Source organism: Tamandua tetradactyla, chromosome 3, assembly GCF_023851605.1.
Source record: "Tamandua tetradactyla isolate mTamTet1 chromosome 3, mTamTet1.pri, whole genome shotgun sequence".
In the NCBI taxonomy this organism is placed as follows: domain Eukaryota; kingdom Metazoa; phylum Chordata; class Mammalia; order Pilosa; family Myrmecophagidae; genus Tamandua; species Tamandua tetradactyla.
Window position 1 is genome coordinate 27398829 of NC_135329.1, and position 225990 is coordinate 27624818.

The following is a 225990-nucleotide window of genomic DNA, read 5'->3' on the forward strand; positions in this document are numbered from 1 at the left end:
GCCCAAGGACAAAAACAGGTTGAAAGTGAAAGGTTGGAAAACAATATTTCATGCAAACAACCAGAAAAGAGTGGGAGTAGCTATATTAATATCAGACATATCAGACTTCAAATGTAAAACAATTAAGAGACAAAGAAAGATGTTTTGTATTAATAAAAGGGACAGTCCATTAAGAAGACATAACAATCATAAATATCTATGCATGGAGCCAGAGTGCCCCCAAATACATGAGGCAAACACCAACAACATTGAAGGAAAAAGTAGACACCTCTACAATAATAGTTGGAGACATCAATACACCACTCTCATCAATGGATAGAACATCTAAACGGATGATCAATAAGGAAACAGAGATTTTGACTTAACAGACATTTTCAGAACTCTGCACCCAACAAGAGCAGGATATACATTTTTCTCAAGTGCTCATGGATCATTCTCAACGACAGACCACATATTAGGTCACAAAGCAGGTCTCAATAAATTTTAAAAGATCAAAATTAAACAAAACACTTTCTTGGATCATAGTGGAATGAAGTTGGAAATCAATAACAGGCAGAAGGCTGAAGAATTCACAAATATATGGAGGCTAAACAACACACTCTTACAAAACCAGCAGATCAAGGAAGACATTACAAGAGAAATTAGTAAATATTTTGAGGCAAACAAAAATGAGAACACAATTGTTTTAGTTTGTTAAGCTTCCAGGATGCAATATACCAGAAATGGAATGGCTTTTAAAAGAGGAATTTATTAAGTTGCAAGTTTACAGTTCAAAGTCTGTGAAAATGTCCAAATTAAGGCACCAACAAGAGGTTACCTTCATTCAAGAAAGGCTGAAGCCATCTGGAACCTCTCTTCTAGCTGGAAAGGCATGTGGCTGGAATCTGTTGGGGTCTTTGGCTTCTGGACACCTCTCTCAGCTGGTAAGGTACATGGCAACATGTGCTGGCTTTCTCTACTGGCTTCTCATTTCATAAGGATTCCCCAGGGATGTTTTCCTTCTGCACCTCCAGAGGTCTCTGCCTATGTGGGCTCTCAGGATTTCTCCAAAATGGTTCCCTCTTAGAGGGCTCTAGTAAGAAACCCCACCTTGAATGGATGGAGAGACATCTCCATAATCAAAAGGTACCACCCACAATTGGGTGGGTCACATCTCCATTGAAACAAACAAAAAGATCTTACCCAAAAATAATGAACGAGGATTAAAGAACATGGCTTTTCTGGGGTGCACAACAGTTTTAACTAGCACAACAACATGTCAAAACTTACAGCATGCAGCAAAGGCAGTGCTGAGAGGTAGATTTATTGCCCTAAACAGCTATATTAAAGAAGAAAGAGCAAAGATCAAGGATTTAACTGCCAACCTGGAGGAACTAGATAAAAAAGTAACCCCAAAGCAAACAGAAGAAAATAAATAACAAAGATTAGAGCAGAAAAAAATGAAATCAAGAACACGAAAACAAAAGAAAACCAGAAGTTGGTTCTTTGAGAAAATCAATAAAATTGATGGACCCTGAGCTAGGCTAAAAAAGGAAAAAAGAGAGGATGCAAATAAATAAATTAGAAAAAGAGAGGATGCAAATAAATAAAATTAGAAATTTCTACTGATCCTATAGAAATAAAGGAGAAAATGAGAGAGTATTATGAACAACTATGGTTAACAAACTAGACAACACAGATGAAATGGACAACTTTCTAGAAATGCATGAACAATGAACACTGACTTGAGAAGAAACAGATGACCTGAAAAAACCAATCACAAGTAAAGAGATTGAATCAGCCTTCAAACACCTCCCCAAAATGAAAAGTTCAAGACCAGATGGTTTCATATGCTGAATTCTACCGAGCATTCAAGAAAGAATTAGTACCAATCCTGCTCAAACTCTTCAAAAAAATTGAAAAGGAGCTAATTCATTCTATGAAGCCAACATCACCCCAATACTAAAGCCAGACAAAGATATTACAACAAAACAAAATTACAAACCAATCTCTTTAATGAATATGGATGCAAAAATCCTCAACAAAAAACTTGCAAATCAAATTGAGCTGCACATGAAAAGAATTACAACCCATGACCAAGTGGATTTTATTCCAGGCATGCAAGGGTGGTTCAATACAAGAAAATCAATGAATGTAATATACCTGTTTTAGTTTGCTAGCTGTTGGAATGCCATATACCAGAATGGAATTAGTTTATTAAGTTGCAAGTTTACAGTTCTAAGCCAGTGAACTTGTCCAAATTAAAGCAAGACTATAGAAATGTACAAATTAAGGCACCAAGAAAAGGTTACCTTCACTTAAGAAAAGTCAATGAAGTTCAGGTTTCTCTCTCAACTGGAAAGGCACATGGCGAACATGGCAACATCTGCTAGCTGTCTCTCCAGGCTTCTTGTTTCATGAAACGCTCCCGGGGGCGTTTTCCTTCTTCATCTGCAAAGGTGTCTGGCTGTGCCAGCTCTGTTGTGACTCTAAAAAGGGACTGTCTCCAAAATTCTGCCTTTTTAAAAAGATTTCAGTAAACTAATCAAGACCCACGTGGAATGGGTGGAGTCACATCTCCCTCTATTCAAAAGTTAATACCCACAATTGGACAAGTCACATCTCTGTGGGGATAATCTAATTAAGTTTCCAACATACGGTACTGAATAGGATTTAAAAGAAATGGTTGTGCCCACAAGATTGGATTAGGATTAAGATGCAGCTTTTCTAGGGTACATAAATCCTTTCAAACCAGCAGAATACCACATCAATAAAATAAAGAGGAAAAAAAACACATGATCATCTCAATTGATGCCGAAAAGACACTGGAAAAATTCAGCATCCTTTCTTGATGAAAATACTTCAAAGAATAGGAATAAAAGGAAACTTCTTTAACGTGATGAAGGCAATATATGAAAAACTCACAGCTAACATCATGCCCAACAGGGAAAGAATGGAAGTTTTCTCTTTAAGATCAGGAACAAGACAAGGATGCCCACTGTCATCGTTGTTATTTAATAGTGTGCTGGAAGTTCTAGTTAGAGCAATTAGGCAGGAAAAAGAAATAAAAGGCACCCAAAGGAAGGAGTAAAAGTTTCACTGTTTGCAGATGACATGATCCCAAAAGTAGGAAATGCCAAAAAATCTACAGCAAAGCTACTACAACCAATAAATGAGTATACCAAAGTGGCAGGATACAAGACCAACATACAAAAAATCAGTAGTGTTTCTATACACTAGCAATGAGCAATCTGAGGAGGAAATCAAGAAAAAAATTCCATTTACAATGGCAACCAAAAGAATCAAATGTTTAAGAATGAATTTAACCAGGGACATAAAAAATACCTATACACAGCCAACTATGAAACATTGGTAAAAGAAATCAAGGAAGACAAAAATAAATGGAAGGACATATCATGTTCATGGATTGGAAGAATAAATATACTTAAGATATAAATTCTACCCATATTGATTTATAGATTCAATGCAATACCAATTAAAATCCCAACAATGTACTTTGCAGAAATAGAAAAACACATACAAATGAAAAAATTCACTATTCTTCCAGATAATAGCTTATTGGTTGACTTAAGAGCAATTACCAACTGCTCTGCTTGTGCCTTCCCCTACAGTGGTTGAAAGGATTCAGTACCTGCTTTTCTAGTTTCTGTGGCATCTAGAGGTGGCCATGTAACTAACTTGGCTAGTGAAACATACACAGAAGCCTGGTGGAAATTTTGGTGCATTGAATGATGTACCCTACTGCCACAACCAAAAGATATGTCCTCTGAACAAATAAGATATCAGTAGCTGAGAGAGTTCAAATAGAGTCGAGAGGCTACTCAGGAGGTCACTTTTACACATGCTTCAGTTAGACATTGCTACCTATCATAACTTGCCAACCCCAACCAAAACCATTCCTGGCAATGCTAAAGAATACTTAGGGCATTATAGAAGATTCTACAAAGGTCCCATGAACTAGGGTAACTTTTCAAAACCTATAACCTCCAGATGTGTCCCTGGACCAGATAAGTCCTGAAATGCAGAGTGACCAGCCTTTCCAGAACATCAACTAGTTTCATCCCCTTATCCCGTATTATTGACAGCCCTTCCAACATGAAAAAGTTAGAATGCAAATAGCTCAAATACCCCTAAAGAGTGGGAGAAAGACCAAAGGTGATGGTGGAGTTATACAGAGAAGCTTGGGTTTAACAAATGAGAATGAATGCTGAATCATTATACTAATATTTCTCTTAGCCTCCAGTACCTTAGAGCAGATAGAACTAAAAACATAAAATTGTTGAAGTGTAACCCATACCAAACTCTGAAATCTGTTCTACAACTGATTGTTACAATGTACTTTGAAATTTATTGCTTTTATGTATATATGTTATTTGAAGAGAAGGAGGAGTATAACAGAGAAGACAGGATTTAACAAATGAGCACTACTGTTGAATCATTAATTTCTGTTGGTCTCCAGAGTCTTGGAGTAGCTAGAAGAAAAAACAAAAAATTGTGGAACTGTAACTTATACCAAACATTAAAATTTGTTGTATAACTACTTGTTAAAATGTACTTGGAAATTTATTGCTTTTCTGTATATATGTTATATTTCACAATTTAAAAAATGAAAAGATAAGTCCTCTGGAATCTGTGAATGTGATATTATTTGGGAAAAGGGTGTTTACAATAGATGGAATTAAATTAAAGATCTCAAGATGAGATAATTCTGGATTAAGGTGGGCCCTAAATCCAATGACTAGTGTCCTTACAAGAAAAGGAGAGAAAGCATAGGGGGGGCCGGTGAAGTGGAGATAGGTAGAAGTTGGAGAGATGTTATCTGGAAGCCAAGGAATACCAAGGATTGCCAGCAGCCACGAAACTAGGAGAGAGGCAAGGATTCTCCCTCAGAGCCTGAAAACGAACCAAAGTATAGACACCTTGATTTCAAGTCTCTGGTCTCCATAGCTGTGACACAACCCCATATTGGTACATGCACAGTCACATAAACGCATAAAGGAGGTCCAGAAGGATTCAAAGCAATTTTATATATGGCCAATCATTTGGGAATGGAATGGGATTAAATTTTTACTCTCAACATTTTTGTACTGTTTCAAATCCTTTTCATAAGAATGTATCTATGAATCACTCATGCAATTAAAAAACGGGAAATTTTAAGGTACATAAAAATAAAAGCGTCTCATTGTTGAAATATTGAGACTACAGCCAAATAAGAACAAGAAAACAAGTAACCTATAGTCTACCACACAGATAATCACTGCAAATTCATTTTCTATTTTTGAAATGAATAGTTTTTATTTTTTGAACAGATTTAGAATTACAGAAAAATTGAGTAGATAGCGCAGAGGGTTCTGATATACTCCTCTTGCCCAGTTTCTCTTATTATTAATGTCTTGCATTAATGGGGTATATTTGTTACCATTAATGAACCAATACTGATATGTTATCATTAACTAAGGTCCATTGTATACATCAAGTTTCAATCTTTGTTTTGTACAGTTCTATGGTTTTTGTTTTGCATGGGCAGGCACCGGGAATCGAACCTGGGTCTCTGGCAGGCAAGAACACTGCCTGCTGAGCCACCATGGCCCTGTTCTATGGTTTTTGACAAATGTATAATGTCATGTATTCACCATTATAGTATCATGCAATATAATTTCACTATTCATTAACAGTACCCCCTAAACTGGCAACCACTGACTTTTTTTTTTTTTTTACTGTTTGTTTAGTTTTGCCTTTTCCAAAATGTCATATAACTGGAATCATACAGTATATAGCCTTTTCAGACTGACTTCTTTCACTTAGGTTAAGGTTCTTCCATATATTTTTGTGGGGTGATAGCTCATTTCATTTTATCACTGACTAATATTCCATTGTAAGGATATGTCATAGTTTGTTTATTCATTCACCTATTGAAAGGCATCTTGTTTATCTCCAGCTTTTGACAGTTATAAATAAAGCTGCTATAACCATTTGCGAGCAGGTTTTTATGTGGAATTAAGTTTTCCATCTGATGGGATAAATACCTAGATGTTACTGTTGGAGAATAACCTAAGACTATAGTTAGCTTTGTAAAAAACTGTCAGACTGCCTCCAAAGCAGCTGTGCTATTTTGCATCCCCACCATCAATAAATGAGCGTTCCTGTTACTCTACATCCTCATCAATGTTTGGTGTAGTTTTAAGTTTGTAATTCCCTCATGACATTTTATGTAAAGCATCTTTTCACATGCCTGCTGGTCCTCTGTGGAAGTTTGGAAATTGTTATGTATCCCAGAAGAGGTCACATTCTTTTTGTGTGTGTGATATATATATATTAAACAAAATTTTAAAGTACATTTTAGCAAGTAGTTATAGAACAGATTTCAAAGTTGGCATGGGTTACAATTCCACAGTTTTAGGTTTTTCCTTCTAGTTGTTCCAAGACACTGGGGACTAAAACCAAAATATCAATACTCAGTAGTCATACTCATTTGTTAAATCCTAACTTCTGTATAACTTCTCCTTCTCCTCTGAACCTTCTCCCAGTCTTTGGGGATATTTGGGCTATGTCCATTCTAACTTTTTCATGTTGAAAAGGGGTGTCAACAATATGGGGTAGGGGGATGGAACTGGTTGATGTTTTTGGAGAGACTGGCACCTTTGGGTTTCAGGACTTTTCTGGCCTAGGAACCATCTGAGGGTTTCATTTTCTGAGAAGTAAACTTAGTGTGTGAAACTTTTGTAGGTTGTCAAGAAGATCCCTGGGTGTTCTTTAGGGGTAACAGGAATGATGTTGGTTGGGATTTGGCAAACCGTGGCAAATAGCAATATCTAGCTGAAGCTTGCATAAGAATAGCCTCCAGAATAGCGTCTAGACTCCATTTAAACTCTCTTAGCCACTGATACCCTATTTTGTTATATTTCTTTTCCCCCTTTTGGTCCAGAAGATATAGTTGATCCCACAGTGCTAGGGCTAGGCTCACCCCTGGGGGTCATATCCCATGTTGTCAGGGAGATTTTCATCTCTGAGTGTCATGTCCCATGTAGTGGGAAAGATAATGATTTTCTTGGCAGTGCTGGAGAGAGAGAGAGAGAGAGAGAGAGAGAGAGGGAGAGAGAGAGAGAGAGAGAGAGAGAGAGAGAGAAAGAGAAAGCTATGTTCTTTTTTTTTCTTTTAACTTTTTAAATTGCATATATAACATATATACAAAACGAAGAAATAAAAAAGTAATAGGTTTCAAAGCACTCTTCAACAAGTGGTTACAGGACAGATCCCAGAGTTTGTCATGGGCTACCATATGATCCTCTCATATTTTTCCTTCTAGCTGCTCCAGAATATAAAAGGTGGGAGGGCTTAAATATTTTTTTATCCTCACAATCAACTTTTTGTCCTTTTTTTTGTGAAAAATAACATAGATACAAAAAGGCTATAAATTTCAAAGTATAGCACCACAACTAGTTGTAGAACATATTTCAGAGTTTGACGTGGGTTACAGTTTCACAATTTTAGGTTTTTACTTCTAGCTGCTCTAAGTAACTGGAGACTAAAAGAGGCATCGGTTTAATGATTCAGCATTCATGTTCATTTGTTAAATCTATCTTTTCTGTATAACTCCACCATCAACTTTGATCTTTCCATCCTTCTCTTTAGGGGTGTTTGGGCTGTGGCAACCCTAAATTTTTCATATTGGAAGGGTCTGTCACTAATATGGGGTAGGGAGACGGAACTATCTGATGTTCTGGAGATGCTGAGCTAGGTTTCTGGACTTATCTGGACCAGGGACCCATCTGGAGGTTGTAGGTTTCTGGAAAGTTACTCTAGTGGATGGAACCCTTGTGGAATCTTATATATTGCCCTAGGTATTCTTTAGGATTGGCTGGAATGGTCCTGGTTGGGGGTTGTCAGGTTATGATAGGTAGCAAGTCTACCTGAAACTTGTGTAAGAGCAACCTCCAGAGTAGCCTCTTGACTCTATTTGAACTTTCTCTGCTGATGATACTTTATTAATTACACTTCTTTTCCCCCTTTTGGTCAGGATGTAATTGTTGATCCCATGGTGCCAGGTTAGGACTCATCCTTGGGAGTCATCTCCCACGTCTCCAGGGAGACTTTCACCCTTGGATGTCATGTCCCATGTAGGGGGAAGGGCAATGATTTTCCTTGTAGTGTTGGGCTTAGAGAGAGAGAGAGAGAGAGAGAAGGCTATGTTCTTTTAATTCATTCCTGTGGGTACTGACCTTTTATAGGTGGGACCTTTCGATTAGATTATTTCAGCTGAGATGTGACCTACTTCATTCAGGATTGGTTTTAATCCATTTACTGGAGTTCTTTATAAGAAGATAAAACACATACAAAAGCTAAGAGATGAAATTAAAAGTTCACCGAGAAGCACCCAGAGAAGTCAAAGTAAGGCCCCTGGAGAAGCTACGAGAGGACTCACAGAAAACAGAGAGGAATCCAAAAGCTGAAAGCAATGAAACCCTGGAACAAAGGACCAGCAGACACTGGCCATGTGGACTTAAGTTTTCAACCTGATTGGGTAAAATCCAACCCGACTGTGTGTTTGGGATGTTAGCAACCTGTCTTCAGAGTCCAGGTATGGTCCTACCTCTAGTTAGACATTTTCATGGCCTAAGAATGGTGAATTGTAAGTTAATAAATCCCCATTGTAAAAGCCATCCCATTTCTGGTATTTGACATTCCAGCCACTTTAGCAAACCTAAGCATCATCCATCCTTTTCTCATGAAGGATGTAATCCGGGTAACATCTGGAGTCTTCTGGTCTCTAGAGAGTCTAGTAAGATTTATTAACCTCCTTACTACAAGCTCTGTGAAAGGGCCAATCTGTCTTCAAGAGCAATATAAAATAGATTCCTGGGAAGGACTCATGGAAATGAAGGAATTTATAAAGTACCCTTCCATCCACCACCTCATCTGAACTTGACAACCCTGACTCAGGTAGGTAGGGCAAGTGAGGAGGGTGGGCTGATGAATTGTTCCAGCTCAGAAAACTCTGAAGTGCCCGAGATGGGAGATGAACGCAGTGTTTCATAGTGTGGGGCTAGAGCTCTTTCCAGTAGGCCCCTAAGGTGACTTAAGAGGAGGAAATCACCTACTCTCCCACCAACCCTGTGAGGGCCGAGTTTCATCACCTCCTGCTTAGAATGGAGGTCTCAGTACCCTTCATTAACATGCCCAAGTCTACACAGCCTGGAAGGAAGTGATGGAAGTCCCAATTCCAGACAATTGCACCCAGAAGCTTGAGTTGGGGGTGAAGGGTGGTACGGGGGATGTGGGGTCTTCCTGAGCCCTCCCCTCAGGGCTCAGATCACACCCTACTTTGCATGTGTTCAGGAAGGTGGGGCATCCAGAACCTGGTTTGGGCGGGGGGCGTTAGTCAGGTAGACCCGTGACCCTGGGCAGTGTCGGAAGGAGGGGAGGTAGATTAGTGGAAACTAGTACTTCTCCAAGGTAGTTCCTATTTTTAATAAACATTCCCCTTTTTCTCATTTCTAAAATTTCACAAATTAGCGCTGTGCCTGGAGGAAGTGAAAACATCCCAGAAGCCGACTTACAAGCGAGCACAGAGTGAGAGCAGAGATTCTGAACCAGAGCTGCCCGACTGGGACCCCGGGCTGGGACCACGAGTTTCCCTCCCACGGGTCCTCTCCAGCCTGGAAGGACGGTTCCCTGAACTGTGCCCACAGGGAGGCGGCTCCCACGACGGGCAGGGCCGGAGGTCGGGGCGCCGTCGCCCCAAGATAGGGCGGCTCTGCGGGTCAGAAGAGTGGGCGCGATTCCCACGGGTCTGCGGTGAGCGAGACAGAAGTTACCGCGCGCTGGGTGGGAGTGAGCAGGGGCGTGCAGACCCCCGAGCCCACCATCTGGTTCTGTGCTACCGCGGCCTCGCTCCAGGCCTTCTCTTAGCCTCCCTATTTAGATTCTCCACGTTTGCAGACCTTTTTCAAGGCCCCAATAAGTCTATATAGCTATATTTTTGTAAATCTGCAACACCTCTACCTCCTCATTCATGAATTCACACCTCCCACTGCCCTCTCCAGGCCTGCTTTTCACCCAGCTGCAGCCTGTAACACTCCGGATATAACTGTGCTGTGCCTTCCCGGGACCCTCTAGTCCCGGAGTTGGCAAACTTTTTTTCTAAGGCGCCAGGTAGTGAATATTTTAGGTTTTGCAGGCACGCAGCTTCCCACTGTAGCGAGGAAATTAGTCACAGACAATGAGAGGGGCCAGGTTCCAATCAGACTTTTTAAATGGAAACTGAAATATAAGTTTATGTACTTTTACATATCACAAAATATTCTTCTCTTGATTTTTTTTCCCCCAACCACTTAAAAAAATGTAGAAATCATTCTTAGCTTGTGGGCAGTTCAAATTAGGCAGTGGTTTGCTCACTAGACCGCAGATCTGTCCACTTTCTCCCATCCCCTTGGCCTCGCTTTATTCACTTCTTTTCTATACATCATTTAAACGTCATCTTGTCCATACTTGCTATTCCTCTGTCTTGTTGACACAACTATCTGGAAATAACCAACCCTGGGGAATCCAACTGCTTTCTTTCTCCAATCTACATTGAGCAGTGGAGCACAATGAGATAAAGCCAAATAACAGGGCGTATTGGTTCCACCATGAGATTCCTCATCAATAAGCTCAATGGGGCCACGTCTTGCTGCTCACCCTGCTGTGTTCCTTGGTCAGCTTGTTCCTTCCTCTCCACAGTGACCATTTCATTCGGTTCTGGACTTCCTTAGGGCCTCATCTCCTCACTCCTGCAATGGTGTCTCCTCCACCACTCGGAAATTCCCTTATCCCCTCAATTCTACAAATATAAACCTACCTTGATTTGTACTACTCTATCCTACTTCCCTTGGTGGCCTCCTCTCACCTAAAGCCATCTCACCTGTGCTTTGACTTCTGTCCCTCTAACTCCCTCAGTTGGAGGCTGCAAACCTGGGAGTAGCAGGAGGGGAGGTAGAATGGAGGGATCTTCCTCTAGACCTTTAAACACACTGAAAAATAGTAATTTATTCAAGGACTATTTACTGAGCACCTACTGTGTCAGAACCTTTTCTAGATGCTGGGGATAATACATCAGACTAAATGGGCAAAATTCCTTCCCTCGTACAGCTTATATTCTAACTGGGAGAGAGAGAGAGAGAGGATAAGCAAAATAAATGCATAAATGATATAGTATGTCAGAAGATGGTAACTGCAATGGAGAACACAAACCTGGGACTGGGAAGTGAAAGGAAGGTAGGGAGGTTGCAGCTCTGGAAGGCTTCAATGAGAAGGTGACATTTGATGTCACTCATCTCCCTTCAGAGTCCCTTTTGGTTTTCAGGTACATTTGACCACCTTATGTGCTGGAAGTGCTTGGGAATTTATATCTCCTTGGAGATGGGGGAGGAGAAGGCACATACACTGACCAAAGGCACCAGCTCCTCTGCCCTCGCTTAGGACAACTCTGAGTGTTACACTGCTTCCAGAGCTCCTCTGCATGGGTAAGTCCAAGTTACCTTCCGTGGGACTTTGCTTATATTGCACTTTCTTGGTCTCTTTCCCCTCCCAATCCCAGCTCTTTACTTCCCTACTATTTTCCTTCATTAGGAATCACATCCACACAAATCTTTGCCTTAGGTTTTTCTTCTAACAAATTCAACCTAAGACAAAGACATAAGGGAGTTGAGAGAGCAAGTCATAGGACCTCTGGGGACTGTATTCTAGGCAGAGGGAATAGCCAGTGCAGATGCCCTGAGAAAAGTCAAAGAGGGCAGCTGAAGGGGGTGAGGAGAGCAGATCCCACAGTCCGGGTCAGGCTTTCTGAAGACCAGGCTCTCTGAGTGAAATGGTAGCCCCTGAACAGAGAAGTGTCATGAAGTTGATTTATGAGTTAAAGTATCATTCAAATGCTCTGTTGATAAGAAAATGTAGGTGGCGGTGGGGAAGATATTTAGAGGGCTATTGAAATATAGGTGAGAGGTAACATGGCTTGGACTGTATGACTGTATGGAGGTGGCAAGAAATGGTCAGATTCTGGACACCTTTTGAAGGTAGAAGCAACAGGATTTTCTGATAGGCTGAGTGTGGGGCATGAGAGAAAGACAGGAGTCAAGGGTAACAACCAAGTAGAAAATATAATAGAAAAGGATCTGTGGTTCACAATAGCAACAAGGCCATAAAGTTTATAGAAATTAATTTAACAAAGAATACGTAAGCCTCCTATGGAGAAAAATGTAAAACTCTATGAAGGAAGACACAAGTATATGGAGAAGTAATTCCTGCTCAAAGATGGAACAATTTAACATGATAAAGATAACATTCCCTTTGGATGGATGTATAAATTCAATGTAATCCCAATAGAAATTCCAGACAGATATTTTGAGGAATTCCACAAAATTATTCTAAAATTTCCATGGAAGAATGAAGGTCTATGAACAGATACATACTACTTGGAAAGAGAGGAGCAAAGATAAGGACTTTCCCAACTAGATGTTAAAACATACTACACAGTGAGAACAGACCAGTCTGTCAGAACAGAGAGCTCAAAAGCAGGCCCAGATATATAAGGGACTACATATATTTGATAGACAATATCAGATAAAGATGGCACCACCAATCGATAAGGCAAGGAAAGATGGTATAAGGAATACTGGCATAGCATTTGGTGAAAAATCTGGATCTCTCTATTATACCATATTTAATTAGATTACAGTTCTAAATATGAAAGGTATAACTATAAATCTAATAGAAGAAAATATAGGAGAATATCTTTGCTGCCCAAGGGGAGAGAAATAATGTCTTAAAAGAACTCCAAAAGCACAAGCAATAAGAGAAAATTGATTTAAGCACATCAAAAATACGGATTAAAATTTTTTTTAAACAAAGGATCTCATTGACAGGTATTAATAGATAAGAGTCTGGGAAAGCTATCTCTAACATTTAAAACACGTAAGGGGCTAATATACAGAATATATGAGAAAATCTGCAAATCAACAACAACAAAATGACAAGAGATCAAATAGAAAAATGTGCAAAAGTTATGAAGAGGAGAATCACAGAAAGAAAATGGAATAGTTAACAAGGTTTGAAGAGGAGTATGATCTCATGAGTAATCAGAAATACAGATCAAAGCAATTAAATTCCTGTTTACATCCGTCAGACTGAGAACAAGAGTAAATGGATGATGACAAGTGTAGGAGGGAATGTGGAGAAATGGGGTCTTAGGAGTACCACTGGTGGGAGTGTAGCTGGGCAGACATTTCAGAGAGATATCCAGCAGTAGTGGGAGAAATGAAACCTGGGTACACCCTTTTTGGTAGAAATCTCCTTGTCTTGGTTTGCCATACTGCTATGGCAAATGCCATATAAGGGGTTAGCTTAACAACGGGAGTTTATTGACTCCTGATTTCAGAAGTTAGATGTCCACAGATGAAGGCATCAGCGAGGCCATGCTTTCTTCCCCAAGTCTGCAGCATTCTGGGGGTTTGCTGCAATTCTTGGGGTTCCTTGGCTCGTGTCTCTCTCTGCCTTCCGTCACTCGGCAACCTTGTGTCTGTTCTTCTGTTTTCCAACGACTTCTGACTTCTTCCTGTAGGCTTCTCTGCCTTCTCTTCATAGGGCTGGCGGTAACAGAGATCAAGGCCCACCCTGACACAGTTGGGCCACACCTTAACTAAAAATAATGCCTTCCAAAGGCCCCATTCACTGTGGATTCACACTCACAGTGTCATGGACCAAGACCAAGAACATATCTTTTGCTGGGGTACCTAACCCAACCCACCTTGCTCCTTACCTGACCTGGCTCCACCCCGAGGTAGGAGAGTAAAGGTTTCTGCTCTGGAGGAAAAGGACCTCAAAACACTGACATTTGGTTGGATGCCCCGTCTGTCCCACATGCCAAAGGCCATCTCTCAATAAGCCCTGCCCATGCACCCAGAACACTCAGTTGGGATTTTAGTGCCTCGTTCTTAAACGGCACAGACAGCCAAGGGTTCTAGATATTTGAGGGCTGCCTCTAGAGACCAAAAACAAACAGGGAAGAGTAATTCACAAGGAAAAGAAAGAATATTGGAAGAAAAGCACAATTAAAAAATAACCAATCTCCTTAGATGGACAAAAGAAATTATTGCAATCATAGAACAAATCCAAGAGGGCTTAGAAGGAGCATTTGTAGAAGGAGACACCGCTTTTAAAAAGTAAAAATTTGACTAAAGGAATAGAACCTTAAAAGTTAGAAAAGGAAGTTAAGGAAGTTTCTAAAAAGCCAAACAGAAGAGATAGAAATGGGAGAAGAACGTTTAAAAAAATGAGAGGATCAGTCTTGGAGAAAAATTTTTGTCTAACAGAAGTTCCAGAGAGAACAAGACATGGGTAAATGATAAAAGTGGTTTTGGGGAAAAAGAAAATGAAGGGACTAGAGCTAATAAATGAGTACAGCAAAGTAGCAGGTTACAAGATCAACATTAAAAAATCTGTAGCATTTCTATACACTAGTAATGAACAAGCTGAGGGGGCAATCAAGGAACGAATCCCATTTACAATTGCAACTAAAAGAATAAAATACCTAGGAATAAATTTAACTAAAGAGACAAAAAACCTATATAAAGAAAACTACAAAAAACTGTTAAAAGAAATCACAGAAGACCTAAATAGATGGAAGGGCATACCGTGTTCATGGATTGGAAGACTAAATATAGTTAAGATGTCAATCCTACCTAAATTGATTTACAGATTCAATGCAATACCAATCAAAATCCCAACAACTTATTTTTCAGAAATAGAAAAACCAATAAGCAAATTTATCTGGAAGGGCAGGGTGCCCCGAATTGCTAAAAACATCTTGAGGAAAAAAAACGAAGCTGGAGGTCTCGTGCTGCCTGACTTTAACGCATATTATGAAGCCACAGTGGTCAAAACAGCATGGTATTGGCATAAAGATAGATATATCGACCAATGGAATCGAATGGAGTGCTCAGATATAGAACCTCTCATCTATGGACATTTGATCTTTGATAAGGCAGTCAAGCCAACTCACCTGGGACAGAACAGTCTCTTCAATAAATGGTGCCTAGAGAACTGGATATCCATATGCAAAAGAATGAAAGAAGACCCATGTCTCACACCCTATACAAAAGTTAACTCAAAATGGATCAAAGATCTAAACATTAGGTCTAAGACCATAAAACAGTTGGAGGAAAATGTAGGGAAATATCTTATAAATCTTATACTTGGAAGCAGTTTTATAGACCTTACATCCAAAGCAAGAGCACTGAAGAAAGAAAGAAATGGGAGCTCCTCAAAATTAAACACTCTTGTGCATCAAAGAATTTCATCAAGAAAGTAAAAAGACAGCCTACACAATGGGAGACAATATTTGGAAATGACATATCAGATAAAGGTCTAGTATCCAGAATTTATAAAGAGATTGTTCAACTCAACAACAAAAAGACAGCCAACCCAATTACAAAATGGGAAAAAGACTTGAACAGACACCTCTCAGAAGAGGAAATACGGATGGCCAAAAGGCACATGAAGAGATGCTCAATGTCCCTGGCCATTAGAGAAATGCAAATCAAAACCACAATGAGATATCATCTCACACCCACCAGAATGGCCATTATCAACAAAACAGAAAATGACAAGTGCTGGAGAGGATGCGGAGAAAGAGGCACACTTATCCACTGTTGGTGGGAATGTCAAATGGTGCAACCACTGTGGAAGGCAGTTTGGCGGTTCCTCAAAAAGCTGAATATAGAATTGCCATACGACCCAGCAATACCACTGCTGGGAATCTACTCAAAGGACTTAAGGGCAAAGACACAAATGGACATTTGCACACCAATGTTTATAGCAGCGCTATTTACAATTGCAAAGAGATGGAAACAGCCAAAATGTCCATCAACAGACGAGTGGCTAAACAAACTGTGGTATATACATACGATGGAATATTATGCAGCTTTAAGACAGGATAAACTTATGAAGCATGTAATAACATGGATGGACCTAGAGAACATTATGCTGAGTGAGTCCAGCCAAAAACTAAAGGACAAATACTGTATGGTCCCACTGATGTGAACCGACATTCGAGAATAAACTTGGAATATGTCATTGGTAACAGAGTCCAGCAGGAGTTAGAAACAAGGTAAGATAATGGGTAATAGGAGCTGAAGGGATACAGACTGTGCAACAGGACTAGATACAAAAACTCAAAAATGGACAGCACAATAATACCTAATTGTAAAGTAATCATGTTAAAACACTGAATGAAGCTGCATCTGAGCTATAGGTTTTTTGTTTGTTTGTTTGTTTGTTTTGTTTTTTTGTTTTTTTTGTTTTTGTCTGTCTGGTTATTTGTTTGTCTTTTTTTTTTTACTATTGTTATTACTTTTTTTTTCTTTATATTAACATTCTATATCTTTTTCTGTTGTGTTGCTAGTTCTTCTAAACCGATGCAAATGTACTAAGAAACGATGATCATGCATCTATGTGATGATGTTAAGAATTACTGATTGCATATGTAGAATGGTATGATTTCTAAATGTTGGGTTAATTTCTTTTTTTTCTTTTTTTTCTGTTAATTAATAAAAAAAAAGAAAATGAAGGGAATAAATGTGCTGGGCTCTTTAAATAAGAATTCTGGAATGATTTAGCACTTTAAATTATGCAATGTATCATTTAATTGAAAAGTAAATAATAAACAACTAAAAATAAAGCCATTAGGACCCTTTCTCCCTCCCTGATACTTGTTGAAGGTGACAATGGGGCTTTGGGGTGGAATGAGGGGGTGGCCAAGTAATCGGCAGCCTGTGGGGTCAATAGATTAGTACACATAGGGGGTTGAACAATAAATAAATGTATTGAGGATAATGGGAACCAGGTTTCTTTAAAAAAAGAAATGAAAGAAAAATAATGGGGAAATTTATCAAAGAAATAGCACAAAACCCAACAAATCCAGAACTACAGGTCATGTTTCCAGCAAAAAAGGATCCTCCTTTGGTCTCGCATAATGAATGAAGAGACACACACCAATGCACATTCTCATGAAATTCCATAACATTAGAATAAAGAAAATATCCCAGACTTTTCCTGGAAAAAAAAGAAAAAAACCCAGCTCATATAGCAAAAGTTTGAGAAGCAGAAATGCAAAAGACTTCTCAATAGCAACCTGGCAAGTATCTGAAGGAAAATGATTTCCAACCCAGAATTCTAACTCAGGCAAACTATCAATCACATATGAAGGGAAAATTAAAAATTTCTCACGCATGCAATGTCTCAAGTAACTGATTTGTCATGACCTTTCCCCAGGAAGCTAATGTTCAGCCAAAATGAGAGAAAGATAAAGGATCAAGGAGAGGGAATGTGACACGTGAAAGAGGCAAAGGGAATTCCTCGGAACAACCAGATAGGAGTAAGAGATTGAAGGGATACAGAGGTATATCTCTAAGGGAAAAAAAAGGGGTGGGGGGATTTGAAAGAGTTCTAGATACATATGACCTAATGAGAGGAGTTTTAGTTTTATTGTCAAGAGTAAGGTCAAAAAAGAGTAAGAGGTACATAGAAAACTAAGCAAAAGATTAAAAAAACAAACAAAAAAAGGCACTTATTAACTCCAGAAAAAAAAGTTTTGTAAAAGAAAGGAAATATAAATACATTTTTTTTTTTTTTTTTTTTAAAGAGAGAGGGAGGAAAGGAAGGAAAGACAGAGAAGGAAGGAAGGATGGAAGGAAGGAAGGGAGGAAGAAAGGGAAACATTTTTAAACATTTTCTTGTTTTATTATATTTTGTTTGTTTGTTTGTTTTTTACATGGGCTGGGGCCGGGAATCGAACCGGGGTCCTCCGGCACGGCAGGCAAGCACTCTTGCCCGCTGAGCCACCGCGGCCCCCCCTATAAATACATTTTTAATTCAGATATGAGCAATATTTACAAAGTACTGAATATTTAATTAAAATTTAATTACACTTTATTTAATTATAATTACAATTAATTAAAATTGTGATATAACTAATTGGGAAGATGGGAGGGGGTTGTAGTGGGTTGACTTGTGTACCCCCAAAAGAGATATTCAAGTCCTAAATGACAGACCCTGTAAATGTGAACTTACTTGGAGATAGAGTCTTTACAGCTGTAGACAAGTTAAGATCAGATCATACTGGATTACGGTGGGCCCTGAATCCAATTACTGGTATCCTTATAAGGAGAAAGACACAGAGACAGACGGACAGGCAGGGAAGAGGGTGGAGCTGGGAGTGCTGCGCTATAAGCCAGGGAACGCCAAGGAGTGCCAGCAACTGCCAGAAGTCAGGAGAGAAGCACAGAACGCATTCTTCCTCGGAGCCCCTGGAAGGAAAGCCCTGCCACACCTGGATATCAGACCTGTAGCCTCCTGGATGGTGAGAGAATACATTTCTTTGATTTAAAGCTACCACGTTTGGTAACCCCGGGAAACTAATACAGAAGGTGAGTGGGATGCTATTCTAAGGAGCTAAACCTTCCAAGTATGAAGTAAGTCCATAGATAATGCCTCCAATTTTAAAGACCAAGAAATATCAGTATGAGCACTTTATGTAAATATAAAGGGAGTATACAACAGGAAAAAAAGCTAAGATTTGAAAGATTTTGAATGTGAGAATGTTAATGGTTAGGATTTGCTTTGGAAGGGGGTGGGCTAATTGTAGTACTGATTGACGTTTTAGAATTTGTGTGTGTATTACTTTGACAAAATTAACATTTAACAGAACCTCCGCCCCCCACCATAACGGTCCACATCCCTTCTCTTTTTGCTCTTTTGCAGAGCTGAATTTCTTCTGAGCATCATTTACACTTTTTGTCTCATTTTCCTCATATTCCACATATTTCTCAATCAACTTCAATTTGTTTTTTTTTAATTTTAAATGATATTTTATTGATATAGATTATATATTCACATCCCATGTGTGCCAGTTTAAATCTGTGGTGTACCCCAGAAAAGCCATGTCCTTTAATCCTTATTCAATATTGCTGGGTGGGAATTTGATTGGATTATCTCTACAGAGATGTGGCTCACCCAATTGTGGTATTAACGTTTGATTAGAAGGAGATGTGACTCTACCCATTCCAGGTGGGTCTTGATTAGTTTACTGGAATCCTTTAAAAGAGGAAGCATTTTTTTTAAACTTAAAAAAAAAATTGTATGATATAACATATATACAAAGCAAAGAAAGAAAAAAGGACAGTTTTCAAAGTACACCTCGAAAAGTAGTTACAGGGCAGATCCCAGAGTGTGTCATCGACTACCATAACATCATCTCAGATTTTTCCTTCTAGCTGCCCCAGAACATTGGAGGCTAGAAGGGATAATTTTTTTTATCATCAAATTGACTTTTTTTTCTTTTTTGTGAAATGTATTTACAAAAAAGCAGTAAATTTCAAAGCACGGTGCAATAATTAGTTGTAGAACAGATTACAGTGTTTGGTATGGGTTAGAATTCTCCAATTTTAAGTTTTTCCTTCTAGCTGCTCTAAGATACTGGAGACTAAAAGAAATATCAATATAATGATTCAGCAATCATGCTCGATGTTAAATCCTACCTTCTCTGTATAACCCCAGCATCAACTTTGATCTTTCTCCCACCCTTTAGGGGTATTTGGGCTAAGCCCACTCAAACTTTTTCATGTTGGAAGGGGCTGTCGATAATATGGGGTAAGAGGGTGGAACTAGTTGATATTTTGGAGAGACTGGCCCCTCTGTGTTTCAGGACTTATTCAGTCTAGGGACCCATCTGGAGGTTGTAGGTTTCTGGAAAGTAATCCTAGTGTATGGAACCTTTGTAGAATCTCATATTATGCCCTAGGTGCTCTTTAGAATTGGCAAGAATGGCTTTGGTTGGGGTTTGGCAAACTATGATAGGTAGCAATATCTAACTGAAGCTTGTGTAAGAGTAACCTTCAGAGTAGCCTCTTGACTATATTTGAACTCTCTCAGCCACTGTTACCTTTTCAACTTAGTTTTTTGCTCATCAGTTTTTTGCTGAAATAGCTCCTGGTAAATCCATCACTGAGATCCATATTGTTAAATGCAATGGATACTTTAGCCCTCATCTAACTTGACTTCTTTGCACTACTTAACACTATTGGCCAAACTCCCCCTTACTTCTTTTTTTTTTTTTTTTTTTTAGTATTTTTATTGACAACTCTTCATACACGCATACAGTCCATACATAGTATGCAGTCAATGGCTCACAATATCATTACATAATTGTGTATTCATTACCATGATTATTTTTAGAACATTGATTAACTCTGGAAAAATAAATAAAAAGAAAAACTCATACATCCCATACCCTTTATCCTTACCTCTCATTGACCACTAGTATTTCCATCTACCCAATTTATTTTATTCCTTATCCCCCCTATCATTTGTTTATTTTTTTTTATCTATTACTCATCTGTCTATATCCTGGATAAAAGGAGCATAAGACACAAGGTTTTCACAATGACACAGTTACTTGCAAAATCTATTGTTATACAATCATCTTCAAGAATCAAGGCTACTGGAACACAGCTTAGCAGCTTCAGGTACTTCCTTCCAGCCACTCCAATACACCATAAACTAAAAAGGGATATCTATATAATGCATGAGAATAACCTCCAGGATAACCTCTTGACTCTGTTTGAAATCTTATTTTAAGCTGCTTTTTGTTTTGTTTTGATTTTGTATGCTGTATGGCAGGGGTCACATTTCATTCTTTTTTCCATGTGAGTATCCCGTTACTGCAGCACCATTTGTTGAATTTTTGTTGTTTGTTTGTTTTTTCCTTTGTTTGTTTTTTTCTGGGAAGTGCATGGGCCGAGAATTGAACTCAGCTCTCCCGCAAGGCAGGTGAGAATTCTACCACTGAACTACTCTTGCACCCCCTTGAAATTTTATTTTGTTTCACTTCTCTTTTCCCCCTTGTGGTCAAGAAGGTTTTCTCAATCCCATGATGCTGGGTCCCGGCTCATCCTGGGAGTTCTGGCCCATGTTGCTAGGGAGAGTTACACCCCTGGGAGTCATCCCCACATAGGAGGGAGGGCAGTGAGTTCATCTGCTGAGTTGGTTTAGAGAGACAGGCCACATTTAAGCAACAAAACATCTGGGGCATAATTGTAAGTAGGCATAATTATAAGTAGGCTTACCCTATCCTTTGCAGGAATAAGTTTCATAGGGGCGAACCCCAAGATCAAAGTCCCAGCCTGTTGATTTGGTTGTCTCCTCTGCTTGCAAGTGATATCAGAAATTTTCTAAATGGGGAAGTTGAATACTTCCTCCTTTCTCCCCAGTCCCCCAAGGGGACTTTCAAATACTTCTTTATTCACTGCCCAGATTACTCTGGGATATATTGGGGCATCACACTAACTTGGACAAACCAGCAAGATCTCATGCCCTATTCAAGATTCCATGTACTTAACGGTTTTCAACTAAACTGACCATACAAGTTAAATTAGGTAATGCGCTACCCAAAATATAAATTTTCATCAAGTTAAATTAGGTAATGCACTACCCAAAATATAAATTTTGCATCAAGTTAAATTAGGTAATGCACTACCCAAAATATAAATTTTGCATCAAATAAACAGCTCTCCCTTTAGTCTTACACAGAAGTTGAAGTTTTAATATATGGGCGATCATCCTTTTCCTTGTATTCTGATCTGCCTTAGTCCTATCCAGATCAGCTTCATTCATTTCTCTAGTCAAAGTCTGATCAGTTTTTCAACTTTTTAAGCAGTTCTTATATGAGGTAATGCTGATTTTCATAGCTTCAGAGCTCTAAGTCTGTGTCTCATGTGTCACATAAATACCTGAAGTTTGGGGGGAATGACCAGATTAGATAAAAATATCTTAGTATCTTAGCATTTAAAAATAACAGTTACAACTCCTGAATATATGTGACTGCTATTAGAACTTACAATCTAGGAACCTTTGTAATAGGCTTCCCCCCTTACTTCTTGATATTTTCTTTCCCTTGGCTTCGGTGATCTAGGATTCCTGGATTTTTGCCATCCTTAGAGAAGTTTCTTTTTGACTCCCTTGAAGGCTCTATTTCCTCTACTTGGACATCTCATGCTGCTTTCTTCTCAAGGTGGGCTCCTAAGCTCTCCTCTAACTCCCTACTCTCTCTTATGCCATCTCATCCAGCCACGTCTACCATTAGCATTAGCACAGAACTACAGATGACTCTGAATTGTCTCCAGCCCAACCATGTCCTCTGAGCTCCAGACCGGTATCATCTGATGGACACCTCAGGGTTTTCTCAAGGTTAACATGCCCTAAACCCAACTACTGGTCTTGGCCTCAAGACCAATAGAGGACCAATCCTGGTCCTCTTACAGCATTCTCTGACTTTGTGAAGGTCACCACCTAGTTGGGCAAACCAGAAATGTGGGTGTCATCTTTCATGATTCCTCTCCTTCATCCCCTTACCCAAGTACTGTCAATAGTAGCTCCAAAATATTTCTCAAGTCCGTTCACTTCTCTCCATCACCATCACCACCACCAAGAAAAACAAAACAAAACAGGAACCTACTTCAGATGACCATCTTTTCTCACCTGAACTACTACACATGGGACCACAGTTAGAAGGACTCCTTTAGGATACAAATTTCTTCCTATCAGCCGCCTGCTTCCAAAACAGGCAAAATTTCTAACATGGTCGCAGTACCACATTCCCCTCACTCTCTGCCCCACTCACATTGGCCTTATTTTGTCCCTCCTATTCTCCATGTCCCCTCCCACCACTGGGACTCCTGAACATGCAACTTCCTCCAGTTGGAATCCTTTTTCTGTGCTCCAATTCCTAGGAAACTCCTATTCAGTTATTTATCTCAGCTCAAGCATCACTCTGTAAGTCTCCCCATTAGAGCCCAAGCTATTTCTTCTGTGAAACGTCTGTCATAGTTGCAATTTTGTACAGCTTGTGCAATCTGTTTAGTGGCTGTTTCACTACTAGACTATAAGCTCCACGAGGTTGGGAATTTTGTCTGATTTTGTTCACCATTTTATCCATGGTGTTTCCTACAATGTCAGATTCAAAATAGGCACTCAATAGATATTGCTGAATGAATGAGGAAATGAATCACATCCTTCTGCCTTCTTGAAAGGATAACTAGGATTCTCAATACAGGACTAGATCCCACTGGCTGCCTTCTCCTAAGGCTGGCAAATAATGCAGATTTTTAAAAATCTCCTGAAAATGCCAGTGACTTAAAACAGAAGAATCATATTAAACTCAGCCAAGAAGACTGGCTTTTAACTTTCTGGGAAAGGATCCAGTACAGTGAAATAATACCTTTCTCTTATGACACAGCTATGTCTGAAACCCAGCTTTTACTTTACCTTATCACCGTTTTTTTTGGAGATTGAGGGGGAACTTGGGGACTCACATGCCAAACTCTGGGCATATTTTAGAAAATTTGAATTTGCTCACATCACCACGTGACTAGCAGTAAAGAAGTTCCTGAAATGGGCTCTGTCTGCGTCTTTTTACATATAGATAATGTGGCCATGTAATGGGTGCAGCTGGAGGCCCATATTATTCCCAGGAACTCACAACTTGTCTTATCCAGGACAGGGCATGGTTAGGAGAATGCCTGGTCTAGAGAACTTCCTGCTGAGTCATCTGCCTAAAGATTTTGGAATAAGTCCACCCAGAATACTTTTGGTTGCTGATTCATTCCAGGTCCCTTCTCTGAGATCCCTCCAGCCCTGTGTCCCTGCAGAAGGGAAGAGTGTAACTCTATCCACTATTTGAGTCTTTTCTCTGGTCACAGTTGAATGGGCCATGGTTGGGGAGAACACCTGGCATGATCGTTTCTTCCATGAGCACAAAGAAGCAAGGGTGGCTGCCATGCAGAGAGAGGCAGAGCGGCTAAAGTTCAAGAAGAGCAGAGAGAAGGGTCCATTTGGTCCCAGCATAGTGAAAACTGTGTCCTTTTCCCTGACCTCCCAACTCCTGGGTCCAGTCCCTAATGAGGCCTGGCTGTATTTACCATCCCAACATTCATGATGAGGTCTACTCATCCTTCCAATGGACGCTCATTTTCATTTGAGCATATCCCATGTAAACATAAGATCCTCCACCAGAACAGAGGTGGAGCGGGGAGGAGAAGTTCTTTTAGAGACATTGTGAAGGAAGGAATAAATGCTTATTCTCTTGACAGATTGGAAATACGTGTGTAGATGAAAAGAGCAGAGGGCACGAACATTTTCTGAAAGCTTATTAATGCCTGACTATGCTAGGAACCTCCTAGGTATCATTTCTTTTATGACTTGCAAAACCTAATTAAGCAGATTTTATTTTTCCTTATTTGATAAAGAAACACAGGCTCAGAGAGGTTAAGTAAGGTCCTCAAGTCACACAGTTAGGAAGTGGCATGGAACCTGATAAGGGGCTGGCATAAAAGCAAAAATGACAACCCCATTGGCTCCTGCCCAAAAGGCTGACCAGCCGACCAGAATTGGGGTGCATGGATTGGGTGAGGGTGGGGAGGGACATTGTTTCCCTGTTCAGCAAAGCAGCAGCATTTGTCTTTCTTTTTCTGGTTAAGCCTGATCATTTGTCCATGCTACAGAATGCACACAGATAACAGGTAGTACCCCTGTGGAAAATGTCTTTTCTGCACCTCGGCCCTGTCTCATTTCCTCCTCTGACATGACAGGGTGCAATTAACACTTTAACCTTCTTAGGAAGATCCCTGGTCGACCCATCACTCAGGCCAGGGGAGGTCTGTGCACCCTGCAATTGAAGGGCAGAGAAGTCCCTTTCAGGGAGGCTGGGAGAACAGGGGCCAGAGGAGGGAGGAGCAAAGTCTATTTTCTGGTTGCAGAGATTCAGTGTTTGCTTTTTCCTTTTAATGCTTTGTCTCCAGGAACCTACCTCAGGCAACACATTCTCCCAGGAGCCAGGGCCGAAAGAGCTAAGAGTTGCCCTTCTGTATGCACCGTACAAGCGTGGTTTCCATGGGAACATCTCAGAAGCAGGATGCTAGGATTGGCCTTGGATAACAATGTATTGGATGTTTCTGAGGAGCCCAGACCCTTCCCTCTTCCTTCTCTAACACTGTTTACAAGGCCTTCTTCCTACCCACCCACATGGAAAGAAATCACCCAAAATAAAAAATTAATTCAGCTTTTAATATGTAGGGGAAAAAACTCTTGTGTTTATCGAATAAACTAAATATGTGTGGGTTTTTAAATCTCCTATCAGTCAACCCTGCTTAGAAGTACAGAGAATCCTAGGAGAGAATTCTAACAGGACACTGCAGAGGATCAGCAGTGGCCAAACAAACAAAGTGCCACAGATGGAGCAACTTGCTCAGCAGCTAAGGACTCGTTCATTCATGTGTTCATTCATTCATGTGTTCATTCATTCACACATATATTACACAGCCATTTATGGAGGACCTACCTCGTGCTAGGCACTGCACCATGAGCTGGGGGCACAAAGAATAGTTAGGGAATTTACAGCCTAGAAAGGGAGACAAATAATGGAAAAATTATAAATAAATTATAGACGAATCCGGACCTGAGGCGGAAGGAGTCTAAGCAGCCCCTGCTCCACGTGTTCTAACTCAACCTCAAGAACTTTTTGTTAACAGTCAGCCTTTTACTTCCTGCACTGGAGACTCCCAAGTACTTTTTGTACTATATTTTAGAAAAGAGTAGCTTTTCTCTTTCTAGATCCTCTTCTAAGGATTGGAACCCTGCCACTGAACCCCTGGGATCACGGGGTCATGCTTTTAGTGGATACATTTCTCAGATGTCCTAGTAATGCAGGGGAAGACTGTGAGCTTTGAGTCAAAAATCTGTAGTCAATTTCTAACCTTGTCATTTACCACTTGGGTGACCTCTGAATCTTAGTTTCCTCATCTGTAGAATGGAAATATCCCATAGGGCTGCTGAGAGGGTTATATAAAATGATTTCTTTGAAGATCCTAGCACAGTGTTTTGACATATGGAAGGGACTAAATAAGTATTAACTTGCTTCCTTTATACCTCTTCCTGGATTCCTCCCCGCACCTCCCACCCCCACACATAATTACTGCTGACTGTTTGACTTGAGACCTGTAATGGCTGTTATTTGGGACCCAGCATTACTTGCCAAACTGTGCCTTCTTTTTACTTCTTTTAACTCCCAAAGCACTTACTGGATTAGGGTGGACCCTAAATCCAATAACAGGGTTGGATGCCCCAGCCCCAGGCCCATCCCATAGGCAGATTGCATTTTCCTTAGCCTCCCTCTGCTCCATTCTGTTGCAGAAAGATCGGTGTGCGTAGTTTCCGCGAGACAACTTATAGAAAAAGTGTCCCTAGGAAACATCATGTTGAGAAGACAGGTCCACCTAGCAAAAGTAAATCAAATTTCACCTCCCTAGGGCTTGGACTGAATTGATAATTTGTGTTCCTCCAATTCTCTGAGAAATCTCATTGCTCCATGTCCTTCATCTTAAGTTTCACTCTATTACAAGACCTTGAGCTTAACATTTACAGATTCATTATTTTTAAGAGAAAGCAAAAGTTGCTTTGACAAGTACTTCTAGCTTCTGAAAGACTATTATTGGTTGGAACGGTCTGGTTGCACGATTAGGCAGCACAGGCAGCCTCCTATGAGGTATGATCTGAGCCACATCTTCTGCCCCCAAATATCTCCCATTCACCAGCTGTCATAGCGCCTGAAATGCCAAAATTAGAATACTGTGCTTTTGCTCCCTTATTAAAATATCTAGGTTCCTGGCAAATGCAATAAGATTAAGCTGTGATGAGAAGGGCAGTAGGGCCACTGGGGATCCCTGGGATCAGGTGGGAGCCAGGACAATTATTACTGACTTTACCCCTTTCTTGGTAGCATTCTAGCCTGTTGGCTTGAGACAGTCAGCTGAGAGCATGGTCACAAAAAGAGGAGGGCAGAGCAGGGGAAGGAGATTGTGCTGGTTTAAAAGGATGTATGCCTCCTAGAAAAGCCATGTTTTAATCAAAATCCCATTTCATAAAGATAGAATAATCCCTCTTCAATACTGTATGTTTGAAATTGTACTCACATCATCTCCCTGGATGATGTGATTTAGTTGAGAGTGGTTGTTAAGCTGGATTAGGTGACAACATGTCTCCACCCATTTGGGTGGGTCTTGATTGGTTTATTGGCATCCCATTTATTGAAGTCCTATAAAAGAGGAAACATTTTGGAGAATGGGAGATTCAGAAAGAGCAGCACCACAAAGCAGCCAGCAACCTTTGGAGATGAAGAAGGAAAACACCTCCCGGGGAACTTCATGAAACCAGAAGCCAGGAGAGAAAGCTAGCAGATGATGCCATTTTTGCCAAGTGCCCTTCCAGCTGAGAGAGAAGCCCTGACTGTGTTTGCTTTGTGCCTTCTCACTTGAGAAAGAAACCATGAACTTCACTGGTCTTTTTGAATAAAGGTATCTTTCCCTGGATACCTTTGATTGGACATTTCTATAGACTTGTTTTCATTGGGATATTCTCTTGGCCTTAGAACGGTAAACTAGCAACTTATTAAATTCCCCTTTTTAAAAGCCATTCTGATTCTGGTATATTGCATTCTGGCAGCTAGCAAACTAGAACAGGGATGATGCTGACACTGGAATAGTTTCAGAGGTAGGGAAACTGTCAAAGAGATCTATGCTCATGTTTGTGCATTAAGGGATGGAACCCAGTGGAGCTGACTGAATTCCATGGAGGTACTTTATGGGGGTCTTGTGGTCAGAAGGTCAAGATACTGAGAAGATACTGAGAACATTGGGCCATATCTTTGTCAACAGACTTTAAACCAGGGGCATCACTGGAGGTGGGAAGGCTGAATGAACAGGAGATTGAATATGGAGCAGACGGAGACAGAAATAGGTGCTGGGAGCCTGGCAGCAAAGCTTTAACATGGGATTTGGGAGTTGTGACCACTTGGAGGACTGGTGTGGAACTTTAAAGTGGCAGCACCATCAGGCACTGGGAACACAGCTTTATGACTTTGTGGGTTCTGGGTGTGTATGTTGGCTTGAAAGAATTATGTTCTCTAGAAAAGTCATGTTTTAATTCTGATCCAATCTTGTGGGAGCAACCAATTATTTTAATCCCTGTTCAACAATGTAGGTTGGAATCTTTTGATTGGATTATCTCCACAGAGATGTGGCACATCTGATTGTGAGTATTAACCTTTGATTAGAGGGAGATTTGACTCCACCCATTCCAGGTGGGTCTTGATTAGTTTCCTGGAATTCTTTAAAAGAGGAAGCATTTTGGAGAAAGTGTCAGAACAAGGAGAGAGCCATGAGAACCACGAGAACCTATGCAGCCAAAGACCTTTGGAGATGAAGAAGGAAAATACCTCCAGAGGAGCTTCAAAAAGCAAGAAACCTGAAAGAAAGCTGGCAGATGGTGCCATGTTCACCATGTGTCCTTTCAGTTGAGAGAAAAAACTTGATCTTCATTGATCTTTCTTGAGTGAAGGTAACCTCTTGTTGGTGCCTTAATTTGGACATTTTTATAGACTTGCTTTAACTTGCACAATTTCACAGCCTTAGAACTGTAAACTTGCAACTTAATAAATCCCCCCCCTTTTAAAAACTGTTCTGTTTCTGGTATATCACATTCTGGCAGCAAGGAAATTAAAACAGTGCATTTGTCATTTTGGGTCCCTTCCTTCATAAAAAAATTAAATATTACATTTTATAACTGTTGGTATAAATACAAATATAATCCAGTCTGGATTCATTATCGTACACTCATTTTTCCTATATATATTTGCGTCTTCTGATTTTAAAATAGATTAAAATTAAATCACTTTCATGGACCCAAGGCACTGTGCCTAATGAATAAATGGTCCCTGCACTGCAGAGTCCTTCACAGGACAAAGCTGGCTTCCTAGAGCAGCCTTAGGACAGAGCATGGGCCAGGTGCCCAGAGGAGCACACACAAGGAGCTAGAACAAATGACAAACTTTGGTGATGTCTTCATTTTGTATGGGTGTTCTCTGTTGCCTTCGTGTTGCCCACATTCTTATTACGATAAAGAGGCCTATGCCCCTGATAGTGTCAGTTTTAGTATTTGGGGGGGTAGCTTTAAAAAACTCTTTGGAACAGCATTTATCAGCAGGTGGGCAAATGTCTACTCTACTAATGGCAGGTGGGCAAATGTCTACTCTACTAATGGGAGTGATACATTATCCTGGTTCAAGATTAAGAGAGAGATTTTCATGAAGATATAATAAACTGGGTTTCCCCATTTCTCCCTTAAAATTCAACTCTCTTCCAAATACAGCAGTGTACTATGCACTAATTGTGGGAGGGGGTTAGAGGCAATGTCATCAAGGTATGGAGTATCTTACAACTTGGAGTTTCTGATCTCATCTTGTCAAGTGGTGCAAATAGGCCATGACCAAACTCTGGGCCATCCTACCCCATACCAAAAATCTTAAATTACCTAGGTGGGCACATGTATTATTTTCCTCTTATTCTCTGGATGCTCTAAATGTAGCAAGCATGTGCCCAACAAACTGTCAATAGGGTGGTTGGGGATTCTAGTTCAGTGAGCTGAGGATGACAGGAAAAAGGAGAGCCTCACTGATTCATATGCACCTGCTCTCAAAGAATCTGGGCAGGGACTGGCTTTGAAAGTGTTCACTTGAACTATCACACCTCCTTAGAAGCTCATGGAAAAGCCCCAGAGAAGTTTAGAAAGGAAGCCACAGAATCCAGAAGCTGACGCAATAAAACCTGGGAGAGAAGAGCAGACATTGCCACGTGCCTTGCTATCTGACATTGGAGCCCAAGCTCGCTGGTAACTGGTCTTCAGAGAAGGTATCATCCCGTTGATGCCTTAACTGGGACATTTTCAAAGCCTTAGAACTGTAAATGCGTAAACTAATTGTTCTAGTTTGCTAGCTGCCAGAATGCAATATACCAGAAATGGAATGGCTTTTAAAAAGGGGAATTTAATAAGCTGCTAGTTTACAGTTCTAAGGCTGAGAAAATGTCCCAATTGCAAGTCTATAGAAATGTCCAATCAAAGGCATCCAGGGAAAGATACCTTGGTTCAAGAAAGCCAATGAAGTTCAGGGTGTCTCTCTCAAGTAAGAAGGCACATGGCAAAAACTATCAAGAGTTTCTCTCTCATCTGGAAAAGCACATGGCAAACACAGTCAGGGTTCCTCTCTCATCTGGAAGGGCACATGGCAAACATGGCATCATCTGCTAGCTTCTTCTCCTAGCTTCCTGTTTGATGAAGCTCCCTGGGAGGTGTTTACCTTCTACATCTCCTAAGGTTTCTGGCTGGTGGACTCTGCTTCTGGTGGCTATGTTGTTCTGCTCTGCTGTCTCTGAATCTCCTAGTTCTCCAAAATGTTTCCTCTATTATAGGACTCCAGAAAGTTCTCAAGACCCACCCAAATGGGTGGAGACATGTCATCATCTAATCCAGTTTAACAACCACTCTTGATTAGATCACATCTCCAGGGATCTGATTATAGTTTCAAACATACAGTATTGAATAGGGATTATTCTACCTTTATGAAATGGGATTTTGATTAAAACATGGCTTTGCTAGGGTCCATACATCCTTTCAAACCAGCACACTAATAAATCCCTATTATGAAAAGTCAGTCCATTTCTGGTATGTTGCATTTTGTCTGCTTTAGCAAATCACAACACCTCCTTATAATTAATGCCAGTAATTAAGTGATTACTGATGTTGCATCTTAACAGTTGTCTTTAGGATTTGCCTCATCTCCAAAGGCTTTTTAGATTCAAAATTTCCTACTGCCGCATGAGTGAAAAAGCACTTCTGATATTTCCCAAATTATAACAAGTTCTTAGTTATAGGTAACAGAAACTGTTGTCTATAGGAAATTTAAGAAGAAAGAAAATTGATTAAGGGACTGACACTCTAGAAAAGCTGGAGCACGGAGCTCAGAGGCTGCATGGCTAAAAACACAAATCATCAGATCTGCCCTTGAGGCTGATGCTGGGCACCTCAGATGGGTCCCCATACCAGACCATGCTTCCTGGAAAGTGCATTTAGATGTTAGTGTTTTCTACCCCCATAGCCAGGGTGGAAACACAGCTTTCATTCCGCAGTCTCAGGAATCCTAAGCCCAAAAGGTTAAGCACATCTGCATCAAAGTCTCCCAAGGCCGCCTTTATTGCTGATATTCTATTAGCTGCAGATTCCAAGGGTCACCTTGTGGCCAGTGAAAATTCAGTTTTGCCACTTGGGTCCTCTGGGAAGCAGAAACTGAGATGAGTTAAGAGAGCAAAGGGCTTCCGAGCCTTTTCCGTGAAAGGAAGAGACAAGAAGCAGAATGGGGCAGGGGGAGTAGTCGGAATGCAAAGCAGATCTGACAAAGACTCACCAGCCCAGTGGGGAGCTCGTTTAACAGGGGGTGTTACAGGAAATGGTTGGGATGCCGCCATCTTGCTTAGTCATTGCCTGGGGCCACTCCAGGAAGAGTGTGATTTTGGCTCCAAAGCTGATGGGAACAGCACAGCTCTATGCCTGCTACGCTAGTCTTGATTCAAAGGAAAGGGAAACAGCCTTTGAGGGATGTGGCCCTTGGGCAACCAAGAGATGCTCCGAGTCTGTGTTCACTGCAGACAGAGCTGCAGTCACGGATGCGGCGTCTTTTCAGCAGCAGCTCATGTCGGCGTCACATTGGCCTGTATCATTTCTCTCATTCTGGGCGTACTGCTTCCACTTCCCAATGGCACTGTGAGATCTTCAAAGCCACAGAGGGCGCCCGACTTCTCTGACATCCTGAAAGGGCGTAGCCCAGGGCTGTACACAGGGCAAGAGCTGGGGAATACTTTCTGATCCCCCTACAGTGGTTTCTCGCTGCCTCCTTATCCTGTCCCGGGGGCTCCCCCTCCCCATTTCTAAGCATTGCCATTTACACAAGTCATGTCTGAAGTCATGTCACTCAGAGTGAATTTCTGCCAGACAAGCACTTTCCTCCCCACTCCCATGTCCAATCATTTATTGTTCTGTTACAAATTGAAGAAGAGAGCAAGCAGTACTTAGGAAAAACTGCGGCCCCATTTTTGACACCTCCCGCGCAGAAAAGCATTTGACAACTGGTTCCCATGGTAACAGGCTTTCTTTGAAATAATTTCTTGCTCAGTGCACCAGACCCCCGCCTTCTTGGGAGTAATGGTTAGCATTGAAAATGAGCCGGGACAAGACAAGGAGAGAGCATTGACACATGTGAAGGCTGTAGGAAGGCAAGAGGGGCAGAACTCCAGGTCTCTCACCTCAGTGCCACACTAGTGCTTGCCAGGAGCTTAAGAAGATGTTACTAAAGATGAGGCCTGAAAAAAGCTGATGGCATCAACAGGAGTTATTTAGAGCAACGCAAATGCGCAGTGCTAATTTTGGAAAAGGGCCATGTTCACACATTCTAAGCAACAGTGTCTGCCCCGGAAGCTGCTGCCTCCCTGGTTTTGTTCACTGTCAGCCTTAGAACAAGGGGCAGTTCTTTCCCTTCAGAGCTGCCCCTGCCCCTGCCCCTCACTCTCGCCCTCACTTCACTAAGCAGTGGGAGACCCAGGCTTGACTTTCTGCCAGGCTGCAGAGACACTGGTTGTCAGATTGCAAGTCAGGAAAACCAGCCTAAAATCTTTCTGCTTTGTAGTTCTGTTCAGAGTGGGATGGGACCCAGTGAGTGCGCCAGGCCAATTCACTGCCAGCACTTTGGAACTGTGATGCTGTTATACTTCAACATACCTTCAGGGCTGTTCTCTCACAGCACTCTGTGAAATAATTGAGGGGATCCGAATCATTTATATATATATATTTTTTTTACATGGGTAGGCACCGGGAATCGAACCCGGGTCCTCTGGCATGGCAGGTGAGCATTCTTGCCTGCTGAGCCACCGTGGCCCGCCCCGTGTCTTTTTTTTTTTTCTTCCTGAGTCATTTATATTTAATAGCAGGCAAAACAGAGACAAAGATAGGTCTACACAATTAACCTTAATGAGACTTGGAAGACGTAAGCGGAAGTGTCCTTGCTTCTTCCATCCACCTACCTTTGCCATATTTTCAATGTATGTGTCGTTCCATAATGGGATTCTTTGAGGTTGGAATGTTATCTGATTCATCTTTGAATCCCAGCCACTGGGGCAGTGCTTAGTATGAAGGCACTTAATAAATACTTTTGAATAAATGAATGAACTTGTTCCCTCCAAGAGAGGGAAGCTTCAGGATTTAAAACTAAAAGAGAAAATGCTGATCTTTTGTTCTTAAAGGCCCTTTTGCAGATGAGGAGACAAAAGCTCCGAGAAGTGAAGTGACTAGCCCAAGGTCACAAAGAGGCGAATCAGGGCTAAAATCAGTCTCCTGAACCCCAGTTCAGAGCTTTTTCCACTGCCATTCGGTAAACTTAATACACAGTCAACTGTGTATAAACCTGTGTCAGTTAAGCATATTCTCTTAGGGGCAGCAACCAAGTATGAATTTATTTATTATGCTTCATAGGACATAATATTACTCTGCCTACTTACTGGTATTTACTGCTTTCATCTTTTTACTTCCTTGATTAAAAATCTCAGTGACTTCCAGTGTTCACAGTTCCAAGCAAAGAACCTGCATATAATAAGCACTCAATAAATTATGGATAAATAAAAGCAGAAATAATTCTTCATTCCTCTGCCTGACACTCAAAACCTTCCATATGCTGGTCCCACCTACCTCAATTTCCAGCACTCTCAGACAGAGCTTTTTTTTTTTATATTGACAAAACAACATACAAACCCAAACACTCTTAACATGAACATTACATACATGGTGTACAATCAATGGCTCACAGTATCATCACATAGTTGTATATTCATCACCATGATCATTTCTTAGAACATTTGCATCACTCCAGAAAAAGAAATAAAAAGAAAAAACTCATGCATACCATATCCTTACCCCGCCCTCTCATTGACCACTAGTATTTCCATCTACCCAATATATTTTAACTTTTGTTCCTCCTATTTTTTGTTTATTTTTTATCCATATTTTTTACTCGTCTGTCCTCCCTGAAGATAAAAGGAACATCAGACACAAGGTTTTCACAATCACACAGTCAGACAGATCTTTTACTCCAGCTTCCTTTCTGCAACCAGAAAAAACTATACTTTAAAACTGTTTGTGCTGTGCCTTGACCGTCTCTCTTCTGTTTGTACACCCCAAAAGGGTTCATATATTTAAGCTTAACTGAAGACCTCCCTCTCCCAGCCTCATGCACAAAATAGAGCATTGAATATCAAGTCTACAGAGCATCCTGAAATAGGGCTGCAAATTAAGAAGAAAATGGGAAGCAGCATTAGAGATGATGTCTTTGCTTCTGCCACTCAGGGAAATGATGACCTTGGGCAAGTCGCAAACTCTGTAGCTAAAATTTCTTCTTTTAAACAATGGGGCTTTAGATGAGACACTCTCTAAGGCACTTCAAGCCTTACCACTCCATGGCTGCATGCCAATCTAGAGAGCTGCTGTCTATTTTTACAGAGCTCCCAACTCTCCTTCTTTCCTTCAAACTCAGGGAAGAGGCAACTCCCTGCCCAGCCCCCCATCCAAGGCCATCTGTGCTCAGAAAGCTGCCCTCCAGAGACCTTGACCAGCAGTCTATTCTTTTGTATCTTCAGCTTCCTCTCTCAGATTGTTTCCTACCGGTATTTGATGTGCTGAATGTCTTTTATATCTCTAAGACTAAGAAAATGAACTTCCAGTTCGTCCTTGGTGGAAGAACTAGTACCAGCTTTAACACCTTCCTACATGAAACAACACATACATTGGGCAAAATATATGAGAAAAGTATTTTCAGACATTAGACAATAGCCAGTGCAGGAGTGTGATTCCTGCTAGAGAGGAAAAAAAGCAGATGAGCCCAGTTGTTGCCTGGTTTTCCGCCTGGAAACACTTTTCTGACTACAGCATAGAGATGAGGATTCCAAGCAGAGACACTGGTCTTACCGAGTTCAGGGGCGACCAGGGTGGCTGGAATTTGCCAGGCAGAAGGACAGAGTGGAGGGAGCGATATAAAAATATAAATGACCCTAGGATTTTTGCCAGAAATAAGGCAAGTTGGAAGATAATGGAATGGCATCTTTAATGTGCTGAAGTTAAAAAGAAATTGCCACCCTAGAATTCTATACCCAATGAAAATATTCTTAAAAGTAAATATAAAATACTGTTTTTTTCTCCATACAAACAAGCTGGGATAATTCATTGCCAACAGACCAGCACTAAAGAATCAAAGTTCCTCAGGCTGAAGGAAAATGATACCAGATAGAAACCCACATGTACACAAAGAATTAAGAGCACTAGAAGCATTAGATATGTGGGGAAATATAAAAGACATTTGTCCTCATTTTTAAATCTCTTTAAAAGAAAATTGAACATACAGAACTTCTGATTTCAGCCAAGATGGAATGACAGGGATTAGATATACACTTTTTTTTTTGTCTGAAACAACTAAACAACTGGAAAAATATATGAAGCAATAGTTAAAAAGATATTGAATATCAAGCATCAGAAGCCATTATTTCCAAAAGGAAATAATTGAAGTAGCTCCCATGATTCCTCCGGCTAACTGAGTGGAGAAAATTTCCAGACTGCAGGAGCGGGAAAGGGGGAGCCCGCGTCCAGACTGGTGGTCTCCCTGGGTTCGAGAGCTGGTAGGAGGATGAGGACAAGGCAGACACAGTCCACAGGGCAAGGCCCTGGAGACGAGAGAGCTTTCACATCCAGAGAACTTGGAGTGCAGCACACAGCCTCCCTCAAGTATTCAGCTAGCTGCAGATCAGCTCATGCATGAGAAGAAACAACCCGAGGCTGGGGAAAGAAACACAAGAATTAGAGGAGTTTAACGTAGTTATATAATTGAATATACTTGTTCTTAGGAAACGTACATGTAAGTAGTAAGGTTAACGAGCAGGGCATATGCCAGCTAAGCTCCAGTGTTTGGAAAATAGATAGCTAGAGATGATAGATGATGACAGATGGAATGAAAGAAAGGGAGGGAGGAAGGAAGGAAGGAAGGAAATAACAAATGTGGCAAAATGTTAAAATAAATCTGGGTGTCTAGGTAGGGGCCATATTGGAATTCTCTGAATTGTCGCTGTATTATTTTTGCAACTTTCCCATAAGTTTGAAATTATTTCAAGATAAAAAGCTAAAAAAAACAAAACAAAAAAGATTAGAGGAAACATTCCTTGGTGCTCATTCAGGTCCAGCAATAATGCCTGCTCCCACAGCCAGCTGGAAAACCTCATAAATCACAGGAACATTGGATAGAGAACGCATAAGGATTTTGTCTCAGGGTTAGGGCAAAATTAGGTCTAGATTACATGTGTTTTTATTTTTTACTTTTTAAAATTGATATATATGATATATCCACATACCATGTAATCACCCAAAGTGTACAATCAGTGGTTCACAATATCATAATTGTGCATCTACCATCACAATCAACTTTTTATTTGTTTATTTTTTATTGAGAAATCTTCAGACACATACATTCTATACATGGTGTATAATCAGTGGCTCACAATATCATCACATAGTTGTGTACTCATCACCATGATCATTTTTTAGAACAATTGCATCACTCCAGAAGAAGAAATAAAAAGAAAAAAGAAAAACTCATACATATTATACACCTTACCCCTCCCTTTCATTGATCATTAGTGTTGCCATCTATCCAATTCATTTTACCCTTTGCCTCCCCCCACTATTTATTTACTTTTTATCCATATTTTTTACTCATCTGTCCAAACCCTGGATATAAGAAAACCAAACACAAGATTCTCACAATCACACAGTCACATTGTAAATGTTATATCTTCATACATTAAGAATCATCTTCAAGAATCTAAGTTACTGGAACACAGCTCAGCTGTTTCAGGTGCTTCCCTCCAGCTACTCCAGTACACCCTAAACTAAAAAAGGATATCTGTGTAATACATAAGAATAACCTCCAGGATAACCTCTTGACTCTGTCTGAAGTCTCTCAACCACTGAAATTTTATTTCTCTCTTCCCCCTTTTGGTCAAGAAGCCTTTCTCAACCTCTAGATGCCAGGTCTTGGCTTACCTAGGATTTCTGTCCCATGTTGCCAGGGAAACAATCGACTTTTTTCTTTTTTGATTACATGTTATTTTGGTACAGCCTGGCAATGCATAAAAGTAAAAAACAGAAAATCAAACTTTCCAAGTGACTTAGCCACATCTCAGAAAAAAGCTCAAAATATTTATAAGATTTAAAGACCTTCCAGCATTGTGAATGCACTTATTGCTACTAAACTGTATACTTGAAAGTGGTTTACAATGGTAAATTTTATACTATGTATATTTTACCACAGTAAATTTTTTTTTAAAATCAGCAGGTAAAATGAACAATATCTGACAAAAGTTACCAGGCATGCAAAGAAGCAGAAAAATATGACTCACAATGAGAAAAATAAATTAATTGAAACTGACTCAGAAATGACACAGAAGAAAGAACAATAGAAAAATGTCATTAAAATAATTATTGACTGTGTTTCAAATTGTGGTGGTTTGAAGTTGTTTGTCTCCCAGAAAAACATTCTTAAAGTTAATCAGCTCCTGTGGATGTGAACCTATTTTAGGTAGGACTTTATGATGATGTTACTTCAGTAAAGGTATGTCACACCTCAATCAGGATGGGTCTTAATCCTATTACTGGAGTCCTTTATAAAAGAATGAAATTAAGACACACAGAGAGAAAGGTACAGGAAGCAAGAAGCTGAAACAGAACACAGAAGAGAAGGAAGAGACAAGGAGATAACACCACTTGTCTTGCTGCATGATTGTGGAATCTAGGACCACCAGAATACCTGTCTTTGGTAAAAAAGTATTGCTTTGCTAATGTCTTGATTTGGACATTTTCTTGGTCTCAAGACCATGAACAAATAAATTCCCATTGTTTAACGTCACCCATTTCACGGTATTTGCTTAAGCAGCTTAGGAAACTAAAATTTATGTTTAAGGAGATAGAGGAAATATTAATGATGATAAGTAGAGACATGGAAGAGATCCAAATTGAATTTCTAGAGATAAAAACTATAATGTTTGAAATAAAGAATACATTAACAATAGATTAGATATTGCAGAAAAAAAGATTAATGAACCAGAAATGTAGCAATAAAAACAAATGAAAAGGGCAGTGCGACAGTGGCTCAGCAGGCAGAATTCTTGCCTGCCACGCCAGTGACCCAGGTTCGATTCTCTGTGCCTGCACATACAAAAAAAAAAAGAATGAAAAAGAAAGCAAAGATAAAGACTGAACAAAGACAGAGAGCAACTGTCAGTTTTGGGACAACTTACATGCCCCAAACTATTATTAGACACGTAATTTGATGTAATTACAAATTATGCATGTAATTACATGTAATTACACATGTAATTAGTCACCAAAGGTGGGAAAAAGAAACAAAAAATATTTGAAGAAGTAATGGCCAAAAATGTGCCAAATCTGATGGAAACAAAACACCTAAACGCTCAATGAAATAAGCACAAGAAATAAGAAATACACACCCAGATACCTAATAAAATTGGTTAAAATCAGTTATTAAAAGAAACTCTTAAAAGCAGCCAGAGATAAAGATACATTATATATGAAAGAATAAAGACTAAGATGCCAGCAGATTTCTAATTGGAAACAATGCAACCTAGAAAACAAGGGTATAACATAAAGTATTGAAAGAAACAAAATTGTCACCCTAACAGTTTTACCCAGCACAAATATCTTTCAGAAAATAACATGCACTAAAAACACTTCAGACATACAAAAGTGAAAGATTCTTTCAGCAGACCTGCACTATTAGGTCTTCTGAGTAGAAGAAAAATGACAAAAGGTGGAAATGTGGAGCTACACAAAGGAATGAAGGGAACTGGAAATAGTAATTACACAGTAAATATATAAGATTTAAAAATTATTTAAGATGCTTTAACAATAAGTGACTGCTTAAATCAAAATAATACAAACATATTTGGGGTTTTATAATATACATAGAAGTAAAATTTATGACAATTATAGCACAAAGGCTGGGAGGAGAGAAATGGAAACACACAATTACTATAAGGTACTTATACTATATGTGAAATGACATAATATTACTTAAAGGTAGACGGTGATAAATTAAAGATGTGTACTATAGATCTAAGGCAACCACTAAAATAGTATAATAATTATATTTAACAAGCCCACAAAGGAGATTAAATGGATTCATAAAAATGTACTTAATCCAAAATAAAGCAGAAAAAATGGAAAAAGGGGGACAGAAAACAAATGGGACAGTAAAAACCAATTAGCAAGATGACAGATTTGCTCCCAATCACATCAATAATCATACTAAATATAACTGGTCAAACACCCTAATTAAAAGGCAGAGGTGGTTAGATTGGGTAAAACCCAGTTATGTGCTGCCTGCAAGTAACATGCATTAAATTAAAAGATGTAAATAGGTTAAAAGTTAAAGGATGGAAAAGGATATACTATATTAAAACTAATAGAAAGCTGGAGACAAAGTAGATTTCACAGGAAAGAATACTACAAGAAATAAAGAGGATAATTTCATAATGACAAAAGCTGATTAGCCAAGAAGTCATAACAATCCTATAGATTTATGAATCTAATAAAAGAGTTTAAAATATACAGAGCATAAATAGACAAATTCTATTTGTCAATTAATGCATATATAAATGTGTACCTACAGCATATAGTTTAATGGCTTTCTTCTTTCTGGGCATTTTCTGGTACAAGCCCTTGATATTGGAATTCCTGGAGCAACTGCAGCAAGGTCAATCCAGAGAAAAACTCTATGTAATAGCTTTTACAAGTGAGATGACTTCTTTTTTTGAAGATGTTATCTACAAAGGAGAGAAAGTAGGTGTGCTGGATGTATGTCCTCTAGAAAAGCCATGTTTTAATCAAAATCCCATTTCATAAAGGTAGAATAATCCATATTCAATACTGTATGTTTGAAACTGTAATCAGATCATCTCCCTGGATGATGTGATTTAGTCGAGAGTGGTTGTTAAGATCAATTAGGTGACGACATATCTCCACCCATTTGGGTGGATCTTGATTGGTTTATTGGAGTCCTATAAAAGAGGAAACATTTTGGAGAATGAGAGATTCGAACAGAGCAGAGAATGCTGCAGTAGCATGAAGCAGAGGGTCCACGAGCCAGAGACCTTTGGAGATGAAGAAGGAAAATGCCTCCCAGGGAGCTTCATGAAACCAGAAGCCAGGAGAGAAGAAGCTAGCAGATGATGCTGTGATTGCCATGTGTCCTTCCAGATGAGAAAGGAACCCTGACTGTGTTCACCATGTGCCTTTCCAGATGAGAGAGAAACTCTGACTGTGCTTGCCATGTGCCCTTCCACTTAAGAGAGAAACCCTGAACTTCATCGAACCAAGGTATCTTTCCTTGGATGCCTTAGACTGGACATTTCTATAGACTTGTTTTAGTTGGGACATTTTCTCAGCCTTAGAACTATAAACTAGCATCTGATTAAATTCCCATTTTTAAAAGCCATTCTATTTCAAGTATGTTGCATTCTGGCAGCTAGCAAACTAGAACAGTAGATGTGCTGGTTTGAATCTGTTATGTACCTCAGAAAAGCCATGTTCTTTAATCCTCATTCAATATTGCTGGATGGGATCTTTTTTGTTGTTTCCATGGAGATATGATCTACCCAATTGTGGGTGGTAACTTTTGATTGGATGGTTTCCATGAAGATGTGTCTCCACCCATTCAAGGTGGGGTTCCTTACTGGAGCCCTTTAAATGGAAATCATTTTGTAAAAGGTTTAGAGCCACCAGACCTGAGAGCCACTAGAACCAACAGAGCCCATGAAGCCAGAGACCCCCCCCAGGGGAGCTTCATGAAACAAGAAGCCATGAGAGAAAGCTAGCAGACTTCACCATGTGCCCTCCCAGAGAGAGAGAAACCCTGAACTTCATCAGCCTTTCTTGAATGAAAATACAACTTTGTTGGTGCCTGAATTTGGACATTTTTACAGCCTTGTACTGTAAACTTTCAACATAATAAATTTCTCTTTTAAAAAGCTGTTCTGTTTCTGGTATATTGCATTCTAGCAGCTTGCAAACTAGAACAATGCAGTAGGGAAGCAGAGGAAGAAGAGAGGATATATGATTTCTGGAAGAAGGATAAAAGATTGAAATTGAATAATACCAGATTCATTAAAAATTTACAACTGTATATTTTTATAAAAAATGGGCAACCATTAAAAACTAGAATTGCCATCTATAGCTTCAAAACAAACAGAAGGAGAAAAGAAAGAGTAAAAAGAAAATAAAAAATTATCAGTTGAGGAGAAGAGGAAGGAAAGCATGTGTGAGGAATGAATAAGGTAAAGAATACTGGTAAACAGAAAACACAAACACCATCAAAGATGGTACAATTAACTTAAAATATATTAGTAATAAATCAAATATTAATGGATTAAATTTACCAATTAAATTACAGAGACTCTCAGATTTTTAAATCACTGTTATTTTGGGTTCTTTGTCATATGCATTTGAACCTGAAAATAATAAGCATACTTTGAAATAGAAAATGCAAACATCAAGATTTATAAGGATAGATGAACGCTTGTAAAATCATAGTGGGAAATTTTAACATAGCTCAATTAGAAAGTGGTAGGTGAAGTAATTTTAAAAATTACATACAGATTCTAGTTCCAGTATATAAAGAGCTTGGAAGTCATATCTCCCTCTTTCACAACAAGAAAAACTGAACAAACTGAAAATTAATGAGAAAAATGTTAATTGATATATTGCTGGAGGCTGAGTGTAGACTAAATTGTAATTTAAAACTCCTTGGGGAATCAGTTTAAGAAGGGAAGGGATCCCACATTTTTCGTGGGTTTTTCATTTAGCAGCCCCCCTTCCAGGTTCTCATACTAAAGATCGGAGAAAACCCACTAGTGTTTCTGGTAGAGGAAGAAGGAAACTACTGATTTTGAAATATGCACAGAGCATCTCCATGACAAAGGTCTGACCTTTAAAGGAAACTGCTTCACCAGAACTTTATCTGACCAGGGCAAAGATCAGTTCTCCAACTCCAGTCCCATTTAGTCTTCTTGTCTAACACAAGGGGAAGAAGAAAAGGCTAAGAAAGGTAACAGACTAGAGTCTCAGGGTTTCTAAAAATCTAGGATTTAACTGTAAGATTAGAGAAAACTTCTCCTCCTCCACACCTTACCACCACATCAGCAGGGCTTTGGTATAAGAACAGTGGGTTATAACTGAGAGAGCTGCAAGACATAGACTGTACTTATGAAAGAGTTCATGGAGAAATCTAAAGATAGCAGAGGAGAAAAATTCCCCAGGGAACTAGAGACAGTTGAGGCCCCTGGTACCTACAGATACAGCGAACATTAAACACAGCCCATCCCTAGTTATAATAATACGAAACCTCAGACTGTAAGTTTAATTACCGCTGTTCCCATTCTGATACCTCATGACTGGCTTGCAACAAAACATTACAAGGCATGCTAAAAGACAAAAAAAAGATGTTAAGAGATAACATCAGATGTGACAGTTATTTTGTAATTATCAGACGGAAATTTAAAGTAACCATGATTAATATGGTAAGATTTGCGATGGATAAAGAGGATAACATGCAAAAAGAGATGGGTCATGTAAACAGAGTTTCTTGGAAACTCCAAGGAAGAATCAAAATATAATGCCAGAAATAAAAGCACTGTAACAAAAATACAGAATGCCTTTGAAGGACTTGTTAGTAGACACAGCGGAGGAAAAAAGAATCAGTGAGCTTGAAGATATGTCAATAGAAACTTCCCCAACTTGAAATGCAAAGAGAGAAAATAATGAAAACAAAAAAGTAGACCAGACGGTCCAAGAGCTGTGGGACAATTACAAAAGGTGTGACATATACATGAAGAAAAAGAAAAAGAAAAGGAACAAGAGAAATAATTGAAATGCTAAGGTCTGGGAATTTTCCAAAGTTCATGTAAGAAACCAAACTACACATCCAGAAAGCTCAGAGAACACCAAGCAAGATGACGCCAAAAAATCTACACCAAGCATACCATATTCAAACTGCAGGAAACCAAAGACAATGCAAAAATCTTGAAGGATATAAGAGAAAAAAAAATAACTTAGCTATGGTTGAACAACAAGGGACATTAGAATTGTTATAAGAAATCACGCAAGCAAGAAGAGAGCAGAGTAGATATTTAAAGCATTGAAAAAAAAAGGCCACCAAACTAGAATTCTGCATTCAGCAAAATTATCCTTCAGAAATAAAAGGGAAGAGTGATGTCATTAACATGGTGACATAAGACATCCCCTGAAAAAGCCTCCCCAGAGATTTAGTGAATAAAAGGACAAATGCCATTTGCTTAGAATTCTGGAGGATAGTAGAGACTGGAGAAGAACTCTATAAATGACTGAATCCAAGAAACAGAAAAATCTCAGTAGGAAAATTCCATCTTGGATGCTGGTCAGCTCCTGTTCTTTCTCTCGCTCATTTCCACCCAGCTTGGGAGGCGCACAGAGGCAGCATAGCCTGGGACCTTCCCACCGTGGACAGAGACTGTACAGCAACTCACAGCAGCAAGTTAGAATCCCACACACATCCAGGCACAGGGACCTAAAGATGCAGAGATCTAGGGCAGAACACAAGCTATTGGGAATGCTGCATACAAAAGGGACCATGGGGGGTGAAAAAAAAAAAAAAAAGAGAGAGACCACAATAGAAATACTGGAAAGAACTGCTGTGCCCTCAATCAATCCAATTTCAGTCACCTGGACCACCTAAGGGCAAATGGGCTTTCCTGAAGTGACCCACTTTTCTAGATTGACTCCATCTGGCTGCCTCGGGGAGGGATATGCTGATGGGGAAGAAACTGGAGGCAGAAAAGACCCCCAAAAAAGAAAAAAAAAGGGTGTGTGTGTGTGTGATGTAAATTGAACTGACATAAGACAGGAGGGTCCCAGAACTGAAAATTGTAAGGAAAACAAAGCACTGAATGAGGAAGAGAATTTAAACAAATCACAGGAGCTGGGGAGAAAAGTCTGCACAAAACAAGCAGAAGAGTTTGAGATTCCCAGAGAAGGAACAGAGGAAAGGAAGCTTTCTTCTGGAGGTGAAACAATTGAACAAAAGGTGCCATCTTAAAAACTGCACCACTTATCCAAGGTAAGAATCAGATGAAGAAGACCTAAGGACATCTGAACAGTTAAACATGGCCTATTCTAAAGGACTTGAATAAATTAGACTAAGCAACAAAGAGCCTTAACACAAAGCCAATGAACAACAAAATCCTAAACAAGAGGAAGAAATGGAACTTCAGAGTTAACTCATGAAGATAATCAGATGCCTTTGCATCACCAAAAAATGACAAGTCATACTAAGAAACAGGAAGATATGGGTCAGCAAGGGAATAAATTAAAACTTCAGGGGAGGAACAGAATTTGGAACAACCAATCAAAGAATATACATAAATGGTTAGAAAGCACATGAAAAAGATGCTCAAGATCACTAGCTGTAGGGAAATGAAAATCAAAAACATAATGGCTTTTTGTTTGATGAAAATGAAAATCAAAAACTGTAGAATGGCTACTATTAAAAAAAAGAAAATTACTACTGTTGGAGAGGATGTGGAGAGATAGGAACACTCATTCATTGCTGGTGGGAATGTAAAATTGTGCAGCAGCTGTGGAAGACAGTTTGACAGATCCTCAGAAAGCTAAATATAGAATTACCATATGAACCGGCAATCCCACTACTAGGTATATACCCAAAGGAATTGAAAGCAGGGGCTCGAACAGATATTTGCACACTGATGTTCATAGTGGCATTATTCACAATTGCCAAAAGATGGAAGCAACCCAAGTGTCCATCAGCTGATGAAAGGATTAACAAAATGTGGTACATACATACAATGGGAGATTATTCAGCTGTGAGGAATGGAGGCCTGATTAAGTTGATTGTGAAGGCTTGGGAATGGATGGTGGTTATGGCAGCACATTATGGTGAGTGTAATTAACAACGCAGAATTGTGTATGCGAATGTGGTTGAAAGGGGTAGTTTTGTATTGTGCATGTTACTAGAATGAAAGTTGGAGATAAAACATGGGACAGTCTAACAGTGAACTCTGTTGTGGACGATGGACTGGGGTTAATAGTACAAGAATGTTCTTTCATGAATTATAACAAATGTATGAGATTAATACAAGATGTTAATGATAGGGTGGTATATGGGAAAATACATCTAATGCAAACTATGGACTGTAGTTAACAGTATTAATTATTTTGATAACTAAATATTTAATTTGACATCCAGATTTCAATTCACATGTGTTTGCACAAAATAGTTTTTTTTCCTGAGTAATTATTTAGAATTGTATGCTAGTTCAAATGATCTCCTTTTCATTTTCTATTTACAATGTAAGTCTCACATTGTCCTTTCACAATCAAAGTTATGTTAGCACCAAGGAGAACACAGATACGCGTCTCTTTCTTACAGCAACATAGGAATTGTGTGTAGAGAAAACATGCTAAGCAGGTTCATGTTTAAGTCAGCATATTACCTCCAAACTGAACTTCTGAAGTAAATGCACTAAGCTCTAGTGGTAAACTTCAGTGGACTGACAAATTAAACTTGTTTCCATTACAATTAGAACCTGAAAAAGTTATGCAGAAGAAAGTCAAACATAAAAATTCATTTTTCTGTTACACCTCAGACTGAAAAACATTTTGGTTCAAAGAGCACAATTTTATTCAAATACCAGAAAATAGTTTGAAGGTTTATTCAGATAAATGAACACAATACATACAGAGGCTAGTGATGTGAGCCTGCCTTCCTGTCCCATCCTGCCATTCACGTAAGTTCCCTCAACCCCTTTCCTCATCCGTAAACTGGAAAGGGTTGAACTGGTTGCATCCGAGGTTCATTCCCACACTTAAGTTGTAAATATTGGACTTTGCAGTTGTTAGGTGGATAATGCACAGGGTTACTTACATAGCCAGGTTAAACAACCTAGTCCATTGAATATATTCAAGTTTCTTTTATAATGGGACTCTTCATTTTACTTAACCCTTTACTAAATATTTACTATACCAAATGACAACATTTGGTATAGTAGGATGGGCTTCAAGAATTATCACTTATATTCCATGCCATTTCTTTACCTATAAATGACATAATTACCTGTTCTCCAATTTAATACTTAGGTCATTGACTTGATTTATTTTTAAAAAGATAACACCAGATACAGTAATAGGCCAGAGTGAAATATTGTCGTTTTTTTTCTGGTGGGCGGGAGGGTGCATGGTCCGGGAATCGAACCCAGGTCTCCCACATGAAAGGAAGGCATTCTAACTGCTGAACTACCCATGCACCCGAAATAATGTAGTTTTAACATCCCGATCTGGAAGGAATTTTTTTTCAGTAAAAAGTGATATAAATTATATAGAGAAATAAAGTATTAAAAGCATTTAGGGCCATGGTGGCTCAGCAGGCAGAGTTCTCACCTGCTATGCCAGAGACCTGGGTTTGATTGCCAGGGCCTGCCTGTGCGGGAAAAAAAAAAAAAGAGGAAAAGCATTCAGAAATAGTCCTTGTTGTCAACAGCATCTAAGGATGGGCAGTAGAGACATGCTAGATTCCAAGGAGTTTTATCAGTTTCAAAATTAAAAGCAGTTTTCTAGGATAAAAGGAATGATTAGTAAGACAATAAAGAATAATCAGCACTGAATTTTATAATGGAATGATCCACATCAGTTTCCAACTGAAAGCAATAGAGCTTATTTACTTTTCTTAACAAATAATGAATTTGCCTCTCACTGTAAAATTCAAGTCCGTCATTGTTTCAGTTTGCTAAAACTGCTGGAATGCAATATACCAGAGATGGATTGGCTTTTACAAAGGAGATTTATTAGGTTACAAATGTACAGTTGTAAGGCCATGAAAATGTCTGAATTAAGGCATCAACAAGATGATACCTGGACTCTGAAGAAAGGCCACCAGCATCTGTCAGCTGGGAAGGCATGCGGCTGGCATCTGCTGGTCCTTGCTCCCAATTCACTGCTTTCGGCTTCTGATTCCCGTGGCTTTGTCTTTGTGTGCTGTGGATCTTCTCTAGCATTTCTGGGACATTTCTCTTTCTAGGCATCTGTGGCTTCTCTCTTAGCTTCTTCAAGGCCAACTCTGGATTTCATCCCTTAGCTTCGCATGTCCCAGGGGGTTTTGTTTCCAAGCATCTGTCCTTTCTCCAAAACGTCTCTCTTTACAAGGACTCCAGTAAGCAGATTAAGACCCACCTCGAATGGGTGGGGCCACATCTCCATGGAACAACCTAATCAGAAGGTCCCACCCAACAACAAGTCTGCCCCTACAAGAACGGATTAGAAGAACATGGCTTTTCTGGGGTACATAACAGTTTCAAACCAACACGGTCATTTACACTGTTACCTGGATTATCCAAACATTAACATCTTTCTTTCTCTTAGTAGTGACCTATCTTCTAGATTTAAACTCTTTGATTTTGCTTATTATAATTAGATCATATTAGTGAGGCCATACAATATTTGCTCCTTTGTATTTGGCTTATTTCTCAATATGATGCACTCAAGTTTCATCCATATTGTTGCATCCATCAGGACTTCATTCCTTCTTACAGCTGAATAATATTCCATCATATGTTTATACCACATTTTGTTTGTTCATTTATTGGTTGATGGACACTGCGTTGTTTCCATCTTCTGACAATCGTGAATAATAGCGCAATGAACATCAGGGTGAACATATCTTTTCAAGTCCCTGCTTTCAGTTCTTTTGGGCATATACCTAGTAGCAGGGTTGCTGGGTCATATGGTAATTCTATGTTTAGCTTACTGAGGAACTGCCAAAATGTCTTCCACAGTGGCTGCATAATTTTATATTCTCACTAGCAATGAATAAGTTTTCCTATTTCTCCACATTCTCTCCAACACTTGAAATTTTCTATTTTTTTTAAATAGCTGTCATTGTAATGAATATGAAATGATATCTCATTGTGTTTTGATTTGCATTTCCCTAACAGCTAGGTATGTTGAGTACCTTTCTTTCCTTCTCCTTGCTTTGGGGTTAGTTGGCTGTTCTTTTTTTAGTTCCTCCAAATAAGCAGTTAGGTTTCCAACTTTAGCGCTTTATTTTTTTAATGTAAAATTTACGGCTATATATTTCCCACTCAGCACGGCCTTCACTGCATTCCATAAGCTTTGATGTGCTGCATTCTCACTTTCCTTCATTCTTATTTGATCCATTGATTAAGAGTGTGTTGTTTAACTTCCATATATTTGTGAATTTTCCAGTACTTTGCCTGTTATTGATTTCTAGCTTTATTCATTATGGTCAGAGAGAGCTCTTTGTATAATTTGAATTTTTAAAAATTCATTGAGACTTGTTTTGTGATACAACATGTGGTCTATCCTGGAGAACGATACATGTACACTTAAGAGGACTGTATATCCTGCTGTTTTGTGGGTGCAGTGTTCTATATATGCTTGTTAGGTATAGTTAATTTATCATATTATTCAATCTCTCAGTTTCCTTATTGATGCTCTGTCTAGATGTTCTATCTATTGATGAGACTGGTGTATTGAAGTCTCTAACTACTATTGTAGAGACATCTGTTTCTCCCTTCAGTATTGACAGTTTTTGCCTCATGTATTTTGGAGTACCCTGGTTAGGTACATAAATATTTATGATTGTTATTTCTTCTTGGTAGATTGTCCTTTTATTAATATACAGTGCTCTTTTTTGTCTCTTAGACAGTTTTACATTTAAAGTCTATTTGTCTGATATTACTATAACAACACTAGCTCTTTTTTTGTTACTATTTGCGTAGAATATCTTTTTCCAACTTTTCACTTTCAACCTATTTGTGCTTATTTTGTTTTGCTAATACTGACTAAATGCAATATACCAGAAATGGGCTGTCCTTTGACAATGGGGATTTATCAGCTTACAAGTTACAATGCTAAGAGCACGAAAATGTCCAAATTAAGTCATCGACAGAAAGATACCTTCTTCCTGAAGAAAAGCTGCTAGCAACTTGAACACCTCTGTCACGTGGCCAGGCACATGGCACGTTGGCTGGTCCTTCTCTCCCAGGTTTCATTGCTTTTAGCTTCTGGCTTCAGAGGCGTCCTCTATTTTCTGTGCATTCTCTCTTAGCTTCTCAGGGGCTTTTCTCTTCTAACTTCTGTCTTTGTTTTATCCTCTTATAAAGGATTCCAATATCAGGACTAAGAAACACCTTAAATGAGCTGGGCCACATTTCAATTGAAATAACCTAATCAGAAGGTCCCACCTATAATAGGTCTATACCCACAGGAATGGATTAATAGAACATGGCCTTTTCTGGGGTACATAACAGCTTGAAATGATTACAGTGTTCTTGGGTTTAAGGTGAGTCTCCTGTAGACAGCATACACCTGGATCATACTTTTTGTTAAAAATCTTTTCTACCAAACTATGTCTTTTGCTTGGGTAGTTTAATATGTTATGATTCAGTGATATTACTTTAAAGGCAGTACTTACTTCACTCATTTTATCCTTTGGTTTTTATAAATCATATCTTATTTTTGTCTCTTTTTACCCTTTTAGTTACCTTACTGATAATCGTCATTTCTATACTCTCCTCCAAGCCTCTGTCTTCTGTTTTTTTTTCCTTTCAGCATGCATATTTTTTCTGATTAAAAAATAGTAAAAAAATTATGTGAATGTGAAATAAAAACTTTTTTGGACAAAAAAAAAAAAAAAACTGAGGGAATTTGTTTCCAGAAGACCTGCCTTGCAAGAAAAGTTAAAAGAAATTCTTTATAGATGAGTATAAAATAAAGACAAAAATAAATAAATAATAGGGTGTATGGGGATATGGATGTTTTGGTTGTTATTTTTTGCTTTTATTTTTGGGAGTAATGCAAATATCCAAAAATTTATTGTGCTGATGAATGCACAGCTATATGATGATGCCATGAACCATGGATTGTACACTTTGGACGATGACGATTATATGGTATATGCATTAAAAAAGAACTTCTTCAGAGAGAAGGAAATTGATATATTTCAGAAAGTCAAATCAACATAAAGAACGGAATAGCATCCTGAGGGATGGGTGGGAGGAGTTGGGAACACGTGCATTAACTCTGAAGTGTACAGAGTTATTTGAAAGTGAACTTAGGTTAGTTGTAAATAAATATGGCAAACTCTAGGGCAATCACTAAAAAAATCCAGAGAAAAGGTATAATTGATATCGTAAGAGAGGAGAGAAATTGGAATCAACAAAATGTTCAATTGAAATCAGAGAAAGTGGAAAGAGGGGAAGATAGAAAACAAAGAACAAATGCAATGAATGGAAAACAGCTACAAACATGGTAGATATTAATCCAACCATATCAATAGTCACTTTATATGGAAATGGTTTAAATATGCCAATTAAAAGACAGAATCTTTGGGAGTGGATAATAAAATAAGATCCAACTTCATATTGCTTACAAGAAACCCACTTTAAATATAAAGTCACAGATAGATTAAAAGTAAAGAAATAGAGAAAGATATACCATGCTAACACAAATCAAAAGAAAGGTGGAGTAGCTACAAAGCAGACTTTAGAACAAGAAAAATTATCAGAAAAAGGGTGGCATTGCACAATGATAAAGAAGTTCATATTCTAAGAAAACGTAACAGTCCTAATGTGTATGCTTCTGAAAACAGAGCATCCGAATAGTGAGGCAAAAACTGAAAGAACTACAAGGAGAAAGGGAATCTACTATTATAGTTAGAAACTTCAACACCCCTCTATCAGCAATTGACAGGTCTAGCAGACAGAAAATCAGCAAGGATATAGATGAACTGAATGGTATTATCAATCAGTTGGATCTAATTGATGTTTTTAGAATCCTTTATCCCACAACAGCAGAATACACGTTCTTCTCAAGCTCATATGGAACATTAACTAAGATAACTCACATTCCAGCCATAAAATACACCCTAACAAATGTAAAAGAATCAGAATCATACACCAGAATTGCTACAAACTGGTTGCAACCAAAACGTACTTCAGTGGGTGAAACGACGAACTGTGGTGCAACCACAAATGAGATATGAAGTCCCAGAAAGACTCGGAGGAATATTAAATGCATGCTGCCAAGTGAAAGAAACCATTCTGAAGAGGCTACATACTGTATGTGTATGGAAAGGGAAATCTATAGAGACAGAAAACCATCAGTGGTTGCCAGAGTGGAGGTGGGGGTGGTGGCAGACATGCGAAGCACAGGAGATTTTCAGGGCAGTGAAACATTCTGTGTGATACCCTCGTGGTGGATACAAGCCATTTTGTATCTATTGGAACACAGAGAAGTGTACGACACAAAAACTGAACGTTAACATAACTATGGATTTTAGTTTTTAGTAACGTGTCAACACTGGTAAATTAATTGTAAAAAATATATAACACTAATTCAATATGTTAATAATTGGAGAAACTGTGCATGGGTGAAGGGGATTGGTGTGGGGTATGTGGAACTCTCTGTACTATCTACTTAAGTTTTTTGGTAAATCTAAAACTGTATTAAATAAATTAAATTATAAAAAATTAGTATTTATAATTAAATGTAGAGGATTTCAACAATAAATTAACAATATAGAACCCTGTAGCAATGAATAGAGGATATGCATTCTTTTCAAATACAAATGGGACATTTACAAATATTTGCCACTTCTGTTATATGTAACTCATTATATAATAACATAAATAGCATATATAATAATATATATATAATGTGAAGGTTTTGTTATATCAGAAATAAAGTACCAACACATTTTAAGTAATTAACATCATGCAGGTCATATTCTTTAACCACAACATGATTACCTAGAAATCTATTAAAATAAAAAGATATATTTAACAACCTCTTTCCCCACTGAAAAATTAAATTCATAGTTTAATTAAAATTATAATGAAAATATTTAGAATATTCTATATCAAAATTATGAGATGCAATTAAAGTAAAATGGACAAAAATTTGCACCTAAATACATCTATTGAAAAATCATGAAAGAAAACAATGAGCAATCCATAAAAGCTGGTAGTTAAATGGTCTAATGATTCTAAACATGGTGAAAGGAAAGAAATAACAGATAAGAACTGAAATTAATGGAGTAAAGAACAAATGATGGGGAGAATCAACAAAACAAAAAAGCACATTCACTGAAAAATATCAATGAAATAGCTAAACTTCTGGGAAAATTAACCCAGAAAGGGGAAAAAACACAAATAATATTAGGAATAAGAAAGGAGCCATATCTACAGAAACCAAAATTTAAGACACCTGAAGAGAACACTGACCAATTTATACATTTGAAAACAGATAAATTGAAAAAAAAATTAAAAACCTGAGTCACTAAAACTAACTCTAGAAGAAAATAGAAAACTCAAAGAGTCCAATAACCATTAAAGAAATCGAATCAGTAGCTACAAGTTTTGCCCCAATTTGTCCTAGTCTCCTTCACTGCCACTTCCTCTAAATATATTCTAGCTCCAAATGACTTTTTAAAGTGCAATTTTATTGAGATATATCCACAAATCATATAATCATCCAAAGTGTACAATCAATGGATCATAGTACCATCATATAGTTGTGCATCCATCACCACAATAAATTTTTGAACATTTCATTACTCCAAAAAAGTACATATAAGAATAAAAATAAAAATAGAAATGAAAAAGAACACCCAAAACATCCTATGCCCTTTATCCCCCCATTATTTATTTATTTTTAAAAAACATTTTTATTGATAAATCTTCACATACATACAGTCCATCCAGAGAACACAGTCAGTGGCTCACAATATCATCACATAGTTGTATTTCTCATCATGATCATTTTTAGAACATTTGCATCACTCAAGAAAAAGAAAAAAGAAAAACCTGATATATCCCATACTCCTTACCCCTTCCATTGACCACTAATATTTCAATCTACCCATATTTTACCCTTTATCCCTCCCTTTTATTTATTTATTTATTTTTGTCCTTATTCTTTTACTCATTTGTTCATACACTTGATAAAGGATGTGTGAGCCACAAGGTTTTCACAATCACATGGTCATACTGTAAAAGTTATATAGTTATATACTCATCTTCGAGAATCAGGCAACTAGAATACAGTTAAACAGTTTCAGGTATTTCTATCTAGCTATTTGAGTCTAGTAAAAACTAAAAAGGGATATCTATATAATACATAAAAATAATCTCCAGAATTATCTCTCAACACTATTTGAAATCTCTCAGCAACTGAAACTTTGTTTCATTTCTCTTCCCCTTTTGGTCCAGAAGTCTTTCTAAATCCCCCAATACCAGGGAGATTTACACCCCTGGGAGTCATGTCCCACATTGTGTGGGAGGGCAGTGAGTTTACCTGTTGAATTGGCTTAGAGAGAAAAGCCATATTTGAGCCACAAAAGAGGTTCTGTAGGAGTGATTCTTAGACATAATCATAAATAGGCTTAACTTCTTCTTTGTAGGAGTAAGTTTCATAAAGGAAACTTACTTGGGGCATAAAGGCAAGCCAAGTTCTAGGGCCCAGCCCATCAGATTGGGAGTCCCTATTACTTGTGAGCATATCAGGAATTCCCCAGATGGGATGTTTAATATTTCCACCTTTTTCCCCATGCCCTCAAGGGGGCTTTGCAAATACTTTTTATCTTCTGCTCGGATTACTCTGGGATGCATCAGGGTATCACACTAACCTGTACATACCAACAAGATCTCACTCCCTATTCAAGGTTCCAATGGATTATGGTGTTCAAATAACCTGTAGGTCCAGACATTTTTTATGATAAATTTTACTAAAACCTCACTGAACAAATAATCTCTATTTATCTGAAAGTTTAAAGAATACAAAAGTAGAGAAAAGTACCCAATTTATTTTATGGAGCTAATGCAATCAAGATGACTACAAGTGGAGAGACAGGATAAAAAGCTTGCAGACTTATCTCCCTTATAAATATAGGTGCAGACAGCCCAGATGAAACCCTAGCCAATCAACTTCAGCAGTGGTTAAAAAAATAAATCATGACCAACTTCGACTTATCGCAGGAATAAAATGATGCTTCAACATTTAAAAAATCTAATAATGTAAAAAAATAACCATTTAAAATATAAAAACTTTGTGATCATTTCAATAGATGTAGAAAAAGCAAAACACAAAAAGTCTTTTCCCAGATTCCCACTTGCCTAATCCCCCAGCTGGGGAAAGTGAGATATTTTAACTTTAAAGTTGTTCAAATTTTGTTTATTCCATTACACAAAACATTTTAAATTTGAATTTGACATATTTGGTGACATACAAGTAAACAGAAAAGTCATGGGACTGCCTGGTTTTACTCCAGAGACAAAGAGACAGATGACAGAGTGAGAAAAGACATTTGCAATGTCTAAAACCAATAAGCAATTTATGTGTAGGATATATAGAGAAACTCAGGGAATCAGCAACACGGAGGCAGTAACCCTAGTAGGAAATAAACAAAGGCTATAACAGGCATTTTACAGAAGAGGAAACACAAAAACAATGCTGTATTTCTTGACACTATTCTCTTCCACTTACCTGTCAATCCTTATGCCAATACCACTGTCTTAACTACTGTAACTTTACAATAACTCTTGAAGAACTCTTGCTCTTCATTTAAAGATTTCTTTGGCTATTCCAGGTCCTTTGCATTTCCATATAAATATTAGACTCAGGCTCTCAATTTCTACTCGAAACCTGCTGGGATTTTTATTTGGATTGGGCTGATTCTATAGATCAACTTGGGGAGAACTGGCAATCCATGACCACTATTTATCTCTCTGTTCATTTAAGTCTTTAAAAATTTCTCTCAGTGATTAGTGTGTAGGTCTTGGAAATCTTTTGTTAAATTTATTCTTAAGTATTTTATTTTCTATGCTATTGTAAATGAAATTTTGATTTCATTTTACAATTGCTTATTGATAACATTTAAAAGTATAATTGAATCTTGAAAATTAACCTTGTACCCTACATTTTTGATTCTTTGACTCAGTTCTAGTAGTTACTTTGTAGATTCCTTGGGATTTTTTTTTTAATGAAAACAATATTTGAATATGAAAATAGAGGCAGTGCTATTTATTTTTTTCATCATATGTCTTTTTTTCTTGCCTTATTGAGAAGGCCAGAGCCCAAATAGTTTTCAGAATAATGTTGAATAGAAGTGGTAAGAGGGGGTATTATTGTCTTGTTCCTGATCTTCAAGGGAAAGCATTCAACATGTCACCAGTTAGTACAATGTTAGCTGGAAATTTTTCATAGTTGCCCTTTTTCAGTTTGAGAAAGTTCTCTTGGATTCCTTCTTTACTGAGTATTTTTAAGATGAACAGGTGTTTAGTTCTGTTAAAATAATTTTTGCATCTGTTGAGATGATTATATGATTTTTCTTTTTAGTCTCTTAAATGGTGAATTACATTTATTTATTTTTAAAAGTTGCCAGCCTTGAACATCTGGGACAAACCCTTCTTAGTCATGATGCATTACCCTTTTCATATATTAATGAGTATTTTTTTCCACCTTTTTTCATGAGGGATGTTAATAGGAAATTTTCTTGACTTTTTTTTCCCCACAATATCTTTGTCAAGTTTTGTCATTAGGATTATATTAGTTTCATAAAACAAGCCAGAAAGTGTTCCTTCCCCTCCATTTTCTCAGAGTTTTTTTAAAGATTGATATTATTATTATCATTTTTAAAAGTTTGATAGAATACACCAGTGAAACAATCTGGGTCTAGAGTTTTCTTTGTAAGAATTATTATTATTATTATTATTATTATTATTATTGCATTGGCAGGCTCCAGGAATTGAACCCGGGTCTCCAGCATGGCAGGTGAGAATTCTGCCACCGAGTCACCATTGCACTGCCCTGTAAGAATGATTTTTTTTTTAACTTTCTTTATTGTATAGCATAACATATATACAAAGCATAGAAATAAAAAAGCAATAGGTTTCAAAGCACTATTCAAAAAGTGGTTTCAGGACAGATCTCAGAGTTCGTCATGGATACCATATGATCCTCTCATATTTTTCCTTCTAGTTACTCCAGAATATCGGAGGTTAGAGGGCTTAAACTTTTTTATCATCACAATCGACTTTTTTTCCTTCTTTTTTTTGTGAACAATAACATATACACAAAAAAGCTATAAATTTCCAAGCACAGCACCACAATTAGCTATAGAACATATTTCAGACTTTGACATGGGTTACAATTTCACAATTTTAGGTTTTTACTTCTAGTTGCTCTAAAATACCAGAGACTAAATGAGATATGAATTCAATGATTCAGTATTCATAGTCATTTGTTAAGTCCTATTTTCTATGCATAATTCCATCACGACATTTGATCTTTCTATACTTCTCATTGGGGTTGTTTGGACTATGGCAATTCTAAATTTTTCATATTGGCAGGGTCTGTCAGTAATATGGGGTAGGGAAATGAATCTATCTGATGTTCTGGAGAGGCTGGGCTAGGTGTCAGGACTTATCTGGACCAGGGGCCCATCTGGAGGTTGTAGGTTTCTGGCAAGTTACTCTAGTGCCTGGAACTCTTGTGGAATCTTATATATTGCCCTAGGTGTTCCTTAGGATTGGCTGGAATGGTCCTGGTTGGGGGTTGGCAGGTTATGATAGGTAGCAAGGTCTACCTGAAGCTTGTGTAAGAGCAACATCCAGAGTAGCCTCTCGACTATATTTGAACTTTTCTGCCACTGATACTTTATTAATTTTGCTTATTTCCCCCTTTGGTCAGGATGTAATTGTTGATCCCACGGTGCCAGGTCTGGATTTATCCCTGGAGTCTTCTCCCACGTCACAAGGGAGAGTTTCACCCCAGGATGTCATGTCCCATGTAGGGGGGAGGGCAATGATTTCACTTGCAGAGTTGGACTAAGAGAGACTGAGGCCACATCTGAGCAACAACAGAGGCCCTCCAGAAGTGACTCTTAGGCTTGCCTATAGGTAGTCTAAGTTTCTATGCTACCTACATAAGCTTCACAAGAGTAAACTTCATGATCGAGGGCATGGCCTATTGATTTGGGTGTCCCTAAAGTTTGACACAGTATTAGGGGATTCCTGATGGTAAGGCTTGATAGTTCCATAGTCTTTCTTCCCTCCCTCAGGGGACTTTGCCAATACTTTTTGATTATCTGGTGCAAGAATGATTTTGATAGTGAATTTGAGCTGTTTAGATTTTTTATTTCACCTTGTGTCCATTTAGGTAATTTGTATTTTCAAGCAATTTATAAATTTGATCTAAGTTGTATAATTTATGGGCATAAGTTGTTCAAAATAGTTCCTTATTATCCTATGAATATTTGTAGGCTATTTAGCGATAACTACTTTCATTCCTGATATTAGTGATTTGGATTTTTTTTTAATCTCTTGATTTATATAGCTAAGGGTTTGTTCTTCCATATAATTTAATTTTGAGTTTCTTAATTTTTCTTTTTATAGGATGTTTTCTATACCATTGATTTCTTCTCTTTTATTATTTCATTCTCCTACTTATATTGAGTTTACTTTCCTTTTCTTTTTCTATTTGTTAGGATGGAATCCTAAGTCAATGATATTAGACATTTCTAATATAGATAGTTAAAGCTACATATTTCCCTCAAAGCACTGCTTTAACTTTATTCCACAGTGCGATATGTTTTACTTTATTATAATCACTTAGACTGAAATATTTCATGATTTTCCTTGACATTTTTCTTTCATCCACAGTCTATTTAGATATGTATTGTTTTAATTCCCAACTATTTTGTTTTTTAAAGAAAAGATATCTTATGGTTATTGATTTTTCATTTAACTGCACTATAGTTAGAAAACATGTCCTGTATGATTTCAATATTTTCAGCTTATTGTGACTTGTTTTATGGCCCAGTATATGGGTGATCTTGTTGACTGTACCATTGCCCTTAAAAGAATGTGTATGCTGCAATTATTAGTGTCTTCTTCTCAAATCTCAATTAAGCCAATGTGGAAGATACTGTCAGAACACCTATGTATTTACTTGAATTATGACTGTGGAGTTGTCCATTTCTCCTTTCAATTCAATTTTCACTTCATATATACTGAAATTCTGTTACTAGGCACATACACGTTTATGATTATTATGTCTTCCTAACAAATTATCACTTCTGTCATGTCCTTTTTATCTGGTATTCTTTCCCCACATCCAGGTCTTCTTTTCTGATATTAATGTAACCACTCCAGCTTTCTTGTGCTTATTGTTTGCATGATGTATTTTTTCCTATGTATTTACTTTCAACATACCAGTGTCTTTATATTTCAAGTATGTCTCTTTAGACAGTATATAGTTAGGGCTTGCTTTGTTTTTATCTATTATGACAACCTCTATCTTTTAATAGAAATGTTTAGTCCATGGACGTTTAATGCAATTATTGGATTGCATTGGTTTAATGCCTACCATTTACTATTTGTTTTTCTATTGGAACCTTCTGTTTCTTATCCTTCCTCTGCTTCCCTTGTTGAACTTTTGATTATTTGAATGTGTTTTTAATTTATCTATTGGATCTTTAGCTGTATCTCTTTGCAATTTTCTTTTAGTGGTTGGTCTGGGGAGTTAAACATACATACTTAGTTTTCACTCATTGAATTTACTTGATTTCAATATTTTATCACTTCATGTAAAATGTAAAAGCTTTGCATTCATTTAATATAAATTTCCACATGCCCATCCTTTATGTTATGACTGTCATATGTATTATTTTTAAACATATTATAAATCCTGGAAGACATAATATTTTTCTTTAAATAATCATATATAAAGAAATAAAGAGTAAAATAGTCTTTTATATTTACCATTTTTCTTACTCTCCATTCCCTTCTGCAGATCCAAGTTTGCAACTTGCATCATTTCTGTTTACCCTGAAGTTTCCTATAGCATGTCTTGTGTGTAGGTCTGTTGGCAACAAATTCTTTCAGGTCTATTATGCTCATTTTTTGAGGTTTTAAATTTTTTTTTTAATTTTTTAACATTGTTTTTAACTGTGAAATGTAACATTTATGCAAAAAAGCAATAAATTTCCAAGTACATTTTAACAAGTAGTTATAGAACAGATTTTAAAGTTTGGTATGGGTTATAGCTCTATGATTTTTCTTTTTTTCTCCTAGCTGCTCCAAGACGCTAAAGACCAAAAGAAATATCAATATAATGATTCAGCAGTCATGGTCATTTGTTAAATCCTATCTTCTCTGTTATACTCCTACTTCTTTTTTTCTTCTTTTTGTGAAAAATAACATATACACAAAAAAGCAATACATGTCAAAGCACATCACAACAATTAGTTGTAGAGCAGATTTCAGCATTTGGTATGGGTTACAGTTGCACAATTTTAGGTTTTTACTTCTAGCTACTGTAAGGCAGTGGAGACAAAAAGAAATATCAATATAATGATTCAGCATGCATATTCATTTTTTTTATACCACCAATAATGTTTATTGCTTATATATAAATTGCACAGAGGATTTTTACATTTCAATAAAACTCACTTCATTACATATATCATCAAGAATAAGACAAATTGGTTTCATTTTCAGATGAGAAGAGAAGAAATATTTTGGGGATGGGGAAGTTAACTGCTGGTAAAATGTTTTTCTATTCTAAAAGAAAACGAATTCCAACGATTAAGGGAATAATTATGTATATCTATGTGTACTCAGATAAACTCCAATGAAAATCAAATGCTATATGAGCAGTCACAGACAACACAAATATCGGAGGAAAATTTAAATGTTAACTGTTCAAATGTTGAGAAAAAAACGAATGATATATAAAACTGTATACAGCAAGAAGAGAGTGACTAACAGTTTATTAAGGGTTTTAAATATCTACAAAAATAAAGCAATACAGTGAACTTCAATAAATCCTAATCTTCCAATATCCAAACTGGTTACAATACAGTATGCCTATCTATTACTTGCAGAATTCCCTGCACCATGTAAGGAACAAATCAAAGAAAAGGTCCATTTCTCAAGAATCATTGCTAACAATATCAGTTCAATAATCCAGGATACATAGAAATCTGCTGTAATTTAAAAGAAAAAAAAAACAACATCAATAAACCCACAAAACCTAAATCAACAGTCTGTAAAGAGATCAACAGAAAGGGGTGATAAACATTAGTTGCAATGATTTTTCTTTACATACAATACATGCATTTTTAAATCTCAGAGAAACAAGAAATTCTGTAGAGCTACGTTTGTGTTTTGCATGAATGCAAATGAATATATATCTTCTCTTATACCATTAAATTATATATATATATTTTCATACAAAAGCACACAGTGTTAATCTATAAAATGACATCCAAGTGGATGATGATTGTTTTTGCATGTTCCCCTGCTTAGCTTTTTAAAATACACAGTCAAAAATTAATATCCTGCTCTAAACATATAGAAGAAAAAAGGGGAATAAAATAAAAACCATAAAACTTGGCCTATTAAACGATAAGAACATTTTCCCTGATCAGAAGGTAAAGTTTTAGTGTCAGCTGCAATACAGCTAGTAAATTTACTCCTCCACTGGTGACTGAACTATCCCTCTGAAAACTTGGTCTTGCTCATCTACATTAATGAGATGAGCAAACCAAGGTGGTTTGCTGTTCTTGTACAAGTTTAAGTGACTAGAATCTTTTTTAATGTGTTTCAAGGGATGAGGGCACTTTGATTTAAACATTCATAAATGCTTTTTCTGTTTCCTTACTATATTTTGTTTCTACTAAAGGTGCCCAGTAATCATAAACACGAAGTTATAATATCCCATTCTTCACTGCAATTTTTCGAAAAACAACTGCCAAAAAATGGACTGCTGAAATCAATAATTTGTGATATGTATATTGTTTTATGTAAAAAGAAAACTGATCTGAAAAGACAGAAGAATTATAAAAAGATGATTTTATAAAAGTGTCCTAAGAGAGTTTTATTATTTGCAAAAAAAGGTAATTCTTATCATGTCATGAATTCACTAAAACCACTAGGGTCTGGCAATGCAAATGTAAAATGTACATGAAATCTACATAGCTTAAATCAATAGAAGCTTAAATTGCTCTCCTTAGCATACTTGATTGCTAAACTATAGGCACTCTTTCCAAATGTAATGTAACTAGTCCAAAACACAGCTGCATATAAGTTACAGTTCAAATCTTAAAAATTAAGAGTCTATTTGGAGAATTTTTGACTACAAGGTTTTAAGACAATGCCCAATGCAAAAACGCGTATTAATGTGCTCTTAATAGAAATGTAGACTTCTCACAGGTGAACCAATACCTGTTTTAAATGTTTTTCTTTTTCCTATACTAAATATATATCTCATTTAATTAATGGAGCCACAGCAAAATACTACTATAAATTCAAAGCATAGCCTGTAAACTAATACATTTTAGATGTAAAAAATATTGCACAGTTTGGTACTCCAACAGTAAGCTCTAAGCATCTCAAGTAGAATGGTGAAACTCTTGGCAGGAGACAGTATTACAACTAGATGCACTAAGCATGGTGATTTTCAGGGTCCTATAGTAGGAATACTATTCAATAGATATCTTACTACTGTAAACAAGTTGAGGAATGCCTGTCATGTTATTACAGTAAACAAAGAGAAGGATGCCTGTCACAATTTAACTAAAGCATGGGGATAAAAGCCAAAAATAGTTCTGTAGCCCCAGGATTAGGAATATAACTGTATGTATCTGCTTTTGCAGATGACCAAAAACAAAAGCAATTCTATTTCCAAGCAGCTGTGTAGACGTTGAAGATATACAGTGGTCACGTCATACATTTTAATCCTTGGAAGGCTTGATTTAAAAAAAAAATTACATGTTTTTGGAAAGTTTAAAATATACTGTTTAACAGTGGACCAATACACATGTTCAACTTTAAAAACCAACAGGAATCCCCAAAGAAATTAACATGGTAGAAATCTATCTTTGAAAGTACTCTAACTAATGTACAGTTCCAAAATTCCTAAAATGGTACGCCAAGCATTTGGTTAAAGATAAGTTCCGTCACTATTTCCAATATGTACGTTAATATGCATTAAGTAAACCCTGAAAACTCAGCTTGGCCTTAGTTTTAAGTTTTAAAATACTATGCGGAGGTCTTCATGAGCCATTCAGTACACACACAGATCGGGGAATTTCATCTCATAAACTGGAACAGACTGATATTGGGCATGCCCCGAAGTAATGGCCAGTGTTCCTGACGGACTTGGAGGAGGGCGTATAGTGAGTTCCAATATCTGAGCAAGTCTATCATGAAGCAAAGTTGCTTTGGATTCGCACTGTGCTGCTATTTCTTCGAAAGGTGCTTTCTGGAATTTCTCTATCACAAGACGCCTCTTTTCTTTTTCCTGTTCTTCCATTCCACTAGTGTCAATCGCTTTCTTCAATGCTTCAAAGGTGATTTCTTCAGTGTTACTAACCACATCATCAGAAGGAACATTGCTGGGTAAAATATCCACCTGAGTGGATACAGTGTCCACAACACTCTTTCTTCTAGAAAGTCGGTCTTCATCTGTTACTTGTGGTACGTATGGCACTGACAATCTCTCCACACTGTATCCGCTTCCACCTAATGACTGCAATCTTGTTGGTCAGAAAGTATAAACTTTTGTCATGCTTCTCTAAAGACTTTGGAAGCATGCACTTAACTCTGAAAACATGCTCTGGTAGAAAATAAGGGGCTTCCATAGTTCGAATTTCAATAACCTTGCTAACATGCTGGCAAAATGCAGGGACAGCTATCATCTGACTTACAAAGTTGAGGTATGCTGCAACCAGTGCCATGATTCCACAGCGATGGAACATCGGCAAATTATCCTCATTGATAATTGCACTGTCCTGTAGGGCAATGCCTAATCGAATGAGATCAATAACCACTTCTTCATTGGCCAGTTCAATAGTTATAAGAGCAAGAGAAGTATAAAGTGGCTCATAGTTTTTCTGAACATTGTCTTCTTCTTTACAGCCTAAATATATGTGCCTGTATAGTTGTTGTCCATTTGGTTTCTGAGACCGGACTGTAACTCCCAGGTAGCCGGCCAACGGCGGGCTCGGGGTGGGGCGCCTTTGCGTTCTGCATATTCATTTTTAAAATCCTACCTTCTCTGTATAACTCAACCATCATCTTTGATCTTTCTCCCACTCTTGAGGGGTATTGGCAGTATTACTTATAGACCCACTAGTGAACCACATTACTTCCATCTATTCCCATACAATTAAGTTCAACCTCATCAGCTGTTTACCCATCTCAAGCTTCTGTGTTTCTCTAGGCCCCCATATTCTCTATTATAAGCCTCTGATTTTACCTTTTCCATGGTCATAAAAGTGCAATCATACAGTATCTATCCTTTTGTGTCTGCCTTATTCCACTCAACATTATGTCCTCAAGGCTCAACCATCTTGACATATACTTCAGAACCTCATTTCATCTTACTGCTGCAGAATATTCCATCATATGTATATACCACATTTTGTTAATCCACTCATTGGTTGATGGGCACTTGGGTTGTTTCCATCTTTGGGAGATTATGAATAATCTGCAATGAACATCTGTCTGCAAATGTCTGTTTGGTTCACTGCTTTCAGCTCTTTTGGGTATATCCCGAGTAGTGGTATTGCTGGGTCATAGGGCAACTTGATATTTAGTTTTCTGAGGACTCGCTAGACTGTCTTCCACAATGGCTGCGCCATTATACATTACCACCAGCAGTGCATAAGTGTCCCAATTTCTCCACATCCTCTCCAACATTTGCATCCTGTTTGCTTAATAGCAGCCATTCTTATAGGTATGAGTTTGTATCTCATTGTAGTCTTGATCTGCATTCCTTTATAGCCAATGAAAATGAATATCTCTTCATGTGTTTTTTAGCCATCAATATTTGCTCTTCAGAAAATGCCTCTTCATATGTTTTGCACATTCTATAATTGGGTTGTTCTTTTGTTGTTGAGTTTTATGATTTCTTTATGTATACAGGATATCAAACTTTTGTCAAATGTGTGATTTCCAAATATTTTCTCCCACTGAGTTGGTTGCCTCTTCACCTTTTTGACAAAGTCTTTACATGTGCAAAAACATTTGATTTTAAGGAGTTCCCATTTATCTGTTTTTTCTTTTGTTGTTTGTGCTTTGGGTATAAAGTTTAGGAAGCTAACTTCTATTACTAGATCTTGAAGATGTCTCCCTACATTTTCTTCTAGGGGCTTTATGGTACTGGATCTATATTTAGGTGTTTGAACCACTTTGAGTTAATTTTTGTGCAGGGTGTAAGGTAATGATCCTCTTTCATTCTTCTGGCTGTTGATATCCAGTTCTCCCATGCACATTTATTGAAAAGTCTATTTTGTCCCGGTTCAGTGGATTTGGGGGACTTGCCAAAGATCATCTGACCATAGATATGGTGGTGTATTTCTGTGCTCTCAATTCGATTCCATTGGTTATATTGCTGTGTTTGTGCCAGTACCATGCTGTTTTGACCACTGTGGCTTTATAATATGTTTTAGAATCAGGGAGTGTTAATCCTCCCATTTCATTCTTCTTTTTTTTTAAGGATGTTTTTAGCTATTGCTCTCTTTCCCTTCCAGATGAATTTGGTAACTAGCTTTTCCAAGTCTTCAGAGTAGCTTGTTGGAATTTTGATTGGTATTGTGTTGAATCTATAGATCAATTTGGGTAGACTTGACAAGTTAACTACATTTACCTTCTTATCGATGAGCATGGGATATCTTTCCACCTACTTAGATCTTCTTTGATTTCTTTAAGCAGTGTTATGTAGTTCTCTGTGTACAAGTCCTTTACACCCATAGTTTAGTTCATTCCTAGATACTTGATCCTTTTAGTTGCTATTTTGAATGGAATTTTCTTCCTTAATTGACTCCTTGGTTAGGCCATTGCTTGTGTATAGAAACAGTACTGATTTTTGGTACTGTTAATACCTGCCATCTTGCTGAATTTGTTTATTAGATCAAGTAACACTGTTGCAGATTTCTCAGGATTTTACAAGTATAGTATCATGTCATCTGTAAATAATGAAAGCTTTATTTCTTCCTTTCCAATCTGGATGCCTTTTATTTCTTTTTCCTGCCTGATTGCTCTAGCTGGAACATGTAGTGTAATGTTATATAATAGTGATGACAGAGGGCATCCTTTTCTTGCTCCTGATCTTAGAGGGAAAGCTTTCATTCTCTCACCATTGAGTATGATGCTGGCTATGGGTTTTTTGTATATACCCTTTATCATATTGAGGAAGTTATCCTTGGTTTTTACCTTTTGAAGTGTTTTTATCAGAAAAGGATATTGAATTTTGTTGAATGCTTTTTCAGCATCAATCCAGATGATCATGTGATTTTTCTCTTTTGATTTGTTAGTGTGCTGTATTGCATTAACTTAGCTTTTCTTGTGTTGAACCATCCTTGAAACCCCACTTGGTCGTGGTGTATAATTCTTTTAATGTGCTTTTGGATTCAATTTGCTAAAATTTTGTTGAGAATTTTTGCACCTATGTTCATTAGGAAGATTGGTCTGTGGTTTTCTTTTCTTATGGCATCTTCACCTGGCTGGCATATTAAAGTGATGTTAGCTTCAAAATGAGTTAGGGGCTGTTCCTTTTTCCTCAAGTTTTTGGAAATGTTTGAGCAGGGTTGGTGTTAGTTCTTTTTCAAATGTTTGGTAAAATTCCCCTGTGAAGTCATCTGGCTCTGGGATTTTCTTTGTAGGAAGATTTTTGATGACACACTGAATCTCTTTACTTGGTGATTTGTTTGTTGAGATCTTTTATTTCTTCTTGAGTTAGTGTTGCTTCTTTGTGTGCTTCCAGGAATTTGTCCATTTCATCTAAGTTGCCTAGTTTGTTGGTGTATAGTTTTTCAGTAAAGACCCTCTTTTCATTTCTGACTTTGTTTATTTGCATCCTCTTTTTTTTTTTTCTGTCAGCCTTAATAGTGGCCCATCAAATTTATTGATTTTCTTGAAGAACTAACTTTTGGTTTTACTGATTTTTTCTATTGTTCTTGTGTTCTCCCATTCATTTAACTCTGCTTTAATCATTGTTATTTTTCTTCTTCTACTTGCTTTGGGGTTAGTTTGCTGTTCTTTTTCAAGTTCCTCCAGGTGAGCAGTTAAGTACTCAATTTTTGCTCTTCTTTTTTAATATAGGCATTTAGGGCAATAAATTTTCTTCTCAGCACAGCCTTTGCGGTATCCCATAAATTATCATATGTTGTATTCTTGTTTTCTGTAATAATCGCCAGATAGCTACAGATTTCTGTAATAATTTCTTCTTTGACCCACTCATTGTTTAAGAGTGTGTTATTTAATCTCCACAAAGTTTTGAAAGTTCTGTTCTTTGGTAGTTACTGATTTCCAGCTTCATTCCACTGTGATCAGAGAAAATGTGTTAAATAATTCAATGTTTTTAAATTTATAAAGACCTGTTTTTTGCCCCAACATATGGTCTATCCTGGAGAATGTTTCATAAACACCAGAGAAGTATGTATATCCTGATATTTTGGAGTGTAACAACCTATATATATCTGTTAGGTTTAATTAGTTCATTTATCAAATAGTTTAAGTTCTCTATTTCCTTGTTGAACCTCTGTCTGTTTGTTCTACCTATAAAAGATAGTGGTGTATTAAGGTCTGCCAGCATTATTGTCAAAACATCTATTGCTCCCTTCAGTTTTGCCAGTATCTATTTCATGTACTTTGGAGCTTTTTTTTTTACATGGGCAGGCACCAGGAATCGAACCCAGGTCCTCTGGCATGGTAGGCGAGAACTCTGCCTGCTGAGCCACCGTGGCCCACTCTGGAACTTCTTGACTGGGAGTATAGCCAGTTATGATTGTTATTTCTTCTTGCTTAATTGTCCCTTTTATTAACATATAGTGTCCTTTGTCTCTTACGATGTCTTTACATTTGAAGTCTATTTTCTGATATTAGTATAGCTACTCCTGCTTTCTTTTTTAAAAATATTTTTATTGAGAAATCTTCACATACAGACATTACATATATTATATACAAGCAATGGCTCACAATATCATCACATAGTTGTATGTTCATCATCATGATCATTTTTTTGAATCTTTGCATCATTCCAGGAAAAAAAAGAAATAAAAAGAAAAAAGAAAAGACTCATACATACCATACCCCTTACCTCTCCTTCTCATTGACCACTAGTATTTCCATCTACCCAATTTATTTTACCCTTTGCCCCCCATTATTTATTTACTTATTATCCATAATTTTTACACGTCTGTCCATACCCTAGATAAAAGGACCATGAGACATAAGGTTTTCACAATCACACAGCTCCATTGTAAAAGTTATGTCTTTGTACAATTGTCTTCAAGAATCAAAGCTATGGAACACAGCTCAACAGTTTCAGGTACTTCCCTCCAGCCACTCCAATACACCATAAACTAAAAAGGGATATCTATATAATGCATAAGAATAACCTCCAGGATAAATTCTTGACTCTGTTTGAAATCTCTTAGCCACTGAAACTTTATTTTGTCTCATTTCTTTCTTCCCCTTTTTGGTCAAGAAGGCTTTCTCAACCACATGATGTGGGTCCTGGCTCATCCTGGGATTTCTGTTCCATGTTGCCAGGGAGATTTACATCCCTGGGAGTCAGGTCCCCTACTCCTGCTTTTTTTTTGTTACTGCTTGTGCAGAACATCATTTTCCATGCTTTTACTGTCAATCTATTTGTATCCTTGTGTCTAAGATAAGTATCTTGTAGGCAGCATATAGCTGGATTATATTTCTTAATCCATTCTGCCAGTCTGTATCTTTTAAGTGGTAAGTTTAGTCTGTTAACATTAAAAGTTATTATTGTAAAGGCATTTCTTGAATCCACCATTTTATCCTTTGGATTTTATTTGTCAGATATATACATTCTTTTCCCTCTTTCTCTTTATATCCTTTAAGTTACCCTTTCTGGCACTCTTCAGTTCTGTGCAATTCTCCAAACCTGCCTCTCCTGTCTTTTTTTTTCAGATGGCAGAATTTCCTTTACTATTTCTTATAGGGCTGGCATCTTGTTGACATATTCTCTCAGCCTCTGTTTGTCTATGAAAATTTTAATCTCTCTTGCAGTTCTGAATTTAGCTGGGTACAGAATTCTTGGCTGGAAACCTTTCTCTTTCAGGACCTTAAATATATGTCTTCTCACCTCCATTGTGCCAGTTGAGTAGTCCGAACTCAGTCTTATGTGGTTTCCCTTGTATGTAGTAGATTGTTTTTCTCTTACCACTTTCAGGATTTTCTGTTTTTCTTCAACATTTGACAAACTGATTAGTATGTGTCATGGGGTAGGCCTATTTGGATTTATTCTATTTGGAGTTTGTTGGGATTCTTTGATTTGCATACTTTCGTCTTTTGTAGAGGTTGGGAAGTTTCCCCGCATTATATCCTCCAATCTTCATAGCGTTTTACTTTTCTCTTTCCCCCTGGGACACTGATGATTCCTATATTTGTGCTCTTTGTTCTGGCCATCATTTTTCTGACATCCAATTCACATTTTCCCATCGTTTTTGCCATTTCCTGTTTTGTGTATTAGAAATCAGTTGTCCTGTCCTCTAGTTCACTTATTATTTCTTCTGCCTCTTCAAATCTGCTGTTGTGTGTCTAGAATATTCTTGATTCAGTCAACAGCATATTAAATCTGTGATTTCTGCTATTCCAAAGTCTGTGTCTCCTCCGGTGTGTTAATTTGGACATTAGACTGAACTATATCTGTTTGCATCTTCATATGGTTAGTGATCTTCTGTTGTCATTGTGGCATGTAAATACTTTGGAAGTTGGCTTCCTTCAGTAGTCTAAAGCTCTGTATTTGTGGGACGGGTGTGGATTAAGATGCAGGGTGTGGGTGGGGCACAACAGTGCAGTGATGGGTTGCAGCGGAGGTAAAGGCATGGGTTGGGGACTCTTCACTAATGCATATGAGTGTGGGGTGTGGGGTGTGGGGTTGTGGAAGTGCAAGGTGGGGGCTGTGGATTGAGATGCAGCTCAAGCGGGCCTTGGAGTGCAGGAGCAGGGTGCAGTGTGGTGGACACAGAGGTAGAGTACAGCAGGAGGCAGATGGGTGGGGGGGTTGAGCGGATGTGCTGGGGCTGGTACATGGGCAGGATGCATGCAGACGGGTGTGTGCAGGGGCTGGTACATGGGCAGGATGCATGCAGACGGGTGTGTGCAGTGTGGGTGTCGGGGTGTGGGGTACAGGGCACAGAAGTCAGGGCCCAGGGAAGGCAGCGCATGGGTGTGTCCTTGTGCAGGGGGGAGGCATCTAGGAATGAGGGTACACAAGTGTGTAGGGGCAGGGCACAGGTTGTGGAGGTTGCAGGACATTTGTCAGGGGTGGGTGATGTTGAGTGGGTGGGGCCCTGGCCCGGGTACACAGGGGTGGAGTTGGGGGCTAGAGGTGCATGCATATGCAAGGTGGGGGCTATGTAGCACAGATGCACACAAGAGCCCCTGCCAGGGTGGGAGTGGGACACTTGTGCTATGGGGTGGGACAAGGGTGTGCATATGTGCCTGGTGGAGAGGATGTGGCTATGCCCATGTGTAGGCCTGGTGGGTAGGGCCCTGGTGTGCATGGTGCACAGAGTTCAGGTGCAGCGGGGCGGGATTGTGCCTGTGTGCTCTGGGGGCCGGTGTGGCCCGGATGCACAGGTCATTTCTTGCCTAGCGCTGAAAGAACATGGTGTGTGTGGGCACACGTGGGTTCACAGGTCTTGGGGGCCAGATACTTATGTGTGCATGTGCAGAGCTCAGGGAGGGCCAGGGGGCATTGAGCAACTATATGGACTGGCTGTGTGTGTGGCCTGGGTATGAAGGTGAGCTCCTGCAGCCCTGATGCACAGGTGACTGCCTGCAGGGCGCAGGGAGTGAGAGTTGGCGGTAGAGGGGCTGGATGTGGGTGCGCGGGTCTTGGGAGGGGTGGAGTGAGATTGAGCACTTGCATGGGAGAGGTGGGTCGGGTTGGGACGGGCTTGTAAGCATGTGTGGGGCAGGAGTTTGGGATGGAGATGCGCAGGGAGGGAGGTTGGGGCGGGAGTGCCTGGGGTGCAGTGGAGTGGGGGGGCGGGTGAAAGGGTTCAGGTACATGGAGTGGGGGGGAGAGTCTTGGATTGCTGGGTGGGGGCAGCGTGTGTGAAGGTAGTGCTTTTAAGCAGTGCGGCTTGACTTACTTCCTAGTCCCCATCTCCCCATCTGTGCGCTCCTGAGGACTCTGGGCCTCCATCTGGGAAAGGGGCCAGGTAGGCTGCTTGTACCAGCTGAGCTGCCTCTGGTTCCCTGCACTTCAATTCTTCTAGTTTTGCAACCAGGGCCTCCCTATGTGGCGTAGAAGACCCTCCCAGGTCACTTACACCCTGGAATTACTCTCTTGGTAGTTTTTCTGTCACTTTTCTAGCTGTTCCTTGGAGCAGGGGTGAACTTGACCTATTTTATTCTGCCATCTTCCCAGAACTCCTATTTCACTCTTTTTTTTTTTTTTTGCATGGGCAGGCACCAGGAATCGAACCCAGGTCTCCAGCATGGCAGGTGAGAATTCTGCCTGCTGAGCCACCATGGCCCACCCTATTTCACTCATTTTTGAAGGATATTTTCACTGGTTATAAAATTCTGGGTTGACAGTTTTTTTTTCCTCTTAGTATTAAAAAAACGCTACTCTTTGTCTTTTGGGCTCCTTTTTTTTTTTTTATGAGAAGTCATCAGTAATTCCTGTCATTATTCCTCTGTATGTAATTTGTCATTTTCTCTAGCTGCTTTCAAGATTCACTGTCTTTAGTTTACAGCAGGTTTTCTTCATATTTTTGCTGCTTGGAGTTATTAACTCCCTAAAACTTTCCTAGTCTGCTCAAGCACATATCCTGCAAAGGGATGGCTTAAACCATGGGAATTTAATGGCTCATGGTTTTGATGCCAGGAAAAAGCCCACATCAAGACAATATTTTTTCTCCAAAGACTGTGACATTCTGGGGCTGGCTACCGATGACCCTTGGTCCTGGGCTCCTCTGTCATATGGCAATACATGTCCTGGCCTCTCCCTTCTCTTGCAGGTCCTGTTGACTGTCAAGTTCTTGCTTCCATAGCTTTCCTCTGTCTGTGTGCATTTCATTCCATTTATAAAGGACCCCCAAGATAAGGATTAAGATTCACTCTGGCTGAGGTGGGATACACCTTAACTGAAGTAACTTCATCAAAAGTCCTACTTACCACAGTTTCATACCTACAGGAAGGGATTAAGTTTAAGAGCATGTTTTTTGGGGGGATACATCCAGCTCCAGACCTTCACGCTCTCATCCTTATGTTTTGTTCCACTCCACCTCTATTATTAGGCCCTAATTTCCATTGCTTTATCTTTGGTTAGAGAAGGCAGGAGTGGGGAAGTGGGTGATGGGCATGACCTCCTCAGCCCTCTCCTTATTTCTCAGTCTTTGTCAGTTCCCAACCCTGCAACTACTGCCCACTTCATAAGTGGTGCCCAGTTCAGCTATATCCTGACCACTCCTGGCAAATCACAATTTCTGGTAACAGAGGAGGTAATTGTGCCCAGCCCTACCACTCTACACTACAACTCTGCACTACAACTCTGATGAGTTCCTAAACAACTATTTTGGTTACTGGTAGAAATCATGTCAGATCCATGCCATTATGAATTCTGACACACAAAAGAACTTGTGGACTTGCTCTAGTTGAGACTTAGAACAGTTCCTAAGTAGTTCAGCTACTTATAAAACCTAGTAGTTCCGGTAGGGAAACTGACCTATGGATTACAAGCCTCTGCCAAGTTGACCCGTTAGTGATTTACACTAAAGCCCATCCAAAAGCCTTAATATGGCCTGTGCCACTTGTAGGCTATTAGCCCAGGCCAGTGATAGGGTATGTGGGTCCAATGAATTACAGCATTGGTTTTAGACCCATAAACCTCCCCAAACTTGGAAATGGACCTGACAATTCTGATATGAGTAGATGTTTTTCCCAAAATGGCAGCGTTCATTCCAAACCCTAGCCCTTTTCTATCACCTTCATCACTGCCCCATTTGTCAGGGAAATATTCTGCCTTCATGGTCTATGTAGCCACCTGAGCACTAATCATAGATGTCAACTTTTATCTTAGTTCTTCAAAGTCATCCATGAGGTGATACAACCCCAGCAACTGGTCAATACTTGAAGGATGGACAAGTTACTGAAGAAGCTCTTTAGGACACCCTATGCATCCTTGAAAGTATAATACAAAGCTGATGCCAACCAGTACTTATGAGACCAATCAGGTGGGAGACCCTACTACTCTTCTTAGAAAACTCAGAACCCAGTTTACTGGGTACATTCAAATAAAAAAGCATGAAATTTATTTATTTGACATTCAACTACTCTTTCATTCTCTATCAACAGTACTTTCAGGCCTTCTCTGCCCTATCCTCTTAACTCTGATGTTATCTGGACAACCAAGGGCACCTAACCACAGACATTTACAGTTTGCTTTACACTCATACAGAAGCTTACTACCTTGAGCTTTTTAAATGTCCACTTGCCATGACTTGGAATAGCAGGTGTTCAAGCTCCGCATGTGTCATTAGAGGCTGACATCCTTGCATGGGATGTTACCAGGCATACAACATGAACGGCAAACTTGGTGTCCCTTTTTCAGCAACGTGTTTTCAATTGTCTTGCCTATGTTCACTTACAACATAAAAGATGTACTTTCGCGACTTTAACTGTTTGTTACTTCAAGAAAGCTTTATTTTAGTTATTGAGTTTGTTGGGAAAGTTATTGTGCCAAGAAGCCAGGAAAAGCCTTCACTTGGGCTGCTTTTTTTGCTTTGCAGAACAGGAGCAGGTCTGACGCTGGATGGGATGGGGAGTAGCTTTTATACTACATTCCCCTGGGACTACCTGCAGTGGTTCCCAGTTTCATCACCACCCCTTTGAACATTCATTTCACCCCTTTGGCAATTTCTTCCTTTAAGGGAGGGTGGTGGGGCAGATTGGGAAAAAATCTCAGCAGCTGCTTCACTCAGACCAGACAATTAATGGACAGCTACAGCTGGTGTCCTGAAAGTGAAACTGAAATTCGATACCTTTTTTCTTATGATAAAATTGATTTTAGCATGCACTTCTGGAATTATTGTAGTTTTATGAAAATGTCCGTCTGGGATTTCAAGGAGCCCTTGGGAATGGCAAGTTGTAAATGCAGATATGGAAGAGGCACAGCTCTGAGGCCTGGGACGGGGGAAGACCAGCTTCTGATAAGCCAATCTATGGGAATCATCTTTGATTCCTAGAGAGGTTCTCAATATGTGTGTATCTTCCTTGGGCAGCCTCAAGGAATTTCTGGCCCACTTTGACAGGAAGGGATGGGAGAAATGTCTGTCCTGATCCTGTGCCTTTAAAACACCCCAAAATTATGCTAGTGGTTAACATAAAATAAACCTTGAACACTTCGACGATACTTCAATATTTCCCCTTACTTACGTTTCATTTCAGGCTCTTCCTTCAAAACTCCAGCTTCTAACCTTTTCGCTTTCCTGTCCTGACTTGTAGGGCTCCATTGGACATGGCTTATATTCATTAATTTTTTCATCCTATTCTTCTTTGCTTCAGATAATACCCAGCCAAATTCAGTCCTAAACAGACCCCTCTACACGTTAACTTGCTTTACTGTTACTCTGTCCAGGCTTGTCAGGGCCACTCCACAGTGGATGGGGAGGATAAGGACGGGGTCAGAGTGGGTGAGCGTATGCCAGGAGGGAGCAAATGTATTTGCAGATGGGGAAGTGATGATGGTGAGCAAAAAGAAGCTTGTGTTTCTGGGCTGGACTCACTTTGTCCTATATAGATTTGTAAAGGATAAAATTCCTCTTGCTCTTGGCCCTCCTGAAATTGCTGCTCCTTCTCATTTCTGAATGTACACCCACTGGAATGGATTTGCTTTAAGTACATGATTTTCTGGGGCACATACAGTTTCAAACCACTGCACTCCACCCTCTGGAACCCCAAAAGCCTTACATAAGTCTGATCAAAATTGGTTATAGGTGTGGTCTCCCCTTGGGCACAATTCCTCTCTGTTGTGGACCTGTTCAAACTTAGAGAATAAGTTATCTGCAAAAAGAAATTCTGCTCCACTATCCAAACTCTCCTGAGGTTGGGAAGACTGAGCAGGGGCTTCTGGGCAGCAGAGTATCAAGAGGAGAATGAGATATCAATTAAGAGAATATAGTGACAGTAGACTCTGATGATAAAGGCTACATTGCTTACAGGACCATGGAATGCCAAGAGGGTCTCAATGATTAGCACTGCAAAAGAAGCCCAGCATTATATGGAAATGAGAGTAAAGAAAGAGAACTAATCAGTAGAGGGGCTTGCACTTTAGATGGACAGCAGAAGACGAAAGGATGAGAAGTTTGGCAAAACTGGCTGGTGCAGGTGGAGATGTCAGAGGTAGCCTAAAGCCTGAAGAGGTAGGAAGCAGATGCCCGGCTAGAAAATTTTATTATTTACTCAAGGTTCAAAGAAACCCTGGGTGAAATGTTATATTGACCCGTGGTCCATGAAAATTTCGGGTCCCCATGTGTCAGGACTGAAGACACATTAAGTATAAGATGAGACCAATATTCCAGGAGGTTTTTGCTCAAGGGGTTGAGAAAGAATGCTAGGATTCTCTCAGGATGCTCTTCTTTTAATCTGCCATATATATGGCCCCCACTGTGCTTCAGAAACAAAAAGGTACAGCAATTTCAAGAGGGTCAAAGGCAAGAGGAATTTTATTCTTTACTTATCTATATAGTATAATGTGAATTCAGCTCAGAAATACAGGTTTCCACCTTTAGGTCATTTACCTTTGGTTGAATAGAGGCTGGTGCATTTATCTGTACAGTTCCTTTCCCAAGCAAATGAGTTGGAGGTCTCAGAGGGAACTTGCCTCCATCTGCTGTATTTTAAAAGAGAAATCAATGATGGGTTAACCGAGCTTTCTTTCTTCCTTGGAGACACAGCCCAAGTCTTCTAGTCTAGCATGCTGTTCTTGGATTTTCTTTGCCTAGAAGAGCTAAAGACCTTTTAGCTTGGGCTTGGCTTCTTAAGCCTCTCTCTCAAAATTTGTTTGAAATAATGAAACTCTTTTCTCAAGCAACAGTTTTTACAGAACCACAATAAATGAAAAGGAAAAAAAAAACAGAATTTTTAAAACATGTATTTATTTGATAAATTCACATTTATTCACAATTATCAAATGCCTACTGTCAGTAAATGAGAACAATGAGGCCATTTTCACGAATACAAAAACCATATGAAATCAGGGTGTCATGGATGACCATTTCATCACTTTGGTTTCACAGTATTGAGAAAATGTATAACTTAGAAAGATAAATGATCCCAAAGGTTACTTTTCAAAAAGGTTTTTCTTACAATCTTAGGACAGTCTTCTTGAAAAATGATTCACAATCAGAACGAGTAAATTATTGTTTCAAATTCAAATCACCAACAATAGTCAATTGTTTGAAAACATTACAAATATAAAAGACAGTAAGCACTGAAGTTTACAATAACAGCTAAAATGGTTTCAAATACAATTTTAGCATAACTCTGCTGACAGATCACATATTTAATTGTTTCTGCACAATTGTTATACACTCAAGAGAGCATACACTGAGCAGACAATAAACATGAAAACATTAAAAGCTCCATTTATTGAAGGCTTTCTTTGTTCCAGACATCATGCTAAGTGCTTAAAAGGCATTATGTCATTTGATATTCACAACAACCTTATTCTATTATTCTTCCATTTTTCAGTTGAGCAAACTGATGTTTAGAGAAATTAAATAACTTGTTTATTGTATACACAATAGCTACCATGATGCTGTACATCAACTGTATCAGATCTTCACATGGCATGTAACTGAATGGTGTCATTTATGTTGTATTTTCACACTACATATAACAGGACAGGCATACGGCTGATTTAAACACCCATGCAGTGCTATAGCTTCTTCAGTGAATAATTGAAAGAAGTCTGGGCATGTGCTCAGGTACTGCAAGAGAAGCTTTATTTTCAGATCTGCACAAAATGAGTTAATCTGGAAATAAAAGTGAACCTGTTGGTGAATACAAAGGCATTAAAATTTGGTTAAAAACATATTTGAGCCCACCTATTATTTATTGTGGTTTTAAAGAGTTTGAGATACACTTTAAAGTTGGAACTGCTGAAAACTCCCTGTGGAACTGTTCTGCAGAGCACAATTTGAAAACTACCATCATGGTGGAGGGTTGATTAGCATGAGTCAGGTTGCACTAGGCTTCTCTTTAGGCTCTATCACTTCCTAGCATCTGGATATTGAGAAGGCCATTTAATCTATCTGAACTTCAGCTTCTCTTTCAAAAGGAGAAAAATTATATCAATTAGGGATGCTGTACACATTAACTGATATATGCATAAAATATCTGGCACATAGTAGGTCCTCAATAAACGAGCTCTCTTCCTCTCCTCTTTGCCCTTTGTTGCTATTAAAACCCTTGCTCTGTAACCAGACGAGCCCTGTGCATTTTCATTCTTATGCCTGTTCTTCCCTAATTTCTATCCATTCTTTGAGGGTGCCTCTCAGACTGCAGATGTCCCGCAGGCAGGGATTTAGGTTGAATCATCTGTGTCTTCACTGCCTAACACATTGCCTAGATCTTGAACCATCAGTAAATACCCAGCAGAGAAACAGAGGCTGCATCCCAAGTAAGAATGAAACCTAAGGACAAGACTGTCATATTTTATTGGCACCGTGAACTTATTTACACATATAGCTATTTAACGTTTCACATGTCTAAGCCTCCCCTTAACCAGACTGTAAACTCACTGGGAGCAGGCACGTGTTGGGTTGGTTTATGACTCACAATGCCAGGTACTCAGAAAGCCTCTGCTGATTTGAGAAAGGAAAATAGATGATAAATAAATACTAAACTATTTCACAGAAGATGTATTTTCTCAAGTCAAGTATTTTGTCTGTGGTATAAATTTTGGTGTATTTGATGTATTTAAAGTAAATGTGAAGTACTGGTACTTCAGATTCCTTTAGGCTTACTGTCTAATATGTGGAATCTTATCTTTTGTTATTAATAATTTACATAGGGTTCAAGAAGCGCTCAGATATTTTTTTCTTAGCAAGACTTGACTTAAATGCCTTGGATTTCCATCCAGTACATTAAAAGAAGGAAACAATGAGAAGGCCTCAGCCTGATAAAGGGACTGTCCCTAGGCCCACTTGCTGTGGGTCCTGCTCCAAGCTGTCCTCAGTTGTCTGCCTCATCATCCTGATGGCCAAATCCATCCCCATCAACTGGATCCTCAAGGTACTCATTTTCAGAAGAGGCCTCTTCCTCCTCTTCTTCCTGTATCACTTTCACTGACTCAAGGAAACTGGGGGATGGTCCCTAATCTTTCAGCTCCCTAAGCCGACACCAAAGTATTTCACTAATGCTAGCCCCAGCCATGACTTGTTCCAAATGGACCTGATGTGCAACATTTCTAGTAATCGTACGTTTTTCCACAGCTCTTCGGAGCAAGGTTTCTAACTGTAGCACGTAGGTGGAGCTTTTTCTCCTTCCTCCTGATAGGTCTTCAGATATTTAACCTATGAGGTCCTGCGGCTCTCCAGGCTTCCAAACACTAGTTTAAATGCCTCCCAACACTCCCCCACATTTATGGACGGATTGTCTGCCTGCACTACATGTGTGAGGTCCATCACGGAGCCACACACACATCCCATCAGCCACCTTTTCTTTTCTGCCTGTGGTACCTGCCATTCGTTGACAATCTTACTGGCCTGTTCACTGAGCTATCAACATCTTTCTTAAGCTCTAACAAGACAGCACTGGCATTATCCTGCCGCCTGAATATTTTCCCAAGCAGTCTATACCTGCCCAGAGACTTGACAGTGCCCTGAATCTAAGCTTCATCACAGTCCACTGGTGTCCCCATAACCAGCAGTGATTTCTGAGCATCCAGACTCATTATCCTGCACGAGTCCCCTAACAGTACCAATGCCATTGTCCCAAATATTTATTAAAGCTTTAGGATTTAAAAAAATCCAGAATGAGCTCCCACATTTATAACCCACCCATGAATGGGTCCCACGTTGGGTCACTCTAAAAGCTGTCTCAAAGTCTTCTGGACCAATAACTCTTACTTGCCCAGTGGCAAACCAACAAACAAAAACTCAGTACTTCCTGTTATGTCTCTAGAACTGACCCAAGATGGGTGGATTGTATCTCACTTATAACAGTGTCCCTTCCTGTGGCTCCGCAGTCCCATTGCTGTGGTTTCTCTCACTGATGCTGGCAGACATGTAGTGATGCAGATGCTTCTTTGATCGCTGATATACTTGAACAGGTGCTTTCACCAATGCCTCCGGGTCTCTGATGCTTCACCTCTTTCTACTCAGCGGTGAAACATCTTCTGTACTGAGGCACAGTCTAGTTTAGGATGCTAGTAGGGGTTGACCAGGGATCTGCCTCACATTGAACTTCTATCTAGCCCACTCTATCAGACCCCTTCTTTGCTAATAGTGAGTCTTTTTTCTGGGGACCCTCCTGCAATCTGCTTCCCCACCAGATGCTCTCACCAGACATGCCTATTACTGTCTGAGCTCCAGTTATGGAAAAGATTCAAGATCTTTCCCACATTAACAATAAAATCAGTTGATGTAGTTGGATAACCGTTCAGGTGTTCCAGAATGTTCTGCGAATCAAGAAGCTTATTTATTCTGCTTCTTGCACAGGAAGGTGTCATGCAACTTTGTATGATGGTGCATCTCAGTCTTAGCTCTAGTCAAACTGCCTGTTTCATATAAAGAATTACAATGTATTTTTATGGCTCAAAAATTTCCAATGATGAAGACTGTTTAATACACTTATTAAAGAGGATGACAACTGTCTGCAACAGATATTGAATTGCTTGATTTCTTTGATTAAAAAAATACCCAGTAAGGAACTGTTCAAACATTTAACAATCATACGAAATAGAAATAACAGGGAAAAAATCTCAGCATTAAAGAAGTTAAACTTGGAATTATGAATGGATTCTCTTTTGCTATGTATGGTCAGGTTTTGCAAATGCATAACTAGGTGTTTCTTTTGCTATGACTGGTACATTACTAGCACAACACTAGGAGCACTCCTAGCACTTGAACTTAAATGGGTCATTTGAATAAAAAAAGAAAAAGGTAAGAAGCACATCAATCATGCTTGTCTTGGAGAATGAGGAAATAAAAAACAAAGAGTTCCTAATGCCTACCAGTTTCTACAGTGGAGTATGTGCGAAGGTGCTAAAACCATCATTCCTTGGCATGAAATCTCCATCAATCTGTGCAGGGTCCTTATGCCACAAATGTCAACCTGTAGCTTTCGCTGCTGCTGTTCCTGCACCAGGCATATATCTTGAGTACTTCTGGGAGGTAGTGAAGACACCCTGACCCTAACTCTCTGAGCCTCTCTGACCTCTCTTTTCCATGCCTCACTTTCCCGTTCAAAGACATGGGGAGAACATCCTCCTCCACTGGAATATTCAGAGAAGACTCTGGATGTAAAAAAGTCATTGAATGCCCAGGAAGAGATATCCATCAGGTCTAAGTAATAACTAAAAGGCTGAGATTGTACTACCTTGAAATGGCTCCTCCTCCCAAAGGCAATCCCTACCTGCAGTGTGACCCTCACATGGAAAGATGGCTAGTGAAAAAAAAACGCTATTGATAAATAATAGGGCCACGGATGGAAATATCTGGCTATGGGAAAATTTTTAAAGCCTTATATTTTCTCACATAGTTCAAGAATGAGGAAATGAACTAGACTTTCAGGTGGAAAACCCTCAATGCAACTGCTGTACCATTTAACTGGGTATTAACCATGGGTAAAGTCCCTCCACCTCTCTAAATTTCAGTCTCTTAACCTGGGATATGGTCAGGATTCACTGGTCCCACTCACCTCCCAGGGGTGCTGTAAGTAGGAAACCATGATTCATGTGAAAGCACATGCAAAGCATATTCCATGCTAAGTCCAAAATGCTTGCCTGCGGTTTTCTCACTCCTTCCTCCACAGGTCTATTCTTCTTCCTCACTCACTCCTTCTCATTCAGAGTCTCTTACCCAACGTCATAGTGGGCTCCTCTTCAAACTGTGACTGGATGCCCTCCAAATTTAATCCTATTCACCAAACCGTCATTCACAACGGAGGTGGGGAATCGGTATTCTATCGTTCCAGAGGCAAGGAAGGATTATCAATGGGACCCAGCCTGGGCTCCTGCCTGGCACAAAGGGCGTGTACTAAACCGCTTCTTTTAGCCTAAACCCACCCTGATTACTGAGCATGCCCAGTTCTCCCTCCCGAGCCGCCAAAGGATAGGGTACCATTTCTGCAAGATTTGCCACTGTGGAAAGAGGGGCGGGGTTGCACGCGACCAGAGGCTAGGATGGATGGCGAGTAAGCAGTGAAGAGCCCGCGGAGGCCTTGTTACTGGCCCAAATCAAAATGCCCGTTGGAGGCTCACCAACCTGGGGGCCGTTGTTGGAACATCCGCACTTCCAAATTCGTGTCTGCACGCCCTCCCCACGCTTGACCGTACACAATTCAAGGCATTCTCTCACGCCCCCATTCCCCACCGCTCAGTGGACGCGGGCGCGAGCACTCAAGGCGGCGCCTGGCAACCTGAGAACCCCGCGGCGTGGCGCAGTGCGCAACAGGGGCGGGGGGAGTCGAGGCGGGTGCCGGGGGCGCGGAAGGGGGCTGAGGATTTAAGGAGTGGGCTTTGAGGTGCATTTGTTCCCGCTTTGGTACAGGTGGAAGATGCCAAAGAAAGGCACTCTTCTTAGCCCTTCTTGGCGCAAGGGCATAGATATGGCACATGGCTCCCTCGGGCACACAGCGGCTCGGCACCTTCTCTCTCTTTACAAATCGCTGCGCGCGAATTTGCAGACTGCGCTCTCTGCCGTACTCGCACAGACTTCATACAGTCATTATACTCCCCTCTGCTACGCCCCTCGGCATTTGTCCCCGCCATGTTGTGCGGCCCCTACCACTGTGGATGCACCAAGCGAGAACCTTCTCGCGTCAGACCCACCAAGGCCCACGGGTAGACCGAGGCTCTGGTTCCCCGAGCCTCGGATGGACGTCTCCTCTCCGCGCTGCCACCTCTTCCCCCTCCCAGCGCCGCCCCCTCCCCCGGATGTCCTGGAGCCTCCCAGTTTGTTCCTCTTTCCACATCCATCAGCTCACACCCCGGCTGATGGAGAGGGAGCCCTACCTTCCGCGTGCACTCGCCCCCGGCCCACCCCCGCGTTGCCGGGCAGGTGGGGGAGAGAAGTGTGGGGACCCAGGGGCCGCCCCCTCGGGTCCTCGCCTCCACGTGCCCTGCCTCCCGACTCACCCCGGCGGCCGAGAGCGGTCACGGGCCCTCGGCTCCGCATCCATTAGCCGGTGGTCCGGCCGCTTCACTTCCGGAGCGCGGGGCTCTCGGCGGCGCTGCCCTCCCCGCCCCCCTCCTCCCGGGCCCCGGGCCCCGCGCCCCGCCCCGCTCGCACCTCTCCTCCCGCCGCCGCTGCCCGGAACCAGCAGCCTCTGGCACCCGCTGCCGCAGCGGCCGCCTCCCGGGCCCAACTCCGCGGCTCGCGGGAGCTCGCGAGGCTGCGGGGGGCGTGGGCGGGGAGGGGGAGAAAGCGGGGTCAGGGGGAGGGACTGTGAGGGGTGGGACGCCCGCGCGGAAGCCCTCCTTCCTTTCTGTGCACCTTGCGGTAGGCAGAAAGCGACAGCCTCGGTAGCAAGCAGGGGGTTTTTGTACAGAGAGGGGGAGATTTAGGGACCGGCAGACGGACGGACGGACGGACTGGAGGAGAGCATCCACCCACGAGCCCCCGCGCCATGGCCGAGAGAAAGCAATCCGGGAAGCAGGCAGAGGACGAAGAGGTCCCTGCCTTTTTTAAAAACCTGGGGTCGGGCAGCCCCAAGCCCCGGCAGAAATTCTGCGGCATGTTCTGCCCGGTGGAAGGGTCCTCGGAGAACAAGACCATCGACTTCGACTCGCTGTCGGTGGGCCGGGGCTCAGGGCAGGTGGTGGCTCAGCAGCGGGACGTCGCCCACCTGGGCCCGGACTCGCAGCCGCCGTACTCCCGGCAGGGCCGGCGCGCCGCGGGGGAGCCATCTGTTGAATCGGGCCGCAAGGTGGAGATCCGGCGGGCCTCGGGCAAGGAAGCCCTGCAGAACATCTACGACCAGGTTGGTATGGGGGGTGGGGAGGGGAGGGAGGACGGGGCGCGGTGGGGCCTCCCTTCCTTCGTCCCCTTCCAGCTCGGCGGAGATCCGAGAATCCCAGCGTGCCCCCTTCATGCCCCCCTCCCCCCACCTCTAGTGTGGCCTCCCCGCATCTGCACACACACCCCACCCTACCCCGCCCCTTCGCCACCCAGGGTGCGGGGACGCTCCGGCTCAGCGGTGGGCGGCTCTCCGCCCACAAAGGCTGCCCGCATCCATCTGGGCCTGGGAGATGGTGTTTGAGGGGTACAGGACCAGCCGATCCCCGGCTTGGGATCGCGTTGTGGGGTGGGGTTGGGGAGGGGTCGCGGTTCTATTCTTAAATCCTCCCGGGCGGCTTCGGATTGCAGCTGTGGCTGGTGCCCCACCCTTTTTTGCTGCAGCTCGGAGCGGGCAGTGGAGGGGTTTCGCATGAAGGCCTGCGGGCTCCCCCGAGGTCGGGAGGGGCCGGCACTCAGAAGGCCGCTCCCCACCCCGCCCTGCTTTCTCCTGCCCCACCTTCTCGGGAGCCTTCTGAGCTCGCGTCCAGGACCATGGCCAGCGCCTCCCTGGCCCGCCTGGGAGACTCTCATCACCCTAAACTCCTGTTCGCAGCATGAGAAGAGCGAGGAAGGATGTGGAATCACCCGAGGATACCGAGACGCTTCTAAATAGCGTCTCTGGAGAACAGAGTTCCTCTAAGTATCTCGACAAGGGCTTCCCAGAGCTCTCCCCATGCCGCGATTTGGGAGGTTCTTTGGGGATAGGGACTAAGTGGATTATGTCAAAGGATTAAAAAAGAAAAGAAAAGAGGGAGAGACTTACATTTCTAATAAATTGTCGAAGAGAATACCCTATACGGTGTTAATGGGGAAACAAAGAAGGCCAATTTGGTAAATCTTGATTTTGGGAAATACCTATCGCTGTCCGACAGATATGCGCAGTGTGCATTGTAAATGCAGCAGTCTTCTCACACCACAGTTTTTTCTTTATTGGGGTGACCTTCATAATTGTGCAATTTTTTTCACAGCCTTAATTTCTTAATTGATGCTTTACTGTTTAAAATATTTTAAAACTTGTTTGTTGTTTCTCTCCCATGCCCATTGGTTCTATCTAGCTTTTGGTGAAGATGAGAACTCAATCAATGAATGATTATTTATTGAATACCTTGTCTTGTGGGGCAGAAGGAAGGTCAGCTATAAAAAGTTCAAGTTAGTTTCTTCTCCTGGAGGGGCTTCTAGAGTAGTTGGGAGTGGCCTCTGCATATTCACTAAGGAGTTCCACAAGCATTTGTTTGGCACTCAGATTGTATGCTTACAGTGAAAGCATTAGAGAACAATTAAGAGTTGGTGATATTGGCCCTAAGGATGATACTGTTTCTTGATATGGCATGGCATTTTGCACTTTTTCATTTATTTGGGATTATCTCCAATTCTAGGAGAGATAAAGCATTTGCTCTCATTTTTTAAAAGGTGGGGCAATTAATCACTTACTTTATTCCTTGCCCCGTCCTCTGATTTACTCAAATAGGGAAGGATCTCATATCCATGCCTCACTGTGTATCAACCAGATAAACATAAATCCAAAACTCTGTTCCAAGTAACTATACAATTAAAGTAGAAGTTTCCAATAATGTAACATATACTGAAAACTGTGTGTGAAATACTCCCATATGTGAATGCATTGGGTAAGGGCCAAGGTCATACAGCATCATGGTTGTATGAGCATCCTTATGCACATCAACTTGTGTCGGTAAATCCAATATCCTAGAGGGAGCCAAAGAATATCTTGGAGAATAAGGAAGAGATCATTTAAAAATATGGCAGATGGAGGAATATTGAGGATGGCTGACCCTACAATGTTGGCTGTGAAATAAAACACAAGTTTGAAAGACAAAATTTCACTGGGTTAAAGAACACATCTTTTCCTGTCCATTTAGAAGCTTAGATGTTTGCTCATTAGATCTACTTGTTTGAACACTCTCTAAATTAAATAGAAATTTTGAATCGTAAACCTAAGGCACAGGGAGAGGAGTATTTGAAGAGATAATATCTGATCAAAACCAAGGTAATTTTAGCCTTTGCAAACCCATACTTGCTTCTGTTGCCTGGATATTTTGTAACAGAGGGTGATTCTGGCTTGGTCCTTCTGCAGCTCTCCCTGAATTTTAATTTTCAATCTTGCTTTATAAGCTCAGGACCATTCTCATAGGACTTTTTTCACTCACAACTAAGAGCACTTATTTGGACCAGTGATTACAGTGTTTCAATATTTCATATCTTTATAAGAAAGAAAAGTTATTTGGTGTGCAGTTGTGTATATGTGTATAACTATATTAATTTCCAAAAGCGCAGTTGGGCCCACCATTTTGATGGAATTGACTAATTATTACTTAGCTTTCAGTTAATGAGATGGCCATCCATGATTCAGTGCATTCCTATCAGAAGGCCTGGTACAGAGAGAAGTGGGAGAAAGCTAGAGTGGGGAATATGGGGCCCCTGACTAATAATCTCCCTCCTCCCCTGAATCTGGGTTTACAGGTGTCACTAATATCTGCTCAGAAGAAGCTTTGCCCGTCTGTCATACTTGGGGTCCTGCTCTTCCTTTAGCAAGGCTCCGTGAAGGGAGGGAAGAGGCTTAGCCCAGAATCCACGTGTCTCTTGGTAGATGAGGACAGGATGAGTCTCTGCATTTGCAGGAAGTAATGTAACATGCTGCAGGGTGTGAGCAGATCAGTACCAGAAAGTAATGGATGCGGCTTGGACTGGGACTGGGTTTTGATGAAGGGTAACAGTCGGGGTAGAGGATGCGAATGAGGAAAGCTTTATTCCCATTCTCTTTTTCCAATATGTTCTTGGGCAAGTCCACTTTGGGCTGTAGTGAGGTTAAATTGATTACTATCTATGAAGGACTTTTAGCTTCTTAGAACAGAGAGTAGAGGGGCAGCAACAAATTCTCTGTTGCCAGTACTCAAAGGTCCCTCAGCCTTCTTCCTTCATCCTAGAAATTCCTTCCCGTTCCATTCCAGAGATGGTTTAGCCAGAATCAAACTGTTCAACCAGGGATACTAGATTATGAGTATCCTTTCCAAAGTGGCTTCCAGGCCCTTCTCCCAGCAGCCAACAACCTAAATAGGCTAAAATGGCAGCAAAATGATTCTCCCCTTTTCCAGGGTAGGTACCACTCTGTAAGAATGGTGCTGACCTTAGAAAAATATCACAAGTCTGTAAAATATTTTCTGATATTCCCTCCCTATTTGTGTTCCCATCACTTCTCCCCATGTTGAGTCTCTCCCCGCCCTGGGTGCCCAGCACCTCTGCTGCCCTCTTACATGCAACATCACCCTAACTCCATAGTCAGGGTGATGCCCCTCCTAGATCTTTCTTCTTCCACAGGGCAGCAGTCTCTGAAATAATTTTCTTTCCCTTTGCTCTCCCTTCTCCCTTTCAAAATACTCCTTTGTAGTATTCTTACCTATAAAGAAATCATAATGATTAAAGCCATCCATGCTTTATGTGAATAACTGATAGCACAAATCATCCCCAGAGATACTTATTGGATAAAAAAAGACTATCTGTTAAACAAAATGAATGTCTAGTTAGTGGGATGTGTGGTAGAGATTTGGCTGAGAGCCTAGAATAAGGGCAATCATTTGATACTTCAATGGTTTGGTCAAAAGGGGAGATACAAAACGAACATTTCTGTATTCAAAACTTAAGACCTATTTGGGTTCAAAGAGAGGAAAGCAGGGTGCAGGGTAGGGGTGGTGGTGGAAGGGGTTTGTGTAGGGGAAGAGAGAAAAGGGGTGATGATAATCTAAAATTATAGATTGCTCTTGATTTCCCAGCTATTATTGAGCTAATCATACAATTAGTTAAATTTTAACAAATCACTGATGATAAAAAAAGTTGTTGCTTAATTGATAGGTCTGCAGTTAATTAATTGTTGGAGGAAGTAATATTTGAGATGAAAGGTAGGCTCTCCCAACCTGGGGCCTGAGAGGAGAAACTTTCCACCAGATAAAGAACTTCTACTTAATCTTTCTTCCTTTTTGTTCAAGAATGGTGAGAATTACTGTCATTGAAACTCCAGTGACAAAATTTGACCGTGAGCTCTTGAATGTTGCATAGTTCACAAATTTATGACTCTGTGCCATGGAAATTAGGGTTGGGGCAGACAATTTCCCAGCCTTTGTAATGCTAGGCCAGGTCTTCTTAAGGATCTTTTTAGTGCCAAGGGCTCCTCTCTACTTTCTTGAGAAAGAAGGGAAATCCAGCATTGATCTTGGATTAGGATATACACTACCATTGAATGCCAGAGCTTGAAAGGGACATAATTATTGCTTAATCACCTCATTCTAGAGGTGAAGAAAGTGATGCCTGGCAAAGCAGTGCTTCATCCCATGGTATGCAGATGGCAGTTTTAGGACTAGGATTGAGGTCTCCTGCTGCCCAGTCCCACTGCTGTCTCATACTAGTAAAATCTTGTTATTTATGTAGCATCTTAACTTTTGATTGTGGTTTTAACTTCTAGATTTGAGTATTAGAATGTGTATAATATATTCTTCTCAAACCTTGTCTCCGACACCCTCGGAGTCAGGCATGATTTCCATTATAAAAATAAGGAAACTGAGAATTGTGATGATTAGCAATGTCCAGATGTCTTGGCTATTTAGTAAGTGCCAGAATTAGGATTTGAATCAAGGTTTTCTGACTCAGTCCCATATATTTTCCAACATTCCATGCTGTGGCTCAGATCTGCCAGAGATATTCAGTAAATATAAAGAAACAATTTAGTTTTGCAGGTAAAATAGTGTATATCCCATTCACACTTCATATAATAATATCTTCATAGATATTATTGGGTAGGCACTGTTTTATTAATCCCAAGAAAACTCTGTTACCCTAATTTTTCTTTTTCTTTTTTTTTTGCATGGGCAGGCACTGGAAATCGAACCTAGGTCTCTGGCATGGCAGGCGAGAACTCTGCCTGCTGAGCCACCCTGGCTCGCCCTACCTTATTTTACTGAAGAAAAATCTGTAGGTAAAAGATGTTAAAAGTCATTTGCTAATTAACCACCAGAACCAGGATTTAAACCCAGGTTTATGTGATGAGAAAGTCTCTAAATCTCTCTGGAATATTGAATTGCTGTCTATTCTAATCATTTTTCCTCATTTTCTCTCCAAAGAATTGACTCTTGCGAAAACCTTCTGAGTGCCTGCTTTTATTGTCTTATATTTGTAATGTATTTTTGGAGCCATTTTTTAAAAAGTCTGTCTGTTTGCCTTTATGAATGTGCACTAAGCTGCTATTTGGTCCATCATTTTTTTTTTTTTTTAATACAACAGTCTTCAAATATCACTGGGACAGAGGCCAACTCTGGCAGTATGAATGGCATGCTTTTTTAAGATTAGAGCAATGTGATGACAGTGTGATTTTTCCACTTGATGTAAGTCATAAACTATAAGCAAATGATGAGGGAGTCAGCAATGAAAGCATTGGCAGGTGTGACTGATGGACCCTTGAGATTACTTGGTTGCAGGCTGGGATAAAGCCTGGCAGCATGGGCCTAAACCTGATTTTAAAAAAATACCGTATTGCTTTGAAGGGAAAGTACCTGGTCTGGAAGGTGGGCGCTGAGGTCTGGAAGGCAGCACTGTATGGAAAGGACTGTGGGCTCGGTGTCTCGAAGCCTGGTTTGGGGTCCTGGCTCTGCTAGTCACTGCCTAGTCTCCGACACCAGGCTGTCGTTGGTGGTCTGAGGGGTCTGGACGAGACTCTCCAAGACTCCTTCTACCCATTCCCATTAAATGCTCTGAAAGAAAACAAAAACAAAAAACAACACTCTCCCTGGCTGTTACCTTCCTTCCACCTTCTCTCCCTCCCTTTCTTTCTTTTTTTCTTATTGAGGTAAAATTCATATAACATAAAATTCAGCATTTAACTATTTTATATAATACAATTTCTTTGCTTTTAACGCATTCACAATGTTGGGCAACCATTACCACTATCTAATTCTAGAGCATTTCTTCCCTAAAAGAAGCCCTGTCCCCACTAAGCAACCACTAGCTGTTACCCTCTCCCTAAGCCTGTGGCAACTGCTCATCTACTTTCTATCTCTGGATTTTCCTATTCCAGGCATTACATATAAATGGAACCTTGCAATATGTGCCATTTGTGACTGGCTTCTTTCATAATGTTTTCAGGGTTCAGCTATGTAGTAACATATATCAATACTTCATTTTAAGTGGCTGAACATTATTCCATTGTATCAATATACCGAATTTTGTTTATTGTTTCTTCAGTTTGTAGACATTTGAGTTCTTTCCACTTTTTTACTATTAAGACTATGCACATTTATGAACAGGTTTTCATTTGAACATATGTTTTCAATTCTCTTGGGTCTATGATAAGGATGGAATTGCTGAATCATGGTAATTCTATGCTTAAATGTTTAAAAATTTATTTTGAAATAGTTTCAAAATTATAGTTACAAAAATAATACAAACCCCAAATAGAGAACTCTAACATATTCCTATCTCCCCAGATACTCAGATCCTCCAATTTTAACATTTTGCCATGTTTGTATCTGTACATCCACTTATCCATTTATCTATCTATCCATCTGTCTGCCTGCCTAGCTATTTTCTGAACACTTGAGTTTAAGTGCTCCTTGGACGCTTAACACTGCTTTGTACATTTTCTAAGAACAAAGATATTCTCTTATGAACTACCATAAATACAGTTATCAAGTTCAAGACATTTAACATTAATATAAAGTTTACAGTTTGCAGCTCAATTTTTAAATATGTCCCATTAATTTCCCTTTGAGCCTTTGGGTCTCATACATGATCATGTATTGCATTTAATTGTCATTGTCTTTTTTTTTTTTTTTAACTTTTTTATTATATAGATAGCGTATAACAAAGCAAAGAAAGAAAAAAGCAATAGTTTTCAAAGCATTCTTCAACAAGTAGTTACAGGACAGATCCCAGAGTTTGTCATGGGCTACCATACCATCATCTCAGATTTTTCCTTCTAGCTGCTCCAGAATATAGGAGACTAGAAGACTTAAATTTTTCTTATCATTACAATAGGCTTTTTTTTTGTGTGTGTGAAAAATAAGATATACACAAAAAAGCAATAAATTTCAAAGCATAACACCACAATTAGTTGTAGAACATATTTCAGAGTTTGACGTGGGTTACAATGCCACAATTTTAGGTTTTTACTTCTAGCTGCTCTAAGATACTGCAGACTAAAGGAGATACCAATTTAACGATTCAGCAATAATATTCATTTGTTAATCCTATCTCCTCTGTATAACTCCACCATCACCTTTCATCTTTCCATCCCTCTATTTAGGGGTGTTTGGGCTATGGCAATTCTAAATTTTTCATATTGGAAGGGTCTGTCACTAATATGGGTTAGGGAGATGGAACTATCTGATGTTCTGGAGAGACTGGGCCCTCTATGTTTCAGGACTTATCTGGTCCAGGGATCCATCTGGAAGTTTTAGGCTTCTGGAAAGTTGCTCTAGTGCATGGAACCCCTGTGGAATCTTATATATTGCCCTAGATGTTCTTTAGGATTGGCTTGAAGTCATTGTCTCTTTAATTGCTTTTTTTAAAAATTGTGAGACAATATATACAGCATAAACTTTCCCATCTCATTGACTCCCAAGCATACTATTCAGTACCACATTCACAAAATTGTGCTACCCTCACCATCTTCCATTACTAAAATTTTCCATCGCCCCAACAGAAACCCTATTCTGATTATGCATTGCTTCTGCCTCTGCATCTGGAAACCTGTACTCTTAATTTCTGTCTCTAAGAGCTTGCATATTCTCCAATATATTTTTTTGGTACCATGGGGCTTAAATTTAACATTTTAAATCGATAACAATCTTTTTTGCTTTGATATCACTTTAATTTTAATAGTATGAATAAACTGTTATTATACCCCTTGGCTCCCCAACTTTTATGTAGGTCTTGTCTCAAATGACATGTTTAAACATTATAAGTCCAAACCAATTGATTTATATCTATATTTTATGCACTTTCCTTTTAGATCCTGTAGGAAGTAAAAAGTGTAGTTGCAAACCAAAAATATAACTCAACTTGAATTTATATTTACTCATGTAGTTGCCCTCACTGAAGATTTTGATATCTTCATGTGGCATCATTCTATTGTCTATTCTCCTTTCCTTTCAACCTGCAGAACTCTCTTTAGCATCCCTTATAAGGCCAGTCTAGTGGTGACAAACACCGTCAAATTTTGTTTATTTGGGAATGTCTCAATCTCTCCCTCATTTTGAAAGTTTTGCCTGATACAGAATTCTTAGCTGGCATTTTTTCCCTTTCACTACTTTAAATATTTCTTGTCTTCATAGTTTCCAGTGAAAAATTATCACAATGTTTATTGAGGCTCCTTTGTATGTGACCCATTGATACTTTCCTGTGGCTTTCAGAATTAATCTTTGGCATTCAGCAGTTCAATTATAATATGCCATGAGGTAGATCTGTTTGGGTTTGTTTTGTTTGCAGTTCTTTGAGTGTCTTGGATGTGTATATTCATGTCTTTTGTTAAATTTGGGAAGTTTTCAACCATTGTTTCTTTGAATAGTCTCTCTGCCTTTTTCTCTCTTTCTTCTCTTTTTAAGGACTCCCACATACGTTATTGGTATGTTTGATGATTTGACTCCTACAGCTTCCTCAGGCTCTGTTCACTTGTTTTCATTCTTTCTTCTATCTGCAATTGTCTTATCTTGAAGTTCACTGATTCTTTCTTCTGCCAGCTCTAATCATCTGTTGAACCCCTAGGGAACTTTTAATTTCTTTTCCTGTGGTCTTCAGCTCTGTTTGGTTCTTTTTCATAATTTCCATCTCTCTATTGATACTCTCTTTTTGTTCATCTATTGTTTTCCTGATTTCCTTTAATTATTTGTCCATGCTTTCCTTTAGCTCTTTGCATATATTTAATACCATTTTTTAGAAGTCTTTGAATGGTATATCCCAGATCTGGTTCTCCTCATTGATGGTTTCTAATGCTTTAATCTTTGCCTGGGCCATCACTTCCTATATCTTTACATGTGTTATATCCTTTTGTTGAAGTCTGGATTTTTTTTTTTTTTTTACATTAGCTGTTAAATCTACTGTATAGAATACTGGTCTGAGAATCTCATGCATTTCTCTTTTTTTTGTAATATTTTTATTGACAAATCTTCACACACATGCAGTCCTTACATGGTATACAATCAATGGCTCACAATATCATCACATAGTTATGTTTTCATCACCGTGATCATTTTTAGAACATTTGCATCACTCCAGAAAAAGAAATAAAAAGAAAAGGAAAAAACTTATACATACCATTTCCCTTACCCCTCCCTCTCATTGACCACTAAAATTTCAATCTACCCAATTAATTTTACCCCTTATCCCCCCTATTATTTAATTTTTGTCCATATTTTTCTACTCATCTGTCCATAACCCTGGATAAAAGGAATATCAGACACAAGGTTTTCACAATCACATAGTCACATTGTGCAAGCTATATAGTTATATAGAATTGAGACTACTGGACCACAACTCAACAGTTTCAGATACTTTCCTAAGCCTGGACATTTTGATATTTTAATGTGTTAATGTTGGAATTTAGATTCTGAAGCATCTATTTCTTAAACTTGTATTCAGCTAGTGTTATGACAGGGCTTTCTTTGAATGCCAGGAGCTAACAAAAAATAGGAAGAAAGAAGAGAAAGAGAGAAAGAGAAGAAGGAAGAGAGAGTAGAGAGAAAGAGAGGGAGACATTTCCAAGTCTTTGTAGACTGGCCTGTGGGTATGCTCTCCTTTAGGGCTTATCCATACAGTGAGTTTAGATGACATCCCCAGACCAAAGCATAAGGGGCTCTCTGATCCTTTTTGCATATGTATCTTGTCTTAAGCATGCATAGAATTCTCCTGTTTGCATGGTTTGGAATGTCCTCTCTTTCCTAGCAAAGAGTTTCCTATGACCTAGGTACTGCATTGTCTGTTCTACAGCCAGCAATCCCTTGTCTTGAATGCTCTTCACAACATTCTGTAGGGTAGTTTCATGAGCTGCCTTCTGTATGCAAGGTAAGTTCTGGGATGGCGAGTCTCACAGGCCACCACCAGACAGGCTGTGACATACATGCTTCTAGTGTGTGCATGAGTAGTAAAAAATCTACTAGACATCAGCCAATGGAACAAGGTGGGACAGGGCCACTAAGGCCACTCAGGCTACTGTGGGAACCATGGAGACACTATATAGAGTGAGTACAAGGTTTGTGGATAGAGACTCCTAATCCCACTTCTTCCATGTGAGATGTATCTTCATCGCCTACAAGAAGGGATATCTCATCAGAAATAGTAGCACTGCGTAAAAATATGGAACATCTCATGAATTTGTGTGTCATCCTTGCACAGGGGCCATGATAATCTTCTCTGTGTTGTTCAAATTTTAGTATATATGCTGCCAAAATGAGCACCCTACCACCTTTAAGGAGCGTATTTCTTGATTCGGCCCTTGTCCAATTACTGCAATCCTTTAACTGTTTTTTGGAGCTTTGAGAAAGATGTTTCTGCCAGTTCTTGCTGGTTGTTCAAAGCTTCTGTGAGGTAATGTAGTCCTAAAGCATTTTACCCAACCTCTTGATCAGGGCAGGCCCCCCTTACTTAACTTTTTGAGGAAGAGCCAAAATTTTCTACAGTGCTGCACCATTTTATGTTCCCATGAGTGATATACAAGCGTTTCTACTTCTTAGCGTCCTTCCCAACCCTTGTTATTCTTATTTTTATAATAATAACCATCTGAGGGCGTGTGAAGTGGTTTTCGTTTGCATTTCCCTAACGTCTAATGATGTTGAGCAGGTTTTCATGTGCTTATTGGTCATTTGCATGTCTTCTTTGGAGAAATGTCTATTCAAGTTCTTGCCTAATTTTAAAAAACTTTTTATTTTGAAATAATTTAATAATTGGATAATTGCAGGAAAGTTGCAAAAATAATACAAAAACAATATAGAGAACTCTAATATACCCCCTACCCAGATATCCAGGTTTACCAACTTTTAACATTTTGCCAAATTTATTATATAATCCATTCATTTTTCTATCTATCATCTATCCATCAAATATTTATCTTTAAACATTTGAGATTTACTTTTATGTATCTTTCTCTCTTAACATTTAACACATGTGTATTTCCAAAAAGAAGGATATTGACTTATATAACCAGATTAAGTACAATTATTAAGTCCAAGAAGTTTAACATCAACATAAAGCATAGAGTGTATATTTTTAATTTTTCACTTGTTCTATAATGTCCTTTGTACATTTTCTCCTCCACTAATAGATGCAGTCCAGGACCAAGTATTGCATTTAATTGTTATTGTCTATTTTCATCTCTCTTTCTCTTTTTAAAAATTATGATAACATATGTACCAAGGAAACTTTCCCATCTCAACCTTTCTGAAGCATTCAATTCAGTGGGATTAATCACATTTGCAATGTTGTGCTATCATCACCACCATGCATTACCAAAACACTTCTATCACCACAAAAAGGAACCCTGCACCCATTATGCACTAAACCCCCTTATCCCTTGCCTCCCAGGCCTAGTAGTCTGTACTCCACTTTCTATCTCTAGGAATTTGCATATTCCTAGTTATTCCGTGTTGGTGGAAGCTCTTATATCTAGCTTATTTCACTCCCCATGATGACCTCATGGTCCATCCATGTTCATGGTCCATCCATCTGTAGGATGTATCAGAACTTCATTTAAAAAAAATTTTAACGCAGTTTTATTGATATATATTCACATACCATGTAATCATCCACAGTGTACAATCAGTCATTCACAGTATCATCATATAGCTATGCATTCATCATCACAATCAACTTTTTTTTGTGAAAAATAACGTATATACAAAAGAAAAAAAACCCAAGAATTTCAAAGCATACCACAATAGTTAGTTGTAGAACAGATTTCAGAGTCTGGTATGGGTTGCAATTCCACAATTTTAGGTTTTTACTACTAGCTGCTCCAAGATACTAGAAACTAAAAGAAATATCAATGATATGATTCAGCATTCATATTCATTTGTTAAACCCTGCCTTCTGTGTATAACTCCACCATCTCCTTTGATCTTTCTCCTAGTCTTTAGGGTTATTTGGACTATGCCCATTCTAACTTTTTCATATTGGAAGAGGATGTTTTGTAATAGGGGGATGGAACTAATTGATAGAACTTCATTGCTTTTTACAGTTGAATAATATTACATTGCATGTATATATTTTGTTTATCCATCCATCGGTTGATAGAGACTTGGTTTGCTTCCATCTTTTGGCTGTTGTCAATAATGCTTCTATGAACATTGATGTACAAATACTTTGAGTCTTTGCTTTTTTTTTTTTAACATGGGCAGGCACTGGGAATCGAACCCGGGTCTTCTGGCATGGCAGGCAAGCGTCCTTGCCTGCTGAGCCACCATGGCCCGCCCCTGAGTCTTTGCTTTTAATTATTTTAGAAATATATCTAAGAAATGTGATTATCAGGTCACATATAGTTGTATATTTAATTTTTTGAGGAATCATCAAACTGATTTATACAGTGGCTGTATCAATAATATGTTCCCGCCGACAGTGTACAAAGATTCATTTTTCTCTCTATTCTCACCAGCACTTATTTTCCATTTAAAAAAAAAAAGCCATTCTTGTGGGGGTGAGTTGATATCTTATTGTGGTTTTGATTTGCATTTACCTACTGGCAATGTACCATAATTAGATGGTGATCATCTTTTCATGTGCTTATTGCCTATTTTTATATCTTGTTTGGGAAAATGTCTACTCAGATCCTTTTGCTATTTTTTAATTGGGTTGTTTATCTTTTTGTTGTTGAGTTGTAGGAGTTCTTTATGTATTCTGGATATTGAACCCTTATCAGATATATGGTTTCCAAATATTTTCTTCCATTCTGTAAGTTGTCTTATGGGGATTGATAATGTCTGTTGATGCACAAAAGTTTTTAATTTTGGTGAAGTCCAATTTGTTTTTACTTTTGTTGCTCATGTTTCTAGTGTAGTCTAAATCTCTATTATGTAATACAAGGTCCTGAAGGTATTTCCTTCTAAGAATTTTATAGTTTTAGCTTTTATATTTAGTTTGTTGATCTAATTTGGTTTATTTTTTGTATGTGATTGAGGTAGGGGTTTACTTCCATTCTTTTGCATGTGAACATCCAGTTTTCCCAGCACCATTTGTTGAAGATAGTATTCTTTCCGTATTGTGTAGACTTGGGTCATACATATGTGGTTTTATTTCTGAATTCTTAATTTGGTTCCTTTGATCTATTTGTCTATCCCTGAGCCACTCTCCCACTGTTTTCATTACTATAGTTTTGTAATAAATTTTGAAATTGGGAAGTATTAGTTCTCCAACTTTTTCTTTTTCAAGATGGTTTTGGCTATTTAGGGTCCTTTCCCTTTCATGTGAATTGATAATTAGCTTTTCCATTTCTGAAATGAAGGCTGTCAGAGTTTTGACTGGGATTGAATTGAATCTGTAAATTGCTTTGAGTGGGATTGCATCTTAAAGACATTAAGTCTTCTAATCCATAAGCATTGCATGTTTCCATTTATTTAGGTCTTAAATTTTTTCAGTAATGATTTACCATTTTCCACGTACAAGTCCTTTACATTCTTGGTTAAATTTATTCCTGGATATTCTATTCTTTTAGTTCCTATTGTAAATGGAATTGTTTTGTAAAATACCCTTTTTGGATTGCTCATGGTGGTTTATAGAAACACCAATGATTTTGTGTGTTGATCTCATACCCTGCCACTTTTCTAAAATCATTTATTAATTCTATTAGCTTTATTGTAGATTCTTTGGGATTTTCTATCTATAGGATCTTAGTCATTTGTAAATAAGGATAGTTGTACTCCTTCCTTTCCAATTTGGATGCCTTTTATTTCTATTTCTTGCCTAATTGCTCTGAACTTTTAGTAGAGTGGTGAAAAATAGTGTTGGAAGCAGGCATTCTTGTCTTATTTCTGGTCTTAGGGGAAAAGCTTATCATCTTTCACTCTTGAGTATGATGTTAGCTGTTTTTGTTTTTGTTTTTTAATAGATGTCTGTTCTAGTTTGCTCACTGCTGGAATGTAATATATCAGAAACAGAATGTCTTTTAAAAGGGGAAATTTATTATGTTGCAAGTCCACAGTTCTAAGGCCATAAAAATGTCCCAACTAAAGCAAGTTTATAGAAATGTCCAATCTAAGGCATCCGGGGAAAGATACTTTGTTCAGGAAAGCTGATGACATCCAGGGTTTCTCACTCAACTGGAAAGGCACATGGCAAACATGGCGAAGTTTGCAAGCTTCCTTTCCAGGCCTCTTGCTTCATGAAGCTCCCCCAGGGTGTATTCCTTCTTCATCTCCAAAGGTCTCTGGCAGCATGGGCTCCCTGCTTCATGGCTCTGCTGTTCTCAAGCTTTCTCCAAAATGCTTCCTCTTTCAAAAGATTCCAGTAAACTAATCAAGACCTACCTGGGATGGGTGGAGTCACATCTCCCTTTAGTCAAAAGTTCATACTCACTGCTCATGTTGTCAGTTTCTGGGAACTATTCTTGGGTATTTTTGCCAATTACTCTTCAAATAACCTTTCTTGGTAATTTTAGAAAAATATAGTAAGGAGTATCTTGTGGCAAAGTCTAGGTTTAGTTTAGGTAAAATAGAAGCCCACTTAATTGGTTTGATCTCAAGTGAAGACCTATTGTCCTCAAAAATATTCTCCAAAAGCCTCATTACTCTATCCCTTTTCACTCAGCACCCACATCTGAATGAAGGCTGAAGACTAAAATTCTTCCAATTAATTAACTACTTAATTCTTCTAATTAATTTATATTTTGTACTATATAGTGAGAATGATAGTTAAGGTGTGTTTATCTAAAATAGACATTTACATCTTATTATGAAAGTCTTTAAGTCGTTTATAGAGTCAAGTTGTAATACTTAGGAAGAAAGTTCCTTGATGTGTTGGTGAGATTGGGTAAACAAAATGAGAGAAGGGATTCAGTGAAGACCTCAATAACACCAAAGACAAATTTTATTTCTTCCACAACTGTACCTAAATTTATTCTTTCTCATGGACCTGTGAAAGAAATAGTTCACATATCAGTCTTCTTATTTGGTGTGAGGCTTGAGACTTTCTTCATTTAATTTAATGCTCATATATTAGTAGCCTTCAAAATCAACCCAGAGAAGGCCTTTGGAAAAGGGTACCTAATTTTATATTTAAGCTTATATCTAGAGTACATGAGTGTCACCCAAGAAATCTTTCATAATAAAAATTATTATGGCTACTACAGTGAAAAAAAAATGTTCCTATCCACAGATGGGTGAGTCACATCTCCGTGGAGATAATTTAATCAAAAGATTCCAACCTACATTCTTGAATAGGAATTAAGGAAACACTAGGATAAAAACATGGCTTTTCTAGGGTACATAAATCTTTTCAAACCAGCACAATGTCCTTTATCTTGTTGAGGAAGTTCCTTTGCCTGTTTTTAAATTGGGTTGTTGGTTTTTTTTGTTGTCAAGTTATATGAATTCTTATATATTTTGGGTATTATGTCTTTACCAGATACTTAATTCCCAAATATTCTCTTCCATTCTGTGGGTTGCCTTTTTACTTTCTTAATAGTGCACTTTGTTGCATAAACATTTTTAACTTTGATGAAGTCCAGTTGATCTATATTTTCTTTGGTTGCTTGTGCTCTTGTGTCGTATCATCCCTAGCTGTTCTTAAAAGTGCTGGCTCAAGTGAAATCTAGCAAGTGAGTTCCAGGGCTTCATTTCCTAGAATCATATTTGTGTAATTAAATCCTGTTGTTTTATGGGGAGTTTTAAATGTCATTTAGAATAGCATTTACAGTAACTCTGTGTTCTTCAGGGTTTTATATTTCCTTCTTTCTTTTTTTTTTTTTTTGCATGCACAGTCACCGGGAATCAAAGCTGGGTCTCCTGCATGTCCTTCTTTCTTAATATATACCTATACATTACTGTTGAGTTAGTGAAGTTGAAAAGTTTTCTTCCAAACCAGTAACTTGATAGTGGCAGAGATGATATTAAGGAGGACTGCAGCATATAAGTTGAATAGAAAATAAGTAATTTGGGGAAACAAATTGAATTCAATATTTATTTTGTTCTATTTTTCCAAATAACCTGACAAGTGTTCATTACATAAAATGTTTATAAAATATTGCCACGATTTAATTGTAAATAGCATTGATAAACAAATTAAAAAGGAAAAAAAGAAATCATCAATCTTACTACCTAGAAATAACCAATGATAGCATGTTGATGAAATATTTTTTGCAAGTCTTTGTACTCTCACCAAAAATGAATGAGAATTAGTTTTTCAGCATCCCTGATATCGCTGAGTATTATAGTTCCTATAGATATTTCCCAAAGTTATGGTTAATAAGTGGTATCCTTTTTTTGCTGATTTTCATATTAGTATGTTAATATTATAAGCATTGATTTGTAAAAATTATCTATTAAAATATTATTCACTTAAATGTCAAATTTTGCACATTTTTCCCTCATTTGCCTCAAAGTTTTTACTGTTTTTTTAATTTTCAAATTTAAATTTTACATAATTAAGTCAATTTATCTTTCCTATCATGATTTCTGCCTTTGTTGTTATGCTAACTTCAAACTTGTTGCTATGCTAACTTCAAGATTATATACCAATTGTGCTGGTTTGAAAGGATGTATGTACCCTAGAAAAGCTATGTTTTAATCAAAATCCCATTTCATAAAGGTAGAATAATCCCTATTCAATACTTATGTTTGGATCTGTAATTAGATCATCTCCCTGGAGGTGTAACCCAATCTAGAGTGGTTGTTAAACTGGATTAAGTGACGACATGTCTCCACCCATTTGGGTGGGTCTTGATTACCTTCTGAAGTCCTATAAAAGAATAAACATTTTGGAGAATGAGAGAAATTTGGAGAGAGCAGAATGACATAGCTACGAGAAGCAGAGTCCATCAGCCAGCAGCCTTTGGAAATGAAGAAGGAAAACACCTCCCGGGGAGCTTCGTGAAGGGAAGCCAGGAGAGAAAGCTAGCAGATGATGCCATGTTTGCCACATGTCTTTCTAGATGAGAGAGAAACCCTGACTCTGTTCGCCATGTGACTTCTTACTTGAGAGTGAAACTCTGGACTTCAACGGCCTTCTTGAACCAAGGTATCTTTCTCTGGATGCCTTAGATTGGGCATGTCTATAGACTTGCTATAATTGGGGCATTTTCTAGGCCTTAGAACTGTAAACTAGCAACTTATTAAATTCTCCTTTTTAAAAGCCATTCCATTTCTGGTATATTGCATTCTGGCATCTAGCAAACTAGAACATCTATTTACCTATATTCTCTCCTAAAGCCTTTTTGTTTATTTATATTTAAAATCTGCTAAATAATTTTTATCTATGACTTAAAGTAAGGTTAAACTTAATTTTCAAATAGTTAGCCAGTTGTCCTAATGCTATTTATAGTTGATTTTTTCCCACTTATTTGAAGTTTTCATTTTTGAAAATACTCAACTTTTTATATATACCTAATTCTGTTTTTATTTATTTATTTTTGCTTCTTGCTCTGTTTCATTGATCTGCTTGCTAATCTTTTGGTACTTCAATACTGTTTTAACTACTGTAGCTTTTTACTGTCTTTACTTTTTTTCTTTTTTACCATTCAAGTGCATTTTTCATACAATATATTTTAAATTATGAAAATATGATTTTTACTACAATTATATTAAATTTATACATTGAATTATAAGCAATAGTTACTGTTAAAATCATTAAGCTTTCTACCTAAGCTTATAGTATGTCTTGTCATTTATAAAAGTAGTCTGTTCTATTCCTCTGAAATTCCGTGTTACATTTATTCCCAGATGTTTTGTTGCTATTGTAAATGGTAAATTACCCCATTATGTTTTGAAGTTTACATACTGGGAGATTTTGTTTTATATTTATTAGTATCTGACCATCGTATCAAACTCTTCATTCTAATAGTCTCCAATTGATTCTCTTTGGATAATTGTATTATCTGAGGATATACTACATTTTTAAAAAATGTTTTATTGTGGTAACATATATAACTCAAAATAGTATTACCATAGTTTTTTCCTTTCCGATGCTTTTATATATTACTTCTTTTCCTTGTCTGATTATGTTGGCTAGAATCTCTAGAACCATACTAGGTAATGGTGATTATCAAGGTTCCTTGTTTGATTTCTGACCCTAATGAGACATCCTCTACTGTTTCTTAATTGTTGGAGGGAGATAGTCTCTATCATGTTGAAGAATCATTTTTCACTCCCTAATTAAGCACGCTGTCAGTGTCCTCCAGTCAAAGACTACCGGGAATACACTGTAGTTGAACAAGTTGGGTTTATTACTTGTTGCAGGAAGAGAGAATGTATACCATGGGGAACCATGGGTGTCTCTGAAAGAGGTGTAGAAAGTACTTACGGGATTTTGGGTGGGTAATTTTGGGGCAGGTACGAGGAAGTGAGGGTTCCTTCTGGATTTGACTGTGTCCCCCCTAGAAAGTGGGGACAATTCTATGTATATTAGTTGAAGTTCTCCAGAGAAACAAAACTGAGAGTTTACATACATATATATATATATATATAAATATTAAGAGATTTATTATAGGAATTGGCTCATGCGACCATAGGGATGGGCAAGTCCAATTTGTAGGGAGCTCCATGGTGATGCTGAATGCCCCAGGAGAAGCTGGCTGGCTGCAGTAGAGATAGGCGTTATTTCTGACTGCTAAAATCCTCAGCTCTTCCATTAAGGCCTTCAACTGATTGGATGAAACTTCTCTTATTGCCGAAAGCATCTCCTTTGTTGATTGTAAATGTAATCAGCCATGGATAACATCAACTAATGATTGAAATCCATAAAAAACCTTCACCGTAGCAATCAGACCAATGCATGCTTAACCCAACCACTGGACACTGTAACTTGGCCAAATTGACACAGGAAGTGAATAATCATACTATGATTGGGTAGCTCAGTAAATCTTATCTGTAGGGAGGAGAGATTAGATTGAGGTCAAAGCTGTAGTTCGTTAAGAAATGACAGTCATTCTTATTAGGAGACTCTTAGGTGGGGAGTGGCTGATGTTTGGTATTTGGATTGGGTAGTGTTTATTTTCTCAGATGTGATGATGGTTTGGCCTGGTTTTTGTTTTGATCCCTCGTGGTCACAGAGTGTGCTAGGCTGATGTTGATGTTCTGTGATTGTTTATGTTCTACAGAAGCTCCCCCAGGACTTGCTCTTTCTTGATATGCTGTTAAAATCAGGAATTTATGTGATAGATGATATTCTTTAGTGTTTTATTTCGGTTTTAATGGTATCTTCATATCCTCTATTGAAGATGCCAAGTATTTTCCTGAAATTATTTTTTTTCCAGAATGTTTCCTATCCCTTGTCTTGTGGTAATTTTTCATATGCTCCTTAGTTACCCCCTTGTATTTACCTTCAATTCAGGGTGAATATCTCCAGAATCCATTATTTCAACAGAAGAGTGTGTGGACTGTCTTTGGCCCACTCTCTGACTAAATGTATCAGTTGAATCATCTGTGTAGTTTGTGAATCAAATTAGGCTCCTTGGTAAATCTCCATTTTCTAATATATGAGTTTTAGATTTTGGCTTTCACACACTAGTAAAACTTCAAAAATAATTCTTGGAGCACCTGAAGGTGTACCAACATTTAATGTTGCCAAATAAGGCCATTTCAAAAAAACACTACTGGGCGGGCCGCGGTGGCTCAGTGGGCAAGGTGCTTGCCTGCTATGCCGGAGGACCTCGGTTCGATTCCCGGCCCCAGCCCATGTAACAAAAAAAAAAAACGGAAAAACAAAATACAATAAAACAAGAAAATGTTTAAAGATGTTTCCCTTTCTTCCTTCCTTCCTTCCTTCTATCCTTCCTTCCTTCTCTCTGTCTTTCCTTTAAAAAAAAAAAAAAAAAAAACCACTACTAACTGTCACTATTATTTCATAAAATAATGGATATTTTAGCACCAAAATCATAAAGAGAACATAACTCCAGGATCTTAAAACATGTACAAATTTAGCTTTATGAGAAATTAATGTATTGACCTTATTTTTCTCATTTTTGCCCTTAATTGTAAAACCTTTGCCCCAAGCTGGCCTCAGCTGCTGGACTAGGTCAACATTGTTTGAGGTGACACTTCTTTTACCTTTGTACTTCTCCTGCATATCCTTGGGTAGGATGAGCTGTCACAGAAGTCGAATTTCCCACATACTCTCTCTTTGTCTTCTTCCCCTACCCTCTTTGCTGCACAGTTACTTTCAAGGAGTTGTTATCTCTGTTGGATAAAGAGACAAGGTTCCTTGAAGACCAGTGGGCATCACAAGGCCTAAGTCTCAGAGTTTTATATTCTTGGGGATTATTCCAAGATACAGCCGTAGGTGTTTGTTTATCTTAGTTTTATCGAATTATTGGGTACTTTCATATTTTTATCCTCAGTAATATTTTGAAAATTGGAAGTTGAAAGATGTTCTGTCTGGAACTGCTGGTCAAGTGCTTTTTACAACCAGAACGTCTATAATCTTGCTTTTAAAAACTTGATGCATATTCATAGTTACAGCCACAATCACCAAAAACTAAGAGCCAAAATCTGTCATTAACCCCTCCTCCCTATTTTCCCCTGACAAATGAAGTACACTTTCTATGGAGCAAAAGCTGGTTAAAAAGATGGCTAGAAAAAAGTCAACTGAGAACACCTATCATCCAGAGTTCTAGTTATTAAATTTCCATCTTCAAAGACAGTATTAATAAAAAATAGGATTTAGGAAGGATCACCTTTACCTCCTGGCCATAATTCATCTATTAACAGTGAACACTGGACTTTAGGTGCTGACTAGATTATATTAGCTATTTTAGCTTAATAATAGTACACAGCCAAAGTGTATCTTTGTAATGTTGGTTCTTGAAATAGCCTCTAATTGATAGGTGGTATTTTTGGTTATATCCTAGTGAGGTATTAAATTTGAAGTTACCATGCTTGCTTTATTCCATTTAAGCTTGCAATTGTCCAGGTTTGGCACCAGATGGGTCACTGCAGGGGCATTCTACAAACTTTTTGGCCAAGTAGGACTGTTTTTAGGACTCTTTAGTAATATCACCAAGTGCCTCTTCTTTTGACTTCCTTTTGGCCATTTATTTAGGTAAAAATATGTACTTCTTTAGGAAAATCAGTCCAGTGCCTGTGCTTAAAACTTAATTCTTGAGGTTTCCTTGAATGCCACTGCAGAATTTAGTGTGCCAAAGATTAGAATGAGTTTAACATGCTTATTATAGAGAGGTTTTTTTATGGTAGCACTCCGTAGCCTTGAGAAAATGACCTATTTCTTTCAATTCCGCTTCCTCATTTCAAGAATGGGTTTCAAAAGAGTTACCTCATGGGGTTGTCATGGGAACGGAATGGCATATTGTGTGTAGAATGCTTGGCCTGAGTAAAGCCTGCACACCATTAGCTGTGGATATTGTAAGAAGAGCAGAAAATGGAAATGTAGCTAAATAATTAAAGGATAATTTGATGCGTGCTACAAAGAAGGTATAGAACCGTTGCTTTTGGGAGCGCTGAGGTTTGGAAGAGTTTCTTTTCTTTTGATTTATAACTACAAACTACAAGTGGACATTCAAACCCTTTTCAGTATAAAGATACATATATCACATCTTTTCTTCTCTTCAAATCTTGCACACTCTTTCCATTTGCTGCTCTCTCAGCAAATGACTTCACTTTATTCACTGTGGGGGGTGGGGTAGGGTGAGTAGACAGATCTTTAGAGAGGAACTGCTTATATTCTCCCCACCAAATATTATTAGCTTCCTGTACTGGTCCACCTTCTCTTCCTTACTTTCAGCAGAAGGATCCCTGTTGTGTCTCTGGCCCATATGCCCCCTTCCACCCTGACTCCTAAGTCTTCCGATCTCCTAACATTCCCCACCTCACCACCATTCTCTACTGTATCATTTCCATCGGCACGCAGACAGCTTTTAATGTCTCTATTAAAACCACTGCCCGCCACACAACAACAACAGCAAACCTCACAAAATCCTGTCTCACAAAATCCAGCAAACCTCAGGAAAATCCTTTCTTGACCCCACAATCCTCTTAAGATCCTGCTCCATTCTCTCTCTTCCTTGCAGCAAACTTTTCTAAAGATGTACCTGTATTTGCTGTCTCCATTTCTATACCTCTCACTCACTGGTTTAAAAAATTACCTTTGTATATACAATAAGGGATATAGTGTTAAACCTAAGAGATAAGGCGAAAGCCTGCTTTGACTGACTCTTCCCCATCCTTTTCCCTTCCCCTACCCAAGGGATTTATCTAGTCCTTTGTGTCCTTTCAGCAACCCTCCCCCCCTCTTTTTAAGCATATTTGCAGGTGTATATGTCCTCAAAGAAAATGTGTAATATCATTAGTTAGTGTGTGTATTTTGTATAAGTGGTATCATTCTATGTCAATAACTTGTTCTTTTTTCTTTGTGTTTCTGAGGACTTTTTAGGTTAGTAGATATAAATTGTATTAGTATCTATAAATTTACCTCATATAAGCTGCTGATACTACTAATTATTGCTAATGTGTATTGAGCACTGACTGTGTCCCAAGTACTCTTCTAATTGCTTTACATGTTAGTTTTTTAGGCCTTTCAGTGACCTATGAAATTGGTATTATTTTCTCCATTATAATGAGGAAATTGAAGAGTTGCTGAGGATGTGTGCTGAGTAGGTGATGACGTTAGGAAATGAACTCAGGCACTTGTTTCTGTGCTCATAATCATGACTTTGTTTTACAGTATGCGTAGACCATGGCATGTTTTTCAGTTTGTCTATACAATGAACAGCTTCTGGGAACATCTTTTTTAAAAATATTTTAAATATTTTTATTGAGGAATCTTCACACATACAGTTCATACATAGGTGTACAATCAACGACTCATAATATCATCACATTGTTGTGTATTTGTCACCATGATCATTTTTAGAACATTTGCATCACTCCAGAAAAAAGAAATAAAAAGAAAAAAGAAAAAACTCATATATCCCATATCCCTTACCCCCCCATGGACCACTAATATTTCCATCTACCCAATTTATTTTACTCCTTATCCCCCAATTATTTATTCATCCATATTTTTTTACACATCTGTAAAAAAGGAGCATCAGACACAAGGTTTTCACGCTCACACACTCACATTGTACAGGCTATCTTGTTAATCATTTGTCTTCAAGAATCAAGTCGACTGGAACACAGCTCATCAGTTTCTGGTTCTTCCCTCCAGCCACTCCAATATACCACAAACTAAAAAGGGGTATCTATATAATGCATAAGAACAACCTCCAGGATAACCTCTCAACTCTGTTTGAAATCTCTCAGCCATTGAAATTTAATTTTCTCTCATTTACCTCTTCCCCCTTTTGGTCAAGAAAGTTTTCTCAAATTCCATGATGCTGGGTCTTGGTTCATCCCAGGAGTTCTGGCCCGCGTTGCCAGGGAGATTTACATCCCTGGGAATCATTTCCCATGTAGGAGGGAGGGCAGTGAGATCACCTGCTGAGTTGGCTTACAGAGAGAGACCACATCTGAGCAACAAAAGAGATTCTCTGGGGGTGGCTCTTAGGCATGATTATAAGTAGGCTTACCCTATCCTTTGCAAGAATAAGTTTCAAGAATAAGATTGAGGGCTCAGCCTATTGATTTGGTTGTAAACACTGCTTGGGCGAATATCAGGGATTCTCCAAATGGGAAAGTCTAGTATTTTCTCCTTTGTTCCCAGTCCTTCAAGGGTGCTTTGCAAATACTTTTTTCTTCATGGCCCATACCACTCTGGGATATATGGGGGCATCATACTAACCTGGACAATCCAGTAAGATCTCATGCTGTAGTCAAGATTCCATGTACTTATGGTTTTCAACCAAACTGACCATATAAGGTAATGTGCTACCCAAAATATACATTTTGCACCAAATAAACATCTCTCTCTTTGGTATCACACATAAGCTGAAGTTTTAATATATGGAGGATATCATCCTTTATCCTGTATTCTGATTACTTTAGTCCTATCCAGATCAGCCTCATTCATATCTCTAGTTGAAGTCTGATTTGGGAACATCTTGTACATTCTTGTTTGTTCACATGTATGTGTTTCTGTATCTAGGTAGACCCTGGATAAGGAAACTACTGGATCATTGGGTAAACACATTGCACATTATTATAGATATTGTTAAATTGCTCTTGAAAGGGGCTATTTTCACTCCCACCTGTATGACAGGCATTGTCATGATTTCACCAACACTTGATATCAAATTTTAATATTTTGCCAATCATATTGGTTAAAAATGTTATCTCATCACTTCTATTTGCCTTTTTCTGAGTGTTATATGAGTATAGCCTCTTTTTATATGGTCACTGCTAATTTATTGTGCCTCTTTTGTGAATTGCTTGTTTATAATTTTTACCCGTTGTCCTGGGGGCTTTTTGTCTTTTTCTTGTCAATTTGTAAGAGTTGTTTATATATTTTGGACAGTCTTCAACCCCCTTGAATATGGCTTCTGTCACCACCTAAACTGCCCTGTCAAGGACATAGTGTCCTCTGTGTAGGTAAATTCAATATATCCATCCCTGCCTTACTCTACCAGCCAGCAATGTTTCACAACCTCTTCCCTTTTGACACCCTTTTCTTCTGGCTTCCATGAATGCCATCTCTCTCTTGTTTTTTCTCCTAATCACCAGCCTCATCTCTTTCAGTTCTCTTTGCTGACTCATGGTATTCATCTATCTTCTAAATTACTGATTCTCAAATCTTTTAGTCTCAGGACCCCTTTACAGTCTTAAAAATTATTGAGGATTCCAAAGAGTCTTGTTTATGTGGATTATATCTATCTATATTTATTGTGTCAGAAATAAAAACTGGGAAATTTAAAATATTTATTAATTCATGTAAAAAAGAATTAAATGGTGGATTTAACATTAATAAACCCATTATTAGCTAACATATAAAATTTTTTTAATGAAAAATGGGGCAAAGAACCCCCTGATATGTTCACTTCATCTTTTTTTCAGCATGTTTAAATTAGACAATGCAGCTGTAGGTTTACAAATGGAATCTTCTAATTTGTTTTTTAATCCGATGATCCATCCGTAAATATAACAAAAATATTATGAATATTCTTTTACTTTAGAAGAAAATGTTATTAAATTCTAAATAGTAATAGTTTTAGATAAGAGTTTAAAACTTAGAAAGGATTTTTTTTTTTTTTTTAAAGAGAGAGTGAGGAAAGGAAGGAAAGACAGAGAAGGAAGGAAGGATGGAAGGGAAACATTTTTAAACATTTTCTTGTTTTATTATATTTTGTTTGTTTGTTTGTTTTTTACATGGGCTGGGGCCGGGAATCGAACCGGGGTCCTCCGGCACGGCAGGCAAGCACTCTTGCCCGCTGAGCCACCGCGGCCCGCCTAGAAAGGATTTTTAAAATTAAAAAAATGAATATTGGAAAGCGACAAAAAAGTATGCTTATTTCTGGTTGTGTTTTGACATAGAAGAAAAACTTTTGGATATCAGATTCACAATTTACTGAATGATAGTGCGACCACAGAGATTATAGCAGGTATGGCTGAGGAAAGCTGGTAAGGCAGAGTAGAGGTCCTGAGAACAGAATTAATTACTGAAAATATGTACATTTATAACCTAAATCTATGACTTCAGAAAATTCTAGAAAACATAAGAATATACAAGAACATTCCATTAGCTGCTGGACTCATGATATTGTCACATTTTGTCTTGCCTTTGGAAAACTCCACTGTATACTCATGAGAGAATGAAGTTAAAAGAGACAAATTACAGCTAAGTATTAATATGATAATAGTTTTGACCCCTTGGACCTCCTTTTAAGAAATGTTGCTGTAATTGCTGGAGTGCCTTTGGACTCAAATGAGGGTTCTACTCTTCTCTGTCTACCCTCTCTTCCTAGATGAGGCCATCTAACTGCTTGGCTTTTTTTTTTTTTTTAAGGCAATTTTATTGCAGTATAGCTACGTACCATATAATCATCCAAAGTGTACAATCAGTGGTTCCCAGTATCATCATATAGTTGTGCTTTCATCACCACCATCAATTTTTGAATGTTTTCATTATTCCAAATATATATATGAATAAAAATGAAAAAAAATGAAAAAAAACCACCCAAAATATTCCATACCCCTGTTCGCCCACATTATTTATTTATTTATTTGTCCTTATTTTTTTACTCATCTGTCTATATACTGGATAAAGGGAGTGTCAGCCACAAGGTTTTCACAATCACACAATCACTATAAAAGCTGTAGAGTTATACAGTCATCTTCAAGAATCAAAGCTACTGAAATACAATTCAACAGTTTCAGGTATTTCCTTCTAACTATTCTAATCCACCTAAAATGGAAAAGGATATCTGTATAATGCGTAAGAATAACCTCCAGAATGCCTCCTGACTCTATCTGAAATCTCTCAGCCACTGAAACTTCATGTTGCTTCATTTCTCTTCCCCCTTTTGGTCAGGAAGGCTTTCTCAATCCCATGGTGCCAGAGCCAGGCTCATCCATGGGAGTCGTGTCCCACATTGCCGGGGAGATTAACACCGCTGGGAGTCATGTCCCATGTAGTGGGGAGGGCAGTGAGTTTACCTGCCGAGTGGGTTTAGGGAGAGAGGCCACATCTGAGCAACAAAAGAGGTTCTCTGGGGGTGACTCTTAGGCATAATTATAAGTAAGCTCAGTTCTCCTTTGCAGAAATGAGTTTCATAAGGGCAAGCCCCATGAATGAGGGCTTAACCTACTGAAGTGGTTGTCCCCAAATGCTTGTGAAAACATCAGGAATTCTCCAGATGGGGAAGTTTAATATTTCCACATTTTCCCCAGTCCTTCAAGGGCGCTTTGCAAATGCTTTTTATTCTCTGTCCGAATTACTTTGCAGTATATCAGGGCATCACACTAACATGTACAAACCAGCAGTATCTCACTCCCTATTCAAGGTTCTATGTAATTTTGGTGTTTGAATAAACTGACCATACAAGATAAATTAGATAGTATGCTACAGAAAATATAAATTTTGTACCAAGTAAACATCTCTCCCTTTGGTCTCATGCAGAAGTTAAAATTTTCAAACACAGTCGATATCATCCTTTACCCTTTAGTATCATTTACTTTAGTCCTAACAAGATCTCTAATTGAACTCTGATCTCCTTTTCGGCTTGGTTAACAGTTACTGTATGGGGTAATGCTGACTTTCAGAGCTTCAGAACTCTAGCTCTGAGTTTCACTTGTAACACAGATACCCAAAGTTCCAGGGACTGACCAGATTTGTAAAGCTCAGCATCTCAGAATTTAGAAATAACCATTACAACTAAGAATAGATGTGCCTGCTGTGAGAGCTTACAATCTAGGAACCTTTACAAGAAGCTTTCCCTTAATAACCTGTGCTCGCAGATTCAATTCTCAGAGTTTGCACATTAAATTTAGTCCATATTAGTGAGGCCTTATGTGTGTGCCTTTTCATTTCTGACTTATTTCACTCAACATACTATCCTCAGCATCCATTCACCCAGTTGCATGCCTCACAACTTTATTCTTTCTTGCAGCTGCTCAAAGTTCCATTATATGTATATATCACAGTTCACCCTTCCCCTTCCATTTATTAGTCAACGTACTGTTAATCCACCTCCATCCATTGCAGATTGTGAATGCTGCTGCTATAAATGCCTTTGTGCAAATGTCCATTCATGTCCCTGCTTCCAGTTCTTCTAAGTATATACCTGATAACAGGGTTGCAGGATCATATAGCTGTTAGGCACAGGGTTGTTAAGGATTCCACATGAGACAACAAGTCAAACATTAACAGATTTATTGAAGGAATAAAGTATGGAGGAAGCAAGTGGGAGAGTGAAAAGAAGAAAGTAGGTAGGAGCCTGAAATTGGCTCCCACCTGGGGAGCCAGCAGGAAGAAAAAGAAAATGGCTCCAGGTCTTTGTTCTGGAAGCTGTGTTTTAAAGGGACAGTGATGCCAAGAGGGGAGTGTGCCCACTAGGTGGTGTGTTGTCCCTTGATTGGATGGGTGCTTGTTGACGTAGGGTATGATAGATTGCTGAGGTGTTCTCCTTTGATGTGCAGGTGCATGTATCAGGCAGGGTGAGGTGCTGGCTGGGGTGGGTGTTATCAGCTGTGCCATCTGGAGGATACAATACTAGCTAGTATGGCAGTTCATTCATATCTGGGTCCTTGGACCTGCCAAGAATGCTGAGAGAGTGCTGCATCAAGAGTTCCTTTTGCTCTTAGTCTGAAATCCAACAATAGCATTCTTATACTTAGCCTCCTATGGAACCATCACACTGCCCTCCAAAGGGGCTGCACCATTCTATGTCCCTGCCAACAGTAAATAGGGAAGAGTACATCCTATCTCCACATTTTCTCCAGCACTTGTATCTTTCTGTTTATTTTTTAAACAGTTTTATTCACACACCAAATCATTCATCCTAAGTAAGCCATCAATGGTTCCTGATATAATCACATAGTTAGGCATTCACCACCGGATCTAGATGAGGGTATTTCCATTTCTTCCACAAAGAGGAAGAGGAAGAAAAAGAAAGAAGAAAAAATAAAAAAATAAAAAATAATACTAATAAAAAATGAAATAAAATAGAAAGGAGAAACACCACCACCAACACCAAGAATCCCATGCCCTTCCCTTATATCCCCCTCTTATTGACATTTAGCTTTGGTATATTGCCTTTGTTAACATTTACTGGAAGCATGTTACAATGTTTCTCTTACCTGTAGACTCTAGTTTGCATTGATTGTATTTTTCGATTATGTATTTATACGATTGTATTTATACAATTCCATTTTCAACACTTTGCAATGTTGACATTCATTTGTTCTTCCTCATGTTAAAGTGTTCTTGTATTTGTACATTGAATTATCATCATTGACCCCTCTAGGTTTTGCTAAGTTAGACAGTCCCAGTCTTTATTGTCTTTCTTTCTGGTGTCACACACCATCTAGCCTTCCTCTTTCAAGCATATTCACACTCATCCTTACTCAGTGTACTTACTAAATTTGTGCTACTATCAGATAATATTGTGCTATCCATTCTGGATCAATACAATCAATCCTGGGCACAGTCTGTACTCCTTCAGCATCAAAAGCCCAATCTCTACTGAGATGCCTTTCTAGCTCCTGAAAGCCTGTGTTCTCAACTTTAAATTCTCGGTTGCTCGGTAATGTTAGTTCATATCAGTGAGAACATACAGTGTTTGCCCTTTTATTTCTAGCTAATTTCACTCAACATAATGTCCTCAAGGTTCATTCACAATGTTGAATGCTTCATGACTTTATTCTATTTTACTGCTGCATAATATTCCACTGTATGTATGCACCACAGTTTGTTTATGCACTTGTCCATTGATAGACATTTGGGATATTTCCATCTCTTGGTAATTGTGAATAATGCCAGTATAAACATTAGTGTGAAAATGTCCATTCATGTCCCTGCCTTCAGTTCCTCTAAATATATACCTAGTAATGGAACTGCTGTATCGTATGGCAATTCTATACAAAATTTTCAGAGAAACCACCAAACTGCCTTCCAGAGTGGTTGTACAATTATACATTACCACCAACACTGAATAAGTATGCCTCTTTCTCCATGTTCTCTCCCGCACTTGTAATTTTTTGTTTTTTTGAAAATGGCCATTCTAGTAAGTGTGAGATGATAGCTCATTGTGGTTTTGATTTTCATCTCCCTAATAGCCAGTGAAGTTGAACATTTTTTCATATGTTTTTAAGCCATAAGTCTTTGGAAAAATGTCTAAGTCTTTTGCCCAGTTTTTAACTGGATTGTTTGTGTTTTTGTTGTTGAGTTGTAGGATCTCTTTATATATTTGGGATATGAAACTCTTATCTGATATGTGGTTTCCAAATATTTTCTCCCATTGTGTAGGCTACCTTTTTAATTTTATGACAAAGTCCTTTGATGTACAGATGTGCAATTTTGAGATCCCATTTATCTATTTCTTCTTTCATTGCTTGTGATTTAGGTGCAAGGTCTAGGAAACCAACCACCTATCACAGGATCTTTAAGATATTTCCCTGCATTTTCTTCTAAAAGTTTTGTATTCTTAGCTCTAAGGTTTAGGTCTTTGATCATTATAAGTTAATTTTTTGTATAAGCTGTCAGACAGGGGTACTCTTTCCTTCTTTTGGTTATGGCTATCCAGTTCTCCCTTATTGAAGAGGCTGATCTATCCCAGTTGAGTTGCTTGACCAACTTATCAAAGATCAATTTGTCCATTGATGAGAGGGTCTATGTCTGAGAACTTGATTTGATTCCATTGTTCACTGTATCTATCTTTAAGCCAGTACCATGCTTTTTGACCACTGTAGCTTTGTAATATGCTTTAAAGTCAGATAGTGTGAGACCTTGTACTTCATTCCTCTTTTTCCAGATAATTTTTTAGCTATTTTGGGCATCCTGCCCTTCCAAATAAAGCTGGTTATTGGTTTTTCTGTTTCTGCAAAGTAAGTTCTTGTGATTTTAATTGGTACTGCATTAAATATATAAAAGAATTTGGGTGGAATTGACATCTTAACTATATTTAGTCTTCCATCCATGAGCATGGTATGTCTTTCCATTTATTTAGATCTTTGATCTCTTTTAGCAATTTCTTGTAGTTTTCTGTGTATTAGTCTTTTGTGACCTTGTTTAAATTTATTCTTAATATTTGATTCTTTTGTTGTTATTGTTATTGGAATTTTTTTTCTGGATTTCCTCCTCAGACTGTTCATTACTAGTGTATAGAAACACTACTGATTTTTGTGTGTTGATCTCGTACCCTCTAATGTTGCTTTATTCATTTATTAGCTCTAATAGCTTTGCTATAGATTTTTTGGGGGGATTTTCCACATATTAGTATCATGTCATTTGCAAACAGTGAAAGTTTACTTCTTCTTTTCCAATTTCTTTTGCCTCAAGGTATTTACTGATTTCTATTGTAATTTCTTCTTTGACCCACTGGTTGTTTCAGAGTGTGTTCTTTAAGCCTTCTTATATTATATTTTATTTGAATTTTATTTTTTTTCTTGTCTAATTGCTCTAGTTAAACTTTCAGTACAATATTGAATAACAATGGTGACAGTGGGCATCCTTGTCTTGTTCCTGATCACAGAGGGAAAGCTTTCAGTCTTTCCCTATTGAGGATGATGTTAGCTGTGGGTTTCTCATATATTACCTTTACCATGTTGAGGAAGTGCTCTTCTATTCCTGCCTTTTTAAGTATTTTCACCAAGAAAGGATGTCGAATTTTGTCAACTGCCTTTTCTACATCAATTGAGATGATCATGTGGTTTTTCCAATTTGATTTACTGATGTGGTATATTACATTAATTGATTTTCTTGGGTTGAACCCATCTTGCATAGTTGGAATGAGTCTCACTTGGTTATGGTGTATAATTCTTTTAATGTGCTTGTGGATTCAATTTGCAAGTATTTTGTTGAATCATCTATATTCATTAGAGAGATTAGTAGAGTAATTTTATTTTCTTGTAGTATCTTTGTCTGGCTTTGGCATTAGGGTGATGTTGGCATCATAGAATGAGTTAGGTAGCTTTCCCTCTTCAATTTTTTTGAAGAGTTTGAGCAGAACTGGTACTAATTCTTTCTTGAATGCTTGGGAGAATTCACATGTGAAGCTGTTTGTCTTGGACTTTTCTTTTTTGGAAGGTTTTTGATGACTGATTCAGTCTTTCTGTTTGGTTTGTTGATGTCATCTATTTCTTTTTGATTCAATGTTGGTTTTTCATGTTTTTCTACATTGTCTAGATTTTTGACATATAATTGCTCATAGTTTCCTCTCATTAACTCATTTATTTCTGCATTGTCAATAGTTATGTCCCTTCTCCCATTTCTGTTTTATTATTTGCATCCTCTTTTTTTTTCGTCAGCCTAGCTGAAGGCCCATTGATTTTATTGATTTCCTCAAAGAGCCAATTTCTGGATTTGTTGATTTCTCTTTTTTATATTCTCAATTTCATTTATTTCTGCTCTAATCTTTTTACTTCTTTCCCTCTGTTTGCTTTGGGGTTAGTTTGGTGATCTTTCTGTGGTTCCTCTAGGTGAACAGTTAGTTCAATGATGTATGCTCTTTCTTCTTTTTTAATATGAGCATTTAGAGCAATAAATTTCCCTCTAAGCACTGACTTTGCTGCCTCACATAAGTTTTGATTTGTTGTGTTTGCATTTTCTTTTGCCTGAAGGTATTTACTGATTTCTATTGTAATTTCTTCCTTGACCAACTGGTTGTTTAGTCTTCTTATATTTGTGAATTTTCCCACCTTCTGCCTGTTATTGTTTTCCAGCTACATTCCTTTATGATCCAATAAAGTATTTTGTATAATTGCAATCTTTTAAAATTTATTGAGACTTGCTTTGTGACCCAACATATGGTCTATCCTGGAGAATGGTTCATAAACACTTGAGAAAAATGTATATCCTCCTGTTGTGGGGTTTAGTGTTCTATAAATGTCTATTAAGTCCAGTTCATTTATCATACTATTCAACATCTGTTTCCTTATTGATCCTCTGTCTAGATGTTTTATGCATTGATGACAGTGGTGCATTGAAATCTCCAACTATTATTGTAGAGGTTTCTACTTCTCCTTTCAGTGTTATCAGTGTGTGCCTCATGTATTTTGGGGTACTCTAGCTTGGTTTATAAATATTTATGATTGTTATGTCTTCTTGAGGAATTGTCCCTTTTATTAATACATAGTGTCCTTCTTTGTCTCTTTTAATTGTTTTACATTTGAAGTCTAATTTGTCTGATATTAGCATAGCTACCCCTGCTCTTTTCTAGTTGTCATTTGCATGAAATAGCTTTCTCCAGCCTTTCACTTTCAACCTATTTTTGTCCTTGGGTCTAAAGTGAGTCTCGTGTAAATAGTGTATAGATGGGTCCTGTTGTTAAATCCATTCTACAAGTCTGTGTCTTTTAATTGGGGAGTTTAATCCATTAACACTTAATTTTATTACTCTAAAAGCAGTACTTTCTTCTACTATTTTCTCTTTTGGATTTTATATGTTGAATCTTTTTTTCCCTCTCTCACTCTCTTTTTACCTTCCTGATAGTCTTCATTTCTATACTTTTCTCCAACCCTCTCTCTCCTGTCTTTTCCTATCTGCCTGTAGTGTTCACTTCAGTATTTCTTATACAGCAGATCTCTTGTGCACAAACCCTCTCAGTGTCTGTTTGTCTGAAAATATTTTAAACTCTCCCTCATTTTTGAAGCACAGTTTTGCCAGACAGTTTGTTGGTTAGCAGTTTTTCTCTTTCAGTATATTACATTTATCATATCTTTTCCTTCTTGCCTCCATGATTTCAGTGAGAAATCAGCACATAGTCTTATTGAGCTTCCCTTGTATGTGATGGATCACTTTTCTTTTGCTGATTTTAGAATCCTCTCTTTGTCTTTGACACTTGACAATCTGATTAATAAATTTCTTGCAGAAAGTCTATTCAGATCTTTTCTGTTTGGAGTACATTGTGCTTTTTAGTTCTGTAATTGTATATCTTTCATAAGAGATGGGAAATATTCAGTAATTATTTCCTCCATTATTCTTTCTGCACCTTTTGTCTTCTTTTCTCCTTCTGGGACACACATAATGCATATATTTGTGTGCTTCATGTTGTCATTCAGTTCCCTGAGACCCTGATTGTTTTTCCATACTTTTCCCTATGCTTTCTGTTGTGTGTAGAATTTCTGATGTCCTGTCCTGTAGTTTGCTAATCCTTATTTCTGCCTCTTTAAATCCGCTGTTGTAAGTCTCCACTGTGTTTTCATCTCTTCTATTGTGCCTTTCATTTCCATAAATTCTGCCATTTGTTTTTTCAAACTTTTGAGTTCTCTTTATGTTTGCCCAATGTCTTCTTTATGTTCTCCATCTCTTTTGCCATATTCTCCCTTTACTTGTTGATTTGATTTTTTATGTCATTTTGCATATTTTTTTCAAACATATTTAATTAGTTGTTTCAACTCCTGTATCTTATTTGCAAGGTTAGTTTGTTCCTTTGACTGGGCCATATCTTCATTTTTCCTACTATGACTTGTAATTTTTTGCTGGTGTCTAGGCATCTGACTTCCTTGCTTAGTTTATTCTGAAGGTTATTTTCACTCTTTTACCTAGGGTTTTCTTGTTGGTTGACTTTGTTTTCTATCTATTCTTTGGTATTCAGTTCTACCTATTCTAGACCTCTAGCATAGCTTCTGTTTAACTGTCAGAATTTTCCAGCCCTTTTTTCCTGGTTCTTGTCCTGCCTATATGTAACCTTTTTGTGCAGACGGTCTTTCCAGATATGATTGATCTCAATCAGATTTTCCCAGACCAGACAGGACCAGGTCTCAGGAGGAGGTCTAATCCCTATGAAGTTTCTCTGTGGATGAGACCCAGCAGGTTTTCAGACTTTCCTATGAAGCCTCTAAACTCTGTGCTTTTCATATCCTGCCCATCGTATGACACTTGTCAGCCCACAGCTCCCCACCAGCATAAACTGATGTGGTACCATTAATTCTCAGAGGCCCTCTCTGTCAGGGGCATGGTTGAGGCAGAGGCTGAGGCCCAACGCAAGCTTAAGCTGTTTCTGATTTCTATCCGTGGGGCCTGAATTCTCTGCAGGTGTTCCACCACTTGAGCAGGGGCTCACTCCAACTTTTCCTGGGGAAGATATACCCTATAGGGAACTTCACTCATTACTTTGTCTCTCAGACCTTTCTTAATTCAGCCCTTGCCTAGGTCCCACTGACAATTGAAAATGCCTGAGGCTTCCTCTAGTGAGCTATTTAGAATAGTTTTTAAAAAGTTAGGAAAAACAAAACAAAACAAAAACAAAGCAAATTAATAAGAAAAAGAAATCCCTTTTCAGAGCCAGTCCCCAATGTTTGCCAGTTAAGAGCTGGATTTAGTACTCCTTCTTGGGGTTCAGCCCCTTTCCAGTACTCTCAGCTCAGCTGACTCCATAATCCGCTGTCTTTATTCTTTTTTATTTTACATTATTTTATTATATTTTTTCTGTCAGCCCCTCCTCCTCTCTGCTGGGATTAAAACCACAATTGGAGCTGGACTGAGCTATCTTCCCTCACTCCCAGTAGAGAACAGGTAAAGATAAGCCCTTTAAGGAATTATCTCCATCACCTGACTAGTTACTTTGTCTCTCAGACATACCTTAATTCTGCCCTTGCCTGGGGCAGTGCTGAAACCTGGGAATGCCCACAGTTCTATCTAGTGGCTGTTGAAGAAGTAAAAAAAAAAACACTTTTCAGAGCCAGACCCCAGTCCCCCATATTTGTCAATCAAGAGCCAAAGTTGATACCCAGCTCTATGTGCCCCTTTTCTTGGGGCCTAGCCGTTTTCCAGCATTTTGAGTTCATCCAACTCCAAAAGTCTCTGTTTTGTTTTTTCATTTTCCATCAGCCCCTCCTCTTCACAGGGGTGAAACCTCCCAGTTCCCACAGCTTTATGTGTGCTGCAGGTTTATCTATGCTCAGAGGTTGTATCCAGTTGTTCAAACTCGTGATTTCTGCAGTTGAAGCTTGGTTGAGCTACCTTCTTTGCTTCTAGTAGAGAGGGCTTCTTTGTCTCTCAGTGAACCAACTCCAAGATGCCCTGCTATCCCCATGGGGGAGGGAAGCCAGCCTCTGCAGCTTACAATATTTGCAGTTCTGTGTGGGATCTCGGCTGTTCCATCCATTCCAGACTGGTGTATGATGTGTATCTGGTCACTGAAGTCCCAAACAGTTGTTCCAGATAGTTCCTGGCTATTTCCTAGCTACCCTAGAGGACTAACTAAATTCCACACCTCACTGTACCATTGCTTTGCCCCATATCCCACTTGGCTTTTAATACATGTGCTAATAACTTCAAATTTATATCTCCAGTCCAAATTTGTATATCAAGTTGCCTACTCATCATTTTCATTATATATCTAATGGATATTTCAAAACGAACATGTCCAAAGTAGAACTTTTGTTTTCCTACAAATATGCTCACCTCCCAATCTTCCTCAGTGCATGCTCACACTATCTACTTGGTTGTGCAACTCAAAAATCACAGGTGGAGGGGATATCAGAATCAGCTTTAAGAACAAAAAGTAAAGAAATATTAGACACAGGTGAGGAACAGGACCACGGGGATTTGAAAAGAACACAGGGTCATACTAGCTTAATTGCTGTGGATGGGCGGGTTGGGGGCTCATGGAGACTCCACTAGGATCTAGCAGTAACACTCCTATGCAGGGGCCACCTCTGACAATCACCTGACAGCGGGCTTAAAAGAGATTTGGGAGCTAGAGATAGAAATGGGGAGCTGTCAGTATGGAGGTGGGATCTGAAGCCATGGGGGTAAATCAGATCACTCAGGGAGACTGTGTGAGCTGGATGGAGATGGTTAAATGTAGGGTCCTGGAGATAAGTAGCCCTTAATTCTGGGCAGAAGGAGAGGAGCCTGGAAAGACATTAGGAAGCTGCAACCAGAGGAGTGGTAACATAGTGTAAAGACCATTGATTTTGGAATCATTTAGACCTGGGATAAATCAGTTATTTAATTCTGGGCTTCAGTTTAGTCTAGGCCCTGGAGTCACATAAGAAAACTAGAGACAACACCTATTTCATAGTATTGTTCAGGTTAATCCAGAGGCTTAGTGAAAGCACAGTACCTGATATTAGATTACTAGTAGCTTAACAAATGGCTGTGTTTTGTTAGTTAATGTCATAAAAGTCAAGATAGTGAGGGGAGAGGAGGACATTTCAAAAGGTTCTGGGTTGGCCAACAGTGTCAAATGCAGAAAAACATCAAGTAAAATGAAACCTGAAAGGATGCCCCTGAGATTGGCTGTTGGGATTGCTGCACCATTATGAGAGTCTCTGGGGAGAATGTAGTTGAGCAGCCATGCTACTGTGACATCCTGGGAGAGCAGGAGGTGAGTTGGAGCAGGTGGGTGGGGGAACTCATCTTGGTATCTTTAGAGAAGGGAGGTGTGAATCAAATTTTGGTCCTCCCTGATTAAAATCCAAAATGGTTTCCTTTTAAACATAGAATAAAATCCAAACTCGTTTCCATAGCCTCAAAGGCCTTGTATATGTGGCCTTTGTCTACTGCTTTAACTTCACTTGTACCAGGTAGATATAGCTGCATAACAAAGTACTCCAACACTAGTTGGAGTAGCGGTAAAAACACTAGTTTTATATTATGCTCATGGATGCTGTGGGTAAGGAATTCAGATATAGTAGAGCAGGGATACATAATTTCTGCTCCACCGTGTCTGGGAATTCATCTTGAATGCCTGGGAGTGATTTGAGTGATTTAAGTAAAATCATTTGGAGTCTTCTTCATTCACGCGTCTGGCACTTTGGTCATGATGGCAGGGAGGTTAGGCTCAGCTGGAACTGCCAACTGGAATTCGTACATTGGATTTCTCAGTGGTTTGAGTATCTTTACAGCATGATGACTTCAGGTATTTGGACTTACATGGTGTTTCAGAATTTTGAGAACAGGAGTTCCAGTGAAGAAGGTAGAAAGTGCATGGTCTTTTATCACCTAGCCTTGGAATGCAAATAGCATCTCTTCTGCCATATGTTTTTTTTTTCCACTTTTTTATTGTATAATATATATACAAAGAAAAGAAAGAAAAAAGCAATATTTTTCAAAGCATTCTTCAACAAGTAGTTACAGGACAGATCCCAGAGTTTGTCATGGGCTACCATACTAACCTTTCAGATTATTCCTTTTAGCTGCTCCAGAATATAAGAGGCTAGAAGGAATAAATATTTTTTATCATCACAATTGACTTTTTAAAACTTTTTGTGAAAAATAACATATATACAAAAAAGCAATAAATTTCAAAGCACAGTACAATTAGTTGTAGAACAGATTTCAGAGTTTGGTAAGCGTTACAATTCTACAATTTTAGATTTTTACTTCTAGCTGCTTGAAGATACTGGAAACTAAAAGAAATATCAATTTAATGAGTCAGCATCATATTCATTTGTTAAACCCTGTCTTCTCTGTATAACTCCACCATCCCCTTTGATCTCTCTCCCTCTGTTTAGGAATATCTGGGCTACATCTGCCAATGTTTTTGGTCAGAACAGTTGCAACCCCACCCAGATTAAAGGAGAGAGGATATAAATCCACCTCTCAATGGGAGGATGTCAAATAACTCATGGCAATGTTTTTATTTTTTTTCAAATGGAATTTTATTAAGATATGTTAATATACCATGTAATCCACACAAAGTATACAATCAGTGGTTCCCAGTCCCATCACATGGTTGTGGATTTCATCACCATGATTAATCTTAGAACACTTTAATTACTTCAGAGAAAGAAATAGAAAGAAAAAAGAAAACTCCAAACATCCCATACCCCTGTGCCCCCCCATTGACACCCTCGTATTGCATTCTACCCAATTTAAAGACATACAATAAAGGTAAATTAATCAAGACAGTGTAGTATTGTCAGAGATAGATATATAGATCAGTGGAAAAATTAAACACACAGAAGTAGTCCATATACACATGGGCAACTGACTTTTTTTTTTTTTTTTTTTTTGCTATATAGCTATTCAATTATTATCAAAGATCAGGGCTACTGGATTACAGCACCATAATTTCCAGTATTTCCTTCTAACTATTCTTATATACTAAAAATTAAAATGAAATATCTATATAATGAGTCAGTAGTCATAATCATTTGTTAAATATAAATTTCTCCATTACACCTCCTCCCTCTCATTTAATCATTCAATCTTCAGGGATAACTAGTTGTTCTAGTTTGCTAGCTGCTGGCATGCAATACACTAGAAATGGAACGGCTTTTAAAAAGGGGAATTTAATATGTTGCTAGTTTACAGTTCTAAGGCCGAGGAAATGTTACAATTAAAACAAATTTATAGAAATGTCCAATCTAAGGCATCCAGGGAAAGAGACCTTGGTTCAAGAAGGCCAATGAAGTTCAGGGTTTCTCTCTCAGCTGGAAGGGAACATGGTGAACACGGCAGTGTCTGCTGGATTTCTCTCCAGGCTTCGTGCTTTATGAAGGTATTCTCTTTCTTCATCTCCAAAGGTCCTGGAGGACTCTCTGCTTCTCATGCCTATGTTGTTCTGAAGCTTTTCCAAAATGCTTCTTCTTTTAAAGGATTCCAATAAAGTAATCAAGACCCACCTGGAATGGGTGGAGACAGTCTCCACCTAATCAAGTTTAATACCCATACTTGATTGAGTAACATCTCCATGGAGATAATCTAATTAAATCTTCCAACATACAGTACTGAATAGGGATTAGAAGAAATGGCTGTTTTTACAAAATGGGATTAGGATTAAAACGTGGCTTTTCTAGGGTACATAAATCTTTTCAAACCAGCACACTGGGCAATGGCCTTTTTAGCTTTTTCATGCTGGAAAGGGGTTTTGACCTTACGGGGTAGAGGTATGAAACTGGTTGATGTTGTTGGAGAGACTTGTACCTTTGGTTTCAAAGCTTATTGGCATAGGAAAAATCTGGAGACCTTAAGTTTCTGAAAGATCAATTTACTAAGTAAAACATTTATAGAGTCTCAGATAGAGCTCAGGGCTTTCTTTAGAGTTTTCAGGAATACAGTTTGTTGGAGCTTGGTATACTGTGGCAATTTGCAATATTGGCTGAAGCTTACATAAGAGTAGCCTCCAGAATGACCTCTTGCTTCTATTTGTAATCTCTCAGCCACTGAAACTTTATTTTGTTCCATTTCTTTCTCCCCTTTTGGTCAAAAAGGCATTCTCAATCCCACAATGCCAGGGAGATTTACACTCGTGGGAGTCATGTCCCATATAGGAGGGAAGGTAGTGATTTTATTTGCAGAGTTGGCTTAGAAAGAGAGGCCAAATCTGAGCAACCAAAGATGCTCTCTGGGAGTTACTCTAAGGCTTAGTTGCAAGTAGGCTTAGCTTTACCATTGCAGAGATAGGATTCATAAGGGGCAAGCCTCAAGATTGAGGACTTGGCTTATTAAATTGGGAGTCCCTAATGCTTGAGAGACTATCAAGATTCCTCAGGTGGGGAAGATTAACAGTTCCACATTTCCTCCCAATCCCTCAAGGGGACTTTGCAAATACATTTTTATTTCCTGCCCCAAATCTCAAGTATGTATTGTGTTATTATCTTAACCTGTACAAAATGACATCCCCTATTTCAGGTTCCATGTAATTTAGGTTGATTAGATAAACTGATAAGACAGGTTAAATTAGATAATATGCCACAGAAAATTTAAAATTTGGACAAAATGAACATCTCTTCCTCTGGTCTCACATAGAAGGTGAAGTTTTAAAATACAAGACAGTATCATCCTTTACCCTATATTCTGATTTACCTTAGTTCTAAGCAGATCTACTTCATTCATAACTCTAATTAAAGTCTGATCTCTTTTTCAGTTTCTTTAACAGTTGCTGTACGGAGTAATGCTGACTTTCAGAGCTGCAAAATGCTAACTCTGAGCCTGAGGTGGCAAACAGATTGTGGCAATGTTTTTAAACTGCCACACTCATCTTTATCTCCATTCTCTCTCTCATGTTCACAGTTCTCCAGTCACACCAGCCTCCTGTTCTAAAACACCCTGACTTACATCAACCTCAGAACTTTGCCACGTTTTGTTTTTACACACTGGAAGTTTCTTCTCTAAGATATTTGCGTGGAAGACTACCTCTTGCCTTATTCCAGAGAATAAGTGCTCATTTTCCAAACTACAGACTAAGTTTGAAACTTTGCAGCTAGAGAGGAATCCCCAGTATCTCCCTCCGGAGACTGAGTCCTGAACTTAGTTGCCAGGCACAAAGTTCTGACATCTCCCTCCAGAGGTAGAGTTCTGACCGCTGCAGCCAGAGACTAAGTCCAGAATTCTCCCTCCCTTTCAAAGTCCTGAGTTTTGCTCCTGGGACTAAATCTCTACTTAAATGTCAGCTTCCCAGAAAGTTCTTCCTAAACCCTCCTATCTGAAGTGCCTCTCCACCTTAAGTCTCTTATCTTCTGACTACTTATTTCTTTGGTTGCAGTGACCACAATCTGTAGTTATTTTGTGTATTTGTTTCTACCTAATTATTGATGTTTACCCTTTCTAGAATATAACTTTCATAAGAACAAGGGCATTGTAAGTTTTTTTCATTATTGTATCCCTTGGAACATAGAAGGCAGTTAATATATACTTGAGTGAATTAATAAAGCTTTGGAGGGGTCAGAAACGAAGATTTGGAAGTCATCAACATTTAAGTGGTTGTTGAAACAACAGCACATAAAGACCCTTGGCAGACAACTCCAGGGATCATCATCATTTTAGTTGGGGTAAGAGGAACCCACAGTGAACATTTAGGAAGAATAGTCAAAAAGGCATGAAGAGAGCCAGAAGAAAGGTGCTATAGAAACAGAATGGGGTATATTTTGAAGAAAAATGTAGAGGCAATAATGTCAAATGCCACAGGAAGTGCAGAGTGTTTTGGGGTGATGAAAAAGTTTCGGTAATGGATGCTGGTGATGGTTGCACAATATTGTGAATGAATTAGTACCAAAGTGATTGCAATGGGAAAGTTTGAATTGCATATATGTTATTATAGTAAGAAGTTAAAAATAAATATTACAGGAAAGTCAGTTAAGATAAAGGCTGCAAAGTGTTTTTAGTTTTGCCATTTAGGGGGCTCTTTGCCAGCGGTCTTGAAATGGAGTCAGGGCATTAAGCCAGACTATCGTGTATTGAGAAGCAAATAGGAAGTAGAGGGAGTGGAGACCATGACTGTAGACTGTGCTTTCCTAAAGTTTAATGATGATGGAAGAGGAATACAGGGTCAAGGAGGGAGGGAAAGGCTGGAGAAGGTCTCCAAGCTGAAGAGAATGAGTAATAGAGGTAAAGAGGCTGATATCCAGGAGATGAGAGGGATGGGAAACAGCACAAATCCAGGAAATACCCTCGAACAGGCTGACCACCTCCTGAGCTAGAGGAGAAAAGATGGATGTGAATGCAGGGAAGTTTACAGCCCTTGTGAGTCTCTCCTTGGAATAATCATTGCATTTGTAAAAGTCTTGGTACTGTATCTCCCTTTGAGCCAGAATGAGTTCTGTGAGGGCAGGACTGGCCAGTATGGCCCAGCAAGATTGGTAATGGTTTTGACAGCTGTTGAGAGGCATGAGAGAGTAACCAAATCAAGGACAAGTGAAAGTCTAGGGGGAATGGCCCTTCTGGGCTTATCTGTCCCAATCTTTAAGGCAATGTAAGTTTTTTCTCACGGTTCCCAACAGCATTGGTGAAAGAATAGTGAATTATAGAATTGCCCCAGGATTGGGAGTTTATAGGGTAAAAGTAATGGAAGGATGCTACTGTTGAGAGTTGTTCAAGGCATGGCCCATGAAGTCCAGCTGGAGAATGAAAGTGATTTCATCTAGTCTTGATGATGTAGTGTGGGGATGAGAGCTCATGCAGCCCTGAGAGTAAATGGCAAAAGGTAAGGACAGACCGAGGTCAATGGAGACAAGAAGATGAAGGAGCTGAGATGTTAGGGGATATGTATCTTTCCCATTTTAAATTCAAACAGGATTACGATAGGAGTTAGAGTAAAAAGAATATTGCTGGTATAACAAGTAGTCCTCAGCATCTATAATAGCTCAAACACAAGAGAGTTTATTTCTGTATCAAATAATAGATTTGGAGATCTGGGCTACTGGAGGATTCTGCCATCTTCATCATCAAGTTCCCAGGGTTGCCTGCAGATCATCAGCCCCGTCAACTAGAAGTAGGAAAGGGCTTGGAGGGGCACCGAGGGAGTAGTTCTCTATGGTTCAGGCCATGAGAAAGGGAGTAGTTTATTTAACCTATTTTTTTCTTCTGTGAAATAGAACTGATATCGCAGTGTTAAATGGATAACGCATGTGAAAATTCTGGGTAAATAGCAACTGTTTATAGAAGGTCTTTTTCTTCTTATGCTTATTTAAGGATCTTCAAAGTCTCAGGAGAAAAGCTTTGTTCAAAACTTGGGTGAGGTCTGTGGTTTACTAGAACAGATCTTACGTGAAGGCTACCCTGGAATCAGGCAGGTGGACGTGGAACGTTCATGAATATAGAAGGTCCAGGTCAATGACAGATGGTAACTAGTATCCAGCCACAGTGTCGTGGAGAGAGTAGGGCTTGTGGAGAATAGAGCAAATGAGAGCTGAGGCCCTTTCTACAGGAGTAGCTGCTCTTCTGCTCCAGTCAGCTGGTGCTGTGTGGGAACAAATACGAGAGTTGTTTAGAGCCTCCAATTTTCCAAAAGCAGATGGAAATATGGTTTTTTCATAAGAAGCCACCAGATTTTTAAATGTGGGGTACAAATTCAAAATAAATCAAATACACCATGTGGTTCAAACAAAATGTGTCTCTGGGCTGGGCTGGCCCATGGGCTGTCAGTTTGTGAATTGTATATTCTGCATCAGTTAAATCTAACTACCACCGTGGCCTCCACGCCTGCACTAACCAATATGACAGCCATAGCCACATGTGGGATTTAAATTAAAATGAAGTGAAATGAAATAAAACTAAAACTTCAGTTCCTCGGTCACACTAGCCATATTTCATGTACCCCATGGCACAGTAGTGGCTACTGTGTTAGAGCAGATAGAGAACATTTCCGTCATCATGAAAGTTAAATGACAAAGCACAGCTCCAGATGATCGAAGCGGCATGAAAGAGAGGCTGTCATGTCGGAAGTGGCTCCTTGCTTTAGATCTAAACACATGATTGTTTTGTATCTGCATTGAAGTAAAAGGTATTAAATGGAAAGTTTATTTAGCCAGAAAAGGGATCAAGGAATGACTCATGCAGAGTTTCGTACTGTCTCACGTGCAAGCATAAGACACTTCTCTGGGATGTAATATCAGTAAGTTACTGGGGGTGTCAGATGGACAATCCCTTTACAGCATCCTGGTTTATTCCATTTTACTCTGAGTGTACAAGACAAGATGCTCCCTGTGTGAGGAGTGCTGTGATCTGTCCTGGGTCTTCCTTCTATGCCAGGATGGCTTCTGAAGAAAGTTGACTGTACTGTAAAGATTGTGACTGGTGGTTTGGTTGGGCTGGCACGGTCCATGAAACAAGCTGATCACTTCTTTGTGGTCACATTTCAGGCCAAGTGGGCTGCTAGGGTGGGGTGAGGGTGCCCCAAAATGCAGAGCATATGTTAAATAGATGCTTATGTTGGAGATCCAAGGAAACGTCGTTCCGAGAAGCACAAGCTGGGAGGCAGGCTGCCAGCTATCTCGGGGAGGTCAGGCCCCTGGAATACACCTGGCTGAGGGTCAGCGGTGGAGTTTCTATCCCTAAGAGAGAGATTGGTGTGAGCCAGACAGGAGCCAGGACTTGAAGGAGAACGTGGCAGTGGGCAGGTTCTAGTTGATGGTTTAGAGGGAGTCTGGGCTCAGATTTGTAGTCCCAGGAACCCCCCCAAGGGTCCCTGCAGGCAAAGACGGGAGTAGTAACTGGGGAAAGTGAGCCCAGATATTAGCTGTAAGATGCTGAAACTCATCTCAGAAAAAGGTATCTAATTCAAAACCTCTGACTATGGAGACTTGAGAGACTTAGGCCACATTTTAACTGGTCTGCACCCTGGATATTAGCCATGTGGTTGACAGCGGTGGTGGATTCATAAGATTGCAGGGCCGGTGAGGAGAGTAATGGCCATGAGGCAAACCCCTTGAGGTTGAAAAGATGACGAGATAGGGAATAGAAAATCAGTTCCCCCCACTTGACTATAAAGGTTTCTTTTGTCCTCTCCTGACCTCTGGGGAGTTTGAGGCAAGATAGTATTAACAACAGAGAGGAAACTGATGCCAAAAGAGGGCTATTAAGATGATATAAGGACCAGCAGAAATTCTGTCCAGTTCTGGGCCACCTTCCCCTGGACTCTCCGCCACAGTGGCTGTAGGAGTCAGAGCACGGCTTCATTTGGGGCCTCTGTATGCTTCATACAGCCTTAAATCTCCAAATGTTGCCATCTTTCAGAGTGGTGTGGGCAGTCACAGTGCCCCCACAAGTTTAATGTGACGTTTACACATTAAATAAGCTTGAAGAAAGCTATCAGCTGGCCTCCACCACAATCTGGGAAGGGATGGTCAGGCACTTGGGCAGGTATTGCTGTTTGGATATTTGTAGGTCCGATGAATTTGCTCCCTGAAGACATGAAGTTAGTTACTTACTTACCTCTGTCCTAGGAAGGCTCCTGGTGATGCAGAGGTGGTTATGGACAGTAGCACACTGGCCTCTGCTCATTGCAGTCATCCTGAGAACCAAAGTAACCTTCAAAAGCAAGTGAGGCAAAGTTCCAGAGTCATCCCAGTAGGAGCTGCTGCTAAGTATTGATCTGGGTGAGGCTGAAATAGTGATGCAACCAAGCTGCTTTTTGGCCAACCGGCTATGGATCTCCATGAACCGAGAGTGTGGCTTAAGCCAGGAATGACCAAGCTTCCTGATGCTCCACTGGGGCATTACAGGTATGGTCAGCTCTGCCTGTAGGCTCAGGAATGGCTGGCCAGAGGAGGTGATGAAGTGAACAGTCAAAAAAGGTATAGGTGTGCAGAGAGCAAAGGCACAGAAGCTATAAACAGCCCATCACATTCAGGGAATGCAAAGAACTTGATGAGGCTGGGTGTAAAATAAGGAACCTGAGAGCAGTAAGACAAAAGAAGTCGGCAGGAGCCATACCATTCCAAAAGCCAGGGTTCCATCTTGGACGTTATCATACAGGAATTGAGAACCCATTTAAGTTTTTTGAGTGGAAAGATAACATGAGCAGACTTGCATTTTAGAAAAAAATACCCTACTTCAGGATGAAATAAAAGATAGAAGCAGGGTCCTAGTTAATTTTGCATGTAAACGAATCTCTTCTTGCAGATGAAGGCAGTGGGCTTAGAAAGAGAAGAGGAGAGAGGAATGGCACCATATCCCACCTAGTTTTACAAACTCCCAAGGTTACTTTCTTTCTCTCTCAGCATTGCGTGCACAGCCACACATTTTTCAGTCAGCCTGTGACCTCTCTGTGTGCAACTCCCTTGTGCCACAAGGAGGAGACCGCGCATGAGGAGCTTGTGAACACATTCATGAATTTCCCTTGAGTCTCTTGAGGCCTGGTGCGCGAGCTGTAATAAGCTCTCACTATTGAGGGCTTGAAAACAAGTGGAGGAGGGGTGGAGGCTGGTTTGTATTAGAGAAAAGCCAATGTTTCTGTAAATCTTTAAAATAGTTCAAATGCACTACTTTAAAGAGTTTACAGACTAACAAGCTAATAAATTGTCCCCAAAGAAGTCTCTAGGGAACCTGGTTGAATAAATGGGCAAGTGTCAGGAAGTGTTTTTATTTGCGTAGCTCTCCCTACTTGAATGTGGCTGTCTCCTTTAAGGGACTTCCCCTCCTGAAATACTATTTAAACTTTCTGGAAGTACAGTAAATGCTTTTTTCTTGACTCTTTATGCATTTGACACAGATTCGGAATGAAAGCAGGTCGAGATGGATGAGAATTTGCTGTATTTCCTGGGTGGGGTGGAGCTCAGTGCCTAAGTGTGTAATGTGGGCTTGAAAAGATGGAAAGAGGGACCCAGTTGTTCATGACCACAACTGGACTTTCAGGCACATGTGAGCCTTATGAATGGAAGGCCTACTGTGAAGAGATAAAAGGAGAACAATGTGGAGCAGAGTGCCCGGTGGGGGTTAAGGGAGGGAGGTAGCACAGGATGAGGCTGGAAAGGAAGGCAGCAGGTTGGATTGGACAAGTCTGTCTTGATAAACCATCTGCATTTTATTTATGTGAGCAGGCTGCCTTGTTCTCTGAAATTCCACCAGTTGGGGCCTTCCCATTTAGCTATAGATGTCTTTGGGAGGGGTAACATATTAAATATTCAGTACATGTTTGAACCTTGCTGTTAGTTTATTCTATTTCCATCTAGGGGATAGCTGGGCCACTGAGTGAACCTGAGTTTTGTTGGGTGATGAGGAAAGAAAAAGTGGAGAATTAATGTTAGAACAAGGGGAACCAGATCTACATGGATTGATGTAAGTGCTCTGGGCTCCTCAGGTGGGAACTAGGCAGTGAAAGGGGTTAAGTAAGAAAAGGGACAGCAGATCACTTAAGCCCACCTTTTTCACAAGGTTGGTCCCAGTTTCCACTTTATCATCTAAAGAACTAGCCCCATGGGATTAGGGTTATGATACTTCTCTTGCTCTTGTGTAAATTAGGCGTGTAACAAGAGTCTTCTTTAAGCTTCACTTTCCTCATCTATAAATAAGGATATGAAGACTTATCTAGTGGACTGGGTGGGAGAATTAAATAGCATGTATTTAAAGCACCCAGTGCTTTGCTCTGATCACAGTAGATGCTCAATAAATGATCATTCCTCACTTGCTAACTACATAGCAATGTGTTTAGTAGATTGTGCGGCTACTAGAAGGCTGACAATTAGAATGATGGCAAATAGCAATATTTATCACTCTTGCATAAAATGTTATTCCTATTGGGTGAAGAGCAGGGCATTGATGCGATTTGGGGAGTGGAGAACTGAGTTCTAGCCCTTGTTCTCCTAACTTCTTCCTTTATGAAATAGAAGATGGGGGTGGACCAGATGTGTGGCTAAGTGCCTAGAGGTAGACTAGTTAAAAAAAAAATCTGAACCTTCCTTCTGGAGATTTTGAACAGGAGATCTTAGGTGAATCCAATACAGAGGCAAGACTGGAAACACTGGGACAAGAGATCTTGAAGGCCCTTTCCTAGCCTTGAGTCCATCCTTCTAGACACAAGGACCAAGAGGTACAGAGTGCACGCTCCTCACTCACCACCAGAGGGCAGGCCTGAGACATAACAGCCAGAATCGGGTGCTTTTCTGTCTGTCAACTCTGCAAAAAGATCCTGAGGAGAATCTGTAGTCACAGAGGATGATGTGCAACGTAGGTTGTTCTAGTTTGCTAATGCTACTGGAATGCAATATACCAGAAATGGGTTGGCTTTTATAAAGGGGATTTATTGTTACAAGTTTGCAGTTCTAAGGCCATAAAAATGTCCAAACTAAGGCATCCAGAAAAAGATACCTTGACTCAAGAAAGGCCGATGGTGTGTCTGGAATACCTCTGTCAGCTGGGAATGCATGTGGCTGGCATCTGCTGGTCCTTTGGATTCTGGGTTCAAAAACAGCTTCCCCAAGGGTGGGTTTTTTTTTTTTTCCTGCATTTCCAAACGTTCTGTCTGTGTTAGCTCTGAGTTTTTTCCAAAACAATTCCCTCTTAAAAGACCTACCTTGAATGGGGAGAGATACATCCCCATGGAAACCACCTAATCAAAAGGTCCCATTCACAACTGAGTGAGTCACATTTCCATGGAAACAACTTAATCAAAAAGATCTTATCCTACAATATTGAATCAGGATTGAAAGAACATGAGAGTTTCAAATGAGCACATAGGTAATGCAGGGATAGTTTGGGAGAATTGTGAGTAAACTGGAGGTAAGAAGTGAAAGCCAAATTCTGCTAGATTCTGTGAAGGGTACGCTTTCCTCTGTGCTGTGCTGTTCAACAGGATTTGAACAGACAAACTCATGCCTTCATGCAACAAGAAGTTCATCAGGACACTTTCACAGGCCCAATCGAATTGCCCAGTAGACTTTCCAATGTTAACACAAGCAGCATCCATCTCAGAGGTCCAGTCATTCCAGGACCTTATCAGTCGCCCCCCAGCCTCCCCTCCCCCCAGTAAAGGACGCATTAACTGGGGAAGACAGTGGGCATTACAGATCCATGGACCCTTGACTCTCCCTCCTGATTCTCTGCACCTTCAGGGTTATACATTCAAGGACAGTGACCTTAATCGGCTGATCCTATCTGCAGCAAAGAAGGCATCAGTTCCAGCTCAAGTGTCCTAATCAATGCCCTTAGTTTTTGGCAAAGAATAATTCCGGTACCTCCTCTTTACCCTGCATTAATTTTAACCTTCCCTGCAGGCTGCCTCTGAGGCCACATCCCTTGGCATCCAACTGCAGCAGTGTGAGGATTTGACTTTTTTTTTTTTTTGCTACTTTGCTGTATCTAGGTGCTTTTCTTTCTTCCTGTCAGCAGTTTGTGTTTTGGAGTTTCCCTATTCCGTAACTCTGAACATTGAACATTCACAGAGCCCCACTGTACTACAGAAGCAGAAATGGTTACTCCAGCACAATAGGGGAAGATGAAACCAAGAGTAATGGTGGGACTGGATGGAACCTTCACACTGTGTGTGTGTGTGTGTGTGTGTGTGTGTGTGTGTGTGTGTGTGTGTGTGTGTGTGTGTGTGTGTGTGTGGCGGGGTGGGTGGAGGGTTGAGGAAATGAAAGCAGCCAAGTCACACCAGAGTGTCTGAGTGATAGTACATCTTTCCAACCCCCATTTCCCAGCAAGCTGGGTGATAACATTTAACAAATCCTTTGCCCATATGTCCATTTATGCATCCAATCCTTCTCGAGCCCCCACCCTCTGTCAGGCTCCCTATTAGGGCAAGAGATGAACAAAATTTTTGTAAGCACTCCTTTTTTTTTTTTTCCTGTGAGCTTAAACGTTAAATGGAAAGAAAATGGTGTGCACTGGTATGGGTGAGGATTGTATAGTATAGGTGGTATAATATGATCATTGGCATAATATAGGCTTATGCAGAGAGTGATGGGAGAGTGGAGAAAAAGAACAATTTAAGGAGTTGGTTCTGAGGAAGAAATGACTAGAGATGCCATGTATCATTCTGGGGTTGATCTTAGGATGGATGCTGTCTCCCTGTGTTTTGTCAGGTTTGGTGGAACATGGCAGCTTTGTTTAGGACAGGCATAGCTTAAACTTCAGGCAGCTACACTCACACAAACCATATGCTGCATTGCAACAAGGTTTTCCTGCCATTTCAGGGACTCAGAGAAGCGAAGCTGGGCTGCCAAGGAGGAAGACTCAGCAAGGTGAAAGTGTTCAGAGAAAGGCCTGAGTTGGGATTTGGTTAATATCAAAATTCACCATGGTGGGGATGTGGGAAGATGACAGCTTGTACGTATGCACCAAATGTTTTAGGACAAGGTTTTCAGCTTCTAGGAACTCATGCTCTGATAGAAGGAGTGGAAAAATAATCACAGTATGATGGGCGTGCTTAAACTTTGGGGGGGAGGATGGGGGACAACTTCACAGGGGAGGTGACCTTAAGCTCAGTTTTAAAGGAAGTGGTGAGGGGAAAGGGAGGGATCATCCTGGGTTAGGGAAACAGCTTCGAGAAAGGCACAGAATGGAGAAGCCACACTGAGGAGCTGTGAAAAGGTTTGCCTTGTGTGTGTGTGTGTGTGTGCGCGCGCGCGCGCGCGAGTGCATGTGTTGTTGTGTGTAGCGCTGAGCACAGGTATGGAGGAATCAGAGGGAGGGATGGGAGATGAGCTGCAGAGGAGGCTGTGGTTGGACTCTCAGACTGCATCTGGGAAAAACTCACTGCTTGCCCATGGATCTGTGTGGGCAGGTCCTCCCCACCTCAGGCCATCCAGAATGCGTGGACGAGAAGCATTTCATTAAATGACCTCAGTTTCCACATCTGGCTCTTGACTGTTGCTGGGGGAAGAGGATGGGAAGGTAGGTGGGTTTGGGAAGGGGTGTTTGAGTAAGCACATAAATGTGAAACAGATAGTCTTATGATGCTTTTTCATGTTTGACATGTATCTGGTTTATGATTACTTTTTTGTTTTGTTTTGTGTGCATGGTCTGGGAATCAAACCCGGGCCTCCCACAAGGAAGGCCAGCATTCTACCCCTGAACTACCCATGCACCCATATTTAATGTTTTAAAACTAAAAAAAAATCTTGCCTGAGAATATTTCAAATATTTGATTGAATGATAATGATTTGTAAACTTTACAGGAAATCTTCATTGAGTGTTTTTCTAAAGACGATGCAAAAAAACATTTTCTAACTAGCAATCTTTCAGTGCAGAGTGATCCTTCCCCACTCCCCCTTTAGTTTTCTTCATTGCATTGAACCATCAGTAAACTATTTGTTGGGTGTATCTTCTATGTGTCAAATGCTTTTGGGCTATAGTCAGAACAGGCAAATCAACTTAACCTTACATCTTTGGATATTTATGAGCGGAAATGTCAATGATCAGGGACTAATTACCTCCTATCAATGGTGCTACAGGCTATAGAAATAAAACTTCACAAAATCAACCCTCTTTGGAGCTTATATTACAAAATGGAATAGTCAATGGGCAAATTGGTAAATAACAAGATATATTTAAATCCCACTAAGAACAAATAACTCAGGATCAGGGAAATATAACAAGAATATAAACACAAGTACTATAATTAGAGAAAATTTTAAATTGATCTGAATCTCATTTATCTGCTTGCCGAGTGGTATTTTTCTTACGCCTTAGTAGAACAGTCTTCTTCCTGCTTTCTCCCTCTCCCCCTCAAACTATCCCTCACCCCAAGTTAGGAATTACTGTTGGCTTTCACACGTAGGAACATTTTGCTTTGTCAGACTTGTGATTTTAACGATTACTGGCTGACAACAATACTTGCTGACATCAACTCACTCTGCAGTAGCACATCGGATATTGGAGGGGGAAGTGCCTCTACTTGATTTGCAAGAGGCATAGCTAAACAGAACTTGAATGAATAAACTGGTAATGAAGCTTATTGTATGCCTATTCACCCAAAGCCACTTTCTGGGACTTTAGATTTTACAGAGTGGGAGTTAGAGGGTGGATTTTACTCCTTCTCTTAGCTGTAAAGACAGGCAACCATCCAGAGTGGCCAGGATGGTTAGATGCAGAAAGGCCTCTGAACATAGACCCACAGAAGCCCAAGGATTACTTTGTATTTATTTGGCTAATCTTTGCTGAGCAGATGGGAGCCAATCAAATAGACCTTTTATTTTCTCCATCTCTTCCTAATGTCATAGATTATGTAGGATCTCTACCTATTATTTGATCTCCAACAGAGAAGCCCAAATCCCAAGCCAGTCCTGATGTGTCAGTCATTTGTATGTGCCTGGACAACCCTCCATAAGGATGATCTCAGTGTTTGTTGACCAGTATTTGTCAGGGAATCAACTGGACCAGGTGTTTTCTTCCATAGGGACGCTGAAAGAGCATGGCTTGGGTGGACAAAGCCAAGAGGCCCAGGCCTGTTCTGTTGATAGTAACAAGAATAGGAGCCTTGAATGCCATTTTTTTTTTTTTAAATATGCAGTGCTTCCTGAATTTGCATGCCATCCTTGTGCAGGGGCCATGCTAATCTTCTCTGCATCATCCCCATTTTAGTATATGTGCTGCCAAGTGAGCACTTGAATGACTACAATCTTTGGGGATCAGGACTCTATGTTGTTTTTAACAGCCAGAGATGGTCTCCATGACTCAGTTTCCCCTTCTTTTGGGATTAAGAGCTCTCCTTTCTTTCTTTCCTGCTTGCTTCTCCACAGTTCATCTCCTCGCTTTCTGCTTCATTGCCTGGTGTGGGGAATTGTCTATAGCACAGTAAATAGTTGACCCTATAATCCCAAGACTTTTTCTTCCACCGATCTGCAGGCATTGGCGAAATGCGCTCCCTACCCCTTCAAGTGGGTCGAGGTGGGCGTGACTGTTAGGACAGGGCTCCAGATTGGGCCATTGTCCCCCTAACAAGCTGCCGCCCCCCTCCTTTTTTTTTCCTCTGGTCCCCACACAGTTCGTGGTGTTCATAAGGCACAAAAGAAAACTGAACACTTCAGGGCAGGAATTTCCATACCCAGCCCTAGACCACAGCTCTCCCCGAGTTCTTCCCTCCCCTACTCTGAATAAGAAGGACTTGGGGCTTTCATTTCCTGCTGCCAGGCAACGGATGCCCGCGCTTGCCCTCAGGCTAGATTTCTTTTTTTCCAGCCCCGTCTCTTCCCCGCGCCCACCTCCCCGACCCTAGGGAGCCAGCCTCGGCTTCAGACACCTCCCTCGCGCAGCACATCCCGCGGGCACCGATCCCGACCCTTTTGTGGGCTCGGCGGCTGACGGGCGTGGTCGGCTCGGCGCAGGGGAGGGTCCCCGCAGCCCAGTTTCCCTTCCCTCCTCTTGCAGCAATTCGAAATCCCCTGGCGATTCCTGGGCGGAGGCCGAGAGAGCCTTAGCGAAAGGAAAGGGCGGGTGGGAGGAGGGCTTATGCCGCCCCTCCCGAGGCCGCGCTGCGCCGGCCAGCGGTGCAGTCGCGAGCTCGCCGCCAGCGAAGCCATTGGCTCGGCGCAGTCACCCCACGCAGGGATGCAGCGGCAGCCTCCGCGGATTGGCGCGCGGGCGGGCATCCATCTGTGCGCGCGCGAACGAGTGCGTGCTGCAAGGGCTGCACCAAAGCCTCGACCGTCTTGATTTTTGGTTTCCCCGGTTCGCAGCGACTCCCCCCCCCCCCGCCCCCCACTGTCCCTGAGTTGCTGATGCCTGCATTTGGGGCTGTTGCTAGCCACAGTTCTCTCTGCCCAGGCCCAAAGAAAGGGCGCGAAACGCGCGCTCCCAACTCGGGCGCACGCACCGACCTCCGCCCTCAGCCCAACACTGCAGCATTTCGCGCTTTCTCTCCGCTCCCCTCCCCGCTTGCCTTCATTTGCATATCCCACGATTTTGGCCAATCAGCGCTCGTCTTTCTCGAAGCGTATGGCTTTTGCCGGAGAGGAAAGGGAGTGGCTGGCGGCGCATGCGCCGCGGAGGCCGACTTGAACCGAGGCTTTTATTGCTGTAGTTTATTTCCACCCCCTTCCCTCCTGTTCTCGCCCTCTTTTTTTTTCCGCCCTAGCTGGGGCTGTGTTGGAGGAAAGGAAAAAAGAGGGTCCGACAGAGGATTGCATTTATCTTCTACGTTCCTGAAATTTGTCACCAGCAAGACCAGCTAAACGGTTGCACCTTTTCCGATCCTGCAAAAATATCAAACCCTTTTCCTGGCAGATTTTGCTATAAAACTGCCCTCTTGCAATTTATATATTTTTTTTCCCAGGAGAGAGATGTCTTATCAGGGGAAGAAAAATATTCCACGCATCACGGTGAGTTTGGTATTTGGGAAATCTGCAGTCTGCCAGCAACCTTTTGTGGCACACAACATGTAAGAGATTTTTTAAAAAGAGGGGGTTGGGAAGGGATACAACCCCCCCCCCCCCCATTGCTAAAGAAGGCGATAGCGGTGGTGGTGGGGCGAGACGCGGTAATGAAGAATTTTAAGTCACACAATTTGCAAGGCCTTAAAATAGGAGCCTAAGTGCATTCAAGTCGCTTTGGGTAGCGCGCCAGATCCGCTGTATCCTTTTATTGTCAGAGCGAGATGCTGCAGTGCTGGCCTGCGGGGTGTAAGCAAATGGATGCCAGATTGCATATGCATGGTTGGAGCTCGGATATTGTTCTCTGGGCTGCTTGGCGCGAGGCTAGACTCCTGGAGCAGCGAGGGGGTGATGGGGAAGTGGGTCCCTTCCCGGGACTCCCACCCCGACGATAAAGGAAAGGCTTTCTGGAGCTTGCCTCCAGCTCCGCAGAAAAAGGAGCGGGTTTCAGCCTGGAGGCGTCATGACAGCGGAGGGATGCAGTAAAGGGCAGGGTGTACCGGAATGATGGAACAGAAAGAAAAACCAGGGACGCGCTGATGAGCACAGGGGGAGGATGGGGGACCAGGCGTTGCCTTTTTGTTGATCAGGAACCGTTTTTTTTTTTGGTGTCTCGGTGTTCTCGCCGTCTGGTTTGGGGCTGGGCCTCTGGTGGGCTCGCCTTCTTATCTCGTGCTGCCCCTTCTGCCGCCCAGGAGGCGTCGGTGCTGGCTCCTACAAAGCGGGCTGGAAGTTGGGCGCTGGGGACAGCGCCCGAGCCGGGCTTGGGGAGCTAATGGCGCTGCGCGGACGCGCTGAGCAGATGGCCGGGTCCCGGCCGGAGTCAGACAATGATTCCAACAGCCGGGAGGTGTCGGCCGCAGTTCGGAGGCCTGGGATTGCTTGTTTTTGAAGCATGAGAAAAACATCTATGAGGTTATCTGCTCAGAGATGAACACAGGTTCTTGCTCCCATCTCCACCCTCTCTCAGCCCCCATGTTTTCCTGGAAAAATCTTGCAAGCACGAATTCACTACATCCCCGAGTGAAATCCCAGGGAGGGAGGAAAGAGAGGGAAATTCATTGTTATGTAATGATGTACAATTGCAATTAGCCAGCTGATTCTCCAGTAGAATCCAGGACTGAGACAGACTGAAAGAATCTTTTGAACAGTCAAGATGTGTTTAGGACTGGTTTTGAGGGCCTGCTCTGGCTCTCTGGTTTTCTTTTCGGCCCCAGGCACCCTGGGCTTCCTCGGTGCACAAGGTCACACCCATCTGTTTGCAGGAGAGAAGGGTGGGAATAAATGCACCAGGGAGGGGGCGTGTGCTGGGGAGGGTTTTGTAGAATGAGCTTGTTATCCTACAGGGAGAATGGGTACTAGCTTTTTCTAGAAGGCAAAAAAAATCCGAGATCCAAAAGGCCCGGGAACGGGGAATCCAACATATCAGTTCCCTGCCCTGTAGGAGGGAACCTGGTGAGTCAGTGTGCTGGGGGTGGGCAGCAGATCTGTTGCAAGCCTTAAATGATTTGCTGTCTTCATGAATGAACAAGGCAGTTTGGTTTTGACAGTGGGGGTGGGGAGAAAAATTCTTTTTAAAAGCAAACAAGCCACTGATTTTTTGAACAGCGTCTCCCCCCCCCCCCCCCCCCCGCCCTTTTTACAAAAACCTGGCTGCATTGGTATAGGACCTGCAGCGCTGTTTCCTTCCCTCCATCCCCTTGGCCAGACTCTTATGTAAGAAGCCTTCTGGAAGGTACTAAGCAGGATTGTGATGTCTCCTTTTTTTTTCTCAGCAAGATTTAGGCTGGGGAGATTCCTGATCGTGTCTGGGACAGGGGCTGCAGTGACTAAGGGAGCAGGTGGTGAGGTGCAGGACTCTTCCTTGATGTCAAGGTGATATTTATCTTGTCAAGGCTAGCCATTTTGGAGAAAGGTGGGGATCAGTGTCGATTGAGGAAAGCCATTGGATCAGGTGACCTTGGGCAAGTGGCTTAACCTCCCCCAGCCTCAATTTCCTTATCAGTCATGGGGAGAAGAATCTGGCTCCCGTCAACCTCACAGATTGGTTTTGAGCCTTTGATGACATGCTGCACCCGAGAAGATTTGGTCAATGTCTTTGCATTTGTAATTTACAAGTATAGAAATTGCTGTTGCATACTAGCTCCGGTTTGACTTTCCAAAGTCTACAGCAGGATAAAGGGTTCTACAGTGTTCAAAATTAAAATGATCTTATTATTTTCCATATGTTAGAAAAATAAATAATTTCTGAGCTCAGGTGTGTGTGCATTTGTGTGTAAAAATACCCATTTTCCTCACTCACTGTAGCTTATATATTTTGAAAGATTGTCTATTATTTTCTTTTCTTGGTTTGTCTAAATAGCCCTTGCTATTTGAATTTTGAGTTACCCATTTTCAAAATGAATGCCTTCCTTTGAAATGTGTTGCATATTAAAAGGGCAGTGCATGGTTCAGTTTGTAAGGTTTAAACCCTGTCTGGAATAACACAGGTGCACATTCACTTGCCCACAGAATTTTAACATTCCATTCCATCAGAAGTGTTTGGATTAGCTGTGAGTCATAATGTAGCATTTCTGTTACATTCCTGGCTCTCGCTTGCTGCCCTTTATATGTGTATGTATGTATATATATATATATATATATATATGACAAATAGCACCAAATAAAATATAAGTGCATCAACAGTTTAGAGTGGTATTAGATTTTAGAATTATCATCTCGTCTATTTTATCATAAAACTTCACTACAGCTTAATAGTGAAGATAGTGTGTTTTTGAAGCCCTTTTTCCTTCTCTGCTACAGTCACCCTGATTTACCTCAAAGATAGATGCAAATATGAAGGACATACTATTGAAACCTTGCTACAGATGCACTCTGTGTGTTTGTGTAGAGTATCCCATGACAATAGACTTTTGGTTGATTTTCTGGACACAAACCTTGCCAGGAAGTGGCTTTCCTACATGTGGGTGTATTTTCTTCTTAAATAAAGTTTAGCCTAAAGCCATTTAAAAATTGTCTTTATCTGAAATGTTTTCACCAGTCTTCAATGGGAGACTGTTAAGCTTGCACCCCAGCCCCCCCCTTTTCTTCTTCATCCTCTTCCTCTCTTGCAGAGCTAATTAAATGAGATGGTTCTTTTTGGAGGATAAACTCTGCCAGGATATTCTGACTCATCAGGTGATGAATGGGTCGCCACATACAGGTTCACCTTTGCCGCTGAACTTTTCCAAAGTTGACTCATTTTAAACATGCAATAGTGAAAATGTGTACCTAGCTCATTTATCTCAGTACCAGTGTTACTTGTGATCCCTTTTCTTATAGATCTGTTCTGCGTTGTGACCTATTTCTTTTTTTCAGAGTGATCGTCTTCTGATCAAAGGAGGAAAAATTGTTAATGATGACCAGTCCTTCTATGCAGACATATACATGGAAGATGGGTTGATCAAGTAAGTATAATTCGTTGCATAGAAGTATTTGCACACTTTCCAGTATTCCAAAGCATTACCTACAATTCACATACAGAATCAAGCTTTCGTGACTTGAAAGAGGGACCAACTTAATATCTGTTTTAAACCCATTTTGACTGGTGGTAATTAGTGAATCTGAAAACTAGGATTTAGGGAATTCAAAGACACAAATAAAGGCATACCGTTCTATTATGTGTTATCTTGTGATTTACTATTTTTAACCGAGTGATACGATAGCTTCTTGTTGTCAGTTCAAACACTTAGTTTATGATACACTAAATGTATTGAAGATTTTCCTAGAACATCATTGGAATGGGTTGCTCAATCGAAGGACACAAATGTGGATGGAATACAGACTTTTCTATCAAGACAGCACATCTGCTTTCTTAATCAAGAGTCCGAGTTGGAGGAGCCAAAGAAAGACACTGAATTAATTGCCATGTAACACAAACGAATTACTGCCTAATCCTGAGGGAATTTTAGGTTTCATTAAATGTTAACTAATAATACTAATCTTCTGTTTATTGTATATTGTGTTACAAAGGAGAAAGAGCAGTTCCTGATTTAGGGCGTTTTTGGACTCTAGAGGGTTAAGTGAGCTGAATACATACCAGTATCCTCATGGCATTCCTACTGGGACAGCTCACATGGCTGTGAAGAAATAGCACATCTGTTTAAAGACAAACATTGCAGCAAATGACATCTTTTAAATAAGCAGCATTCATCAAGTGTTAGCAGCAAACCAAGTCCATTGGACAGGAGTGGAAAACTGGATTGGATGTGACTGTTGCCTGGAAACTCACATTTTGATTTATAAACTTCAAATAGGTTTTAATGTTTCCACATTTAATATTTTCTCCATGTGTCTGCTTGTGACTTTCAAATAGCATGATTTTCATGTTCTCTTTTCCCCAAATTCTAAGGCAGCATGATCTGGTCTAGCGGAAAGACACTGGCCTAGAAGTTAGCAGATGTGGATGCTATTTTTAGTCATCACTAACTTCTTTTAGAACTTTATCAACTACTCCTTGACTAATTTTCCCTTTAGAAAAATTGGTAAAAAGATAAAGAATTTTTTTTTTTAAATTGCAAATGAATGATGTGCCCCCAAAATAATTATTCATTTTTCTGCCTTTATTTTCTGAATTAATAATCATATGATTTCAAGTTTTTAAACCGCTTCAGTCATGGTTTTCACTCTGTTTTTTTTTTTTTTTTGCTCCATTTTGGTCCATCTCCACCCCTTAACTCTGTTTATGTTGGAAAGGATGCAGTGAAAATGAATGTCAGGTCAACTAGGTTTGGAGGAAATTGCAATGGATAATTTGCTCAAGCGTATGTCTTGGAAAGACAGTTTATAGGTATATCTTGAGCCCTTTTTTTCACTTGATCTTTGGAACTTTCTGGTGACTTAATCTCTTTGATTGGAGGCATTTGATGCCTTACTTACATTTTGTTTTCTAATATGTGCTGAATTGGGGGTAGGGAGTGGAGAGTGCTCTTATTAAGACTGATGACAGTAATCAAGAAATCCATGGAACATACGGAAAGATTGTCCACAGCTTATTGAAAATATCTGTCAGATCCATCTGGATTTGATATTTCATTTATGATTCTTATCACCAACCCTATTTTTCTAGGCAAATAGGAGAGAACCTGATTGTGCCAGGAGGGGTGAAGACGATCGAAGCCCATTCGAGGATGGTGATCCCTGGAGGAATCGATGTCCATACCCGTTTCCAGATGCCGGACCAGGGGATGACCTCTGCTGATGACTTCTTCCAAGGGACCAAGGCATCCCTGGCTGGGGGAACCACCATGATCAGTAAGTTGCTTAAAAAGAAATACTTTCAGTACCCAGGAACCATTATAGTCTGAAATCGGTTCTGTGTTGTTTGATCCTTTCCTTCTAAAAGTTGCCAAACTGACCATCTGGGTTTGGTCTATCAAATAAGAGGGTAAGAGCAGAGCACCTGCTGGCATAGTTTCTTTACCCTCATTTTTCTATCAAACTTTTGAGTTCTCTGGTTGAACTTGAGAATAGGGTTTGTCTTTCTAGAGAATTTCGGTAAGATAAAAGGAATAGCTTCTTGCTTTCTCTGCTTGAGAACTTCTCCTTTCCTTAACTGAAAAAATGTGATTTGAGATTGATTGCTTTAAAAACACAGCACTTGGAGTCATCGTGAAAGCTTTTGATTTTAAGCCATTTCTCGTAGGCGATTTTGGTTTTTTAAAACTTCCTCTGAGTGCATGTTGTCAGAATGGGGATAGGGGCAGCAACTGAAATGTTGAACCAGGAACTTCTGATCCACTGAGAGGAACGTCAGCTGTGGGGGACGCTTCCCCGTTTGGGTTTGACATAAAAGGAACTGGGCAGTTTGCTTGGAGAGGACCCACAGATACTCATTGTCTTGTACATAGGAAGATCGCCTAATCGTTGCATGGTGTGTGCATTACATTGTTCTTTTAAAGTTTGGGTTTGCACTGAGAGCGTCACAGTCTTCTTCACAGCTGCCCTTTTCAGCAGTAACTGGCTGCTAGACCGTGAGGAGGTGGCAGAGATTACTCAGAGCCTCCACTCTTTGGGCTGGGCACTGAGAGCTGGCCCCACCCTGCAGGGCTTCTTAGGCCTCTGTATTTCTCGTTCAGCCAAATCAAGAGTGTATTCATGGAGTCAGAGCATACAAGTTACCAGTTTGCTTATGAATTGTCACTTTCCAGCGTGCCTCCTAATTCTCCCTTTGAAAAATCTCATCTTGTTTTTGATGAAACAGACCTGCTGCACCATTGCCCGTCAGATATATAGTTAAGAAAAAAAAAAGATTTTATTAAAGAGTGAAGTCAGCATACAAGCTGTCTTAGAAGCTTACAGTTCAATTCAGGAGAGGGTAAAAGTAGAAAGAACTTAGCTGTTTATATTTCAGGAAAACCTACCTTAATGGGTCGAGAGTGGCAGCATTTTGGGAAATAAATGTCTTTTCACCTGTGGCTTCGGATCTGTCTCTAAGCTTCTGTCTTACCTGAGTGAGAAGAATGTTATGTTGCTTTCCCCCGTAGTTTGAGCTCTCCTACATTTAAAAGCACATCCTCACTTCTGGCTGTTCAGTGTCTGAAGATAAGGGAATGTTCTCCCTGTTTGAGCTTTTTTTCAAAGCCAAGACTCACTGTTTAGACCCCACTACTTCTATCGTGCTCCACACATTACCTTCTAATGTGGGTGCCATCTGAAAAGTGGGGTCCGTTTACATAGGCTGTGGAACTCGGCTAGTGCAGATGCCTGCCATTCTGTCACTGGTGCCAAGACCAACTTGGCACCAGTGGGTGTTTCCACTCCACCCCAGGGCTGGCTGTGGAGGAGCAGTTGAGCTTGGAGAAGCCCAGACTCCTCGGGCATGAGCCAGGAAGGCCAAGTCAAGGTTATAATCTACCTCAGTTTGAGGTCAGTATGGGGGACTCTGTAGGCGCCTGAATTGGTCACGGAGGGTTAATAAGCCACACATGATACTTACTAAGTGGTCAGTGACTTCTGTCATGTGGGGAATTGGTGGAAGTGTACCCAAGCAGGAGCCAGTAGTGTTGAGTTCTGGTCCCCCTCACTGCCTATGCTAACTTGCTGTGTGACCTTGGGCAAGTTATCTCACTTCTCTGGGCCTTCGTTCCTCATCTGCAGAAGGAAGGATTTGCACTAGGTGACCCCTGATGGCATTTCCAGCTCCCACATTCGGTGAGTCTCTGAGCATAGGAACAGATTTTGCCCTCTAACCCAGTGTTCTTCTCACAGCAGATACACAAAGGCCCTGTGTCCTCTCAGGCTTATTATCTTTTTTCTTCTCTCCTTCGTTCCTGAATATGCCTCTTTACTCCTCACGTATGGCTCATTCTTGGGCCCTTCTCTCTGCTGCCTGTCTTTTCCCTGCCTTCCCTTCACACCTGGCCCCATGGGCATAGCTCTTCTTGCCAACTTGAGCTTCCTTCCCTTCATTTGAGGCATGTTCCTTCTGGGAAGGGGTGAGAGGTTCCTCCACCTGTCCTGCACCCCTTCCAAGCACATCGCCTGGCCCAGCAGATGTAGTGGAGTAGTCAGCAGAGGGCTTCGTGGGCAGCTCTACCGTGAAGGGAAAGTAAAAAGTCAGACTGCAGGCTCTGCTTAGTTGGACAAAAAACAATCGCATTTTACTGTGGAATCCACTATACGGTAAATTACGGTGAAAGCAGAGGCATTTAGTGAACAAACCTCAAACATGAAAAGTAATTGGAGGTGGCAATGTTGGGGCCAGACTTGTCATACCCCACACTCCATTGCTTTTGTAACCTGAGAAAAATATTAATATCTTGCAGATAATCATCCATGGTTACTGACCTGTATAGAATTTCTAGCCTGGTTTGCTTTTTCTTCAGGCTGTAAGTAGTAATAATAAAAAAGGACAAAATCAGTTTTTTTCCTTTGTGCTAACCGTAAATCCTGAATTGCTTTAAGTGAGTGAATGGCTGTGGCAAGCTTTACAGAGAGGAAGCTGTAAAGAGGAATTGCTTAAAGTGGCTTTATTGCTGCTTGAAACCTGCTCCTTCAGTGAGAATGTTTTGATAAGTATTGATACCAGAAATAAATGTTCGATGGCATTTTGAGTGATTAAAGTGAACTCTTGATGTGCCCCCTGCAGAGACAAGCAATTAAAGTAAACTTGTTCAAAACCCACCTGTACTCCCCGCCCTCCCATCTCTCTGACTCATACCTCAAACCATGTCACCCATCCTGGCAGATGCCTCTCCATTTACTCCCCCATACTGTGTATTCTCTGGGCCAAGGGGTCACACTGGGCCCAGGGAGGTTTAAAGGTCATAAAGTAATCCAGGACAGCAGCAGAGTTTCAGTGGAGAGGCTCCATTTCTGCCTGCAGAGGAGAATATAGCGGAATATGTCCAGTTTAAAAGTGAAGATGACATGTCAGCAGCAGAAAATAATATTATTACCATGAGATAGAGCCTCCTCTTGAGAATTGCACAGTGAGATCTTTGTAAGGGGACTCAGCACAGGGCAGAAGGGAATGCCCTTTGCCCTTTCCATCCAGCAGTGGGTGGGCAGAGACGCGAGCCTGTGACTTACCCTGAAGGCGGCAGCAGTCCTGCTGGGGAGATGTGGAGGTGGCAGGCGGCGCCTTCACCCAGGGTTGCTGTTTAGGGAAAACACTGGGTTTCCTGGGACTTTATGTTCATACAAGTTGTGAAGACCTCAGAGTCTCCAGGGAGAAGGTGGGAATGGTTACCCCCATTTTATAGAGAGGAAAATTGAAGCTGGAGAGAAGGGCACGTACTTGCTGACATTAGTCCTGTATATCTGTCAGGCGGCAGGTGTGGAACACACAGCTGCATCTATGGTCCCACCACTTACCAGCTGTGCGAGCTTTGCTCGTTGCTTGACTCCTTTAAGCCTCAGTTGCCTCATCTGCACGGTGGGGAAAAATAAAGATTTGACTGTCAAGGCGTCAGAAGATGACCTGGCACATAGTAAGCACTCAAACTAATGCAGGACATACAGTATTATGTCCTGCATTAGGTACCAGGATCCTCCCATCTTGATTACATTCTGCATCTTTGGGCTTCCAACAGAGCTAGAGATAAGAGCCTCTAGCTACTGGAGGGTCTGACCTGGATATTCCTGGAGAACAGGGGCTGTCCCGGTGTGATCAGCAGACTGTGCATCAATATCACCTGGGGTGCATCCTACAAATTCAGATTCCTTGGTCCCATCCTGCCTGTTGAAGCAGAGAATCTGCTGGTGGGACCTGTGTATCTGATGCATTTAACAGTCCACCGGGTGGTTCCAAAGTTTGATGATTGTCTGAAGCACTTGAGAAGCTATTCGAAAGTCTGGGTCTCCTAGGTCCATGCCAGATCTACTGACTTTGAATTTCTCGGAATTGGGATCCACTGTTCTGAGAAGAGATCTTGAATTTCACTACTGCTAATCTGAGCTCACGGTTTTCGTTAGATGTTTGGAGGCCTCATCACCCCACAATACACCCCAACTGGGTCTTCTTCCTTCCCTGGCTTAGCACCTTCCAGCTGAAACCAGCATTGGTAGGAGAGCGCAGAGAAGGTGGAGAAACTGTTGATACAGATCTGGAAGGGAAGGGCCCCTCTCTCCTAAGCTCTAGGTTTGTCACTTGTCTTCTCACCTCAGGTGCCTCCATTACTACTATCCCAAATAAGACTCACCACCGTCTCGTATGCACTTGCTCCTTTTTTAGTGCCCCATCCCAGGAGGAGGTGTCTTCTCTGGTTGTACTAGCTCAAACCTATACAGTCATCCTTGATTCTTCATTTTCTTTTGCTAAATCGAATTTATTTTGCTTCTGTGTTGTCTCTCATACCTATTCTTTTGAGACAACTGATTCATAACTTTGTCATCTCTTACTGGATTTTTGCCCTAGCCTTCTGAATAGAGTCATAGCCCCTGGCACCTGTCTTTTGTAAGCAGGGATCCTCTGGCGTGGCTTCCATCAGGGCCACTGTCTACTCTGAAGCCTCCAGTGGCTCCCTCTTTCTTGGACAGAGAATACAGCTGAATGTCAGAGCCCCCTGTGATGTGGCCCAACCATGCTGCCACAGCCTAGACTCCACTCCACCCACTCTGCAAATGCTCTTCAGATTCTTTGCTTTTTGCCTGTGATTTAACTCTTTCCCCTTTTCATTGCCTGAGGGAATCCCAGTTACCCTTTGCAGCCCAGCTTAGATGCATCCTCCTCCATGAAGCCCTTTCTCAGTCCCTTCCTCATAATCAGTTGCTTCTTCCTTGGCACCTATGCAGACATGAAGTCTTTATAACACAGTCCTTGTGGCCTTGCATTGTAGTTCAGTCGAGGCCACTCTGTCTGTCTCTTTCTGATATTCCCCACTCAGCTGACTCCGTGTTTCATTCCTAAGAGGCACTGCACAGACGCTCGTGGTTGAATGAATAAATACACTAATGGGACACTTGGCTTTCTGCTTTCACTGAGCAGTGGCAGAGGACTGAGCATGATGGGGAGGGTGGAAAAGGGGGCTGACATGTCATGTTGATTGCAGTTGCCTCAATTGAAGTGGCTGTTTTCCTGAGCAGTGCCCCAGCACTTTCTGCTGCCCCCCCCCCCCCCCCAGTCCTCTGTTCAGCTCTGGCAGCAGTTGAGGGAGGGACATAGGAAGGGAAAGCACTGAACCCAAGCATCGGCCTGGTGGTTATAAATGGGGGACAGCTTCCTCTGTCTAGTCTGCTCTTTCTGAAGGGAGTGAAAATAGCAAGAGAGCTTGCTCTGTGAGTGCAGAGGGTCACGTCTATTTGAGAAGTGGCCCTGCGCACTGGAGAGAACTCAGGTCATTCCCTGAGACTCCTTGGGCTTGTCCTGCCCATTGAGGCAGGAAGCTGGAGATACAGTGAGGTGGCTTCCCGTGGACCTGCTGGCTGGACTCGCCGTGGAGACATGGCTTAGGGGTGTCACTGTGGCACATCCACTGCTTGTCATTTTTCATCCTTGTGATATTTAGTTTTGCTCCCCACATATGATGCATTCACACGTGTGAATACACACACACACTGTAACATGAATGTGTCTGTAATCGACACTTTGATTATTTCGTTTGCAGCATTGCATGACTAGGGATTGAAAGTAATTTCAAAAAAGCCTGACCACATCAGACTAAAGTTTCAAGGTCCAAGACCATAGTTGTCACCACAGAATCTTCCCGTGGCCTGGTGATTGGAAAGTCACATTAGCAAGTGGGCTGTCGGTGTGAACTTCTGGTCTCTGCGCCTCATTTCCTCTCCCCAGGCCCTTCTTGGGTGAGGTTGTGAGTTTTACTTAAAGACCTGAGTGTCTTCTGCCAGCAAACGCCACAGGACTGGGCCCTCTGGTGTCCTTTAGGCCTTAAATGGCAGGACTGGAAGGAGCCATTCCACTCCTTGGAATATTTTGGGGCTGATCACCTAAGATCTCGTGGTGAGCTGAGGAAGGAGAGTGACAAAGATGAAGCATCCCAAGAACAATAGAACAGCTCTTTCTGAAGTGTCCAGCACACATGCTTTACAAAATGCTTCTTTGATGAAGGAGCCGTTGGGTTGGGCTCACCCTGCCAGCTTGGCAGGCCCGTGGGTGTTAGGAGCCGGCAGGCCCTTCCCGAAGCAGGGACACTCGTGTTTGGGACTCTGGGCCCTTTTCCATGGACATGTGATGGTGATCTCAATCCACAGGGTTGTTTCTGCCTGGATGCTGGCCCTGGGAGCTAGTAGTTACAACGTTAGAGATCTTCCCAGACTACCAAGGGGATGGGCTTTCATTTCTCAAGAAGCCTTTTCATCCTTCCTGATGCCGGTTCTGACTCTGCTGGTGGGTGTTTTATACAGAGCTGAAGAATCTTGGTTGCTACTAGAGTCTGTTTTCTGACTTACCCTAGAGGGGACTGTTTAGGACTAATGGGAACGTCCTGTCAAACCTGTTGCTCAAAATGACATCTAGAACCGGGAGTGGTGGTGGAGAAGTGGAAATGTTGCATGCCAACAATCTCTTCCTGATCTTTGAATTTGGGAGATAAGCTTTAAGATGTCAGCATCTGCAGTCTCAGGATTCCTCATTGCTAGACAAGAGCTTGTATAGTACATACAACACATGTCCAAGAATTTCCTTGTTGTATTTCCTAGTTAAGAGGGCTGGACAAAGCCTTCTAGAAGGCAAAGACTGTACCCAATACGTTTTTTTAAATGCAATTTTATTGAGATATATTTGTATACCATATAACACAATCCAAAGTGTACAGTCAATGGCTCACAGTGTCATCATATAGTTGTGCATTCATCACAATTGTCAAATATTGTCATCACTCCAGAAAGTGAAAAAAGAAAAAAAAGAGAAAACTCAAAATATCCTGTACCCCTTACCCCCCCTCACCTCCATCATTGACCCCTAGCATTGGTGTGGTGCATTTGTTACTGTTGATAAAAGAATATTAACATATTACTGGTAACCATAGTCCATAGTTTGCAGTAAGTATGTTTTTCCCCATATACCACTCTATTATTAACTCCTTGTAATAGTTTTGTGCATTTGTTCTAGTTCCTGGAGGAACTTCTATTTTATATTTGTACTATTAATCACAGTCACACAAAACAGTTCTAAATCAACCATAAGATTTACTGCATTCTACGTTCCCATGCTTTAGCCTCTGGCTTTCCTTCTGTTGACATGTATGACTCTAAACTTCCCCTATCAACCATACTCACACATAATTCAGCACTGTTAATTATTTGGACAATAATGTTCTATCAACACCTCTATCCATTTCCTCTCATTTAAATTCAGCCAACTAAAATTCTCCCTATCTTAAGCAGCTACTCTCCATTCTCTCGCCTCCTTCTCTCTCCTGGTAACCTGCATTCTAGATTCTATATCCCCTGCATTCTAGATTCTATATCCATGAGTTTACATGGTATAATTAGTTCTTATTAGCGAAGCCTAATGCATTTTTTTTTTACATGGGCAGGCACCGGGAATCGAACCCGGGTCCTTGGGCTTGGCAGGCAAGCATTCTTACCTGCTGAGCCACCGTGGCCCACCCAGCCTAATGCATTTTGATATGCCCTGCAGTTTACGTGGAAGCTAGCTGCCCCTTAGGCAATTGAATGAGTACAGGCTCCGTTGCTCTTTCTGCTGTTGATAACTTTAAAGTTGTTTTCCTTTTCTCATGTGGAATTTTATCTGGGACCCCTACATATAAGACAGGTAAAAGCAGAGCTGCTTTGGTCAGAATAGGGATGGTGGGTGGGCTGTGGGAGAGGCTGAATCCTGGCCTCCTTTTTCTCTTTCTTACCCTTCTTGACAGCCCGTTATGCCTTTGGGGGAATCCTAGAACTCAAGGAAGTACAGTTTAGAAACCACAGGATTCCACTGACTTACCCCTGCCTTCCCTCATTGCTCACCACCCTTCCAAAGGCTGGGGTCCTTGCGCAGCCTTCCTGTTTTGTTGTAGGGTGTTTAGTAAGAAGGAACTTACCCACTTAGTCACTTGAAAAAAACTCATAACACTGAAAGTTTTCAAAGGTTTTGTTTAGTGTCTCTCATTCTGTTCAAGGCAGGAACTAGGGTAGAGCACCAGTTTCCTTTTCCCTGCCTTGGTTTGGGGTGGTTCCCTTTGCCTTTCTGTCCTGGTTTTAAATTAGTGGTGCACAGTGTTTTAAAACATTTCTAAAGGAGAATTGATTATCCTAGGGAGTGGTTAGCAGAGGGATTTGCATTTCTCCATTTAACAATCCATGGCTTGTCCCTAAATCACTGCATTAGGGGCCTTTCCCCTTCTTTCCTTCTTTTCTTCTTTGAACAGGCCTTCCTAGTCTCAGGAAATGATTATTTCTCTGGGTTTTGAGGGCTCTGCCTCCAGCTTGCTACTGCTATTGGATGAAACCATTTATTTGAATTCCTTGTTTTTTTAGTCAATCTTAACTGCCATGGTAATGATAAAGGGGAATTACAGAGAGTAGAAAGTAGAGTTCTTTCTGGTTAACCCAGCTGGGAGGCAGCTCTGTTTGAATGTGACTAAGTGTTCTCCTAATGACAGAGAGGATGCCGTTGGGGTTGGGTCGTGTAGCCGAGGCTGATTATCCAGTAAAGGGAATTTTGAAATGAGCTAGAGAAGTCGTTAAAAACCTTTACTGCACTTTAGAATCATCCACTCGGGAGCTTTAAAAGTGTATAGATACCTGGGTCCCATCACCAGAACTTCTGATTTCATTGTTCTGGTTGGGCTTGGGCATTGGGTAGTTTCAAAACTTTCCAGGTGATAGTCAGAATTAAGAACCATGGATCCAGGGCAGGTTCCAGCAGCTGAAACTGAATGAACGCCTGCCAAGGTTTCCTCAAAGCTAGAGATGCCCTTTGCCCTCTGTACCCTGCTCTGTCCCATTCTCTTTGGGACGGTGGAATTAGACTGTTGTGATCTGGGGTAGGTGGATTCTACAGCCAGGGTGCCTTCCAGCAGTTTATGAAATAGGTTGGGTCTGAGCTGATTGCCACTGAAAAGATCCTCCTTCAGGTGCTGTCCTTGGTGTCCTAGAAGGTTTTACTTGACTAATTCCCTAACAGGGCGCTGGTTAGGACTTTGAGTACGTAGGGAGACAGATAATGAGCAAGAAAAGGCTTGGTAATGGAAAGGGAGGGGTGCTGAAGGGACGGGGGTGAGGGAACCTGGACTCTTGTCCTCAGGCCTTCTCCCAAAGCCCCTGGACCACCTGCCTTGCTGGGTTCCATGAAAAAACCCTACTGTCTTAGTTTGAATCAGTGGCGGTTATGACCTAATCAGCCCCTAATGGTAGGTCAGTACTGGAATCTTTCCTTGTGGGGAGCCTGTGAGGGCAAAATAAAAGGAGCCTGGTAATAACAGAGAATCATAGAATCTTAAGGCAGCCATTCAGGTCTTCTCCCCAAGCCTCTCTCTCCATCATCTGTGTGAAATATGTTGGACTTTTCTTCTGGGGGACGAGATCTCTAGTGACATGAGATGGGGGCGTGGGAGAGCGCCAAGAATTCTTAAGAGCCAAACCCTTTCTACTGTTTTCTACTTGAAAGTGGTAATCCTAATCTCTTCTAGATGGTACTTTCTCTAGCTGTAAAACGTAGATAGGAGATTCCTAGTCTCAGAGTTATGTAAAAAGTGAGTGAGATTGTTTGTGCCATATTATTTTTTAAACGTTTTGTATTGTTAATTATAGCATACATACAAAGAAAAGAAAAAAAAAACCAGTAATTTTCAAAGTGTGCTTCAACAAGTAGATATTAGAACAGATTTCAAAGTTTGTTATGGGTTACCATTCTACTATTTCACATTTTTCCTTCTAGTTGCTCTAAAACACTAGATGTGCCATGTTATTTAAAAGTGGTTATTATGGCACTTTTGGTAGCCGTGTAAGTGTGTGTGAGGGTGTGTGGGTACACACCTCTTGAGTCTGTCCGCTTCCTCTGGACTGAGCTTGCGGTTGCGTGCTGGCTCATTCCACATCTTCATTGCCACCTGATGAGATTGTGGAGCGAGTTCAAGGCTTGTTCTCATTTTCAGGTACATATAATAGAGTTTGTGTTTTGAACACAGCAGGAATAAAAAATGTTTTGTGTCTTGAGGGCTTCCTATATTGGAAAAAACTTGACTTTTCATTTATTTTCCCTCCAGATCTTGTCTGGAGAATCTGGGGCCTAAATTTCTTGACAGCACATCCGGCCTTGCAGATGTAGAGCGATGCCACCGAGAAATAGCTCATCAAGGCAATAACTCATTTCAGCCTTTTTTTTTTTTTTTTTTTTAATTCAAATGAGTCCAGCTTTAAAATCGTCCCTTGCTGTGCTGATGAACCCCAGTCTGCCCTCCGTTTCTCACGTTGGATGTATTCTGGGCTGTGACCCTGAGGTCTGCATCCCAGATAAAACCCAGAACTCATATCCTCCTGCCCACAAGCCCTGCACCTCGCTGGGCATCTGGAGCATGACTGGGGGGTGTCATTCCACTGGTGGCATTGGCGACAGAATCTTTCCCCGTGGGTGTTTCAGCTCAGGAAGCGTTTAATCAAAGAGGGGCTGATACTCAGAGAAGCACGGCTGGGGAACGTCAGGGCAGATTCCACTGCTTTCTCCTCTTCCAGGGCTGGCGTCGCGTGGGACTCATTCTTTTTTTTGCGGTTTCAGTGAAGGGGCAGCTCTGGACTCCTTAGAAATGGAAACACTAGACCCTGATCCTTTGTTGGCTATGTCTCACTGAAGGATACAGCTGCTTTTTCAGGTCATGCTTCTTTCTCTCGGCCGGAGTCTTTATTATTATTATTTATTTATTTTGCCTTAGCTCATTAGCTCCACAATGATCTCGTGTCACTAGAGATCTCCACAAATCACAGAGATAACAAAAGTAGGCAGAAGAGATCCAGCATTAAGCAAGAAGAGAGATTAGGTAGAAAACTGTGTCCCCGCGAGATTGACAAATATTTTGAGGACATCCTGAATCCCAGTAATGGGAGGAGGGGACTTGGTATTTTGAAGGAAATGCAGCTTGGGCTTCAGAGTTTTAAATGGCAAACCTGATAGGACATTACAGGACATGGACAATGTTGGTGGTATGTTTTAAGTGTCATTCTGCACAATTAGATGGGGACTTCAGCCTGGTAAGAAGGATGAGCACTGAAGTTATTGTTCAGATAGATCTTGGAGAGTGAAAGAGGATGCTGTGCATGCATGCAACCAGGCTGTCCCAGGCAAACCCAGACATACATCGCTCCACTTCTGAGAGGGGCTTTCATTGAACTCTCTTGTCCTCTGATGAGCTCCAGAAGAGAATAATCTCGTGATTGCTCTCTAGACCCCTTAGAAATTCTGGGGAGGAGCTGCACGACTCTGTCCTTTTCACAAGAGATGTTAAGAAAGTGAAGTAATTTAGAGGGAACAGATAATTGATACCATTTATTGTGACTCTGTGCCAAGCACTGTAGACACGTTATATCTAAATCTTTACATCAAGCTAGGTGGGCTCATTCTCATGCTATACATGAAGAAACACGAAGCCCAGAGAAGTCACATGGCTTGCTAAAGCTATGGAGTTTGCAAGTGCTGGGCTGTGATTCCCATCTGAGAAAATGCTCTCGCAGATCGCAGAATAAAGGAGTAACTTCTGGTTTTGAACAATGAAAAAGGGTGCTGCTCTCTGCTTAGCATCATGTCGGGTGCTTTGCAGAGTTCCCAGACATAGCCCTTACCTGGAGTTTACCTTCAGATGTAAGCACCCTATCCATCCCCAAGGAGGAAAGACTTTGGTGTTCAAGCTTTAACCTGTCCTTCATTTCAAGCAGTATTTTAAAGTACTTTTTCTATGATATGAAGGGAGAGGGTTGTTAGATATCTTAAATCTCCCATGAAACAAGTGGCTGCACCCAGTGGGGAGAATGCTCCTGGTCTCCCCTCAGAAGCACTGGAATTGATGACCTAGATTTCCCCCTGCATCCCAGAAGGAGATTTGAAGAGCAATCAAAGGGAGTAACTGATGCCATGCATTCATCTACTGAACCTAATCGCTCTTTTGAGAGGCTCACGAGCTCCTTTTCCATGCAGGGCCAGATTGTGCTGATTTCCATCATGAAAACTGCTTCAGAGTTCTCTTATCCTCGCTAGGCTTCATCTTTCTTCGTTTCTCTGAATCACTTTGGACCCTGCACCAAAGGGGCTTGGCCCCCTGTGAGGTTGAGGTTCATTAGGCTCAGCTCTTCCCAAGGCTGGTTATAAAACGCCTCCAGCATATGGCATTTTTTTTTCAAAGGAGAAGGGACAGGGAAGAAAATCAAACGATTTTTCAGAGTTGGAATTGCCGCTCTGGGCATTATTTTTTTTTTTTTCCTTTGTGGAGATAATCCAAGGAGAAACATGAGGTGTAACGGAAAGAATTTGAGGCTTAAACTTCTTGACAACACATCTTCACAGAGTCGGGGATTAGGAGACCTTAATTCTACTTTCGACTCTGCTGCTTATTAGCTCAGGCAAGTTGCCCCGTGTCTCTGTCTTGGTTTTCTCAATTGTCAGTGGGCCTGGATCTGCTTTTCTTGCCTAATAGGGTTCCTGTAAGGATTCAGTGAGATTGCAGATGTGACAGGGCGTGGGTAGATTACAGATGAGAAGGGAGCAGGCCCTTGGAGCCAGTTTTGCTCCTAGCAGTTGGAGCTTTTTATGACACCAGGGACCTGGAAGATTTGAAGGACTTGGCCTTTTTTTTTTGAATTGTCACCAGGAATTTAAATTTGTTTCGTGGTGATTGACTTCAGCACTCTTCTTATTTTATCATACACCTCTTCTCCTATTCTTCTTTCATTGAGCATCCATTGAAATGGCCAGCATAGTCCTAAAATGGTACATTTATTTTGCTGTCACAGAAGCACATCCTCACCATCACCTGAATTTCTTTCTAAAAGAATTCTGTTCTGCTTATGTTTTTGTTTTTTTTTCCCATTTTCCCCCCTCTATGAAAAAATATTTTCCATCTTACTTTGGAAAAGTAGAGTCTACTTGGCTGACTTTTATACTTTAGATTTTAGGATGTTAGTGCTGGAAGAAAGCATAGAAATTATTTATTGCAATCCCCTCATTTTGCAGGGGTAGGAAACTAAGGTCCCAAGAGTTGGAGTGACTCTAGGGCAGGAAGGTCACTTCCTCCGGCCCTTTCTGCTGTAGAGCACGTGTGTGCCCGGGCCAGTGCTGCTTACATGCTCTCAAACTCACTACCAACATCTAGTGCTGTCAGTGCCAAGAGGTGTTTCTCCACTTTGCAAGAACTCATCTTTAAAAAAAAGAGCTTACTTTCCAAGGGATAGCCGAAAAACATTATCATCCATCTTTGTATTGCAACACAAAGGGTTGGATTTTCATTAAAAGGTTAGGCCTTTATTTAAAGAGACAGATAGGAAAAGTTGATATATAAAAAAGGAAATAGGTTCTCTTATGTAGGGGCATAGGAAGTTCCCACTTAGCTATGTGTTCTGATCCTTTGGCTCTTGTGAATGGGCATTTGAGCCTCTTTTATATCGTAGTTCTGAGAAAATCACATGATCCAGAAGTCATGTCCTGTTTAACATTCCTGTTTCCCAACATAAATCACCTATTGCCATTGTCTCCTTGCTGGCTAATGGTAGCATCTAGTGACTACAGATTTTCGGTCAATGATTGTGCCAGACAATGTTATTTTCCTGGTGGTTTTCTTTTCTCATGTGTCACTTTGGCACTTTCTTCTCCCCAGTGTCTTTCTTTAAGACAATTTGCGAAAGAGTCTCTACTAGGCTAATGGAGTACCAGGTCTTCTTGCTGGTCCTTCAGAATTTCTTAAGGGCTTTCAAAGAAAGAAGAGATGCCAAGTGATGAGTGTTGTCAGTTTAGGTTTCCTTCCTTCCTGCCTTCCACTGTCTTCCCTCCCTCCCTCCTTCCCTCCCTCCTTCCCTCCCCCCCTCCTTCCCTGTTTTCTTTCTTTCCTTCCTACCTCTTGGCTTTCATAAACTATGTTGACTCTCTTTAAAAATTTTATTTTAATTAAGGTATAAGTCCTATCCCATAAAATCATCCTTTTAAAGCCTTTGGTTCTGTGGTTTCTGGTGTGTTTCACAGAGTTGTGCAGCCATCACTGCAATGTAATATCTGGACATTTTCATCACCCTACAAAAAAACCCTGTACACATCAGCACTCACTCATTCCCCCCACCTCTAGCCCCTGGAACCACTCATCTACTTTTTGCCTCCATGGATTTACCTCTTCTGTTTATTTTCTGTAAGTTGAATCATACAATATGTCGCCTTTTGTAATGGACTTCTTTCCTTTAGCTTAATGTTTTCAGATTCATCCCTATCGTAGCATGTGCCAGTACTTCACTCCTCTTTTTTTTTTAATGCAGTTTTATCGGGAGATAAAACCATCCATATTATATAACACTATTATTCACAGTGTTATCACATGGTTATGCCTACAGACCCATGATCAAATTTAGAACATTTTCATTGCTCAAGAAAATACACAAAAATAAGAGAAAACTGTAATTCTCCTTTATTCCGTATGACCCTTTGTTATTGACTTATAGTGTTAGTGCGGTACATTTGTTACTGTTGAAAGAGAATTAAAATAATACTGTTAACTGTAGTCCATAGTTTGCAATAGGTACATTTTCCCCCATATGCCCCTCTGTTTTTAACTCCTTATAACAGTGTCATTCATCTGCTCTAGTTAACCAAAGAACTTTTTAATATTTGTACAGTTAATGCTGACATTGTCCAACACAAGATTCACTGTGTTGTTCCAATGTTTTAACCTCCAACTTTGCTCCTGATGACATCCATGACTCTAAACGTCCCCTTTCCACCACCCTTACACACCACTCAGCACTGTTCATTGCTCTCACAATAATGCGCTACCGTCACCTCCGTCTGCTTACAAATGTTTAAGTTGAACGTAGTTAAACATTCTACACGTATTAAGCAACGACTCTCTATTCGTTAGCCTCATTCTATAGCCTGATAGCCTATAGTCGATATTTTCTGTCTGTGAGCTTATACATGTTATAATTGGTTCATATCAGTGAGATCATAAAATATTTGTCCTTTTGTGTCTGACTTACTTCACTTAATGTCCTCAACGTTCATCCATGTACTTTACTCCTTTTTATGACTGAACGACCTTCCATTGCATGGATATACCACATTTTATTTATTCATTCACCAATTGATGGACATTCGTGTTGTTTCTACTATTTAGCTGTTATGAATGAACGGCATTCATTTGTGTACAAGTTTTTGTGTGTATGTATATTTTCAATCCTTAGGTATATTCCTAAGAGAATAGTGCTAGGTCAAAAGATAACCCTGTGGCTACCTTTCTGAGAAACTGCCAAACTGTTTTCCCAAGGGGCTATACCATTTTACCAACGATATATGAGGGTCCCAATTTCTTCACCCCCTCGCCAGTACTTATTGTTGCCCATGTTTTTGATTATAGCCATCCCAGTGTGTGTGCAGTGGTATCTCATTGTGACTTTGATTTTAAGCTTGTTTCACTCATTCAATGACTCTTAGATGCCTCTCTCTTGGTCCATGATGTTAGAACTTGTCTTTGAACATATTTCTAAACTTGCATTGAAATATCTGTTGTAACAAGGATGTTCATAGAGATGAGACAGAATAAATGAAATCAGGGATGCTCCCGAAAAATGGACTCTCAAGTCTTCCCACCTGACAGCTCCTTAAGCCCTCTCTATGGGGTCACTGCCCCCCTCCAGATTTGCCGGACTCCACCAGTGGCTCAAGGTGATTCCTATTGTGCTGCCTTTTGGGACCATCCTTCATTCTGCTTTATGGCAGGGTGGGGAAGGGTGGAGGGGAAAGGAGGTGAGAGGCTCTGCATCAGTGAGGGGCTCCATGGAGGGCCTGTGGTCTCTTTGCTCTCTCTGCTCCATATGCCCCACCTCGGACACAGCAGTCTTCCTGTAGCTTCTTGGTGGACTCCCAGGGATTGCAGCCCCCCTCTCTATAAGTCAGAGCAATCAGAATAATATTTTTAGAGTCCCTTCACAGCTGCTCTCTCCTTGGCCTCTCATCCCCACTCTGTGAGATAGACAGGGCAGGAAATGTCCCAGTTCATCACAGAATGAAGAGGTGAAGCGACTTGTCCAAGGCCACCCAAGCAACTGGAGACCGAATGAGGACTCAAACCCCGGACACCACCTCCCTGGCCAACGCCTGTCCTGCCTGTCATCAGGAGGGCATCAGATGTGAACTTGTGATTCCAGTATGTGTGCTGGGTTAGTGGTGGCTCCAGCCTTGCATTCTGGGAGTTCCTGATGTGTCAGTGATGAGCTGAGAATTGAGAATACTGTGCTAGACGGCGAGGGCTGCCCTGCTGCGTGCTGATGGAGTGTGATAAGGAGAAGAAAGGGATGTGGTCACTTTACCAGTGCCATCACAGCCATTTCTCTGTTTAACCAGTGTTAATTAGCACTGTGGCTTCCGCTTTTCAGAAAACCCCCATTCATTCATTTGTCTGTTCATTTTAGCTGACATTTATTAGGCCACGTGTTCGGCACTGATCTGGGCATTTGAAGCACAGATACAGTCTGTATCCTCCAGGAGCTTGCAGTGTATGGGGAGACCTCCAAATAAAAAATTACAATAAAATGTGGTAATTGCTATACTAAAGTTCAAGGGAACAGAGGGAAATAAATCTTTAAAATGTGCCTGAGAGTCGGGGGAGGCTTCAAACAGGTCCTGTGTGGGCTGAGAATTGAAGCACAGTTAGGATTTTGCCTTAAGGGAACGATTGTAGGGTGGGCAGGAGGAGGGGCTATTCAGCCAAAAGAGAAGCCTGTGGGAATGTTTTAAGGACTGGGAACTTGGTAAACGAGAGTCGAGTCGGGGGTGTTCTAGAATTTACAAGTAAACCAGTATTGCCAGAGTGTGAAAAAAATGAAAAGCTTTAGTGTGAAGAACATGGGGGGGAGTTGGTAGGAAAGGAAATGGGGGGAGATGGAGCCAGATCCAAGGGCTGATATCTATGGATTTTGCCCTTTGGTGGTGTTTGTTCTCTCTTTTCTGGGGTCAAAGGCAAGCCCCTTGTACCCAATTTACTCAGCTCCTCTCCAGTCTCAAGCCCCTTCTGTTTGCCATCATGGTTGCCCCATATAGAACTCAAAAAGAAGCCCACCAGTTCCCTTACAAATGCAGGACTCCATGTGGGAGTGTGATCCCAGCAGTAGTGAATGCTGCTGGGAATCAAAGATGCAAAGGAATTGCCCCTCTTGGAGTGTAAGATCCCAGAGGGCAGGGGCCAGGGCTATGCACAGAAGCCTTTGCTGTGCACATGTAGATCTTCAGGAGAGTTAGTCTTCAGGGGCAGAAGTTTCTGTGGAGCTAGGAGGTGTGATGGAGGGATAAGGCCGTGGACTCTGGGTTTGGTTGCACAGTGTTTGATTTCTACCTTCACTGCTTACTAACTGGGTGGGTCGTAATTTTACATTTCTCCGAGCCACGTTTTTCTCATCTGTAATATGGATTCATCATGGTTAGTATGAGAATTACATTTGGCAGAATATATAAAGTATCAAGCATGTGCCTGGCGCTTAATAAATTTTAAGTCCCTCCCTTCTTGAAAAACTTTCTTCCACCTTCTGATGAAAAACTTACCCTTCAAGCCCAAAGCATTTTTAACTTAGAACTATTTTGATAGCGAAAACCTCTTTAAACGGTATTGGCTAGTTCCTTCTAAGTGAATGGAACTGAATATCATTTAAACTTTTCTTTAAGACCCAGGGTAGTCATTTTTAATCATTACAGTACTGTGCTGAACACCTAACGACAAAGGGTGGGGCTTTTAACAACCGCAACAGATGGTCTCTAGGTGTTGGGAAGTTTTGTCTCCATTTCATCATTTTCCTGCCTCCTCCCTTTCTGCCCTCTTTCACTTTGTGCCTGAGTATGGTTGCCCCTCTCCCTCGCTTAAATTCATATTTCAAGTCTCCCCTCTGCCTGGGGACCAGATAACTGAGATCATTTCAATTGTGTGAAAGAAGAAATATATGGACTCTAAGTGAAAATCTATAGCCATCACCCAAGAGCAGATTGGTTCCTCCTATTTTAACTGAATGGAGGCCCTTTTTGGCAATTTTGTGGAGTTTTTGTGAGGTCTCAGATGGCCAAATTTGGATAGTAGGGCGTTATTAGTCATGCCAGGGAGGATATGGAAGCCAAATGATTGTTTTATGAGGTCAGAAGAGCAAGTTGCCACTTTCCATTGGGATGGTCCTGGATGGCTTCCTGGAAAAGGGGGAAATCAGTCAGTTGGGATTTAGGCTATTTAGGGGGAAATAGGGAGTGAAGGAACACATGAGCGAACATGCCTCCTTCCTCTGGAGAGAGGCAGAATGGAATGTAGAACTGGAAAGTTAGCTGCTAGCTGCCCCTCAGTCTCCACTGCCACCTTGCTTCTAACATGCCTTAGTTGTAGGACTAATGAAAAGTATGATGTAAGCCATTTCCACTGTCACCCTTTCTCTGTTGAGGCTTGTGTTTACAACAGGAAATACTAGCATTGTGATCACTTGGTCTGTTTTGTTGTCAAATAATTTTTGTGTTTCTCATAGGTATTTTATTATTTTGTGGAAAATGTAGAAATTGATATCTTCTTGTTTATGTCGCACTTCCGTTTTGCATCAGGTACCTTGTCAGTGGAACTTGGGCAGAAGCCATGGGGCCACCAGCCCAGCAGATAGTTTAATGTATCCTCCCTGAGGAGTAGTGAACCAGTATGCCCACTATTATCATTGTTGTTTAATGTTGTCCTGGAAGTCTTAGCCTGTGTAATAAGACAAGAAAAATAAGAAGTATAAATTTTAGAAAAGAAAAATAAAATTATTGCTACTTTTTAGGTAATCTACTTTAAATGCCTACATGAATTGACTGAAGAAAATACTGGAGCTAAAAAAGAGTTTATGAAGATGCCTAGTTTATATATATGAATTCAAAATCAATAGCTTTCCCATATGCCAGCAGTAACCAATTGGAAAATATAATTTGAATATCCTATTTACAAGAGCAACACAAAATATAAAATAACTAAGAAGTTTCAGCAATCTGCTCTTATGTATGGGACCCAAGAGAAGACAGATGAATTAAAAGAAGTATGTGTTAATGGATGGAAAAACCTAATACTGTATAGAAGGAAATTCTTTATATAATAAATTCAGTGTGATTTCATCCAAAAATCCCAAAAGGTTTTATCCTTTTTTGGAGCTTGGCTAAATGATACTAAACTTTGGGTGAAAGAATTAATAGGTGGTAAGAGTCAAGAAAAGATTGTAGAAGAACATAAGGAAGAGCAGGAGAACAGTACAGCTAGATACTAAAACAAAGTATAAAGCATAATAATTAAAGTAGAATGGTACTGTTTCCAGAGGAGACATCTGTTGCCACAGGATAAAGTGGAAAATCTGTAAGTGAAACCAACTGTAAGTATTTAGTGTATGAGAAAAGTAACATTTCAAATTCAAAGTGACATGATAAAATTCAGAAAATTGTGCTAGAATAGTTAGCTATGTGGAAAAATAGAAGCTCTTTACCTCACATCATATACCAAAAATATTCCAGAGTTTATTACATTTAGGAAAACAAAACCTTAAGTTAAATTTCAACAACGGAACCAGAAGAAACTACAGATGATGAGTTATACAATTTAGACATTTCATCAAGGGCAGAAATTATAAAAGAAAAGCATTGAATATAAAGAAATTAAAAGCAGCATTATAGTAAAATAATTAAAAGAAAAAAGAAGTAGGAAGTTATATTTGCAACGTATGATAAATGATGAATGCATTTAAAATGTGAAATCTTAATAAAAAAGGATGAACAAGGTAGTCACAAGAGAAGAAATAATTCTACCTACCATTAAACTTATGAAAACATATTCAACTGAATAAATAGTGAAATGCAAATTAAAATAACAGTGAATTAATTTTGTCTACTAAATTTTCAAATATTAAAAGGTTTTAAAAAAATAAAAAAACAACAAAAAAGAAAAAAGCAAAGAAAAACAGAACAAAAAAACCCAGAAAAAAACAAAAAAAAAGTTGTTAAAATACCTGGTGCTGGCTAGGTGTAGTGAAAGTGACACCAACTGATGTAGGTGTTCACGTTGGTAGAGCCTTTCTGAAAGGTAGTATGACAATATCTAACAAGGGCTTAAAAATTGTAAACAATGACAATATCTAACAAGGGCTTAAAAATGGTGAACAATGACAATGTCTAACAAGGGCTTAAAAATTAAAAGCAAAAATAGGTGCAGCCCTTGGCCTAGTATAATCCATATGCAAACATTTAGCTCTAAGGAAATTCGTTGTAACAGTGTTTTTCAATGAAATATTGGAAACAACTTAAATGACCAAAACAGGCGATTAGCTAAATAAGTTATGGCCATCAATAAGAAAAAAATAGTATGTGGTCATTCAGAACCATTGTGGAAAATATTAGTATGACCATGTTCCTAATACACCGATGGAGGAAAAAACACACCATGATGGGTGCGGCCAATACCATTGTTTTTAAAGGTGCATCATTGAAGTATAATTTAAATACCATAAAATTATGATATGCTTTTGTAAATAACTTTAGGTATATACGGGTGGGTAAAAAAAGTTTGTATAGACATATGTCAGCATATTAATGGTGATTTTCTTTGGATGATGGAATGGTGGGGGATATTGTTTTTTCCCCTCAGTTCTTTATCATTTCCCAGATTATTGGTATTTAAGTACTTTTGCACTTGAAAGGGTCTCCTTGGAGCTGCCCTTTGGATCTGGGTTATTATCTCTTAGCATGGTCACTCCTGAGATGGAACAGAACCTGAGTTTTGGAAGTGTTTGCTTTATGTGTGCGGGTGCTGTGACTGGCACTCACGTGGGAACCCGAGCTCTCAACAATCCAAACGATGGTAGGAGTAAGTAAAGGCTCCCCAAGCCACTGGGCGCCTTACCAGGCTTTAATCCTGTTGTCCAGATGCATCAGCTTTGGCCCAGAGGCTTATTAGTCAACTGGGGGAATAAAAAAGGTCCATTAAGTAGTTTGACCTCAGGCAGAGATGGGGAGGACATTATGGCACAGTGGTTGGGGTGCAGACTGGAGCGAAATGAGGCTGTGCTTTTGAATTCAGCCCAAGTTTCTAGGAGAAAAAAAAAACCTCATCAATACTGTTGGCTCCATTTAGACCCCAGTCAACATATGACCTCATCCGCTCTTCCTTCCCTGCTGGACTCTGTTTGGAGGGGGAGGCCAGGAGAAGGATTGTGCAACAGTGGAATAAACAGAATAGAGACCAGACTCCTCATGCTTTTGTTTCTGAGTTTAATTCCATCCTAATATTCTTTATCACACATAGTGAGACCACATCACAGGTCTCCTGGTGGGCAGATTAGTTGCTCGTTCGCTAAGTAGTGTGTGTGCACATGTCAGTTGTGACTGTTTGAACTGGGCACACTTGTCTTTATTTTATTGTTTAGCGTCTGTCTGTAAATGATGTCCTGAGGGTCGTTGGCGTGAATAGCCCATCTTTCATTTCAGCCCATATTTTCACAGAAAGATTATTACAATCAGATCATAAGGTTTGTCTTGGTTGTATACGTCAGTAGGAATGTAAACATGACCCTGTTTCATTAATTTGCTCATTGTTCTCTTCGGTTATTAACAATGACCTTTGAGCTTTGCCTGGAGCATTTAGACATATTTTTACACTATATATATATGAGTACATGTGCTTCTTCTCTCTCTCATTAGGAAGCTACAAGTCCTTAAGTTTCTAGTTGGATTCCCTTCCCAACAAGGAATTAACAGGAAGGAAAACTAAGACCAAGCCAACCTTCACACGTGAAAGCGTTGTGGCATGACTTATTTTTTCATGATGTGTTCCACACAGCCTTGTAATCTCTTATTTTTGGCAATCCAGGACCGACTCTGTGGTCTGGTAGCCCTGGGCAACCGAAAGCTGAGACAAACAGAGGAAGTGTCGTTGCTCACATGTTTCTCCGGCCACCTCATCTTTGCCCGGCACAGCCAGCTGCCGCCCCTCTTTCGAGGTGGAGCTCTCCTACAGTTAAGTTGGGGGCAAGCAGGCTGGCACTGGAGCTTGATCTTTTCCCCATTGGAATACCTTGAGATTGTTCCCTGGCACCCTCAAGGTCCCTGTTACTCATTACTTCCCTGCACTCTTTCTTTAATTTGTTCACAGGCTAGAATGTATTTATGGCAGACTTTGTGGTGAAAACTGGGAAGTCTCCTCTGTTTCCTTAAAGCAGCCTGCAGGCCACGGAAAGTAGAGGAGGGAGTTGCCTCCAACCCCCCAGCTCCCATTACACCCAACCAGGGGCACACAGGGGTACACGTGGGCACACCCACCCACGTCGTGCCTGGTCGTGCCTCTGCTGTCCAGAGCCTTGTGTCAGTGAAGTGGAAGGAGGCCTGCTGAGGAAGTCTGCAGAACCCTGGGCCGCCTTTGCCAGCAGCGACTAAGAAACTTACCACCCTCCCAGGTCCTCTCTTCCCCACATGGAAAGGAAAAGGGGAGATCCAGGTCCTTGATTGCAGCCTGGGGCCCTCATACTCTTAGAGCATTTTGAAAATATATTTTGTGGATAGCTATAGGACCAAGCTTTCTTGTTTTGGATTGGTATTACATGAACTCTGTCAATCACGATGAGTCTCTGTTATCCACTCTGGCAGTTTTATTTGCCTTTGATTAATAATAAAATGCAAAATGAATTTTTTCCCTGTTATATTTCATTTGTTAGGAAGATTTTTAAAATCATGGTAGCCACATGACTGGGTGAGGCAGGGGGTGACCTGGGGGGCAAAAAGTCGATGTTTATATCTGTTGACAGAGACTCTGGGTTTCTTCCTGTTCCAGCATTTCCTGGCTGTTATTTTATGATCAGTGTTTGATTGCTTTGTAGGCAAGACAGATGGTTCTGTTCGTATCTTATTTAATTTTGTGCTAGCTGACTCACTCAATGTTTTTTGCCTTCCTTGTGGAAGGAGCCCCAGGCCCCCTTCTCCCGGTAACACCTGTAACCAGTTCCTTCCCACAGGCCAGTCACTCCTCTTTGGTATCCTCTACCTGAGGCTTAATCCTACTTGGGCCTTCCCCTGCCTGCTGAGGGGTGCAGAGTCAATCTCCTAGAGTGTCCTTTCCACAAGCAGTGCGGAGTGCACGCCCGCTTGCCTGAGCAGGCAGAGTGACTGCCCACCGGGGCCTCTGGCAGACGGCAGGGCTGGGGAGGTTGTGCTCTCACCCTGCTGCCCCCTGAGCTGCAGCGGTCTTCTGGGTTCTGTGCCTGAAGACCCTGCAAGCCCTGACCCCTTCTCATTATACTTCTGTGTAACATTGGTCGTTTCTAGAATACTTACTGTGTGCAGAAATTGTGGCAGGCAGCCTGATAACCTCAAGACAGTCCCATTTTATTATTTATTTATTTAGCAACTGTCTCTATAGGACCTACCGAGTCAGACACTCTTAAAACCCTTTTACAAGTATTATTTTCGAACCACCATAGGAGCTAGGTATTATTTCCATTTTATAGATCAGAAAACTGAGGCCCAGAGAATTAAAGGTACTTCCGGTTACACAGCAGTAAGTGACAGAGCTAGGATGCACATCACGGCAGTCTCACTCTGAAGTTGATGCTTTAATGCCTATGCTGTGAAGTAGGCGTTATGCTTACTTTGCAGGTAGGGAAACCAAGGTCCTGGAGTAAGTAGCTTGCCCAAGGTCATAGAACTAGTCAGGGTCAGAGCCAGGGTTCAACCCCAGAGAGATGAACTCTGGAGCCCATTTGAACCTCTGTAGGACACTCCCTGTGGCTTTTCATCATGCCCCACTTCCCAGCACACTCAGGGTAGACAGTTAAGTCCCTGGGGGCCTGTCTCATGTGATACTGCTTTTACTGGTTCTTGCCCATTCCTTTAATGAACCAGAGAATATTCTTTTCAGTTGGTGGGGCTAAGGTGGCTCTGCCCAGCTGTCTGAGCAGGGCGCTGAAGAACCTACATCCTAGAGGGTCTGAAGCCCCTTGGGCTAGGGACTTGCCACCTGTAAGTCTCCCGAGGGAAGGTGAGAGGTGTAGCTAGGAGGAGAAATTAATTCTCTAGGACTTCATAATTCTTAAAGGAATTCCAGGATGGAAGCTCAGACCTGAAGCACAGTTTATTTTTTTCCCCATTAGTGAATGGATAGGAGATGCATTAAACTTGGCTCTTTTGGAGGTGGGGGTAGGTGGGAATGTGTGTTCAAATTTAGAATGCCTGTCTAATTACAGGAAAAGAATCCTCTCCCTACAGTTAGCCAATGATTTCAACATCTCTTGGAGAAATTCTTCCTGGACTTGAAGTTTAAAGTTTTGCATTCTAACAAGTTTGGCTGGGATTTCCACCTTTGGCTCTCCTTGCCTTCTCCTCCCCCTCCGGCCACGATTTCATCATCCTGTTTTGGGGATGGCACTCTCTATTGAGTGTCTGTCAGTGAACATAAACATGGAACTGGAGACAAAGCACAGCTTCTCTCTGTACCCTGCCTGGAGAGGCTCCTGGGGCCCAACAGCCAGGGCTGTCTCCAGATCTGCTGCTGCCTTGCCTACATTTCTGATGCCTAACAAGACAGCTTTAGCTGGGAATCATGAAGGGCTTGGGATGGGTTGATAAAGTCCAGAGAATGCTTGGGGGTTGTACTAGAACTAAAATGGTGAATTGTCAGTAACTTCTTTGTACCGCTGAGTGCTCTGATCTTTCATTTATTATTCCCTCTTCTTGTTGGCTCTTAGAAGGTGGCCATTTATATGAAATGGGGAAGGCTTAGGAGAGTGGAAATAGCCTTGTTTTTTTGCCCTCTGAAATAGTAAGGAAATAGAGTGACAATGCCAGTGCTGGCTGGGGTGCAGGAAAAGTGACGCCCTGAGGCATGGCCAGCGGCAGCATGAAGCGCTGCTTTTGGAAGGCAGTGTGGTCGTCTGTCTCAAGAACTGTAGGTAATTCAGTAATGCCAACTCTAGGAGTCTCTCCAGATAAGAGCATTTAAAATAGGGGGAGTGTTATTTGTGTGAAGGTGTTCATAAGAGCGTTTATATGTAATTTGGAAAATTCAGTGCAGCCTGCAGGTTCGGTGATTGTGGGGGGCATGGTTAAGAAAATTATAGTAGACCTATTATTATAAAATATATAATTATAAAAGCTGTACGATGGCTTTCATTAAAAATTGAATTACAGGGCAGTGCAACGGCTCAGTGGCAGAATTCTTGCCTGCCATGCCAGAGACCTGGGTTTGGTTCCTTGTGCCTGCCTATGCAAAAATAAATAAATAAAATGGAATTACAAAGACTATAAAACAACATGGTATTAAGAAAAAACCCACCGCAATCTACAGTGAGCATACAATATATGTGCATTACACATGTGGAAGATTGCATCGAGATTAATAGTTACTGTTAGGGTGGTGGGATTATAGATAATATTTATCCCTGTTATAAAAAAGTACAAAAAATAGTAGAGCTTTCGGATTCAGACTTGGATTTAATTCTGACATTGCACATCTTGTTATGTATCTTCTAGCAATTGTGCAAGATTTTTGGGGACTCTGATTCCACATCAGTTTATAAGGACCCTGAATCTAAACCTGATTCCAGCTGTTAATACTCTCTTTAAGTAGAGTCTGCCAGCTTTGCTTTTGTCAATAAGTAGGACTTATGCAATTAGTAGCCTCATGGTGCACACACAATGTCCTTTAAGCGTTTCCATTGGTTCAACATCGTTCCCACAGATTTATTCTCACTATTCTTGGTTCCATAAAACCTTCCCTGTAGACAGTTCTCAGCCATTCTGAATAAGTGGAGAGGAAACTAAAAAATCCTACCAAAGAGGCTCGTTTTTGGGCAAAGCAGTTTCTGGTGAAATGGCCCCTTTGGACAATCTCCACGGCCGCCACGGATTGACTTCAGTAGGGCCAGGTCCTGGGAATATTGACGCTTCCCTGCCTACAGATAAGCTGGGGTTCTCCCCACCCTCCAGATATGCTTTTGATGAGTCAAGGAGAGGACCTTTTACTCAGATTTGGTTCATCACTCTTAAAGGATTTACACATTCCAAGTGACCTTTCATCACCACACATAAATTTCATTAGCTTGGCCTGTGATCTTGAATGCAAGGGGGCCATGTGCAAGGTACACCAAGCCTCAAAGAAAATGGTTTTATGAGGTGCTGAAATTTTGACAAGCTCTTTACCTGATGCCCCAAATTAACTTTCACTAACTCACATTGGATATTCCCTTGCCACCGCCCCCCTCCTTTGTCTTAAGTTCATTAGCTGCCCATTTGAATGAACCTGCATGTTTTCCATGTGATAGAAAAGGGTTAGATGTGGAATTTTGTGAGTTTTACTCAGAGAAATGCTAAAACTGTGGTTATTAGTAAAGGTTTTAAAACTAAGCAGGTGGCTCAACAGATCCAGTTTGGGTTGGAGCTCTGTGAGTTACTGCCTGCACAGTTGCAGGCAAATCAGCCTTCAGTTTCTTCATCTTTGAGTCAGGGCTGATAATACCTGCCCTCACTACCTAGTTTGAGGATCAAATGAGATAAGGCATGTGATAGCACTGTATGGACTGCTAAACAATTCTACCACTATGAGGCTAAAATTATCTATCAAATAAATGCAAATAGTGGCATGACATTACAAAATTGTTCAATTTGTTCCATTTCCATTTTCACTGAAGAACAGAGGTGAATCTTAAAGCTCTCATAGAGAGCTGTTATGTCTTTGTTAATGCCATGAAAGTGTAATGAAAAGCCAAAGATGACTTTCCAAGGTTGTCTTTTGACTCAGAAATAAAACTGGGTTTGAACTTTCAGCTCTCACTACTCAGTTCCTTACTCTTCCTTTCCCACCCTCAGTCTCCAGCTCTGGCTTCTGAACACCCAGAGTCATCTTTGAGCAGCCATGAAGGAATGGGCAACCTCTTTCCAGTGGGCCCAGGCCTCTGGAAGGGAAAATCGTTTGGAGCAGGACTGTGGGCTGCAGGTATGGAAAGCTCCAGGTGCCTGCTCTGAGCAGCTCCACTGAGAGCAGCAAATGCCAGCACGGGTAGGGGCTGTGTGGCCTTTGGGCCCCATTGATTTCTAGCTGTTTATCAAAGAGAGACCATAAAGGGCTACCTTCCCTGAAGTCCCTGAGGGGTAAGCCACGGCAAGGCCAGTGCTGAAGAAGCTGAGAAAGCAGAGGAATAGGAAGAAAGGAAGGAAATCCCAAGAGAAGAAAGAGAGTTGGTGCCACAGAGGAATGAGGGAGGAAAAGACAGAAATAATCAAAAAGCAAAGAGACCCATGCAAGCCCAAAAGGGATCTTGTGTTTGTCTGTTAAGATCTCCAGCACAAGACCTTGTGAATAAATGTCAGAAATGTGAACAAAAGTAGGACAAAGCTCCTGGGGAGACCCACATGTGGGTGGAGAAACAGGAGCCAGGAGAAGATTCAGGGCAAAGGAAGACATGGCACAAGTGCTGTGAAGAAGCCAAAGGGAGAGCGTTTATGGGTGCGTGTGGGCAGGTGCAGGCAGGTGTGGCAGGTGCGGGCAGGTGTGGCAGGTGCAGCAGGTGCGGAGTGGGCTCACGGGATGAGGAATGAAAAGAGCCCCTGGGAAGCACATGGTGGTAAAAAAAGGAGGATGCCTGTGATGGGCACGTTTGGGAATGCGGGCAGAATGGAAGCAAGGTGCAGCCAGCTGAGAGTGCGTGGGAGGTGGGAGAGTGGGGAGTCAACAGTATTCAAAGCTTGGTGAGAAGGAAAGGGCGGGAGTGGGGCTATAGCTGGAGGAGCAAGCAGCAGCATTTCAGCATGTCACTTGAGGGTCTTTGGCTTGTTCTGTGAATACATTTTACTGAACCTTGCCTCAACCCTGAGCCCACCAGATTCTGCCTCAAGAATTCTAGCTGTGCTTCTTGGAAGGTGAACACCTACTTACAGCTTTAGCTTGATTTATGTGAATATATTTAATTTAATTTTAAATGCAGAATTAGCATAAAGCAAGCCTGTCAGATAGAAAACTGCTCCCAGTGCCTCCAGGGATGAGCCCTTAGGAAGCCTGTGCTAATCTGCTTGACTCTGGTAGGCTAATTACCCAGTTTTTGCATCACGTCAGATCACTTGCTTTAGTTATAAAACATCAATTAACCACCCCTTCCTGCTCTCTTTTGGTCAGAGGTGGTTAAGATCAGGGGCTGGAGTCATACCTGCCAGACCTGAGCAGGGGCCAAATTCTGGCTCTGCCAAGCACCTTACATGGCAGAGGTGTGGGAATTACGCCAGGGGAACCGGCTCTCTGCCTGGTGCTTTTAAAGTAACGTGAGCAGGTTACTTTTTCTCGCTGTCCCTGTGCGTCTTCACCTGAGAAGTGGGGCCCACACTGCTACCGACCTCCTGTGAGGATGAAATGAGAAGTCCATGGGAGGTGCATAGACTCATACCAGATACCTAGGAAGTGCCTAATAAAGCTTGATGATTTTCACCATCATTCCCACCTTCCTAAGCATTTGGCTTGCACTTAAAGGAACACAAGTCACTGTTTCTTTAGCCTGTACTAATCAGAGGCAGGGTGGCTCCTCTTCAGCGTTTGGGGTGCTTGGGATGAAACCAGACCAGTTATAAACCAGCTACAGAGAGTCTCTGTCATGGGCTGCTGGGAGAGCTGCGTGCTTCTAGACCCTTGGCCAAGGCTTGGGAGTTCTTAGGTTGGGTGTTTAATTCACTAAGTTACTTGTTGGGCCCCTTAGTGGAAGGGGTTAATGGCGCTCTGCTGGCAGAGTTTGCCAGAGGCAGGAGTAATGTTTGGGGCAAGGGACCAAGAGACCCCTCTTGGTCTCCTGTGCTTATTGAGTACCTTATGCCAGTCTCCCTGGGCTTGGTGCTTTAGGGAAAACAGAGAATGATAGTAGGCTATATTCAAACAGCACTTAATAGTTTGCAAACACCATTTCATTTAACATTCACAAAAATGCTGTGAGGTATGCTACTGTTGTCATTTTGCAGATGAGAAAACTCAGGCATGATCATTCGATGTAGTTCCAGCTGTTAGAAATTTGCTTCTTTACATTGTGGGAGACAGTATATTTGCACAAGGTGAGTAGTTGACCATGTCAGGTGGCCTGTGAACCTAAAGCCTGTGCACCAACAAAGGGGTTGGCAAAAAAATATCACTTTGTCCTCCTGCTGGTGTTTCTGGAGCACTTCTGTCTACCAGGCAGTCTTCTGAGTTATAATTTGGTAAATAATAATTTACCATATTAACTCATATAAATAAACCTCCTGAGAACTCTGTAAGTTGGGTACTAGTATTGGCTCCATTTTACAGATGAGGAATCTGAAGTCCAGAGAGATTGAGCATCTTGTCCAAAGGTACATGGTGAGGAAGTGTCAGTCTGGCTAAGAGCTCAGGTATCTGACTCAGAGGCTTTCCCCTTTGGACTCTCCCGTGAGTACCCCCTACCTTACCCCATGCATATGCTTTCTCTTGCCTTTCAGCCTTTTTTCTATTGAGAACAAAATCATGTTATCCTCACTGGCAGGCCTGGCTCACACAGGGTCTTATCTCTTCCCCAACAAAAGCCATTCCCTGCCTGGTTGAATAGATCACACAGCATTTTGCATAGTAGATGCCAGCTCCGGAAAGCCCCGCTGAGTTGAAGCCAGCAGTTGTTTGTATTGTGGTTCCCTGATTGCATTTAATTTAGGCTGATTAGGTTATCTAAGATGGGAAAAGGATGAGACCAACACGTACCCACAGTTAAATGCAGGGACTGGAGGGTGAGACGGTGTAACTCAGGAACAGGAGGCTGGAGATACTCAGCTTTGGTAGCAGAAGTGTCCCGGGGGGCCTGAGATGGGTATGTGCGGCTTTGGGGGATTTTCTAGAGCCAGCCCTGGGAACATCAGTGGGCGTCTGAAGGGTTGGGTTGGATCATACCTCCTTCCTTCCTCCCGCCCCACCTGTTTATCCCGCCCCCGGCTGACTTGAGAATGGCCTTCCAGCTGAGTTACTTCAGTTCCAGAACAGGTCCTGCAGCTGTGCCTTTTTTGGTATCTTTATTTGTTCTAAAGATGAGGTGCCCCAAGAACTGATCAGAAACACTGATTTCTGCCTTTTAAACCCTTGGGGTCTTGGATTGTATCAAATGACAGTTTCTTGGTTGGGATATTGCAGGCAAGATGTTACCCCTGGGGGGGGGGCAAGTGGGAAAAGGGAACAGTTCTTATTTCTTATAACTGCACGTGAGTCTACAGTTATCTCAAAATGAAAAGTTAAAATCACTGGGAGTCTTTTGACAATTTTAATGGAGGTAATAACAGGCCTTTGGAAATGGCTCATGTCTTCCGGTCAAAGCCCTTCCAGGTACTGCTTGTGATTTCTAAATTCAGGCTACTGTCCTGGGGGGTATGTTCCCCCATAAACCAAATCCCCTGGAAACCACGGAGGTGAAGTGCTCATCTTGCAGGTGGTTTGCCTTAGAGTTCCGAGGAAATGAAAGCTCAGTTGTGCCACGTGCTTTCATGTAAGCTTTCTTATTTAAACTTCTTGCAGCCCTGCAAAGTAGGTAGTCTTATGCCCATGTTTTATATATTTGGCCGAAGTGGGAGCCCTAAAGAATGCATATAGCAAATGAAATGCTGCAGAAAGAACCAGAACTTGGGTCTTTTTGAACTCTCCCACCCCAAAGCCCCCCAGTTTTCACTACACCGAGATGGCAGTGCTAGCTTTCTCCTTTAACCCAGCTGGTGAGGAGCTGGCTACAGGGCAAAAGCCAAGCAGTTGCAGAGGGAGGTAGCTTAGGAAGGTCATCAAAGAAAAGGCCTTGAGTGTTCCATCCAAGTGATTTTCAAGCTGTGTCCTCAGTGGGAATCTGCCCCCTCCGGAAGTGTGGATGACATTCTGCCCTATTCCCTGGAGCAGCTCTCCCCGGGAGAGCTTCTGTGGAAAGAGAACTGTGGGAAAACATGTGGAGACTTTTCATGGACACGTTTCTGGATGTCATTAGCTCTCGGAGGAAGCATGTTTATATTCCTGAAGCACTCAGTTTTGTCTAAGTCCTGGGAGGGAAGTTTTCAAGGGGTCACAACTCTAGGAAGTGTTCTATTTTTTTTGGATTTGGGGGGAAGCCACAGTACTGAAGCCAGAGAATTGGATTTTTTTCTAAGGGACGATGCTGTTATATAGTAAACAGGATGCCCATTGGTGAAATGGGCGTGAGTGGAAGGAGAGAGAAATGGGGAAAGATTTGCACTCAATTAGGGATACTCAAAATGGCCCAAGGCAATGTCAGAAGACTTACTAGAAATTCTCAGGCCCCAGCCTGGATAGAATTAGAAACTCTGGGGGTATGGTCCAGAAGTCCAGTTACCTCTCAAGATAATTCTTTTTAACATGCTCTGAAGTTTCAGTAGCATAGCACCAACTGATTTTTTTTTTTGGCATGGGCAGGTTCCGGGAATTGAACAGGGGTCTCCAGCATGGCAGGCGAGAGTTCTGCTACTGAGCCACCAGTGCACTGCCCAACAATGGGTGATTTTTACACATGCTTGGGGTTCAGGATAGTGGGTTCTGTCTTCAGGATGAGGTTGTCCCAGCCGGCTGCCCCTCCCCTTTTTACTGAGAGGTGAATGGAGGCAGAGTAACACTGAGTAGCCCTTTGTTAGGAAATTAGTAGGAATGAGGGGCCTGTACGTGTGACTCAGCTTTTGTAGTTTAATGAGAAGGTAAGACAATCTTACGGATTTTGAATGATAATTTTTTCCCCATAAAAATAGTTGAAAAAGACTAAGGAAGGGGAACCAGTTCTACTAGATATCAAAATGTATCTAAAAACTGCTCTGTTTAGTGCCAACAGAGAGATAAATGGAGGAAAATAGGGAACAGAACCTGGTATTGTCTCCCTGTTATGAGTATAGGAATTTTAAGTATGAATGTCCTGCTTAATAAGGATATTAAAATATTATTAAAAAGTCATTATAGGGTGGGCCACGGTGGCTCAGCAGACAAGAGTTCTTGCCTGACAGGCTGGCAACCCAGGTTTGATTCCCGGTGCCTGCCCTTACAAAAAAAAAAAAAAAAAAAAGTCACCATAGAACAAGAGAAGAGGGATTAGTCGATCAGTGTTGTTGGAACTTTAGTCAACTATTTGGGAAAGCAAAGATTCTCCACTCATTCTTGCACCTATAGAAATACCTGATGTGTTAAGAAAATATGTGAATAAGACATAAGGGATTTAAAAATGGGGAAGGACTTTATAAACATATATGTATAAAAGAGTAAGTCATGGGAGAGATAAGAATCATCTGAACAATGTAAAATTAAATTTCCATATGGCAGATGCATTGCCAGTAAAATTAAAGGGTAAGGCTAAATTGTCAAATATTTTAAACAAAAATGTTTACCAAAGGCTTAATATACTACCTATTTAAAGCTCTCATACAAACCAAGAAGGAAAAAGGACAAAAATCTCAGTAGAAAATGTGAGCAAAGAATTTGAGCAGACAGCTCACAAAAAGAAGGAATAGGAATGGCCCACAAACATGAAAACATTTCACCTCCAGTAGGAAGCAAGAAACAAAATTAAATTGATAATTGAGCATCACTTTACCAGCCAAATTTGGAGAGATTAAAAATAGAGTATCCTCCGTGTTGGTGAGGACATGGTGAAATGGTTTTTCTCATGTCGGAAAGGTAGAAATGCAAATTTGTGGGACTTTCTAGAAAACAACTTAGCGCTGCATATCAAAAACCTTAAAAAAGTAATGCTCTTGGGCGGGCAGTGGTGGTGGAGTTGTTGCCTGCCATGTCGGAGACCTGGGTTGGATTCCTGGTGCCTGCCAATGCAAAAAAAAAAAAAAAAAGAAAAAAGTAATTTTCTTTTACTCAGTCAAATCTACTTAGAGGGATCCACGGACCTAGTGAGAAATCTCTCCAAAGATATTCATTCCAACATTATTAAATTATTAAAAGAAACTCATAATAATTTTAATATCTGATATTTGAAGAATGACTAAACAGGTTCATATGATACGATACCACGTAGGCATTGAAAGAATGTTGCACAAATAGTGAGTGGCATGGGTGTAGGGGAAGCCCATAATACAATGTTAAGTGCAAAAGCAAGATATGAAAATGTAAATGCAAAATTTTAGATTTAAATTAAAATTTGTTTATTCTTTCTTTGTTAGAACAGACTCAAACTTCTTTTGGGCAATTCTTGCTTCCCCTGATCTCCCTTTACTTAAGGGCGAGCTGTACTTCTGTTCAGAAACAGTTTCACCTGGCAGAGCTGCTTTGGCCAGCCATGCCTTGGAATGCTTCTTTGCCAGTGTCCAGAGATGTTAAGAAAACAGGGCCCTGTGAAACTCATTTCTCTGATTACTGTGAGCACACGGAGCTCAGTATCAGGAGTATTTTTGCTTCTTCTGAGGAGATAATTTGCTTTTTATCCCAAAGGAAATAGATATGTTGAACATAATAGGTTTCCTTCTTTGCTTTGGCTAAAGAGCCTAACTTAGACCAACTATAACTGATGTTAGACTTTATGCTAGTTAATTAACTCATTTATACATACTAGGCTCATTCCTGGCTTCATTGCATGTCCCAGCATTGTTTTCCTTTGACCTCTTTTTCTGGCTCTATTTGTGGTTTATAAAATCTTGTATTCTCTATGACTTTCAAAACTTTTGGGGGAAGAAGGTGAACTATAAATAAATAAATAGAATAAAATACACAATACATAGGAAAAAAAAAACTTAGAGAAAATAAACCAGAATATGAGATTGATTTTTTTTTCAGTTTAATGGAATTACAGGGGATATTAATTTACCTGAAAGTTTCTACGGTTTTTGAAATTTTCTCCTATAGACAATTGTTTGTATCATCAGAAAAATTGTGATTTTTTTTTTTTTTGAGAAAGGTTTTCCTTCATATCCCAGGCCATCCAATAAAAGGAAGGTCTTTCAGTCTGGCAAGAAGTTGTCACTGGGGTTCTTGCAGGAATCTTCTAAGCAGGTGTCCTCAGGCACATAGTGGTTCCATGGGGTTGAACAGGAAACACTAGTTGGGTTCCCAGGAATGTACCTCCATTGGTGCTTGACCTGATCTTACATGGTGGAATGTGAGACCTGGAAGGGAATGTTCATTTATTTATTTAAAATATTCATTGAGCATTTGCTGTATCCTGGGCACTTAATCCTGCTCTGAGGGAGTTTACATTCTAGGGGTGGAGTTGGGGGTTGGGGGGATAGAGGGGAGACAGGCAGTAACTAGTCTAACCGATAAGTAAATTACTGCACATGGTGGTGAGATACTAGGGGGGTGTCCCATAGCCAAGATGAAAAGGAGATCCCCAGGTAAAGAGCACAGGGGATGGATTTCCAGAGAGAGAGAGAGAGCTGCTTGTACGAAGGCCCAGAGAGGGGAAGGAGTTCTTGGTCAAAGAAGTGATATAAGAGACCAGGCTGTCCTGATGGTGGCGAGGGGCAGAGAGGATATTGGAGATATCAGCAGGGACCATAGTCAGCAGGACCAAGGGGCAGAGTTTGAATTTTACTGTAAAGACGGTGGACAGCTATTGAGGATATACTCAAGGGACTGATATGATCTGCTTAAAAGTTTAAGAAAGATCTTTCTGGTTGCCTACGAATGAAGCTAGGGGCAAAGCTGTCATTGTGATTCCCACCAAGTGATGTTTTTATATTTTCTTTTTTGGGGGAAGGGGCACCATTTAAGAAAACAAATTGGAATTGTTTTATCAGAGTTTCTTTGTTAGCATATTACAGATGGAACAGGCTTACATTAAAAGTGTATGTCAGGGTGGTGCGATGGTGGCTCAGTGGCAGAATTCTCGCCTGCCATGCCAGAGATGCAGGTTCCGTTCCTGATGCCTGCCCATCCAAAAGAAAAAAAACAGTAAGAGTGTGTATCATTTTTGCTTTCATCAGATAGCATTCTATATTACAGATACTGGGCATGTATGTATCCATTTAAAAACTAAAAAACACCTTTATTAAACAGTAAATTTTGTCCAAAGAAAAGTCAGCTTCGATGACCTTATTTTTGAGTTATGTAAAACCAAGCTCAGTTGATTACAGTTTAGCAGCATCTGCAAATTTTGATCCATTTCAGAAATCTGAGCTCATCAGCAGTGTCTGGCATTTTCTTAGCGCAGAATTACTTACCTGGGTATAGAAAATCTGTTACTTCGTTTAGGAAGAATGAGTCAGTGCTTTAGGTGCCGTAGCGTCCTGAGTTTTATCTTCTTTGTTATACACGTTTGATTTGACCTTGGGAAAGTCCGTTTGTATTTTAGTGTCTGTGCAGAATACAGGTAATAAGTTCTAGGTAAACCTCCTGTCATCATGGTAAGGAGACTAAAGCTCTCCAAGACCTGGGAGATAGCATGTGCAAAGGCCCTGTGACAGCGGGGAACAGGCTGATACTGTAGGCACTGAAAGATAGCCTGTATGGCTAGAGAGCAGAGTGCAAGGGTGAGAGATGTACAGGGTGGTGTTACAGAGGTAGGCCAGGGCCACTCCGGACAGGCTGTCATAGACCTTGATCTTTATCTGAAGAGCAAGGGGAAAGAAGCGGTTGGAGGAGTAAAATAGGAGATTGGGTGGGGGGTTGGGATATAAGCTGATAGATATGCTGTTTTATTTAATCCTTATAACAAATGTATGTATAGGTAATATAATCCCCTATTTTATACCAGTACTGAAGCTTCAGATGGGGGAGATTAAATAACTCACTCAGAGGTGTTTTGCTAGGAACTGGTGGATCCAGGAAATACATCCAGGTCCATCTGAGTCCAGAGCCTCTCTTCTGTCCTCCACACCAACCTATTCAATAATAAAATGACAATAACCCCAGTTTTCAAATGCTTTCAACTCTCAAGATGAAAGATCTCCCTTCAACTACAAAGTAGTATTATGCTGCTGAAATATGAGTGGTGAGGAGAGAGTGGATATGCCGGGAAACTTTTCAAGGGCCCGGTCTGTATGGCTTGGATCCAGTACCTTAAAGCTCCTTGCCGTCTGGTGAGGGCATCTTACAAACAGCTATCAACACGAAGAAGGGTTTGGCTTCCTTGGCCAGCCACCTGACACTGCCATTGTCCATAGGGGACTCATTGTCCACTAAATGTTCTGAAGGTTTTTGCTTTCAGGGATTTTGAACTGAGAAATCAGATCTGGGCTGTTCGAGCGTGGTTTCACTGGCACCATCCTCCAATGCCAAATTCCTTCTTTCTGCTTTCTCACTCCTGGGCAGTCAGGTGGCTTATGCAGATTCTTCGAGGCTGGCTGCAGAGATCACATCTCAATTTTGAACCCATAAAGGCTTGTTTAGGTTTGAAATGAGAAAATATTTGCTGACCGGTGACCCTTGAGGCTCCTGTTGGTGACACCACTTGTTTGTTCTTTTCTAGTTGACCACGTTGTTCCTGAGCCTGGAACGAGCCTGCTGGCCGCCTTTGATCAGTGGAGGGAATGGGCCGACAGCAAGTCTTGCTGTGACTATTCTCTGCACGTGGACATCACTGAGTGGCATAAGGGCATCCAGGAGGAAATGGAAGCCCTGGTGAAGGACCATGGTAAGTGTGCTGACCCAAACCCCTCTGGGACGTTTCCATTTCAGTCCATAAACCAGCCCAGCTTTGCACATACTATTGTTTATAGATCCCCTCTACGCCTCAACCTCCTGCCTGCTCCTGGCACAGAGAGAGGGCTAGGGGCTGCAGCTGATATTGCCTGGAGGTGACGCAATCTGATGGAGTAACTAAAGTGATATAAGAACATGACCAGCTCTTACATAACTGTTTGCAAGTTATTGGTTTGAGGTAATGATGTTCTCCATCCAGGTTGGGGAGTTGAAGCTGCAACAGTGATTTCCCCTCAAAAGTTAACAAATGCTTATCCCACTGAGGTTCTTGGTGTTTAAGGCCGTTTTTAGGGCAGCCTCAGGTGGAGGAGTTGGGTGTAGGGCAGCCTCTCCCTGCACACCTGGAAGAGCCCAAGATAGATTTTGAGGGTGTTGGGTCTCTTCAAACCTGAGACAACCTGAGGAGTCTTTTTAGTCTCATTAGACTGCTTTGGGGAGCAGGATTCCGAGGGCTAAATTTTGAAAGATTAGCAGGAGGAAGTTTGACTATCTCAGGGTGCTTCTGGGATCCTTTTGTCAACAGGAACCTTGGGAGTTTAGGTGGTGGAGCCAAACCATATCTTCCTGGGTCACTCCAAGCCCGGCTACAGACTGGATTCCTGGGGTCCTGTATTTGCCTCATTGGCTCTAAACCCTCAGGGATACACCTATTGCTTTAGGGTTCTGGGACTTCTAGGCTCAGAAGCACCACCTGGCGTGAGAAGAATGGCAGGAGGGAAATCTTTAGACACCTCCACAGTGCAATATGGCTGGAAAAAGCCTACCAAAATGAGTGGATACTTGGGTTTATTTCTCTGCTTTTCCACAGACTAGCTATGTGACCTTGGGCAAATCACTTACATTGTACAGGTCTCAATTTTTAAAAAATCTTTGACATAAGGATATTGGACTAGATATTGTCCAAGAGCCCGTCCAGCACAAAGGTTCCACATAAAAGAAAATAGGTAACCTTTGACCTTTCTCACTTTTGGGAATACGCAGAGTCAAATGGATTTAATTTTCAATACTTAAAATGAGTCTACTCCAAGTCAGGTGGGAAGGTTACCATAGCAACTGTTGCTAGGAGAGGAGTGAAGGTGCCAAAATGTCATGAAGCGTTTAGCTTGGACAGATTCTTATGCTCCAAGGCTGGGATATTGTCAGTACAATTATTCACGATTGTGATGGATGCCAGGGCAGGGATGTTTGGTCTTTTGCCTTGGGACACAAGAACTCTAAAATGCCAAGATGGCAATTGCAACATCTGCTTTTTGCCTCAGTGGACCATTTATTAAAGAGAATTTCTTAAAAATCAATATGGAGGGCAGTCCTTTAGAAAGGAAAGATATTTATTACAAATCTTCTTTGACAGAAACTTCAATTTTGGTTTTTGGTTAAAGTCCCACCAGACATTTTTTTGTGTATGGCAACTGTTAATTTTGATCCGGTTTTAAACTTACAGGGAAATTTTAAGACTAGTACAAACAACTCTTGTGTATCCTATTCTCAGGTTCACCAATTGTTTACATTTTGTCCCATTTGCTTTATCATTCACTCTCTATCTTTGTCTGTCAATCTATCTGCACACATAAGCATGTTATTGTAACTTACTTATCCCCTTCCAGATGATCTGGTTTCGGTTTATCTATCCTAAGTCACCTCTCAAGCTCACTCTTTTGTCTATCCTCTAGGGGTAAATTCCTTCCTTGTGTACATGGCTTTCAAAGATCGCTTCCAGCTCACGGATTCCCAGGTAAGAAAAGTCACCTCTCCTAAAGAGGCATTTGGTATAGTCAGGCCACTGCTGCTGTCTGGGAAAGCTGCCTCCATTGGAGAGAATCCCTTCTCTTCAAGGAAAATGACCTCAGGATAAAGTCGCTGATGTGACTTAACCCTTCCGTGTGGATATGGACCTAATAGTCTGCACCCCCCCCCCCCCCCCCCCCCCCAAATACCAGTGCTGCACCAGACTCTGGAATCTGAGCCTTGGAACACTGAGCCTTGGAACACTGAGCCAAGCAGTGTACTCAGAGCCTCCTTAGCAAGCCAGGGCCGTTGCAGTTCTCACAGCGAATTCACGTCTACTTAGGTTATGATGCATCTGTTCATTACCGGGAGGACCAGTTCTGTCAGATGTGTGCAGAAACATCGCCCTCAGGGCATATCAAAAGAGCCAGACTTAATAGAAGCAGCCAAAGGGTATCGTTTCTCATCCCGGAAAGGTTGCCAACAGGGAGATATTGTGCTTGTGAACAGGAAGATGCAGTCCCTTCCTCTGACCCCCTCCCCGCCCTCCCGTAGATATACGAAGTCCTGAGCGTGATCCGGGATATCGGTGCCATCGCCCAAGTTCACGCAGAAAATGGCGACATCATTGCAGAGGTACGCCGCTCTCCTCTCCATCGTTTCTTCTTTGCCTGTAGGGCACAAGACAGGCCCCAGGAAGTGAAGTAACTTCCATAGCTTAGCAGGGTGGGAAGCCAGAGGGGCTTGGTGCTGTCGTGCTGGGCTCTGGGAAGGTGAATGCCATAGCACGTGTGCCTCACTCTACTGCAGAGCGTCAGAGCCTGGTATCTGTCGCTTCTCACTACTGCAGTGCCGCTGTCTCTGGGATGGAACTTTCTAGTAACTGAAACATTTGACATTGTAGCTGAGGACTGGGAATGCATGAGCTTTCAGCCTCATAGTGAGTCAACGAATGTTTTTGGGAGACTGTGGTTGATGTGTCAGCTCAGTCAGGGCTGGGAACTGGGGTATGAAATTTCCCTTCAAGGTATCTCTGTGGTACGGCCGTGTGGTCAGCACTACCATTTTTCCATCTTTCCTGGTTGACTTATCCTGCCTGGGTGACTTTTACCCAGGTCTCTGGCAATTGGGGTCTGAAGTCCAGCTCTCTCTGACAGCCTGGCTTTCTTTACACCTTTCAGGAGCAGCAGAGGATTTTGGACTTGGGCATCACCGGCCCTGAGGGACACGTGCTGAGCCGGCCCGAGGAGGTGAACATCTGTTGAGTGGAACATGTTGTAGCCTTGTCTACTGGGTAGCTGACCAGCCCTGACAACCACCTAGAGCCTTTGTTTTGCCTGTTGACCGTGAGGCTTCTCAGATGCTGATTTTGGTCCCTCTGAGAAGCCACACGCTACATGTGTGTGTCTACACAGGCAAAATGGAGGGTTAGACTGAGTTCTGGATCATTTATCCTGAAGGCTCATCTTTCTGGCTCGGCTTCTCCATTGCCTTTTGCTTGGGTAGACACATACAGCCTAGGTTCATGGTTCATGACTTGGGGCCTCAAAAATCTTTTAAGTCACCAAAACGTAATAATGGGGTCCTAAGCGCTCTTCTAAATATCTGAAAAGCGTAATGGAAATGGTAAGTTTTTCCACGATAAATCTGCATAGGACTATTACATAATAAGCACAGTGTAGAGAACAGACTCTTCCAAAATTGTAGAGGGAAAATTAATAGCAAGAGGTCCTTGTTTGTTGGACAGAGGTTGAGAACCGCTGTCCTGCATGGTGAGGAGTGGAAGTTAGAAGGGAGGGCTTGCATCATGTAGGGTGGACAATGTGTTTTTTTTAATTAGAATATTGGGCCTTTAAATACTTTTCTTGCACCTTAAGGAAAGACCAAAGCAAAAGTTTAAGAAGACATGACAAAAGAAGATTATGGGTGCTCTGAGCAAAGAGAATGATCCAGGGAGGTGCAGAGAAGGGCAGATAAAACCATCAAGGAACTGAAAGAGGTTTTAAGTGAATATACGCTTAAAAATGGGCATTTTTCCTTCTGGAAACAGGTTGAAGGGTGTTTTAGTTTCTTGGCTGTCAAAGGAAATGCCATACAATGGGTTGACTTAAACAGTGGGAATTTACCGCTCATGGTTTTCAGGCTAGAAGAAGTCCAATATCAAGGTGTCATCAAAGCGGTGCTTTCTCTCCAAAGACTGAGAGCTGGGTGCAAGTGACCCTTGGTTCCTCTATCACATGACAATGCACATGGCGGCCTCTCGTGGCCTCTCCCTTCTCTTCCGGGTTCCGTTGACCTTCACCTTCTTGCTTCCCATGGTTTTTTCTCTCTGTCTGTCTGAATTTTGCTCAGCTTGTGAAGGACTCCATTAACAGGATTAAGACCCATCCTGATTGAGGTGGGCCACCCCTTAACTGAAGTATTATCATCAAAAGATCCTATTTACAATGGGTTCACACCCACAGGAATGGATTAAGTTTAAAGACATGTTTTTCCTGGGGTGCATAGCTCCAAGCCACCACAAAGGGAATGATTGACAAGGGGAGTATGGATGAGACATTGGCCTCCGCATTTCAGGACTCAGACCTCCCCTGTGAGCACAAGAAATGTTTATGTTTGGGCCAATGAATGGAAGAGGAGTTTGCTCCCCCAATTAAAAATGGGCTTAAGAGAGTTTAAAATGGAAGGTGCCCGCTCTGCGTGAATCATAGGTTGGGTGGGAGTGCAGTGGCACCCTATCTTCAGAATTTGGGGGAAGGGATGAGGCTGGAAACTGAGAAGGAATCTAAAGAAGGAGGCAGAAGAAAAACAAGGTGGAAGCTACTCTGGAATGTGTTACAAACATTGGGAATTTACACTTCTTTGATCAAGGCTTCTTATGGCCCTGACACACACACACGTACACACGCACCTTTCCCCAGAGGAAGGGCAGATTTCAGTGTTAGCTGTTCCGTCTCCAGGCCATGGGGTCTAGGTCCTTTTATAACTATCCATCCTTCTGGTGCAGGCTGAGAAGCTGAAGGGGTGCGCCGCAGCCAGCAGAGGGCAAGGGAGATTGGAGGTCCCTTATTAAAGCCCTCTGTGTTAGCTGACAGGGCCTGGTGCTGTGACTTTGGCTGTGGGACAGTGATTTGGAGAGGCAGTTTATAAAGAGAGAAGAAAACGGTCTCACTGACGCAAAACGATACCTGAGGCTGATTTCATGCATGTGTGCACACATGCTCACACCTGCACACACACACATGCAGTCACCCTGTTCACCCCTAGAGCCAGTGGGGCTGTTCCATTCCACTTCCAAGGACATCCCAAGGCTTCCTTTCTGTGGCTTTGCTTCCTCTTCAAGGCTGGCTTTGGTGATCATCTGAACCAGATTTCCCCAGCACAGTCACAGTAGGGTGGGGGTGGTGAATGCCATGATGGCCTTGGCCCCCTGGCTTCTTAGGGAATTGGTCCTGGGTTCAGTCTTGAAACATTTTTGGGGTCAGGCCTTTTTGTGTTTCTTTGCCTGTAGACCCCATTCAAAGCGAACCATTATTGAGCACTCCTCATGTGACAGACATAGTGCTTCATATTTCACATTTAAGCTTTAGAACAGTCTCAGGAGGTAGATATAACAGTACCTCCTCCGTACAATGCCAGGGGGCACCATTCGCAAAGACTGCAAGGCTGTGTCCAGGAGATGCCATTTACTTTCTCTTCCATGTGCTGCTGCTGCCTGCATTTGTGCTGTGCTGAGACCTTTGGTTATTTCCATCTCTCATAGGAGGAAACTAAGGCGACATGAAGTTAAGTGGTGACCCCATATCACTGAACTGGGATATGCAGTCTTGCGTGCTTCCCCAGCCACCCTGTAGCACATACATGCATTTGCTTGCACACACGGATTATCAGCTTAAAGCCGACTGGCTCCATGAAACCCGGTGGTCACACCTGGGGTTGGATTTTATTAGAAAGTTTTCTCTTGGCTTCCTTCAGATGGTTGGTTGGGTAGCCAATCCCATTCTGTTCCAATTGAATGGGAGATGTTGCCTTCTGAAAAAGCTCACAGCTGCTTATTCTGGTGCTATGAAGCTGCTCCTAAGAGCCACACTCTCATTTAATTTTTAATCTTCCTTGGGGCTTGCTTTCCTCTCTCCTGCCATCTGCTCTGTGTCCCCAAATCCTTGTAAACGCTAAAAAACACAGAGCAAACCCACTTGGGTTTGCTGGAAAGGAAAAAGCTATCAGAGGGAAGTTGTTCTGGTTGCTATTTTGACCAGAAAAATTGAAACCATCTTTACACAGTTAGGCATAGAAGACTTCCCTTCTAGCATATGTTGCACTGAGAATTTCAGAATCCCCTAGCAGCTAATTACAAAGGTTCCTTCAGGGGCTGGTTGATCAAGGAACTCATCAATATGGGAAGCTCTTAACAACTTGGGAGAGTCTGATTATCTCATGAGACGCGGCTTTTCAGACTTTCTTTATCTGCTTTCCAGAGTTGTCTGTTTTTCAGCCAATTTAGAGGTGTTGCAAAGTGTGTACCTACTGTGTGCCAGATTTGCAAAGTGTGCACCTGCTGTGTGCCAGACACTTGTTATTTGATGCTTCCCCTGAGTAACTTCATCCTGTGACAGCCCCGTGAGGTGAGGAGACACTAGGATTAGAACCCAAGCCTGCAGCTCTAGCCAGCGCTTTTCTCCCTCAGCTACTGGTTATTATTTTTATATTCATCGCGAGAGATCCGTTGTGTGTTAAAGCCTATGTGGGTGATGAAGGGACTAAAATACAGAGCCATTCAGAGGGAGCTTGAGCATCACGGTCCAGTTAGGGGGTTAAGACCTAGGAAACAGAAGTCACGAATACACAACCACTGAATTCCTGGATGGTTTCACCATTTCTATATCACTGTCGTGATGGTTGGCTTTGTACATTGTACTTAACAACAACAACAAAAAAAGATCCTGCCTCTATAGCTTATCTTCCCAACCCATGGGGGGAGACTGCCCAACAGGAATTTCCCTGGTTTTCAGCTGAGAAGATTGAAAGGGAGGGTGGTAGAGACTGTAGAAATCTAAAAACATCTGTCTGTAGAGAATGGCTGAGCACATATGTTTGAGGCAGTTCCGGGCTCAGTGGGGGAAAGCAGCATGAGTTAGAGAGGGGTCCTTTCTGAAAGGGATTTATTGGCCAGTTGGGGAGGAAGAGGTGGAGAGGAAGTAAATCTGTAGGGTAGAGTGCAGTAGGAGCTGGGAGAGAGGCTTGATCTCAGACAGAGAGGGGGCTTGACGATGAGGGGAATCGGGAAGCCTTCACAGAGAAGGGCACTTTGGAACTGGGCCTGAGGCTTGGCATGGCTGTGGCCTGCAGAGAGGTGAGGCGGGAGTGCTGTGTGCCAGCACTGCTGTGGGTCCCTGGACAAGTCACTCCCCTCCCTGGACCTCGGGCCCCTCATTGGAAGGTGGATGAGCTGACGGCCCAAATGCCTGCTAGCTCTCAAAGGAGGTGGAGAGATTTTATTGTTAGACTATGATAATGTTTTCACGATAATTATGAAGCAATGTTATTCAAATGCATTGTGTGTGTAGAACAGGTTATATTTCCTATCAGACCCTACATGTATAAACACAGAAGAGTAAAAACGTGTATCCTACCATGTCTGGGTGGAAGGTGGAAAGCTGTGGCTTTAACGTTCTCCTCTTCAGTGAGGTGAAACATTTCAGTTTTGCTTCTGCTTTTTGCTTGCGGCCCGTTGAGGGGTCGGAGCAAAGAAGGGTCAGAGTTCTTACTGACCTCACATCAGTGAGGGAATCCTGGCGAATGCCTGGGTCCTTCCCGCTGAAGCCGATCTTTATAATATAAGGCAATCTTTCTGTGGAACTGGGACTTTGCTAGTTTTCCCCTCTAATTAGTCAGGTTGCACATCCCATTTAGTGTGGGACAGTCCTGGTCGATGCCACTTGCTCCCATGCAATTGGTAGCAGTGCCTCTTTTTACTTTCCGAAGTGTCCCAGTTGGGGCAATAAGTTATATAGTCACCCTGCACAACTGGGAAGTGATGCTTTGGATTCCTTTTCCCACGTCACTCTGTGATTGTGGTCACAAGTGACCAAAGTGGTAGGAACTCCCTCTTCTGAGCTGTTGGGTGAGAGGCACTGCTGTTGTAACTGGAGCCGGCGGTGGGGGGGGGGGGGGGGGGGGGGTGCTTATCCTTCAGTTATTCAAGGAATTAAAAACATTTGGATGTTTAATGAGCTTTTTAAAGAGCCATTTGATTTGCCTTTGGATTTCTTGACCTCTCTCTTTTATGTACTTGATGCCTGAAAGGCCAAATGTGAATAAAGTTGTCTTCATTTTATTAAATTAGGTGATCAGTTAATGCAATTACGAACTTGAGCTCTGGGCCAAGCCCCTGTAAGCTTGGTTCCTGAAGTTAATTCAGTTAGGAGCTCAGTTATTTCTTGGAAAAGTAACCACTCTTTCTGGAGCAGTCTGGCTTTTTATATCATTAACATAAAATGAAGTCATTTATTTGCTCAATAAATATTTTTGAGCACCTGTGTTGTACCAGGCACTGTTTGGAAACTGTGAAGATGGGGCATGGCAGACACAGTAAAGATCCAGCCCCTCCTCTCCAAGAGTTCAAGCCCAGCATTTAGGGGAGGGAGCCAATGACTTCTCTCTCTCTGTCTCCATCTCTGTCTCTCTCTCTGTCTTTCTCTCCTCTCTTTTATTGTGGTAACATATATATATAACACAGAATTTCCCATTTTAATGTGTACGATTCAGTGGCATTAATTACATATTCAGTGTGCCACCATCACCCTCATCCATTACCAAGAATTTTTTGTAACCCCAAACAAAAATTCCGTACCTATTAAGCAAAAACTCCCCCTTTCCCTCTCCCCTGGTAATTGCTAATCTTTTTTTTTTGGTCTCTGCAAATAGCAGTCAACTTTTTGAGACCCATGGCTCCACAGTTTAATAGTGTTGTTTCAGTTGGTCATGAAAAACATCCGTTGCCGATTCCTCTGTAAGACCTTACCTGTTAAGTCTTTAACAGTAATCCCTTGAGGTGTTGGAAAACCCGCCACTGAAATCTCAAGTTTGAAGACCCAGATTATTAGAGCAGCCTTCCCGTCTCCTGCCGGAGGGCGTGCCAGCCTGTGGTAGGCTGGCCGGCCATCATGTCACGCACACAGATGGCCTTTGGTCTATGCAGATGCTGTCTGCACCACTCCTTGGGGCCCTGTGGGGCTGCATTGGTCTCTGGATGATGCTGGCTGCATTCGTGGCCATCTGACAGCCCAGCCCCCAAATAACATCACTGCATGTCTTGACTCAAGATCATGTAAGTGGAATGTGTGCATTGAATTGAGAGCAGTCAGGTTCCATGTACAGTGGTTCTCAAACCTTAACAGGCATAGAAATCCCCTAGAGTTATTCAAGCCCAGATTGCTGGGTCCCACCTCCAGAGTTACCGATTCCACCGATCTTGCCTTCCTAGCAGATTGTAGGCTGGTGCTGATGGTACAGGTCTGCTGACTGCACTTAGGGAACCACTGCCTTGGGGTACCTGCTTACCCGTGAGTGGGTCGGGAAGGAGTTTCCCCATCATTTGACATTTGGCAAGTCGCATCTCCCCCCTCAGTGGCACTCAGGGTGGAAACTGGACACAGCAGTGCACTGTAGGTTCCCACCCATCTCAGCCTCTCTGCGTGGGTTTAGGATAAAGGAAAGGGCTCATGGGATGGGCTGAGTTCTCACGTTCAGATGCTTTTTTGTAGGTCGAGGCCGAAGCCGTGAACCGTTCGATCACCATTGCCAACCAAACCAACTGCCCCCTGTACATCACTAAGGTGATGAGCAAGAGTGCCGCTGAAGTCATCGCCCAGGCCCGGAAAAAGGGTAAGTGCTACTTCATGTCTGACCACGGACAGGTTTGGAGAGGGAGGAAAGGAAGGGTCCCTCACCAGAGACAGTTCCTTTTCCAAAGTCTCACGCCAAGTGGGCCACTTTGATCATGTTCCAGCATTAACCTAATTACAGTGAAGCCAGGCAGAGAGCTCCAGTTTCCTCTCTTTGTTCCATGCCATGGCCTTGGTAGTGTCTATTTAAAGCCGCGCGCGGCGGAGAGTGGGTGGGCAAAAACCCTTCCCTCCCAGCTCCCTTCTGGAGAGAAGTTGGATTTAATTTGATGCAGTCTAAATAAACTAGACACATACACAGATTACGTCAGTTTCCATCTGCCACGGAGTCCTGGGGAGCTTTGTATTGCAAAATGCTTTTCCCTTCCATGGCTGGTAGGGATTTCCGCCAGGGCAATTAAGAGAGCCCCCTATGTGGGGGTGGGCTGGAGTGGGATGGGCTGGGATGGGTGGGGTGGGGGAGTTTTCCCCAGACCCCATCATGTTCGGTTCTCCTGGTGCTCCAGTTACTCCCTGTAAATACTGTCTGGGCTGAGGATGGATTTTCTGGTATTTAGGGAGTCCATTGAGAAGATGATTGGAAACTAATCTCCTAAGTGCGCTTTCCAATGCTTTTTCCTGAGGATGTTCCATGGGGCACCTTCTGCATTATGGATGGAGCAGAGCCCTGTTGTCATCTGCTGTTTACCATATGACTTTGCCTTTTCACATAACATAGTTTATGTTTGAAGGTGTGGCTTCACAGACAGAAAGCCTGATAGGATAGAATCGACCCTGGTGTGGTTATTACTTAGCCTGACCTGATGTGAACATTATAAAAGGGTCATCCAGCTTTCCCTCTCTCCCTTTCTTCCCATCACATTCCCCCCCTTCTTTTTCTTTGTATTCCTCTGTCTTTCTTTCTCTCTTTATTTCTGATTCTCCATTTCTCGTCTTTCTCTTGACTTCTGTCTTTGTTTTCTCTTGGTCTCTGTCTCTGTGTCTTTCTGGCTTTCTCTGTCTCTGTTGCATTCTCTGTCTGTTTGTCACTCTCTGTGTCATTCTTTCTCTGACATAGAGGCAGTTTGGCCTCTGTGACTCCATTTCTAGATCTCTGTGGATCTGATCTCCGTGGGTAAGCTGGGTGATTTGGAGGAAAGCCTGGAACAAATTGCTTTGTGACCACTGACTCAAGTTGTCCCAAGAGATGATGGCTTTCAGACACACCCAGCAATTCCTGGCCCTTTTCTTTGGAGCTCTCCTGGAGCCTCTGTCCTTACGCACTACATGAAATGGTGGCTGTATTGCTGTTTTCTTGGAAACCTGCCCTCTCCTGGCAGTTGAGGGAATTGCTTTTTTCAAATAAACAAGTTATCTAAAGTAACGTAACCTACTCAGAATCAGCTTTGAGTTGTTTTTCTAGGAGACATCGTGAGCAGTTACTGAGTGAGTGACCCTTTCTTTATCACCGAGGCACATAGCTACAGTATGGCCTGTCGTGTATGGGACTCAGCTCTAACCCTGGTTCCATGGCTGCTGCTTCCCCATTGCATTCGGAAAGTTGGCATCGTGCCTGAAAAGGGGAAAAAAGGTGGCAGTTTATTTTATTTCTTTTACCAGCCATGCTGTACTCAGATACAAACATGTCAGTTTAGATTGCGACCTTGTTTTCTGAGGGCTGGAGGAGATCAGCCTCTTAGCAGAGCTAAGCACAAGGCAGGTGGAGTTGCAGAGCTGGCCGTGAACCTGGCTCTGTGTCAGCCATACCAGCAATGCTGAAGCCTCTTCTCATCTGAGGATGAGGAGCGGGCACGTGTTGTTGACAAAGTCCAGTCCTGCCGCAGTGCTCTGTGGCTTGGTTTCGGGTGTGTCTCCATTGTCTGGATAACCTTTGATCCTGTGTGTGTATTTGTGGTGCTGGGTGGGATTTGAGCCCCAGCGAGGACACAGCTTCAGCTGGTTCTTTGGGGTGTTGAGTCCAGCTCTGCCCACACTGGATTCCAAGGTGTCTATTGTATTCAAACTGTCACCCTTTGGTCCTTGAAAGCCTTAGCTTTAGATGAATCTGAGCTGTCAGGAAGAAATTTCTGGTGCATTTAGGTGCTCATTAGCAATAATGAGAGATCCTGATTTATATTTTAGGCTCTTTAGTCTCTTTCACACGTTGTATAAACTTCATAAAAATGTTGTGAGGTAGTCTGGGCAGGAGTTTTTTGTATTTTATTTAACATTATATATTCAGAAATCACATACATTATAGATGAGTAAACTGAAGCTCAAACTTAGCAAATGATGGAACTGGGTTTGATCCCGAGTCGTCTAACTCCCAGGCCAGTGCCCAAGCCTGGATATCCGAGTTAACATCTGACTGACGTATTCATGGGTTGAGATTAGTTTAATATGGAAAATGCCAGTAGTCATCTCCTTGTCTGCATCTGTTGGGTTTTGTTCCTCAAAAAACCTGATAGAAATTGGAGCATTTCCTCTGGCATGGTCTCGAGGGATATAGAAGCAGGAATTTCCAAACAACCAAGAAGGAAAACAAGAGAAGGTTGTATTAAAGGTTTGTTGTCTGGGTTCAAACTGCCTAGATCAATTTCTCACTCCATTGTGTGCCCGCCATGTGATGTTGGGCACATCCCTCAGCATCTCTGGGTTTCATTTTTCCATCTTCAAGGTGAGTCAAGTAACAGCTACTCACCTCCTAGGGTTATGATGATGTTTAAATGAGATGGTACATGTAAAGAAATATGCAATGACTATTATGATTAAAGAATGAAGGTCTGGTTAGAAAAGCAGAGCATAGATACCTGCTGACCTAGGGCAAGGATTTTTCTGCTAAGGATTATTTTTCTTCCCTCCAAGGGTTCTTTTGGCCCCTGTAGGAAAACGTGAGGCCCTGTCAACTTTCTGCAGCATAGTTTCTTCATCTGTTGAATGGAGAGTATCTTTATTCATTCTACACACTTTTACTGACTATTTTAGGCCTGCGTGCCAGGAAGAAGAGATGGTCCCAGCCCTCTGTTAGTTCCCTCACTAGTAGGGGAAAGACACATGAGCAGAAAGTTATAATGGCAAATGCTATAAAAGAGACACAAGTAAAGTGCAGTCAGAGCACAGAGGAGGGAGCCACTGCTTCCAGGTACCCACCCCGCCTGTCTCAGAGGGGTCACGTTGCATTGAGGGCTCAAAATTTCTCTGCAGCTGTGCGCAGTTCAAGAATCCCATCATATCAGTGGCAGGAGAATAACGGTTCTTCTGGACCTCCCCACCCAAAGACACACTGGTCCTGCACGTAGGGTAGGAAATGTTTATGCAAGTGAGCATATAAGAGAAAAGTGAGGACATGAGAGTTGGATAAAGCAGAAATGAGGACTGTTTTCTCATGCCTACTCAACCCAAAAAAGCTGCATGCTCCATTTCTCAACAGACATTGTTGTACATGGCATCTCCTTCATTGTGTGCCGTTCAAAAGGATAGCATCCCATTAATTCCATTTTTAGATAAGAAAGTGAAGAGACAGCCAGGACCAGGTACACAGGCAATTGTTACCCTTGGAAAGTACTTTGATAGGCTCATTTTATGGAAGCAAAACTGAAATGCAGAAATTGATCGCCTTACTCATGATCATTCAGCCAGTGGAAAATAGAAACCATGATTCCAGACTCTTGGCCAGCATACTTCCCACTGAAGGTCCAGTGCGGGGATATCTCCTCTAGAATGGGTTCCCTGCTGGGACATCTCCTCTAGAATGGGTTCCCTGCTGGGACATCTCCTCTAGGATGGGTTCCCTGCAGGGGTATCTCTTCTAGAATGGGTTCCCTGGCACTGGTTTTGAGCACATGGAATCCAGCATGGATGCCAGTGTCTTCCCTTGTGAATGGTGGCATAGGCAGTGCCTGATGACCTCATCTGGCAGATGCCCTTCTCCTTCCTCTTCCTTGTCCTTCAATCCCATAACTCAAATAGAGAAAGGTTCAGAATAGTTTTGGCTGTCAAGGGACATTAAATCTTCACAAGTCCAAGTTCAAGACAAGACTTCCTATGCCCTGTGGGTCAGCAGGAATGATACGACACAGTGAGAACCACGTGGTTATGTGGTCCATTGGACCACCCCAATTTGGGGATGAATCTTTACCATCAAGCGAATCCACAACATGACAGTCCTGTCCCCAGAGACGGGATTGAGAGTGGCGAGAGAGCTGGGTTGTGAATGTCATAAAATCTCACTTCTCCATGAGAGGGTCTTCCATGGATGGGTCCCCAGGTTGGACCCTGGCATGAGTCCTCTGAGAGGAGAGGAAAAGCGGTGTGTGTGTGTGTGTGTGTGTGTGTCCCCCAGTTGTTTTTCCACTGTGCGTTTGTGGCTGCACTCAGAGATACATATAAATGATTTTCAGTTGTTCCTGCTTTGGATTGTCCTCCTGCTTATTCATGGGAAATAGCTTTACTCTAGCTGTCAGAGCCCAGGACCTGTGAAACATTTCTAAACCCAGCTGTCCATTTCGGGGAGGTACATCATGAATGTACTTGGCTCCAGGTCTCTTGTGAATAAACATGGTCCCCCAAGTCCCCTGCAGTTCCTGGCTTTACTAGGGAGCCTGGCACAGGCTGGCTTGGGGTTATAGCCTTCAGTGTAGACTTTCCCCGGAGAAGAAAATCATGAAGGTCTAATGGCAGCCAAGAAAGCATCAACAGCGTCTTTAGAGAAATGCAGAAAGGTCAATTAAGCCTGTCTCATGGTTTGTTATTATTAGTGGTAATTATTTCTGTCATGTGGTTAAATAGTGTTTGTGGCTTGACAGCTGTCCAGCAGCTCATCCACAGCCTCGCAGGTACTGTGCTCATGAAATGGAGTGAGAAGCCCAGTCATTGGTAATGGGTGACAGAGTCCCCTGCCAAGTGTCTACTCACCCTCTCCCCGAAGTAGGGGCCTGATGTATGACAAGTTAACTCTTGCCCTGTCTTTCAGCGTGGAAGGAAATAAACCAAAGCCAATGAACGGAAAACCAGGCAGTGATCCCACTTCAACAGAGCAGAGTAGAGATGTGCAGGTTTAGGGCCCCCCCCCTCCCCCAGTCCCAGCTCCTTCCTTCTCCCGGTACCCACTTCTTCCCGGTACCCACCTCCTCCCTGCTCCGCCATCTTAGCCTGGCCCAGGTCCAGAAACGCGGCCTCCGCCTTGGTCTAAGGAGGCGGGTTCTGCTCAGAAAAGGCCTTGCAATGGCCCTGACCCAGCTCTGGGTTTCCCAGAAGCTGAAGGCCAAGTTCATTCTCTTGTGATGAGGTGAGTACCACAGAGACAGCGACCTCTCTCTCTCTCTCTCTCTCTCTCGCACACATACACACACCAGTTGAGTGTTTTATTTCTGAGAGAGGTGGAGCCCCGAGTTTCCAAAGTCCACAGTAAACAGCAGCCACACTCGGAGGCATTCCTAAAAGCCTCTCCTTGTACTCAGTTTCCCAAAGGCAGGACTGGAGGGTGGATCCAAGGAGAGGGAGAGGATGAGCAGTATCTAGTAAGAGGAAAATCATTTAAATGTTTCTATCTTGGTGCCTCTGTCCAACCATTTTCAAAGATGTCAGGCCATTCTTTTTCTCCAAGCAGTTCTCTTTTCAACTTTTTTCCTGTAGCCCAAACCAGGACGTCTTTAAAGTGTGTGTCCTTTGTTTTCTTAATGAGTTGCACAGACCTCACCTTTGTGCTGCCCCAGACGGGAGCCACAGGGGCTCTGGACCTGGCTGGGTGGGAAGAGCTGTGCTGAACACAGCTGTGGAGTGATGCTCAAACTGAGAGCAGGGAGCAGAGGGCCTGCTTAGCCATTTGCATTTCAGAAATGTCCTTGTGCAGCCGCCAAGGCCTTCTCATTAGGCGCTGTTTTTTTTCACCCTGGGATGAGCTGCAGCGGTTTGTGCAGCCACCCAGCTGGCTTCTTTGACCAAATTCTGGTGGGGAGGTTTAGAGGTCAGGGACCCAGGGGGCCTGTCCAGGCAATTCTGAGCACTGGCCTTTTTTTCCCCCCTTTTCTCCTTGGGTCTTCCTTCTGGGTGAGGCTTCCCCTGCTCCTGGAGCCTCCTCGTGCTTGAGGATTGTTAATCGATTTCCTGAAGTCAACTGCCTGCCTGCCCTGCAGTACTCCCCGGCCGGCCGCACAGCGACTTCTTTGTGAAATTCCTGAGGCAGGAGGGGGCAGCTCTGGGGAGCCAGCTGTCCGAGTGGCAGACTGCGGCAAAGAGGGTGTTGGGATATATTTATCGAGTGATAAGGCCTTCGAGAAGGCTGTGGAGAGGAAGGGAAATGCATTCCTGACAGAAGTGTTTGGTCTTTGAGGGCCCTGTGTTTAGAGAAAAGGAACTGTCTGGCTGGCTGGGGGTGGGGCGGGGAGGGTGGGGGTGGCTCTGTGATGGGAATAGATAAGGAGAGATGAATTCTCGGTAGCTGTAAGGATTCAGATCCCAGTTCTGATACTTTTAATTAATTGATCATTAGACCATGTATTCAATTTAACACATGGATTGAATGCCTGCTATAATGTGGGCAGATTCATTATCTTCAGGATATCAAAAAAATACTCAAAACAGGTGATTGCTGGTAGTGGGGATGGGATTTCCAGATATATGGGGTGATACTGAGTTGCATTTTGGATGGTGTTAAAGAGAGGATCAGTATTAGGTCATTTGATGAGGAATTTCTTTTTTATCCTTGAAGGCAGAAAGGCTCTTTTGGAGGATCTTACGGAATAGAATGGCATGGAAAGCTGTGGTTTAGCCAGATCCATCTGGAAGTGTCATGGAGTGTGAATGGAGAGGTGGAGAAATGGTTAAGAAACCAAAAATAAATGTAAAGTTGAATGGAAGGCTCTGTTGGAATGAGCTAAGAGGACCTGATTTAAGGCAGAGTGTGTGTGAATGGAAAGGAAAGAATGTATTAAAGTATGAAAGAATTGGGATTAGTTGCATATAAATGAGTCACAGCTTTTTGGCTTTGCACCTGAGTGGATAGAGAAGAGGTCCTGGTTTGGGGCATCAGAGCATTGGCAAGTTCACTCCTGGATATTGTCTTAATTTTAAGTCAGCCCAGGCTCTGAAATTCTGAAATCTTGGTACTTTAACTAGTAAAATAGTTTATTTTCTTGTTGTTACAAAGACTACTGCGAATTTGGTGGTTCACAAGGGCAGCTTCCTTCTAGTGGTGACTCAGAGATTCAGCCTGTCTTTTGGACACATCTAGAGAACCATGCCCTTGCTTTCAAATGCTTCAGCCTGGTAGCAGCACGTGTGATTTCCACTCACAGCCCTTAGCCAGAACTAGACACTGTGAGCGGAGCTGGGAAATGGGGGCAGAGCAGAGCAGTGTTTGGTGGACTGCAAGGTGAGGTCTGAGGTACCATGGATCATCCAAAAGTGAGTCTCGAAGGCACTTGGGCCTGGGGACTTGAAGACAGTCCAAGCCAGAGATGACAGATTTGGGATTCGACAGTATAGGGGATGGAAATCTTTAGAAAGTTTGGGATCTCCTAGGGAGAGTGTTTGGAGCAAAGGCCAAAAGTGAAATCTTTTGGAACACACACATTCTATTGATGACTTCAGCTGAGCTGTTTGATCTCCTCAAGCTACGATTTGTTCACCTGGGAGACAAGGGTCATGTCTTCTTTGAAGGAATGGTGAGCGTACCTGGTATTCTGCTGGCAGCTGGTATGTTCTCAGCAAGGCAGGTATCCTTCCTTCCTCCGTGTGTGATCCCGACACCTGGCTTGTTTTGCTTCTCAGGAACGGTGGTATACGGCGAGCCCATCACGGCCAGCTTGGGGACCGATGGTTCCCACTACTGGAGTAAGAACTGGGCCAAGGCTGCAGCCTTTGTCACCTCCCCGCCCTTGAGCCCGGATCCAACCACTCCAGACTTTCTCAACTCCCTGCTGTCCTGGTGAGTACCGGTGACTTGTGGCGCTCTCAGTTCTCAGTCTTTCCTCTGTAGTTTAAGAATGTGGCTGGAATCAGGCTTTCCAGAAGACAAGACTCCCATTCACCAGGCTCAGATCACTGGGTGAGAACCTGGAATTCTCACTCTTAGCATCATTATGGGAGGGAATTCCAGATACCTACCAGGACCCCTTGGAAGTCAATCAAAGGCGATTCAGGAGGCATCAAAAGGACTCTGTTCCGGAGCAGTGTCACCCATAAAATACCTCACAGTATGGATTTAGATACATAGTGTTGTAAGGAAGCGTCAACACCGCGTAAACAGTTGCTCAAATTGCCTATTTCCTGAGGGGAGGAGGGGCTATTTCAAGATGCTTTTTTAGTGAGCTGGCCCATTCAAAAAATGCATTCAAGGGTGATTTGAAGTCAAAGCTGTGTTAAAGGCCAGGCATGTGTTTTCCTTCCAGTGGAGATCTCCAGGTCACCGGCAGTGCCCACTGCACTTTCAACACTGCCCAGAAAGCTGTAGGAAAGGATAACTTCACCCTGATCCCCGAGGGCACCAACGGCACCGAGGAGCGGCTGTCGGTCATCTGGGACAAGGCGGTGGTAAGGAGCCCTGGCCCCATTCATCGATGGCCTCAGCTTCCCCCTTCCTCCTGGGCCCTGGGATACAGTTGAGGAAATTCTAGAAGCTGGAACTTGTGATAATATTCCTTAGGTTTAGGAATCCAAATAACTCCTTCTGGGTAATTTCCTCCTAAATGTTCTATGAGTAGTTCATATTATCATCAGTGGAACAATAGAGACAGAAAAACATGGAGTCTTCAAAATAGGATTCTCTGGGTTGGTCAGGAAAAGGCTTCCTCAGTCACCTGGGGACTTTCTCAGTGAACCCTTTTCTACTCTTGGATATTGACTCAGTTTCCTGAAAACTGTCTTTTAGGGCCTCTAGACTTAGTGTTTACAACCCACGAGGCCTCTGTTAGGCCTGTTTGAGCCTATACTGGCCTTTAAGGAGTCTTTGAGCTTTTTCAATGTCTTAAAACATAACAGAATAGAGTTTTTGTTTCTCAGTTAACTTTTAGATTATGTAAACAATGCATTCTTACTGCAAAAAAGAATAAGGCAGTCAATAAGTCACTCATAATACCAGGTTTCAGAATTGATTGCATTTTACATTTTAAAGCCTGTCTTCCTACTATTTTACCAGTGTGTCAATGCATGTGTGTATGATATGTGTGAGTGTGTCAGTAACATTAGCATCATAACGCTACTCTGTAGCCTGCTTTTAAAAAACTTAATACAGCATGAAAAATTCTCCACATCCTTAAATGTACTTGAAAATTTTGCTTTTTAATCCAGACTTTTCTTTCTTACTGCTGAACTCTTCATTGATTTGTAAGTTGTTAGTTGAATGAACATTTATGTTGTTTCTTATTTTTTACTGGGATGAATATTTTTGTAGAAACATCTTTGGACACGTCCTTAATTATATCCTTAGAAGAAATTTCTAGAAGTGGCAATTGCTGGGTCAGAGGGTGTGTATATTTTTAATGTATGGCATTCTTGTTTCCTTCACCTGATCTAAAATGGTATCAACATTAAAAAGAAAACCAAAAACTTTGCTGGTTTGCTAGGTGAATTTTGCGTCTCACTATTTTTCATTCAATTTCTTCATTTACTGATTAGACTGAATATTTTTTCATATGCTTTTTGGCCATTTTTCCCCCCTTCTCTAAAGGCCTGCTCTTTTCCTTTTCCTTTGACTGTTTTTCTACTGGATTTTGAGAGGGTTATCTAAATTGGAGATATGTAGTCATTTCCTTGAATATCAAAGGAAAAGTGGTGCACCAACGGTCGAGATGAGAAATTGCAGGGAAAGGAAGGACTTGAGGAATGTGATGGATACTCAAAGGCCTGCTGGGTAAAGTCTTAAGTGGTGTCGAGACTCCCAGGTCTGCCAGAGTAAAAGCCCATTTCTCTTGCCTGTATTTTGTTGAAAAAACCAGCCAGTCACACCAGGTGATACTCCGTGAAGAGGCATACCCACCTCTTCAGCCTCATCTTTTCTTTTTTGTATGCTGTATGGTGGGGGTCACATTTCATTCTTTTTCCATGGGACTATCCACTGTTGCAGCACCACTTATTGAATGTTTTTTATTTTTTTGGAAATACATGGGTCAGAACTCGAACCCAGGTCTCTCCCATGGCAGGTGAGAATTCTATCACTGAACCACCTTGCACCCCCCAGCCTCTTTGTTTATTTACATTTTTAGCTTGGTTTTATTATTTACTTTTTAAGTACCTACTTTATGAGACACAGTGAACAAACCATAAGATTTAACCTTTTAAAGTATGCAACTGAGTGGTTTTTAGTATATTCATAGTTTTATGTCTATTACTGTGCTCAATTGAAGCTGTTACGTACTCCAGAAAATGCCAGTTTCCTTTTTTTAACTTTTTTATTGTATAGTATAACATAAAGACAAAGAAAAGAAATAAAAAACAAAAACAAAACAATAATTTTAAGGTACTCTTCACCAAGTAGTTACAGGACAGATCCCAGAGTTTGTAATGGGCTACCATAGGATCCTGTAAGCGTTTTCCTTCTAGCTGCTCCAGAATATAGGCCAGACTCGTTTTTAACTTTTTATTTAGATATAGTTATAGATTCAAAAGAAGCTGCAAAGATAGTCTAGAGTGGTGTACCCTTAAGGTGTACCCTTAACCCTCCACAGTTACATGTTACATGATTATAGGAACTAGGAAATAACAGTGGTGCAATGCGTGTGAATGGTTCTATGCCTTTTTCTCAACTGTGGAGTCATAGACCCAGCACCGCAACTCAGCTGTAGGAGTGTTCCATCAGCAGGAGGAGCTCCCTCTTGCTACCCCTTTATTTACACATCTCCTCCCCTCCCTCCATTGCCCAAACCACTGGTACCACGAATCTCTTCTCCATCCCTGTACAGTTGTCATTTTGAGAAGATGCTATAAATGAAATCACATCATGTTTGAACTTTCAAGACTGGCTTTTCCACTGAGCATGAGGCCCTTGAGGTCCATCTAAGTTTTCTCAAGTTTTTTTTTTTTTTTTTTTTTTTTTTAAAGGAAGGAAAGACAGAGAAGGAAGGAAGGGAGGAAGAAAGGGAAACATTTTTAAACATTTTCTTGTTTTATTGTATTTTGTTTGTTTGTTTGTTTTTTACATGGGCTGGGGCCGGGAATCGAACCGGGGTCCTCCGGCACGGCAGGCAAGCGCTCTTGCCCGCTGAGCCACCGCGGCCCGCCCCAGTTTTCTCAAGTTTTAATAGCTTGTTCTGTTTTATTGCTAAATAGTATTCCACACTTCAACATTTTAACCCACGTTGTGTGTATGTGTGTGTGTTTGTGTGTGTGTGTGTTGGTCTACTCATCAGGTCACTGGGAAGATGGATGAGAACCAGTTTGTGGCTGTGACCAGCACCAATGCAGCTAAAATCTTCAACCTTTACCCCCGGAAAGGCCGCATTGCTGTGGGATCTGACGCTGACCTAGTCATCTGGGACCCAGACAGCGTTAAGACCATCTCTGCCAAGACACACAACAGCGTAAGGCCTGCTAACGGTGCAGACTTAACCCAGACGAGTTCCCAAAGGAAGAGACCAAGAAACGGAGAGTCTTAGGATTTATTAAAAGAACCAGCTGTGATAGGAATTAACTTTTTCTTAGGCTATAACTTGCAGTTTGCTAAGAAAAATGGGCTATTTTTCTCTCTTTTAGTGCTGGCAGTTCCTAGAAGCTGGGCACCATTCCATTTTAATAATTTGGTGTAGCACCTCTTGTGATCGCCTGTTTGGTGCAAGGAACCTAAATAACACATTCAAATGTCCACTCCTGAGATACCCCATTGGGAGCTTTGATTCTCTGTTTCCATTCTCTGCTTTCTCATGTCAGTGGTGCCATACAGAAACCCAAATGACAGTGGCTTTTACCCTATAAGAACTAATTGACTTTGATTTATACCCAGATAAAATACACATCCCCCTAGCCATTCCAGTCATGGTTTTAGGGTTTGCAGGTTAAGGGTCTCCCTTCCCTCTTGGTCTGGGCTCCAGAGCTTGTGGACACCTCCTCTTGCTGGTGGGGCCCTTGGCAGGTGACTCTGCATTTCACGCCCCTCAGATGCAAATAAGGGTTAGGATAAGGTCTCTGCATGTCCTATGATTCTCTGATACCAGTGGGCCTTAAGCAGAGGTGTTAGAAATCACTGATACAGAATAGAAAACCTTGTATATATACCAAATGGAAAGAACATTGACAAAGGAGAACTTTGGAGGAGAAGTGGGCATAGGGCAGAAATGTTGAGTGTCAGGAGCTCCTATGACTCATCATTGAAGAGGGTATTCTGGATGAACTTATAAATTGAAAGGTAGCTCAACAGGGAATATGATTCCATATTGTCCAGTCCAGATAGCTAGGGTCAGTGAGTTCTGACCCTCCCCCAGGTGCATGACAGCTCAGAGGCAGGTTTTGGCATTTCTCCAGGGTAAGCCTGGGCCCTGCAGCGTTTCCCGATTCTCTGACATTTCGTTGGAGGTTCTTTGGCTACAGAGCTTACCTCCAGCTTCTGCTGGCACATGCAGGCGCTGGGATGGTGGATTCCTTCTGCGAAAGCTGCTCAACTCTAAGTATTTTTGGCTAGCTTTTTCCTCCTTCTCCTCTGGCTGGATTAGCTTCACAGGATAGTCTTATAGTCAACCCACTTCCAATTTAGATCAGAAGCTCTTGGGGATCCACAATGGGTAATTTTTTTTTTTTTTCTTAACATGGGCAGCACCGGGAATCGAACCCGGGTCTTCTGGCATGGCAGGCGAGCATTCTTGCCTGCTGAGCCACCGTGGCCCACCCGACAATGTGTAATTCTTGAGCAGAGATTGTGCAGTCCTGCCTAGTGAATTTATGTATTAATATGCATTTAAAACTGCATTCTCATTTACTCTTTCATTTGACCTCAATAAAAGGACTGGTATTATTATCCCAATGTGGAAGATAAATAAATGGAGGCTTAGAGAGTTTAAGTGACCAGTCTAATGTTACATAGCTATTTCGCGGTTGAGCCAGAATTAGAACCCAAAATTGTCAAGGCTCTGCCCTGCCAGACTGCTTATGCAGCCTCTTGGTCAGGGTTAGATGGAGAAAATGCTTCCCTCTCCTTCCCCCTGAGGAAATAGAAAGGACGATAGGGCCACTTGTGTAAGATTCAGATGACATAGTTGAAGACCTTGCATTTGGAGCTCTTGTCTTAGGAAGAAAAGAGAGTGCAAAGGAGTGAAAATTTGTAAAGACAGATTTGCCCTACAGACAGATTTCCACCCAAGCAATATTGCCACCCTACCATACCCCCAGGTGACCCTGTAGAAGAAATGCTTACTTCCAAAAGTGCCTCTTTTAGGTCTCACATGTTTTAAAGAGCCAACATTAAGCCTGCCTATGTGACATTAATCATCTGGGGAAATACACATAGAAGGCTTTCCCCATGTAATGTGGTATTTCCTACTGTGGGGCTGATTAGATTTAATTTGGAACATCTAGCTTTATTGACAGACCTGTTGCTCAGCCTCTGCTTGGATTTTCCAGGCATCTAGCCAGATGAGTAATTTTAGTGTGCCCGTGTGGATGTAGGTTAAAAACATCCGTACCTGGCAAGCATGAATCCTTACTGCCTCATGGTTTGATGGAGGGTTGGTTTTGAATACCCTGGGTTCTGCTTTCACTATGGACTTCGCAGTTGTAAGTTACTTAGAGTCATGGGGCTGGTTTATCCATCTTTTAAAAAGGGGAGATGATGATCCAAAAGCTCTTATAGATGCTTGAGATCAGTCATTTATATAGGTAATTGAACTCAATATATGCACCTTATGATATCTTTGACCCCAAAGAGCTGTGATTACAGTCTTGTTGGGAAAGTTCAGTTGACTACTATGTGCAAGGAGTGCCAGGTCCTTTGGTTCATTTTATTTCTTTTTTCTTTTTTTTAACATGGGCAGGCACCAGGAATCGAACCCGGGTCCTCTGGCGTGGCAGGCAAGCATTCTTGCCTGCTGAGCCACCATGGCCCCATTTTATTTCTTTTCATCCTGGCATTGGTCCTGTGGATCAGGCCTAATTCCCTTATAGATGAGAAAGCTGAGACTCAGAGGAATTCATTTGGCTTGTCCAAGGTCAGACCTGGGATTTGGGCCTAGGGAAGAGGGCTCCATGTCCAAGGTCATCTTCATTACTAAATCTGTTAGGGCTCTAGAGGAGTTTGTCAGGCCAGAGACAGTCAGCTCTGGAGCTGAAATGGAAGAGCTTGGGCTTGACCCAGACCATAAAAGATGGCTCATACTTTTCCAAAGCTTATTCGAAAGGTGTCAGGATGCTTTCACAGTGCCCTATACACATATGGTGGTTTTTGTGTGTGTTGTCTTCACATAAGCCTTGGGGCGGGAAGCATATGAACAGACCCAAACTAATGTGATGGACCCAAAGTCAGACAACTCCTGGATCTCACTAAATGTAAGATGCCATCAGTTTTCATGTCCCATTATTTTATCTACCACTAAGAAGGGGAAATCACCCAAGATGGGTAGTCTAATAGAAGACTTCCAATAAAAAACTGGGACACCAAATGTCAGCTTGTTCCTTAGGGTAAGGGTAAAATGAGAAATGAATCTGCCACACAAAAGGCCTGCCTTGACTTAAGTGCTGTGTGTTTGGAGGAGAAAAAGGTCTCTCCTGAGAATTTAAGCTAAAAGCAGGTACTCATGCAGGTTGTGGTCTGAATTCATACAGCTGGCATGGTCCAAGAAGAACCTCAAGTTGAGAATTTAGTGTAAAATGGCCTCAGCTTGATAGTCTCCCAAGCCAGTGGGAAAAGCAAACCTAATTCCTCTCTGGAAGAATTTAACTTCAATCTAGGCTGGCAGCAATTATAACAGCTCCATCTACTGAAAGACATATAATGATTTCAGACATGAGTGTCCTAGAATTGATAAGAGTAATGAGGCTTGGTCACCCAAACTTGGGTCTCTGAGACTCCACCTGTAGAGCCCTCTTCCCTGTCGGTGGGTGCTTCTCGGCCTCAGTATCTTTAGGCAGCTTCCACATTATTCTCGTCAAACCCAGAGACATACTGATGCCCCCCCTCATTGCTGTTTCCACTAAAAAATGTAAGATAGGCACTGATTTTTTACAGCGCATGTATTCCCTGTTGGTGATGCAACCCAAAGCTTCTCCATACTTGCCAGCCATTGCACTGAGCAGAAAAGGTATCCTGAAAGTGGTGTGTGCCTACAGATTTCTGTTCACAGTCTCATTCCTTTAGTGCTAATATCTTAGACTGAGACTTTTAGCTTTTTGAATTTTCCCAGAAACCCAAGCTGCTTTGTGTGGTTGGAGCAACCTGTAAACCACCTCCCCTGGCCTCAGCCACAGCCATTTGTGCCTGTGAACACAGAAGGCAGGAAGAAGCAGCAAGCATTCTGAAATCAGGGGAGGTAGCGCTAATGAGCGGAAGCTACAAGATGGGGACTCTGACGTATAATTTTTTTAATACCAGGGTACAATGCCCTCTATTTTTCTTTTCCCTCTTCTCCAACTCCACATTTATGTAGAGAACCAGCATATTTTCCAAAAGGGCACACAGAGATGTCTCTGTTTCACCCTGAAAAACTTGCAACCAAAAGGATGACTGCATTGTTTTGGAAATTAACTCAACCTCAAACTTTTTATCTAAGACATGTCTCTTAAGTTACTCCAAGCCTTTCATTTAGGGATTTCAGTTTGACCACATTGCTAACAGATTGGAAAACCAGGCAGGCCACAAGGAAAACCCACTTGTGGATGCCCTGTTTCAAGATTAAATTTAGAACTTGGTCAGAGAAGGCCTGACTGTAGTTTGAGTTGGTGGGAACAAAGTTGCTACAAATGGCAGGGATCATTTTCCTTATCTTTGTTTGGCAGTTACAACTTAAACCCATGTGTGTTTCCCATGCAGTTACTCTATTCAGTTTTTTCCCTTAATAATGAGAGATTGGAAAAGAGGATTCCATTTTAGAGTCAAGAGAATGAAGACACAGCCTAAGGGTCACTGGTCAGGACTGGAATCCAGGCCTCTTGGGATTTTTGTCCACATCATGTAAGGGTAGTGGGTGCCTCCATGCTTACTTGGTCTAGCCAGAATAGTAGGGTCTGTTCTAAAGCTACCATGCTTCCTTCTTCCAGTCTCTCGAGTATAACATCTTCGAAGGTATGGAATGCCGTGGCTCTCCTCTGGTGGTCATCAGCCAGGGCAAGATTGTCTTGGAAGATGGCACGCTCCATGTCACTGAAGGCTCTGGGCGCTACATTCCCCGGAAGCCCTTCCCTGATTTTGTTTACAAGCGTATCAAGGCACGGAGCAGGGTGAGTGGTTATGTCCTTGTGAATTGTGATCATGGATTAAGTTCAATTCTACAAATGTTTACTAAGCTCTTGGAATCAAAATATCGAGGTGAGTATTGGGGATACAGAGATAAGGGAGACATGGTCTTTTTAAACATTTTTATTATAAAATATAAGTATATAAAAAAGTGATGAATTTAGAAGTACATTTTAACAGTAGTTTTAGAATAAATTTCAAAGTGTAGTCTGGGTTTACAGCATCACTTAACTGCTCTAAGGTACTGGAGACTAAAAAGAAATATCTGTGTAATGATTCAGCAGTCATACTCATTTCTTAAATCCTGTCTTCTCTGTTACAACTCCTCCTTCTCTTTTGATCTTTCTTCCAAGCTTTAGGGATATTTGGCCAATGACCATTCTAAGCTCCTCATGTTGAAAAGGGATGTCAGCATTATTGGGTAGGGGAATGCAACTGATTGATGCTTTCGGAGAGACAGGCACTTCTTGGTTTCAGAATTTATCTGGCCTAGGAACCATCTGGAGGATAGAAGTTTCTGAAAAATAAACTTAGTGAGTGAAAACTTTTATAAAGTCTCAGATAGAGCCCTGGGTATTCTGTAGGGTTTACAGGAGTACTGTTGGTTAGAGTTTGGTATACTATGGCAATTAGCAATATCTAGCTGAAGCTTGCAAAACCTCTAGAATAGCCTCTCAACTCTATTTAAAATCTCTTGCCATTAATATCTTATTTTGTAACATTTCTTTTCCCTCTTCTGGTCAGAAAGATACTGTCGATCCCACAGTGCCAGGGCCAGCCAGACTCCTCCCTGGGAGTTGGCAGGGAAATTTACACCCATGGATGTTATGTCCCGAGTAGGGTGGAGAGTAATGGTTTTACTTGCAGAGTTGGGCTTAGAGAGAGGCCACATCTGAGCAACAGAAGAGATTCTCTGGAAGTAACTCTTAGGCATAATTATAGATTGGCTTAGCTTCTCCATTATAGTCATAAGTTTCATAAGAGCAAGTCTCAAGATCAAGGGTTTGATCTATTAACTTAGGAGTCTCTAATGTTTGAGAGAGTATCAGGGATTTCCCAGATGGGAAAGCTTAACAGTTCATATTTTTACTCCAGTCCCTCAAAGGACTTTGCAAATGCTATTGTTTTTGCATGGGCAGGTACCGGGAATAGAACGCGGGTCTCTAGCATGGCAGGCAAGAATTCTGCCACTGAGCCACCATCACACTGCCTGCCAATACTTTTTAATTATTTGCCCAACATACTCTGGAATGTATCTGGGTATTACCTTAAATTGTACAGAATTGCAAGACCTCATTGCCAATTATAGGTTTCATGTATTTAGGTTGTTTAACTGAACTCGCCAGACAGGTTAAGTTAGATTGTGTGCTACAGAAAATTTAGGTTTTGGACAAAATGAACTCTTTTCCTTTGCGCACATATAGTAGGTGAAGTTCTAAAATGCAGGCAACATCATCCTTTACTCTTATTCTGATTTATCTTTGTCCCAACCAGATTCGGCTTAATTCTTAATCTCTAATTGGAGCCTGATGAAAGATGGCCTTTTTATTCCCGGAGCTGAAAACTCCAGTGGAGGAGATAGGAGGTGTCTATGGCCAACCAGCAAGCGTGCAGCGAGGGCCCGGGGAGGGGCACGTCACATCACGGGGAGGCACCATTAGGGTCAGGTCTTGAAGGTTAAGTCAGAGTTGGACAAGTCAGAGAAGGGAGACAAGGAAATTCAAAGTATAGCATGGAAATGTCAAGAGCATGAAAATATACAGTGTATTCAGAACGTGGTAAAAAGAATGGAGTACTGATGCTTGGGAATTTGGGGCAGAAAGGGATGGACCCCAAGAGGCTTAAAGCGGGCATGAGGTTGGAAAGGAAGTTTGGGTCCTAATCTTGTATATGGGATCAGATTCTCTTTAAGGTGTTTGGGGATTGCTACAGTGTTGAAATTTGAAGTGCTGTGGGGAGAAAATGGTAAGAAAGACTCATCAGCAGCTTCGGCCTGAAGCTGTAGGCAGTGAAGTGGGAGCTGCCCCCACACTGACACCTGTCCCTGCTGCCTGGTCCGCAAGCAGAGCCTTCTGTCCCACATGCCTGCTGGCCCATCCTGGCATCGAGAGGTTTGCTCTCAGGCCCGCCCGGAAGCTGTCCTTTGAACGCGGCCTGAGTTGAGGGGCTCTTGTGTCTTGCAGCTGGCAGAGCTGAGAGGAGTTCCTCGCGGCCTGTACGATGGACCCGTGTGTGAGGTATCTGTGACCCCCAAGACAGTCACACCCGCCTCCTCGGCCAAGACGTCTCCTGCCAAGCAGCAGGCACCCCCCGTCCGGAACCTGCATCAGTCTGGATTCAGCTTGTCTGGTAGGTTTATGGTTTGGTCGGGTTCCCGTTCTTCAGAGCCAAGCTCAGTGGAGTGGCAGGTTCTCAAATTGCTTTTGTTAAAAGGAGCAGAAGTAGAAATGAATGATATTCCTACTCTCCCCAGGCAAGAAATACTTGACACCACCAGAGATGTATTTTCACAGCAAGTGCATCTCGACATCAGTTTATATCACAGATGATGCTACCACGCGTGTACTGTAGGCAATATTAATGTAGCCAGAGGACACTGTTTCGATTAGTGATGTCCATCTTTCAAAAGGAGTTGTGGTTTTCCAGACTTCTCTTTCCTCTGCATGTGCAGTACGTAAGCTTGTGGAGTCTGGAGTTCAACAGCTTAAGTTTGTGGCCAATGCTAGTGTCAGTTTCCTCATCTGTAGAATAGGAGCAGTAACATAGCTACCCCACAGGGTTGTTGTGAGGTTTAAATGAGTTAATAATATACATGTGAAGTATTTAGGAAAGAGCTGAAGTATTTAGGAAAAAATATTTGGGGGGTGGGGGTGCAAGGGTAGTTCAGTAATAGAATTCTCACCTGCCGTGCAGGAGACCAGGGTTCAATTCCTGGTCCCCGCATTTCCCCCAAAGTAAACAGACAAGCAAAACAGACAAACAAAAATTCAACAATACCTGTTAATTATTTACTTAGAGAAAATATGTGATGCCAGAAAGGGGTGGAAAGAGGGTCGATTTGAGAGCTTCCTTATTTGAAATTTCCTTCCAGTCTTTCTCCCATGAAAAGAATCTTCTAGTTTTCTGCCTCCTTGAGCCACTAACATGAATCCACATTTATGCAGCCTGTTAAAGAAACAGTTAATCAGATACATATTTTTTCTTGTCTGATACACTGTTAGAGGCTTATCATAGGTACCCTATGTGGAATACCAATTTAAAAAAATATTTGGGGGGGGTGCAAGGGTAGTTCAGTAACAGAATTCTCACCTGCCGTGCAGGAGACCAGGGTTCAATTCCTGGTCCCCGCATTTCCCCCAAAGTAAACAGACAAGCAAAACAGACAAACAAAAATTCAGCAAACGGTGCTACAATAACGGGATATCCACACGGCAAAATAATGAAGTGTGAACCCACCATACAGCATTTATAAAAAAAAAAAATTTTTTTTTTTAATATTGAGCCTCTATAAGATGGACATAATATCTGCACGGTCATGTCTCACTGTGACATTCAAGTTAGACAGTAGATGCGTAGCAGAGGGGCTAGAACGTGTCTTCAGAGAATCCTTAGCAGGCTCGGGGACAGGATGTCATCTGGATGAGTCAGAAGCCTGGCATGTGGTGGTGGTATATTTTCCACGTTCTACAGATGACGTGTTTATATATTATAGTGATAATATTTTTATATTATATATTATATATATATTTGCTTGTTCAAGTCTCGATCCAGCTAGCTTCTGCGAGGACTGCTTTGTTCAGCGTGGGTGCCTTAGGCTGCCCTGCGGTTTAAACTGGGAGCGAGGTTCCGTGAGCGGGACGCAGGCTCTTTCTGCGGTGCCGCGCTCCCGGGGGTCAAGCGGGAGCTTCGGGTTGGGTCCTGTCGGTGATGGCCGTGTCTCCCTCCCGCTTCGGGTTGGGTCCTGTCGGTGATGGCCCTGTCTCCCTCCCGCCCTCCTCTGCAGGCGCGCAGATCGACGACAACATCCCGCGCCGCACCACCCAGCGCATCGTGGCTCCCCCTGGTGGCCGTGCCAACATCACCAGCCTGGGCTAGAGCGCCCGGACCTCCGCCTTCCGCCCGCGGACAGGGATGGGACACCCGAGGACATTCTGAGAGTTTCTCCCTTCCTTTCTCGCTCTCTCTCTCTCTCTCTCTCTCTTTTTTTTTCTCAAGAGCCTGTGATAGTTACTGTGGGGCAGCCAGTTCCTGGGGCTCCCTGGTGGGCCCCTCCCTGAGTCCCTCCCCTGGAAGTCACTGATTTTGCTCACCCACTTCCCTCCATGCCTATGAATATCACGTGCAAGTCTCTCCACCAACCCCGTACACGGAACTGCATCCAACACGCAGACACGCGAAACAGAGCACATCGCCAAGAGGGCGTTTGTCATCTCCAACCTCTGTTGTCCTTGTTAGCATCTTCCTTTTAATGGAGGAAGATAAAGTGAATTTCCCAGAGCTGCCTTTTTTTTTTTTTTCTTTTTTAATTTAAAAAATATATTCTTCATGGGACTGGGCAGGGGTGGGAGTTGGGGGGAGAGGTTTTTTTTAAATACTAAATTGGAAAGTCTAATTCAATATTAATGCAAGGGTTTGAACTGGACATTCTAATGATGCAATTACGTAATCATCAGGCTGATGCAGGGTGACTGGCAGCCTCAAAATGTCCCTCCTGAGTGGCTCCAGAGTATCCGCATCTCCATTATCCAGTCTTCTGGGTCAGCTGTTGATAAAGGGCATGTTTTCATTTTGGCCTAGATTTTGCTGCAGATTCAATCTTTTGAGGATTCTCTTCTCCTCCTCTGCTTTTCTCTCTTTCTCTCTAGCTTTTTCATTCATGAATATTTTCAAATGTCTGTCTCTGTTTTCTCCAGCCTTTGTTGCTGAGACAGTATTTTTTTCTCCCTTCTCCCATTGTCTCTTCAAATCACCAGATCTACCATTTTACTGTTCCTGCAGGAACTTGCCCTAAAGAATTTGAGCTTTGCCATTTCAACTAGAGTAATATGCTGTCCTAGCCCATGCAAGACTGGTGCTACCCACCTGCCATCCCAAGGACATGCATTTGATTTTGAGATGTTTCCTAGGTGTAGGGGCAGACTGAGTCCACTTGCCCATGCTGTCACACAGGGGCCCAAAGTAGAACCTCAAACAGTGCTGAGATATTCAAGAAGTCTGAGGCTGCAGAACGTGAGAATATTTCCTCTGTGCAGTGCTAACTAGCTAAGATTAAGAGATGGCCATACCTGTAAAGTTGAGTCTCATAACCCAAGTGAACCAACTATCAGCTCAGTGTTGAATTAGAGGGAGTCTGGCCCCGAGAGCCTTCTCTTTTCCTGTTTTGGGATTTCAGAACACATTGGGGCTTCTCATTTGGGGAAGAAAACATTTTTTTCTTGTCCGATTATTTTGAAAGAAATAATGCTGTATAGGGAGGCCTTATAAACTTAGAAAATCCTTGGGAAATTTGACTTAAAATTTTTTTATTTTTTAAGTGGCATAATCTCTTTTATGAATGGTGTGTCACTCTAGAGCTTTCGAGGGGGAAAAAATTACAAATAAAATGTGTGGCCACCTCTGGGCCATAGGTCATCTCCCATCTCCATCTCTCCCTCCCCTCATCTCTGACCATTTCCCACTAGCAGAGTCCTTTGTGCTCCATTCCTGTCTTTGCTGATTTATGTTGCATCTCTTTCCAAATGTGTTTACATATTCTCTTAAGCAATGTTACATTTACAGGCTTTTATAAAACCAAATCTGCTTTTGTAAAGTATAACATAAAAAAGTAGGTCATTACATCGTTACACTTGTCTGTCTACACATACACATTTTGCCTTTGGGGTTTTAGTTGTTTTTTTTGTTGTTGTTTATTTGTTATTTTAAAAGTAAATTGCACTTTTAAACATAATTGGTTGACTTAATATATTTGCATTTTTTTTTCTCACCTGCACTTAGAGGAAATTTGAACAAGTTGGAAAAAATTTTTTGTTTCAATTCTAAGAAACATTTTGCAGCTCTTTAGTATTCACTTGAGTCTTCCTGTTTTTCCTGTACCAAGTCATGGTAATTTTGGTTATTTTGATTGTTTTCTTAAAACAATTTGAAACCCGAAGATTTCCACAGGCTGTGTAAGCATGTGTACCTGTTGGCTTGCTTTGTGTCTGTTAAATGAATGTCATATGTAAATGCTAAAATAAATTGACAGTGTCTCAGAACTGATTAACTGCAGTGACTTGATGCTCTAAACCATGTAGGATTTAATAATAGATGGTTTTTAATCCTTGGAACTGTGATTGTGACTCATGAGTGGAGGAACTTTCAGTGCTGAAGCTGATAATGTGTGTAGCCAGAAGAGTACTTTTTTTGTAACCACTGTCTTAATAGCAAAATAATTATGGTAAAAAACATGTCTTGTGTTTATTATTCCTTAAGAACTCTGTGTTATATTACCATGGAACGCCTAATAAAGCAAAATGTGGTTGTTTCAGGGGTGTGTCTGTGTTGAGATGTTCAAAGAAGGAGGCTGTTCCTTGGTGTGTGTCTCCCACAGAACTTTCCTTCCTGAAGAGTTCACTCGAGTCTTTGGCCTCATTTCAAGAGTTTTTAGGGTTAGTCCATACCCAGGCCACAAGGTGAGGTCTGTTTCCAATAAAACAGGAGCTAGCGGGTGCAAGACACAGCTGAATGTCAGAAGTTCATAGAATTCTTCATAGGGAAGCCAGAAGAACTTCCAGATGCAAACTGCAAACCTCTGTGTGAACCTGGGAATTGGGTGGAACCATATAGGTTAGTGTGGGTTCCTGCTTCCTAACAGCTTATTTATCCTGGAAAATCCTCAAGCAACTTGAGGGCATGAAAGAACTTGTATCTATAGCTTAGTCCAGGAGCTTGCAGGAAACCAGGACATAAAGCATGGGGTCCTGTTCCCTTAACCAGTGTCACAAATGTGTGTCAGGGTGAAGACCAAGCCAACCTCAGCAGGTATGGATGCTTGGTTTTCATAGCTCTCCTGTTACCTCACACGAGCATTATTGGTTCTGAAAACAATGAATAAGAGGGCCCATCAAATGGATGAGCCTTTCTTCTAGTTTTCCTTTCTTCTTTCCTTTGCTCCCTTTTTTGTTTTCTTTCCAGCCCTGTCCAAACAGGATATGAAAGTTACAAACATCTACACTATACCAAGATTTTATAAGCAAAGACTGTTGGGGGCAAAGGGAAAATGAGAATAGAAAAATGAAATTAGTGCAAAATGCCTGCAATAGGTTGTAAACTTGTTAGGACGTTCTGAGTGTTCTAGCAACAAATAAAAAAAAATGGGGAGCATGAACAGTTACAAAATGTACAATGACCAGCAGATAAGCAAACTAGTCTTTCAGAAGAGAGACAGCGATTGCAGGACCTGGGCACATTTCCTAAGAACTAAGGGAAAGTTCTTCCATGGATCCTCCCAAGAGTGCAATGCTGAGGGTCATAGGACTGGCTCTGAGCCTGCCCTTTACTGCATGCCAACAGCAGAGCACTGTGGGCCAGTAAAATCACATCTCTCCGTGAGAGGAGGACTAAAAGTTCACATCAACACTTACGGCACCTGCGGCAAGAGTTGAAATGGAGACCCCAGCCCCACAGCCCATCCTTTTCCTCTTCCCAGCCTGGCTTCCCTGCACACCATGGAGGGCACCATGTACATGCCAAGAACGTTCAGCCTGTGTATCCAAGTTCCATCCAACCCTGAACAAACAACTGCCCCAGAGAGGCCCATGCCAACTCTGACGTCTGCTCTTAGAAGGCCAGACCTAAGGAGGAGGCCCATGTATATCCTACAACATAGGCTTGGGTCCATCAGAGCAGAGAATTGTGAGGACACCGGTACCAAAGCTGGCCTGGAAGAGGACAACGCAGGCTCTGCTTGGGCACAGTGCCTCACCCCCAGCGAGAGGTGTCACTGGAGGAAGGTTAGGGTGGGCATTCCAGAGACGAACCAGGGCCAGAAACCTGGGTGTCAGGGTCCCTGGGCAGGATATGGCTCAACAGTGGGGCCAAATACATAATTTTTGGATGGTCTGATTTAATAAAAAGGTGGATTTTAGAGCATCTAGAAAAAGTAAGTCAAATGCATATCCTTCAGGAAGTTTTTTTGGGTCTTGTTTCGTTGTTTGTTTCTGTTTGGCAGTGAGTTGAAATACGCATTCTCTGATAAACATCTGTAGTACATATCTCTGTAAGAAAAAGCAGATCCATTCCTTTTCAGTCTTTTTAAATTTGTTAAGACTTGCTTTGTGACCCAGCATATGGTCTGTCTTTGAGAATGATCCATGAGCACTTGAGAAAAAGGTGTATCCTGCTGTTGTGGGGTGTAATGTCCTATAAATGTCTGTTAAGTCTAGCTCATTTATTGTAATATTCAAATTCTCTATTTCTTTATTGATCCTCTGTCTAGATGTTCTGTCCATTGATGAGAGTGGGGAATTGAAGTCTCCAACTATTATGGTAGATGTGTCTATTTCCCTTTTCAGTATTTGCAGTGTATGCCTCATGTATTTTGGGGCATTCTGGTTCGGTGCATAAATATTTATGATTGTTATGTCTTCTTGTTGAATTGTTCCTTTTATTAGTAGATAGTATCCTTCTTTGTCTCTTTTAACTGTTTTACATTTGAAGTCTAATTTGTTGGATATTAGTATAGCTACTCCTGCTCTTTTCTGGTTGTTATTTGCATGAAATATCTTTTCCCAACCTTTCACTTTCAACTTATATTTATCTTTGGGTCTAAGATGTGTTTCCTGTAGACAGCATATAGAAGGATCCTGTTTTTTAATCCATTCTGCCAGTCTGTGTCTTTTGATTGGGGAGTTCAGTCCATTAACATTTAGTGTTATTACTGTTTGGGTAGTACTTTCCTCTACCATTTTGCCTTTCGTATTTTATATAATATCTAATTTTCCTTCTTTCTATACTCTTCTCCACACCTCTCTCTTCCATCTTTTTGTATCTGTCTCTAGTGCTCCCTTTAGTATTTCTTGCAGAGCTGGTCTCTTGGTCACAAATTCTCTCAGTGACTTTTTGTCTGAAAATGTTTTAATTTCTCCCTCATTCTTGAAGGACAATTTTGCTGGATATAGAATTCTTGGTTGGCAGTTTTTCTCTTTTAGTAATTTAAATATATCATCCCACTGTCTTCTTGCCTCCATGGTTTCTGCTGAGAAATCTACACATAGTCTTATTGGGTTTCCCTTGTATGTGATGGATTGCTTTTCTCTTGCTGCTTTCAAGATCCTCTCTTTCTCTTTGACCTCTGACATTCTAACTAGTAAGTGTCTTGGAGAACGTCTATTTGGATCTATTCTCTTTGGGGTGCGCTGCACTTCTTGGATCTGTAATTTTAGGTCTTTCATAAGAGTTGGGAAATTTTCAGTGATAATTTCTTCCATTAGTTTTTCTCCTCCTTTTCCCTTCTCTTCTCCTTCTGGGACACCCACAACACGTATATTTGTGCACTTCATATTGTCATTCAATTCCCTGAGCCCCTGCTCATATTTTTCCATTCTTTTCCCTATAGTTTCTGTTTCTTTTTGGATTTCAGATGTTCCATCCTCCAGTTCACTAATTCTAACCTCTGTCTCTTGAAATCTACCATTGTAGGTTTCCATCTCTTCTACTGTATCTTTCCTTCCCATAAGTTCTGTGATTTGTATTTTTCAGACTTTCCATTTCTTCTTTTTGTTCATTCCTTGCCTTCTTCATGTCCTCCCTCAATTGATTGATTTGGTTTTTGAAGAGGTTTTCCATTTCTGTTCGTATATTCAGAAGTAGTTGTCTCAGCTCCTGTATCTCATTTGAATTATTAGTTTGTTCCTTTGACTGGGCCATATCTTCAATTTTCCTGGTGTGATTTGTTATTTTTTGCTTGCGTCTGGACATTTAATTACCTTAATTAGTTTATTCTGGAGATTGCTTTCACTTATCTTACCTAGAGTTTTCTTGCTAGATGAGTTTGTTGTCTATCTGTTCATTGACCTTCAGTTCAGCTTTTTCTTGGCCTCTAGCTTGAGTTTTGTTTAACAGAGGGTAATTTTTCAGTTCTTGTTTTCTTGTTTCTTGTCCTGCTTGTAAGGTGCCTTTTCCCTCCCCACCCTTAGGAGGATCTGCATAGGTATTACAGACTCCAGCCGGGTTTTCCCGGACTAAGCTGGCCTCCTTTCAGGGGGAAGGAATCACCTGCGTCAGTTTTCCCTGAGTGTGAGACCCAGCAGGTTGAAAGACTTTCCTGTGAAATCTCTGGGCTCTGTTTTTCTTATCCTGCCCAGTATGTGGCGCTTGTCTGTCTGCGGGTCCCACCAGCAAAAGATGTGGCTCCTTTAACTTTGGAAGGCTCTCCCTGCTGGGGGCTGGTGGAGACAGAGGAAAGGTTGTAGGCTGGTTTTAATGGCTTCAAATTGTGAAGCCCTGGGGTCTGAATTCCTTGAGAGAGGGATTCCACCTGAGTTGTGTTTCACCCCTCCTGTGGGGAAGGTTCAGGTGGGAGACAGCCCTGAAAGCAGCCTGTTTCTGCGTTTGGGGCAGTTGCAGCCCGAGTAGTCCCACTGCTGAATCCAGAGGCAGCCAAGCCTCCATAGAAACAGCCTCAGAAGGCTCCATTTCCTCCGCCTTGACCAGTTTCTCTGAGCTGGGAGCCTATTTTTAGTAGTCAGAATTTGTTTATTAATGCCACTATTGGTGTTTGGTTGGACTCAGTCTCTGCTATTAGAGTTTCTTTCGTTTCCCTCCGGGAAGCTGCCTGTGGGGGAGGGGTGCCGGGCACCGGCTGCTGCGGCTTAGGGAACTCTGCACGCGGCTTGGGGAAGTGCGTATGGCTTGGGGAACTCACTGTTCTGGAGACTCGCAGCCGGTCCAGCTGGTCCAGATTGGGGTACACTGTGTGTTTGGTCACTGTCGTGGCTCCGGGAGCTGTTCTGTACTGTTTCTGGTTATTTAGTAGTTGCTCTGGAGGACGAACTAAAAACGCACGCACATTACTAAGCCGCCATCTTGGCCCCCCAGATCCATTCCTTTTAGCCATCAGCTGAGATGGGGATAAGTCCTGACATGCTACTGATTGGGTGTGTGTCTTATGGACAGTTATTTAACTTCTGAGCATCTTAGTACCCTCTCTGCAAGATGGAGTTGATGTAAGCCTCACCTAACTCCTCATTAGGATGGTTTATGGGAAAGGGCAAGTTATACCTGGGCATGGTGCAAGAGTACAGGGTGGCACAAGAACAGTAGAAGCTGTTGTCTTAACTGTCTATCCTTGCAGTTAGTAGATGAAGACATCTACAATTGATTGACTGAAAAGGTCTTTAGTTGACTGCAGAGAATGGTAGAATACTGAGACACAGATTGACCTCAGAACAATTAGACTTGTCGATTGTTTGACAAAATCTGTTGGTTAAAGTCATGATGATAATAGCTAATATTTATTATTAGGTGCCAGGTATTGTTCTAAGGGCCTTACACATATTAATTCAGTTACTCTTTGCAACAACTCATGAAGAAGAGAACCTTATTTTTTGCAGTCATACTAATGAAGAGAGAAGCTCAGAGTTAAGCAACTCGCTCAGGACCAGGCTTTGAGCTCATGCAGTCTGGTGCCAAAGGCCATGTTTTTAGTTACTATTGTGCTGGTGTCTCATAGGAGAAAGCTCCTTCTAGAAGGATGTGGGTATAGAGATATAAAGTATAGCATAAGACTGTGCAGGTGGTTAGGCAAGCTCAGAGAGTAGAGATGAGGGCAAATGAGAGCTTTGGAGGAAAACCAATAAAGCATCACAAGTTAAGGGATGTAGGAGCTTTAGGTAAGAAAAAATGTAAAAGCCCAAACAATATTTAAAAAGAGCCAGGAGAAAGTTGCCTAGAAGGCTCTAAAAGAGGAGGATAAAAACTATAAAGGAAAACAATAATAATTTGAGTGCCTTGTTTTATATACATGACTTGGGGAAATTGAGTGAATTTGGGGAAGAGAAATGTGTGTATACACACAAATGTATGTATATAATTGATATTTATAAGGCTTTTGATACATTAAACAAAACAATGTCTATGAAAATGCATTGAAAATGAGCAACAGGATGTACCCTCATTTTATTAAGATTTGATCCCAGGAGAGGGCTGGTGGCTTCAGGAAGGGGATAGAGCACTCTTGGCAGCAAGGGCCTTGCTGAGGCCACAAGGACTGGCCTCCACTCTGGGCAGCGGCCCATGGAAGGGGCATGAGGAAGGCTAAGGAAGACCAAACCCTGTGGCTTATAATGTTTATGGTTCGACTACTTGAGGGCATTGCTACACTGGGATTATTTTGGGGATAGGCCTCGTCCATGCCATCGTTACTCACAGTCCCCACCCAGAGACACTTCCTTTCATGACACAGAAACCATCCCACCAACCCAGTGGGAGGGGCAATGGGAGCAGCGTGGAGGCCCGCGAGGAGTGGCCTGGACTCCTGAAGCTAGGACTTCGCCTGGGACCAGCTGTTTTCAGCTTTATCTTGCGACCCTCTGGGGACCAGGCATCCTTGATGGGATCCAACTGTGGACTCCTCAGGGAAGAAGAGGGCAGTGTTTTGCCTTTCTAAGGCCTTTGTAGTTCACAGCCCTGTAGGATCAATCCCTCTGCAAAGAAGATCAGATGTGTAGTGATTTTTTTTTTTTTTACTTTGAGGCTTTCTGTTTCTGATAGCTCTTTCCCTTGATCTTCTTATCATTCCAAAGGTTTGCTGTATTTATCCCTCAGCTCTTGAAGAGGACTCTGAATATACAGGTATGCCTATCATAAATATCAAGGGGAAGCAGGACAACCGTCAACTTATTCCTGGTGTTGAGCTCCCTCTGCTGGAGACACACATTTTTTCCTTATTTACATATTTAAGAGTCAAGTGAGAAAGAACCGGAAGTAGTCTGGGACTGCTTAGTTCTCTCAGGATAACAAAGAGGAGAATTGTTAGCCATCCTTCTGGGCTGGATTCTGGGGGTCCTCCGTAGAGGGGAAGATGGGCTTTCGGTTTTGTCTGCCCTCCTCTGTCCACAGTGATGCATCCGGGCAGCCGTCCCATCCACTCACTTTCACCACACCCACCCTTTGCCTTCATAACCTTCAGTCTTAGGACCTCTCCAATGTCCTTACACTATTAGCCTTTTCCCACACTTTCTTTTATACCCCACCAGAATCCCATGACCAGCATTTTCACTCTCTTACTAGCTCCCTCAATTTTGAAACCATGTCCTTCAGTTGCACCTGCTGAACAAACCCCAGTTCCGGATCCCTGCCACAACAGCACTGCCAACCAGCAGCCCATGCTCCTCCTGTGTCTAAATCCAGAATACCAAGTCCAAAAGAAAAGGGCATCCTCCACCACTGTTAAGTTCCTACTGATGATTGATTCATTGCTCCCTGATAATGCCCACTATGTGACATATCATGAGGAAGGAGAATTCATGACCCATCCCCAACTCCTGGCCTCCTTCCAGACCACAGCTGAATTATGCACGGCCACGTGAGCCTGTGCTCCAGGGACCATGCAGATTCAATTCATCATACTCCATCTTTTTTTTTTTTCTTCAGTTATCAACAAGATGTTCCTTTGATCACCCATCCTACTTGTGCTTCTTTCCCTTGACCAAACCTTCCAATCCCAAGCTCTGTTGTGTGCTTCATGATCAATAGACTCATTCATGTTTTTCAGTGAACTCCAGTATTCACTGAACATTCTCTCCAACTTCCATCTCTTAAATGAAACTGGATACCCTTTTCTACAGGCAAAGTTTCCTCCTTAGTCCTCTCAAGTGGAGGTTTCTCTTCATCCAGTTCTCCACGTTCTTCAGGGTGGTAGAAGGTTTGATGCGTAACTCAAGTCTCACTACTTCTTGCAGACTATTAATCCTCTATCTTCTGCCATTTGACTCTGCCACTCTTCTCTAACAATACCAGAGACAGCTTCTCATTCATTGAAGATTTTGGCATCAAGTCATGACACAGCTTTCCTCTCCACCACAGTTCCTGTCATCCTAAGGATGAGATTTCTAAATTGGTTCTGGGGTTTTTGAAATTGGTTCCTAATCTGATTAGATTCAAAGGCTCTAGTGACTCTGTTTCTAATGGTCAAGATAGTATTGATAGTCCATGGCATGAATTGGTAATAGAGACACACAAAATATCACCTTTGGATATTGCTACTCAAATGCTTATAAGAGACAAGGTTCTGCGTGACAGTGTATTTGCTATCTTAAAAGAATTCTGTTGAGTTAAAGTGTGATGTCAGCAAGTTGGTCCTAAATATGCTGTATACAGCTGTTGAAGATGAGGTTGAAAGCAAGGCTTCAAATTGCCATTTAAGTGCCACATGAAGAACATGAAAGTTTCCTTGTGTACTGTGAAGGAAACTCTTATTTCTTGCAGCCACAGACTTGAGATTTCTGAAAACCAAAGTCAGAGTCTTATTGTGGGAGTGACTGGATTACAACGTGAACTGAATTCCCAACCTTGCAGGGTGTCTGCTGTTAGAGTAAGGGTGTTAAATTGGAAAGGAATAGGATTCTGAAAATTGGAATGGGGACATATGGGCTGATGATGATGACAGTGAGGATATTGAAACCCTAGATTCTGCTAAGTCTTCATTGCCAGATAAACCTACAATAGTCTTCCCTGAGTAATCAGCCATCCCACTTCCAGTCAGTAAGGAGGAATCAGCCACCTTTCCTACAGTCAACCTTGAGGAATCAGCCACTTTACCTCCAGTCAGCACTGAGAAATCTTCAGGCCATCCCACCTCTACCAGAAGAGATTAACCCTTCTGTTCCTGATAAACCTGTAGGTGTCGCCCCTGAGGAAGCAGCCCACACATCTTTGTCTGAAGAAATTAATACTGTTCACCAGATGAAACTGCAGTGGACTTCCCTGAGGTGGTTGGCTTGCAAAACACTTTTACATCTTCTCAAACTCACAACCATCACCCTTCTTTGCCTCCAGACCTATAACCAGACTGAAATCCCAAAATGCCCCAAAAGGTGAGGTAAAAAGTGTGACCCATGAGAAGAGCACTATATTCCAAAAGAACTGCATGGCATTTTCCAATTTATATAGACAGAAATCAGAGGAATATGTGTGGGAATGGATATTGAGAGTGTTGGATAATGGTGGAAGGAATATAAAGTATGTGCCCATTTGTTTCCAGCTTTTTCATGAGTATAACACTCATGAAATCAATCCATATTGTAGCATATATCAATAAATATTTCTTTTGTATTAATGGGTGGTATTCCACTATATGAATACATCACAATTAGTCTGTTAACCAGTGGGTGGACATTTGGGTTGTTTTTAGTTTTCAACTGTTGTGAATAAAGCTGTTGTGCATTTTCATATTAATCTTTTGTTGACATATTTTTCATCTATTTTATTTTAGGTACATACTTAGGAGTATAATTGTTGGGTCATAATGTAGGTGTGTGCTTAATTTTCTAAGAAACTTTCAAACTGTTTTCCAAGGTGGATGAATTATCTTCATACTCGCTGATAATGCATGAGAGTTCCAGTTCCTCTATATCCTTATCAACACTCTAGCCATTCTAGTGGTTAATGGCCAATGAAACCATGAAGAAGTGCACAACATCACCACTAGAATATCTAGAATGTAAAAGTTTGATAATTTAGAACATTGGTGAATTTGTAGTAGGAGCAGTTCCTGACCTATTGAATAATATCTGACCTACTGAGAAGGGCAACAGCAGAGCTCATTAGGAATCATGGAGTTAGTCTCACAAATTTATTCCCCACAGTCCTGGTGAAAGGTATATTCTCTGGACATTCCTGGGGTGGGCTAACAAGTCTTACATGAGAAATCCACTGTAACATTCCAATCTCTCTAAGTTTTTGATCCCCTCATCTACATTTTACCAGGGCAGTTTTGGCGTTTCAACTTCAGGCAATGTAGGCCCCTTTTCATGTATTTATTAGCCATTAGTATGTCTTCTTTTGTGAACTATGTGTTCAAGTCTTTTGCCTATTTCTTATTGAGCTCCTTGGGACTATATCTTATTCCTCTTTGTATTCCTCATCCTTATTACAGGATCTGGCTTAAGCTAGGTACTCAAAAATTGTTCTGGACTTAATGAACTAAATTCCCTCTCATTCAAGGATGATATATTACATACTCCCTTGGCTAGATTTTAAAAGAGTTGGCAAGACCTGGGCTTAGATGCTAGAGAATAAGTAAATAAATTGAAATGAAGTGAAGTTGAGTCTATTCTCCTCAAACTTCCTTTGTGATAATCCATTAATCACTGTCTTTTCTTATATTCCTTTCCCCTGACTTACTTTATATTTTTGACTGATTTTCTCCCACCAGGAGTAGGACAGCTACTTATTATGGAAACAAAGTAAGTTTGGAGGAAATTTTACAATCGATTGCTGCTGTACATCCCATGAGGAATGGATCCAGCTACTGAGATTGGCTGATACATGAGTAGATTTAACAGGAGCTGCTAGGTTGTAAAGAATGTTTTCTCCTCCCTGAATCTTGTAGGCTATTTTGAATTTCATATTTCTTAAGTTTTCTTTTATTAAATTCTTTAAGTTATCTAAATGAAATCTTCAATTTGGCCAGACTGGTCTCCTTATTGTCTTCAAACCATGCCTGTCCCTTCACTTTCTTTTTCCATTTTATCCTCCCTAGCCTGAAGGGGAATCTTTGCCAAAAAATACTTTGGAGTTAATGCTATGAGAGGTGATGCATATCAGCAAGAGATGTTGCTAAGGACCACTCCCTCCTATCTGGTAGGTGCTCTTCTCTAAAACAAACAAACAAGCAAAAAACAAACAAACAAAAAAAACAACAGAAACAAATGATTATGAAAAGTGGTGACTGGAGGGACTTGCTAGTTCAAGGACAGAGAATCGCAACAGAATGAAACTGATACTCTGAGATTAGCAGGTAGAAAAGGAGGATGGTAGAGGGACTGCTGGTTTGAAAGGATTACTCTAGAAAAGCCACATTTTAATCCTGCTCTTTAACCCCTATTCAGTACTATAGGTCGGAAACTTAATTACATTCTCTCCACAGAGATGTTACACACTCAAGTATTAACCTTGATTAGATGGAGATGTGACTCCACCCACTCTAGGTGGGTCTTGATTAGTTCACTGGAATCCTTTAAAAGAGGAAACATTTAGGAGAGAGTGTCCCTTTACAGAACGATGAGAACCACAAGAGCTCATGCAACCAGAGACCTTTAGAGCTTCATGAAGCAAGAGGCCTGGGGAGAAAGCTAGCAGACGTCACCATGTTTGCCGTGTGCCTTTCCAGTTGAGAGAAAAACCCTGAACTTCATTGGCCTTTCTTGAGTGAAGATAACCTCTTATTGGTGCCTTAATTTGGACATTTTTATAGACTTGCTTTAATTGGCATATTTTTCATGGCCTTAGAACTGTAAACTTGCAACTTAATGAATTCCGCCTTTTAAAAGCCATTCCATTTGTGGTGTATCATATTCCAGCAGCTAGCAAACTAGAACAGGGACCAAGGGAGAGGGATTCCTGGGAGCATTCCAGGAGAACCCTGCATTGATTTAATGGCACCCGAGAGAATAATTAAAAATAATGTTTGTACCAGGTATGTTTACAATTATTGACTCAGCAAGACCAAGTTCTTTTTTATAATAGAGGAAATCTTCTAAGACATTTTGGGGCAGGGTTATACATCTTTGTATTTCTACCTCAGCATGTTTGCTTGGATCACTTTCCTTTTTCAGTCTTCCTTTTGCCTCAAAATCTACTGGTGATAGTAATAATAACAACAAATATTAACAATACTGGTAGTAAATATAATTTAGTGAGCAAAACAGAAATGATTAGCTCCATTTTATGGTTGAGGAATCTGAGGTTAAATTAAATAATGAGCCCAGGTTCATATTCCTGGTAAATGGCAAAGTTTGAAATCCATGTGTGCTTCATCCTGTGCTCTTTTTACTGAGTCATGAGAAGCAGTAGGAGCTACTGGTAAGAATATGGGCTCTAAAACCTGACTGCGTGAGCATGAATCTGCGTTAGCCATCTCCTAGCTGTGTGCATGGGTAAGTTTTTGAAACTTTTTGTGCCTTGGTTTCCTCTTTTGTAGTATGGGGCAAATAATAGTTCATATTTATATGGTTGCTGTGAAACTAAAATGAGTTAGTATATTAAAGCCTACTTGGACCAGTGCCTATACCAGTAAGTGCTCAATAAATGTTATATATCATTTCATTCATTGCATCAATGGTTAATAGCATCAATAGGTAGTATTAATAGGTGCTTTTCAATTTTATCTTATATGTTGTGCCAATTTGAAACTATTATGTACCCCAGAAAAGCCATATTTTAATCCTGATCAATCTTTTAAACCTGATCTTGTGGGGCCAGACCTATTGTTGAGGGTGGGAAACTTTGATTGGATTGTTTCCATGGAGATGTGACACACCCAGTTGTGGGTGTGGCCTTTTGATTAGATGGAGATGTGACTCCACTCATTCAAAGTGGGTCTTGATTAGTTTGCTAGAGTCCTTTAAAAGAGTAAACATTGGGGCAGTGTTCTTGCCTTGGGTTTGATTCCTGGTGCCTGCCCATGCAAAAATAATAAAAAATAAGAATAAAAGGGGAAACATTTTCAAGAACCTCAGATGCAGATACTTGGAGAATAGTTGTTTCAGAGCTGTCAGAGACACAGATGTTTGGAGATGTCTGGAGCATTGACAGAGGTGGCAGATGCCTAGACACAGGCAGAGAGAAAGATGTCACCATGTGACTTCCCATGAGATGTTAAGCAAGTCAGAACCCAGAGTTGTGTCTTGGAGGACCTAACTGAAGGCCCATAGACTCTTAGAGAGTAGACCAGCGGCATCAGAAGCTGGAACCAACGAATTGGGATCAAGGACCAGCAGACACTAGCCACAAGCCTTCCCTGATTGGCCTTTCTTGAGTCAAACTATCTTTCTCTGGATGTCTTAGTTTGGACATTTTTATGGCTTTAGAACTGTAAACTTATAATATAATCAATTCCTTTTATAAAAACCATTCCATTTCTGATACATCACATTCTGGTAACTTTAGCAAACTCATGCATATGTTATGTTCTCCTCTCATAACATTTAGTGCTTTTTAAAGGCAGAGACATGTCTTTTCTCCCCCTGTAACATTTAGTGCAGTTTCTTGAACAAATCGATATTGAATAAATGTCAGTTGAGTTGTATTATAAAATAGCGTAGTATTTTAGAACACAGACTCTGGAGCCTAATTGGTTAAAATCCTTAAATCTGCCACTTACCAGTTGTGTGCTCTTGAACAAATCACTTAAGACTTTTTTCTCTATTCTCATCCTAAAGTTATGAATAGTCAATATTTTATACCTCAAAAGTTTATTGTGAGGATTAAATAAGCTATTATATATAAAGTGCTTAGAACAGTGAATGGCCAATCATAAGGACTATACAAGTGTTTACTATTATTATTATTTGTGCTTTAAGGCACATATATTATTTCCTAAGTTTGATTGTAAGCTTAGTGGGACAAACTACCTTCAGATCTCAGTGTCTAATGCAGTAACAGTTCATCATTGTTTCACACAAAGCCCAGCGTGCTGTTCTAGGTCAGGAAGCTCTATTGTGTGTCTTTCTTCTAAGTGATAACACGGTGATCCTGGCTCCTTCAATTCTCCAAAACCACCATCCTCAACATGGGGGGGGGGGGGGGGGGGAGAGAGAATCAAACCTAGAAATTATTTTAATCATTTTACCGGGATTCCATTGGCTAGAAATAATCTCCTGGCTCACCTGCATCCATGTAGCTTGGGAAATCATTTCCTGAGTGTCCATGAGGACAATAAAATGGTTAGTTTAACACAGAGACTTTTCTCTGCCACAGTGTGGTGGAAGGGGTAGTTCCCCAAAGGAAAGCTGGGGTGATGGAACCAGAAGAGAGATGGATGCTGGCAGGAAAGCACTATTGATGTCACTATCCTCAGATTAAACAAGACCAAAGTGTTTCTCTACCAGATGATAATCTCATCACTTTAACCTTAAGAAAAATGGGAACTTGATTCTTAGAGTGTTATAGTTATTTATGCCAAATCTGATGGATTCTAGCTACATCACAGAGCTCTTAGTTATGGTCCCAGCTCTTGATACAACTGCCCCCAGCGCTACATCCATTGGGGCTGACCTGGCCGGAAGAAAAAGGCCAGTAGGCTGTGTATACTCACACCTCCATGAATCTCTTACTATCTGAACAAACCCAAATGTTGGAAGCACTTACAATACAAAAAAAGATGGATCAAGTGAGTCCTGAGGCTAAAGGCAACTTGTAAAAAAATACTTGAGGTTAGTGTTGTGTCAGAAAAATCTACCACAAGATACACAAGTGGGAAGGATGCAGCTCATTAGGGAGATGGGGAAGACTTTGCAAAGAATTAGCAAGCCTTTAAAAATCACAATAAAATTAAAGAAAAAAAAATTCAAACTAAGGAATCTGCTCCTGCAGAGCAGCGATCAAAAGGCCCCACACTACATATCTCAGGTAGATTCTTCTCCACAGGCAATAATTTGATCCTTGAATTTAAGCTTTTTATGTAAACTGTTTTAGGACCAAGGTGACCAGATGCCCCATTTTTCTGGTCCTACTGTTTAGTCCTCAAGAAGTTTCTTTTTTTAAAGTTTTTTTTTATTGCAACTTATTTTAGTATATTCACTCATGCAAAATTCAAGGTACTATAATAGAAAGAATTAAAATGGAATGGCTAAGCATCTCTCCCAAATTTCCAGTCTATCAGTTTTTTTTTTTTTTTTTTTTTTTTGAGAGAGGGAGGAAGGGAAGGAAAGACAGAGAAGGAAGGAAGGATGGAAGAAAGGGAAACATTTTTAAACATTTTCTTGTTTTATTATATTTTGTTTATTTGTTTGTTTTTTACATGGGCTGGGGCCGGGAATCGAACCGGGGTCCTCCGGCACGGCAGGCAAGCACTCTTGCCCGCTGAGCCACC

General features: G+C 41.1%; 1 protein-coding gene and 2 non-coding genes across 6 annotated transcripts; 1 reads left to right on the forward strand and 2 right to left on the reverse strand.

Annotated features, from left to right (window-relative positions):
• The first annotated feature begins 81913 nt into the window (after nucleotides 1-81913).
• On the forward strand, nucleotides 81914-211443 carry DPYSL2 (dihydropyrimidinase like 2). 4 transcript variants are annotated; one of them, XM_077152846.1, is made up of 14 exons: nucleotides 81914-82397; nucleotides 140050-140138; nucleotides 141800-141984; nucleotides 178705-178869; nucleotides 180608-180669; nucleotides 181218-181298; nucleotides 181844-181912; nucleotides 188429-188549; nucleotides 196319-196475; nucleotides 196939-197080; nucleotides 199894-200064; nucleotides 204722-204901; nucleotides 207101-207266; nucleotides 208921-211443. In XM_077152846.1, exons 1-14 carry the CDS (start codon nucleotides 82044-82046, stop codon nucleotides 209010-209012), a joined length of 2034 nt encoding a protein of 677 aa, XP_077008961.1. In that variant the 5' UTR covers nucleotides 81914-82043; the 3' UTR covers nucleotides 209013-211443. The 4 variants fall into 4 exon arrangements, with proteins under 4 accessions (XP_077008961.1, XP_077008963.1, XP_077008964.1 ...); XM_077152848.1 differs by lacking the exon at nucleotides 81914-82397 and adding an exon at nucleotides 103961-104094; XM_077152849.1 differs by lacking the exon at nucleotides 81914-82397 and adding an exon at nucleotides 132891-132913.
• On the reverse strand, nucleotides 92819-92925 carry LOC143678412 (U6 spliceosomal RNA). Its single transcript, XR_013173223.1, has one exon. It is a non-coding gene; the product is annotated as a U6 spliceosomal RNA (small nuclear RNA).
• LOC143678454 (U6 spliceosomal RNA) lies at nucleotides 134823-134928 on the reverse strand. Its single transcript, XR_013173264.1, has one exon. It is a non-coding gene; the product is annotated as a U6 spliceosomal RNA (small nuclear RNA).
• Nucleotides 211444-225990: the final 14547 nt, after the last annotated feature.

What these genes read in the sequence shown, in the direction of transcription:
- DPYSL2 (XM_077152846.1), top strand. Translation starts at nt 82,044, where the DNA reads ATGGCCGAGAGAAAGCAATCCGGGAAGCAGGCAGAGGACGAAGAGGTC. An exon ending in TCCAGCTCACGGATTCCCAG is followed by an intron (nt 180,670 to 181,217) that starts GTAAGAAAAGTC and finishes GCCCTCCCGTAG; the next exon opens with ATATACGAAGTCCTGAGCGT. An exon ending in ATGGCGACATCATTGCAGAG is followed by an intron (nt 181,299 to 181,843) that starts GTACGCCGCTCT and finishes TACACCTTTCAG; the next exon opens with GAGCAGCAGAGGATTTTGGA.